At 34.0% G+C, this 239949-nt stretch overlaps 6 protein-coding genes and 1 long non-coding RNA gene across 19 annotated transcripts; 5 read left to right on the plus strand and 2 right to left on the minus strand.

Moving 5' to 3' along the window:
• The first annotated feature begins 16457 nt into the window (after window positions 1-16457).
• Window positions 16458-117501, plus strand: LOC113500442 (tachykinin-like peptides receptor 99D). Of its 5 annotated transcripts, none has more exons than XM_026881241.1 (11): window positions 16458-17077; window positions 48743-48791; window positions 106495-106644; window positions 109199-109352; window positions 110774-110948; window positions 112680-112835; window positions 113161-113220; window positions 113635-113785; window positions 114830-115026; window positions 115521-115660; window positions 116348-117501. In XM_026881241.1, exons 3-11 carry the CDS (start codon window positions 106513-106515, stop codon window positions 116404-116406), a joined length of 1224 nt encoding a protein of 407 aa, XP_026737042.1. In that variant the 5' UTR covers window positions 16458-17077; window positions 48743-48791; window positions 106495-106512; the 3' UTR covers window positions 116407-117501. The 5 variants fall into 5 exon arrangements, with proteins under 5 accessions (XP_026737042.1, XP_026737044.1, XP_026737040.1 ...); XM_026881243.1 differs by having other exon boundaries at window positions 115521-115654; XM_026881239.1 differs by lacking the exon at window positions 116348-117501 and adding an exon at window positions 115987-116337.
• An 11676-nt stretch (window positions 117502-129177) lies between these two features.
• LOC113500421 (probable ubiquitin carboxyl-terminal hydrolase creB) lies at window positions 129178-136132 on the plus strand. The gene is made up of 10 exons (XM_026881207.1): window positions 129178-129360; window positions 129487-129765; window positions 130463-130643; window positions 130823-131030; window positions 131791-131941; window positions 132137-132254; window positions 132614-132822; window positions 133002-133162; window positions 133267-133469; window positions 133564-136132. Exons 2-10 carry the CDS (start codon window positions 129489-129491, stop codon window positions 133946-133948), a joined length of 1893 nt encoding a protein of 630 aa, XP_026737008.1. The 5' UTR covers window positions 129178-129360; window positions 129487-129488; the 3' UTR covers window positions 133949-136132.
• A 429-nt stretch (window positions 136133-136561) lies between these two features.
• On the plus strand, window positions 136562-148523 carry LOC113500423 (pyruvate kinase-like). Of its 3 annotated transcripts, none has more exons than XM_026881213.1 (11): window positions 136562-136667; window positions 141334-141466; window positions 141832-142055; window positions 142311-142533; window positions 143267-143373; window positions 144526-144672; window positions 145845-145946; window positions 146127-146372; window positions 146706-146928; window positions 147483-147639; window positions 148166-148523. In XM_026881213.1, exons 1-11 carry the CDS (start codon window positions 136632-136634, stop codon window positions 148176-148178), a joined length of 1611 nt encoding a protein of 536 aa, XP_026737014.1. In that variant the 5' UTR covers window positions 136562-136631; the 3' UTR covers window positions 148179-148523. The 3 variants fall into 3 exon arrangements, with proteins under 3 accessions (XP_026737014.1, XP_026737015.1, XP_026737016.1); XM_026881214.1 differs by lacking the exon at window positions 136562-136667 and adding an exon at window positions 137236-137345; XM_026881215.1 differs by lacking the exon at window positions 136562-136667 and adding an exon at window positions 138810-139073.
• Window positions 148524-149754: 1231 nt separating this feature from the next.
• LOC113500422 (tropomodulin-1) lies at window positions 149755-219659 on the plus strand. 7 transcript variants are annotated; one of them, XR_003401199.1, is made up of 12 exons: window positions 180290-181137; window positions 205921-206073; window positions 208416-208583; window positions 208886-209009; window positions 210222-210337; window positions 210536-210640; window positions 210735-210986; window positions 211793-211940; window positions 214040-214532; window positions 215844-215904; window positions 216595-216650; window positions 217717-219659. XR_003401199.1 is itself a non-coding variant. In XM_026881210.1 (11 exons), the coding sequence occupies exons 1-10, from the start codon at window positions 149966-149968 to the stop codon at window positions 216635-216637; spliced, it is 1680 nt and encodes a 559-aa protein (XP_026737011.1). In that variant the 5' UTR covers window positions 149755-149965; the 3' UTR covers window positions 216638-216650; window positions 217717-219659. The 7 variants fall into 7 exon arrangements, 4 of the variants coding, with proteins under 4 accessions (XP_026737011.1, XP_026737009.1, XP_026737013.1 ...); XR_003401200.1 differs by having other exon boundaries at window positions 215847-215904; XM_026881210.1 differs by lacking the exons at window positions 180290-181137; window positions 215844-215904 and adding an exon at window positions 149755-150043.
• On the minus strand, window positions 192449-194188 carry LOC113500427. The gene is made up of 2 exons (XR_003401202.1): window positions 192795-194188; window positions 192449-192675 (listed from the first exon to the last, which is right to left on the minus strand). It is a non-coding gene; the product is annotated as an uncharacterized LOC113500427 (long non-coding RNA).
• Window positions 219660-222668: 3009 nt separating the features above from the next.
• Window positions 222669-232731, minus strand: LOC113500426 (geranylgeranyl pyrophosphate synthase). Its single transcript, XM_026881217.1, has 8 exons — window positions 232579-232731; window positions 232012-232166; window positions 227027-227171; window positions 226387-226507; window positions 226000-226139; window positions 225427-225529; window positions 224938-225065; window positions 222669-224479 (listed from the first exon to the last, which is right to left on the minus strand). The coding sequence occupies exons 1-8, from the start codon at window positions 232621-232623 to the stop codon at window positions 224378-224380; spliced, it is 939 nt and encodes a 312-aa protein (XP_026737018.1). The 5' UTR covers window positions 232624-232731; the 3' UTR covers window positions 222669-224377.
• Window positions 232732-233060: 329 nt separating this feature from the next.
• On the plus strand, window positions 233061-238301 carry LOC113500425. Its single transcript, XM_026881216.1, has 3 exons — window positions 233061-233739; window positions 233858-234059; window positions 236070-238301. The coding sequence occupies exons 1-3, from the start codon at window positions 233493-233495 to the stop codon at window positions 236824-236826; spliced, it is 1206 nt and encodes a 401-aa protein (XP_026737017.1). The 5' UTR covers window positions 233061-233492; the 3' UTR covers window positions 236827-238301.
• The last annotated feature ends 1648 nt before the right edge of the window (window positions 238302-239949 follow it).

The following is a 239949-nucleotide window of genomic DNA, read 5'->3' on the forward strand; positions in this document are numbered from 1 at the left end:
TAAAATGTTCATCGGCTTTGGAGATACAAAGCGATAAATTATTATAATTTTGTGTGACCACACTTACGGGATAAGCAGAATCAGGATTATTAACTAATTTGCTACATAAGCTACAGGTTCCTACGCAACATGCATGTAAGTAGTTATATTCAAACATAAGATGACATTAAACAAAGCTTTGATAAGTCTAATGATATTAAAAAATTAACTGAATCGTTGGCAAATATAGGTCCTGGCTTATCAACGCTTTTGTGGTGGGAATATCTCACTTTACTCTCATACTTAACGCCCCCAACATAAACAATTCATTCAATCGGAAAATCCATGGCATTGGTGAATTGTATTTTAGTATTCAACTTATCAAATTGGTTCGGAATATCGGCTAAAGCCGGTTATACGTACTCGTGGCACGAGAGTAGCACTTGCATGCATATTAACTGCCGTATTATTTGCTTTCCCAAACTAATACTGCACTGCAATAACGGCTTTAGCAACGGTAGCTAATAACTAGTTGGTCATTTTACCGAGTATTGGATTGCGGAGGTGATATTGTAGTTTTTGTATTCAGCTGAGATAGTATTTTCGTTTTAAATCTAGTCTTGATTATGTAGGTTTTCGATTTGGTATTTTTGTTTAAAGTATTGTTTTTTTTTGAGTTTTCTAAGTTTAATTTATTATAATATCATCATGTTTTTTTTTTCTGTTTTTATACCTGGGTTTTGACATTCGATCCTGTTAATATTTAGTTATAAGTATTATGCATCTATTAAGCACAGAGCAACAACAACCATTACATATATAACTTAGACGAAAAATCTAAATAAAAAAACCTGTTGAAATTCCTGTTAGCCGATAGCAATCGTTTGAAAACATGTAAATAACTGACTTGCACATACTGACATTCCCATCACGACACAATTGGCTGTTCTATTTGGATACTTTTTCGATTTCAGTCGAACTTTTGAAGTGTGCTAGAACGGAAACCAATAAACGTTCGAACAGATTTACCTTTTTCAAGAGTTCTTGAAAAAGAAATATAAAGGATGCCATAAAAGTGTTGGCCAGTAATGTTGGACCATAGGAATTATACAAATAAGGCAATTAAACTCCTTGCTTGCACACGTATTAGGGATTGAAATTCAACGACTATTACAAGTTGTTGTACGACGCAGTTGGAAATAATGTCGGCCGAGTTAGAAACTCCAAATTTAAATTTGGTCTGGACATCCAGAATGGTACTTATTTTATAACTAATCATGATTTTTTTCTCTCTTTTATTTAAATGTATTTCTTATGCTTCGTTTATCAACATTATTTTTAAATTATGTGTATATTTTTAGGATACCAAATTACTTGGTGACACATATTATATTATATATGAGTAATTACTGTAAAACATGTACAATAATATAAAAATAATCAACATTTAAAAAAACTTGGTATAAACTCAGTGGTACCTAGAAACTTTAATCTATACTTCAATAACCGGGCTACACTTTCAAGCGATCAGTGGAAAAATGTTGTCGTTGCAGTTTAAAACAAAAAGCAATCGGACCAGACGTGCCTTCATACCACTCTAAAGAGTTTAGAACTCTTTATGCTGTTAATTTGAGACTTAGCTGTTGGTATACCGGTAAACACTTTTATACAAAACTAGCTGTTGCCCGTGACTTCGTCTGCGTGGTTAGAAGATATAAGTTATGATTTATAACTTCCCTGTTTTTTCCACATTTTCCATTGTATCGTTATTGTTTTTCATTGTATTGTTGTATATAGCCTAAAACCTTTCTCGATAAATGGTTTATTCAACTCAAAAAGATTTTTTTCAATTTGAACAAACAAACTCTTCAGCTTTATATATTATACTAAATATAAAACCCCCATCTTGCTATTGCCCCAATGTCGAAACGATTACAATTCGTCGAGGGTTTTGTGGTCGACTATTCAATGCTATTGGGCCGAAATGAAGGCATCGTCGAATGATCCGTACGTTTGGTGTAGGTAAGAGCGATTGATTAACGGAGGTTGCATACGCCACAATAGCACTATGGGTGTGGAGTAAAAATGTAGCCCATTGAAAGAGAGAGGCAAATCGAGATAGGTATATGATGTATTTATGTTCTGGTTATTTTTGTAACAGTTCCATGTCGGCTTCCAAGGCTTCAATGCCAAATATTAATAATTCCAGATTTTGACTAGTTCCTTTACATCCGTTCTTAATACACCTATACCACGTTTAGTAGCTACTAATCTTACTAAAATAAATTAACCCGAATCTGTGCATTTATTTATACAGAACACATAGTAAAAGGCGTGTCAGAGTTTGAAAGTCCGATACTGTTAACAGAAGTCCCTCAGCGGTATCGTTTGATGTGCAAGCGTGAACTCGACGGTGCAGTGCGGTTTGGACGCTCGCCAACATTTATTTCATTTGCCTACTGCAAACTGACACGTAGGAGGCATTGATACCTTTAGCGTGTTTGCTATTACTTTAATTAGTACAGGAAAGGTGCTATGCTTTTTAAAATTCAACTTTTTACCTTTTGTGACGCCTTTGAGCAAACAATATTTTTGTGCCTTTTTCGCTGGTGTAAAATTTCCCGCTGTCTGTCACAAGGCTTCATTTTATGCTCCGTGATATCTAGACATCTGAAATTTCCTAGATGTCGTATTTCCGTTGCCGCTATAACAATAAATGCAGAAACATCATCGACAAGAAATTAACCGATGTTATCTATACTTATCATTATAACCATATAAGATGGGTAACCATTTTTTTGACAAATTTGCTTTTGTTTCTGGAATACTTTCAACAATTAATAAAGAGAGTAAAAGTGAAGCTTCTCATAAGAATAACTTCGGAACACTAGCATAATATAAACGTGAACTGCTGAGACTGTTAAAAGCTAACCTAACTTAATACCTCTAATATAATATTCAGCGTAATTCAGATTTCTGAGGTGCCTTTCGCACTAGTTTTCTCTAGCACAGTTGATTTTAAAGGCGTTCCATTTAAATGCAAGAAACCCCACTCAGAACTTAAATATTTGTGGATTCCATACGAGTTTGGAACTCGACGTAAGTAGGGTAGTGTCATTAAGGGTTAGGATAATATGAGGCTATGTTACGATGACGTAAGAATAAATCATCATAATTTTATAAATTAATTTTACCGCAGCTTCGCTCAAGTGGCGTTGTGGCTATCGCGAAAAATATCAACTGATAAACTCTATTGGAGATTCAAATTGAATAAAAAAACAATTGGATCCCTATAATTTGATCATTGTATGTAATGAACAGACAGACAGAGCTCCATTGGGATTGCCCGAAAACGACCTTTTCGTTTCCAGCCTAACCCATCTGACCTCCTCAACCCAGTTACCTGGGCAAACACGAAGGAACTTATGCCATAGATGGTCACCCATCCACGTACTAACCGCAACAAACGTAGCTCAGACCGTGATCGATAAACTTTTGCAGTTTAGGTTACCAAAGAAAAAAAAGGAAAAATACGTGCCACATAAAGCGACATTGTGTAAATAATTCTAACATAAAATCATTCGTAATATGATAACGATTTCTCCTAACCAATATGAATTCAACAATAAAGAACGTCAAAGGAATTTAATATGAGTTCTCGTAAGAAGATTTTGCAAAGGTTCCGCTTATAAGTCAAGGGATTTCATATAAATAAAACGCCTGAAGAGCGGTTTTCTAAAATGTTTATTCAAGTGTTGACTTCTACCAAATAGGTCGAAATAAAAAAGGATTTGTTAACATTTTTAGCTTTTTAGTGGGATTCGAATTTCAAATTGGCTGGATGAGCCCGTAGTGTTTTGTTTGTTATTATTGTTATCATTGTCTCTCAAATGTCAAACGCAATTTGACACATGTGAAAGCTGGCCTCTGGGTAGTGTTTCACAGTAATTGTGTATCATACATATATTTGTCCCATAAGGGGATGGAACCCGCAACACGTCGCGTTCACGGTATGCTGACCTATACCATTAGGGAATCCAGTTATTGAAATAGTATTACGTTAAGGTCTGCTTTATTGTTTTTACTTTCTTCGACTTTATATTCCAAATATAAAATAGGCACGAGGCCGTTTATTTGTCCATAAAAATAGTCATAACGACGAAGAAATAATAAAATACGGTCAAATATTACTTTTCGCGTTCAATGAACTTAAATCTTGAATTAGTTGCTATGCAAAATATCTTCAAAATTAACCAAATACATTAAAATTACAAAATATCAACTCATGATCACGGTTAATAATTAGGTCCAAAAATCATTTATCATAAGAATTACTAACGTGTTCCTTTATACTATTTTAACTAAAATTTGAATAAATAAAAAAAAACACTTTGATATCTTTTCATCTAAGTGATTTTTACCGGTGCCAGTACTATTTGGTTGGTATGCCAGACAATTCTTCAGTAGCATTCTGAAGTTTGGCATTCTGCCACATTCATGGCAACTGGCCAGTCTGTAATATGAATAAAGCCACTTTACGATAGTAATAAATATTATTTACTTTGTGTGCCATACATTTGCAACAAAGAACGTTTTTTAACACTTTTTAAAAAACTGGTACTGCCATTTTATTTGCTTTTTTGATCAATAACGACAAATGTAGAGAAATCAAACATCAAACACTTTTTAGTTGTTGTCAGTTGACAGATTAATATTTGAAAACGTCTGTTCGCAAATAATGTGTTCAAACTTATTATATTAAACAAAATAATTCTTAGCGTCAGTATCCAATATAATACGTATCCGTATATTTTTTTTAATATGCAAGTATTTTTGTGGTTATATCCTCGGCTTTCTGTGATCACGACTTGTAAACGTTTGCGAAAAGAAAGGTTAGTGGGGCTCATACATGTTCAACGGCTAACAGAGCACTTATAGTGAAGATTATTGTACATTTCCGCATTCTTATAAATATAATATCCGATACACGTTTAATGAATCACGTTGAGGATAAAGAAAGGCTTCCAATATTATTAAGATATGTCTATATTTCTATGTAAGAAAATCCAATTTGCAACCACCAAGATCGCAACAAACCATATATTTCTGAATTCTTGTCTACTTTACAACTTAATAAATCAATAATATCGGTAGTAAAACGTAATCCTATAGTATTTTATTCTACATTATTTTATTACAAACGCTTCATATTGTCTATAAAAATATCTTAATACCACATATTTCTGACTCAACAAGTCCATTCAATCTTCGTGTCATTTTTATTATCAAAACAAAGGAAGGGGGTCATTGCCTGTACCAAGAGTTCGTCAGCGACACCTTATTTGATTGTGGAAACGAGAGAGCGATCTACAATATGTATCGGTGACTTGCTCTTGTCATGTTAGCAGTCTTATTAAAGAGGTCATAGTAAGGACTCCAAAGTCTCTTACATTTGAATGACGGCCTCCTTAGGCAACGTCCATTATTTCCTAATCTTATTACATTCAATTATACGATTGAACGACAGGATGTGTACTTATACTAATATTATTAGGTGGGCGACCCCATGGGAATATGGCTACATCAATATATATAACCAAAATAGCTAGATGTGTTATTTATTTCATCATTATTTAATTATCCTTGCATTGTATAAAGGTGGTTTAAAATAGACACGAATGAAAATGTCATTTTTTAAATTAAAATGTTTGAAAATGTAACTTTTTACCATGTTTAATATACACGAGGATATTAGGTGGCGAAGCTGCGTTAGCCTAAGGGAACGACCGTGGGACTGTCCATTTAAGATAATCGATATCACAACTTCCGAGTTCAAAAAATGTGATATCCTTCCGGTCGCGTCGGGTAGATGTCGTATCTGGCTATGGCAGTAAGAAAAAAAGAGTGCACCTTTGTGTTTGAGTAATTTGGGCACCATAATATGATGGATGCAGTTTGGGTCTAGAGTGAGCAGTGTGAAGACACACTGGCTGCCATGGCTAAGAATTGGTCAGGATATTATTATGATAGAGTCATTATTTACTTCAAATGATTAACATCAACTATGTATCTCTCTTAGACACATTGGTAATTTTTAATTTTGCTAAAAATCTAAGTTGTCCGTCACGCGTCACATAGATATCCAAAAAATATCGGCTTTTCATCGCGTCTACAGAAACTAAAGATGACAGAGTAAACAGTCATTAACAGAGTGACTGCAAAAATTTATTCAATTCAATTCATTCAGTTTTAAGTCCCAACTTCCGTACGTTTCACTATATTTGATGCATTTTGTATTTTTTGGATTTCAATCGAACATTTTCTCGACATCAATCTGGTGGTCTAGTTACATCCTTTTAATGCTTCACAAAATCATTTTTAAATACTTATCCTATTTACAAAAACAAACCTTTCAACATAATACATAAGTATGAAAGCATGAATATCGCATCTAAATGTAACACGTATTCCATATTAAAACTGAGTGCATTTTAGCACTAACCCGGTCCATTAACTAGTAACAATACGCTGCTCCAATTACATAAAGCTGTTCAAGCGACCGTTTAATTTTTGCAAACCTCTGTTCGAACAATTAAACCTTCATTATCACTCGCAATCGCTAGATATTATAACCATCCGGTCGACTATTGTGGACGCAAGAGAGCCCACCATCGCCTCATCATGTAAAATCGTTTCGGTTGTGGAAGTGAGAGAGAGCTCTACACCGTGTATAGCGTTATTACGCTTTCACAGCCTCAATGTTACTGTATGAGGTATGTGGTTGCCCTGATGTTTTCCTGCGGAAACTGGGATAGCTCCCCTTACGCCTATTTGACATGTAAAAAGCTTTGGAAGCAATAACAAAACACGATCGCAGGAATTGTGTGTGGATGTTAATAATAATCGCGGGGAATAAATGGAAAGTGTCGCCTGAGCATTTGGCGTGGCGTGTGTAGTCGCCTGGGATTTTATGCTATAAAGGTGTCGCTGATTTGTTTAGTTTATAACACCATTGATCTTGCTGGCTCAAATTAAGTGGGTACATACATACGCAAGATCAATTAAATTTAACACGTTAAAATTTCATGACATTTTGTAGATTAAAACGATAGAAATAGCCAAGTCAGAACCGCGACACTTAGGGTTCCGTACAAATAGGCATTGGAAAATTGGTCATCAATTTATGATCATAGAAAATTTTGCTTAACCTCAATAGTCACTGAGGTAGTATAAAATTATTTGTTCTCAAAACAGCAGTAAAAAATCATCTGTAAAAAATTCAACTGTCTAACTATTACATTAGATTCAGCCAGGAGATAGATGATGACAGGATAGGCATCGGAGCTTTAGGAATGGAGTTTCGTTTTACGCTTTGGGTACGGAAAAATAAGAACCCGTTTTCTAATAATAACACACGGAATCTCTAAAAATATAAAAAGCATTCGATTTGCAGACGTATTCATATAAATTAGCAATACATTATTATTGTAAAGCGTTCACGTGTATAATATTACGAAGACGAAATTAATTAGATACCGTAACAATGTAACGTTAATATCATAAAGGATACGTAAAACATTAAATTAATTATTGAATATTAATTAATATATACTTGTATTAATTTCGACATCGCTTTGACGATTTCGTTAATTTTAATTATTTGTTAAAGGCTTATTTCACTTTAAATATTCATTTCGTTTGAGCTTTTTCTTTCATTTGTATCATTGACATGGTTTATCATTTTATACTCCCTGATGAATGGTTCAATGCTACGGAATAATTTTCATAATTATATTTAATATATTATCATGCGCTTCTTATCTAAAAATAACTAATACCTACAGGTAACTTACAAATAGGTTTACCTTGAGATTTTTATTCGATATACTTTTATTACTTCTCCCACGTAGTACTAAATCTAAGTGCTGTACTAAACAATAACAATACATTATCGCTAAAAGACATCGACAAGAAAAACTAGACAAAAGTTTTTGTACGACAAGATTAATCTATAACAACCTAACTTAGTACAAAAGAATAAATATCGCTGAAATAACTCTAGACCATTTTCTATATACTAGTACTGTTGGCAACAAAAGTCCATGAATACTATTAGATTTACACGACAGATAAACACAATCGAATGCGAGACGTTAGCTTTGGGACTAGGAAACAAAATAACTTCGATCCCATTGGTTATATGAGCTGTAACACAAAACTTTTAAAGTAGGAGTGTTGCAAGCTCAATGTGAAAAGGAGACGGCATCAGTACACAGCTACTACGCGTAGTGCCATCTCGCTTAGACACTGCTGTTCTATTTTCAAACCGAACTCTATTATAAACTTCGTGAAATATATTCTACATGTACCTGACCGTTTTTGGCAGTTTGTAAATTTGATTTTGTTTGACTTTTTTTGTATAGCTTTTTCTCAAAGATGAGTATATTTTCCGTGCCTTAAGGCAGAAAAAGGTAATTAGATTAACAATTACCAATATCATATTGTACATCCTTATTAGAAAATAAATGTTTGATTATATTTTTGTTCCTGGCAGTACCTACTTATGTGAAGTCTTCGTAAGCCGGAGAAAGTCTAGGATCGTAGCATACTTGTAAAGACATAGTCGCGCCTTGGTTTGCGCTTTTGTATTGAAAGTTCGCCTTCACATATCTTATTCTCGATCTAAGTGACATGAAATATTTGGAATGCCATAGTGATACAAGTGGTAAACCCCTAAGCCGACTCTAAACTTATTGTCTTAGATATCATGAACTTAAATAAAATATTATCCAACAAAAACAAGTAGGAAGCTGAAATGGAGATTTTGTAGAATACGAGATTTTTATTTAAATATACTTGTTACTACAACCCTTTTCCCACAAATAAATCCAACGGAACCACTTAATAAATTTACGACTGCATAAATAACCTGGGATAAGAAATTTCATTTAGTTGCTAATGTACGACTGGTCTGGGCACAAGAATAAGAATAAAAAATTCTAGTTGTGTTCTGTAAGCACAGTTAGTTCTAAATTAGAATAAGCAAAAATGTTGGTTATACTATAGTGTATAGTTTTGAACATCTGAATGTGGTCGACGACTTCTCCTTCGATAGTACTTCACTTTTAAAAAACAGACACACGCTACAAAACAATTGCACATCAGTAGTAAGATAGTCTAACCTTTGCTAATGTAAAGATCAATTTAATTAGATAAGCCGATTTCGTGAAGTACTCGCATCACACATTGCTGTTAACTCATGTAGACAATTGAATTACAGATTCACAAAGATTCGCTCGGTTTCCGTGCCTAAATGTTCAAAAAATAGAATTTTATTTATTGCTATTAATTCTCAGAATTTTCGAAATACTACATGTGGTTTGTGACTTTAGTAAGTTTTTGTTGAGAGTTCCGAATTAAGGCTCTATTATATATAATTTTCAGTTTATTTTTGTAAATTGCTAATAATTGTTAGCCTAATCTAAAAAATCTTGGGTTTAACGTAACTACACGCTGCAATTATCGTCCTATGATGTGATTCAAAAGCAATCAAACCAGTTATCTTTTTTTATTATAATTATGTAGTTATGGCTCCGCGGTCGGCCAAGGAAGCAGTGGCGGGGCAATCAGAACGCATGGGCTGGTTCCAAGTGGCTCAGATAAACGATTGTCTATCTGAGCCACTTAGTGATAGGATTTGGGAGAGTATTGCTGGGCAAGCAATGATGTCAAATATGATACAAGTCTAGGTAAATGTGTTGTTGTTTACACATTTAGATCAAGACTTATTTAAGCAGTTTGTCCGGTAGACCTTTATATATTTTGAGATAACATGGTGAGTATCCACGGCGGTATTTTCCTCGGCAGGTAAGGCAGTATAGAATATTCCGTCTATTTATAAAATATAAATTTAATAATGTTAAGGAACATGCGTCAAAAACAATGCCAGGACTTCATTATAAGCTTATTAAAAATACTTTCATGTCACTCTGATATGATCGGACGAGATTACTTCACAGGTATTTAATTAATATATTTCATACCTTTACATTTTTCTGTTAAAACTTATTTTAATAATTTGTAAAAAATCTCTTTGTAGGTAACGTTTGATAGCAGTTCGATGACCTTAGCCGTAGCTTATCACGTTAAAATGTGTCCACTGATCAATTTAAAACTAAGACGTTGGAGTCATTTTTAAGTAATAAGGTTTTATAGGGATGATGACCGGGTAATAAAAAAAAAATGTTTTTAATCCGTCAGTGAAATATATTTATATACAAGGTAAACAATCTTACAACCTAAACTGAGTTCATAAACAGAAGCCAGAACAAGGTTGCTCACCTTTCATAAGTACTTTATCCAGTGAAGTAACAATTCATCACGTATAGACGCATTGTTGCCTTTGTTTTATTTCCTTTATTTATTAAAATACATGAATTGAACTTCATTGCTTAAAAAAATATCGTCATCTGTGTTATATTGCACACGACAGCCAAAATTTATTCAACCTTCTTTTTTTTGAGTATTAGTTTCATACCTACTTGTGGTACAAATATATTTTCTATCTAATCTACTTAGCTCTGCCCTGCTCTTATTACAACCAAAGTCTAATCACCACCTTCAGATTCTTAATTCTATAGTTCATCACTTCACTTTCACTAATACCCAACACTAGCGCAACAGATTTTTCTGAGACCCAACCATCATATGTAAAAGTGTGAACTTTTCTGTGACGAAACCAGGACGGAAAACGTGTTTCTTTCAAAAATGCATTAACAGAAAACTGTTATGTATGATTTTTGGATCCTTGGAATTTTTTTGTTCTCATGTATTAACTACCAGGCAAGGCAAAATTTAACCTATGAAACCACTTCGGTAGAGCCTAGGGCAATAAGTACAATACAATTTTAATGATAATAGTTCTGTAAGAACAGTAAGCACATTAATTTCAGTCACAGCAATCCGGGTGGGCACGGGCGTGCGTGACGTCGCATACGGAAACGAGAACTAATCTTTTTTTTATCAGAAGCTTCGCTTAACGGATGAGTTTGCATTGAATTGTTACAATTGTCCTTACAGAGATCTTTTTTGGAGTTGACTTGGCTTTTTTATTAAATGTACAAACAGTTAAACTCCTCTATGAGTCTACAATTGAGAACATAATTATGTTTTAACTTCTCATGCGTGAGCTTGACAGCGATAGTTTATTATTGCAAGTAATTTGTGTGACAGTGACACATAAATGAAAGCTGTAGGTATAGTAATCAGCGTCACTGTATTTTATAAAGGTTATCCACAAGTGACTATGATAATCTTTAATGAAATAATATTACCGACCCTAATATCTAAATGCGATAAACACATTTAGATATGATTGTAAAGTGTCCATAAATAGTTTCAGGTGTTAAAAGAAATCCCAAATACGCAAATCGTTTAGAGTAATGGTCCGGAAGAAGACTTCAGTTTATTTCACTCTCGTAGTTAGTAGTCAAACTTGAACGAAATGTAACTATATCAATATAATGAACATCGTAAAAAAAATGAAGTTTCAATAAACGGAAGCAAGTTCAAAGAGTTCGGAACAAAAGCAAAATATTTCAACGTTTCATAGTGACGAGAATATAGTGCAGTTTTTATGTTGTATTCATTTTTTGGTCTTCGTATATACTCGTAGTATTTGTTATTCTGAAATTAAGACCATTTCAATTTTATGCGCTTAAATGAGTATTTTACCTTATATTGGTAAGATATATAGCTATAATTTACGACGGGGTGTCATGAAGCTTGGCACTCTTAAACTCCGAGATTCTCCCAGCTTTCACCTATACCATACTCAGATTGCTAAATCCACTACGCATTTAATACTTACACGGTTCTGGATCAATCTTTGTGACATATTTTCTATGGCTGTAAATCAAAACCCCCAACTTAATTAACTACTTATTTATTTATTTATTTATTTATTTACTAAAACAATTTATGGCAGTTACCACTGACCAGAAACCCATATATTATAATGCTTCAATCAAATCAGCGTAACGCAATCTCCCACACCCTCAAAACTTGCTTCATAATCATTAACTTCTCCCTTTTGACAGCTGAGGTCACCAAACCAAAACCAATGTGCACGACGTGTTGCAGGTACGTGCAAGACAAGAATTAGTGTGATCCACGAAAGCTTGTCCTGAGTGTAGGTGTCTCTCTGCATACGCCACAAATTCAATTGATTATTGCGGGCGTCCTATCTTGAAAAAAAATAGAAGGATGGAAAAGAAATAATCTCATATGCACACGTAACCATTCACAAACGTTGCAAAAACTATGTAAATGTCATATCGATTAATAAAAAAACTTGATCGAATGGATATATTGAATACGGATTCAGTCAGAACGTATATTTTATTTTGTTCTGCCAAGTTATTGCCGAGAAATGTTCGTATTATATCACACCATAATGTAAGTGCTGCACACTTGTGGATATAGGTTGGGCCATTCTTGACAATTCTTATTATATTTGATGATAATGTTTTATTGAATGTAATAAACGTTGTATTTACGTCGTCAAACGTTGTATTGACATAATACAGATAATAAAATCTTCTTCATCATCATCAGCCAGTTCTCTGTCTGTTGCCCTTTGGGTCCATTTTATAACAAGATTTTATTATCTGTGTCTCATTTATACTTATTTTCTAATTTCTTATGGTTGTTAGGTGTTTCGGTTGCCTCACGATGTTTTCCTGTACTGAAAGTGACTTTTACTTCGTAATAGACTCATGACTTCAGACATTGGTGCATGTGGGACTTCGAACCTACGACCTTTGACTTAGGGTTCTGTCGGTCACTATAGGCCATCAATACGCATATTTATACACTACACCTACGAACAATATGTTTATGGTGGAAACATTTTTTTTGTCTCTAACATTATTCTTACTTTTTAATTTTTTTAATTCAGGTGTTATAACAATAATGAAGTGGAACTGCCAATAGAGACTTTCCACTACCGCTATTGTTTCAAAACTTCCTTCATACATTGCAAACGAGCATAATATAAATACTTTATAAATTAATGTAGTATTAAAACGGTGATATCGGTAGTGCAGTGTTCTCGTGTGAACGGCAAACTTTGTCTATTATCGCTCAGCGCTCCATACAGAATTTAATTTCAATGTTGAAGCAAATAAAGTTCATTATTTTGTAGGTATGCCTGCCTTAGTGGAAACAAGAGGTATACAACCTCATTGATACATATTTACTCGATGGAGGCCACGTGTACACAATTAGACTGATTAATACCAAGTGAACTTGTGAAATGATACCATAAGTAATTAATTGCCTAAATTGTCTATTTATGACCTTTTTGCCGCCCAACCTTACTAGTTACATATTTGCAAAGCTTGATATAGAAGGAACAAAGCGCTTTTAATGTGTTTTTTTTCTACCCTTACCCACGGTATCATCTCGAAATTTACATAATAATAACGAATTTCTTTGATTATATCCGTATGCAGTATGTTTTTGAATGTGCTTTATACTATGAAATAACATATAAAAAAGGAAATTCCGAGTTAGAAATTTTATCAGACTAAACATATCCTAAACCAAAGGCATTAATTTTATAGTGGATAAAATTAATCCGCGCTCACACTTTATAACGCGCAAAACGTAGCAGCTTATAATCCAGCGATACACTTTATTTACAATGTTACATTGCGTATAACCTAACAAAACAAAGGCGTTTCCGTCTATTACCTTCAGTATTTATAACCTTGCAGAATAATAAATAACAATTAAGTACATTAACTAGACCACTTTATTTAACGTTACCCCGGCAATTAAAACGGCTTTCAAACCAAAACAATTTCCTCGCAGCTAAAACATAAGTTAGACCGAACGATTTAATCTGCTCGTCAGACAATAGTCCGAGTTCCTAAACTCCAGTTATCGGAACTCGCCCGAATTTTCATTTAACCTAAGTGCAATAAAAACCGGTCAAGAGTGAGTCGGAATCACTTTAGTCAGGGTTCAGTAGAAATGAGCTAAAGAAAGGTAAATTCGCAAAACTAAATGGCCCGCCATCAAACTTACAGATGTTACTTAATCTCGACTATCCATTATCTTATTTTTGTATGACAACAGAAATAATATGATACAACTTGTTGACGGATGGACAGAAAGACGGGAGAGCAATAGGAAAAAGATTCCGTTTTTAACCTATGTTTACGGAACCCTAATAAAGTAATTAATATTCCATTAGCATCTAATTGGTTAGGTAACTTGTTTATTGGCTGCACAGAGCATTGTAAATATCAATTTGCAAAGTTTAAACTTTGCTGCGTTCGCTTCTTGAGACGGTAAAAATGGTGTCACAAAGTAAGTACAGTCAACAAATGAAGTCAAATTATGTCGCCAACAGATGAAAATTGAAAAATATTAATGTAATAAAATGCAACAAATTAATATTACGGAAAATGAATAGAATAAGTAACTGGATATATCTTTAAAACTAGCGACAATATTTTAAAAACGGTTAAACATTTATTTCACTTTTGATGATTACTGTACTCCCTACGTACTTATAATCCACACCTTTGCAGTGTACATTGTACCTAAGTGTTTTACTTCCAAAACAAATGCAACCGTGCTTTTGTTATTTAGAAAAGATAGAAACTATTTCCATTAACCAAAGGTGTCGGTAAGCTAAACGCGTTTGGAGTTAATCTTAAAACTAAAATTACGATGTCTAGACCAATTTAAAGCAGATTTGTATTCAAGTGAAACCTTTTAATCAAATAAAGAACAATAAGAGTCAACAGCAACTCCAAAATTCGCTATTGTGTGAGATAGCTTCACGCTGTCTAAAATAAAGGTTAAAACTAAAAAAAAAAATACAACGTCGGAATTTGTGGGAATTGTTAATAATAGAACAGAATAAATAACATATCCATAACAATAAAAAAACAACGATGAAATGCATGAAAAAATAATCCCGATTTTAAAATATTTTAGTCGAAATTGAAACAAGGGCCTTTTAGTTTTAAAAGCGCATCATAAGATACCATTATTACAGTAACTAACTACTTCCTAATTGTACTGTAATTCACGTGCTTAAAGTTCACTCCAACAAAATGTCTAAAACATTCTCGAAGTCAGAAATCAAAATTAAATGGAGGAGTAAATCCTGGTTCGGACACCGACTACCCTACATACTAGGCTCTAATGAGTACTATTATTATTGTTAATGGCGTCTTCTCACAATATAGTTAATGTTATATCAGTGTAATATCTAACGTGAGTTTACTCAGGTCAGTCGTCCGGAAATGAAAGTGGCAGTTATTTAATTAACTGCCCTTTTCGAGCCTTTTCCCTATCCCGATGAATGAGCAAGGGCAAATAAGCATATACGCGATTTATTTTTTAAATTGGTTCAGTGTCATGTCATATGAGTTCATCGCGAAGTTAAGAGGTTCATGTGAACATGACGCGGTGTTATTGGTTTCTTATTTTGGATCGAGTGGGATATATATACATCTACACATTTCTATTTAAAGATTTAATTTTTACGGATTATTCTCCGTTGTTTTACCCCTTCTCCAAATGGTAGATTGGACACAAGACGCACAAACACGCTATTAAGCTCTATACCATCCCTAATGGATCCATAAAAAAATGCTGACTATGATATATGCAAGGTTAGGCTAAATTTTGTAGTCCCATTGAACTGTAACGATTATGCGGAAATACGTCATAGACATCACTGTGTTTGTAAAACACATGTGTCAGCGCCGTTCTCTACCCGCCCGAATTTAGGAATCTATCTACGTTGCCCGCACTTCCACCGCGAAATTTCAGAACGGGCCTACAAATAAATGGAAATATAAATAGGTGGTACCGAAATAATATCTAATTATAATATCCTACTCTCAAATTTTGACCTCGTATGACGTTATCGTATAATATAAATATAGAAGACAAAAAACATACTATTAATCTGATATTAACGTAATTCATTTTAATGTAAAAAGGACGAACGCAGGAAAAACGCGAGGATCAGCTTGATAATAATGCATTTGAAAACAGTCATGGTATATTCTAATTACTAGGTTTTACCACTTACTAGTGTTTGCATAGTTAGCGATAAGTTATCTGCACTTCTAATTTATTAACAATTAATTAAATCCCGCTATGTAAGCTGGCAATGTTAATAAATAACTTACATAAAACTAACGAGCACGCAACGGTATTTGCACATAGCTATGGAACATTTTATTATCCAACAACGGCGTAGACCAAAAGGAGGGTTGTGTGTTTGACATTTATGTGTGTAGCAGATGGCTAGAAAATTAAGTGATCTTATAAGATCTTTTATTTTACACCCAAAAAAAAAGAAATGTAAAGACACATGAATGTTTCATTAGTACCGACATCGGTACCTGTACAATTGAAAAAATAAATACGAAATGTTTTTTAAATTCTTGCTGGTTCAAATTAAGAACATTTAAAAAATGTTATGATTTGTTTATACCGACAATCGTAGAGACATTTTTGTTCCTTTACAAATTTAATTATAGATCAAACCACTTTATAATACTACATTTAAGGATTTTAATATACTTGAGATACCTTTATAAAACCCTTAAATGATAACAGCCGTGAAGAAGAATAGTGACTCAAATCGTGATCGGAGAGCGTCGGGTCGGCAGTGTCACTCCGACTATACTCGAACGCGGGTCGACCCTCGGCGCAGGCATAACGCACTCTGCCGAAACATTTCAAAAGTTATTTAAAAAATAAATCTGTCAGTGACTAAAATGGTGTCCGATTATTTTACGTAAATATGACGTAAAATAATGTCAAAACTATTTGTGATTTTTTTGCAATTGTTTTAAAGTGTATTTTTTTATTTATTTATTTAAATTTAACTAAGTATTAGTCCCATAGTAAATGATAAATTCTCTAAATATTATACTTTTAGAAAAATAAATATATTGAGAGCGTTTCTTTCTAAAAAGTTTGTTTTAGAAGTAGTGAAACAAATACTTAAGTGAATGTGAAATGAACTAGGAAATTGGAGGATAATTTTACTTCAACTTTGGTAAGTCCTGGTGATTTTGAAACAAAAATGATTAAACTACATTATAGTCGACAATAAATTTAGATCCAAAAAAATATTTTAGTTAGGTGGTTTTACAAATTAATTAAATATCAAATTTTGTTTAAAATTGCTTAAAACTATCACTTAGATTTTATTTATTGATATTGACGAAGAAAGTTGACAAGCCAAGGTTATGCAATTTGTTGAATTTCGGAAGCTTCTTTGAAAATTTTACTACAAAACTCCATATTTTTTACAATTTTTTGTCGATCTCATCAAAAATTGGATGAAAAATTAGATAATTATTTTTGCTCTATTTAATTAGCACCAAAAGATGGAAGAGTAAGTAAACTTTATACCAAAAAGAAATCAGTTTTTTTCAACTTCTAATTATCGATCGGGAACTTACTTCTCGAGCTACGTTCGTTAATAAATTCTTAACAAAGGCATAGACTAGAATTAACTAACAAACATCAGAACATAAAAGGATTACTACCCCGTTTCATTCACCATTCACTACAAAGAAATGCAAACAAAGAGAGTGACAGTGTGAAGGTGATATGAAAATGCAAAGCTGGCTTTGTGATGAAAATGCAGCGCGTATGATTATGAGTGCCAGTATTTGAGGCATTTAGACCGTGAATGCTTCAGCCATATTTTCGTTCCCACTATGCCGAGACAGAGGTGACTTTGTTTTTCCTTAAGTTGAAGATGCAGTTGTACTGTCATACCTTCTAGAAAGCGTAGGCAATCATTGGTTTTCAAATCAAATCAATCCAATATTAGTACCCATACATATGCGTAAGAATTTGTGAGTGGTTATACTTATCAATCGAAACATGAAACTTTTATTTTAGCAAATACTTTAATCCATAATTTATATTCGAAAAAACTGTTACTTATAGAACTTATAAATGCGTAAGTTGCGAAAAATTGCGCTAAGCCCAAATAATTGGGTGTAGGGTTCATATTTAGCTTTTTAAAACACCAATAGAATGCTTTATTACATCACATATTAAATTGATATGATTCTTCTATCTCAATGCACCATTGAGATACATTTTGTTTACAATACATCTGGTTGTATTTTTATTCTAAACATTTCCAAACCAAAGCCGAGGAGAGTGGGTTGCCAGCATCCTATATATAAATAACGGAATTGAAAATGTGGAATACAAACGCAATCTCTCGTAGCTATCACGATGTCACAGGCCTCTTTGTCAGCCATATTGTCAAAGTGAGTTCTTATGACGCTGTGGGCGTCAACGGATTCTTTTTTCGAATTTTACAATATTTAAATTACTTTTCTGCATCGTTCGTTGTTTTCTCCTTATGCATATATGAATGACCATTCAGATTGTAAATGATGTAATGTTTATATTTAAACAGCACATGATTGACCAAAATACGAAAGTTTTGTTTACTCTCGAAAAATAAATTATTGTTAAACAGAGCTTTAGTTAGACGAATACAATTGTATATTTTCAAAATATTAAGCAACCTCGAGAAAATTTGTGGCAGAGGACGTTACATAGTTCTTTCATTTTTTCTTACCGTTGCAAAATTGTAGAGTCTCACTAAAGCCTTTTGCGGAGTATATTGCGGCTTTCGATAAGAAGACATTTGAAGAGTAATTTCAGAACATCTTTTCTAATACTGTTGGGATAAAATGCATAAAATACTGCAGGAAGCTAAGCTACATAACAAGTTTTGTAGTACACTGAGATTAGCAGGGGATTTCCGATTTTTTTATAATATACGTCAGCGATATCGTAAGTTATGAGCTTGCGAAGACTATGACAGCGTGAGTTATGAGCGTCGGTCCCCTTTGAGACGCGTGAAGCGCAACTGATTTTGCCTTCATATTTTTCCACCATATTATCATGTCATATTGGATATTTAGTTTGGTGTTTCGCTTTGTCAATTTAATTCAAATCTGTGGAAGGCTACCTATGCGCACTTATAAATCAATCAACAGTAACATGACTAGGCAATGTGCTAGTAATTTAGGCAGGGATTACGGCTGCTGGATATGCTTGACTTATTGGATTAATAGTAAATCGAACGGTTTAACAAAGATGCAGATTCATTCATATTTTGGTAGAGTTTGATACCTACTCGTAATACGCAATAAAGGTATGTATCTCTGACGTGAATTTTTTAATGTTCCTTATTATGTTAATCCTGCTCTCAGATAATTCAATTAGGCAAAAGAAAAGAACGAAGAACAAAGTTTTGTTAGTCGGTAAGGTAAGTCGAAAATGAATCTACCTCAACATCATGGGTCTAGGCAAAAATATTTCAAATGCTATATTCAAAAACACAACTACCCTTGTAATTGGGGCAAAAGTTTCTAGTACCTACAGCTGTAGTCACGTTACATTAATTTCGTATAAAGTTTTAGAATAAAAATTTGTTGTTCCACTTTGCTTGTGTGGGTAATGTGTATTGTTATTATTCCAAATTGGTACAAAAGTTCATGTTACTAAAGTGGGTAACTTTAACTTTTATTTAATCTTTTTGTACATTCGACGAGGTTTTTTGGCAGTTTATTAAATAATTTCACGATTGTAGAGTGGTAGAGCCAGTACTGAAAGCTCTGGAAGTTAAGTGGTAGTTGACGAAGTAGGCGTTCTCTACACGCAATGTACTGTTTCGACTACCTTCCACAGAGAGCAATTTAAATAACAATAAAACAAAAACGTGGTTCACACAAACGCTGGTCCTACGTGTGGATCGCGTAGAGTCGCTTTGGCGTGTAGAACTCAATCACTTCGCTATCCGTGCAATAAGCGTACTAGTCTCACCGCAAGCTAACCAACTAAACTTATTCGTAAGTTTGTAGGCATAGTTTGGAATGGTCCTTCAGGGTTCGGTGATTAGAAACTATTGAAACGGATTGTCATTAAATCGGCAAACTTTATATAGTTAAAGATAATGGTTTGAACTGAGTACTTAATAAAGGTCTACGTTCCCCATGCTAAGTCAATTATAAAGAAGTAATTTTCTTTTTCATACTATTTGTGACAGCAACAACCACTGCTTAACAGATACATGATCAATAAAAAAACAACTGTTCATCTGTCTCGCCTGGAAGGACAAACGGACGGACAGATGGACATACAGACGGAAGGACAACTTATATTCAGTAATAGCTTTAACTTTAGTAATAATTCCATTTTTAATCTTTGGGCAATGATCTAAAAACGGAATCATGTTGATTCCAGTAATCTTTAGGATCAATTATTTTAGTTGCCTTCATCTCTATAATTGATAGAACAGGAAACAGTTAATGAAATCAACGTTTTTATAATTAAACGTGATGACGCTCTAAAACCTGTTATAACATAAATTAATTCGTAATAAATAAGTATAACTTATTAACGCCAATTTTAAAATTTGCATAAAGAATCAAAATGGCCTTAGTCATTGAGTTTCATAATTCCCGGTCTGAAGAAAAGTTACAGCTCCCTGAGATCTATTGCTAACCAAATAAAATGTATAATTGAAATTACTATTATAAAATGTTTATTCGAGTGAATCCGCAAAAGTACTATTGTCCTTTTTATGTTATAGTGTAGACTAGGATAGGCTATAAGGTTGTTGTTTTTACATTTTAAGTACTGTTAGTTATTACTGTTGTTATAAGTATTTAGTTTTCTAAACTCATATTTAGTGTATATATAATAAGTAAGTAATGTGTAAAGAGACCGCACTATCGCATTAGGGTTTTAAGTTCCTGTAATGATAGAAGTAAGGGAGATTTTTAATAAATAAATAAATACTTTGACCATCATACTTGGAGAATCGATTTGTCTATCGAAAGATACAATGAATCTATCGGCATAAGGGCTCTTGACAGTTGGCTCTTAGGTTTACAAAGGGCTAACTGCAGTATGATTAAAAAATAAATAAAGGTCTAGTTTACATTAAGCCACTATTTTTCTGTTTATTACCTCGGAGTTTTGGACTGGCTAGACTGGTTTGATGATTATTGACTTGACACCATAATAAGGAAGCTAGCTGATAGGAAAGTTTATTTTTTATGTAGCTACGTTTTTATCGTTAAAGCAATTTACATTATTCAAAACAAGTAACCAGAAATTAATTCATTAGCCTAATATTCGCTTAGTAATGCGTTAGTTTATTTGTTTTGTGCGTTAATTGTTTAACCTTGTTCCACTGTTTATTGGCTATTGCAATAAGCCAAACACACTATCTGATTGGCTAAATTAGATTGTTAATAGGACATGCTCCTAACACGGTGTCAGTGATGGTCTAATTAAATGCCAGTCATTGTAGCTTTAACATTAGCTTACAGTACTTTACATAGCTTTTATCAATTTTATTCATTTTCCGATGCTGGTAATCGAATTTTGAATAGTGATTAAACTAGTTTTCATTTGTTTTTGTTGAGATTTAAGAGTCACAGATGAATAAAAATAATTGGTGCTGGCATGTTTTAAATTTAGGATAATTTGCCGTAACATAGACAGTAGACTCTATACTGAAGTAAAACTATACATAATATACCTATATTACATATTTTGTTGAACTACAATATTATCGAGTTGGGGTCGGTTTCCACTGGATTGCAAAAATATATATTACTAGCTGTTGCCCGCGACTTCGTCCGCGTAGTTAGAAGATATAAGTTATGATTTATACCTGCCCTGCTTTTTCCACATTTTCCATTGTACCTTCGCTCCTATTAGTCGCAGCGTGGTATATAGCCTAAAACCTTCCTCGATGAATGGTCTATTCAATACAAAAAGAATTTTTCTATTTGAACCAGAAGTTCCTGAGATTAGCGCGTTCAAACAAACAAACAAACTCTTCAGCTTTATATATTAGTATAGATATAGAATTCTTTATTCTTTTGGACACATGCATTATTTTCCCATTGTTATCGTTTCTGTGATTGATTGACAAATTATTGTTTTATACATTCAGTCACAAATGCAAAATAAGGCCTTGATATTGCCTACCAATCTAGAGATAGTAATCATTTTGATTAACAGGTCAAACCTACTTATAGGTAAATGTTATAGTTCCACAAATATGGAAACGTTTTGTCAAACGTTTAACAATGCATGCGTTTATAGTTGCAAGGTCCGTATCATGCATTGTGCAGTCTTCGACTGGTAAGAAGCCCTGTTATACCCTGTTTGTACTGTAAACAAGAATTCTCATAATATTTGCTTCATAGAGCTACAACAGACCCGCCTTTACAAAGTAGTCTTATCTAGAGATATCATCTACGTAGAAAATAAACAAATGAGCTATAATATGTCTATTTCTATACGTTAGGATCTAAACAGTATACTAGTGCAATGGCTATGAAACGATTATACCGAATCCTGTCACTCTCTTTTAACCAAAATGAGAATTACACTAGACAATTCTAGAATTTTTATAGTGTCTAACTTTCGTGAAAATGATTCATTATTTAATGATGCAATGTTTGTTCACGCCTTTTTTATTGCAATTGCCAGACTAGTTTCGGAACGGTGGGTTCGTAATTCGAACACGAATTTTGACGGACCGACTAAATAAACCGTTGCATCATTTAAAAATGAAATAACTATGTACTTATTGAATATCATCACTTAATTATATTTTTTTAAATTTTTAACATTTAGTTGCACTAATGCTGTCGACGATTGAACCGACCGTGTTTTATTGACTACTTACGAGATAATCTCCCAATTTATTGTCACCACGGATATGTTGGCCGATCAGCTATCAAAAACATTTATATCGATCAAGTGAATCCTTGAAAATCCCGGTCCATTTACCGGGCTATTTGAGTTGATTCAACTTAATACTACATAAACTTAACAGTACTATTTTGAGAGTTATTGCCTTTTTCCAGCCGTGTTAGGTACAGCTAATAGTCTGATTGAGTTGAATCGAATACCATATTTTAAGAGGTATAAAGAGCTTAAGCGTATTAAACCTCTAAACCTGTTTTTAATCGAATTAAGCACCATAGAGAGATTAAAAATCAAACTAAGTAACTACAAAATTACGTATTTATTTTTTCTATGTTCAGAAAAAAAACAGTATTTCTAATTCTTGTAATATTGTATCCAGTTTGTAATATCACTGCCCATTGTGAAGTATTTCTATAATGATCGTGCTTGTTACGAATACAATAAGGAGTATCGTATTGTAATCTTGCATTATCTGTTATTGAAAACCTCTTCGTAATACCTGAGATGATCTTAATCTTATCTACCTCGAAACCAATATTTATATGTTACTATTTATATACGTTTATCTCAGTTTATTTATGTGTTACGTATTCGATCGTTTCTTTTAGTACTTGTAAAGTAATATGCAACGTTGCTGCCAAGATAAAGCCATATATTGTTGGTAAATTAAACGAGATAAAGAAATAGTGTTTACAAAATGAAGTAGCCCATTTTCTTACAAAGTCCGACCAAATGCAACTTTTTTTTGTTGTACGACATATGTACATGAGCAGTACTGATCAAATCGCTAAAATGTATTGAAGTGACTCCAACCTCGTGACTTTTTAAACAAACGTCATTTCCATACTTAGAGCGGTTCGGTTAACGTCACACATGCCGCGAAATAAAACACGTCCACATAAGCGGTTGTACTACTGATTATTGCCAGCTGACCTGCCTCGAGGTGTTATTCAGTTTTCACCCGCTTTCTTCAGATTGAGTGAGCTTCCTTTAGATCGTGCCCCCTGTGTGTTTGCCAAAACCAATATTTATAAACAGAAAAAGATTACGCGTCCATTGTCCTCATATTTCAAAGTTACATAAAATCTACACAATAGTTTTTAACATATTTCGTTTACAAAATAATCTACTTTGTTTAGCTAGTAAGAATAAGGCCCATCTCTAATTAATTGTGATACGCCAGCTTAAGGGACAATTCGTAGATTTTTCGGGACAGAGAACAGAGATCCACGGTATTAACACGACGCCTGCTCATTGAGATAACAAAAAAACCAAGACCAAAATTCATCACATTATTCTTGATCGTTTTCTTTTGTTGTTGTCCTCTTTCTTCCTTTTTCAAGAAGGGAAATTTATTTTCTAAAGACTGTTTATAGTATTTGAAGTCTAAAATGATACCACGGGTACATAAAATCGGTATAAAAACTGTCCTATATGGCTGGGTGGTTCCTGAAGTGGTTTTTGGGTGAAAGAGTAACAATCATGCATACATACAAATTTTCTCATTTGTAATAGTAGGAAGTAAGCACACATTTAAGTTTCTACCTCTACATTTGATGGCTTAAATCTGTGACTGAATATTTCATCACACATTGGTTTAATCTCAGTGCCAGTTAAGAGCATCAATTAAAAATTAATAATAAATTGACCACTTACCACTGCACATGTACTGGACAAATTAATTTGGTATTGTGATCCTGAATATCGTTTGATGAGATTGACGCGAAATGATTGTCCATATTTAAATAAGTATATAATACAGATCTGCATGTTTCAAGCATTAAGGATTTTGGTGGTTTATATCACTATTTAATTAAATATTTCAGACGTATACGTAGACTATCATTAATTTTAAATAATAGAAATAAATGTTATTTTCATGATAGTCACACGAAATAATGCATTTATTACGTATGACTCTCATCAAGCACAACAATACGTTATTATTTCATGAATATGACTAACAGACCCTTATCGTTATTTTTTTCCTGGTAGGTACTAATTAAAACCGTATATTATTGTTTTCAATTGGGAAAATAATTAAATAGAAATATAGGATTTCCCCCATTACAAAAATATGGCGTTTTCATTACATCCGATGTTACAATAAATATAACTAATGCGTCCTATTTTAAATGTGCAGCCTATTAGCAGCAAATTAATTTGAAGGAGACAATTAAAAGTGGACTAAACTTGTATATTTACAAAGGTCGCAAAGTTATAAAAAAAAAACTATCTACCCGTTCTACCAAGCTTTCATTTTGACGGTCATAGGTCTTCAGATCTAAAGATATTTTATAAATAAGTAGGTAACAGAATCTAATAAAATTCGCATGTAAACTTTAATTACGTGAATATATCATTATGGATCCGACTCATGAAAATTTAAAAAAGGAAAACTGTAATAGTACGTTTTCTTCTATGTTAGCAATACCAGTTTCCGAAATTGCCTAACGGTCTAAATTCTTTGTAAATATATTCTAACAAATGTAAATATGCCCAACATGAATAAAAAAGCAGTCGATATGAGGATTGTTATTTTAAAAGAAAATGAAAGATTTTCCATTTTTCCTTTGTCAATTTTCATACGTGAAAAGAGACATTGTATTGCCTTTATTGGCTCTAGTGCTGCTTGCAAACAAAACACAATCTTCACATTTGATACCTATTGACTTCAAACTCTTATTATAAAAACTTTATCCTAAATGAAATATAGAAAAACAGAACGTGAACATCGAATTTGTTCGCACTATTTCCAAATTATGTTCCTTCACACATATTATGGCTTTTAATTTAAATATGTGTAGAGTGTAGTGTACTACCGGAGGTCACCATATGTGACTTCAGCCGCGGTCACTGTTAGAGATGTGTGGACGGACATGGGTTTTCAACACTTTGAGTTTCGTACTTCATGTGTCCACATTTTAAAATCCTGCGCGGGGTCGCAACAGATGCGGGTAAAACAGGGACCGTTCGTAAACTTCTTGTTTGTGTTTTTTATTTATTTGGGCGTGATCCTCGTCGTTTTTTACTTCTGCAATGTTTATATCGTGTAAAACTTAAAGGCAGAGAAATTATTTCGGATAATGAATATTAATTTTTGATTTTCGATCAATATTTATTTATTTTCAAGACGTTATCTTTCTGCTGTCTGGTTCTAGTCAATTGATATTAAGCAACGGTTGTCATGGTTAAAAAAAAAACTAGAGTGTTCAACTTTAGAAAAAAAAGTTTTTTTTGTGCGGAGGGACGCGTGGTGTGTCTGAATCCCACTTGACCGGTTCTTACACTTTTACGTAATAAAAATACTAAATTTCAATTAGCTACACGACTTATTGGCATAATACACTATTAAAATCTGATAACATACATTTTGACATCTGTATTCAAACCTATTTTAGCAGTAAGTACGAACAATACGGGGAACAGTTTTAGATCTCCGGACATTTAGAATCTGTGAGTTATTACATGACATCGCGGGTCTTGGATCCCTAGTAACATATTTGCCTTTATATTAAGCGGGGTATAACACAGTTACAAATTGTTCAATTGAATAATGGAGAAAGTTCCTGCGGGTATTTGGAACGAATTTTATGGTCAAGTATTTTTACTACCCATTTTATGTCGTACGGTACTAAGTTTAAGAGTTGTGTGAGTGTAAACTACCTTATAATAAAACAACATTATCAATAAGGTCTTTCATTAACATTGACTGACTCTAACATTTATGGGTTACTGGTTAGGATCGACGGGTCCCGATCTCAACATGACGCGTACTCAGTTCTAATTAACATTATTAACATAAATGACGGTCAACCCTCATCACAATAAACAGCTTCGAATAATACTCGTCAGAATAAACTGAATAATATATTTTCACGTGCAGACTTGCATGTTGATAAACATTATCCCAATATCGCAGTAAAAAGACGATCAATAAATTATAGGATAAACAAATCAATTTACTTATTTTGAAAGCTATCTTCAAAAAGCTTTTGTTTTATATCATATTCAACAACGCCATCTAGTTTAAACTCGTAATATGAACACTAGACAACTGATAACATCCCAACCCGTCCCACTAATATAATAAAGGTGAAAGTTTGTGAGTGTGTATGTTTATTACTTCTTCACATCAAAACGGCAGACCCGATTTTAATGAAATTTGGTATGCAGTTAGCTGACTCTCTGGATTAACACATAAGCCATGATTTATTACGTGATAATATTTTATTTCCTAATATGGCGGACGAAGTCGCGGGTAACAGCTAGTACTTACATATTTCTAAATGCATACATATAAACAATTAGCGTGCTCGTTGCTCAAACATTTTTCCTGGGTGGGAATCGGACCCCGGGTAACTATACCTACTAACTACTAAGTCTAGGCCACTAACTACTAGACCAACAGTCCAGCTAAGTTTTATCACTATGCTATTTGTACAAAAACGTACGTGTCGCGTGTCAGCGCTGCTTTTCTGCATATCTTTTTTCTCAATCCTCCTCTCTTTTTGATCTTCCTCTTTACCGCTTGTCCATTTCCTTCTTCTCAAACAAATCTTGATTCAAAACTCATTTCGAGACAACGAGACTAGACTGTTGGCAACATTTGTGACGTAACGTTGTCATTCCGCATTCAAATTTCAAACTGTTACACAGCTTTTGGCTGCTTCAAATTAAACGGAGCCCTAAATCAAAGCATATCACACCACTAAGTTGCCATACAAACTATGTTTAGACCAAAATGTATCTGAAAACCTTGTAGCACGAAACGCGAAGCACGAATAATTAGAATTTCATCACAAAATGCATATTCCAGTAAATATTTACCACGTTGTTAGAGATCCTCTCAAGTTTCTGCATAGAATATCCATTAAAATGCATGTACTTAGCTATACTCTGGTTATTAATGCAAAAAGTTTCTACAAAAGATCATACTCTTGCAAAAGTTCCATCAGAAATAAAAAAGCTAATAGCAAAAAATAAAAAGCTAGCCAATGTCATATTCTGATAATGTTTTGGAACACTTTTTAAATTTTCACTGAAACTTTTGCGTCTATAAATATATAAAGGATTCAATAATTTATTCATAAGTGTATCGTAGTAGTCCCTGTATTTTTAAAGCGATTCATTCGAGCAGCAAGTCGTTTTAATTATCTAAATAATCTTCTTATTGCCCGACTGAAAAAAACATTAAGACCTACATATTTCTCCACCGTGACTTCACAGAGATCATTTTTAAGTATCAAAATTATTATGTCGCAATAGGATAGCAATGTGCTACGAAAAAAATACTTCTAGGTTTCCGGTTAGTATTATACTGTTTTTTAATAATATTACTTTTGTTCCTCTCATGAATATTGGTCTATCTAGTTGGATAATACCCTAGTCACGTAGATAAGGCATAAATTTTGTGTTTCTCGAATCCAATGCATTTGGATTACTCCACTTGGATTACTCCACTGTATTGCAGAAACTTAATTGTACTTTATTAGGTATCTACAATAGAGCCATGAAAACGATATTGCTTTAAAACACTGTTAATAAAAGCAGCAAATTTTGACACAAAAGGAATAAAACAGAACAAATAACGTAAAAGTGAAGAATTCAATTCAATTTTGGCTATTATTTCTGTCTTATTAAATGATTTGATTCTCAATATAATACGAACAAAGACAGCAATGTTCAAAGATATTGTATTTTAAAACAATAAATAGTCGTAAATTAATTTCTAGAGTTTCAAGAACAATTCTAGCTCAAATATCATTGTGTATTACTCAGCAACGGATATGTACATCCTGACATCTCTCGAACACAATATTTAATAAAGGCCCATTCATTTCCACGTTCGTATACATTTCTATGAGGCATTTCAATACCTACGTAATTAGTGGAACTGTGTATTCACGAAGTCTAACGTCAAAAACAGAATTGCAAAAGTTTGAATAAGTCGGCAGATTTTTTTTTAGTTAGTTACATTTGTTCGCGGTTGGAAAACCTTTTTTTCTACTTAACATTCGAATAAGATAAATCATTAAAGCAATACGTCTATTTCCACTTCTTTGATTGAGTCCATACTTTTCTTTCTATTAAAAGACCAGGTTTTATCTTGCGTTTACATTAACGAATTAAAACGTTGATATAAAACGAAACCATATGTATGATAGCGGCCGCAACGCATCACGGATCTTATAAACATCCCAAACATAAAAATAGTCTTGATATAAACGTAAAGCGATCCCAAACCGTGTAGAAGTTATTAGTTTCCTATAAATCATATTTTGCTATCTACGCAGGTTCGTAGTGCACGCGTTCTTAAATGAAAAAGAAAATATTATATTCTTTGTCTACTTGTATATATGACGTATTATTTTCGTTTCCAAACAATCAATATAGAAATAAAATCACGATATTACTAGTACGATACTACGCTGAACTAACTAGATGCTAACTACCAAGAAGGTATATTTACAGAGTTTTCAATTCAGTCTACGGTCTCTTTTTAGGATCTGCTTTGTTAGTGATTAATAACAAGCCAGTCCCCAGGGTATCCCGGCTGGGACTACAACGTAGCACGATGACAACACGGGACCAATATAACTGCAGCTCCTATTCACCGTTCCCTGATTTTTGTGAACACCAACGTTTTAATTACGCCTGTTTCGCAGAGATTTATTTCCAGGTCGTATTTTTCATTATTCCTCGCCTCAGATTTCTGAAAAGTTGGGTCAGCTTTTCTAATTATGGAAAATTGAATTTTTAAGTTTTTGTTTAATTCATTATTAAATTACTTTAATTATACTTACTTATATTTTTTCTAAGAAAACAGCTTTAAAAAACAGATTGTCCCCAAAATGGTCTATACAAAATTGTCATCAGGTGATAAAAGTGTGAATGTGAATTTTTATTTTCGGATACTAATTGTTTTCTTTTTATACACAAAATAGTTTTATATACATAACCAGGCTGTGCAGGAAAACGAAGTGTATTCTCTGAGAATATCATGGGACAATTTTTTGTGACCTATTTCTAAGAGAATTCAATTCAAACACAAGAGTTCGTGGCCATACAAATGCCGCTACTTTAGCAGAAACTTGCGCAATCATCTCAATGTAGATTTACGTCTGGAACCCTGTTTGAAGCAAATGACTGAACTTCGTCAATCACTAATCAAAGGTCGGAAGTATACGGACTCTGAGAGGTATCCATCAGAAAAACAGGAAGAACCTCTTTTGATGAACGACGCGCTGATGTATATTTTTGCTCGATGACTGTAATGAATGATTCTTTTTTGTTTTATGAATCCGAAGTGTTGATTCTTGGTCTTTGAATAAGTTTTTGGCTTTTTCTTTTTCTCGAATGAGTATGTATGGAAAAGTGATTTTCCTTTGTTTTCTTTGAAGGCCACGACTACTAACCAAAGAGATTTGTGTCCAACGCAAGCAATTACGCAATAGTGTTGATTGTTGTTTTAGAGCATGAACTGACCTCATGAGTGTATATGCTGTGCATTTATTGAAGACCTTTCTTGAGAAAACGAGAACTAAACATTTATTTAGCATGTTACCTACCCTATTTTCCTGACATAAGTATGACATATTCCATCCCCAAAACAAAACAAGCAACAGCTCTTAGAAACCGCTTACCAGACTCTAATAAAGCATTTACTGTCTTATCTCAATAGACCTCCATTATCTTAGGAAAATATCTTATGTCTCACATAATGAAGAGAGTTCTTGATGTCGATTATGCCTCATACATAAACATTAGATGCCATCTGCGTCATACACATTTACTGTGCCAGAATAATGAGGGTAAGAATTTAATGTATGGAATTCTAAACTTGTATTTTTATATTTAGCCACATATAAGTACCACCCTAGTGTGTTTTCTTTTAAGTTTTGGTTTATATAAAGCTCATTTTTAGGCAGACGAGGTTTTTAAGTTTTTAATATTATTTTTTCGTTTAACTTATTATACTTTATTCACCAAAAATATGATACGTAATAGGTCTTCTGAGAAAAAATGTTCTGAGAGCTTTTAAATTAACCCGAGATGGACAATACAGAACTAGTTTTACCCAAAAAAATGTCAGCCTCTAGCCATTTTGGTCGTAGCACTAAACATAGTTGAACAAACAAAATATTAGAAAAGGATTTTCATATCAGTTTTCTAACATTATTACGAGAAAAATATATGTACTGAAGTAGAAAATAACGAAATACGATCTAGAATGATCTTGTCAATTATATATCAGTAGACATTACTTACACTTGTGTAAATACGTAAAATACTAAGGCAAATGTACCGATGAAAAGGAGATATTCCTAATTCATTGTGATATATGGTTCTAGAGTTGCTCTCGTCATTATAAGAAAAAAATATCGCGGAACAGAAGCAAAATAAAAAATACAGACAGTAACTTAATCCAATTATGATGGTTATTAACCTCGGAAATATAGATTTGTCGCGTTTACTTATTTATTTCCTTTTGAAAAGCAAATTTTGGTTTTCAAAACGTTAAAAACAATGAATGAATTTAACGATAAAAACAGGTTATCGTTAATTTTCTATCTTTCAGTTTAAAAATGTATGTTTTTTTTTACTTTTTATGTGATTTATTTGGGTACTTTGCAAACAGAACTATGTACTTAAACCATTAAAACTGGAAACGTGACAATAGATATTCGAAATTTTAGAATCCTGTTTATGGATTTTCTTATAAGTTTAATATAAAATCAGTAGATATTTGAAATATGCAATACGTGAACGTCTTCGTTGAATATGAAAAGTGAACTGAAGAACTTATTTCGATATTGTTTTTCTCATCACACGTGTGGCTTACCAGGAAGGTTTTATTTACATTTTGCAACAAAACGTTTTGAAAGGTTAGCTATTTTTAACTGGTTCTCACATTTGCTAGAACAGTATTGCAATCATTAGAATATCGACTTTATTTCGTACTTATGTGATTTATTTTACGTTTGTCAATTGTCATACAGTCAGGGTATATAATAGTTACTATAGCCTAGTTTAATTTCAGCAATTATTTGAAATAATCGCTTATCTAATCGTTGAGTTGTATGGACGTGTCTACGGACGAAATTTTATTATCGTGTGACATGTCGGAAAAGTCATCCGGTTTAGTGTGGTCAAAAAATGGAAATAATTGTTTACATAAAACGGAATCATCGGCAGTAGATTTTCCAGTGCGGAAAATTTCATCTCTATTTAAATACCCACTTAATTTTACTGTACCTCTAAAATAAACAGATGTCTTACGTTCTATAGAGCACTTATTCAATCAATCTTATTCATGGTAAAATTATGCCGGAATATAAATTAACTTTTTTCGTATAGTACGCATGTGTTGCTTCTAATAAATATTTATTGTGTTAATACAACTTTGAATACGTAAATCTCGTGGATAAAGATAATTTTGGCTGACATAGAAGTATAGCATCGGTAATGTTCGGTTTGTTGTAATCAACAAACAACAAACTGCTTTATATTATTCTGTTTAATGAACTGTGAGTATTATAATAATTAGGTTTCCGTACCCAAAGGGTGTAAGAGAACCTTATTAGTAAGGTACCGCAATCAGTCCGTCCGGCTGTATTTCATAATCCGTCATAGCTTACAACAAACGATCTTTGTTAAGCAGTGGATGTAACGGTCATATATTTGTAAGGTGATAAATAAATTTGTGGCACCATCATATTTATTTGTACGGAATGTTATTCCTTTTAGCAAAAAATAATTGATTTATAATACGCTCATAAATTCTAAAATACATTGTTGCATGTCGAGAATCAACCTGCGTCCTTTCATATTGCAGCAAAACGATCATACCACGAAGCTAAACTTCTATATGTAACTTACACATACAAATCCACTACAGGGTATCATTGTATTTTTAAGTGCAACCATCTTTCACAAGTCACTAAATTGCCTTTAAAAGAAACAAATGACGCTTATCCCTGTAAAATGTTACTCTACGCGTGCAACGAATGTACTTGAATTAGTAAATGCTCTCCCGGGGTAGCCGATGACCCGGACAAAGGCTATTTCCCAGCAACATATTGGTACGAGTAAATTTAATGTGCCTGAGATAAGGCGAGAAATAGGCGGCTATAACCTCCTTTGTACTTCTTGCTATAGTTCCGGTTTATTTAAAGATTTTAGTGTACAATACGGTTTAAACTAGTTAAGTCACATTTCACTCATAGATAGATAGATAGAATACTCTTTATTGTACACCATAAGGAAAAACAATTTAGGTCAATACAAACAAATATGATGGTACAAAAGGCGGTCTTATCGCTAAAAAGCAATCTCTTCCAGACAACCTTTGGATGGAATCACTCATGTTTTTATAGTAACTGTAAATGTGATTTAACGTGAAAATGATTAGTTATTAAAATATTAATGATACAACGGTTTATTCATGCGTTTTAATGATGATTGTGGTCTCAGGTTGGGGCTGAAAGTAGTCGGGCAATCGCGATAAAAACGCGACGGTAAACCGTTGCATCGTTTGATAACATTTCAGTTATATTCTTCCTGTGTATATTATAATGTTATCATTAATTTCTTAGCATGTCCCTAACGGCAACCACTGTTACCCTTCTTTTTGTAACAGATTTTTTCACTAATAATAAAGTAAAAAAATATACATATGGACAATATTTAGACACGTCTATCAAGAACTGAATAACGTGGAAGTATCTCTTGCGATCATCGTTTACATTCTTGATAATAAGATAATTAGCTAAATAAAAAAAAAACAACTATCTTATTCCTTTGAGTATCGTAGATATCTGTACTAAGGAAATGATAATAAATGTTTTGCACATCGCTAAGTTTATTTCGAACATATTTTCAGAGTTTACGAATCTTGTTTAAAAGAAATTAAGGTAAGTATAAAAATAATCTTGTCCCATGTTTCTCCCGGGAGCGATTTTTCAAAGTGACTGTTTTGTAAAGGTGAATAAATTTCTTTAGTACAAACCTCCTTTATGTACTTATTTCAACTTTATAGATAATTAAATAAGTAATTTAGGATAATTTCGAAGACATTTGTGACATACCTACAGAGTACCTTTAAAAATCTTCAATAGTTTTTTGTTATAACAACACTGAATAAAATGTTTAAGAAGGATAAGTCTCGTAAAAGAAAAACAAGTCAAGTGCGATTTTTTTTATATTCCGTATAAATACCTAGGCTAAAAAACCAGATAAAATTCCTCACTTTATGACCGCACCTACCGTTGTTACGATTTTTGTTATATCTAGCGGAAACAGAATTGATCACCTGTATTACGATTCATGAAATACAGCCTGGTGACAGACGGACGAACAAGCCGACAAACAGCGGCATCCTATTGTGGCTTTGCTTTTACCGTTTCAGTGCGAGACCTTAAAAACTACTCATGCAATCTCAAATGGTTTAAAGACACTATAAATCTAATAACATGGCTTTCTACTAACCTAGACAAATAGTTTAAATTATGAACAGGAAATACCTCCACAGTCTAAGCCTGGATTTCTAGGAGAATACTAATAGCGGTGGCTGTAATGCCTTGAGGGTATCTTTTAAGTTGTCTAAGTGTCACTCGGACAGACCACAGATTAATAGTAGAACCCCTTATAATAACAAATGGTTTCCTCCACCTGGTGCAGCTTTAGCAAACAAACGGGTCTCCTTGATAAATTTCAGCTTATAGAATAGATCTTATGGAAATAATAGCTAATAGAATTAAAAACAAAAAAGGTAAACAAAAGTCCGTCTATCACCAGCCTGTATCGCATGCATCGTGATAGATAGACAATATAAATTTCATTATGTCGTCTTTCTTAACGAACGGAGTGGTCATAAATTTGAATAGTGATCCCTCAGTTTCACGAATGGGATATATAGTATATATAGTATTAAAAAAATTGAAATCATTCCTTCTCTGCATCAGCTGCAAAACACATTAAATAAGTACCTAAGTGTAAAGTAAATGCAAGAACAGTTTACAAACAATATGCTGCAAACAGACAAACACATTTCGAACACGACCTCATATAAATAAAGATGAAGATGACTAAACTGAATTTGCAATTCACATCTCACCACACGTCTACGCTAAGCACACTGCAGCAAACAACAATGTCGCGACTTCACAAACACAGCTGGCTTCACAAAATACCGACGAGTGACGTCATTAATCAGGTTCCTTAAACTAATGGTGTCGACACACTTAATGACTTGAATCAAACGATTAATGATACCTCACCACAGCGAATCAAGACGGATGATAGAATAGTCTCCAAAACTTTGACAATTTGGATCACGTACAATGATAAATGTAAACAATTTTAAGGTAGCATTTGTTCGCAACGACTCTTTCGGAAGTTGGAACTTTCATTTTTCTTTGTTGGTTAAGGTTGACTGAAGCCGGAGGTAATTTTTAAGGCAGTAATTTACTTTTTAACGTTGTTGTGAAAGAAGTTTAGAGAAACGTACAATATAAAGTTTATCGTTTATTTATTAATAAAATACTTGAACGATACTTCACAACAGATAGTTATTAGAAAAAAATACTGTTTATAAACACCATGAGCTTTATATTGTTTCTTTAAATAAAAATATCCGAAATATATGCTTTTAAATTTTATATTATTTCATTTTGTTTTCAACGCCACAACGTCACAAGGCTGTTTTATGCACGTTGTATTCCAAAAGCAAAGAGGATTCTGTTCTTACTTAAGTTTCTAATTAAAAGACCGGCCTCTTCCGATATTTTCAATTAAAATTAAATGAAGCGGAATGGTAGTCTGAAAAATTTTAGGCTTTTATAAAGTGGAATAGTAGGCTGAAAATTTGGAAATATTTTATCGTATATGAAATAGTAGTAGGTAGTTTATCAATATTCATAAATAACAATTTTGGAGATAAGAAATTTAAATGACTATTTTAACTCTTAAATACAATGAAACATTCAAACCCTAGACTTCAATTGAACCTACAACTCTTGGCAATGATTATATTATCTATTTCTTATAGTGGATGTGAGTCAAGTACTGTCTGAGGTTTAAATTATTTCATTATACCATTTGTATTTGGTTGATAAATGTTTCAAATTCAAAGAACAAGGCAAAAATATACTAATGCATGTGCTGGCTTACATAAATAATTGCACTATGACATTATAAATGATTTACAAGGAAATCTCGCTATAAATTATAATTATTACATACATGTGCACATTTCCATAACCAATACAGGTCTATAACGATAACATTATCTATTATTTCAACATTTAATATTTGAGTGCATATTTGTTTAAAGTCAGCTCACTCTAAATTTATTTACCTAAGTCGTGGGTGTTGAAGTATAAATCAAATCTGCCCGAAACTGAGATCTAGTCGTACGTCACACAAACATTCGACATGGTACGTACTCGTGGGAAAACGACGTGTAACCGTCGATTAAAAGTTTTTATTCTATGTTGCAAGTATGTTGAACAAAATACTGTTAATGAGTAAAAAAATATACCAGTTACCAATATCTACTTATATTTTTAATATCTCTCGTCAGCGTCGAGCTCGAAGCATCAGCTCATGATTAAAGACTATGTTTAGGTTTCGACACGGGTCGCGCGATCCCAAAAAAACGCGTTATCAAACCTGGACATGTAAACTAAATTGATATGAAATTAATATTTTTTGATATACAGTATATCAAAGCCACATTATGAAATGAAAACTAGCTTCTCTAATAAACATACTTAAATACTTTACTTTTCCTGTTTTTACGTCACAAAACAAATATAATAGTGCAAAGGCACAACTTTGATAGATTTTCAAATTCACAATGGTACCTACTTTGAGATGAATCTTTGTACAAATGTGGTAACTAAACTATGTTGTACTGTTGGAAGTGTCCATAACACACGCTAACTTAGCTACTAAACTGTTCTACTAGCTAATAAACCGTGCATTCCGGAACAGATAAAGGATTGGAGAGAACCCAGTCCGATTTATTGCCGTCTAAAATACTTCAACAACCGACATTACACATGATCGCCAGTATAATGCATATTAAACGGTAGAAACAGTAAATGATAGCAACACTTTCGGTGTAACCAGTAAATGTTTTATGTAAAAGAATAAAAATCGACTACACGGATAGCCGTATGGTTTATTATGTCAATGCCAAATCCACTGAGCGCGACGTGTCGCGGGTTCGATCCCCGTCTAATATAAGCGTTTCAGTGATCGATGTATGCTTGTTCTGAGCCTTTTGAACAGATTTTTTTTTTGTGAAGCCCCCAAAGAAATACTTGTGTCGCGGGAGTTTCACGATAATTCAAGTCACTTGCACAAAGGCACCCAGACTCTGGACAAGCAGTTGTGGATTATTCCTTAGTGCCGTAATAGTTCTTAATGTCGTAGAATTCGGTTACAGAAAGTATTTTCTACATTTATTCGAAATTCGACACGTTTTCGATAAAGAAACTTACAAAGAGGAGTTTTGATTATATAGAGTAAGTATTATTATCTTTTCATTTAGACCACAATATTACTAGAAGCTGTCCACATTTGCCCACGGTTTCAACAACGTCCGTATTCTAGATACCGATATAAAACTTATCGTGTGTATTTGCATCCTCCATTCGTAAAACTATTGTTAAATTCGGTTTAGTAGTTTAAACGTTAAAGCCAAGCAGACAAACGAAGAAACTCACAATATTACTTAGTATTAAGTTCTCTGTCTCAGTACTAGTTTTAAACTTAGCTAAGCACTAGCTCCTAATCAGTATTCAGTGGGGATTAATTGTAAACAGCAGTAAATAACTACTACAGCTTTCATTGGCCATAAATTGAGTTTCAGTGACTAACGTGACTTTAACATATCACTGTAGTAATTCAATTAAAGATCTCCCATTAATTAACATCGATCAATGTAAAACAAGTCCCTATATTTATCTAATTATTTAACTAAATGGCCCAACCCTAATTTACTTAATTCGTTTTCATTGAAACGTAATAAGGCATTTGTAAGATAAATTACTTACATATTTCCTTCAAATAATCCTTCAAATATCTCCTTTTCTGTAAACATTCTGACACAACCAAAATCTGATTAAAAAGAAAACAACATATTTTTAGTGCAGTATAATGTATTTCAGTGCTCATAGAGAAATCTGTGCCGTCATGCTTGACCAGCAGTCAGTAGCATTAAGACTAAAAAACAAAACAAAATCAAAAGATTTATTTCGTTCACCGTTTTCCGAGCCAACGACAACTACTCAATCAACACAATAAAGATACGTTGATTTTGCCCCTTTGAAATCAGTTACTGTAATGATTGGCGGTAAGTCCCCTGACATTGCCCAATGAAACCATTTAAATAACTAGCATAACACATAGGTACTCTTACTTAGTTCACACACAGCCAAAAACGATTGCTGTAAACAAATAAAACCAATTTCGAAATTCAATACGGCTAGTATAAAACTCTAACAGTAAATATTTTAAAATGTCAGATATTTCTTTGTTTGTTTCATTTTCAATCAGTTTTATAACCGATATTGTCATAGATAGAAAGCACTCTATTCGTATCGAAAACAATATAAAAATCACATCGTGTTCGTTAGGTTTAATGTTCAATTCGACTTCAACAATCATAAATATTATTATCGCCATATCGATTATCACTATAACTTATACTATTTTCCATCCTGAAAACATCTTTCAGGACTTGAATTTATGATAAAACTTTTACAGGTACACTCAGTGAAATAAGACGAACTTTATTTATAGTTAATTTTTTTAAATTCATAAAAAACAAAAAAAAATACTATTTTAATCTGAATTATTTAACTTAAATAAAAGCTTTCGTTGCCATAACAAAAAAGCAAAATTTTAATCACCTACCTACACGAAAACTCGTTTTTGAAATAGGTCACAAAAAAAACTTCGTACTAAATAATATTATTCATTCCAAGTAAGCAAATCTTGCAAATCACACCATTCGGATTTGAAGAATTATGCAAACATAAAAAAGAATGAAAACTTTTGACGATGTAAACATTCCTTTAATAAATTCTGTGACTTTGTTCAGCTTGGGCAATTTCCATATTTTGTCTCTAAAGAAAAGTCTTATCGTCACCCGACAAAAATGTAATTACTATTTAGTTTGTTATTTTTGTTCCACGAAATTTTCTCTCTAGTCTCAAAAGAGCTTGAAAAACATAAAAGATTATTTTAACACTAATTGTGAAACTCAATAGTTACGTCTGTGCAGAATAGGTTTAAACGGGCCGATCGTATTACCCTCCTATTAGTTTGCACTCTGCACAATTACGCTAAGACGTCATGCCTATTAGATACATCATTATCTTTAATGAGATGTGACCGATGCTAAGTCTTCGGAATATTATTGTAAGGCTCTACGGAGCAGAAAACGAGTGGATAAATGGTATTGCCTGAAAATATTACGGGAGATATCGGTGTTTGATGGTAGGCTATGTCTATTTATTTATATAAAACTCTGCGGTTGTAAGGTCGATCACGAACTTGTACAAAGTTTTATTGGGTTAGAAAATTGTTAGCAGTCGGGTTTGGAATTTACCGAGGATATCACCCCGGAGGTACGTTTCGTAATCACATGAAACCTCATCTTTGGTCGGTGGTGTGTAGACCTAGACTATTCAAAACTTTGTTAAATTTAAAGCTTGACTTTGGAATTCCTTAAAGCAATAATAGTTTTCTCCTGGTTTAACCTAATATGTGACGTACCTGCATGAATTGAAATAAAAGTTAAGAAGAAGATTTTTTTCTTGCCAATAGCAAAGAAGGACATGATTACATTACACAAATGTTATCTGTAAGAGAAGATACTCAATCTTATTTGATTCAAAACTTGAAGTATGTTTTAGCCATTTCTTGATTAACTCAGTCACTGACTAAACTTCCAATATTTAACAGCCCTTCTAAGTATAACAGCCTGTCAAATAAAGAAGCACAGTAAAACTTAATCACGATAAATGCAAATCCACCTGAAAATGCAATAATTAAATTTCCTCTTGAAACCGTGTCCGCAGAACGTCAAAGTCCGGCGGGGGTTTCACAACAGTTAATACCCAACATTAAACTAGCCAGCAACAGTAGCAACGTTTCATTTCATATTGAAATCTGTCGCTTGTCTTTTACTGAGGTGACGTTTCACTCGTTTTGTATTTGTTTCGTTTTGTGCATGTACTGAAATGATTCCAGTAAAAATGTAATGTAAAATGCTCTCGACCGTGTGTTTCTCTTTTTAAGAAAAGAAGTTGCATTCACAAAATAATTTTCAGCCCACCATACAAATTCATCAGTTGATAAAAATCCGTTCCGGAGGATTAAAATGTTTGATGTTTCAAACTTGTATCGCCTTCTTGAAGAAAGATTTTTACAGCAATTATAATTTTTTTAGGCAACAGGCAAGGCAAAAGGCTCTGGATTAGAGAAAATAACTCAAAATTTTCCATTTAAGAAACTGTATGCTAACTTTTAGCACTCAAGTACCTACCTAGAAAGTCATAAAACTCGTTATTTGAACTTATAGTGAAAGATTATTCTTCGAAACGTATTCGTAAATATGACTGCGGGGAATAGAAAATTGAAATAATTCCCAGATCACATTTGGTTTTTCTCTTGGAACATTTGAAAGGCCTTGAGAGAGCAGTAAAATTTTGCTCTTGAAAATTGTTGGAGCAGTTTATAATGCGCTGTCATATGGTTAGGCAGTTGAAGGTTTCAGTGATCATGAGATCTAAATATATTACTTTCATGTGAATTGATTCATTCGGGTGAACATTTCAACTGACAACCTGTATGAACAGCTCATGAATAAAGGCCCTAGTTAGGACACGTTTAGGTTACCCATAAATTCAAGTTCAACCTTTTTCGAACAGAGAAAAAGGTCGGTAAAAAATTTCGGTCGACAAATTAAAAAAGACAATTATTAATAGAGTATATTTTTAAATTAAACATTTTCAAAGTTATTTTTATTACTCAAAAATTGTACTCTGAATAAACGTTATTTAATTTACTTCCACGAACGAAATGTTTTCTCTGCTTATCAAAGTAAGTAATGGCTTCACCTAACACAGTATATCTAGACTTGTCCTACAGTATTCTATTTGAACTGATGTCTCGTACGGATGCCCTAGGTTTCACATTTGTTTGAACTACTTTGTTCTTGTTATCGTCGGCTTTCCCTCGTTATTTTAGTTGGAACGAATCTCTTAGTCTCATTGGAGCTCAACTGTACTTTAGTAGTCCAGCGATACTATCAAAGTACCTTCTTATTTTTGACCGTATAAACAGAAATAAAAAAAAACGTAACGTAGAAAAACAAAATGAGCATTATTAGAATCCGATGTTTTTATTAGGGTTGGCACGAGGCCAGCTTCCTTTAAAGCTTCGAAATAAAACACAAATATTTATTACTAACTGCGTTGAACCCCTACGAGGAACTAAATACTGTAAGTTAAAGTTCCTTGCAAAGAAGAATTAGTCGTATATTGCTGTACTTGCCCCTGCGTATTCGTTCGCAAGTTCCCGTCTAATGAGATTTCCTTGTGCAAGAAAACCCTTCTTTTTATAAAACTTGTGAAAGATCGAATTAATTGGCGCCAGCCATCTTATAGCAAAATTCTTCATTAGACAAGTCTTTGCGATGATTAATCCTTTTCAATGATGTGGCTAACTATAAATTAATATTTATTAATAACTTTGCATATTTTTTACAATCTTTCTTTATACAATCTTTAGTATCAGTTAATTTGATAAGTGACCAAAAATAAATTTAAATCATTTATTACAATAATTTGTACAGGTTTGTTTTATAAGGATAAGATTAATATTTTAATGAAACCGTCTAATTGCTCATGATAAATTACTGTGATACAAGGATACTCATTATAGGTATCCAATATCAATGCTCCTTATCTAAACAGATCATAATAACATTATGTTACCCAAATACAATAGACCTGATAACAATCTTAATCACGAAATGCTCTGAGGAATAGTAAATCAATGGTACGGAATAATAAGTCAATTATACCACACCTAATATGGTATAACACATTTATACGTGAAGACGAAAGTTAGTGTGAATACTCGCTTGTTTTTTATCTCTCTACGTTTAGAGGGCTGCAACAATCTAAATAAAATTTCACGTATGTAGTTGACACCCTTTATTCACAAATAGGCTACATTTTGTGTCAAAAAATTAAGACTTCACTATGAGACTCGGGTAACATCGCGGCGCGTTTGATAGTGCATACCTGCAACCTTCTAGACAGTAGATGTCATAAAAATATGTCAGTGTTGAAATTATGGAAAGCAATTTGACGCAACAATTATAATTAAACAAACACTATAAGCTTTATAAGTACATCCATATGTAACTTTAACATTTACATTTTTTAAAACTATATTAAAGAACTTACTTGTACTATTACACAAAACAAGTGTAATAATACAAGTAGAAGTTCAAACACTCTTTCCCTGGAACTCGAGTGATTTATTTTGTTATGCGAAAAGTAGTCGGACTAGGATAAATACTAGATTATTGTCTGTCTTACTTAGAATACTAAGAGTTCCCAGCTTAGTCTTAAATAAGATATATTTACTAAAGCTTGTTCTTAATGTTAAGAACTTAACCATTTATGATATAAGACCACTTACCTAATGTAGTTATATATATTTTTGGATATACCTAATAGTGTCGACGTATGCGTATGTCAGTCGGGCATAGAACCTGGACAAGCGGTACGTAAAAGGGAGGTTTAATTCTATCAAAATGAGGCTTATTTCTATCAGTGATAGCAGTGATAAGGAATATGGATGATAATGATTTTTATATTTTTAAAAACAATTCTACCGCGCTTGCCTGAAGTGTCATTTTTGTTGCCATGCACTTTAATGGTAAATCAAAAAGGCCGAATACTTCATTTAGTTTTCGGGTTACTTTACTTACTTTAGTCATTTTACTTTAAAGTTTAAAGAACTACTAACACGGCAATGTAGCGCGCTGCAGAAATTCCTTTAATGGTGCAATTTCTTTCGCAAACTTGAAGTAGACTTTCCAAAGTTTACTACTTAGATGTTGTGAACAACCATCTTAGAAGAAATGAAATTTTATCTGAACACGCTTTGAGTGCAGCTAATACTGCAAACTTGTTAGCTGTCTAAAATTTGTTTTTATTAACCATGCACCGAGTTAATATTACATTTGATATTTTACTCCTGCTTCAACAACGCAACAGTGTCGTATCAAGGAATATCATTTAAATAGATTCTAATAGGGTGTTTGTCTAAAAAATCTTGAAAATTTATAAGATATTTAAAGTTTTTTAAATAAAAACATGTAAAATTTCTAAGACTACTAACCTATTCAGCTTTAATAAAATAGTTATTAAAGCATCAAATATGGTGAAACGTGTGCAAGTGGGGGCTGAAAAGTTTACTAATAAGTGACTTCAGTCGAGATTTAAAATTATTGTATCACTCTGCATTTTTGTTTACGGGATGAGAAAAAAACGTGCCCGAAACTTTTAATAATTAGCTGGTTCTTCAAATTTTCCAAATTTATAAAAATAATTTGAATATTAGAGTAGTTATTGCCCGAGACTCCGCTGGAATGGTTTTTCAACTTTCACTTGACTTTCAAGGATTTGCAAAACTAAACCAAGGATTAGACCAATCGATCCCCCATTTATAAGTTTTAGGGAGGATAGCGAACGGTTCCTTATATTATTAATAATTTTGAAACATTAAAGATCCTTTAATCAGTTGATTTATAATATGTTGTCAGCAAAATTTGTCATATGATCATAATTTAATAAAAATCAACGTAATCCATTTAATATTGAACCCGTTCATTAATTTCCCATTAATGTTATAATACAACTAGGTGAATCAAATAATGATAAAAATCTACAAAGAATAAAGAAGTAAAGATAAAATATGTTCATCATAAAAACTGGGCCACTGACAATGTAATTTGGCACTTCCAATATCCCTCGTTATATTAAAAGATTTATTTAAAATTCAAACAGCAAAACCCGTGGGTACCCGTTGCCTTAATGGAACGTGCGCGACCGGCTGCCGTCCACTAAAGTGAGCAATTAAGTGTTTCGATTAATATTTGCTCGTCTTTTGTTCACTATCATTTTCAATTTTGCGTAAAAAAGAAATATCCGACGTCGAGGATAGTATTCCACATTTTATTGGCTATTTTCGTAAGTACAATTAAAAAGTTGATTCTTGATGAAAAAATAATGAGATATGCCAGACAAAATCAGTCAGATTGATTTTGTTTACCTCTTGTACAAATACACAAATAGAACGAGGACCTAAAGGATCCAAACATGAATATTCTTTTCATTACCATTTTGATTACATAAAGGTTGAAAGCGTACTTCATAATACAGGGCGAACCCAAAAATGTCCAGAGAACAATGAGATTCCAAATTAATATTTGACGAAGTATCTACTGCTTATTATTCTTATTTTGTTCTCCATTTGCAGTACTTAAACTTGTTAAATTTTAAACACACGAAATGGCATTTGCTTGAGGCATAACAGGTACAAGTACAAAGGACTTATCATTTTACTCTGCCGTCTTCCTAGTGCTTCTGAGAAAATATGTTTATGAAAAGAGTAACTGCCTGACGGCCTCGTACCACTCAAATAAGAATGGGAACAGGAACTAAGCCACATACTATCTTACAGTACATTAATATCATAATTTTGCACGCATTGCAATAGTTTTAAGTTACTTTGGAGGTTTTAAATGCCTGTTCTCCCATGGAGTGCGCTCGAATGATTCATTCATCGGCCATTGTAAATAGCAGAATTGGAGCCCTAGGTAGTTTAAAATGTGATGCATCTTAGATGCATCACAAATCCAACAAATCTGCTATTTACAATTTGAATGAATGAAATTTGGCTTAAAATGAGAATTTTCGTATTCTCTTAAACATTTTTCTACACGATAATTGTAAATTCGGTAAGGGACGGTACACTCAAAGTCAATACAATTAACTTCTAATTATTGTATTGGCAAAATGCTTAAGAGAATGGGAATAATTTCAAATTTAATCCAATTGCCATTCATTCGTCGGCCATTGCAAAATAGCAGAATCGGGGCCCAGGAACATCATTAGGTTATACGCTTGTAGGTTTCAAGTTGGAACCAAAATAGTTATAGGGGAGTTACGTTAGTCGTTATAGAGTCTTGCTCCGGGGCTTACAGAGCACATAACACCAAAAGTCCCGTCTTGATCTCTCTCGGGTTGTGTCGGGTTGCCTTCTTATCGGACTAAGGAGTCCTGTACTTAAGTTCGTACTAGGTATTTGTGTACCTAATACATCTACTAGTATTCCCAAGATTACGACAGCTCTACTATTTTCTGGAGCTCAGCACATTTGTTCAGTAACTCAACTAACTATATCTGCTGATTTTTTCCCCTTTCGATTAATTGGGAAGTTTGGTTTTTGCTTTTCATGCTGTTTATTTATAAGCAGAGAAAAATGAGATTTTGTCATGCACATCATTTTTTATTTTTTTTAATAATAATAAATCTTTATTGCATTAATTGTGGTTAGTATTATTTTTTTTTATTTTCAAGTTAGTATTCGTTTCTTGCATCAAAGAATTACAACAGTGATTTTGAGTACTTACAGTGCTAAAGTACAATTTCTTTCAGTTATAAATAATAAGTATAGTTTCAGCTATAAATGTATTTAATAACAAATCTCAACATATGGTAAAATTAAAGCATAAATTGCGGTTATAAGTTAGCAAGGCCGATAGGAAATTAATTGTAAATAAAAACGAATACTAACAAATCCACTACTTTATTCAACAGTGTCTGTATTATGAGCTCTTAAAGCAGGACTTCAGTTGCTTGAGAGCGAGATGGCGCTACGCGCATTGAATTGCCATCTCTTTTCCGTATTTTAAACAACACTGATTTGTAAGTTCGTGATACAGGCAGAGGATAAAGTAAACAATGATTAGTTTGCCCTTGTACAGCATTTCTCTGTATTGAGCACATTGCTGTAGGCCGCGTTTGTTTATTATTTCAAGGAATTCCGTTAAAATCACCATAACATTTAAGAATTTGCCAACGAAATACGAATACTTGGGAGTGATCAAAATATGTAATATGACGTCATCCGTAAAATGAACGAATATTATTTCCAACATCTATTTAAATACGTATTGTATTTATTTTTAAAAGTAAAATATTTCAGGCTGATTCAATCACACAGTATTGCTGTTGGTAAATTTATACTCTTTGTTATTTTATAAGGTGAATTCAAGCCTTAATAGTATACATTTTCAAGCTAACTTTTTTAAAGAGATGGCTCATATTAATCTAATCAAACTTTATCCATTGATGGCACTCCATAAAAAATATCATTTACTTATAGTTTTAATAGCTTACTTGACAGGCAGGGCGTTCTTCAGTGAATAAAGCTATTCAAACGGTCACACCGAACGTTTTTGTATGAAGACATCACTGCTAAATAAAATATGGTTGTAAATAAAATTTAAGTATGAAGTGTCATGCAGAGATTATGATTGTTGCCTGCCAGTGGTCGGTTCGCAGTCCGGCGAGGGAAGATAGTGAGGAAACCATCGCACCTGAGAATTATTCAACTATGTAATTATGTTCAAAGACATTTTCTAGGCCATTTTTTCTTTAACACTTTATTTTACATCAACCATGCGATAAGAAAGAATACTATGTTCATAATTAGATTAAGTATACCTCGGGCTCCCGACTCTGAGGGAACCGCACAATAAAGAAAAATGTATTAAATAAACATAAAAAGATTAGCTTTTATCTGAAAAAAAGTAACGGTATTTTTTTTGTTTTTAAAAAGCCCTTAAAATATATGGCTTAATGTTAAAAGTTCAGTATCAAATAAAAACCAATAAAAAGAGTTTAGTCAAATAAAAATGTAGACGATAAATCGGTAATTCATTTCAGATCGAGTTTATTCAAACTCGAAATAAATTTGAGATTTTTATCGAAATTCTAATTTTGGCGTGATTTACGAGCGGCGTCAAATGTTAAAACAATTTAAATAAATCTTCGAGGAACGTCTATAATTGAAATACTTAGTAGAAGATCAAATATAAGTAGGAAAGACATTTATATTGTCCTTTTTTTCACGTTTTCATCAAATCCTAATTACTATATTTGGAAATTTGTTAGTTTGTAACATCTGAAACTACAAAAACAAATTTTAAAGGTTTCATAAATAAATCAAAAAACATTATTTAGGAGTAACCTAATCTTTTGCGAAAAGATTAATAATGAACCATGAGCTATCGTTTGTTTGAATGTTATTAAATAACAAAGAATCTGCTACCTGTTACGCTAAGGAACTAAAAAGACTAAACACATTAAACTAGTCAGATAAATGGTATATACTCATATGATATCACCATTGTAACGCCACGCGGTATAAGTACTTTTTTAAGAACGCCTGAGTGAACGTGAGATACTGGGACTGTAGTTAGATAAACGGCTCTCTCGGAATTAAATTACCAAACAGTAACTATTGCACGCAGGAAGGGTACGAGGTTTTCACACCTAATTACTTTTTCTGGTTGCTTCGTTGAGAAATGTTTTGGATGACATTACGCAGATGGTTTCCTTAACGGTTCGCTGATTGCTGTAATGGAGTACCCATTTCAAAATAGATAGTTACAGATGTAGTGTATTAAGAGTAGAGTAGGTAGTTATATTGTATCACAATTTTTCGCTTTTAGTTATAAGGATAATTGAAAGTATGTCAAGGACTATATTGGACGATGAAATTGCACGAATATTTTTAGTAAGTGTTCACAATTTTAAATATAGGGTTATTTTTTTACGTCCAGACAATTTTTTTCAGATAACACTGAATTGGCAATATGTAGGCACGCGAAAAAACAAAGCACTTTTTTAGGTTATCCTGAGTTGAACTAACTTTTCACTCGTAAAATTGTATTATTTATTAATTTATTTATATTGTGTTGGAATAAGGGCATAAGGGTCATTGTCCTCATAGAGTGTCTATTTAGGAAATTTTGAAATCCATTTTTCATAATATCGATTATAAATTAGACATCCATATTCAATAGATAGATATATATCTTTTTATTCGCTCTTAAGGAGTTATTATTAAAATTTAGCTGGTCGTTCAAAAATAACCCAGTTTGTAAGCATGTTGAATATTTTGACCCATTGATAAATTGTTTCATATTGGCTTAGCCTTTTCCCAACTATGTTGGGGTCGGCTACCAGTCCAACCGGTTTCAGCTAAGTACCAGTGTTTTACAAGGAGCGACTGCCTATCTGACCTCCTCAACCCAGTTACCTGGGCAACACGATACCCCTTTGTTAGACTGGTTGTCAGACTTTTCAAGCTTCTGACTACCTTGTAACGACTGTCGAAGATGTAGGAATAACAGCCGGGACCCACAATTTAACGTGCCTTCCGAAACACGGAGGAACTCGTTATGACAAAGATGGTCACCCATCTATGGACCAACCGCGTCAAGCATAGCTTAACCTGTGATCGATTCACTTATGCGGTTATAGCTTAGCCACAAGCTCCTCATTTATAAATTGTTTATTTCTAACAATTATGCCGCAAACCATCAAAACCTTATATGTTAAAATTGATAAAATCAAAAATCGGTTAACCAGACAGGCACTACCTGTCAGTAGATTTATTATTATCAACAAATGAATTTAATGTACCGCCACAAGGCAATGGTCAAAACAGCCTTGCTTATTTATTTTCCACATGAAAAAAAAGACTTTATAAAATAAAATTAGTATTCCACGTGTACGAATTTCTTTTACAGAAAATAACGGTTTAATTTTCCTTTCAGATTGCAGTGCCAGATACCAACCTCATTGTTTAAAGAAAACTATCAAAGGGTGAGTGATTTATAATAGCATTGTACGGCAACCAATAAAAATGTATTCAAAAGCTATTGTTCCACAAATAATCACGGAACCCGAGACAAAAGGCTCTTTTGCATTTAATATGGGCTAATAAAGCCCAATTTGTGTGCAATTGTAATTTTTAAATATATTAAAGCTGGTTATAAATGATGCCTATCCTCAGTATGCTTGAATCCATAATTCTTGGCTAATATAATGATGTATAAATTCAATTCTCCACTTGACGGCTACTATTCCGCAGATAGTCCGAACTGATGAGGATTTAAACAAAGTAATCGATTTTAAGTTATTGTAAATGTTGTTTTTACTACCTATCGAAAATATATAAGGTCTCTGTAATATACAATTTGTTAGCGTTCAGGAAAATATTAGGAAGCCCTAAAATATCAGGTCAACTGGATTAAATTTCTGCTCTACAAGTAATTTCATTTCTACGCCGATATTTTAGGAGCTATCCGTTCACGAAATTCCGCAACTCAAGTGCTGGTTCCGATCCAGTATTCAACGTGGTATTTTAACCTCTAACCAACGGGTTATCACACTTTAACGTGTGGCTTTCGTACCGGTATATGAATACACTCGAGGTTTAACTTTTTCATGTACATTATTGATGCTGATTTGCTTTTACTCGTTTCGTCAGATGCCTACCACGAGGCGATGTATTCCATAACGAAAAGCAATGACTCAGGTTGACTGCAACAGTCATACGATAAACCATGTTGGCTAAGTTGATTTATCTTTAACAAACGAAGGAATAGAATAAAACCCAAAATGTTTTATTCTTAACAATACCAGCCTATAGATTATCAAACAGCTGGGTACAAACCTATTCCCATTCAAGGAAGGTTTGAGTATTGCTCACCTACTACACTACTCCACTATCACCACTCTAGATCTCCGCGGGTTGGCATTTAGGATGATCATCTTAATCAATTCACCACGACAGTATTCACATAAGTAACTCACGAATATCGATACGTTTGAAAAGATAGACAACAAAGTTAGCTTCTGGTCACTGATCTGTTTCGTATTGTGTTGTATAAAGCGAACGGGCCGACCATTCATCCCCGTTGCCCGGCGAATAGGAACGGAACACCCGTCATTATTTAGCGATGTCGTACTCCGATTGATTTTACACAAATTGCACCGTTTATAATTTCCCTAGGGATTCGAAATTTCATGAATACTAATATCGATGTTCGATGCTCACATAAAATTGACGATCGAACGCATTTTATGTAAGACTTCTTATTAACGCCGTATTTGAATTTCTAAAAGATTTATGGTAATTCTTAAAGCATTTTGATAACGATTTATGTTCAAAACGTTTTAGTGTATCTGTCTGATTGACTCGAATAAAAAAAATATCTAGAAAGATTTTAGATGCCTTGACTTGGATAACGTGTATTTTTACTTGAGTTTGCCATTAAAAACGAACATATATTGGCCAGCATTATGATTTTTGGGTAATATAAGCCCGTGGCTCCGAAATTTCAACACAGGTAGATAACTCTAGCAGTCTTCATTCTCTGGATATTTATTGACAGCTGATAGTCAAAAGATACTCGAACCGATACGTGTAATAATTCTGAGGCCTCCAGCTATTACCAGAAACACCAATATACATATTGTGTAAACTTAACATTAATATGAGCTCTAATTTTATAATGAGATAGAGCAACAGTAGTAGTTCAATGCGTGTATTATTTGTAATTCATTGCTTAAACTACTTTTGACATAAATGTAAGCTGATTTCGTAAATATTGCTGCTTTTTTTTAATAATTACGTAATTGTTATACTTTTTACAGGTAGACACAGTCTTTTTTTAATTCACCTATATTCACATTCTTATTGTTAGTAAAAGAAAGCTGTTTTTTTATAATGTCCGACTGAGTGTTACTGGAAATTTTTGCCTTATTTTATTGACATGTTTATGTTATGTATATAAATAGAAGTCCAGAAGGTCGTTTCCTCCCTTTTTAAGAAAACATGTAAATTACATTAAAGCAATTTTATGTATCAAGATTATATATTTTATCTGGAAACACCATTAAGAATATTCGATACGATGTCAATAAAGATTTTATAGGCTTATCACAACATGAAAGGTCAAAATGTATGTGATTTTCCGCGTAACCATACAAACACTGCAGTAATAAATTTAAAAACAGATCGTTAAAAGTCGGGTCTAATAAAAATAACGATACTGTTTTATGAGGTACCACTCTTGTGGCGTTATTCAGTGTTTATATTGCTTAGAATGTTAGTTATCACTCATTTGTTATAGTCTGCGGAAACTGCAGCTGTTGTTAGAACGAATTACAAGAGCAACAAATCACTTGAAGGTTAACTACCACCCATCAAAGTAATATTAATACGATTGGGGAAGCTGAACAGCGCACTACACGGCGTTGACTGCACATATAGCCGAGTGGTTAAGGTAACCACGCTAAACCCACTGAGCGCGACCAGTCGCAGTTTCGAACCCCGTGTAGCATACTCGTGATCTACGAATGTTTGTCCTCAGTCTCGGTACCTTCGTCCAAGTGTAGTACGATTGCAGTTCAATTGCAGTCGGCGTGCAATTTGCAGTTGAAATACGATCCGTCTGTCTAGATCCTTAAATTGCTGTCGCTGCTGTTGCTGAGTGTTATTAATGATTTAAAAAAATGATAACAGTTTAATTTCACTCTCCTTCAGAATTGACCGTACCTTTATTGAAGATACAGGATTTCAGTTTCAAAGCGTAAATGGTTGTTGTTTTCACTTAAGCACACATTAAGCTCCTCGCCAGCGTAGGTACTTACTTTGAGCTTAAAAGCCCTAAACATCAACAATTTATTGGCAGCCTAATGTAATTCTAAATGATTGAAACATAAATTACTTTAAGCACGCAATAATTCTCGCTTGGATTACATAACCTTCATAAACCATTTATTTACTCGTTAAACATTAAACACTGACCATAAGTTAGTATGTGGTTTTGACAAATATTTAGTTTAAAATTTAAACGATACAATTTTTTAACGATTTTTTTTCTAACATTTACCTGTTTTTTCTTAGGTAAAAAGCCTCGATAAAAATCCTTTCAAAATCTCTGTCTGCAAGTCACGTTCCTTTCAGGAAAGCGTAAAGATTAAAGTTGTGATTACCAAGTACTGGTACCTGCGCTTCCTTGAGATTTAAATAATAAAACAAGGGATTAGTAAAATATATGCCAAATATAAGTTACATTGTCTGCACATTAAAAAAACTCCGTCATAATTTCCGTTGACCTAGAACCATGAAATTTGGCAAATCTCAATATATTATGGGACAAATAAAGAGGAAATCCGAAACTCATAAATTTGTTAACACATAATAAAAAGAAATATGATTAACGTTTTTGTTCATGCAATGTATCAGGAATGCGACTATATCACATACAAACGAAAACTGATCAGAAAATGTAGGCTTTAAAATATCTTACAGTGCTAACACTGATTTAATAGCTTAAATTTATTAAACTGGCAGATACTCAAGTCACATGTCCGAAAAGGAATTAATCACAAAAATAATTCAACAATCCGATTCACTTGAAATGTTCTATTTGTAATGCGAAGAAACACCGTCAAGCCTCTGAGCAACGAGAATGTATATTTTCTTTTCAGATGGGTCTGCGTGAGTATTTAGCTAAAGCACGTGCTGGAAAAATACCCGAAGTTTAACTTCCTATGTATCAAAATAAATTCGCCGTAGGCACGATCAAGATAGCGTTAAAATAAATAAATTGCGTCGAACTATTTGTTTTTACCGACCGTTAGAACGTTATAAAATAAATTACTGCTATATATTTAAAGTAAAAGAAAATTAAACAAAAAAAGCTGTTAAGGGAAGCCCTGGACGGAAATGGTCGGCAACAGAACTCTTTGTTTCTACAGTAAATATGAAGCTAGTATTTGTTTGTAGGTATTCCGTGGTAAGGCATTGTTTTAAGATAGATGTTTGTAGACTAATAAATAAAAATGTGGTTCCGTGCGAAATATGATAAATTTTGTTGACATAAAATAGTAGAAGAAAGAATAAATTATTTGGGAGATTTATTACAAATACACTTTGAGTAAGGTATTGACTATATCATTGATACTATTTTAGTGCAGTTTTCTAAATCAAACTCGTAATTGACTGAAGACAAATCGATTTTGAATTTCAAATTTTAAAAAGAAACATTTAAATGTCTGTTTTGTATAAATTAAGGTCAAAACAGAAATAAAAAAGTAGTGGCATAACAATTTAAAGCTCCCGTTAAAACCAGCCGATAAAAGTAGAGGGTTTTCCATACCGATGGAAGTATACGGTTTTGACGTTTAACCGACGGTCATACACGTTCACTTTACGGAGCCAGACAATGAGATGAAAGGTACGGCGAAAAATTAGATCGATTTAGTATTGTATTGGATATGCTGGAATCTTGAGAAGAATTTCAATGATTTGAGGGTCGCTAAAAGAGGTACATTAGCTAGTATAAATACCTTATAGTGATATACCATTCAAACAGAGTAAAAACTCTGTAGACAAGATATATTTACAGATACAAAGATTATTAAATAACTCTTTATTGTAATGGCAAGTCCAAGTCACGTGATGAAATGTAATTTCTAAGTTTGAGGTTTTCCATTCGATTTGAATTCTAATGCAATATGACGTTGCCTGAACTGTTTTCGTCATGATTGTAAATAAAAGACAACAAGATATCCTAATCTATGAAACTCAGAGTGTGTATTCCCTGTTCCTTTACTCGTATAGCCCATGCAACGACAATCCGACACGAAAGAAGGGAGATCAGGCGCAAGAATTAAATTTTTACGTGCTTTTTCAAAGTCAAAGTCAAAGTCAAAGTTCTTTATTTGCTAGAATGTAGGTGTACAAAGTATGATCTTAAATCTAAATGGCCCATTTACATTCTACCATTACATATGGTGTGCAAATATTTGTATTATGAGGTACGTACAATATAATGCTATTATTTAATTTAATTATTTTAAACCCTAAATAAACCACAAAATTATGAACTCCCGTCAATGACAGTTGTAACATCAATTTATTAATCAATGTCAAAGTTATATGTCAGTTTAAGAGATAAAAATGTTTATTTAATTATGTCTGTTAATACCATACCATACCATTGCCCATAACAAGTCATATCTATATTTTAATGTCAAAGATTTTATTTAATACATTTGAACCTCCATTAACTATCAAAAGTACATATATCAACGTTATTGATCAATTTTCTTCTCCGCGATATGACATAAATTCACTGAGATCGTAAAAACATTTTTCTTTCAACCATTGCGTCAACTTTTTTTTGAACTTGATAAAAGGTAAATCTTTAAAAACATTGGGTAATTTGTTATATACCTTTATGGCATTTACGTACGAGTTCCTTTTATACAGTTCGAGTTTGCATTGCGGTAGACATAACTTATGCTTGTTTCTGGGAGCTACATTCCGTTTCGTTACATCTTTATTCTTAACAAATAACTCTGGATGTTGTTGAACAAATAGGCATAATTCTTTAATGTACATACAAGGTAATGGTAAAATATTGAATTTTTTAAACAAGTGTTTACAACTATCTGTGTACCAGGCTCCACAGATTGCACGCACACATTTTTTTTGCACTCTAAACGCTTTTATAAAATCCACCGAATTTCCCCACAATAAAAGACCATATGAGAGTACGGACGAAACATATCCGTGATACGCACACAAAGCAGCTTCTGTGGATACCGTGACTCTTAATCTTTTTAAAGCATAAACAAATCTGTCGAGTTTGTCACAAACGTAATCTACATGTGATTTCCAGTTGCAATTCTGATCCAAATTTATACCCAGAAATTTGGTACTTGCAACTTCTTCAATGACCGTATTATTATAATTAACATTTAAAATCAATGGTTTTCTTTTATATGTATAAAATTGGATCATTTTTGTCTTCTCTATATTAATTTGTAAATTATTAGAATTTAGCCAGTGTATTATTTTGTCTATTGCTTTATTTATTTCTGATTCATACGTTTTAGCGTTTTCATTTTTTACAATAAGGGTTGTGTCATCAGCAAAGAAGATTATCTTATGGCAAACGGCATTTGGGAGATCATTAATATACATGAGGAACAAAAATGGTCCCAATATACTGCCTTGAGGTACTCCAAAATTATTTTGTTGAAAGGCACTTCTATGAACCACTCTTTTGTTATTGTTATGGATTTTAGAGATTTCCACACATTGTTGTCTATCATTTAAGTAGTCTCTCAACCATTCGTTCGCTTTACCTCTTATTCCATATCTTTCTAATTTGTGCAAGAGCAAATTGTGATCCACAAAATCGAACGCCTTGCTCATGTCTAGGAAGATCGCCGCGACTGGTAAGCCATCATTTATAGCCTGGGTGACAATTTTAACCAAATTGAAACATGCCAATGAAGTGCTACTATTTTGTCTAAACCCAAATTGCTCATCTCTAAGTAAACCATGACTTGTCGTAAATTCTTGAAGCCTTCTCAACATAACCTTCTCGAAGATTTTTGACATGATTGGAATAAGCGTCACTGGCCTATAGTTATTCATGGCCGTGGTGTCGCCTTTTTTATAAAGTGGCCTAACTATTGATTTTTTCAGTATATTAGGAAAAGTACCTTCCTCAAAAGATAAGTTAATCAAATAACACAGCGGTTGACATATGTATGGTGCACATAATTTAATTACTTTGGTGGTTATGTCATCTACTCCTGCTGCGTTTGTGTTATTAAGATTTTTAATTATTCTAAATATTTCCATAGCATCTGTAGGTTTGAGAAACATTGTATGTTCATAATTAATATCGATGTTTTTGTTTATCTCGTCAGCATTGTACTTAAAATTATTATTATTTGTCAATTGTATGTAAAAATCATTAAATATGTCACTTATTTCCTGAGGATCTTCATATGTCCGGTTTTTTATAACGATTTTGTCAATTTGTGTTCTTGAATTTTGTTCATCAATGTTTTCATTAATTACTGCCCATGTGGCTTTACATTTATTTTTATTATTATCTATATATTTCTTATTTTGTAGTTGTCTGGACTTATATATGCACTTTTTTAGTATGTAGCTGTATGATTTATATTTTTTATTTAGCATTTTTCCATTCGTTTTATCGTGTTGTCGGGTTAGGTATAGATATCTCTTTCTTATACAGGACCTTCTTATACCCTTCGTTAACCATTTATGATTCCCTTTTTTATTTGACCTTTTTTTTGTATTTATAGGGAAGCATAGATCAAAAAATAATTTAAAGAGACCATGAAATTCAGTAAACGCTTCTTGCAAGTTATTTTTTTCATATACATCGGAGAAAGTAAGAGACGACATACAACTATAAAAAGTCGCCATTTTGGAACATGGCAACTGTCAGATTTACTTTTAAACCACACACAACATTCCAAAAGTCGTTGCGTGACTTAGGATCAAACTCGAAACCTTTTTCACGGCTATTACAGCTTCATTAACATAAATAGTATAACCCAGTAACATAGTAACTGTCAAAAGCTAAGTATCAGACTTAGTTTTCGCAAACTCACGCATATTGTTTTGCCACGCTGTTGAATAACTTTCAAACAATATATTCAGGTAAACAACTTATGCTCTACAACATATCAATCAATTCTGATTTATGAAACTGTTTTTGTTCGAGTATTCCTTGCAATAGAACATAAATAATTCATTCATATCGTTAGAGTATCATGTGAAATGTTTCATGAGTGATTGCTTTGAAGTTTTTTAATGGGCGTTTGATACTCTTATACTGAAAGAAATATGGCAGTCAACTTTGGTTACAGAAACACTTATAATTATGTAGGTAGATCCCTCATCATCCTAGCCTTGAAACAACTATGTTGGGGTCGCGTTCTAGTCTAACCGAATGCAGCTCAGTACCAGTTTTACAAGAAGAGACTGCGTATCTTACCTCCTCGACTCCGTTATCTAGGCAACACGATACCTCTTAGCCAGACCAGTTGCCAGACTTTAAAGTTTCTGATTATTTGTAACGACTGTCAAAAATGTGTAATTAACAGCCGGGACGCACAATTTAACGTACCTTCCGAAACCTGGAGGAACTCGTTATCCACCCATCCAAGGACCGACCGTATCAAGCGTAACTTAACCTATGATCGGTCAACTTGTGTAGTTGTTGTTTAACCACAAGCTCCTCATGTAAGTAGATACCTATTGTGTAAAATGTTATAAATAAGCAGTTTCAAATAACGATTCCCTTTTCCAGTTTGTAAATCGATTTGTGTTCCGCCCGCCAAATGCTGAGAAAATTTACAGTAAATATTTAGACAACGGCCTTTTGATTTTTGTTTGTAACAATCAAAATTTAAGTGAGTAAGATTTCATTGAAACCATCTTTGTAATTGGTTACAAAGCCGTTCTATTCATAAAACAAACAGAAGTTATCACAACAAATTATCATTTCAACATTCTTTGATAATTCTGGGAATCTTCCGATCTTTGCTGTATGGGTTTCATAAAATCCTCTCATTGCTAAAATGCTTTGTTCCGAAACCGCTTTGTTACATTTATAAAGGAATTCAGACTTTTTGACATGGGTCCTGGGAAATTGATAAAAGTTTGACGAGATGTCAAACACGACAGCGTTATTTTATTTTACTTTTTACAAATCATTTCCTCTCACCGGCTTAAACCTGAAATTAAAAAAGAACGTGTTTTTTTCACAAAAAACCTGTAGTTTTTGTAACAGAATACCTTAAAACAAATCGAATTTCAGTTAATTGGCTTAAAATAAACAGTGATAAAATCAAATCTTTCATGATAGACCATAAAATATTGCTATAAAATTCGAACAGACTTATTTCAAACAAACACGTAGTTTGAAAACATGTTAAAAGCGTACAAATCCGCAGTCGTAGTTCCGCCTACTTCGTTATTTATTACGCATACACTTTACACCTGTTACTTTAAAAATGTATTGCAAACAGAAATATCTGCGTTTGACTTAAACTCAAATAAAGGGTTGCGAAACTTTCGCGGTTTTGCTGAACAAATATGGCACCGGTCAACGACAAACAAAACTGTGAACAGTTAACAGTCAACAAAGCTCAAGTTAGTCATTTACTTTAGTTTAAACATTACTAGTTCAAAAGGCATAAATAACTCACAGGGGTTTTTACATTTATTTATGACCGACTCCCGCACTAAGGAATAGAAGCATTTAACCCTCAAGTCGCGGTGGACTTAACAGACATTCAAGTCACATGCACAAAGACTCCAAGACTCAGAGCATGCGTTTGTGGAAAACACAAGCACTAGTCCTAAGTGTAAGTTGAGATCGAACCCGTCACACGTCAGGCATGGTTTGGCCTAATAGCTTGTGTTAACGAGAAAATAAAATGGCATTTATATGTAAGTATACCGGTAAATAATTTTATTATAGAACGCGCTGAACTTTAATCTGTGACATAATTGATCATATTTAAAAATGAAACTTTTTAATTGAGCAATCGGCAACGATCCTACCGATTACTTAAACAGATTTTGAGTAACAGAAGTAATGTTAATAATCGAGGGTATAATGCTCGCTTCATTGTTTTAATTTGTATTTGTTCAAGTGAATAATTAAAATTTGTTCGATTTGAAGCGTAAATAATTTATCTTTTCAGATATTTTACTAGTAAATTTATAATCGTAATAAATCAATGAGACCGCTCCAAATGTATCTTGAAATATTTTATTGTAATGAGAATCGATTACCTTTGACTTTTCTATCAGCTAAGGTTTAATCAAATAAGGCTGGCAGACTGAAAGTAATCACGTAATCGCTTTGTCTACGTCTTTTAACGTAAAGGTAGCTTTAGAACAGTCCGTTTGAAGATTATTCTACCAATGAATTTAAATTAAGCATTGAAATAGCCAAAGGTCAAATAGTTTTGGCGAAAGAAAGGATGCCTTTGCCCTGCCGTGGCCGCATAGAGAAATAACAATAGTTTTCATTACATTAGAAAAATATTAAAACTTGAAACATAAAATGATAATTATGTACCTATAATTCACATATAAATGGTTGGAAATGGAACTGCCGTGATAGAAAAATATAACGAAAGAATTACTTGACAAAGTACATCAGAAAAATATACAGTGTTACAAATAGCTGTCACTAACATAAGCCTGATTAAATGCTACCAAACATTCCGGATATTGAAACAAAAATTTACTTCTTTTATTTACTTTTATTCTTATTTTTGTGTTTTCTTTTAATAAAAGGAATTTCCTTTTTCGAGCTACATGTAGGTAAGGTATCCTGTTGCTTAACTACAAAAGGCTATATTTCGGTTTAAAGGAGGCTCGCTGCGTGGTTTATAAATAATTAATGATGTTGTTACAGCATGAAAACCTGAAAATGGAAACTATAATTATGTACCACAAATATTATGTTTCAAACTTTGTACGTGAATGAGCTGGTAGGCGTAAATAATTATTATAATATTATTATCAAAACTCCTTTGAAAGTAACATTAAAGTTCATGGATTCGAAATGTAGGTCATAACGTTTGAAATGATATTAAAAAATATAAGCATTCGTTTTTCAAATGGTCTCTGTCATAAATAAAAAAAATAAAACCTTTTTACGTATGGCAGAAGCAAGTAAAGGATTTACTAGATCCCCAGGCATGTGACCTCAATACATAAAAAATATCTACTGTTCTATATCATAATTTAATTCCGTGATCCGCGCTGTGGTCGTTCGAACAACAGACCTTTAAATTGTAACCCCTGAGACAGTTTTTGTTCTTTTCGTCAAATATTTGAGACGAAAATTTGCTTACATATTTCATTTAACATTGAATGTATATATGTACTTTTATACTACACTTTTTTCTCTTCTATAAATTTTTACAATCCATTTTCTCATGGTCCTGATTCAGTTAAATATCCATTCGTGCGAATGCTCGGCGATATTTTTCTGCCAAATGCTCATAACTTGCTCATACCTGTAATATTTTGTTGAATTTTGTTTTTAGAATAACGGATCCCGCGTTTAACCTGCGCTCGTGCAAAAGCTCACCCAAATGTCTGGTTAGAAGAAAGGTGATTCACTAGATCATATCAGCGAAGGACGTATGAGAAATAAATGCTTAAGTATCATGACCATAATTAGTGCAAACAATCCAAATATTTCATTGCGGAAATATTTTTTCTAGCTCCTATCACTCAAGACAATCTTAATTGCACGACTTTTATAATATACCAAAAAAAAAGTAAGTATTGTTAAGCATAGTTTTCTTTATAAGGTAATACATTTTAATAAGCTTATCTGTCATCGGAATTCGAGCGAATGACCACAAACCCGCTGTGTTTAATCTGTTTGGAAGTTCAAGGTCATATTTGTCGCCATACGAGCCTCTGTTACTAAGGCTCCGCTGTCTATCCATCTATCGCTCAGCTTATCAAGAGGTATCTCATTAACTATGATAACTAGGTAGTTGAAATTCACAGATTATGTATTTTTGGAGACACTATATTAAAATAAAGGTAGGGAGACTAAGTAACTGTGATGCTACGTAACCTTCAGTATCGCAAGTCTGACTCGCATTGCTCCTGTTGTTTTTTATTTTATAACGTAGGTACATAGGTCTGGAACAAAAGTTGTGCTTCAAACATTTCCAAACAATTAAAATATTAAAATTGCTAAATAAACATGTCAACTAAATTTATATCTTTTATTATAAATATAAATTGTTTACGGTATGCGATACTAAACGGTCTTAAAAGTACTTATAACTTCACAACTATTTAACATTACTTACAGTTCAAGACCCTAATGGGGACTTACTGCAAATGTTCAGTGCTATTATATGCTATTAAAGTAGGTCTTCTGCTATCATTAAAGCGAGAGAGCGCTCTACATTACGAATAACAGTGTCTTGCTTCCACATAACCAAAATCCTTTAAGAGTTTATAAAGGGAGTTGATTACAGACACCTGTATAATCACCTTGTTTATGTTATACTCAAGCGCTAAGGGTTTCAATTTGGAAACCCTCTGGAGCCCAAACTAATCGTGCCTAATGGTGGTCGAGAACTCGAGAAGGGTATTAAGTAATGGACGACGAATGACAAATTAATTATAATTTATCGTTCTACGAATCTTCTTTTGATAATTCGTGTACGGGCCTGAAAAAAAACGGGACAGTTTTGTTTGTTGAAACATTACCTACGGGTTCACGAGCCACGTTAACTAACAACTCGGAAAGATTTATTTATTACCTTACAAGTTTTCTGATGCCTGTAAGACCAAATAGATTAAATATTTCAAATGCTGATATCTTTTTGGGTTAATTTCTCAGTCGCTATCTCGATTGAAACAAATAACCATCCTTGCCTGTTCAGACTATGTTGGATTCGGCTTGCAGTCTAACCGGATGCATCTAAGCACTAGTGTTTTACAAAGAGCGACCGACTGGCGACTGCCTATCTGCCCTTCTCAAAACTATGTACTTGAAATAAAAGCTGATTAAAACAAATAAAAGAGCAAGTACCAACCAGTATGTTTATCAAGAAGCGACGATATTTAAAAATGCAATAATATTCAAAGTAAGTAGCGTGATTAATCATAATAAATCACGATACTAACTTCACGTTTGTTTTGTGGTAACGACAGTTCTAAGAATCAATTATGGCAAATGGATCACTTAAGTGTTTGTTCATTGTGACCATGCAATAATTTCTTCCTTTAATAAACTCGATATTGAAGGCCATGGCTTTTAGTTGTATCAACATAACGTCAGGTGCAAAGATGTTTGGTCTCATGTCGTATTTAATAGGTTTTTATTGGATTCATTATTTAGGCAAATGGAAGAAGTGTTAAAGAATCCAAAGGACCTTTAATAGCTGCAGCAGTTTTATAATTTGTTAAACCATTTGTCATTCTAGCCAATATTATTTCACTGCGGAGCGAAGGGCTCCTATATTTTTTTTCCACAATTTCCTAAACCTAACCTCCTCGGACCAGCCTTCTTGGTTTGCCCTCAACTGTTCTTTGTTAACTCTAAATTTAAAATCACTATTTTAAATTTATTTTAATAATACTTTTAAACATCATGATCTTATCAAACAATACTCTGACTCACCCACTACAGACTGTGTAGAAAAAACGGCGCACCAAACACCACACCAGTTAAATCGGAGTAAAAGAAAATACGATTGTATAATCAGTGCGGTCTGTTTATATCTGTGCCAACGTTCCGCATGTTCTCGTTCAACGGTCAACAAAACATGTCAACAACTGTTCGTATAAACTCAGCTTCATACGGGCCGAAGTTTGAACGACCATACACAGATAGAACTTATCGGAAGAAAATAGAACAAATCGTTACAAGTTCGCACGAATTCAATTACAAAGATAGGAATAGAAGGGAATTCCGGATGCTTACTGGTCAACTTTCATAACTATGTTAACCTTTTTCGTGTCTGTTTTAGTTTTCTTTACGTTTGATGATATGTCTAGTTATAAGCCGATTGCTATAAGGATCGTAGTATGATGCCATGCCTTAGTAGAAAGTGAAATGGATTTCCTTCTCCTGTCTTTGCCATAAGACTGGAACAAAAAACGTACCTAGAAAATATATAAAAGTTTTCGCTTGACTTTTTAAATTAGTTGAAAGGGCTTTGTGTTAAAAATGTAGACTTGGCGTAACAATAATAATAGTCAAATCTTTTTCAGCAAATATTCTTTCCCTTTACATCTAGAGACAGTTGTCACATTCTAATTGATAATTATTAGAATTTTCAGAATCGTAGCGCTTTTTCTAAGCAGAAATGAATTTTCTAAATTAAATTCATTTTGCTTTATAGTTGTACCGTCAGACAGAATCGTATGAGCTCTTCACTGTATGTGCTAATCCTGGCACGTCCCGGAACGCGAGATATATTGAAATAAGTCTTGCGTCGTACAGTCTGTGGCAGAAGTCTGTGAACACAGCCGGATTTACAAAATGCCAGTATTTTTCAATGGCATACAGGAACTGGGGAATATTATTACCTACTTTAAGACTTGCCTACCTGGTGCTTAGCAGGTTTTTTAGGTAAGAGTCAGTTCTAATTCGTTACATAGTACTAAAGCTACAGCACATCGAATTAATTGATAGGACAAACCTATTTTGTTAACTGACTTCTGTTGCTGAGCGTACTTATCACGACTTAAATCTCTTTCAATAGAAATCGTTACTATTTCTCACACGTACATATGTGAAAATTGAATAAGTTAAACTGATAACATGGTCGTAAAGATTTTTTAAATCAATACTTACAGTTTAAGGAAAATGGGAAAAAATACTAACTGTCGTATCTACTTACTTACTTGCCTAAGTATTTTATTCAAATATCTTAAAAACGTAATGATTAGAATCGTCTGACTAATAACGGACCCACAAGTTCTTAATCATGAACTGTCGCGACGGCGGTTTTGTATGAATGAGAATGAGAACTGAGTGACACTGAAACGTGAGTAAACAGCTTTCTGTACTGATATTATAAAGCGATAAACTTTGTGATTTTGTAGAATATAATGAATGTAAGTGTTTTAACATTTTTTCATAAAAGCTAATTTATTTATGACTGTAGGTTCTCAATCAATTATGAATTCATATCATGAAAATAATAAAATATGCAATGTTTAAAGATAATCTGCTTATGAAAGGGATATTGTTATTATAATTGTGTTATCTATGGCTTGTTCTGTAAATTTATGTTGGCGGCTGACCTCATTTGTTTGCTTAGAAGCAGGAGGCTTCAGGAGCCTAGATTTGATGGATGAGGTAAATTGAGATGAGATTTAATACGCATTAATATGTATGACGAGGTGGAATGATGTAGAAAAAAGATGATGTAACGCAAATAATCGTTAATCAATCCTGTCATACAGAGTTTTTTGATGGAAAAGTTTGTATTTAATCTGCCTATAAGAAAACTTATGTTGATTTAATTATTTTATTGTGTTTATGGAAGGAAATTAGGATTTTCGTTCAAAGTACCTTTTAGTTTTACAGTTGACTTTTATTATGTTAATTTCCATTCTACTCGCTTTTATTCGAAGCTATGCTTTAAGTTTTAGTTGTCATTTTTTATCATGCCCTTATCCCAATTATTTTATTTGGTGTCGGCGCAACATGTCATCTGCTTCCATACCTTCCTATCAGCCATCATCTCACAAGAAACACTCTTTACAGACATATCGTCTTTCACACAATCCATCCATCGTTTCTTTGGCCGTTCCCCTATATCCATCCACATCCATACTTAACGTAGTAAAGTTATTTTCAAAAAACCCAACCACGTTGAGAAGCACGGTAAGCGTTTGACAAACGCATGTGACTTGAATGATTGTAAAACTCCCGCAACACAAGTATTAAATTCCATACTGTGGATGTCTTTATGGAAATCAAAGGTTTAGCAAAAATATAGTGTCATATAATATATTCCTGAATCTTGGTTCCATTAAGTACTAGTAGAAGTGAGTTAGCCAGTTACCTAACTTATTTGCCGCTACGAGATAGGCAGTCGGCGACAGTGTATTTGGAAATCTGTTGCTTCTAACACTTTGACACAGTTTCGTTTTAACTGTTTTAGGTGCATTAAGCTGGCTAAACAGTCTTTGTTTCGTAATAACTATTTGATACCCATCCGACTTTGTTTTCAAGTTCCCGTATGTAAGTGATAGTGTTTAAAAATAAACCCTATTACTATGGCATCCGTCCATCTGTCCGTCTATCCGTCTATCTTGATACAATATATGATAAATACAAAAATACCGGACTACAGGAATAGAGGTTCTGTGAATGTGTCACTTTAAGAATATGAGTCGAGGTTCAGTCGCAAATTGTGTAATCTTGATTGATTTCATAATGGACGAACTACATACATTTTTATTTTTCATACTCAGACGTCCCCTTTTTAAATTGAACAGAAACAACACAAACTACAGATGCTTTCTATACGTAGTATCGGCATTGTTTGAAACAGATAAGATCCGCCAAGATATTCAATAGCAGGAATATCAATCTACTGGTATTTATGAAAATTGTCTTCGATTTGTTGTTAGATTGCAGACAGGATGGGCAAGTAAATCTGCTTGCTATGTTACATTCATGGGTCTGCTTTTATATCGTAACTAGCGGTTGCCCGCGACTTCGTCCCCGTGGGTAGAAGATATAAATTATGATTTATACCTGCCCCGGTTTTTTCACATTTTCCATTGTATCTTCGCTCCTATTAGTCGCAGCGTGATGGTTTATAGCCTTACGCCTTCCTCGATGAATGGTCTATTCAACACAAAAATAATTTTTCAATTTGCACCTGTAGTTCCTGAGATTAGCGCGTTCAAACAAACAAACAAACTCTTCAGCTTTATATATTAGTATAGATTTCATGGCCAAGAATACTTTATAAAACTAACTAAAAATGAAGCTTGAATCTTAAGAAAAAATAGAAAGCACTTTTTGCCTTGTAGCGAAAAGTGTGCTAATCAAAGTTCAGTTCAGGGTAAGCTTGACGTTAAAAAAGACCATCTGAAAAGCTAGTCTGAATTTATTTTTTTGCCGTCACATAAGTTATACCTTGAATATTTAATTTTTTCTTAACACTCCCTAACCATAACTTTCGAGTTAGTATTTTTGGCGTGAATCCAAAAAACTAAGCTCACTCGATATGAAATATTTTTCGGTACATCTCTTACTGATCTTGAAACGGACAAGAAATATACACAACTCAATTCATAAATAAGTACTGTAAACTATAAAATGTTAAACGTTGATATTGAATAGTAAAACATAAGCCGTGATATCATCTACGTATCTAAAAGAAAAATATACGTGTCTCAGCTGTTTCTCATTTCAAGTGAGTCGAAGAAAGCCGAATCGATTATCTTGGTAGGAGCGGGAACCTATCACTATTCTACAACGTGGACATTTACATGCAATGGAAACGTATTTATTTTTTAACCCCCCGATGCAAGACCATGGCGTGCTAAAAGTTTGACGCATCTGAGTGTGTATCTGAGATACGATAGCTGTTCAACGAATTAACCAAATTTGTTAATTTTTATTTTAATTATGGAAAAGTTGGAAGTGTCTTGGCTATTATACCCACCGTCAAATTTAATGAAGTATTATGTATTTTTTCACAATCTATTGGGTACCAAATGAAAAATTGACAAATGTAAATACTAATTATGTCCAGTTTCAAACCTGTTTTAGCGCAAAGAGGTTACAAAACTTTGCTATGTTGCTGTAAAAATATAGAATTTATTTATACACCTACATTTCCAAAATATTTTAGTCATTTAAACCATAACATTCTAGAAAAAGGACGTGCTCTATTCTTAGTGCCTTTCAGCAACAATACATGTCCCTTACAAAAATACAGCAATGAGCACTTACTTTTCCACTTACGCTTTTTTCCCATTTTGACCAGTTTTTCTTTCAAACCTCTTTTCAAAATATTGTTCAGTCTTATCATAATAAAAACCGTCATATTTATAAAGAATTGTTACAAGAAGGCACGTTCCAACCGGTAATAAGATTCAAAGCATCTTTACAACCCTATAGATAGACAAATCCGTTTTAAATAACAATCGTGTTTCCCCTTGTCTGGTTTTACATTCAAATGCCATGAATTTCATCGTACCGCCGCAAGAAAAAAGGAATTTCATCTACTTACGGGAAGGCAATAAAAATGCTAAGAATAAGATACTGTATGTATTGTGGTATGTAAGTACCTACTTACATATTTCACGATCAAAATTCGCTTCGTCTAAGTACAATGTTTATTGCAATACTGTAAAGAGTCAAGTGGGTGGAATGTGAATTTGAAAAAAAAAATGGTTTTGTTAAATGAGTACTTTTGAGTTATATTGTAGGCATAAATAAAACATGTTTGTCCTAAATAAAGAATATGTTTGTAGCGAAAATATTCACATTTCGAACACTAAACATGTGCAATCCGTCAATTCTTTTAAAACAACTGCGTAAGACAAAAATATCAATCACGCTTGAATCTCAAATCAAACTAAAAATTACGACTCAGTCAAACAAGTTTAATAGTCACGGGGGTCTTTCAGCTAGTGTAACATATGCATCCAATTTGTTTAAACAAAAAACATACAATGAAAATAGATTTCGTTGCAATGGATTGGCACAAGTCGATTAAAAACACATACAAAGCTTATTCCCGAGAGAATCAAAAGCGTAAAAGTAAAATAAATTGGAAAAAGTCATTTTCAACTTTCGCAATAATTTCTTTTTCGTACCATTTGCCATTCAATACGGTCCTGTGAAACAATTTCGTCTTTCCGATTGATTAAAAATGAATTCATAATGGGATAATCGTGTTCGCTTAATCGCGAGGAAACTTGAAAGGTAATAATATTCTGATTGAGCAAAAGCAAGCTTTAGCATTGAATGCTAAACTTTATTATATTCAATAAAATCTATTGAAAGAAATCGATGATTCTTTCACCTTTTATGGATTTATGAATATTGAATACTAAAAGGAAAACATTAACTTTGAGAAAGTCTTAAATTTTTAACGAATGCTAATTTAAGCCATGATAGTGACATGGGCTTTAAAATGATTGACATTGACTGCACGAATAGTCGAGTTGTTGAGATCACCACGCTAACCCTACCGTGTAATACTTGGCACGGGTTCGATCCCCGCGTATGACAACGATTTATGTGATCTGTAAATGCTTGTTCTGAATCTAGGAGTTTCTGCGCGTGTGACTAGAATGTATCTGAAACCCCCACTGCTGGGTTATATAAATAACACCGGTTTACAAGATGCAGCCATTTATGTACAGCTTAGAATGTTTTGAAAACATGGAAATAGACTCACGATACTGTGGGTTCCGTACAAATAGGCAAAAGAAAAACAAATTTGTCACCCATTAAATATATGACCTTACCAAACGTTGATTATTCACGTCTTTGATTTTTATTGATTTTATAGCGGTAACATAAATGTATTATCTGTGAAAAATTTAAACTGCCTAGCATTTACGATTGATAAATTACAGCATGGTGGCAAACGGCGGACAGAGCCTTAATATAAAGGCTTTCGTTTTTTCCTATGGTTACGAGCCCTAAGAACTCTTTATCTATGCCAAGTAAACAATGATCTTTATAAGTTTACTATGTTAAGGTAAGTTTTATCCTTAACCCGAACAAACATTGGAGAGCAATTAACTCACCAGATTATTTGCCTGTAACCGCCAATACAGATCCATTTGAAATGATCTTTATTGAAAAGAAAACTCATTGAAAGTGAAACTTACGAACAGGAAACGGGGCATTACAACGCTTATTTACTTTGAATTGTTCTGATGGGACTTTTAGAGTTTGGTTAAGTGTAATGATCTGTTATCGTTGCCACGATTACCGGTGACAATTTCCTCAAACAAAATAACAGCTTTATTTGTAATGGTTGTTGTTTGATGTTGTGAAATGTCTATTATTATTTGGAATTGACAAAAGAGTAAGATCTCCGATTGACTACACGTAAATGTTGAACAAAGGCTTCAAACTTGATAAGAATTCAAAGTAAAAGATATAAATGTGCAGGCATGAAATACGCAATTTTGTGAACGGAAATTAAGTTTTCGTTATTTTTATATTTGCATGTTTCAATACAGGAATCAGTATGCTAAAAAGATGCGGCCTCTGAGGTATGCATTATACATCAAAAAATTAAAATTAAATACTTAAATTCACAAAAATGTAATTCTTCAAATCGAACATAATAAATACTGTGACATTACTGCTTGGCTAGTATGACTATCGCTGAGTGATACATGAGTATCGCTCACTGCTGCCAAAGGTTTTTTTGGTTTTGTTTTGCTCTGGACCAATATTTTTTCTGTTGCAGTTTCTATTTCTATTCATATGTATAAAAGCTAGTTGTTTGCATAAACATAGTTTGATTTAGCAATGTATACAGTTAAAAAAGCGCAACATAAGCGAGATCAACATCAATTTATGTTATTATTTTAGAAGAAAAATATTGCATTATCGGTCACTTAATACATGTACATACTCACATTTAGTCATGAATATACATCTACCTATTCCATATTCGTCCTTCATCCCCTATTAATATCGAGTCGAGATGATAATTGAAGGGCATCGTTGATCATCTTAACTAAGAATCAATAAAGTCCGTCTCGACAAATTGGGCAGAAAACGATATTATTTTATCACATGATAAGGCTGTTGTATTTTATTAGTGTTGGTGATCACTACTTCTATTTGTGTTAATGTTAGTGCTAAGCTTGTTAAGTTACAGTAACAGATAGTTTTACTCTTCGGCTTACATACATTAATAGATATGGGAAGATATTAAAGAGTTTGATTCGCCTTAATAAATTGCTTTCCCGTTTTGTGCGCACTTGGTTGAGAATAGCATAACTACTAAAGGCGTTTATTAGGTACTTCGTGATCTAAAAGCCTTTCTGCATGTTAGGGGTTTTTGTGAATGTTTGTAAAATTACTCACCAAAACAGTGTACTTACCTGTGTTTTGAATTAGACGGACAATTCCACTCATTTTTTTAATTTAGAAACTATCAAGCGACAAATGGTTAGAAAAATAGATGCAGAAAAATTCAGAATCATATTTCAATCGGAACAAATTGTACAAATGTTGTCATGTAAAAAAATTAGTTCACTGCATGCGTTACCTCCAAACTCTGTGTAAACATTAGAACATAATATATATCGAAGTAAGCCGACAATAGCATGCGAGGAACGATTACATTTTTTTTGAGAAACGATGAAACTACTTGTAATGTACCCAGCTTTTAAAAGTGTCGTACATCATACAATACTTAACACTTTGGTAAGTCATTGTTAGAAGATATCAAAAATTAAGCTTGAAACCGAAAACCTGTTAAGTTTTTTTTGACGAACCGGAAAACTTCCGTAGTGGAGCGGTAGGTCATGCGAAATGCACTCTTAATTAAAAAGTACACACTTACAATAAGTTCTACAATTATGCTAAAAAAATATTTGTTTGTGCATTGTACATTGGAACTTATTTCGAAGAAAAAATACAGCCTAGTATTACCAATATTTCTACAAATACCCCTGTAGTCGTTGTTCGACCTTTGTGGTTACACAAGATGACGTCACCGACAACTTTTTTCGTAGCCGCCATGTTTTAGCAAACATTACGATCAGATAGCCAATAACATTAGACCCTGTCAATACTGCCTCAGTTCCCAAAGTGGGCGTTGATCACGCACTCATACTAATTGACTAACGTGTTTCATAGATATTAAACGCAAACTGTTGGTTACAAGAACTATTTGGTATAATGGTAACGTAATTGATTGCTGAAGACATAACTCAGCTAGTTAATGTGTAGAAATGTTAATCATATAACAAGAGTTGTTTTAGGGCTGTCTGTCCATCTGTATGACTGTATTCGGAAACTTACCACCAAAACGACAAATAAAATATAAGTATCTAATTAAAATCTAGTTTAGGCAACAGTTAGTACTATCATAAATTTGATGGGTGAACGTAATGGTCACTTAAAATTTCAATTTTCCTTCTATTTAGTGTTCAGTGACTAGTTATTTTTATTTGTAACCTATTTTATCTCCCGCAACTGGACAAAGAGCTCCATCTGCTGCCAGACTATTCTGATCTGAGCCAGTTCACACCAATCTTTTAAAATTAGGTAAATAAATTGGCCGCCATCTTAAAAAGTCTACCAAAATTCTTTATTAATTTATAAAACATTTGCAAATTTATTTTCTACAAAATTTCAGTACAATTTTTATACTTATGCTACTATTTCCTTTTCCCAATATTACGCTATTCCATCTCATAGTATGCTCGACTTTTGTAAATCTGATAGTGTTATAGACTGTCGTTGTTATCTCGTTGTATAATATCAAGATATAGAATACTAATATGAAATCTCTGTAACAACACTGATGTTTTTGCAGAGACCAAACGCTGATATGTAAGTTACTGATGACTGATAAAGTTACTCTATCATTTAATTAAGTTTAAATTCAGGGAGGTTTCATTTTATAAAATTACTATATCATATACAATTCGGACTAATTTACGCATTATTTGGAACGCTTGATTATTTGAAACCACACTTTAAATAAAATCATTAAAGTACGATTCTTGACATAAAGTTAAAACATCTTTTTAACTCTTTCTTTTTCTAGCAACTGTTTAAGGTTTCAAGAAGACAATTCTTGACGTCAGGCAAAACCAGTTTCCGTTAACCGAAGGCTCTATTCTCCAACAACGCAAGCCTTACGTCCTATGAGTTTGAATGACAGTCTTGAACACCAAGCCTTCAGCGCCCAAATTGCATTTATCCGTCAACAAAGACTTTTCGAAAACTTAAAATTTTTCCAAGTAAAAGTCCCGTCACTTGTCAATTTATACATTTAAAGCCTTCTAGTCGTGACTATGTGAAGTGAAGTTGTCTGGGCTCCCTCGTATCGTTAACTTGTGTTCCATCATAAACCGATATTAACACCCCCTTATATCCGGGTTAAACGTATTCCTTTATATGTCATCGCAGATGATTAATGTCTGCTAGCCCCGCCCACATGAACACACTTCATTTAGCAATCTAAAAGTCGGAGTCATACGTTTCGAATAGATTCTTTATCTTTTCGTAGTGGTTTTTATATTAACTGCAAATCGATCATAATACATTGGAGTTCAAAAGACTGATTGTCTGCTGTTTTGATGTTGGTAACACTGGACCGTACTTTTGGTCAGTTATGGACTACTAGGACTAAAAAATAAAAACGTTTCTTAAATTTATTTCGTATAATTTAAAGATTGACCCTAAAGAAAAAAAGCAAGTCATCGATAAAAAGTCCTGAAAATGAAATCTATATGAATAACTAAAACAACTCACGTGACGCTTTCAATTTTGTCACGACCGCCAAGATATTTATTCCGTGACCAACATACAACCATAAACTGCAAAAGGTGTGGAATAGCAAATACAAATAAAACTTGAACAGAAGTATGTAGGTGTTCATTTCCTAAGTGGGAATGTTTCTAGTACCTAGTCCCTAATCGATATTCAAGCTCGTAAAGCGGAACTGTATCCACAGGTTTAATACACGAACTGTTTTGAACAATTCGAGAATCGTTGGAATTTGGACAGTAATCCCAACGAGCTTTAAATCTTGCCCAGGGGTTCCGACATTCCTTAAAGTAATGTTAATGCCGTTGCGAAAGAGAGACACCACTCTACGCTTAGTACTTTCCGTCTCGTTTTCACGTCTGCAAGGAGGTTGAAGTAGGCCCCCTGATTACAATTGCCCGACTTATGTTCAACGGGCCATGCTTTCTTGTACAAAGTACGTTATGTTCTTAGGAGAAACTTAAATACAAAGAACAGATGTACTTTGGTATGGAGAATATTTCGAAGGCAACCGTTTTGGGACAATAATGTTATATTTCGGTTTGTATTGTTTCGCTTTTACTGGGCAATGTCATTGTAAGTTTATTGCCTAATCCTAATACAGTAGATAAAACCTTTATACATCTAAAAAAATTTCGTTCTTGTATCTATTTACGAGTAGAATAAGTAGTACAGTTCAATAAAAATTAAAGCCGTTCGAACGTGATCAAAAGTAGGAAACATCAACAGCACACGGACTGGAATGGTATGGAAAAATTAAGTTTAAACAATTATCATTGGCTCCTCAAGACCAAAAACCGAGAAATCGTCTATTATCATCATCATGCTGAAAAGGTCAAAGGCATTATTACAAAATCATTTCATCCATACATATTATTAATCATCACTCAAACGCCCATCTTGTCTGGAACAATATCAACTAACACAGGCTCGTACATACGAACAGGTCAAATTACTATTGAAGACAATGGCGAGGATACAACTACATAGTGTGTTATTCCCCAGAATTCCACTTAAGTTTACACAATACTGTCTGGATATACGAAAATGCTACCTGAATAGGGGTCGAGGAGTTGGAAACTTATTCGAGATTATAATATAAAAAAGAGGGTATTCCACCCGCTTTTTTTAAATTGTTTGTTCCTATTTTAATTCTGTCTGACCACCCAGCCGATGAAAGCTGTAATTTTCACAGATGATTTATGTGAGCTGCTACCATAAAAACAAATGGTTAAACAACAATTGTTAAAGTCAATATAAATATGTGTGACCCCCTCTCCACCCCTCTTAAACTCATTTATCTTCCAACCGGTTTATTTCTCTTAAGCCTATTCGGACGGAACTCTCATTATCGTGCATGTCACAATGTAGGAACGTCTTCAAAACGAAATAGTAGTTCAAATTCTAGTGTCACAATACCTCACAAAAACGTAACCTATCCCTGAATGATAAAGGCGCACCTTGTATTACAATACAACACCACATCATTCATAAAATGTGTACGAAAACACTACGGCTCGACGCCTCCTGAAATACGCACTTCACGGTATTAATATAATAATATTGGATAACAATACGTGCTTGTGATACCGAAAATCATTTCCCAACAATGAAAAGGAAAATACTCGTAAGTACTTGTCTGACGTCAGCAACAAGTGACTTTGTTTTGATTTCAATTTCTTTTGTTACGATTGCGTTTCATGAGCGCCTAATGTTTTGTTTAATCACAGAGAAACGATCCTCGGTTAATTTGCTGGAATAATATGGCCTGATTTCATTATGATCTCGGATGTACTTATTTTATACAGGTAGATAGCTCTTTTGTTTTTTGCCTTTTATTTCTATAATGATGGTAGAATATGCACGAGTAAAATAGATGATATTTTATAGTAGCTTTTGTGAGGATGAATCTATAGCGATTGCCTGACTCGTTTCGGACCTAACCATGAGCTGACAAAGAAAACAAAAATCGTTTAAAAAGGTTTGCTAAATTACTTGTAGCGTAAATTGAATATCGTACTCAGAATATTTTTTCGGATACCTGATAATAAATACTTCAACCACTTCACTATTGGTAGTTTGTATGTAAATATTCCGAGTACGAAGTTAATAAATTAGATAATCGATAGGCCTAGTAAATCATTAGGTAAATTATTACACTGATAAATTTAATACCTCATGATACAATACAGAGCATGGGTGTCGAGTGATTTATGCGGTGAAGCATCAACAGTCAAAACAAATGAGTTTGTAGGTATATTATTTATAGTTTTCATACTCTTCTAAAGCAAAGGTAAAAAATAATTTAAAAAAGTTAATACAGAGCAATGGAAACGTTGCCTTTTTGTGTCGTCTGAACTCTATACTCTAAAACCTTGCAATTGATATAGGTATTGGGATTCTTAAAGCCAGTTTTAATGAAGGTTCATAATATATGTAGTAAAAAGATTACCTGTCCAATTTAACCTATAACATTGGAGTAGCTGCTAGCATTAATATATTTGTGTAAAAAAGAAGGATAAATATGCTTAAATTTTAAAACATTGCTATTTGCTAATACTTAGAGAAAAGTTGAATCCAGTATTAAGAGGCAAGTTCAATCCGTGCTCTCTCCAATCCTTTTTAATTTCATACAAAGCATCGACTTGACCGCATACGATTAAAGTTTGTAAATTGCCTGAACTGAATAAAGTACTCTCACAATATTCGTTTTGAATTAGTTCCACATTTGAGATTGAATTATTGAGCGATCTCAATACGAGGCCTTTCAAAATACTTTGAATAATGCGCGCACTGATCAACTAATTGGATGAAAATAATTGCATTAGCTGTCAGGACTAAAGACTAATTGAAACCAGCGTTAAAAAACAGTTAAGTGCGATTATGATCGTAACAACCGTTGCTTAAATTCAATCCTCTAATTTATAGCGGCAACAGATTTACATCATCATCACGATTCATGAGGTACAATCTGGTGACAGACGGACCGACAGCGGTGCGTCAGTAAAGATATTCCATTTTTTACTCTTCAAATACGTATACACAAATATAGGTAAAACAGATTTAGTAAAAATGTATAGTAATAGACATTAAGTTATAGAAATCCATTAAAGGATTTAGAGGACCATAAAGGAATATGTTCTTCTAAATCCGCCTTTATTACTTTCCATAAATCTGAAATGTTCAATGCACTCAGTAAATTTCGATTGCATTGTCACAGCCCGCGAGACCATTTGCGCCATTCAAACCAAAATGGGTTGAAAATCGGTTTAAATCGATCTTATTTTTGGAAGAAAAGTAATATTAAGGAAACATGCTGTAGATTACATCTAAACGCACCTGAGAAATAAATGACAATCGTTGTATGGGCTCCCGGAATTGCCTACCAAGCTTTGTTGTCTCTTTAATATTTCAATTTTCACACCTCATGAAATGCTAAGCTTTCACTGGATTTATTATAATGTTATTTATTAAATGTAAAGAAAATAATTAGAACTCAACTAAGGAATCAAAACCAACTTCTCGCACAAATAGTTTAACCAACGAAACTCACAGATCGAGAGTCTTACTGTGGTCTGCTGCCACCTTTTAAAGGAATATTATTACAGTCGTGAAACTTGGACAGCGCGCCATACGATATAAAACAAGGTGTCTCTACTACAAATATTTTAAAAGCTCTTTGAGATAATGTCTAATAATCAGAATTCATTTCTAAAATCAAGTAATCGATTGATCTAAAATTTGTACAGTAACTTTAAATGATGCAATTATGAAACTTGTCGTCGAATACGCGTTAGTTAACCGTTGCATCATTTAAATATAGGTACCTAAAATTAAATACATTTAAATATAACATATTTACCCACTAAAGTAAATGTCAGTTACATTACAAAGTTAATTATTTCCGTTGACATTCGCTGAAATGGTCATTATGTCAGTTGAACACATGCAGTTAATATTAACATGCGCATAATAAACATTCGCCTAATTCATTAATGTCATCCAATGATTATGTCATTTCCCGGCAACACGAGACGGGCGCTACACAAACATTTAATTCAAACAACCGGTCATTAATTTGTTTATTTACTGGAACAGCGTCAATTTGTACGTAATTCGCACCAAGGCTGGAATAATTTTGCTTTTTCATTAATGTAGTTTCATCTATTATTCGTTTGACTGATAGGGGAATTTTTATGGCTTGGTTTAAGTCATTACAACATAATTCGACAGGTAAAGTAACTACGTCTTAAACTTCGACTCTATGCAAATAAAACAAATGCAGGTTGTCTTTCCAAACTGCTTTTCGTTATTGTTTCATACTTGCAATTAATTCAAAAAGTATACAGCCGAAAACACCGTTCCAACAAGTAAACAGGTAGACTTTATGTAATTTTTATAGTGGCCACAAAAGCGGCGGTCTGCAAACAAAATTAATCTTAAAGTATAATAAATTCAGGAATATTTCATCGTAAAACTCTCTAACGACTTTGTAGCTGGGACGTAATATGCCAATACCTTTTATAAGGGCAGCAGTTTTTTCCGCTGGAATACAGAATCACTGGTTAAATACAGACTTCATACCTTAATTAGATAAACAGTAAAGTAAAAAACGTATTAATTACGGTATACAGTTCGACTCGGGACCGCGCCGCAGTATCAGCGCATGATTAGAGATTTCGGTTGGGTCAGAAACTAGTCGGGCGTTCCGATGAATCGTAAGCAAAGCTTAATAACAGCACTTAACTAAACCCCTAGGAGAATTTTTCACAGTGTTCAGTTTTTTTCAGAAATCATCGGTTTTCTTCAAAAGTTATATACACAAAAGAATAGGTGTCATCATGTATGGTGTGTCATTTCTTTCAAATTGCGAATTTAAACCGCTTCCAAAATTGGTCACATAGACCGCTCAGAAAGTATTAATAAATCTTTCAACGAAATTGAAAATTCAATATCAAAAGTGATACGATTTGCTTTGATGTATCAAAATCACATAAAATAAACTTCATGCAAAATTATGGAACAAATTGCAAACATATTGCTGAATTTAACTGTGAGCTTTGAAGTAATATCCTCTAAAGCATTTAATGGCAAGTATATTTTGTAAACAAAGACGAGTTTAACAGGATTAATCAATTTTATTTGTTTTAAAATATCAGTATTACATAACTCTTTAATAACAAACTCATTGCGACCTTGCATTAACTGACTAATTATACACAATTACAAAATAATGTTCAAACGGACATCGTAATATTAAATATATTTTTCATAAATACAATTCCAGACAACCAATTATAATAGACTGTAAAACTATTTTGGAATACTTTCATCCAAAAAATATAAAATATTAAACTAGCGTCCTGTAATTGACCTACTTCGTTTTTACTTAGTAAGGAGCTAAATAGTTTTTGTATTGCAAAATAAGTTGCAAATGGATCTCCAATCAACCCGGAATAGTATTACTCGATATAAAAAGAGCGGGGAATTGGTATCCCACGGCTCTGAAGAAGATATAGCGACGATACGTATGAATGAACGGGTTAACGCGGAGCAAATGCATGCCTTGCAAGCTCATGCATGTGATCACGAATTCAGAGCCAGTTAAACACGTTAGAGCACGTTTGAATTTGAATATTTGATGAATTTGTGGGGTACAGCCCCTTATTAGATTTTTACGTTGCCGTTGGTCACCTATCCACGGACATACCGCGTTGAAGGCGGTTTAATCTATACCGTGGCTTAAACATAGCCACAATTCTAAATTAGTTATATTTTAATAATACATCATCTATCTAAGACAAAAATAAGTTGTTTTATAAATAATGCTTAAGATTTATCTTATTTCTTAATATTAATACCTAGAACTGGTACTGAAATTGAACTGTCAGATATATAAAACTTTAGAATGTAAATAAACCATACATCGTAAATACGACAATGTAAACAAATGCTTGCACTAAAATACAGCGGCCATTTTATATGCACGTGACGTAAATACATATATTATATGCGGAATTCGCAAGAGCATAATTTTCATTTGTTTATTTTATTTAAATTCAAATGGCAACGGCTTGCGAACACATTTTATTGCTACACTTCTAAATAGTACTTTACGAAGTACTTTGAAAACAGGACTTTTGCGGTTTAGAAAATGATCGGTTGCAATGCTATGTATCTACTACTATGCGCCATCTCAATTTCACTAGGGTAATGGTCAAATTCGAATAAATTGCCCTACTTATAGGCATTTATAGTTTAAGGTTAAGCAAAGTTGCAAAACATTGTGCTTAGGCACATCACATCACATTATGACCATTACAAACCTTTTATATCTATTTCATTGTTATACGATATTATTACGGTTATACACTATTTAAAAGCGAGACAAACCGACTTCTAACTTATAATGATCTAACTTACATTAGTTAAAATATAAGTGCTTTCTTAGACTGCAGCAAAGCAAAATAATTATCCGAACATTTGTCAAAATGTCGCAACTATTCAGAAGAAAGCCATTAGTTGCAAGGAAACCATTATATTTGTTCTACTTTAAACTCAATCGTTAAATGGTTTCTTTAAGATCGAAGGACTTAAATCAGCTTTTTACACTTTTCTTCTCTATTTTACTAAAACGGTAGTAGGTATACGGTTCAGCTTCACGTGAAGGTTCCTGAACAAAAAGCCTTTGAAGAGGTAAATAAGCTACGTTCTGAAAGAGTAATAAAGTTATATTTATATCTATCCATCCAATTATCGAACTGCCAACTCTATGCTCCAAAAGGAAAACAATATAATTACTACACCTTCTTCTACATTAAAACGTTTTAAAAATCATTAAAGCAAACCACAGCCAGTATTCCGTTACTCCGGTCCACGGAAATTCAATCGATTATAAAACTTTTCATATTGCTGAGCTTCGGTTTAAGTTGCGAACTAAGTACAAAAGTCATCAATGTGAGCACTCGGAAGAGTTTCAAGAATCTCCAAATCTTCATTTCGAATCGGCAACGCAAGGAGTTTTGCTGCGGAAGGAAAAAGCAAAACTATGAAATCCTTCGTACCATGATACTGGCTGCGATCCAAAGCCTTGTACCTATTTATTTACATGCATCGCTGTTTATTATTGCTAAATGAAACTGTCCGTTTACAGATGGCAACTGACGGACATGAAGCTGTTGTAAAGATACAGTTTGCGCGGCTGTCACTTCTATCGCTCCCCGTGGAGACCGATGCAAATGTTTACGGCTAGACTGCTAGAGTAAACACGACGAAGAGTTGTAACATTTCCTAGTTTCACGATTATGTTTATATAGATGTTGTTTTAAAAATACGGAAACCGACTAAGGCCGAAAACACACTTGTAAATAAAAAATAAATAAAGTACCCGCCAATGTATCGTTGATATCATAGTAAAGTGTAAATACAGTGTAAATACATAATATGTTCATCTAAACTAAACATAAGCAAAGTTAAACAATACTTTTCACAATGAATAGTCCAGCACTAACATAATCGGACAAATATCAATAGACCCTGATCCAAAATAAATAATCCAGTTCCATGTATCATGTTCGAAAAAGAATGTATTTTGTATTGGAATTGCCTCAATAATATAGATTCGTTCGTAGTTCTGGTCAATTTGCTAACGCCTGGCGGCTAAATTGTCTCGGCGTGGTTCCGTTTACGAAACAAAATTGATTCGATCACATCTTACGGTGGGCAATATACGAGTGCCAACGGTTTCGACCTTGTATAGTCGACAGCACGTCACTCGAGCATCACAGTTGGTATGCAGGTTACACTTTGACATTGACCTCGCCATTTTGAAAAGATCGAGTCTTCATAATGTCACTCTTAACGTTTGCTCAATTGCATAATATAATGTTTAAAATATTATCCGTGAAAACTCATTTTGGCTCTCAATTTATGTATTTTATACACTGGTTGTAAAATGGGGTAGGGGAAAGCACTATTCAACATCGTAAATATAGAAACGTTGCATCGAAGGGAAGGAAAAATATTTACTGAAATGTAAAACTTTTCTGTAACGTAGAGGAAAAATGAACAAAACGCACTAGAAACCCGATACCGTTGTATTTCTGAATAGAAAGTACTCTAAAGCACTGTTGTACGGTACACCAGACAATGCTTCGAAAGTTCAGGAACAGCTAAATACTGAGTTGAGAAAGCAAAGTTTGTTACAAACTAAAGTTTCAACGCTTCCTACTTTTGGATCAAACCACATTACTTGTAAAGTGCGTTGCAGTGGATGCGAAAAATCTCATTCATTTTTATTCTTCTTAGAACTTCGTAATGTAGCTCGCGGCAAACGAAATAAAAAACTTCAACATTTATAGTTGTTTTATTAAATGAAATAAACCACAAGCTTTGCACAAACAAATATTTAATTTGTCTAAGTTTTTCTACTTTTGCAATAACTGAAATGAAGAAATGCTTTAATTGCATTCATAACAACAGTCTAGACATAAGTAATAAAAGTTTATTGTAAATTTATTTACCTCAAACATTAAACAATTCTTAAGAAAGCTACTATGCTAGAGTAGAAGAAAAATAGGAGAAAAAAAAGCAGAAAATTAATTCGTAACCGTCCTTCTGACGCAGTCGGTTAAAGCATTTTATGTAAGAGTATAATTTACATTCTTTTACTGAGGTACAGCCGTCTTTCTGTCAGGTCGTCTGTTCGTCTGTCCGCCTTTCCTTCTGTCGTCTGTCCTATTTTTATGAACCGGGATAACTACACAATTGATCACGTATCTGTTGCCACTATTGCACTGGTACAACGAATACTACATATACTAAAGAGGTTAAGCCAGGTTGTTACGGTCACAAAGTTCTTAGTGGGTGACTCGCAGTTTTTAAACACCCAAACGATTTTTTTGCCTTAGCCTATTACTTACATTATTAAATAAATAATAACGAATCCGCCTGACGAAAGTCATTACAATAACTTTGCCGCTTTATCTTGGCACTTTTAAGTACAATCTACTATACCCTGAGTTATCCTAAAGTAGGTAAATTTTGCGTCCCAGTCAGTTCCACAGTCGTAAGTTGTAACTGTTTTAGAATAAACACTGAATTTATTACCGTAGCGAGAAATATATCACAAGTCTGGCACTTTGTTCTTTTTTTGCATATTTCGTGAGTTTCCTTTTCGTAATATTCAAATGAAAATTCTAAATTCTTATTTACGATCCTATTTATCAGTTTTGTTATAACACGAAGTGTCGTCATAAGCAAAACAAATTGACGCAAATTTCTCCTTATTTAAAGTAAAATGGTGACAAGGCAGTGTCATATCCATTTATTAACAATTTCGGTTGGTGACGACTAAAACTCGATTAAAAACGCGAAATATTAAGTTAAAGTGACGCGTTATAACGTATATCAATCAAAAACGGTTCATATTCGAGTTGGACTCGTGACACTGCGGGTTCTGTACAAGATTTACCAACAAAATTGGTCAACTATTTTGTGACACAAATAACTGTATATTCCAAGAAAACATTAAACCCTTTTCCGCCTGTGTTATGGTGCGCGCGGTGTACTAACGTAAAAGTATCATATAAACTCTAATTCCCCTTACTTCCTTCACTGGAAGTTCTGAATTGTACAAAAGTTTAAGCTTTTGATTAAACTAATACAAAATCTCTTTAAAAGTGTAACTGATGTAAAATGATACTTTTTAGGAAACTCCTGAGCTCGATTTATTGTTAAAGACATTTACGTTATGTTGGCAGTGCGCAGTGTGTGACAAACGTTATATGTTTCTAAGGTGTTAAAGAATTTCACGATAACAAATGTTTTGGAGTTATAATTTTGTATTGTTAGTAGCTCAATCCGTCCTCAAAACAAAATCGAAACGACAAGCAAATTCTTAAAACAGAACAAAATCAAATGATTGATTTGAAAAGAGACTGAGGATCCATCCAAAACTAACAGAATCAAAACCTTCTTTAAACTAATTTCGTGTTAAAACAAGTGACAACGAAACTTATAGCTGTTAAAATGCGTATTCCATTGAGATTGACTGCGTAGTGGATTCGGATCCAATTATTCAATAGCACCTGCCAATCACACTTAAGGCTGGCGTCCGACTGGTAATGATCACGACGCGATGGAACGCTTGTAACAGACAGAGAATTAACTTATTCAATATTCATTTTTTGGCTGGAAATATATTTTCTGGTTTACGGGATTTTTTGTCAGCTTGTGACGTAATTATTTTCTTTAATTAGGATTATAGTTCGACTATTTAAAAGTTTATTTACGTGTTTGACTTTAAACATATTTTGAGGGTTTGAAAGAAATATTAAAGCAATTGTGGAAGAGGGACGACACGATACGCGATGTACATGAATGGTATAGTAAATGACCACAATCACAAATTTTATACTAATAAAAGAAGTTCGCATCGGTACTGCTGCTTGGTTGTATTGAGCGTGCTGGTACTTTCGTTCACATATTTCGACGCCTGACAGTTCTGACGCGAACTCCATTTATTAGTATCGAACTTCACTTTTATCATCTACTTTTGCTGTTCACTATACAGGAGGTCGCGACAAAAGTTTAAAAGCATAATCACAAATGTATACACTACACATCATACAGATGATGAATGACGAAAACCTTGGCTACTTAAAGTAGTTCGGACCTGTTGACTAGCAAACTTTTCGACTCTACGAACAATTCTCTTTAAGAATGATTAATAGCTTTCGTGAGTCAACAGAAAAATATCTCATTTACGGCGAGCCTTGTGTTTGCTTTTACTATTTCTAGATAATGTTTTTCTGAGCCCTTAAGAGTACAGTAATTACGATACAAAGGAGAACAATTTAAGAATTTATGAAAAAGGCCATAAGTTACATAGCAGATTTAATAAAGGGAGGCTCGTAACTTTTTTCCATAAAAAGTTCCCGAAGATTCTGTATACAAAAGTTTTGGTTAACAGTTTTATTTGCTGATAAAGTTATAAAAAGCGGTATTTGCGACTTTAACCAGATTAATCTTTATGAGTCTAAAGACGGAAGTTTTCTCGCTAGTCCATAAACTATAACTTTTAAGAATATTTGTTCATAATGAAAACTAAGAGCTAGATTTTTCTGAGATAATAAAGCATAATAATGCTTACCTACACATAAAACGTGTAAATATTACAAAAATCCTCAATTTATTTGAATTTATTCTAAAATGTTAAATGGGTAAACAAAGGGAAGCTTCAAAAAGCAATAAATGGAATGAAATGGCAAAATTTCAATGACCAAGGGAGTAATAAATTTAATTTGAACAATTAAACGGAAAGAGAGCACGACTAAAGTATGCTTGGTGTGAGCACACACTCGATAAAACTCATTTGATTAATAGGACCATTCAAATGTGCCAAACAAACAACAGCGAAAATCATCGATCCCATGATCGCAGTCCAAAATTGCTTATCAAGTTCGACACACGATAAAAATTGTACCAAATCTGTTATACCAGTAAGTCCTTCAATTTCAAAAAAATCCTCTGTAACTCCTCGAATTCAGGAACTTACAAGTGTCTTCAATACTTCACAAGCTTAACAATACCGCTCGCCTACCTCGTTCAGAAGTCGCAATAAAAAGACAAAATATTCCTATCTTATCTGTTAACAAAGCTTAAAGCAGTACAAGCCGCCGCCTTTATTGTGAGCTATTCAACAGGTGACCTGGATGCCTCTTGCACTTTTCTTTATGGAGAGCCTACCACCATACCTTAAAATAATATTGTGTTGTGGAAGCGAGACAGAGCATTATACTTCGTAGAGTGATCTCTCTTTAACAGCGGCAGAAGTATTACTTTAAAATGTAGCGTTATGCTCTTCTAGTGCCTTTCTAAGAGTAGTTAATAACTATTTTCTTTTCTATTGTAGTCGACCGTCCTTTTACAAGAATATCTTGTTTGATAAAACTAAATGTATAGACCTTTAATGAAAAATCGTATTACTATTACACAGTTGCGTAGATACGTAATAAGAAATTTGCTAAAAAAGACCTTGGGATTAAAAATAGGCTTTAAATGCATAGATCGAGGTTGCTTGCATTGATTAGGGTTACGTTCTAACTTGTATGGGCAAAAATTCATCGTATTTTCTGATCTGATATTTAACATACACCCCAATGAGGCCATTTCGGTTCAGAGCGTCAAAGTCGTAGTCCAGTTCAATCGCTACGACCGCAGACGCAGTAAAGTTAATAACTATAAAACATTAATTAAAATAAATCTTTGTCTATTTCTGGTCAAAATTACTTCTAGATCGCTAAATCCGGCAAATCTTAGATTTTAAATACTTTTGAAGTAGACTTTTCATTCACAAATGGAATTTAGTTAAACCCTCCGATAGGCATCTGTCAGTTTATATCACATTACAATAGAGATTATGATCCTAGATTAAAGACACAGAAAGGGACTAACATTAATCTAGGCAGTCGACTCCATCTGACGCTATCTTAAATGGCAACCTGAATATTATGATCGTTCATAATTTTATTTATACAGACTTATTTTTGCAAGTTGTCACTGACGCGTTACGGTTTCAACTTCGTGGAATCTGTAACTTCAAATAAAAACTGTTTATGTTACCAAATAAAAGAATCGACGAAATCGGCTCATATGCCAATGTAATGAGATCTCAAAAATAAAAAAAATACAGACGAATTGAGAACCACTTCCTAATTGAGGTCGGATGAAAATAGTTTTGCCAAAAAAAATAATAATTGAATTTTCTGCAAACTTATCACCATATGACAACTGAATGTAACTGTATTACCGAAGCCGTCAATCGCAAACAAATAAACTAAATTATTCGAAATCCGGATATAATCCATATTGGTCCCTTGGGGTTCGCACGAGTCGGCTCCGCCTGTTGCTCTCACTGAATCAATTACGTTATCCGTATTGGCGTAGACCACAGCACAATATGCTTGGCAATAGCGCGTTTCCAACAACACGAAGTCAGGATTAGGTTATGGTGAGCGCTTTGTTGGTGCGCCAGCTATTGTTTGCTAATTGACGAATATTATCGGTAGTGTCACGTTTCTGGTGTATTGTGTTATCAGTAATGTCTATAATCTACACGCATATCATAGTGGATCTTTCATTGTAAGCGTAGGGTTGGCAGAATGTAAATAAGTAACAAACTTCATTAAATTATTTTATTTGCCTGGCATATTGGTCTAGTGGTTAGAGACCATGAGTACTATACCCGAGGTTGCGAGTTCGAGTCCCACCCAGAAAATAATAGTGTAATGAGCACGATTATATGATATGATCATATAAATATTTATATTATGTTTGTATATTAGAAATATCGAGGAGCTTGTGGCTAAGCTATAACCGCATAAGTGAATCGATCACAGGTTAAGCTATGCTTGACGCGGTTGGTACGTAGATGGGTGACCATCTTTGTCATAACGAGTTCCTCCGTGTTTCGGAAGGCACGTTAAATTGTGGGTTCCTTCTGTTATTCCTACATCTTTGACAGTCGTTACAAGGTAGTCAGAAGCTTGAAAAGTCTAACAACCAGTCTAACCAAGGAGTATCGTGTTGCCCAGGTAACTGGGTTGAGGAGGTCAGATAGGCAGTCGCTCCTTGTAAAACACTGGTACTTAGCTGAAACCGGTTGGACTGGTAGCCGACCCCAACATAGTTGGGAAAGGCTAGGAGAAAAATGAAAAAAAAAATGTATATTAGAAATATATTTCTTCTTTGGCACTTATAAAATACCTTAGCTTGTGATTACATTACGATTTGTAAAATATGTGAAATATTATAAATAACGAGAACTGGTCGCTTGAGACTTTATAGAAAATAATTTATTGCTTCAAATTCCAATTATTACAGGATATACCTTCACAATTTTTTTAGCAAATTAACGCATAATTTAAAAGGCGATTCTCGTTAATAATTTTTTATATATTATTTTTGTATAGCGACCCCTAACCCTTCAAATCATAAACCCACACAAGGATGTGTGTGTTAGTGTTTCCTGGTAAAATAATAACATTTTGTATCCCACAACACGCAACGCACGATAAGGAATATTACCGCACTTAATTACGGTCAACTATCAAAAGACGCTGGTATTTATTCACTTGGACTTTGGAGTTTCTCTCTCTCGTATTAATTATGCACGTTCCTGCTGATAAGTTGGATATTTCTACTATTTTTACTATCATACAAATGTTATTACACTTGTCCTACGCGCAGATCAAACCCGCGACACTACTCGCACTCGTGATTTCAACCACTCGGCTTTACTTGTACCCAAATTATAGTAGACTTTTAACACAATCATGTTTTGACAAATCATAAAAGATGCTTGTACGCCACGGAAGTAACGTTAATGAGTTTCCATATTTTTCGGCAATCTGTAAATAGTGCCACGATAAATTTACTCCCTAAAATAACCCACACTAAAATATGTACGATGAATTAAATTTCGTAATTGCTGAACACTTCAGCTGTGATAACGAATTCAGATTAATATGAAAGCCCGCATGTCAGCGGCTAGCCTACAGTATTTTAAATTTCCTATCATATGATTTTATGAAACGTAAATGTGGCACAATTTTTATAACAGTAAAGCCATGTTACATAAATACTGGCTTAAATGTGTTTCGTTAAGTTAAGTGTATAAAAAACTGTGTTTTCATTCTAGGGTATCTAGCTCAACACAAAATTTCATCAAAATCGTCCCAGCTGTTTAAGCAGCACTCACAAACTTTGTCCTTTCCATAATTATGATACGTTCCAAAACTTGTTCAAGAATTCGTCCACTCATACCGTGTGACGAATTATTCAACATTAGTATGTAACTGGGTTGCAAGGAATAGGACATTTGTATACTATAGGTCGTAAAAGACTAAGGTCACTGGCTAACAGTAGCCCTCACCGGTTAATATCAACAAATCGTCATTCAAACGGCAGTGATTATGGCAGAGGGGTGAACCGTAATTTGTAGCGGTTTGTGCACTGTTTCCCCAATGATTACGGTTGATAACACTATTATTATTATGTTTCTGTGTGACAACTCTTTACTACCGGGAAAATGAAACCATGAATATTGTCCATCTTAATTAAAATGACTGGGTCCAAAGTTTTACCCCAGCAAATAGAATTTTATTTGGCACATACCAAATTAATCCGTAGACACAGAGTATTAAAGTTTGACATAATTGCACACATCACCCTATTTGAATTCTGCAGGACCCAGGAGGGATTTGAGACCGCTAAATCAAACATAAAATCAAATAACGGGGATACATGGCCAACTTTAAATAAATCGTAATGTATATAAATTAGACGTCACGTTGTTTGTCCGTGATATACTCCTAAACTACTAAGACGATTTATATTCAATTTCCACAACGCATGCAATTTGTTTTTGCTTGAAAGATAAGATACTTCATCTACTTAATTTTTATATGTTTGCTTGCATTGTTATCATCAACTTTAAGGAGGTACAAATCAACATTTGACAATCAACCTTTATTCAATACGACCGAACATGATTATGATTATAATAGTTTGGTTATAACATTTATATACCTAGTAATTCTCATTCATAATTGGAACAACTTTCATTGCACTCAAAAAGGTTGTCCTCTATATAGTGAGTCAATCAGTCTATTACGAAGCCACGCAAAACAATATATTCGAGATCTAATTTGGATTACAAGAACACCAACTACGTCAAACCTCTCCCATTTCGACTCAAATAGGTTTACATTACGTCTTATTGGGAACAAAATTAGATAAGTAACAATGCTTTTTATGTATATGAGACCTTCGTAGTCTGCTTTATCCTTCTATAGGCAATTAAGAATGACAATAGTGCCCATCTAATGGAATACTTTTAAAAATAAGCCTAATATTTTGCAGTTTATCAACGTAAGCGTAGGTATGGTATATTATATACAGTGTGTACTGTATTGTTTATATTCCGCGAATATTATTGTTCTATAAAGTTTAATATTATACCCAGCATAATTAACTCTATTACTGATGCTGTCTGTTCGTCAGTCATCTCGTGAACCGTTATACTTAGGCATTTGAAATTAGCACAGAAAATGTATTTATAACATGATAACCTATGTTATGTTGTCGGAACAGTCATAAAGTTGATGAAGACCATTTCATTTTTGTGCTGAATCTTCGATCTCGCGAGTCTTTTTAAGAAGAATTTATTGACAAAAATGTTGACGTTTAGATTTCTGTTATAGTGCAGCAGTAACAATTTTTTTTTTTAGTAAAGAATCAAATCTTGCTATCGCATCAGTTTTTTTAATATTCCAAAATGTCCTTATAATGATGTCAAATAGGAAATCCCAAAACACATTGGCAAGAACAACGTTTTAAATGGCTACAAATGCACTGAAGCGAATCACTGTTACAGCTACGAGTTATTCCAGCTCTACTTTTAGTGTTTAACCTCGGTGCCAGTTAAAGTTCTGATCTCGGGAAATTACGTAAATGACTTCAGTACCTATTCTTAGCCAAGTTTCATCAAAATGTTAATCTAGAGAGTAGTAGAGGAAAGCTTTCATTCATCGCTCTGCTGACTTTTATTCTTGCATGAAGTAGGTAAGATTATGCGACAGTAAAACAGTTACATAGCCTATTATTTTACGGAATGAACCAACTATTAAAAAAAACTCGCAAAACTCAGCCAGAATCGCGCAAAACATGAGCGAGCGATCCTGTGCCTCTTGTTGCAGTTGAATTGGCCCGGGGTGTTTTAGTCAGAATGATATCGATATATCAGCTTCCGGCGTAGGTTGAGTCATTAACGTGTCCCCTCGGAAAAAAGGGGCTCGCGCCACTGCAGGCTCCGTAAAATGGGTTAAAGATGAAAAATTGCAAAATAAATTGTTTATTCATCTTTTTTAAGACCGCATTATGTAGGGATCATCTGTGGTTTTTTTTACACTCCAGTTACCACGGTTCACCAGATGCGGTCTGGTGATAGACGGACGGACAGACTTCGGCACCCGGGCCGATTTTACACTTTGGATAGACAACTCTAAAAAAGTATAAAATTATATCACATTATGAACATAAATGAAAAAAAATACCCCTTTTAACCTTTTAATGCCAAACTAAACTGAATAATTACTTAGCATGTTAAAAAGCAATTAATTTATTGATGAACACGCTATAATTTTAACGTACTATCGGTACTATCATATATTTATGTGGACAATCCATTTGTACAATGAACCAACATTTAAATTTTAGGTTAGTGAGTACAGTTGTGCAATCAATAGTAAGTATTTGCTATGATCCAGCTATGAGCTGTAGAATTGAATGGAAAACACGTTTCGAAGTATTTAGACCGCATTCTGGAAGAGAGAGAACAGCGGACCCTTTGTATGCAAACACTTATATATGCAGTAGGTTGGTTCTTAAAGAGTTTATGCATTCAAAACAAAACAAAAACGTTTAATTAAGAACGAGAAAATGCTGAAACAAAGGACAACCGACTACAATACCTTTCTTTGACGTGAAACCATTTATAAAAACTTACAATTAAAAATGAACAATAATAAAATTTACAAAAGATCTATTTTTATTACTAACAAACTATTTTTTAGTTTCATGCAGAGAAGGGCACTTTCTAACTTATTATTTTCTGATCGTTACCCTCACTATGAAAAGCTAATTGGCAGCTTCCAGGCTACTAGATTAGTCTAAGTAACGCAAACTTTAAAACCAGTTCATATATTTTTTACTTTGAGTAAAAAAATTGTATGCATGCTTGGGACATATATCGGCATTAAATATGTACAGTAACAAAATGCCCCTTAAAGTAAAATATACACGACGAACACTTGCCGGGTTCAGACTATTCCTGGAACTTGTGAAAACCTCAAGTTTACGACAATAACAACTATATTTCATCCAAAGGGGTTCTAACAGCGACTGCCTAATTGCAAAGTTTACTTAGAACCTTGTGTTGGTTAGCAAGAGTATTTCATATTGTGCTATGTTTGTGTGTAAGTTTGACTGATGACAAGAAATCGAGGGCCAGGCTGTTAAACGTTGAGAAAAAACTCTCTGAACTAAACATGAAGTTCTTTTTACAGACGTCGAAAAGAGACTTGCTAGTCACCATAATTCACCGCATAGGTCCGATATGCATCTCTGAGGCTTAACAAGATTTTATCAGCTTTTAGTTTCCATTTTGGATTTTGAAATCTCCATAATATTGAATTTTATGCAATATACACATGATGTCGGAAGTTTAATCAGAAACCGGGAAGTGTATCACAATTAAGTTGCGAAAAATGAGTACAGACAGAGTAAATCACAATACACAGAGTACTTTTACAAAAGTAGAGAACATTACAACACACAATACAGTATTTGCTTCAGTTGATATATTACTCTGTTCTCTTGCCAATTGTATGGTGACCAATGCAGTGGCCGGGGTCGAAAAATATCGCCCGAATTGCGTATTTAGTGGTCGCGGTTGCCCATATTGCATATTGCGGTAATCCCTTTGTGACGCACACAACGCCACTCGACTTATTGTTTGTTAGCTGACAAATTTTTGTCAGACAACACTGTTTGTTTATGACTCATACAACTGTATTCAGTCGCAGAGCTTTTGCAGTTCTTGGAAAAGATCGCTTTAGCCGATTTGCTTTGTGGTTTTTTCGTGGAATCTCGAACCTATTTCACATTGCTTTCTGTAAAGCGAAAACTTTGCATACAATTCTTATATTTTATCATTCTATATTTTGGAGAGAGGAGAAATATCAGTCAAATAAATAAAAAATGGAACAGAATGGTGGCCAATCCAATCCAAAAGAAGCGTTGGTCGTTCGGGAGCAAGATGGGTTGACGATATAGTCAAGGTGTCGGGTCGAGTCTTGATGATACTGGCACAATACTGCAGAAATTGGCAAAAGAAATTGAAGACCTGTGCCCAGCAGTGAGGGCAAAGGCTATGAATGATGATGATGATGAAATAACAAATGTAACCGATGACAAACAATAATTATACCCAGTAAGATACGCTGTTATGTACTGACACATTCAAATGCCTGTTACACATTTCTTCAGACGAAGTTAATTAAAGAAGTTGAAAACTCGCAGCGGTACGGGATGACTTGATCCAGAGCAAGAACAAATATTTGACACACTGACAACTTTTTGCGAGTTTAGATGTATTTGTAACATAAGACGTGAAATTCAGTAACTTTAACTAACTAGGATACCGGAAAATATCAAAAGGATACTGTGAAACCAAATATAAGGAATGTTTGATTTTGATCCACAGTAAAACACTAAACTACTAATACTTACAATAATTATGTTCTCAATACAGTGCGATTTTGCCATAATTGATTCGTCTGCTATCCTTTACATATTGAATACAAACGAAATGGTTATGCATTTATGAAGAACTTCTATCTTCTCCATAATTTTACTTACCTGTGCATTTTACTAAATATTTCCACTCAGGGAATTAATTCTATTGGGACTGGACATGACACGTTTGAGAGCACGTCAAATCCGTATTCATTGCTGTCACTCGTAAACTAGACACTCGTTTTTATTGAATCTGAATTTTAAAGTCCCGTTGGACGTAAAACTTGATTCAAAATGGCCGCCACAGACACGGGTACTCCCTTATAATACGTTGCAATAAATTTGCGGTTGAGTTTATTGTCTGTTTGTAAGAACTGAAAGTGATTATTGATCTTTTAAGTGTACTAAAAGTGTCTGGAAAAGGATCATGTCGAAAGGAAAAATAATACGTAACGTGGATCAACAGTACTCAGCTTTCAAAAGAAATTGGCATGCAAATAAAGAATAATTATTTTATTATAAGAAGTTTGGTTGAGAAAAGGGTTTTCTAGACAAAACATAATAGGATCAGAGACCAGGGTTTGGCAATGTCTTATTTACAGACTATATTAACATTGTTAGAATAATTTTGAAGATTTTGTAGAAAAGACCAAATCATCAAACACATTTTCAGAGACAACAAATTAATACCAGATTTCTCACAAACTGTAATTATTTAGTTAGCAAACAAGTTACGACTAGGCATCTAAACAGGAGAGTTTAATTGTTGTTTGTGATTTTAAACAATCTGTTGTTTGGAACTTTTGATGCCCTAATTGACTTCAATGACAGGCAATAAACAAATGCCATGTTTCAAAAACACTTATGTAACATGTTTATTTTTTCATACAAGAATTCTGATGGAAGCAATCGTAGGTATGAAACTACAACGTATCATAAAATTTTCAAAGCTTAAATATAGAAATAGCTGTACATATAATTGAAACACTTCTCTTAAATACCACTGATTGGCTAATCTCGAAGAACCGAAACGTAAGAAGTCTCATTTCAATTTGAATACCGTCCACAAATTGTAATCACGATTCGCACAAGAACAGTCATCTGAGCCAAAATCTCCATTTCAAAAAAAATCGAATGATATCCACATTTATTTCGCGCCATCCCATCGTATTGTTGAATATGGCTTATTTAAGATTACCCACAACAATCAGACCGAGCATTATTGCGTTCGTTGGAATTTTCTGCGCTTACCGGAATGTTCAGATATTGAATTCTACTCATATAATAAGAGATGTCGGATAGCTCTTTAACGATCCATGATAAATATCTGAGAGAAATTAGATTCCGATTGTTTTATAAATAGATCTATGAATATGTAAAGTTTTTATCTTTTAAATGTTGGTTTTTAGGAATTTACACACTCGAATGTTGCTTTATAATTTGGATATATTTGGAGCCGTCAACAGTTCTTTCATAATGTAAATACATGATAAAGAAAACCAAAACCACGAAAAAAATCCAAGTAAAGTAAAAACTGTCATATTTTTGCTACATTTCCTAAAACGGTACAACAAAATACAGATTTGGATGTTAAGAAAACTTCTCGAATAATCAGATAGCGGGAGCTCAACGTCGAGTAAGCTTAAGTGTGCGATCAGCCATTACCGACCAGCCGACCGAATTAACTAAGTACTTTCATACGAAAGGTATCTCAAAAAACCTTTGTCTGCACCCAGGATACCAATTAAAGCATCCGAAGAAAAATAAATGTTAAATACAATTTTCTCAAGCATTTTTTCTTACAACCGCAAGTTTCATTTATCACAGTCTTCTTTGAGCGCTATTTCTCTGGAATAGATTTGGTAAGAAAGTAATACAGACTGCTCTATTCTTTATTTAGACAGATTGCAAAAAGATAGAGTTACTAAAAGTACCATTTGTTGGATAGCACGTTTTGAAAAAAATATATATCATTCATTTGTGGCGTTCTTATTTATTATGAATAGAAAACACGCAAAATAGAATACCTGATAACAAATTTTCTTCTTCTTACGAAAACGATACCCGCAGTAACTAATTCAATCCTTGTATCACTCACGGGGGTTTCACAAACATTCAAGTCATGCACATGCAACAAATAACCCAGACTCAGAACAAGCGTTCGTCTATCACACAAATATTTTTTCTATGCCGGGATCTAACCCGTGACTCTTCACATTGGGTTCGGCGAGATGATCTATTCCGCTATGCATGCAGTCAAAATTCAATAATTACTCCTGAGTTTAAAGTGGCGTCCTTATTATAAATGTAGTTCCTCTATTTATACTTATTCCAATGTTTCTTTGCAGCGTAATTCATGCGTTAACGTACTTACTTTTCACTGTTACTATGCTTTCAACTTTGCGGTCATTTTGAACAAAGGCTATTCAGTGAACTTAAATTGTTTCGGACTACAGTAGTAATTGAATTCACTTAGCTAATGCAGATGTATGTTAGATATTTTGTACTGTGGAGAGCTGAATGTAAAATGCTTTGACTGAATCGCTAATTAATACACATGCATAAGCCTTATGTAAATTGCGTTTTCGTCGTAAATCGTACGCATACTTTAGGAGTAAATTATTGATATGTTTTTTTATGTAATGTTGGGTAAATATTTATAGAATATCTATCCAACATGTTTTATGTGATGAATACAATGCGCGATATTGCAAACTCACAAATAAGTTTAATCAGTTGGTAAATTATTTTTCTTCTCCTAATTGAAGCAGGTTTAATCAGAAAATTTTGTATAGAGTATCTTCATAAGCTCTTCTTTTTTTAAAATATGGACAGTACAAAAAGAACAAAATAAGAATTCAAAAAGGAAACCTCTAAAATTAATCACTGCGCTTAATATTAATAAAAAGTGCCGACAAGTTGGATGCAATGGAGTGGAACCTTCCCGATAGCAAACTTCGAGTTATACCGCCTCTTTTGTTCTGGGGGTCTACCACAACCTCTTCAAGTTAGACAATTATAGATGTAGAAGCAAGACAGCGAGCAACATGATGTAGAGCGCCCTCTCTTTTCTATAGCTGCGTCAATCTGTACTCTAGAAGTCGGTGGTATTCTCCCAAGATTTACGTCAGAGTAGTAATGACAGACTTCAGTTAACTGTCCGCTGCTAATAAGTAGGTTTACAACCAACTACGATGTATCGTGCGTCTCGACTAATATAGTTTGTTATTTTTACGATAATTATGTTGTGCGGCCATGACTATGTGCGATAGTGTGATTTAGTTCGAGACAATAGCAATATCGTCTTATGTATTTTTAATATAGGTATTTAAAATGTTTTCTTTTTCTGCATGTTACTTGAGTGTTTGTAAGACCCCCGCCACAGAAGGATGAAATTCCTAACTGATAGAGTCTTTTCATTTTTAAATAAAATAAATCTTTTAAACCTAACAACTTCTTTTCCATAAAAACTAAATGCGCGGAACCATTCTGGTCATTTAACTGTACGTTTGGTCATAACAATAAAAAGGGAAAGAAGCTCCATACAAGTAATTGTTTACGAAAAGGTATGCTCTTAAAATACATAACCATTCAAATGACAATAAACTCACAGCATTATCTTAAGCGTAGAATAAACTAGGAGTTTCAGCCAAAATTAAAACTGGACCTTTTAAAATAGTATTATCCATTCATCATAAGCAAACACTGCTCATTATCTCCCATGTAAGCGTACAAGTGTTACCGCACATCATTTATCATGGAGACAACCTTCTTGTATGCGGTGTGGTGCATGTCGCGAGCACGTTACGCCCTAGTAGGCGGAGACCTTTAGATAATATAATTAATTGCTTAATTGCCTCCGCATATTCTGATATTGACATTGAACTTCGTATCAAGTATTCTTGTGTTTTGCATTTCCATTCAAGTTTGAAAGACTTTTAAAATAAATTATGAAACTCGAATTGACAAATGCTGAAGGAAAACATCGTGAGAGAGCCTGGATTCGCAGTATTGGAATCTGAAATCGCTGGATTGGGCAAATTAACATCAAAACCATATTAGTTCTTAGGTATCAAACATAGAAACTCCTTTTTGGGGTTGATTGAAAAATGGTATTAATGCACAAAGTGAAAGTGAAATGAATAATAGCTCTTTAAATGTCAGCATTTGTCGATTATTTTTTAGATTTATCCTTTTATAAATGATATTCTTAAGTATAAAGCAAATTCGAGAAAAAAACACTCAATTTTCTTATTTCTTCACTTGAAGTGAACATACGACGTGTAAATTTCTTATTACTAAACATCAGAGACTTCCATTTTGCTCACGTAACGAGGTTCCTTACGTAGTCGAGTAATTTTACACTGAATTAGCTTTCTTCTTTTAAAAAAAACAATTTATTTATTTTTATGATTGCTTTAGGAGTTGAATAAATGGTACAGCTGCGAAAGGGTGTTTTGTACTTACGTTTTAGTATTACTACATATTTTAGTATGCCATGAAAAACTCGTCCAATTTCATTATTACTTTTCTTGAGATTAGTTGAAAAAATAATTATGCGTCACTATTTTTCTCTGCTTACACATAGAAAGCTTCATAAAAACATATTATTTTGAACTTATACAGTTACAATAATCTTTTAAGATATTTTTTCTCTTTATATATTCTAAGATTTTCATTGCCTACTCAAAAGACATACTTCCCAAAGCATTGTTTTACTATCAAAGGATAAATTTACACAAAAACCAATACAGCGTGAATGCCGAACAAATTCCTCCAACATGCAAACTACGCAAAGACGGGATCAAGTATAAGAACCTATGATCCATTAATTCTCGCCTTGAATGGAACATTTGCGAGTTTTATCAGTTTTTAGGGTTCGATACCGGAATAGCAAAAACTGAACCCGTATAAATCCGCCATTAGTGTCTGTTTTCTTGTCCATATGTCGCAGCCTCTCAATTTCACAACTGTTAGGACTATACATTTGAAACGTAGATAGACGTATGTTAATAAAACTCTACGCAAATAAATAATTCTCCGCTTTAGGCCGCGTTTCCATCAGAGATGTGCGATGGAATTGTGGTGTACGATGATGTCCGCTGAGCCATTTCTACCAGAGGTGTGCTGAGCGAGGTGAGGTAAATAAAGCGATTCTATTGGTTCTTTACAAACACATCCCTCGCTACGCATCCTCGTACAACTCTGGTAGAAACGCAGCTTTAATACTGCGGAACTTTTTATGAGCATGTCCGACTCGCTCATGGCCACTTTTTTAAAAGAACGAACGGGAGGGATTGGATTACTGGTGTTAGTACACTATCTTCGAAGTTTTTCATAAAAGGATATTACAGTTGCAATCTCTTAGAATGAAGAGGGGTTCATACTCTTTGTATATTTTCTTACAAAGCCCAATCCGAGGAATATGCAATCATTCTTTCAAGTTTTATATATTGGATGGGTAAACTCAATTTAAAATTTTGAAGTAAATTATTAAATTTTAAATTAGAAAATTATATTATTCCGTTCCCTAAAATTAAATTATAACAATATTATTCCACTTATATTTATGCACAGTAAAAAACATACTACTGACATACATGCACTTACGTTAGTGCCAAATAAATCAAACGGCAGTTGTTAAACGTAACTACACACCAGTGAGTTCACTTCAACCAACTCTCAATAAATCGAAACGGGTAAACAGTTTCGGGGCATCAAATTCAATTTACACTGGAAACAAAAGCAAATCGCAGCCGAGCTCCTAGGATTTACAGAAACAAATGAATATCGGTGAACATTACCGCCGAGATAATTAAAACCGAAGCTCAATAAAATTAAATAGTCAATTGTGAATGGTGAGAATAGATGAATTGCTTGTAGTCTACCTAAGAGGTTACCGTAATTTCTTAAAGTAAAGAGCGAGATAACGTGCCACAATTCTTAAAGTTTCGTCCCTCTCCCACATTTGCAGCTATATTTAAGACTGGGTGGTAGGTAACTGCTTCGCTATTATTTCACTTGGCTAGTTCTCGACCTCAAGTGTGGCTTAATTATGTCAAGTACGATGACAGGATAATAACAATGTATTTATAACAAAGAGTTTATGTTGAATAATGTAGTTTCCGCTCTGAATATTATTTCACATGACGTTAATATATAATGGTTTTGAAGAGCATTATTTTTTGACAACAAGTCGGTTTTTGTCAATAGGTACAACAGGTCTATGTTTATTTTATTTAATTAATTCAATTATCATATCATCTTTCTGGCACAGTTCGTCTATTATACCTGATGAGTATGTATTACACCTGATTATACCTGAAGAATTATATCGTAAAAAAAACAAGTAGAAAGTTTAAATTCAGAAAAACAATATTTAACAATATTTTCAATATTTTATCGAAATCGCACCCGGTCTAAACGACTATATACCTCCCAAGTCTACCATAAACCAACTCAATCACTCACTTAATCACCTTTTTAAGGGTAAAAGGTAAACATACTGTAGACTACATCTTTTTCAACCATACTGAGGGCCTTACGTCACGTATTACAGTTGTGAAAGAGAGACAACGCTCTACGTTGAGTAGTGCTGTCCCACTTCTACATGTGCAAATTATTATTATTCTACGTAATGGTAGGCACCCTGTCATTCACTTGTTATCGCGGATTTTCTTGTCTACAAATTGACCCAAAAACTTATTCAGCCTTTGTAACAGGCCAGTATTTTCTCTTATTTTATTGAATTCAAAGTTTGTTTGTTATTTCGGAAACTTTGATTGTTGGAATAACTTTATAAATGTTTTTGAATTGTTTACCTCAAAATAAATTGGAATAAAATATTTGATGTTGCCGTACAGACTACTTTGTTTTTCACCATAAATAGGGACTAACCCTACTCTTTTGTCTAACTTTAGTTCATCAATAAACCAATTTTCCCAAACAAGGTATTTATTTATTAATGGGTCTCATGTCACCACACTTCATAAAGTTAATTAACTTGTTCTAGGAAAACAATAGGTTATGTTTGGGTTCGAGTAGTGAGGTTTTGTCCGACCTCAACCTTTGTCGCGTCGTCGCTTCGTGTCAAATATATCAATTAAACCTTAATAGGGTAAGGGCACTCGAACTTATTAACTTACACATCAAGTTACTCAAGTCATCGAAATTCTATTGAAACAATGTTGAGGGGTCTACTCGTTCAATTAGCTTGTAATATATAAGAGGAGCTTTTAATAAATGAAAATAATATGTTTATTTCATTTTCATTTGGAAATATACATTGAAAAACCCAGAACCTGAATTTTATAGTTATTTCTACGGATAGGCACTTTAAACATAGTTCTTTCACAACTAGTTCTTATATTTTGTATAAGATATTGTAAATTGCAAAATATTGTATTACGTTTTAATAAGTTATTTATATATTTAATATTGTAATAAGTTAAAAAGAACCGAATGGATACATCCAACCCTCGGGCACTACCCACTATTTATAAACAACTCCGAAAATGCTTTGAGGAAACTACTGAGGATATTATAATGCGGTTAACAACTTTACCGGGCTAATTAGTTTAACCATAAATGTTTACTTTATGAGGTGTAATCGTAACTCTACTTTATGAGAAACTTTTATTAAAACATCTAATAACTAATGGTTTTAATCTAACATAATTTTTAGTACGTACCTAGTACCAAAAAACGAAATAAGTTATCACAAATAAGAGCTGTTCATTAAAAAAATACTTCTTGGATTTAAATAGGTCACTGTTTTAAGAGAGATATAAAATTGTTTTACGTTTCCACCTTTTGAATGTACGTACAAGCGTCCAAGTAGTGCTTTAAAGCAAAAAACCCGATTAGATATGTAGAGGATATAGAGTCGCTTCAGCCCCAGTTGCAGAACACTAAATTTATTACCAGAGCTAAGGTCACGCTAGAAAACACAAATGAAATCTTCAGACTTTTTTTCGGACAACTTATATTCAAATGTATCACTTTATTCAATTCTATTTACAGTAGAATTTTAGCTGTGTTCACAAATTTGCATCCAAAAAAAGTTTGGTATATTTTTCCGATCTTCGCTTTTAATTAAATCTATCGGCCGTAGTAAATTGGATTTTGATAAGCAAATCAAATTATCTCTTTTTTCCTTATTCTTTTCGAAAGGGGCCGCTGAGACGAAAACTTGGCTGAAGAATTCCAAACTAAGTTAAGAAATCAAAAGTTCAAAACCTAATAATTATTAAGCAAGCAAAAATCTTGACATACATTTTCTATAAATAATCAGTACATCATCTTAGAAATACATATAAATCAAAATATGCACTACAGTTTTGACTGTCTACAATCTCGTAGGCATTCGTAGCACGTAAAACTCTCGTAGCGAAATCTACGGGGTCTACGCTTTCGCTAACTAGTTAATAGCTACGCTTATGTTTGCATGTCAACGCCAAACTATGCCTGCAAATGGTTTATAAAGCGCATTGTTTGCGAAATAGGCGGATAAGTCAACACAGAGCGGCGTCACGTACGAAGCCATGCTAACGCGAATCAACGTAATATAATCCTTCACTCGTCTATTACGAGCGCTAAAATACGGTACATACTCCTTTATTTACCGAGCTCCTTTGAAAATAATGAATTTGATGAAAACATTATGATGTGAACTTATCTCATATTTATATTTAGATATTTTCATGATTAAACGTTAAGGCATCTATTCTCGTATTTCTATAAAAAGGCTGTAAAAGTATATGTTTCTTGAAGCCTTTGTGTTTCATTAAAACTGTATGGTTCTGTATTTATCGCTCGATTTACGAGCATAAATCTTACATGGCCAAACAATATCCGTTACCGTACCGTGTGTGCCACCGCAGCACACATTACACACATGACGCTACATCGATAGCAAACCCCGAGCCGAGGCAAACGACATCAATCACTCTAAACGTACAATCACGAGGAAAAATGAGTGAAAATATAACCGTGTACAGTGTACAGTCGCGGTTGGTGAGCGGTCAAATAAAAATGTTGTAATTTTGTTTCAATGACTTTTGAAAATACAATTTTGTTATGTTATACATAAACATCGGATTATTTTTTTAGTGTAAATAATGATATTATATTGTGTCAATTTATTGTAAGTATAACTAAGTTAAAGCAAAGTGCCAATTTAATTGGTTGGAACGGAATAGATTTATTACGGGATCAATAACTTAGCAGGACCAGAAGGTATAATTTTTAAAGCATGAACAAAACTGTTTCTTTTGTCATCTCGTTGTACCATAACCATGACATAAAATTAATCGCCTGTTTGTGAAATCTACCGCGACAAAAGGATTAAATTCCTTGATGCCGGAGCCGCTCTATTTTTTTCTCAAATTTAACACTAGAACTATGTCTCCATATAAAATTCACTCACAAAACATATTATCTTAAGAACTTAACCCGAAATACCGCCGCGTCACCTCTAAACCCTAAGCTCAAGACCTTTCGCTTGGTTCATCTTTACGTAGAGATAAGATCGCGTAAGACACCGCTGTGTTTTCTCATTAGACGGTGGATATTTACACGTCTCGTTTTAATTTACTTGTTGAACAAATAAGAATAAAATATGTTTGAGTAAAAGTTTTCGTTTTAGTTTAAAATGATTTCATAAAACTTGAATGTTATGTTTTTAGGGTCTTTGCAAGGAGGTGTGTGAATATGGGAATTCTTTTTTATAACTTAAGAACGCACAAAACACTTTTAATGCATTAGCCAAAGAATCTTCATACTATCGGCTTTTTTTAATTTACGGAATAAGAGAATTGTAGTTATAAATAATTATCCCACTAATCAAAGGATGGTTATTTTTTTTTTAATAACATTCTTGCATATACTGTTATAACTGTAATTTTACCTCATAACTAGATCAAACCATAAACACAGTGATAATTTGGTGGCCTCAAAGCCTTCCGAACTCTGAGCCCAGTTTTGTTAATCCTATAAGTAAATATTCATACATGTCTCGTAATAAACCGCGAAAATGTGTAGAGTTCGGATAACATTACGAACGGATTAGTAAACGCAAAGTGTTAAGTAAGCTTTTAAATGTTTTGAAATTAACTACGTTATCTTCACACGCCTAAATAAAACTTATTGTTAGTTCATCGTAATATATAAATATAATTTTAACCTAAAAGAAAAACAATGCGAACCATTAACTCAAACAACGACGTAAAATCAATTAGTTCTAATGCATTTATTAGTTTATGTAAGATAATGCCAAAAGTCAATGTTCATAAGCTTTCAGCATTATAATATTAAGAGAAATCGAATGCATTTTCATAAAGATTATGGTGTCTCAGTCTTATTCAAATAAAAGCGTTAAAAAACTTACATTATTTTTTCAAAAGGTCTTAAAAGAATAACACTTTCAAACAAGTTCTCTTATTAGTATTCAAAGAGTGCATAAAACCTTTTTACTTTAATCATAAAATAATATTATCTTGTAATTTAACTTTTGCAAATCTAAAAAGGATAGAAATGTAGTGTGGGTCGCGTCAAATACCTAAAGCTGACGGGTAGAGTCAGATAATTTTAAGAGAGTTACCAATAGAAAGCCTTCAGTAATAGTAAAGCCATATTGCCAACTAGCTTTTTATACCAGCACCCTGTAGACGAGAAAAAGGACTAGCTAGACACTATATAGAAATGACTTTCGTCTAACAAAGAGTAGGAAGGGTCAATTTAAAAAAATTGAGCCACTATATGAGAAAAAGCATTTCCAAAATATCAAACGTCTGGGCGGCAAATACTGATATTAATATAGTGACATAATTTCGTTTACTTATGTGTCTGAAAGTGGTTATGTGTGTTAAGACACAGGTGAAATCTATTAGTTCAGTGGACCAGCAAAACCCTCTCAACTGGAAAAAGATCAGACGCAAGAGTTACGGAATTAAAGACTATCTAAGACAAGGAAATGTCATACAAATAAAACCTTCTTAATATTCTACATACAAATGTATTAAAATCGTTTCTTTAAGAACCATGTATAAACGAATTAAAGTAACACAATTTTGAATTATCCCTCAACAATAGTTCTGACATCAAATCTCTGTCTAAGTCTGGCAAACATTTTGAAATACGAGCTTTTAAATGGTATCGTTCAAAGTCAAATAACTTTTAAAAAGTCTGGCTAACAATCAAATAATTGCTTGAAAAAGGAATAAAAAATATCTATTTTTTTGTTTTTGTACCGAACTCTACGAAATGTATCTACGGAACCGCAGACAAAAAACTGTTTAATTAAAGATTGATTGATGAAGACTCGTAAGAAATATCTATCTTTTAATTACGCTCAGCTTAGAAAGCGGCCATTTATTTACCGCTTTATCTTCTTTCATTTGTTATTTAAACCAACTACTACACCATCACTTGAAAGTAAATGTGAGAATGTAATTTAAGAATTGAATGTGCTATATAATTTTCATTAAATACTTTTGCTATGTCGGGGGTGCAAGTCAAATATTTTAATTTTTGTAAAGTTATACATATAGCAAAGCTATTTTCTAAAACATAGGCAAAGGCCTTATTTGTAACTAAGGGAACCTAAACGAAGGTTTAAAATAATCTTTGTAGTACTAACGATAGAATATTTTTTACATAAAATAAACTCATAAATGATTGGAGCTACGACGTTTCAGCTACGCGCCTACGCAGAATTCGTAGGCGTTGTTGACCTTACGAAATACAAATACGTTTACTGTATTACGTACCTAATAAGCACACTTACCAGAATCTGAGGGCACGGCAGTGCCCCTGCCAAGTCTCGAGCAAAACGGGCACGGCCGTACCATCTTTTCTCGAAGCGATTCGCGGCTGTTTCGCCCCCCCTGTATCTTCGACGTGGACAAAGCTAGGAGTTTAGCTTTTCGGGGAATAATAGTAGGCATTAGAACAAGCTTAAGTTCGAAATTACATGCCAATTGAATTAATGGTTTAGGAGTTACGGTCGATCAAAGTTACACCATTTTGTCACTCACTGACTCACTGACTCACTGACTCACTGACAGATCATCAAAAATCTAAGGTACTTCTAGCAGACTTAGAAACTTCAAATTTTGCACCAAGATAGGTCCTTAGCCACATATAAAGGAAAAATTATAAAAACATTAAAAAATAATATGCCATAGAAAACAATTTTATATTTGCGGTTTGGCAAGAACATTATGTATGGATTTTGACTGCATTGTTAACTTTGTTCGTTGTTTAAGTACCTATTCAATTGGATGAATACATACATAGAATAGAAAAGAATAATATAAATGTAATACACAGACTATCATTAATACAAATTAATACATAAAATTCATAATTCATTAAATTAATAAAGCTAAAACTCCATTGTATTGCGATAAATATTGTATGCGCGCTCGATAGATGGCGTTGTACGTGTCTGAATCGCGCTATGGTTTCGTTACAAAGCGCAGTCTAAGTAGTACTTCAGAATAATTCGATAATTTTCATTTGATAGCGCCACCTGTCTATGAAAAACCATTTCGAAACTAAAAAATATTGTAGTGATAATTGATATTCGGAGAACTTTACGTGTTATTTAGTTTAGTTTAGCTATAGTTTGTAAGTTAGTAGATATATATATGCATATATATATAAGTTTAAGCTTGTTTACATTAGAAGTAACGAAGTCTCAGAGAAGAAACAAAAGAGATAGAGATAGAGAATGGGTTCTAAGCAAAGCAGTAGCTGAAGTCCTAGAAATTATGACACCTAAAAAAAAGAAAGAAATACACTTACAAAAAATAAATGAGATCCCACCAAAAACATTAAATGTAAAAAAATGCCAAGTCTCTCGATGCACTCTTTCCATCGTAAAAAGTTTTGAGATCTCATAGAAGCCAAGTCCTATTCAAAATATTTTGTAGTTATAAATCAACATTTAGTAATTGTATCAATAGTTTTCTTTATATTATAATTATAGTGACTTGGCAATGAGCACAAATTAAAAGCTGCTTGATGCCTGGAATTATGTGCAAATGTTACTGACGAGACCAGTGATCAGATTATTTGTTATGTGTGAATCATGATGGTCACTACCGACTACATGCTCCAATACAATAATTAAGAATACCTTACGGGCCATCGCTTTATGAAAGTAAATGAATCGAGAGTACACTAAGACTGACTGCCGTTGCCGAAATTCGGTTGGGACGACACGGATAAACCAAAAGAAAATTAATTTTGTGATATTAATGTTTACGCATGCGGTGTGTGTAACTTTCAACTCCTACAAATATGCCGTTTTATTTGTTTCTTCTTGTGCTCATTGCCAAGTCACTATAATTATAATATAAAGAAAACTATTGATACAATTACTAAATGTTGATTTATAACTACAAAATATTTTGAATAGGACTTGGCTTCTATGAGATCTCAAAACTTTTTACGATGGAAAGAGTGCATCGAGAGACTTGGCATTTTTTTACATTTAATGTTTTTGGTGGGATTTGATTTAACAGAAAATTAATTCTATAGGTTCTTTCGCATCTACAATGATTAAGTAAAAAATCAAGCGTTCATGCAAGAAACACATTAAAATTCAAATAAACTGGGAACACAGCACTGAGTGACGTAATTTTGAATGTAAAGCAGTCGTTTGTAGTTTTACAGTCACGCTACTCAAATAGTAATTGATAAAGGAAATTAGATTGTTAAGTTTGCACTTAAGTACATACTTTAACCTAATGAAACTTGAAGGCCAACAGAAAGAGCAAGAAAAAATATTTTGAAATAAAAAAACATTTTCCCATCCCTTATTTCAAGGATGCCAACTATTTCAGTCTTGTAGTATGTGTAGCAATTTAAGGATCAAACCCTACGATATTTTTCCTTTATCCAGCGGCCGTATTCAAACAAATTGTTTAAATTTTATAAGAAATCGTACCGATCTCGCTGCTACGGAAACTATCGTGGGTCCGGTCGTTACATGAACGATACACTGTCTATCGATACACGTTACCCTCTAGTATATAGATAATGGTTGCGTCCCTTTGTCCGTTTATCTATTAAACGTCCGCGCACACCAGGACAGTTACTGTCTCTCTATTACCGATATAAAGTTGCTGGTTTAATATTAGATACTCGAATTTCAAACACAGATACTTTACTTTTAGATTTTACTCAAAATTTATATGATATAACTAAATCGCTGCTTATGTTTCTAAGCGTGAGTTTCAAGAACAATGAACCGATTTCGCCTATTCTTTTAAAGAATATACCTTAGACATAGACTAAAAACACAAAAAGAATGTTAGTATTTACTTAGTTAAATAGTTTATTACGCTTCGACTGCTTAATAATTAGTAATATTAAGCTGATTGTCATAAAATTTGTTGCGAGGGTCATTTCAAACCTAAGAAATATCTCACCGTTTCCTTGGATGAAGTCACTCAGTGACGTAACTGAATGTTTGAAAAACGGCAATTTCTCTATAAAACGTCAAAAAGTGTTTTGTTTTCAAAGTTTACTTTATTCGTCAATAACAATTCAAATGAAAACCCCTACGATAATTGTGTCTCTTGGGCACGACGTACGCACATACATGTGTCCTAATGGTTTACCTGATGTTAAACATTTACAGTCGCCCTTAACATAAAGGTACACTCGAATATTGATGAGGCGGTTACGTACGCTCTCCTCAAGTGCCAGTATAGTAAGCCTTCCGATGTAAAGACAACATTAAACTCTTTAATTTTCTTATAAGCGCCTTACAACGTTACTTGATCGGGTAATGGAGCGCACAAATTCCGAAAAGAACTATAGATAGAAGATTATTAAAGAGGAAAATGGAAAGAAACAAACTCGGTTCCTTGAGTTTCGAGATTAAGAACAGCTGCTATTATTCCACCGACGAGAACCTCTTTATTTTGTGTTTTTTGTGTCTAGATTTTACTGCTCGGCTACAGGAACTTTTGTTGAGATTATATTTATCCTGTAAACATCTAGACAACAGCCGTTATTATTGTATTGTTTATGTTATTACGGTAGTTAAAAGAATTTTCAAAAATATTAGTTGTTAATTTGTGTCTGGAGTTTTATGACTATCAAGTATAACAATTATTTATTAACTGCCCTTATGGTTTAAACTATGGTTAATATCTCAAGTGTACGTATATCCTCCCAAAAAAAAACAGCCTATAAAATGTATTTCTGTGAAATTATATACATGATAATACAGCCTCTAAAACTTATTTTGTTAATCAGCATATATAAATGACTCTTCTTTCTCCCATCAGGTCCGGTCCCATGCTACCATGCTAGACGATCTCGTGCCGACGATAGCGGCCAACAGAACCACCGCTCCTGGTGCTGACCACGGCTTCTTCGTCACCTTCTACGATGAGGTCAACAACAGATACGTTAACAACTCACAGAATTTTACAGAGGTAAGAAATACTCAATCGTACCTACAAATTGATAGGAGATAAATAAATAAGAAGTATTCATGTACTCCGCTAATAAATAAAATAGACCAAAGAATTTTTTGAGTTGGTATTCTTAATAGTTTTATCGGTATTTCGTGCTTGTAAACCTTGTTGATAGGTGTGTTCCTAATTTAAAACGGTTTTTCTAAGACAGGCCATTTGACTTTTCCCTAAACCACAACCCTGTATGTAGCCTGCATGCTATGTTCACAAATCTATTCGAATCTACTAAATTAACAAAAAAAACAGTGGGTTTACAGTCCTTACAGACTAAGACCTGACTAAGAATGACTACGAATGTGTTGCTAAAATCCAAAAAAAAAAATTTTTGGAATAATGAGTATTTACGTGTACCTTTTTTAATTAGAATTCAGTCATAGGCTGCCATCATTCATCACCTTTGTTTATATAACCTCAACCTTTTCTGATATGTTTGCTCATCAAGGCTACTTTATTTTTATCATCCGCAGCGGTGGACATCGATCATCATTTTTAATCTCAATTCGATTTGCGGAAATGTGATCGAGCTCGAAGTACGCTTATAATAATCACCTCATACAAAGCCATGCTATATTTATAAATGTCGGTCTCTGGAAAGAACAGTTTAAATGAAGTGGCTGCACTAAGCGACACATTTATACCTGCGCTTAGTATTTTATTGCATAAAGATGTGTTTTTCATTCAAATGTTAAAGTCTTATGCAGCTGATGTGCAGTAAAACAATCTTACGTGTTTTTTACTCTTGTTTCTCTAGTTTCTGCTTGAAAACTATTCTGCTACGTTATTACCCGATTACGAGCCAGACTTTGCGAAAGTGTTTGGATTTCTTGGTTAAGTTCTCTGTCATGAAGAGTGTTTGTATTCCATTGATATATTAGCCTGCTTAAGTACGTTTTGAGAATTGTTAAGTCTTTTCATAATAATCTTGAACATTTTTAAACGAACCTGTGCTATTTACGTTTGTTTATTCTTTAAATCGGACTGACCCACAACTTTGTTAAGGCATCTTCTTCCAAAAGTTTTCCGTTTTTTGCGAGGTCTCTCCACGTTCGCAACCACATAACGGACTAAACCATCATACCACGATGGGTCACGAATCTTCGTCTCAATGTCTTCCTCCTAATTAATACCCGTCCTGTCCTGTCTAACTCCTACATTAATACGTGGTGTGTAATTTAAGTAACATAGAAGCACTATACATTTAACTACCCACACTCTGGTAACTACTAGCTTCAAAATATTCACAATTTACTTTGACAAAATCCCTTACGAGGCAACGTTCTCTTATCTCGCCGTCTTTATCTATGCTGACGCGGGAAACTGTTAAAAGCGTCGAATGAATGAAAGAGATTCAGTTCAATCCAAGACCTTTACCCACCTTAGGTGTTAAGTCTAGATAGAACGAAATCTAGCGATGGACGCTAAAAGGTTTTTAGCTTATGAAGAAAATTACAATTTTTGCAGGTAGTCTGAAAATACTGGAATGAAATGAAATAATTTATTCTGCAAATAGCTGAAGTCGACATTTCCTTGCTGGCTATCCTACTTGCTCTTTTTATTATATCTATACTTTATACATTTTGAACCAATTTATATAATACATATGATTGCATAGTGTATACATTTCAAAAAAATCAGAAGGTCGTCAATTCTTTTTAGGTTTATCAGGTCCAATTTTAATAAAAAAAAATCCTTTCTAACGTTTTAAACTGAGTAATTCTCATTATTTGAATATAAACTAAACAATTCTGACCTAATTCTTGGCCATCAAAATATAACACGACATTAAATAAGACTGCGTATATATCAACACGCAATGCTTACACGACATTGTTTTGTCATCACGTGCCGACGCATTATAATTATAATTAGCATACAAACAAAGAGATATTAATATGTGACAGTAACTACGTGATTCTAGACAGTTTAGAACGTGAAACGTCAATTTATGCTAACTATAGATACAATAGGTTATGATATATAGCTCATATAAATACATATAATTAAAGTATGTTGTTGTAATGTGTTGACAAAAATACGCGAAACAAAACTCTACTAGTTGCCCACTTTCCCAAAGATACATCCTTGATTTTTTAGGTTGTAGTAAAAAACGGCTCCCTCAATAAAGAGTATAATTCTGGCGTCGCGAGGGGTTTTCAAGCATTCAAGCCACACTGCACAAAGAAACAGACTAGACTCAGGACAAGCATTCGTGGATCACACAAATGCTTGTCCTACGCGGGGATCAAACCCGCGACACGTCGCGCTGTGTTTTTCATATGGTGACCCATTCGGCTATCCATGGATTGAGTCCATAGTCCAAAAGTGAAGTATTCGTAAACTGTCACGACAGCCCTCAAGGCTTTCGTTTGACGACTTGTACGTGAAACATTGCCACAAAACGCTATTTAAAATGCAGGCTCGCTTAAATAAAAGCAAGTCTCCCTAGTTAAAAACAAAGGTTATTCATAGGTACCTATTTACAGTTTTTAAAATCATTTTTCCCTTTGTTTAGGCTTACCAGTCCTTCATCCTACCATGGTGGCGGCAAGTGCTGTGGACGGTGCTGTTCGCCGGCATGGTGGTCGTGGCCACCGTCGGGAACCTCGTCGTCATATGGATAGTGATGGCCAACAAGCGGATGAGGAGCGTCACCAATTACTTCTTAGGTAAGAACTTTACTTTTTTTCCTACAATTTTTATGAAATTCATACTACTGGGTGTGTTGTTAGTAATGGTATATATACTTTTTAGGGCTTTGTGATCTTCTGTTGGATTGTCATGTAAATAAACTTAAAATTAACAACGAATAATTTTTAGTTAATAGCTCCTTTAATAGCGAAAACGTTTTTCTTTCATAAAAATCACTAAAGCATAAATTAAGCTTTATACACCGTTTAACGACGATAGCTTCATTCTACTTATTATTATGGAATTTGAATAAACAGTTAAAGTTCCAAACTCTTTTGAAAGTCTGAAATTATCATACACTCGCCACAAAAACAGTTAAAAATAAATTTCCATAAAAACTTTTTGGTAAAAACGAGGTAAGGAGCGAAACACAATTCATTTAAAGCTTGTATGCAAAACCGAGACGTTGCTAACACAATTTGTAAATGTTCCGAGAAAGCGCACTCCTACATCATTGTTTGTAATTAATACAGACATGCTTTCGCTGCTTTAACTAAGAATACGTTAAAATAACGTAGGTATTCCTGTGATGGTGTTTTAAAAGAGCTTTTTGTTTTACTTTTTCTTTAATTCCCACGTTTTTATAAACTCACTTCCTTGTTTGTTTGTTTGTATGTTTGTATGTTTTTTTTTCGTTCCGGTTGGATTTTGAGGCACTTCCCGATAAGCTAGCAGTCTGAATTTTTAGGGGTAGCTTCAATGACGTTTAAAAACGTGGGTATTTAGAAATTTGAAATCTATTTTTCTTTTATAAACTCTTCCCGCTCTTACTAATTTAATTTTTGTTTCTTGAAGGGTTTAGCATTATTTATGTAATTCAGATTGAATCACTCGCAAACACAAGTTAAATTAAATGTCATCATTATTTAGTAACAAGATCAAAAAAGAAAATTAAAATCAAAGCAAGGAGCACAAATATTACTGGAATTATTCAAGCTGTGATTAGATACATGTCATACGTAGATTAACCGTTTTTAACACCCAAGTGTAGGATTAACTCCGTAAGCCCGGTCTCACATGATTAAGAGCTTTTGTTTGTGAATGATACGGTTACCTTTTTAACCGACTTCAAAAAAAGGAGGAGGTTCTCAATTCGACTGTATTTTTTTTTTCACATTAAAATCCTGGTGTTGACAGTTTAGGCCGTCTCAACCTACCTTTTCTGACCCTAGCTGCATTCTGTACTTTTACCTGCATATAAAATGTAAGTTGTGTGGTAATCTAGTATATGAGCTACCACCGCACCAAATTCCATTAAGATTGGTCCATTAGTTCAAGCGTGAAGCGGCGACAAACATATACAAACTCAAAAACTAAACACATGTTTTTCTCTAAACAATTCTGCCTAATTCGATTACAAGTCATCCTCAAATAAATTAAATTCTATTTTCTTCCGCAGTGAACCTATCGGTAGCAGACGCGATGGTGTCGACCTTGAACGTGACCTTCAACTTCACCTACATGCTGAACTCTGATTGGCCATTCGGACACTTCTACTGCAAGTTCTGCCAGTTCATAGCAGTGCTTAGCATTTCGGCATCCGTGTTCACATTACTGGCAATAAGCGTGGACAGGTGAGTCACGAAAGAAATAGCCTTTTCTCTTTTTTTATGAAAAATAAATTGTTACCTATCTAATTATTAATGTTGTGTCCGCATAGATTTATAACATATCAGCTGTCATAATAATTGTTTATGCGTTTATAACCGTATCCTTTATTCTCATATAACAAAGTTATTGAACTATTATAACCGTGGTTACTTTGTTTAAATTTAAATCACTTTTGTGTAAATAAGTTAGAAATACTTCCTGGTAAACGAAGAATTAATTCAAGCTACAAAGATAACCAGTAACTCTACGTTGTAGTGTAAATAAATTTGCTTCAGTTTACCAAATTTCATGTACCAACATAAATAAAAGCTAACCCCAAAAGTGAGAATTCAACTACAACCCGAGTTTGTTTTCAGTTATTTTTGAAAGCAAACGTTACAAATTACATTTATGAAATTTTAACTAACAAACAGCAATTTCATCTTCCATAGATGCAGTACGAAACTCAAGCAAATAATTAATGTTTTCATCTGCGCTATAAGTCAAATACTATATAAGTCGTTCCAGTTTCACTATACCTCTTAGAAGTTTCAGTCTGTCTTTTATAGATGCGAATCAAAACAAGAAAAATTTTCAAGCGAATTTGGGTAGATGCCTCAATAGAAAAACATGTAATGTCCGTTTTTATGAAATACACGTTCAATTTTGTACACTAAACAAATAAATAAAATCAATAAATTTATTCTTAAAACCGAGCCCTAGTATTATTGGGACACCTATTTTCAAAGAATGAGTCCTAACAGAGGAAATCCATTACCTGTATTCGTTGTCGCAGCTTTTAGCGGCCGCGTCCTTGTCACCACGCCCCGTTTCCATCTTCCTACACTTATAATGTTAGGTTGGGCATCATATTATTTAAGTTAAGGAAATATACTACTAGGCTTAGGCAACAATCAGGGCGGACTATCAACACCTCTTGGATTTTAAAATTAGAAACTGCAGTCGTGGAAGGCAGAACAGATCTTCGACATTGTAGACCGATACAACTTCGTATGGTTTCAACGAAAATTCTCCAAGAAAAAAACGAGACTACGCTTCGAATTCTACTAACCAAAAGCCATTTAATATTCCACATTTCTGTAAATCGTAAATTCTCTTCCAAGCAATAATAGTTCGGGGAACACTAAACGCCTCCAAAAATATTTATGGTACCTAAATAAATATTAAGAAATCACACAAGTACCTTTTTATCCGAGAAACATGCTCTGAATCTAAACGGGTAAAATAACTCATTGCTTTCTCGGATTGGAGTCCAAAGAAAGACAGAATAGCAATGTAGAAAATTTATTTTTACTGGCAGGTCGTTTGAATCAAGTATTAAAAAATATTACCGTGGATAGCTTCGAGATTTTCGGCTGGATTCAGAGTTACTGCATATTTACTGGCATTTTGGCTTATTACACCAGGTCAAAAGTATCTCTTAAAAACTATCTATAACATTAGATGCGTCCAAATTATTGATCGCCAAGAAAGTTTTTATATTTTTCTTAGATGAATGTATCAAGGTACATCTTTTAAAATTGTGAAAATGATATTTCGATAGATATTCAGACTCATATCATTGTCAATTTCACCGGAACAAGTAAACATTCATACAACAAAATATAATTCACACTAACCATTCCTTTCCGAAACATAGTTTTATTTTCTACTTGTATCCTGTTTATACCTTTCCATCACTCACATTTGTTTAGATACGTGGCCATAATGAGTCCGCTACGACCTCGGCTGGGCAAACGCGCGACGCTGGGCATCACCGCCGCCATCTGGGTGTGGAGCTCCATCCTCAGCACTCCCAACCTGGTCTACTTCACTACGGATATGGACTACTTGCCAGACGGAACGATAAGGTATACACACCTAAGCCCATTACAAACATTTTAAATCGAAGCGGAAATTTTCTCTGTCCAGAAATTTGCATCGAGAGTCGCTTTAACATTGAAGCGTTCACGAAACAATCACATCTATGGATATTTTTAATGATTGCAAAAAAAAATCACAAAAAAACAAGGCTGAAATCGGAAGTACAAAGAAGCTTTTAGTTAAATTTCACAATTAAATTCTCGGTGGCAGTACGTATTCCCTTAAAACGTCGGCACTCACAAAAACTATTATCTACGAGACTATAAAATGTTTTATGTTGGAACTTTGTCAAGTTAATACTCTGCTTCACAGACGGGTGTGCTTCCCGGAATGGCCTGATGGCATTACTACCATGTCACAGCTGGAATATTGGTAAGTATCAATAGTTAAACTTTATGTTTGTAGAAATTGATTCTAATATCAACTGAGCAAATGACAAACTTTACTATACTTGTATATGAGGTAACTTAACAAATAGAGTTTCGAATTCTTTAAAACAATATAACTTCTAAAATAAATTTATGCCCCTTTAATGATTTTGACGTCGAACTCAAGACACTTAGGATGCCCTATAGACTGAAGAAAAACGCTCCAAACACTGCTATACATCGTTTTTTATTTTCTTTTTAGTAAAAATACTAGAATATACACGTCCCTCTGCTGGGCACGGGCCTCTTTCCGTGTATGGATCATTGAAGGGTTGAGCATTGATCATTCATTTATTATTAGATGTTAAGATTCTTTAATTAAGTTAGGTTTTCTAGTAAAAAATTGTTTCGTTCCCAGGTACAACGTGGCATTTATGGTGCTAACATACTTCCTACCCATCATGTCCATGACGTACACTTACTCGAGGGTCGGCGTTGAGCTCTGGGGCTCGCAGTCAATCGGAGAGTGTACTCAAAGACAACTGGACAATGTTAAAAGCAAACGAAGGGTAAGATTCTTTTTAACAAGAAACTTTCCAAATTAAAATCAAACCTTTTAGCATGGAGCCTTTTCAGGCCGATGTAATTTTTTTTTTCTCCTTAACTTTTGATACATTTGACAAAATCGTTTATTTTGTAAAGCAGTATTGTCATGTCTCATGTGGTATGTACGCGAGTAAGGTACAGCGCGTTGCTTTGATTTATTAGAAATTCGTTTAAGGTATCTTAATTACATATCACCATTTTTTAACATCGTTTACGTAACGTATTTATTACACGTCGCGACATGAACGGTTATATTCGTTTTGGTTCATCAAATATTGTCTCAAATCAAACTTATTTAGACAGAAATTGTGTTGTTGGATCGAAAAATTCCATCAAAAATTAAATAAAGGGTTAATGGAAGTCCTTCTAACTAAAACCATCTCTGATCGAACTTATCACTTACAGCAATGAATTCGTAATTCGCACTTTTACGAGTACTTTTTTTCCACTCTTTCATAATTTATTGGCTTGTGATCTATTAACAGCTATAGACTCGATCCAATTTTCACTCCCTTCATTATCGATCCGAGTAAAGCCTTAAAAGTTTCAAAGCTTATTAAAATTTCATCCTTGTTTTAATAAATTTGCTTCTAACTCCTCAGCGGTTACAACGACCGCAATTCAAGAGCCTTCTTTAAGCCCCATTCAAATATTATTCAGTGTAAAAGAAACATCACATTTTTGTCAGTTGTTTTGCTTATTTTAAATTTGAATGGAGGTTGAATGTGTTCTCTGTGTCCGATTCTTGTTTCCTTTTTTGTAAATTGGCTTTTCTCAGGTTTCACGGTATTTGAGTTAATTGAATGCGCTGGCCGGAATTTGTCACTACGTATTAAAGGTTTCCGTGTCTTTCTCTCCCAATATATTGCCAATTGAGATGTACGTAGGATAGTCAATGGGATTTGGAACATTTCCGTATATCATTTCAATCATTCGATGAAATTAAGCCGACTTCCATATTTTATCCATGTGTTATGCTCTGTCTAATTTCCCTTATTTTTCAACAGGTAGTGAAGATGATGATAGTAGTTGTAGTAATTTTCGCTGTCTGCTGGCTGCCGTTCCACGTATATTTCTTGGTGACATCATACTACCCGGACGTTGTCAACTACACGCACATTCAAGAGATTTACCTGGGCATATACTGGCTGGCCATGAGCAATTCCATGTATAATCCCATTATTTACTGTTGGATGAACTCCAAGTAAGTTTTTAGCTCTGTCAAACTTTTATAATGTAAGTATGATTATGTTTTCCCAACCACAAATAAACGGCTTGTGAAATCTAAACGTTATTGGGCGAACCATTTTTGGATTTCTCCTTTTGTCAGAAAAAAATCGCCAATTTTTTTCTTGTGTCAGCAAAATCGAATGTTTTATATAAATCTGTTTGAATTCACTGAATCAATCATTTTGGACCCTAAGATAAATTACTCTCAACTTCACGACAGAAACTTTAGTAAATTAGGGTCCAGATGTCAAAGTTTTACAGATACCTGCAAACTTATTTCCATTTAAATAATAGTCGTCGTGAAACGTTAATTATGTAGCAAGAATCGTTAAATTAGTTTGCAGCTAAGTAGGTTAATTTTCAGCTTCAACATTTACAATTTAATTATAGGGATGTAATCGAAGGTTAAATTAATCAGTAAAATTGTAAGCTTTCATCAGTTTTTCTGTATCGTTGTTTTTTTGTCAGATTCCGAAGAGGATTTAAGCAATTTTTCTGGTGTTGTGGTGCCTTCGGCGGAGGTGGCTTGGACCGGCGCCGAGCTTTCGGTACGGATCGGATGGATCGCTCAGTCCGCTCCCTGTCACCTAGCAGGAAGAATGGTACCAGTAAGCTGATAATACCCTTTTTTATTCCATCGGATCCTGGCTTTTTGTAGATGCTTTTCACATAAACCTATTAACCGTTTTTGTGTGGATTATTCCTGTGTCGGTTAACGTTAAGGAGTATCGATCTACCCTCAAAACCCAAAACGGTAACACACTATGTTCTTCACAATGTTTCGTATTATGCCATCAACTTTTGCCTAGTCAAGACCTTTACACATTGTATGCTCACTATTTTCTCTTACCATTTACTAACTCCAAAACACTCCATCATTTCTCTAGCTACTATTTGAATATTTAATTTAAAGATGAGTATTCCTTTTTCGTAGGTTTGTTCAAGACAACAAAATTCATCAAAAACCCACCTGGCTCTCCCCACTTGCTTCATGCAAATAAAATACGCAAGTAAATGATGCCGAGGAGCCAAGTTCAGTATTTTTATCTGACTTTATCGATGTTATAGAACGATCAAACATGACACATTCGTGATGGCTTAAAATTCGTCAGTAGTTAAGCAATACTTTAGTTCATCATTCTTGGTCTTTTTATTCGCTTCTCAATTCATTGCTTTCACTGACGGTTTGGATACTGAATTGCCATTCGTTGTCTTCCCAAACCCAGCTGTTAATAGCATTGCTCAACAGGAATGCAGTTGTTGGATGGAATGTTGATAGTAATATTTTTCTGCAGGCACGATTCGTATTTCGATGCATAGCACTTACAACCAGACGCTGGTGAGCGCGGCCTGACAGCGGCGCGGCGCGTCCGGGCCGCACGGCGACTGCGGCGCGAGTGACGCGCCTCACGGGCCGCACGCGCCGCACGCACCGCACGCCACCGAGCGCACGTGGATATGACGCGAGCGCCGCCCGCGCACGCCCCGCACCCCTCAGGACCTCTACGCCTGAACAGTTAACACTACACGACGGTGTGCGCGGCCTTTATACCACCACTATAGAAACTATGTAACTATATACCTATGTATGTACTTGCACGTTCTAAACGTACGCAAATACTTTTGTATATAAGTCAGTCATTTTAAGTGGCGAACTAGTCATAACTAAGCCTGTCCTTAAAACGTTTGGCATATTTATTATGTTACTTTCAATACCCCGTACATATTCAGTTTTTTTTTTTGCATTTACCATGATCTGATTAAGATCGAATAGTTTTATAAAGTGACCAATGAGAGTATAAACCAAAATATTTAATTACAAGTTGGCTGAAATCACTGGCGTGAAATCGGACAATATTTTCACACGCCAATGACTACAGCAAGCAATCACTCTGAAATATTTTACGTTATCACACTTTGGTACATTAAAATTGTACTAAAAGTATTTTTGTAATTTTTCATGTTTTAAAAATAAAGAAGTTATCCCAGTAATTAGCCAGTAAAACCTATTCTAATTAAGGAGTTAAAAGATCGAGCTTTTTCTAACAAGTTTCCTGTGAATAGACCGACCCAAGCATTTTTATTTACTTTTGTACATTTTTACTATAATAATATTAAGCGTTGTGCTAATTATTCGCAACAAAGACGTAGTTACCATAATTATCTAAATGCGCTGTATAAAGTAAGAGAGATATGTTTCGTTTCGTAAAACAAATGCACCAGAATAAATTAACTACTTAAACTGGAGTTGATAAGTGACTTTCTTCGAATTTATGCTGTACTTGATAAAATCTATACCTATCAATTATGATTTTAACTACCAACTATTTTGTTGCAATGAAAGATGTATCGAAAACTTCGGTTCTTGCTATAAGCTTTGACTTTTAAGTGTATGGCTTAAACAATTTAATTGTTAAATGAATGTAAATTTAATAGATAGTTTATGAAATTTAATTGTATTATTATATCGATGTACAGAACTCTCCTTAAGTAATAAGTGTTTTATAAGGCAGGTGAATAAGCTATTCTCATCATTATTTTTTAAATATTTTTTTCATTCAATATGGCAAAGCCTGCCGAAATGTTTTTATCTATGAAACTAGCTTATTCGATTTCCAATAAGTATCCCTAAAATGTTATGTGTTATTTTATTTTGTTTTTTTCCCCGACAGCCAATTCTTCGTTTAAATGTTATCATTTTTAAAATGGAAGGACTATTACATTCTCTTTCTATTAACATAATAGTCTTCTCGAATACAAATGGTTGGGATCACGCCGTGCACTCAGAATTTAAATAAGGAACATTATTTTGTTGTATGCACGCAATAGAATATTCTCAAAGAGAATTCCTCCACAAAATTATATTAGATCATTTAATTTACGGCTCTCAAATAACATTATGTCTTCCTAACAATTTGAACAATATTCTGTTCACTTTAGCCCGAGATTTTGTCGTAGACAGACTGAATATTGTGGAGCAAATTCAAAATTCGCATGACGTATTTAGCGAAGTTGCTGTGGTGCTTTATCATTTGTGGTCCTAAATACAGGTAAAATGTTGAGTTTATACCACCACTAGTGAATGTATATTTCAAAGAAACTACAAAATGAACACGACGAAATATAAAATAAATACCTTCATTTTGGCTTAAAGTTCAACTGTTCAGCAATTTATTAAGTCAGTCAGTTTCAATGTGACGTCACTTATCATTCTATTTATTCGGCCGCTGTTTACATTGTCACGACAACGCATTAGGCCATTAATTTCCCCTTGTTTCTACTTAAACACGAATCTACGAATAATATCAGACACGGCACGCTACGTGACATATTGTTTTAGTTTTATTTGGTACAAATTAAGACCTTTTATTTATTACCGTGAAAGTATCTAACTTTTTAATCTATTATTATTTTTATAAAGAGTTTAGAAGCTGGAAGCCGGTTATCTCTAAAGGCACTGACGAAACCGATTTTGTAAATGCTTGTATATTATACAGTCACATTATTTTTGAATATCATGTGCTTGTGCATCGACGAGGTATCTACGACCAAGTAAGTCGGATATTACAAACAAACAATTTAGAAGTATCCCTAAAATGTTGTGATCTAAAAGATGTAATATGTATAGTCGTTTCGGGGTGAGTCTCTGCATATGGTATTGCGGATATCGAAACCAATATGACGCATCTAATAACTGCAGTTATAGTTTTCCGATACATTCTTTCGTCACAACTGTTAGTGGATTCCGCTATCTGCGCGCAACTCTACAAAATACTTCATACAATATTGTTAAAAATAATTTAAATAGAATCGTTTAATTTCGTTATTATTTTAGTAATTTTTGTGTTCAGATTTTCTCTTGTTACTTTTTTATTACTGAATCCTTTTCACCCGCTTCATCCGCTTTGATATCGGTTTTAGATGCACTTCCCTTAACAAAATCAGATTAAAGTAACCTATGTGTTAATCCAAGGCTTCTGCTATCTCCATGCCAAATTTCATCGCAATCTGTCCAGCAATTTGGACGAGAAGAGGTAACAACGTACATACAGCCACACCCACACACTATCGCAATCACAACATTAGCGTGGTCAATACATCCCTAATTTGTAACAGATCCTAATTAGGAAGTAACCTCTGTGGAATAAAACGTATATATTGCAGAAATATTCTAAATAATAAAGAACCGTTAATTGAATCAAACCTAAATATTGTGAGATCAATCGAATCGTTAGAACTAAAAGAATCCTAATTGTAATTCGGTTACACTTACAAATGCTAAACAACATTTTATGTGGTGATTTGTACAGGTATCAAAACAGTTTAAATAAATGGGTTTGTTTAATTCAATCGTTTGCATACAGTTTGTCACTTGCCAGTTTTGATAGCAGTTTGATAGTCAGCCTATGAATAATAAAATCATGTACAGTACAATGCAATAACTCCGCTGTAAAAAGTCATTAGTTTTGTCGAACCATGTCATAATAAGTTTGATCTGAGTTTAATTTCGTTTATTTCGATCAATATTTTTACATGTAAAGTTAGTTTTTTTTTAAATTTAATCTTCACGAAGTTATGAGTAAAAAGTAAAAAGTAAATATGTTTTGTATTCATTTTTTTTGGACAATTAAGTATATCGACTATTTGTATCAAGTATGTTTAATGTATTTTTATATTTATTGCCTATAATTAACTTTTTTTCTACTGTTTTACTACAATATTTAATTATCGATCAATTAAGTTATCATATCACAGCGGTTTTATAAACCCCTCAAGAGATAAAAATATAGATTATCGGTCACAGTATTTACGTTCCTTTACTTTTCCAATCGATGTTTTTACATGTATAATATATACATGTAAAATACTGTTACGGACCCTCTTGGTTTTGGTAAGACGAGGAAATTCTCGTGAACACCCACCTCCTCTTGGGAGGAAGCTAGTATTGTCAAACTCTTCCTAACTTAACCTGATAGCCGTGCTATGTCTCCTACATTTAATCACTGCGCGACAATACATAGCGATTCATCACGCATCCCGTGTCGGATTCAACTATACTTAAACATAATTGCATTTGCGTCGTTTGTATTACCTCCCTCACAAATACCATGTTTTATTTCTAATTACTGTAAAATATTTACACCTAATATAAGCTTTTATTATAATAATGGTACTGTAATTTGTATACGTATACCTAATGTAAATAATAAAGCTATGTACATATATTTCTATGCTAATTTATAATGATGTAATGTATTAATTTATCAACTAGAAACTCTATGTGAAGAAAATAAAGATAATTATTCTAATTGGTGTTTTAATATAGTCTACCTAATCCATAATTAAAGTAGCCAATTCAAGGTGTCAGCTGCATCAAAATCGGTCGATTCGTTTGGGCATGATGAGGTAACAAACAAATACACACACACATTTAAACTGTCTATCTTTCACGGTTTATGAGGTAGAACCTGGCGACAGACTTACGGTCAGACAGGCAGACATTGGAGCTTTAGAAATAGGGTTTCGTTTTAACCCTATGGGTGCGGTACCCTATAAATTGCATAACATACACAAAATGAGTTTTATTTAAAACACCGCTTGCCGAAAACTACTTTTTCCACAACACGAAGGTTTCTTGCCTTCGTAATCTACACGGGTATACACCACCTGTGACCTCATTCGCTTGTATAGAATATTGACAATACTGCTTCCGCTTTTATTACATACATCGCGCCTGTATTATATCCGCGAAGGTATACACAACTATGCCCAAATAAGTGAATAGATCTAGATTATTAGATGTTTTTGTGGAAGGAAAAATTAAGGCATTTTTGTACTTCATTTTGATCTAGAAAGTAGATATTTTCAAAGAAATTTTAGTAAATTATTACAACAATTTATTTGTTTCGTCATCGTGTAATTTATACGATGTATGGACTTTGTCTGAAATAAATAAATGAATTACATACACATACATTTATTAGGTATACATTTACAAATGGTTTGTTATTTTTACCTGACTACAAAGGAAATTTTATTTTTAACCTAAGTATTTTGTTTAGGTATTTCCTCCGGGCACTGTTCAAACAACTGACAAACATAGCAGTAATAACTATGTAAAAGTAACTTGAACTGGAAACTTTGAAAACCCAAGTTTGATCCTGAGTTAAAGACTTCCATTGAACTTTTAAGTAGAAATCAATCTTCGTTACCCAAAGGGAATTGAAACTTTATGGTTAAAAAATCAAGAATGTCTCTTCAAGTTTGTATTTATTTTATTTTAAGAAAACGAGTCCCGAATTGAGGAATTTAATCCACGTGTTGCGGGGGTTTTCACAAATATTCAAGTCACATGCAGAAAGTCAGCCAGACTCGGGATAAGCATTTATGGATGACAATCGCTCAGACACCTCAACCGTACAACATATTTACTATTATAAATCTGAACAAAAAGTAAACCGAAATATTTATAACCTTACATAATTTTTATAACCAATTAGTTTTTATTTTCCACCGTCATTTCCTTTTTCTATTTCGGCTAACGTTCAGTCTCTACTTAGAATTTCTGAGTCACCATTAGATAAATACTTGATTAGAAACTTTTTGGACAAATTATCTAAACATAAACTTGGAACAATTTATAAACGGAATGAGAGGGGTGGAAACTTTTGTATCTGTATTCTGTATTTGTTGAAGTTTGAAACTTGGAATTCAGGTGAATTTGCTTCTGCAATAGCTGGTATACGAGTTTAACGGTCGCACGCTGTGACGGTAGCTGACAATTTCTGAATTTGAATTTGAAACTGTAGGTAGTAGAATTTATGGAGCAGGTGTTGGATATCGCGCGTTTATGTTGAACCAGATATTGGTGCATAAAATTCTTACTAGAAGAATCACCGTCTGACCTCCTTATTCGTTTTTGGAGTAAGTTATGCTTGACATTATCAAATACCTTGATTTATTATTTACGAAACTTACTTTTTCATATACTAATCTGTGTTTTGATATTCTAATAAAATCAAAATACCTGTGAAACCAACGCAGTTCACAACTTCTGAACTTTGTAACTTAAAATATTAATACATACTGCACATATTGAATGTAGCAGACGTTCTTGGAAAAGGCACGTTTCTATGTTCGCTTCATGCTCTATTTACCGAGTGCTAGTGGCAGTTTGGTACTACAGAAGTACATTATCTTCGTAATCGCCTTACCTCTAACTGTTAAAAGACGGTAAAATGGCTATAAGAGAGCCATTTTAATGGCTCACAACTACAGGTGACTAACCTCCTTTCTATTTTAATTGTTTTTTTTATGTTTAGATTTTTAATTTTGTAGCTGTGTAGCTATTTGTTAACCTTAGTGTTAAGTATAAAATTTGCATGCCTACTGGGTAGAATGTACAAGGTTCTGTATATGCTAAAAACACCAATTTGTAAATACCTACATTCAAAGCAAATAAAATAATATTAATATTATTATTATAAAATTACTTGCAATAGTTAATGAGGAAATATTCATGATATGATTTTTGAAAAAATGTTTAGAAGTTACATGCAATACTTGTTGCATGTAAGTTTTTAGTTTATATTTGATGCACAATAATTGTAGCGTCTATGTTTTGTTTTGATAATACATAGTCTACTTAATAAGATTATACCAAGTTAACAAAGTGATAACAAGAAACAAAATTGAAATTGTCGAAAGCCCTTAAAAAAATGTCTGACCGATTTATTTTGCCTAAAGAGCTAAAGGTAAACTTTGTAGAAAATAGGTGCTCTTATAAAATCCTTAAAGCAAAAACCAACTTAATTAAGATTAGTTAGATATTCTGAAGTATAACTCGTGCCGGAGTTGTGAAGTTCAAGTGAACCGTAGATAAGAATATTGAACTTTGCCGGCTCGCGGTGAGACTAGTGGTAGGCCTCTTTCACCATCTCTCCAAGATAGACAGTTGTAGCTGTGGAAGCGAAAGAGTAAACCTAGGGTATAGAACGGCGTCTCCTTCCCACAATTGTTGTTTTTTTTTATATTAGTGGTAGGTAACCTAATTGGATGAAGGAAGTCCTTCACTTGGGATAAAGTTGTAATTATAGACGATCAACACTTTTTATTAACCATAAAAAATGGAAAGGAATATGAGGCAGCACAGGTAGGAACTTTTTTAATTAGAAATTCAAGCTTCCATATTTCTTAATGTACAACTAACAAATTGCTTTAATATCAAAGGCTATTAAAAATAAATACTACCTAACTGGATATCAATTGATTCGGAACAGCAAAGTACTTCACTATTACTATTAATCTATTACCAATAAGAAAACCATTACAGAAAGCGACATAAAACAGAATGTATTGAGCCCCGTAATGAGATTCCAGCGCCTACTGTGAAAAAGTAATTCATTTCTTGTGATCAATCTAAAAATACATTAGCTAGTCGTACTTTTCAAACGAAAAAGTTTTTATGCAAACTTGTGCACGCTATTTTTTTTTGTAAATGGAATAACAGGTCTTACCTATTATTTACGAGTAACAACATCCCTACTAATATTATACATAAATGCGAAAGTAACTCTGTCTGTCTGTCTGTTACGCTTTCACGTCTAAACCACTGAACTGATTTTAATGAAATTTGGTACAGAGATAGAGTTGGACTTGAGAAAGAACAGGATAGGTTTTATCCCGGACTTTTGAAGAGTTCTCTTGGAAACGCGATATAACCCACCTTGACGCGGGTGAAGCCACGGGCAAAAAGCTAGTGCCCTATATGTTGATGATGCTATAAGCAGGTTCAAACGCATGTATAAATACATTTATGGGAGTGCTTCTGGTAAATAGTTAAAGGTTATTGTTTAAAAGCTTTGGATACGGAAATATAATGAGTTCAGTACGCGTCACCGCGACGTGAAGACTTGGTGAATAATTGAATTTTATCAGTTGCTTCTGTCCGCTTCGTATACGGAATTTATTCGCATCGCTAAGAACCTTTTCTATAAGGTAAGTATTAATTATTAAATGGGAACAAAGAAAGCTATCAGCAGTTGAATAGTTCGGTTATACTGAGAAGATAAAATGCGGAAAGGTACTCACATTTATGTATTTATCTTTCTCAAGGTCAAGGTTTATTTGAAGAAAACTCACGACTTCAAAACTATTTGTTATTTGAAATGAAACTACTTTTACGGATTTTATCGCGGTTTAATTTTAGATTTTAGTTCCTGACGTTTCGAAACCTTTGCAGGTTTTTATTTGTTATTTCTCAAATATTAGGTATTTTGAAAGTGGAATATGTAAGGTCTTCTGTCGCTCAGATTAATGGAAAAAATATTCCTGAAAGTTCATACTTATGTCTAAATGCAAACAATAAATTGCTTCGAACCAAGTTTTGATCAGAAACGAGGTGCCATCGGTGTCATCATGTCGAAAAGCTTTTCCTCAGAAACATATTAATTAAATTTGAATAACGAAATACCGTCAAAGCTATTGTTGAATCGCCCTTCATTCTTTTTATCCATTCGGAAATGTTATAAAATTTTCAAATTCCTTCATTAGATCATAACAAGATTTACATGGGCTGAAACCCTTTCCAATCAAATAAAAGTACAAAGATTGTTGAGTAATGAACATGAATTGAAAACTCCTTTTTGGTAAAGGTTCTTCAGGGGTTCCAAGTACGACGAACGGTTGAAAATATTGATAAATATTACTGATACTTTGGAAGGTATCGATGTATGTACTTTTGTAGCGATGATATAATCAACTCTTCACACTTTTAGAGTTGAGTGATATGAATCTTTTCTTAAGGTGGCGAATAGCTCTCTAATATATCATTTCATATTCAAATACGAATATAGGTTTAAATGTATCTTGCTCTTAGCGCTTATCTGTTTAAAAAAAAAACATATATCTTCTATACTAATATATAAACCTGAAGAGTTTGTTTGTTTGTTTGTTTGTTTGTTTGAACGCGCTAATCTCAGGAACTACTGGTCCAAATTGAAAAATTCTTTTTGTGTTGAGTAGACAATTAATCGAGGAAGGCTTTGGGCTATAAACCATCACGCTGCGACTAATAGGAGCGAAGATACAATGGAAAATGTGAAAAAAAACAGGACGGGTATAAATCATAACTTACATCTTCTTCTACCCACGGGAACGAAGTCGCGGGCAACAGCTAGTATATATTATGTATATATTTCATTCACCACTCAATAATCTGCTGACCAAAGTTATGTTATAAATGTGACAATCAACTCCAATCGCATATCATTATCATCATCATCATCAGCCTTTAGTAGTCCACTGCTGGACATAGGCCTCCCCCAATGTGCGCCATAGTGCCTTGTCTTCGTATTGCCGCGTCCAGCATCCGCCTCCAGTCTTTCGCAAGTCGTCTTCCCACCTGGCCACTGGGCGTCCTACAGTACGTTACGTCCAATCGAATATAGCCAAAAAATATTTCAATATCTACCTATTCGCTTACTGAGTGTACCGTAGTTATTTTTTTTTGTTGATACCTTTCGAGAGCACGTGAAAATCCGATTATTCAATGTCAAAGTAAATGTCGATTAGAAGCTCCTGCAGACTGAAAAATAGCGAAACATTTTTCAGAACTAAAGACAGTTTTTTGATTAAGGTAGTACCTAATATGAATCTATATTAGATGTGACTTAATAAACATAAAGCAACAACTTTATACTTTAAGTACCATAAATTAAGATAACATTTACAAGATACTTCAGTAGGTAGGTACATCGCTTTAAATTATAGATAATTGATGAAGCTAGAAAGTTAATAGTGTAGATAGTATTTCTAGTTAAAAATTGCGTTTTCTATAAAACTGATAATTACCTTAATGAAAATCATCATTTTAGTATTAATAGGTGATTCAGATATCTTGTCGATTCTTGTGTATTCTAATTCGTACTTCATTATAATTTAATATCTAATATTGAATTATTTACATTTCACGTGAATATATACGAATAGAGACGCATGCTACTAGGATATTGCCTTGTACATTAGTCACATACTTTCACTAAATGTGGCGTTCTTTAATAAAATGTAGCGAAACTAATAACAATCTCGAAATACTTTACCACTTAAAATTTTAACTTGACATTGATCAGAAGCCAAAATTTTAATCCATTTCCAATAACGGATTCGTTAATGGGATTATAAAAGTTTCCTAAAATCCCTAATAAATCGGCCTATATTTCCGAGAAAACTATTCGAATCCCAAAAGCCATACTAACTTGTCTACAGCAAAGACGGAAAATTACTTATTTCACCTAAAAACTAAAGCACTTTTCTCCCACAAAAGCAAAATAAACATTTATATTTTAGGCTGATTTAATTTCATACCAATTACCGAGATAGTTACTACGGAGGATTGTTATCTGTTAGAAGACCAACGTTAGTATCTACCGAATAAAGAAGCATTTATCCAATTGAAAAATAATATTAGTGCAAAAAAAAAACAGAACGGAAAAGTTTTAAAAATGTACTGGTACAAATCTGCCTTGTAGATAACTAAGTTAGTTATTATTTCACTAAAAACACACGTCGGTCAAACATATAACTCTACGTCAGGTATGTTTTGATAAAAAAATATCTGTGTACCGCAACCGTCGATCGCCTAAAGCCATGAATCCGAAAATATTGGAGCCTCTCTGTGAATCTGTTTCATAGGTGTTGGGAGAAACTACTTTTTTATTTAGTTTCCGACCACGATTGTAGATTGAGCTGCTCGGCATACCTAATGCTACATGGACAGTTTTACAAGGTGAACTTGTTACTTTAATAAACTTTAAAAAAATAATTATAATGTGGACTAAATATGTGATGTAGGTATGTAAAGAATATAGGGTTACCAGTCCTACACCAGACTACTTACTACATGATCTTGGTCCAAATGTAGTTAGTGGTTTAAAGTAATCATAGTCGATCTTAAATTCTTCCAACCTTAAAATACCAGTTTATCAATCGAGGCCGACTTGATATTTTAGTAAAAAAAAAATCTACGATAGCAATCTTAAAATAGGCTGGATCTACCATTAAACCTAAAAAAAGTCGCTAGCAGGTGCAAAATCTGAGCGGCGAGATAGGTAAGTTTCATCAAAATGGATCAAATTCCTAGATATATTTCGGTAAATCCTTGACGATACAATTTAATCAACGATGTTGAGTTTAAATTTGCTTCGGTAGTCCAAAGCGGATCGTAACATTACGCTTAGTGGCCAGTAACGGGACGCTGTGGAGGCGGGCCTTCCTGTTCAATATTGACACCGGCGCAATTGACGCTGCCAGCAATTTGCATTTGTATTATTGGACCCGTCCGTACCCGATCGCTAAATAAATGTTTATTAACAACACAGATTGCGTTTCGGTAGCAAATTCAATAAATGAGAAGTGGTGGAAGGACATCTGTGATTTGGTAGTATTTAAAGAATATATTGTAACCATTTCGATTAAAAAACAATTCTTAATTCTAATATATTCTTCGAATTCACTGTGGCTAATGATATAATAGTCGCAAGGAAAAACGTTAAATAATAAAGAACCGTTAGTATAGCATACCAACATATTCATTAAGTACTTAAATAATTTATTCTACATTTACTACAAGTGAAAACTCAATACCTAGTTACGTACAACGAGAACCCAATTTTTCAAGTTTAATTCAACGTCCATCTATACGTAATTTCGAGATACAAAAAGGCAAGAAAGTGTTCACTTAACACGATCTAAATAAGATACGTAACGCCGCTGCTACGACCCAGGCTAGCTCATATTGAATGACCCGACCCAATAGTTTCAAATATGCAAATGGCCAGCATCTACATACTTTGATTTTTTAGATGTTTTATTTATCACAAATCATTCAATGATCAATCAACTATTGCATCTTAACAACTGGATAATTAAGCTACTCATAATTAAGGACAAGCCAGGTACGAAGGAGATAATGTATACATAAATAGTATAAATACATATATTATGGTATCTCTTACAACATAAGCTCGAAAAACAAGAAAGTAGGGTCTGGCCATAGTAACTATATAAATATTGCGTAGTATTTTCATCCAAAAATATTTATCTATGTCTGGAAATAAGTGGCTGTTCCTAATTTTTCATCAACTACTAAATAACAATAAATAAGTACAGCTCTAACAATTCGAAAAGTATTTACGATCTCAATTTCGGGTTAAATCTCTTTTTAATTGCGTAGGTCTCGGCAGATGTCGTAAATTTAAAATATTCCAGCAACTCTTTGTTGTAAATGACACAACCATGATCCTTATAAAAAGAAAGTACCTAATTCCTGGAAGAATCAATTAAAATATAATAATGTCGTAGGTAGTCGTCAGGTATTTGCTTTATGTGCGAAAACCAAATACTTTTCAGAATACCGCATCCAAATTGCTTCAGTCAAACTCGAGATAATCGCGGACAAGCATAAATACATTCATACAGTTCAAACTGAGAACGACCTTTTTTGAAGTCGGTTAATAAGATTGCCTAAGGTGGAAAAAGGTACCTAGTCCAATAAATTAGTGTAAGTAATACCTACTACACTGAAGTATACTGGCTTTGTGGAAAATTAATGAAAGAAAATGTTTTGTTTTATTTTTAAATAATCAATATAATAATTAATGAATAATATGAATATTAAAAGCCACACTTATATTTTATTTGTATTAGAAATAAAGACGTTGTTGTTGAATTTATTTTGTCATTATAAACAATTTAAATTAAGTGAATTACAAAACAATGCGCATAATTATACGCAATATTAATATAATATATGCATTTTGTTAATTACTTGTTATTCTTGTTAATATTTCAGTCGCGAAACCAAACACTCAAAGTTTGAAAATTGTTCCCGCCATTTCTTTTTGTCAGTGTTGCCATTCCTATTATGTTATGAGAGTGATATTCTAACACTCTTATCGATCTGCGAACTGAGCTGAATTTTAATTGCTGATTTCAGATTAAAATTAACCCGAAAGCAGCAAAACTATTTAGTCAATCCATTATAAAAAAATAAATTACTTTAACTGTAATTAAGCTCGTAACCATAGACTAACTTCCCTGAAAATCGGCGAGCCGACCACAGCCGAAGAATACTACAAGACGAACGTCGATCTCCGATCATCAATCAAATAATCCAATATGGCCGTTTGCTTCCAATGGGGCTGTTCGCGGTTAAATTTTACAAATTTTCAGTTATAAATAAATAGTTTCATAAAGAACAACATTGCCTTACATTATAATGTAAATCAATGTATCTAATGAAGACTTTTCCGTAAGTACTACAATTGAAAAAGTGTGATAATTAACGTTATCCTTGACATGCCATGAGAAAGTTGCGAAGTGGCCTCCGTATTTTTCGCTTAATTACTGGGAGTTTATTTATTAAATCAATTTGCAGGTATGCTGAAGATGCCAGTTAACTCTGTGACTGAAACGAAAAAAGGAGTCGATAAATCTAGATTTTCCCTGTCATTAAATAGGAATAATGCAACATTTTTGAGCAACGAAAATAAGAAACCGACTGAGAATCTAAAAGAAAACACTGACCCCTACAAGCAGTCTACTAGTAATAATAAAGAGAATAAGCCAATAAAGAGGCCGCTGAAGAGTGTATATTCAAACACTCTATCAGCTGCAAAGAGATTGAAACCACTGTCTGAGACATCAAAGCCAGCAGGTATTGTGTAATGTACCGGTATAATATCGTGGATAAGCAATTCCCTGACGTATTGTTAGCCTTATACCTAATAATCATATTGAAGTTAGTTTAGTTAATTAATATTTTCGTTTTAGTTTGATTCTTAAAAACAACAAAAATGATCATAATGTTTGAAGCTCTATTTTTGCATTTATTAATTGCTAGAGAAATAATAAAATAATGACTTTAAACCAATTTATTTTGTTAGTGACACTGAAGAACTTCAAACAAGGTGTGACTCATATTTATAATAAGGATAAGGATTATATGAATCCAAATAAGATATATAGATAAAAATAAACTAAAAAATGATGTTGTAAAACAAAACAGCTGTTCAAGTTATCTAGATTTACTATGTGAGGGTTTGTTAAATTCATTCTCTCTTTTTCAAGCTTACTACTGACTACTCCGCTTAACTACATGAGCAATTATTATGAGAATTTATGTGCGTAGCATATTATAGTAGAGCTGTTAATCAACTACTTTCTATATTTCATGTGCCTAAGCAATAAGGACTGTCCACCTCTAGCATATTATTATTTATATGTAAAGTTTTTTCTATACAAGAAATTCCCTAGAAATATTTTGTAAGGCAAAATAATAGGTCAGCCAGGTTCTTAAGAAAAAAAATCATTGATTTCCTATGATATGTATTAACCTATTTTATTCTTTACAGAGAAACTATCAGAATCAAAACTAATAATATTGGAGCCTCCATTGGCCAGCCCTGCCATGTTGAATGGCCATCACACATCAGACAATCAATATGCGGGCAGTACACAGCGTAAAACACCCATCGCTACACTGTCCAATTTGGGGAACACATGTTTTCTCAACAGTGTACTCTACACTTTACGGTAAATACATTAGCTCTTTGTTTTCATATTAGATCTGTCTAACACAACACCTAAGTGTAAATTAATTCTGTCAGGAAGTTATAAAATAAAGTATTGTTTGCTATTTCTCTATTCAGACATAGTAATGTACTAACTTGGAGTGTATTTATCTGGATTAACTAACTTAAAAATGTTTCTAGATATGCACCACGCTTTCTGCACAACCTACACCACCTAGTATCGGACCTAGCAAGTGTTGAACAGAAGCTAGGCAGTATCAGGCTAAAGAGCTCATCATTGGGCCGCAGTGCAGCAGGCCTTGCTTCCTCTGGGACTAGATCGTGGAGCAGCAAAGACCTGCTATCATTGGGACAGTCTGATAACAGCGCTGGGAAAAGTAAAATACAAGTTAGTATGCATTAATATTGTTTATAGCATGCCAATACATCCATTAATCTTGAAATCACACATTCAGTACTTAAAAAAAATTGTATTCCTCCATTATTTCAACTCTATTTCCACTTTTATTATGCAGTGGACAATTAACTTCCAACAATCATGTATAGTTTTAATGGTCAACTGTTTCTTGGTAATCACAGTCACAGTCAAGTATTACCAAGCTGGTAATAGTAGTTGTTATAGACATTGAAAAACAGTTTTGATATAACTGTGCCACAGTTATCAGTTTTGCATATCACTTTAATCTTGTACAGAAGATGAGTGACATACTTATCAGATATGTTGATATTGATACCCTAAATAGACAGATAAAACTTGTCAATGCTATACCTACTTATATTTGTTAAATATTAAACAGCCACTGTTGACCACACAGTAAGTAATCATACTGATTAAAAGATTACTAAGCAAATCATGTAATCTCAGCTTGCACGAGATAAGAAAAACTCCTTGACACTAATAGACAGCTATAATTGAAGAATCATCAAGTTTTAATATCTGAAATGTCAAGGCACTTATATTTTGCTCATGTACTTCAGGAACTCTTTTTATTACCAATCTTTCTAAGTCAGCCAGTGTTCAAAACAAACACTTGGTGTAAATATTAAACTAGGAATACTGGCTAGTGATTTCTCAGCAAACGCTCGAAAAATTTTCATCTTAATACTTACCATAAGGTGAAATAAAATCCTCTGCCTATTTTGATCAGATTGCTACCGAAAAACTCCATGAGACATACTTCAACCTGCGTGCCGCTGAGAGTAAATGTCTCAATAGCAGCTCAGCTGATGCTACTCCAGAACCATATGCGGCTGATGCTTTCTTAGCGGCACTCAGAGATGTCAACTCTACATTTGAAGGTACAGTAAGCAAGTCATTGACAATTATAGGTAGGGCTATAACTACCTCAATGAGATGGTCGCTCTAAATTAAGACTCTCCTTCAAAGCATAAATCATTCACAGTGCTGAAATACCAAGTAGCTGTTAATAACAGTCCTAATATTACATAAATAGATGGATGCAATAAATTTATATATTTGCATGTTTTCCACAGGAAACAGGCAGCAGGATGCCCATGAATTGCTAGTATGCATATTAGACAACATACGAGAAACTTGCAGAGCTCTCAGTGCTCGTGCAAGTAGACTACAGTTACATGAAAATGGAGATAGGTAAGACATTCGAAAATTGTTATTAGGGAAACTCATAATCACAATATTCAATCACAGTAATAATTTTATTTCCTAGAGAATTGAACACCTAATGTTCAATCCAAAATTTTATCCATCATGCAACTTATTTTTTTATAGGTTTCAACAAATAATGAAACACAATAATTGTGATTTATAAATGTTTATTTTCGTATTATGAATTAGTTTCACTGGGATATAAGTTTTTTCTACTTTTTACATTAAATAAATAAAAAATAAGCAGTACCTTTGTACACGTGTTTCTGTATTTGTGCTTCTTTTATTGGTCTGTGTACATAAATGGTAAATAAATAAATAAATTGAATTTTAATCATCCGTAGCAACGGGATCGGACGGCAGCCAAGTCTTGAGGGCGATGGGGGCAAGCCAACTCTGGGTAATCTACGTAAGTCATGGAAGAAACGTAAGGAGGTAAAAATAAGTGATAAGCGAGCCTCGCCTACCGATGAAAGACCTCCCTCACCTGCTGACCCTGAGAGAGACGAGAGGTCTAAACCAGGGTGGGACTTCGTAGCTGACGACTTTGAAGGTATATAGCTAACTAACTGTTAAACTTAACTATTTTCACTACAATACATTCACCATGTTCTCACGTGTATAAACATAGGTGGACTTGTGTAAACGACAAAAGACATTATTCATGATATGTTAAAAATCACTACTATTCTTTATTAATGTTAGGGTAATGGATTGTTTAAATGTTTACAGGCACTATGGTTGTGCGGACCATGTGCTTGGAGTGCGAAGCTGTGACCGAGAAGGCGCAAGCAGTCTGCGAGCTATGTGTTCCTGTCACAGATGATGATGCTGAAGAAGAACCATTCAAAGCAGCTTGCCTGTCAACAGAATACCTGCGCGATCAGAACAAGGTATTATCACTGCAACCAAACTAAACTTATTTTATAAAAAATAATATTAAACCTCTACAGTGATTGAACAGAATTCCTTCATATTATTATTTTATGGTTTTTAGTACTGGTGCGAGCGCTGCCTTCGTTATAACGAGGCCCGCCGCAGCGTCGCGTACTCCCGTTTGCCGCGGCTACTCGTGCTGCAGCTGAAACGCTTCAGTGGCGGTATGGAGAAGATCACCCGCCACGCGCCAACACCTTTACACATGCCATGCTTCTGTGAGCCCTGCGCTCAGCGCCCACCTGACCAGCCACCTACACATCGGTACCATTTTAATTTTCACTTAATATTGTTTTTTTTGCTTATTTATTCGGCAGTATAGAAGTGATAATAATAACGAGCTGATATAATACTTCAGGTACCTGCTATGGGGCGTGATCATGCACCTGGGGCAGACGCTGACGGGCGGGCACTACGTGGCGTACGCGCGCGACAGCGGCGGCGGCGCGGAGGCGGGCGCGGGCGCGTGCGGGCGCGAGGCGGGCGGCGGCGACGCGGCGGCGCAGGCGTCCAGCTTCATGCGCGCGCTGTTCAGCCGGCCGCGGCCCGCGCCCGCCGGCTGCTCGGCGCGCGACTGCTGCGTGCCGCGGCCGCGCGCGCTTGCGGCGTGGCTGGCGTGCGACGACGAGCTCGTCAAGCCCATCTCCAACGAGGAGTTCGAGGACCTGCTGTCGGCCGAGCCCGAGATGCGCTCGGCCGCCACCCCGTACCTGCTTTTCTACGTCAAAAGCGAGGTCGGCTAGTGCGAGACTCGCGTTTCGATCGGTAGCCTCCGAACGAGGCGTTAGCACTGTATCTACGTTTATTTTCCTCTTTCTGCTTCAGTTTCCGGGGATTCGTTCGGCAGACACCTTCAACGTGTCGCGTGGATTAGAACTTTTCGTTTAGCAATCGTCCTGTGAGTCTATATCTTTCTTTTGTTTAGAAGCTTAAAAAGACATATAGGATGTAGGCGCGGACCGTTACGAGTGTCGGCCTGACGTGATATTATGAATGTAGCTAAAGTATTATAATAGGATGTTATAAAAATCGATCAAAATATATTGTAAAGTATAAAAAAAACATACACAATATTTTAAACAGTTGTTACAATCTGACAATATGGACTTAAAAAATATAGATTGTATCGAATGTACCTTCCAATTTATACAAACTGATTGTATATCGATGTTGAATCTGTATAACCTGTATTTGTATAATAATATAACTGAGCTAATTGCGAAAATATTTATTGGCCTAAAAGTATTACTGTTCAAGAAAATTGGAAATTGCTATATCTTCTTTTTGAAATCATAATCTATGGTCCAAACTCACCGTGTGCCCGTCAATTATAGCAATATTTATTTAAAATCCATTTTAGAAACTATTGTACTGCTAATACTTTAAGAGAAAGTTCAGAATACGCGTTTTCTATCACAGCTTAGCTACGGACCCATCAAGAGGGCATAATCAGACCAATATGACACTAAAATAGTTTATCAGTATGTTACAATTTCAATCCAATAATCATACAATGATAGTAGAAAAAATGTTAAACAAAATATGTAGAAATATATTTTTGTGGAGTATTTTGTTATTAGTTCACAACAATAAATGTGTAATGACTGGTGCAAAATATCCTATCTATTGTAATAAGTATGGAATACGAAATCTTAATTCAGTTGTCTGATTCCATGTGTGTAGCATAATTTTATTGGGATCCGAGTTCTCATACTAGGACAATTATTAAACTAACATTGACGAGAGCACATATTCATTTTTTGGTTACTGTTTCAAATTTGTTATTTAAAGCATCACAACATTATTTTATTAAAGTGTAAACTAGAACTTAGGTGAAAGGAAAGAACGCTACTCCATAAAACGGAACTTTTAATATCATTACTGATATGTTTTTCAAAGAAAGTTCGATATGTAATGGTGTCGCTGTTTGCTTCCTTACGTCAAACCTATACGCACACTGTAGTGATATTAAATTAGACTAACAGTGACCTCGAGACTACAACGATAATCATTGCTTGCTACGAAATGCGACTGCTTTCTTTTTACAAATTTTGAAATACTGTACTGTAATTGTGTTACTAGCCTTTGCTACCATTGATACTTCGTATTTTTGTATGGCAGCTATAAAATTGTATATAGTTTTATTTCTATGTATACTCAAGTATATATATAATATGTTTTGATTCCAATTCCTGTAAAATTGCAGTCGTTTTTGTCAAACTATTAAAAGATAAATGGATATTTTTATAAACTGACAATACTATCTTCCTAAATATGTGGTGTTCACAACATTAGTTTCAGTATTTTTGTCGCACTTTGAACAAATCTTTGACAATAAATTAACTAAATTACGCAGGTATTCGAAAAATTAAATCTTGTATAAATATACTCTACTTTACCCTATGATTCTTACGTTAAATATACTTGAAGTTTTGTAGCGCGATAAAGGCATGTTATATAATGTGCATATCTTATAATAATGAATGTTCAAGAAACAAGGCTGTCAGTTAACAAATGCGACTGCAGTTACCTAAACTCTTAACTAATCTATGGCTGATGTGTAGGTACCTTATAACATTATTTTGATTTAGTCCTAAAATGAAGAAGTCGAAAATTGTGGTGATAAAATATTATCCTACTACATTAAGGAATATTTTTTGGTATAACTCAAGGAATGGGTATCTGCTACATAATAATTTACCACTGCAGTCTTATACTTCTCTACTTATGCTCGACTTAAAGTACTCAACTTACTAAATTACTTAATTTTATGTGTTATTGAGGATGCCATTCCAAAAACCTTTGAAAAAGGTAAAATTCTTGTCAGTAGCTATACGACTTTGTTTTTATTATCGAACAAAATGTTATTATTATCGTTCATTTTCATTGTAAATTCGATTTGGATAATAAAAATAAGTTCAATGATCGTTGCTTTTATTTGATTTCAGTGGCGTGTTATTTTACTTTCTTACTACTCTTTCAATAGCAACAAGTAGGTAACATTAACTAAATTAGAATAAAAGAATTGTATTCTGAAAAAATGAAGAACATTCATTATTATGTCATTTAAAAACGCTGAAAATCCATTTTTTTTATTTTATTAGTTTTGTTTAAATAAAGATAAACAAACCGAATAACGCCACTTTTTAGTTTTACTTTGCATGGCTGTTAATAACATTGTTTTTATCATAACTCATAGTTTGGTGAATGTTATCTGTAAGTAAATGAATTTTGATAGGGACATACATACTATTAATATTATATCGGATATTAAGGTTGATTTTATTGACAACTATTAAAGATAAGGGCAGGGTTTAGGTGAACTTATCAGTACAAGATAAACGACGGGTCATCGGGAAGAAGCAGTTTAGCCGCAGATTCCGGTGTGTTAACGTGTCTCTAGTTAAATAGTTTCTTATTTACAAAATGAAGGCTATGGAGACCAGGGGTAGATACTCCAAAGTAAGTCACATATTTTTATTTCCAAATATTAGCTCAAAGAATGAAGTAAAATATTATTTATTTTCATTAGTACTTAGCCATTAATACTTTTTGTTTAACATAATAATTAAAATTACTTTCTTACAAATATTTGAAGAATTACCATTTAAATATTATTAGATACACTTTTTTATTAGTTTGCCAGGGTTACAGCAAAATGGAACTAATGTAAGTTTTTAAACTTTCAGTGGCAGTTGACTACCTATGAAGTTAGGTTTTTGAACGAAAAATTTACAAAAACAGTATTTTGTTACAATTACAATATATTATAAACTTAGTGGATATAGATTTATTTTTCAGTGCATTTATTCCAATTGCAACACTAATGTATTATGTGAGAAATATTTTTTTATTGATTTCCATATTGATTGACTGACCTACGAATCATTAGATTACAGTTTTACCGGGCGGTAATATCGTCAATTCTAGTCATCGTGTTAAAATGGCTACCTACCTGCAAACTGATTTTACTGAGAATTTCTTGTCTATGTCATTGAGTTGACCTCTAAATGTCCTTGCATACATTACATAGTTACTGACTTTCTGCTGTCAAAACTAAAGTAGTGGGCAGTGATAAGTCTGTGATTTCATTATTCATTGAAAAATAATAGTAACGAGTTCAAACCAATTATGGCATTTGTAAGTATATCCTTAGTGAAATGTCGTTTAAAAAAAATATTTATAAGTAGTAAAAAAGTTATGTTAGGTTAGTTTCAAAGTAAACTTTAAAGTATTTTAACTCTTTGGAAGTAGGATACATTTTTATATGGTAAAAATGATGATAGAATTAAGTCTTTACATATTATTTCGCAAGCTTTAGTGATTTTTTTTTGTTTCTTTTATCGAACAACCGATGTCATCATTTTTTGACGCCGGGTCGTTTCTTATTTTTACTCTAGGAAACTGGTTTATTTTCTCCTTATAGATAATATTTTCACGATGGTATTAATTTTGAACACAGTCGAAACCTACGTAGTAAGATAAATAATTTAATTAACTTTAAAACTGTTTTAGCAATTTATGTTGTCTTGTTAGACATTTTAGTTAACATTATTGACCAGAATATGCAATTGGCACTTTGACAGCAAAAGGATTTTAAACTCGTATTTTTTTTATGATAGTTTGATTCTGCTCATGTAACAATAATTATAACCTACACCTTAGCCTAGGTTTTTAAATAGTAGCAAGAACTAAGAAGTTTCATGTCTATGGAATTCACTGTCAAGGTCACCAATGTAGGTACATGTTTGTATCGCAATGTCTCACTTTTCAATGGGTGGATATTGTCAGTTAGTAGTACTTTAGTTTTTTCAATTCGTAATCAAAAAATAGAAATAAGAACCTACCTCTTAAGTACAATAAACCAATACAAAATAATGAATAGCTTAAAAATATAGCACAATGTATATACAATATATATATGTATATACAAATGTATATGCTCCGACACCGGGCTTACAGTTACGATTTTATATAAATTAAACAAGTTCTAAGATATAATAACAGTAGTAGCATTAGGAAAAAACAACTACAAATAACCGAATAATGAGATATAATAAGTGGATCACAAATTACTTAAGACTTATAATAGTCGATTATAATGAATAATGAAAAGAAATTTTACCTACTTACTCCGTTTAGATCTTCTGCTGGTCCCGTAAGCCGAAGTGGCACCTAGTGGTTATAATAATTATGGATATCGATTACGACCTAAGTTTTTGCTAGTTTCCTATGTGTTCGTCGTCTTTCCGGTCTTCGGGTTCTAGAGGGCAATGGCAGAGCAAAACTTGCAATAATTATGTCAAATCTGTCAAATGTCATTCTTCAACAAAAAAGTCAATGACAAGTAAAATCGCGGTAAAATTAAATAGTTCAGGGATTTTTTGTTGTTTTTCTTCCACAATCGTGAGCATTATTGCTTTACACACTTAGTTCTAATGTAACTAACCATCGCCTAACAAATTTAGACGACTGATATTATTGGCAAGCTCTCAAATGTTTAAAATTAGAATGAAACCATTCACGTTGCACCAAAAGGGTTTTCAGATAGATGCAGCTTGCAATCAATGTGTCACTTTAACAAAAGAATATGATGTGAATTGAGTAATAATAGGTGGTCTAGTCGGTTTCGGCGGTGGTTTCACTTACCCCGCGGTGGTAGCGACGTTGTTCTGCGCGCGCCGCTCGCGTCTCATCGAGTACGCAACTCCGATCGCACAGCGCTGCGGGAATCCGTTTTTCATTCGAAAGGGCAGTTCAAGATCACGAAAGCCGGCCGTCCGACCTCCCGCGTTGTTCAGTGAAAGATTTATATATAAAAATTCTGCCGAAATGGGTTTTCCTACAGTCTACGACGGAAAAGTCGAGGTATTGTCCCTGTGTATGCTATTTTTCTATTTCTGTCCCATGTTACGATTACGTGAGCCTGCAATTTGTTACGGCAGTTGCGGTTACCTTGACGATTATTTTTCATGCCAGATACGTCTTTTTGGTTTAATACTTCCTGTCTTATTCTAAACTCATATCTATTTCATTTAATTTTGCATCAATGTATTAAATCCAATGCCACTGGTATTATAAAGTAAATGCATAAAAAATCTCCTTTTCCTATGATAGTAATCCATAGATGTGATATTATTTTAATAACTATTAGATTATGCGGTTATCTAGAACAATCAATATTATCACAGTAGGTACTGTAGGAGTGTAGGTAATTAAATATAGGGAAACTGGGCACTGACAAAAGCTAAATATAAAATTATGTATATTTTTTGAGTGATATGTTTGTTATACTGAAAGTATGCAATATTCTAATCTGAATTTAATCTAATAGACTATAGAATTTATATCAGGATTTTATTAAAATGTTAAAAGTTACTTTATGACTTAGCATTGTAAAAAGGTTTCATATTCTGATATCCAATGGTTTTATGGCTAAGTATTCTTACTAAGTGTGTAATAGGAAACATCTGTGGTGACATAATGTTATAAACAATGCTATATGATATCATAGGCCATAAATAAAGTACTTGGTCAGGAAGTAAATCATAATGTTAAATGTTCAACTCAAAGTTACTTTTATAATTATTATCCTTGTTTTCAGTACTATGATATGATAGATGAGAGTATGTTTTCCCTCCTCCTGCCGCCCTCACAAAATCAAAAACTGTTCTTTCATATGATTGAATAATTTAAAAATAACACAGAAAATAATACTTCAAGAATTATTGTTTGCTTTTATAGTAAGTTAGTAATTCAACAGTTGTAGTTTATGCTTATGTTTAACTTTTTCAATTTCTTGTTTGTTTAACCCACTGAAAACACACTTACCTCCCATTCTGAAGCCTGTGATTTACAGACATTTCAGGAATATCCCTACTTCCTCATACTTATAATAGTAATTTTACATTATGGAAAGTACTTATAAAATTATCTATAATTACTCACACTCACTCATCTATTTCAGTCAATATTTTTCCGGCCATTTTTAATTTGTAGTGTATAATTTTCCGCTAATTATTCACATGATTTTCTAAGTAAATGAATAGCAAAAAACATGATTTTAATTAATTTAGCAATTTCCTATTTAATTGCTTTTCCTGGAACATGTTTTTACATGTTGTATTCTTTGATAATTTGTTTTGCAGCACACCTACAAAGGTATGATTGATAGATGTAATTGTCAGTATTAACTGTGATTGTGCATCAATGCCAATATTATTAGTACTATTAGTTGCAAGACTGTGTCTGTTTGCAATATGACTTGTTAATAATAGCATATATTCTTTACATAATAAGTGTATATGCAAATACGTGTATATACTTAAGGATTTACTTACTATGGTTTTGTCACAAACAATATGCTTTAATTAGACTTGTTGTTACGTTTTTCCTTTAGTTTCCTGGCTGTAACTGTTGCCAGGAGAGATGTTCCTGCCAAGTTTCATTTCATATTATGCATGACAGTGATAAAATTATCACACATGTTGTAGGTTCAGATTTACCTAATCTGAAAGATGGCAAACTCATGGTTTACCAGTGATCATGGCTTAGTTGAAAAAACTTAAAAAGAAAATACCATTAGGTATATAAAGTCTTTTTTACAAATACCAGTTCTTAAAAAGAAAGAAACAACGATAATTTTATCTATTATGGCACCTAAGGTCGATCATTAGGGAAAAATTGAGCGCAATATACCTATAATAGATCGCTACAGTGAAAACCATGCGATTTTTTTGCGGTCGACTGCAGGTATAGTTAGCATAGTTTACTGTTATTATGGAATCGATCGTGCCTTGGTCAGTTAGGTCAATGGTCGATTTCTTACTGCGGTAAATTTATTGTCAAGAAATGCTTAAGTTAAGGCTAGGTAGTATATTGAAAATCATATGTATGAATCTGCTTTAAAATTTACAGGTTTACTATTATTCGATCCTTACTGAAAAATGTCCTACTTCAAAGCTATTAAAATATTTTTAGTGCATTATGTAACCATATCCACGTGTGGCAAAACAAATGAAAATGAGACAGATTGGTCTCATTCTTGGGCAGCACAAAGTTGACCTAAAATTTGAATAGAGCATAGGCTATTCCTATTACCTATCTAACATCCTATTATATTGTGCAGACGGGATCTACTGACAAGCCCACGATGCAGCTGGGGGCTGCCAACGCTGGCTCCCACCTGCAACACATGTGCAGCCTCGACATCGACTCCAAGTCTTCCTATGTCCGTCTCTCCGGCATCATCTGCACCATTGGTAAGTGAAATTTTAGCCTGACTACTCACAGACCTTACATTTCAACCAACATCGTATCTAGACTGAATTACTGTGCTGTAGAAGTGTCAACGATTTTTTTTTTTACGAAAGTAATCGATACAAAGAAAGTCATGTTTTTATTCGTGTAAACCGCTTACAGGCTGCTTTTTCAAGACTAGAAGCGCATTACCAAAAGTAAATCCTAAGAAGAAGCTAAAGTTCAGAAAACTATTCCAGTATGAAGGTTAACCTATTAATTTTCTTCTTCTTATATTCGCTCTGTAGAAATTAGGACAGTCCGTCGTAGTCAGTTCCTGGTTGTTAAGCCGACGAAAAAATGCATTATTGTATATTTTGTTAATCAGGGCCCGCCTCTCGTGATGTGGCCATGCTAGAGCGCATGATGGAGACTGGCATGAACGTGGCTCGCATGAACTTCTCCCACGGTTCCCACGAGTACCATGCTGAGACCATCAAGAACTGCCGTGAGGCGGAGAAGAACTACAGCAATAAGCTCGGCTTCCCCTTCTCTCTGGCCATCGCTCTCGACACCAAGGGCCCCGAAATCAGGACTGGGCTCTTGGAGGGTGTAAGTATTTCATTTTCTTTCCAAATATATATATAAAATCCCCTAGAAATGCTGAGAGCCTGGCCGCCATTTTCATGTCGGAAATTGACAATACATTTCTAATGCAAGCATTTTTTAATGCTGCTTTTCACTTTCAGGACGATGTTATTTTCCCTCAATAAGAAAAAGTTCCTACTTGTTAGCACTTTGCGAGGCTTATAACAATAAAAAAATATGATTAGGAAATCTTCAATATCAATTTTCATTTCTATCTAGGGCGGTTCAGCCGAAGTTGAACTCAAGAAGGGTGACACGATCAAGCTCACCACTGACCCCGCTTACCAAGAGCGTGGAACTGCCGCCACCATCTACGTCGACTACAAGAACATCACCACCGTTGTGAAGCCTGGCAACAGGATCTTCATTGATGACGGCTTGATCTCCGTCATCTGCCAGTCTGCCAGCGTCGATACTTTGGTCTGCACCATTGAGAACGGAGGTTAGTTGGTGAATTTACTTGTTAGTAACCTACAAGGAAACGTACTTTTAAGCTACGCCAGTGCAATGTTAGATACAGGAATCTCCCAAGTTCATCCACAAGATATTATGTTCAAATGTTTATTCTATATCCAGAACTTCCTAACTACCGTTTTGTAAATTGTCAAGCAAGGTTAAGTTCAGGTAAGACATATGTTATTAGGTTACATCCTGTATTTTTTACAATCCATCCTGTTTTTTATTTGGGTTTGCTGGGGTTGGACTTCTTAGTACATTACTACTGACAAAAAAAACACATCAATAGAAAGGTAGACTCTTTAAGAAACCCGTACAACATTTTGCCCTTCCAGACGGATTAGCGAAATAATAAAACCGGTTCACATTCAATGCCTTGACTTACAAAAGAACCATGTTTTTCGACTGAACATAGGGGAGCGCATGCAATACCCAAGAATCTTAGTATTCTTTGTGCTGATTTTTTTTTTAAATCACAATGTTATTGTACTACTTTACGTATTGCAAGACTTATCATTTTATTCTAGGTATCGATCTAAGCAAACAATGAACTATAAAAGTTTAATATTACTTTTAAATACATATTCACATGACTCAACGTCAGAGCCATCTGAATTGTGGAAAAGAGATAACATGACCTCCCGACTGTAGCGGTCGTGGTGTGGAAGGCCGCCTGAAGTATACTAGTCTTCTGTTTCTGATGTGATATGTTTTCACAGGTGCTCTGGGCTCAAGGAAGGGAGTTAACCTGCCCGGTATCCCCGTCGATCTGCCCGCCGTGTCCGAGAAGGACAAGTCCGACTTGCTTTTCGGTGTTGAACAGGGCGTAAGTATATTTTTCTCTAACCAATAGTATTCCACTGCTGGGAAAACATCATCCAAATTCTTCCACAATTCCCTATACCGCTCTACCTCGAACTAGCCTACGTTGTAAGCGTTTTAATTCATCCCTCTGCCGTTTCGGCGTTGTATGTATAGAATATCCAATATATCCAAATAAAAAAGCTTCTAACGTAATCCAATAAGTCAATAAAGTGACTACATTTAGATAGCCTAATGTATCATAAAATTGGATTAGGATATCGCATAAATGTTATAGTAATGTTGTTTTTGGATTTTGAATTTGGATGACCACTTAGTGTAGGTAAAAGGTTTGAATTAGTTGCGGTGCGCGTTAGAAGTGTTATCATATTCTTTGATGTAATCAATTTTATAGATATTTGCTAATAAAATTTATAAAACTAATATCCGAAGGGTTAAATGCATTAATTTACTGATAATAACAGGTAAATACCAGCTCATCAGATAACAAGGCATCGCAACAAGACGTGTACTGATAAAAAAAATATTCTAGACATAATAATGACGTCACAGACTGAGTTAATGATCGATGTGTGATCTTATAAAGACCACGTGCCAATGTTGTGCCAATATTGTTATCATAAATGTAGATATCACGCACCGCACAAAAAATACCGTTTTGATAAGTGTCGTAAACAATACTATCAGTTGAAGTATAAGACGTGGAAATTGACTTCAAGTACCTATTTCTTAAGTCATTAATAGTTAAGAGATATTGAAGATGCATCGATCTTGATTAATAGATACCTACCTACTTTACCAGTGCTTTCCGGGTTTCATCCCACAATCAAGGCCATTTACCTTAATGCTTTCTAATAGCCATATTTAAATTCCATGACGTCTCAGAGTAAAATATATTTCAGCCTTAGATAAAAATAAAAACAAAACACTACTGATAAGTGATACTGTATTATTCGCGGTTGTGTGTACTATGATGTTATTAAACAAGCTAGACATTAGTTACCTTCGCTGAAAAGAATGAGCCACTTATGACGTACCAAGGATAGATGAGTTAGTCAAATTGTGTTAATAGGCATCTATCTTCATTTGTCCAAGCAAGCACATCAAGAACAGAAAGAAAAACAATTGACCTAATGAATAAAAATTTCTTACTCAGGTCGACATGATCTTCGCCTCGTTCATCCGCAACGGTGCCGCTCTCAAAGAGATCCGCGGCATCCTTGGCGACAAGGGCAAGAACATCAAGATTATCTCCAAGATTGAAAACCATCAGGGTATGGCCAACCTTGATGAGATCATCACTGTAAGTATATTGAGTTGGATTTCAAATATCTTTATGTATTGTACATGTATGTAAAGGAAAGCCGGCTTAGTTTGTATATTTTTTATATTTAGCCATTACTGTCCCACTGCAAGGCAAAGGCCTCCTTTGGATTTTTCCACTCAGTCCGGTCTATTGTTTTTAAAGGAAAAAACAATTAGAGTTATTGCGTCGAGTAAAGGAGTGGCATAAAGAGAGATGGTTCTATAGATTATAAAGGGCTTTTGATGATGATTACGACCCTTTTAATAGACTTTTGTCACATCAAAACGTGTGTCAGAGTTGTGAAATTCCTTCTTGTGTTGTAACAGTGACAAGGTTCTGTTTACAATACATTTTTTTATTACGTTTTAATATAATATTGTTTAGGAAGTGTGAATGCTTAATATGTGGAAGCAGAATAGATTAATTATTTCTCAGTTGTGTAAATAAAGTTTTCCTTCTTCATGTTGGGTGTACAAGATAAGAGTAGGTAATAATAGAACATGTTTACATTTATTTCATTGCCACTATATTTCCATTACCGTCTGAATGTAATAAATCTAACATTATAGTTCTCTTAGTTATGTAATCTGTTAAAGTATCAACTTATGTACTTTACAAAAATTCTTTCTACACTAATTGTCAAAACTCTAACAGCCAATAGCTATAACATAACTTTTTTAAAGTTTTAAATAAAGAATGAATACACCTCTAATACACAGCCTAGATTTTGCAGTTGATAACATTCGTTTATCTGATATTGCTTACAATTGCCTATCCATTCATACGTGTAACTCGTGCAGGCCAGATCAACGCTATAAAATTGGCGGATGATTGCAATTTGCATGTCAAGCCTATTATAGCCATGTGACTACCACTTTTGCAGTAGATGGGTCTGTTTATAGAATGCAGTTCTCACTAGTTTTAGTAACGCTCTCGCACGGTGGCCCAGATTATTTCGATATACAAACACCGAGCGAGAATTTTGATGTATTTTTACAAAATATCTTTCCCTCAAAAATTATAATGGTTTAAAAAAAACCATTGTGTTGCCTCAGTAGCGCATAAAAGGACGCTACCGGCGGAATCAAGTAAAGAGATCAATTTATAATTGTTATTAACATGCCTGATTTCTTTAAGCATTTTGTTTAACGCCCGATCTTTGTTTCTAGGAATCTGACGGCATCATGGTCGCCCGTGGTGACCTTGGTATTGAGATCCCACCAGAAAAAGTGTTCCTCGCACAAAAGACAATGATTGCTCGCTGCAACAAGGTAAGTTTAAATACCCTTTTACAATAAGAAACCTTTTTAACTGTTCCCTTAAAACAGACGATAACATTAGATCTTTAATGAGGTCTAATATAAATAATTATAGATAGCAGAGCTGAGACCAAGCTCCCAAATTCAAACACTTATTCGATTTTTACAATAACACCCTTATTTCCCTTGCAGCAAGGTAAACCAGTCATCTGCGCTACTCAGATGTTGGAATCCATGATCAAGAAGCCGCGTCCCACTCGCGCGGAGATCTCTGACGTAGCCAACGCCATCCTCGACGGAGCGGACTGCGTCATGCTGTCCGGAGAGACCGCCAAGGGAGACTACCCCTTGGAGTGCGTGTTGACCATGGCCAACATCAGCAAGGAGGCTGAAGCGGCCGTGTGGCACAGACAACTGTTCAACGACCTTGTTCGTGATGTAAGTTTCAAATCATTTATTTAAATAAAATTAGTTAGAGGTCAATAGAAATTACAGATATATGCAATTATATTTGCAATTGTTAAAAAAGTTTGTTTCTGAAAGATAAAAACCAATATCATAAAAATTTAAGTAATCAAAAGCTTTCCTTAACAATTATTTGTAGTTTTCGTTTATTTTTAAGTTTTTTGGATTTTAAACCTGAAGATGGTTTCCATACCAAGTTGTTTTGTAGTATAAGCTTAAACAATATATACTTAAATAATAATCATATGATCTAGCCCTCTTTCTTCCAGTCTCCCTGCGCGTATATAAACTCAATGCATGTTGCAGGTGGAAGCTCCCCTGGAGCCCGCGCACTCGACGGCCATCGCGGCGGTGGAGGCGTCCACCAAGTGCCTGGCGGCCGCCATCGTGGTGATCACGACGAGCGGCAAGTCGGCGCACCTGCTCAGCAAGTACCGGCCGCGCTGCCCCATCATCGCCGTCACGCGCCACGCGCAGACCGCGCGCCAGGCGCATCTGTACCGCGGCGTGCTGCCCATGGTCTACCAAGGTACACACCAGTCACCATCATCACGGCAGAAACTGCTCCAAACAATACATATATTTCCATTTAGCTAAGTGCTGCCAAGCAACACCAAGTGTATTTACACTAACTTGTTACCGTATTCGTGTGGGCATTCTTAGTTACAATCTGCAGTAGAGAATGGAAAATTAAAGCATTATATCAGTCATCAGAAAATGACGCTAAGAGAAACCCGATTTCTTGCCTATCTTAAAATAAAGGCAAGCTATTACCTTCGGTTTAGTTGACCGTGATACTGAGTTTATAATGAAAAACTGAAAGTAGTAGTCGGTATATCATTATAATATTTGACACTGACTCAGACTTTTTTTGACTTGTAAAGATGTTCCTAATTTTTACTGTCATAACATTGTTTATTTTAGTTAAGTCTATCACATATAATATTAATATCGCTCCACTCGGCAAAGTAGTCAAAACCTACGCACATTCTGACTTAATAATTCATAAATACAATTTTATTTATATGTACGAAAAATTACAGTGACCTTACATAAGTTTAAAACCTGCCATCTTTCCCACAGAACCAGCAGCCAGCGACTGGCTGAAGGACGTCGACAACCGCGTCCAGTGCGGCCTGAAGTTCGGCCGCTCGCGCAACTTCATCAAGACCGGTGACCACGTCGTCGTCGTTACCGGGTGGAAGCAGGGCTCCGGCTTTACTAACACCATGCGTGTCATGTTAGTATCCTAATGTAACAGTAGCTAAGCAATGCTAGTAGTAAAAAGCATGCTTTTATTATATTATCAAGAAATGATAATTCGAGGTAAAATTGGGGACATAAACTTATGATATTGTACGAATGTTAAGAAAAGAGGGTACGAAATATATTGAGTTTTGAATCAGTACCTATATAGTGAGCCAGGGGACTTACAACCGTCTTAGTAGATTATTCCATTTGTGGAAGCGAGACAGCATTTTACAGCGTGGATCGATTTCCCTTTTTCACAATTGCCACAGTTTTAGGCTGTGTTTGAGGTTGGTGACGTGAGGTAGGAGTCTGAGGTTGTTATACGCCCAAAACAGAGAGAAGCCTATATTTCCTTCGATAAAGGAGGAAGCCCACCTCGACTATTTTAATTTGTTATTATGATTTTAAACGGGTGGACCGGAATTTGTTCCTGTGTCCCGAGTCCACTTAACAATAATTGTTCTTTCTTAAATAGTCAAAGTGTTAGTACTTATAATCATTTCTTTTTATTTCAGCCAAGTGGAATAGATATAGCCAGAGATGCAGCACAAAGCTACAGCAGAAACAAAAAATACGATTAATATTTTTGTTAAGTATTAGCTAAATGTGACATTAAGGCGTGAAATATGGAGCTTTTTAAATAAATATCAGGCCTCTAGATCAACAACTGCGTAACGTAAATATAAAAAGAGGTTTTATTGATTCTCATTCCAGGGCAGAGCCCAGGTATCCTTTACGAAGACTCCATATGCGCTAAGTGATATATATGTATAAAGGAATGTATCTCGAAATTATACAATTAGTGCTAGGCGTACATATTTATTAAATAATTTATACGTTACATGTTTGTGTAATGAAATAAAAAACTAAATGTGTTTTCTGATTTTTATTTATAAGTACTTTTTGCAAACCTAACTTGTAGCAATTCCTATTCAACAGAACCTTAGCGCTATTGCTTTTAGCTTCCTTTGAAATACAAATAAATAACTCCAAAAACCCATTTGTACCATAAACGTCACCATGACAACAGTTGAGAACGTTTTTAATTTTTGAAAACATGACCCACACTGGGAGTCACCTGAATTGGAAAGAAATGGTTTATTAGTTTATTTTATCCACAATAATTACTACCAATGAATAATGTATTGGTATTGCCCATTATGTAATGCTAGATAGAAGTCATGATAGTTGATCCCTGTTAGTACATAGTAACAGTAAGTACAGTCTTAAAACAAAGTACATACGAGTGTACTTGACCTTTAGAAACATCACAATGACATTAGTCCTGTAGAGTTTGTTAAAGATTAAATTAATTATAAACCGTTGTATTGACTCCAATGTGCTCATTAAATTCTATAAAATACTGTTTTTATTTATTATGTTTACTATATTAATGATATATTTTACAAATAGCTTTTTTTTACTCTGTCAAACGATTCTGTGTAGTGAGCAATTAATGCAGAATTTTGTATTTATTGTGATTTTTCAGAAATAATACCGCTTTGCATTGGTAAAATTTACATAATGAGGCATTTTATCTGGACGACATAAGGTTTATTTCAGTTTACATAATATTATCCCGTGTAGCGTCATCTAGTTGTTGATCTATAAATATAATTAGTTTGATTTGTCAACGGTAGATGGCATTAGTAGTAGCATTTCTAAAGAACTTTTTTGTGGGTAGTTGAAGGAAGTATACTTTTCGGCTACTTAAATATTTGTTTTAGAACCGCAATGAAATGTCAGTTTGTGGATGATATCTACCCTATTTATTATTACAATAATAGGTAAGTCTTGGAGCGTGTATTTTGAGTAGATAATTTAATAAAGACATTCATTATTCTTTTAGTATTGAGTGTTTAATGTACTTATAATAAACGCTTTAGAGTTCAAGATTTAATATCTATGTAGTTACATTTCATATAGGTACCTAAGTTCTAAATTTTGACATTTAGGAACTCGTGCCGGGTAGGTAAGTACGTACCTACTAATGTAGTTTTTATGATGTAGAACAGGAATATTTATGAATTCAAGGAAAGTAGTGTTTGTCTAGCGGTGCGCAGCGTCTGCAGCGTCACAACACAGATGTGCGTTGAGTACGTAGTGTCCGCGTTTCGGCGCCCCTAACCGCCACTGCGTCCCGAGGCCGGGCAGTATTGCTCAGCCCGCCATCGGCATCGCCACCCCGATTCCCGAGTGCCAGTTACACCACAGTGAGGCGGCCGAACCACGCCGCTAACTAAAAATAACCGCGCGCCGCTCAGTACCGGCGCAACTACCGCGCGCGTCGCCCGCTGCGCCCGCGACTCGCAACCATGGCGGAGACTATCGAGGAGACATACGAGAGCGCGGTCACCCGCAAGGTGGTCCGCACGAGCCTCAAGATAGAGGAGGTGAGGATCGACACTCGACAGCTTTATGTAACGACGCCCGCGCGACACAAATATAGCCGGCGCGCGCACGCCGCGACGCCAGCGCCAGACGCACCTGCTCACATAACAGATAACACGTTTGACAGTGAACACGAACGTAAACACCAGATCCTGCCGCGAGCGCGCACTCCGCCTGCCGCACGGACGTCGCGACGTCGCCGCCTGTCATTCACGAACCTCTAATCAGCTTGCAAAACACTCTCCTCTCTTTTGCACGTCCGACTACAGACAACCGGATGTCCAAAAGTATTCTGGGATTTTAGTAGAATAGGTGTTCGTGCCGGGTCGTATGCCGTGATACTTACTAACTCAATGTAGAGGTTCGAGTGCATGGCAGGCGAAGGTCCGATGTTACCTACGTCAGTGTGGAGGAAGTGCGCGCGCGATGCGCCACTTACAACATTTGTGGCAATCGGCGATGTAAATAGAACAGGCGGTTGAATGAAAATTTCCGTGCCCACCTTGACGCGTGTGCATCGACCTGTCTCGTACATGACCACTCCACGTGTGACCTTGCAAGACATACACAAACATGGGACACTGACACACAATGAACACACAACATACACACATAGGTACCTACATAACATACACTTCCTATAATTCATTACATTACACACCACACCCTCAGGAGTTGTCGAACACACAATGTAGAACTAGGTAGAAAACAAAGCGACTACTATGCAACGGTCTCTTAGAAGAAAGTGTCGTCATTAGAGATGTATTCTCGTCCATGTAATGAATCTCATGCGTGACTAATATATTATTCTGTGTACGTGCAGCATCTGACGCTAGCATAAGTGATAGGAGTCGTTTCGTCTTATCACATTCCATCTGTGTAACAATGAATGTCTGTCGGTTCTGTCGCGACTACTGTTCGTTTCCAAAGCGCAAAATCCAATGGAAAAACGCGCCGTGGCATATTTTCGTCTTGGCTCCCATCCTAGTTTATCTGCTACATTACGATGTTTATTCACAATACGAATGCGAGCATTAATGTGTGCGTCGGAACCACTTGTGTTTAGGTCTTTACAGTTGCTTTTGGTGCAAAACCTATGTACCTGCATAGTCGTAAACATATTAATGGGACAGTTTTAGAAACGAACTTGGAGCATCACAAGCAGAAAACGTCACAAAGATATTTCATTTATCAAGAAGCTTTCGTATTTTTTTATATCATTTGACTCGTGAACAAGGTAGACGGGCAATATAAAGCGTCTGTTTATTTGACATCACTGTCCTTGCATACTCGACTCAAGAGATTCAAAATATTTGTACGAAAGTTTTTGGCAAATGGTTTTGTTTTGCGAGAATATCGATTATGTTAAGCGCATCAAAGGGACAGAGTGTTTAACATAATGATGAATAACTAGCAGATGTGTCGGGGACAAAAACCATTCCACAAAGCGAGATACCACATGTTTTGGTGGCCTCTTGTAGGCTCATTAGTGAATGACTAAACATTTCCTTATCTTGGCCTTACTTGAGGTAGAAAGAAAAGAGTTAAATAGCTTATAAAATGTAGAGTACGAACATCCCACAAAACAACACACATGCCAAAGTATTCGCTTCGTTAGCTTCGCAGTTTTTATTTAAGAACTCTAAATATTTGCCTGCGTCATAAGACATGTTATAGTTCATTATATCTAACACAATGCAAGCGCAAAATCTTATTTATCTACCAAAATATTTAGTGGAGAATATCTGGAAACTAAACAAACCTATCTAGTTATACTGCAGCAAAAGTTGTGTCTAGAACCTTCCTTAACTCGCTTTCTCCAAAATGAGAAGGAAAATGTTATGTATTACCAATTCAAAAATACCTCATTTAAGAACTAGAAGCCAGTTGACAGAATTATGTTTATTGTTGAGAACATTAGTGTGTGGAGGAAATACCGTTTGAATTAATGATGATCCTTATAAGCCTTATGAACATTAACCGTTGAAAGTATCAGTTCGATGCCCTTTGCCATAATTCTACTGAAACATTAAAATTCCTTGACCAATCAAAAGATTGGTGTAAAAATTTAAGGATATAAGATACGGTTAAAGACTCACATTAGAAAAAAAAAACAAAATAAAATAGTAAAAATATTTTACCAGAAATTGAGCAATAACATGCGCCTGCGCTTAGAGTATTTTGAATTTGCAACGTTTAATTAGTGTTACACGGACGAATGGCGTTTCTAAGAATTGGGTGGGCGTTTATGAAAACATGTGGGTAATTATTCGGGGCCTGCGCCGTGCCCTGCCGTTTTGGTAATGTAGTGTTCACTACAAGGTCTTACAAGTACTCAAGTGCTGTAACCACTTACAATTCACATGTGTGTTGCAAAAAGCAAGAATAATAATCCTGTTTACTTATTAAAGTGTCTTTGTGCATGTGACTTGAATGTTTGTGACACCCTCCGCTATATAAAGATAAAAGTCCTTAATGCCGAAGTCGTATAAAAAATAGGGAAAGAGAAGTCCCAAATAATTTTATGTTAGTTTTGTTTAGGAGTAGGTTTTATATTGATACATAGATGATAGAGTTTTATATTCAAACTACTGATTATTTACACTATGGAGACCGAGTGGTAGACGCTACCACGCCAAACCCACAGAGCGTAACTTATCGCGGGTTCGGTCCCCGAGTAGGACTTTTTCTGAGTCTGGGTGTCTTTGTGCATGTGACTTAAATGTGTGTGACAGTCCCTGCGAAACAAGGACACAATACGGGAGTCGTATAAAAAATGTCTTCAGTCTTTAGAAATGGTGGCTGACTTACTAGTTCAAATACAAAGCAAAAAGGTGCATACTAAAATTTATACCATGCTAATCAAAAGCTTTTAAATGATTCAAAAAGTTCAGAGTGAGATGACGTCTACGTATAATTAGGTATTGATATCATCTATGATAAGTCCATCTTGTACTCGGATCCGTTATTCATATGGCTGAAAGATCAACAATCCCTTTTGTTCTCCATCTGAACACAATAAAGCGCATGTAAATAAACTTGAATGAGTCGGTGTATACTCCATCATTCTCAATTGCTGCTCAAGCTCTTGAAGTGAAGTTATTTTAGAGGAAAACGTACACGGTACGTACACCATCTACATGTTACAGACACATTTGTATCAGGGAATATAGGAATATAAATAAGGAATTAGGATATTTAGGATTATAATTGTTATAGATCCTTATAGTCCACCAAGGTAGTCAAATCCTCAACATCATCATCATCATGTCAGTATATTGCCGTCCACTGCCAAGATAAAGCCTACTCATATATTATGGTAGCCGCACTAGCCGCATCGATCCGAAGTTCTTTTTCTTTGAAATGAAACTACTTCTACGGATTTTATATTTTAGTTTCCGACTTTTTCTTTAATGAACTTTAGACTATTTATTGTCCCCATCGCTTTGTATAAAATTCTACCTAGCTTCACTCTATAAGCAAACATGGGTTTGCGTCTTTGTATCTACTATTTTTTTTTCTGTTATCTGTTAGTATGTCACCAATATTCTTATAAATCGTTAACCCATAATTAAAGCCCATAAAACAAATGAAATATTAATCTATTTACGAATCAAGAGCTAAAGAAACAGGTCGCGGAATTATGAAATTGCTCCATTTTACGGTACTTTTTCGCCTCGCTTCTCAAAACAATTTGCAGTAATTGTTTATAAATGTTGTTACCGTTATAATAAGGTGTATCAATGTCTTTAATTGGCCTAACGATTTAATAGTAGTAGAGGTAATTGTGTTCTTTCTAATAATTGTTATTAGTGTTATTACGTCATTGAATTCCGAGGTTGTAATTTAGAAAAGGTATGTTATCTGAGTTACTGCAGTCATTAATTGTAGTAAGTTATCGTTTGATGTAAAGCGTTACAATAGGGAAGGACGGAGTTTAATTGTCAGTATCTTTCTTTGCTTAGTAATAGAAAACTATACACCGTGATTTTTAGTCGTCTTACAAAAGCAGCCCAGTTCATGTATCCAATGACTAGAACACGTTCATGGTAAAAAATAGGTTTTTATGAGATTTGAATAAATTTAAAATGCAATTTTTATTCAATATTATGATGCAATTCGTAGCTTATTAGAAACACAGCTCTGTTGCGAGCGCGGTCAGAGCCTTGTAACAAGGGTGAGGGGCGCGGGCCGCGGCGTTTTATCATTTTTAAGAGTATATTTCAGATTTCTCTTGTTTAATTTTTCTTCGTAATTACTATCTTAGTTGACGATAAAAAAATAATAATCGCGTCTAGGGGTATTTTACGTCGGATACATGAACTGGGCTGGCTGGCAACAAGAGAAATCTGAAATCTCTGGTCTATGCCCTGTAGTGCAGCATCACGCTTTTACAAATGAAATATCATTACTAAAACGTGGCCTTAAACCCCTAGGACTTATAAGGATATTGCGTCCTATGTTTGTAAACATCGACCAAAAAGAAAGTCGTAGAAAGTAGAAAATACAAAAATTAAAGAACTACGACACTCATATAAGTATTAGCGACTAGTAATAAAGTTTGACGATCAAGACAGAGAAAATAAAGATCAATAATTGTCGACCCAATTGTGTCTTACTAAAGCTGTAAATATAGCCTAAGTACGATTCAATTGGATCAACAATAGATATCGTTATTTGTTTTACGATATGCTTAGTCGTATCAATTTAGCTAAATGATCTAGGTGGCTTAGTTCCTAATGCGACTGGTGCATTGATCTATACGTCCCAAGTTCGAGTTGTGAGGTTTTCCATTGTGTTTTTTTTTATTAAGTGGTAAATAAATAAATATATTAGAAGAATAGTTACAGAATTATTATAAGAGCTTGAACTCTGTAAAATGTGAGAATTATGCTTGATTTCAACACAAATACCCATCTACATAACGCATATGATTACACGCATGTATTAATATTGCAAAAGTCATCGAAGTTACAATACGTTACGGTTGAGTTACCCACTCGGTCATTACAACGTCTATTTACTTTATTTATGATAGCAATTTGCCTGAAATTCGGAACAAAATGTTCACTTTTCCAGTTTTCCGGATTTTTTAAACACTTCGTTGGGTCATTCGATTTCATGTGACTACATTAATCGATTCTATTTCGATATAATGTAGAGACTGTTAGGTACTGGTATTTAGGATATTAGTTCGTCTTGTGTTTCACTGGTTTTCGAAAACCCTCTAGAGTCCCGTAACATATTTTCACATAAGTAATTGTTACTCAAACGTCATTTAAATGTGACATATTCGTCTTAGAACGGTTTAGATTTTCAATAAAAACCTGAAACACCTTTCTTCTTCACCCTAAAGATTCTACAAAAATATTAACAATGACATAGATACAGAGAAAAGAGCGTTAACAATGTAGAAATATATTACTCACTGCTATATTTTTTTTGGATGTACGTCAATATTTCCTCTAGATACACTATGTACCCAAACATGAGCAAAGACACAAATCAAACAATATTTAACAGTGATACTAATTCTGCTAAAGCTAATTTACTGAGGCTTTATCGCTTCAGTAATACTTAAGTCGTAAAACAGTAATGATTAGACAGATATTTATAACTATAACATTTAGAGAAAGTGGTTTTAAGAAAGACGTTGAGTATTAATGCAAGTAGTGCGTGCAGTTTAGCGATGTTAACGATTTCAACGACGCCAATAATATTTGAGACTTTTCAGCAAGTAGGAAATTCAGTGTGCAGTAGGAAGTTTTGTTTTAATGATTTTTCTGGGAGTGTAAAATACATAACCTAAAATACACATATTAAATTTAAGATTTAGGCTCGCCTTCTTATTTTAAATGATAAATTTATCCACAGTGAAAAATGTGACGAAACATTACCATCTTAACAATGTTAGAAAACTAACTACGTTAACCAGTTCGAACATTAAAAACCAACGAGTTAGATATCATGGCGACACAAATTCTTAACCGAACAACTTTTTGCCAAAGCTTTTTGGGCACACTGCACATAACCTGTGCAGTTTGCAATACAACCATACATGGGCATGGCGGCTCTCCGTTCCGCGAATCAAACGCGCTAAAATCTGTAGAGTTGAACAACTGTTCGGGAACATTGCCAAATGTGCGATTTTGCTTAATTGACGAGCACGGAACATCCCGTTCGTTTGATCGTGCTCCAGCGGCCGCTGGTCTGCCATTACATCGGGTATAAAACATGCTTTACTGCGAAAACTAAATGTATGGCTTGTCATTGTGCATTACGGGATGTTCTAGAAGAGACTGATTGCAAGTTAGGGTTGTTGAACGTAAATTGGCGTGGTGAGTTTAAATTTATACGGGCGTCCATCATGCATTCGACGGGCGATCGGCGATCGGGTCAACGTCAAGTCGCGGAAGCCGCTGCGGCACGGTTGGGTCGCGAAGCGCGAAAATGGAACGCAGCGGATATAATTAAAACTGTACGGACAAATCGTTGGCGGGGGATTAACGCGCGAATTCGGTCAGCCATTGCTCGCCCAGCGATATTCACAACACTTGTTGTTGTTCAAGTCACTAAATAATGTGGTCTTGTCCAAACATGTCCACCGCTCTATAATTTACTGTGCAAAATATTGCTTGAACCTAATTTCACTCAGCAGATTTACATACAAGTTCGATACGGAACCACTGGTGTAACAATCTTTTTGATATGGCTAATAAATACTAAATGCAGTTATAATTTCCATATTCAACCCTGATGGTAAAACAGTGCGTGTACGCATATATTTCTTACGAACACATAAAAATGACATAAAACGCTTTAACAGCAACTCGATATATAATTTAACATAATAACGCTAATCTTTTAATGTGTTAAGGCGTCAACTACATGTGAATATTAAGAGAGAACTCTACATAATTTGTCAAATTATTTTGCTCTAATAAACAGTTCTACTTACATAAAGGTCGACGCTGTAGTTAATAATTTGAAATGCACGTGATTAATATGAATATTACAGATTCAACTTTTGTCATAAAATACTGAAAGTACACATCACAATCAGTTTAAGCTCACCTCTTAGCAGACGGATGTGTATTTAAAAAGTATTTATAAACATTATGACAGGATGATTAAACCTCTTTGATTATTTTTCTTCTTATTCAAATTACTCTCAGCAGTGGTTCTTAAAAATACTGGCACATTTTAGTGAATTAAACATGTCTTAATTTCATATTCAGAATTAGGAAATCACGGATGGATGCGCACATACAAAATACTCTTTATAACGATGTCGATGCCTGATTTCGGCCTTTTAAGCTCAGTTTGGACTAATAAATGTGAGCAATAAAAAATTTGGACATCAAAACTTTTTGCTGCATTCTACTTCTTTTTCTTAATTATATATGTCACTCGGTATAAACTAATCAGAACCTTCTCGACTCTCACTACATACACAAAACTTGGTGAATCACGAACGAACACCGGTGACCCAAATTAAATAATTAATAGACACAAAACTCAGAGACGCAAATTTCGCTAAAATGTTAATAGGTTCTTTGACACCGATAAAACGTTATTCAATGTCATCATATTGTCGGGCGAAGACAGGACGATTCTATTTCGAATATTCATTCGCACTATTTATACAACAATGCGACTTAGAAAGCTTTCTCCTATGCATTGCAATACACACGTGTAAGATAGATAAAGTCCTTAGTTGTTGTCGATAGCGTTTGTTTTCTGGGGGACTTCTGTAATAGTGCAAGAGTGGGCGCAATATGGGCCTTAGAGCATCATCTCTTATTCACAATTCCAACGGACACCTTTAAAAGACTGACTGTTTGTCTAGTGATTAGTGGCCCTAACTGCAATACATTACATGGTCGCAGGTTCGATTCTCACCAAGGATGAATGTTTGTGTGACGCTATCTCGCTTTCGGAATGCAGTTTAATTTCAGAGCTGTAAGCTCCTAGCTTACAAACCAGAATAAACTTGTTGTCTTAATTACTTTTGTTAAAAGTGCTATTTCAAGGTTCGATAGATTTGTCCAAATAATAATAAAGCATAAAGAAATTGATCACTGATTTATCAAAGCTGATGTAAAGGAAACAGACAGTACCTATTTTATATTATTATTCAAGATATTTCACGAATTTTGTATGTCAAGGAGTCAGTGTCAATAAAACTGGTTTAGTTTCCATTATTTTCACATTTTCTTCAACGTTTTTCTTTCATAAAAACTACGGAATAGTCCGATATTATTTTATTTTTACAAGACGTATGTTCCAGATTGCTGATAAATACATAGGTAGGTAGGCTTGTTACGTTGCCCGTTGTAAATAGATCAAAGTCGACTAGACTATTTTCTTGTCCACACTTTTATATTAAGAAATTAGATCAAACTTTTATAATGTCGTGACTGTTAAAGCTGAGATTGAGAGGCTTTAGATTAAATTTACAATTGAAACTGTTGCTACTGTCTTTGTTTTTAGTACCTTTAAGTCAATAATGTTATTAGGGTTCCGTACTGGAAGGGTAAAAACGGACCGTCCGTTGATCTGTCAGCAGGGCCCAAAATCCGCTATTTTCTATGGCCGACATAAATAATTGGGGCCCAGGCTGTATGTCATGAACCGTTAACTAATTGAATTTAGCTTGTGAATGTGACTGCTCAGCTCTACTTCTTACTCGTCAAGTCCTAGCCTTTAAACGTCAAATATAAATACTAAAACATGATTCAATTTCAAATAGACAGTATTCAAAAAACAAATGTTAGAAATAAAAGAAAGAGTTTGCTGTCAATAGTAAATTCCAAAGGAAATAGGTTGGATGCGTTCCCGTTTACCCATTAATTTAGAACGGGTAACATCTGTCATGTACTTTAAAAATCTTTGTTTAATTATATTTTTTCCATTTTATTCTATAGAATGTTAGAGACCTGAGCTATAAGCAAGTTCCAACCAATAAGGAAACACACTTTCTTGTTTTTATACTGAAATCTATAGACACACAAACATGGCTGATCTATGTCATCATTATAACTTTTTTATGAGTTTAAAATATAAGAATTTAACCATTTTTTTTTAACTTTCTAATTCCTATTGATTTGTTGCCTATTGCCTTTTATTATCTCTGTAAGTATTGAAACCCAGAATAACTAAAAAACATTTTTACAAGTTTATCCGTCTCTACTTTTCTCACATATATACCAGAGAAAGCATGTGATAAAAGCAGACTTTGAACTAATATTATTGCGTTTAAAAAATATCAGATTTAGTTTTTTTATAAAATCGCAAAACTTAACTTAAAAACGTCTTACAAATCTACCGATCTCTAAATTTTCAGTAAATATCAAAGGGACGACAAACGCCATAAAGGTGACTTAAACTAAATGCCGTTTAACATTTGGTTATATATCTCTCATAAAGATACAATTTAAGAACTATTTTAGTTTGACATATCGGTTTAAACGAGAGAGCTATTTCGGTACCGATACGTATCTATTTTTATCATTACTCTTCGATTGACTTATACGCTTACCGTTCATCTAGTAGGGATTAGCAATCGCTAGTACTTTGTTTTGGTTTCTTTAACTATTAATCCCAAATAAGTAAAATGTTGAGTCTTGGCAAGTTCCTATAGAGATCGTGGATCAGAAAAGATTTATTAAGATAAAGAAAGGAGGAATTGAATCCTTGTTTACACCTTGGTGGGAGAATCATTTTTTTAGGTAGGTTTCATAAACGTATATGTCTCATAAATTTTTATACCAGATAGGTATATAGAAATTTTTAAACAAGTAAAGAAAGTCCAGTTTGACGATTAGTTAAAAAACAAAAGCATTTATATACATGAAGTGTGTACACTAGCTGTTGCTTCGCTCAATCTCGCTCCATCTGTTCATTGATTCAGATTTCAGAGTATTTGAGAATAGGATATTCAAACTTACGCCTATGGAATCAGTTCACACAATTGACTAAAGACATAACCGTTGTTTATCTATGTCGCCTAATGCAACACGTTCACAATGTATGAAGATGAAAAACGAGCTACGGGCCGTTACAAAAATAGCCGCACGCCGCCCGTCGCGGCTCCAATGTCGAGGTGATACGTATTGTACGTAATATCGGACTCATTCCTACACGAAAAATGTGTATTGCGACCTTAGAAAGTTCATTAATACTATTTACTGATGTATTAAAGTTTAATGTTTGAGTTTGGATGTTGGATGAATAGCGTTTGGTTCTATCGTTGAATATTTTATTATGCAACGACGAGCGCACACGCACTCGATTTTTGTTTTCTAAAATTACACGTTTTACGAAAGAATGACTGAATTTAATATCAGCAGTGGCAAGCATAATTGAAGTCTTATATGTTTTAGGTTCTACCGGTTTTCGTCCAAAAACTAGTTACATCATTTTGGCTTCTATTCCAGTCGAATAGGGTTTTAATTAACGCGATAGTCTTTTTGAAGCCCTATATTTTAAAGGGGAACGATTACATGTGAACCGATTAGAAGCCGGCGCTACTAATCGCTTTGCCACAAAGCGGAGGTATCTAATCTACTAGTTGGTGGGAAACCCCTAAGTTTAGGTAAAAGCTTAGTCAGCTGGATTTAATTGTTTGTTCGTTAACTTAATTTGCTTTACTATAAGATTTTATTGGAAACGTTTAAGTGGTTGAAGGAGTTCCGATTAATTTAGTTTTGAATACAATTGAATAGAGTACCTTTTTTCTCTTAAGAGTATTGTTAAAATACAGTCGAATTGAGAACCTCCTCCTTTTTTTGAAGTCGGTTAAAATAGGCGTTACTTAAAATGTAGTCCGTAACATTCTATTTTTCCAGCGCCTTGCTCATAAAAAGGCAGATAAACAGAAACACCTAATGTGTTTTTGTAAACTAACGAGTTAACGTGTTAATAAATCTTCGTTGCAGTGTAATTTATTTAGCTCCATACCATTTAAAACTGTATTGATTACATAAACACTACTTTTGAGACACGTAAACTTACGTGCCCTCCAACCAGGGAGGTCATTGACCCCGACGATGCATGCAACACATTTATATGGATTCTTTGGTTTATTTTAGCAGAATTTAGAAGTTCGTATGTTGTGATTAATTGAAAACAAGTGAAATGGTGGTATGAAAGGTTTTGGATACATGAAAATCGTTTTCATGTTTACGAACACATTTCTTATTTGTTTAACCTCGATATAACGATAAAAGATGGTTTTAGTCAGGCAAAAACCATGTACCAAATACATCTAATGTTATCTCTATCACCAAACAATTTTTAAGGATTAAAAACCTCATTGCCTCCCACATAGGTATTTAATCAATTAAAAAGAACAATATTCTTTTTATTTATTGATGACGTTTCATAATGCCAGTCCAACACGCTAATGCTTTACACTTACAAGCAAAAAACTTTTGCTTTTTACAAGAAATCGAAATATGTTTACTCCACACAATTTTTTCTTCAGTCACCCGGTAAGGTCATTGGCACGAAAGCAACGTATCCCAAATGCGCTTCCTTTAAAGTGATCAGAACCGTTCACATGTATAAATAGAACAACAAACTCTCGCTGAAATAGCTAACTGTTAGTAATAAATACACATAAATACTCCTTTTTCCTTTGTTGTGATATCGAACTAGGGCATTGCTATTCAAATGGGAATTCTTTATTGTGTCTACACCACATTCGCAGAACTCAGATATAGCGTACTTATTTACAGGAAAAAATAGTGCAATAGGTTGTTTTAAATAGAGATCTCTTCACGCGCACTGGTAAATGATCATGTTAATACAATCGCAATCGATTCGAAAAAAATAGTAGACTATAAACATTTTTTTTTCATGTAAAAAGCGATTCCCGCAGTAAGGAATTTAATCCTTGTGTCGCAGGGGGTTTTACAAACCCAGACTCAGTACAAGCATTCGTCGATCACACAAATGCTCGTCCAACGCGGGGATCGAACCCGCGACACGTCACGCACAGTGGGTTTGGCGTGGTGACCTCAACCACTCGGCTATCCGTGCAGTCCTTATTTTGGGAGCCTACCGCCCTATTTAAAGTACTTCAGGTGTGGAAGAGAGACGTCGCTCTACATTATGTAGTGCTATCACGCTTACACAACGCGTAGCGCTATCCCCAGAAAAGGCAAATTATTATGTAAATAGACGGTACAATGTTCAATTGAAAATTATACCTCTAGTCGGTCTGTAACGGGCTTTTCCAGGGTCTGTTGAACATAAGTATATTCAGTCGGTTTCGGTTCACTTACATTTACACCTCAAGGTAACGTTTAGATAACGGGAAGCTGATTTGAATGTTCGTAGAAAAATATAGAGTAAATATTTAACGTAAAAAGCCTTGGTTTTTACCCAAAATGTAATGTTGTGGGATACGGTAGAGTTTGGGAGAAATTAACTAAATTATATCGAACTATCTCTGGGTATTTTGCTTCTAGATAAGCAGTTAGTACTTTGCATCATAATTTCGATTTTGCTGTCGTGTTCATGCAAACATCATCATTGTCTTCTACGTATTATTTAGTAAATAATACTTATCATCCCACCTTACCTTTCAAGTTTCGCAAAAGGACAGAACAAAGATTCCTTAGAGACTGATTTATGTTCCCATAATCCATTGTTTGCGGCTACAAGCAATATTTTAAACAATCTATAAATATTGGAGTCTTTATGTTCAGTTGTTTCATGTTTAACTAGTTGTTTTGAAGGCCTTCCTTATTACCTAAAACCTTTTTGCGTCTGTTCTTCGTTCCGTGTTTCTACAATAGTCCTTAAGTTTCAAGTAGGGTCGGTTAGGTATTTTATTTTGACAATTATCTATATCCAGTGAGGTAGTTTACGGTTTTACCGCGGTTTGTAAAGATAGGCTAAATAAAAATCGTAATTTAGTCCTAGAAAAAACAATCTTGTATTAACTGAAGAAACGAAATATATGGAAAACTATCCAGAGCCTGTTGAGTGAAAACAATAACAAATGACCATAAATTATTGAGGAAAATACTAATCCAAACTAAAGAAGATAAAAATATTCAAATTCTTAAATAAATAATCGCTTTCGACAACCTATATATTTTTTTTATTTTGTTGTTTGCGGGAAACCTATACGATCTAGTTGAAAGTTATTTATTAAAAATCTGTTTTTAAAATAGTATTAGTATATTGTTTACTAACCTAGAAAGAGTTTTCCTCGTATACAACTGTTCACATCAATATCCATAAGTAGCTACCCAACTAAAGATTTATCAGATATTGCTACGACAAAATTTCCCGGTTTTATAAATTTAATGAAACGAATTTATAATAATAAAATATATACACAATGATATACATTATACATTTCTGCAGTGTGTAATTGCCATCAATAATGAGGTAATATTAATATTTTCAAGAGTTCAACTGAGTTGCATTTCGAAATAGAAAGGATAAACCTTTATTTTCTAATAGATATACAATCAAACCACTATAAACGCATAGTGTAGTTCAATCTATTGCAGTTAATAGTTAAATTCATCATCATTAACTCATTTAAATGATGTTTTAGAGTTCCGTAGACTAGTACCAAATACCGGAAGCTGTTACCTTTTTAGTTTCGTCATTCTGTCTGTTTGGAGACTCTGTCCTTTACACCCACCGCTTTTATTTTTAGATATGTCAATGAAGTACTGATATACTTATAGATACTTTTCTTGCCTAGAATGTTAAATGTCTTATTTATTGAGGGATTTTAAAACCAACGGTTTTAAATCGAAAAAATAAGAAATGAAGATTGTTTTTTTTGCTTTTGTGGAATATACCTACTGTAAATCAACGTTTTTTTTTTTAATTTCGGTAATGTCATAAAGCAGACTATCGTCGTCAATTACTCAACGTAGGTATGCCGAAGGAGACAATTTTATTATAGAAACAAATTACTGGATACGAAAATCAAATAGTATGATACATTTTAAAAACCTAAAAAGCGTAGCTACACTCCTGAACCACTTTTCACCTTCACACTTTGATTTTAGCTACTTTTTATGACAGCCAGAGTTCCTGAGCGTAAAGTTAACGTGCGACCTCATTGTAAAAACTGTCGACTGACTCACCCGGGTCGTTGGACCGACGTTAACGTTTTAGGAAAAGCATGGAAACCGCGTACAACCGACAGCGAAAGTTGTTCAACGAAATGAAGAAAAAAAACCTTACGACTTTAAATTAAAGTAGGTAATGTTAATGAAGCTTTGCAATAACTATGTGGTCGACTGTATAGATTATAAAAATGCCCAGTACAGAATGTACAGATCGAAGATGTTTTCTTTGGCAAACAAATGTAGGTAGAATTTAGTTCTGGGAAATAAGTTTTTATCTATTTACATTGCAATTAAACTGGAAATTTTGGCGAGTTTAATGACAGTGGTCTTTCCTTACCAATATTATATTAATTGATTTTGGTAAAGACTTCCAAAATATACAGATATTTTTTAGTACCACACTGTATTATAACTAGTTTATAGGTAAAACGAAATAATTCTGGAAAAAGTTTAAGAGGAACAGAAAAATAGAAACTTGTGTAGTAAGCTTTACCAAACGTGGATTTCCTATAACAGAATGGTATTTAAAAAATACGCAGTCATAGTCGCGGTCAACAACTAGCATAGGTATACGACTATAAACCTACTTAGTAGTTATAATTATGATGTATAACTAACAAACATGGCACGAGCGGGTGTAACTGTGTTACTCTACGCAGCATACTTCTGCCCAAATGCGCAGTGGACTCGCTACATACTATTTTGGACATAGGTATTTATGGGACAAGTTGTTTTTGTCACGGGCATATTTGTTACTGGTATTGGGAAATATTTCGTTCAAGTAAACTCGACATATAACAAAAGTCTTAAGAGAAAAAAACAATAGCTTACAATTATGAGATAATTGGAATACCACGTCGTATACATTTTCTAGAAACAAATTTTCCATCCTGCATACTTCTTAGGTTATAGTGTAGCTTCTAGATGGTCTATTGTTTTTTTGGAACGTCCCAGTGCTTAGTCCTATTTTCCTTAGAGAGAAATTCTATAGGACAGTCTTCTTGTAGATCCTCGCTTAAAGGACAGACAATAACGGGGATGTCTCAAAACACATGTTGATTTGGAACAACAGATGTTGATTTGTTTACGCTGATCTTTGATGTCATAAGTAGTATGATACATATACACAATTAAAACGTCTACACGTTTTCCATTGTAGCGCCAGACTAGATTCGAGCGTATTTTAAATCATGTTCCATTTGGCGAACATTTCGTAAGATGTATTAATCAGGGGGTGACAGTTGACACTTGCCCGCTTAATGATCCGATGACATCTGGCTTTTAAATAAACAGTTATGTGTATTTAATGCAAGGGATAGAGTCACAAAACAAAAGAATACCGCAACTAAAGAACAGAATGTACTATATTGACAAGTAAAAGTTTAGTCACAAGTCGATAAGGGATGTAAGACTACGCTTATTCGACGAAAAAGGCTAGGAATAGGAAGAAAAATAAAGTGAATTGTCTTTTGTATAGGTACAAAGTTTTTTAAAGGGCCGTGCGAATCAATCTATTATGCTATTGAACCTCGAGATTTGTTCCGGAGTAAAGGCCGACACTGAAGAACGATACTCAGTGCCGTATTACCCACATGACCAGGGGCCCACCACTATGACTAGGGCCCAGCACTATGCATCTAAAAAAAGCTCAATATTTAACAAATCATAGGTCAAGTTCCCAGTAATTATACGTGCTTGATTAAATATACGAATGACATGAATAACGGTAAATGAAATTGGATTCGAACTTTTTTGGTAAGATTTTGGCAACTTTAATTTAATGTCTTCACAAGTATGGGGCGTAACTAAACGGTGTTCGGAATAAAGTTAATCCGCTCAATGCGGGTCGCAATTCACACGCGACCGTTACGGTTATAACTGAGATATTAAATTTAATATGAATTTTTAATTTGTTATATATTTTCAACAGTGAGCATCATTTGTTTTTTTTTATGGGAAAAGATAGGGCCTTTATTTTATAATTAAGTTTTATAGCCATTGTTATAATCTTACATGACACACGACACACAACTTAATGCGACCTACTTGAACACACCTTAATACTTTCATGTGTAGTTAAATTAACGTAAACTTTGAGTGTCTACTGGTCTTAAAGTACATTACAAAGAATTAAGGAAGGAGAGTTGAGAGATTGTCGATTTGCTTAGCTTTTGTCGAAAACAAAGTCTCTGTCGATACTTTTTGATACTTACTAATCCTTTAAAGGTGTCCTCGTACGGGAACTATGAAATGGATTCTAAAGTCTTTCTTGCAAGGCAGGCTTGGAAGTTACATTTTCGTAATGAGTTTTCACCACTGACGTCAGAACCTAGTTTTCCTCTCCAGTTAATATTACAAGCGTATCATCCGCCATAATAATAAGACGGCTATCGTCGCCTACTGTTTTCACGCTCTATTTTCATCTGGCTATCAGTTGCATAATGTGGCAACGAGACCAATTAACGATTAAATATGAGACGCCCACAGTCAGTCCGTCACAGGGCCCGTTGCGAAAGAAGATGGTAACTATATCAAGCTGAATCTCGGGGATTACTTTTACTGGCTAAATGTTATGAGTTGAAGATTTTCTGTCAAAATTATTGAAGTAATTACTTAGGGAATATAGAGGTAGGAGTCTATTAGTTTTAATAATATTGGTTTGCTGTGGGTCAATCGTGGCGCTAGTCAGTTTTGTTGATATAGGCATCTTGTAAATTGTATTGGTTGGACTTAAGTGTTTGGCGATACAAAGCAAAATAATAACTTTTAGATTTTAAAGCATGCGTAAAAATAGCAAAAGATTCTGTAATTATAAAATTAAAAATTTGCTTAAGGCCATAAAAAAACATGATGACAACCTCTTTGAAAAACTGAGTATTTATATTCTTTTCTTTCACGCAAAAACAACTATTCCGCCTATTAGTATAATGAATTCGCCGTGCCAGTTGACGAACCAAAAATATAAATAAAAACGTACAAAAACTCAACTAGAAAATTCACGACTAAATGCTGAAAATATGTCACTTACAAATAGAGTATTACAAATGGGGCATTTACTTCCAAGTCTTCACGTCACTTCAAAATCAATTACTGTGTGAAATGTTAGAGACTGCGTTCTATGAGAGCCATTCATGCATTCCTTCCTACAGGCGAGGTAACTGCGCGATAAAGATGCACACATAAATAAACACCTGGCGAGTACCGCTTCCTTAAACCTTGGCACACTGAACTTGCGGCTGATATTTATTAAGAGAGCCAAATAAGTCAACGTCTTAATACTTTGAAACCACTAAAACGGCGCCTGATACTAGGATCTTTGCTGTGTATTTAAAGACGTGAAACATACGGCATTACTGAGAAAAATGTGTCTGTAATTGAGAGAAGTATGTGTCCTTTGCTGACAAGGTGAACGACCGTGATCATTAGCGCAGAAAATCGTTCTCAATTTTATATCCGAAGCTTTTGCATGCATCGAGTTGTCTCATTTTGTAGAGTGGAAAATGTAGGTCTACGGTTTTGTTATTTGAGGAAATATTTCTGTATTAACCAAAGGAATATCTAAAGTTAAAAATGATGAAATTAAAGAAAAGTTTCAACTATGTTTTTAATTGCAATTTAGTAAAAATTCAAGAGATGTTCAGAGAGTTTCTTGTTCTATGTATTCGTGTTAACATTGCAATGTGAAATCGAATTACATTATATACTTTCTTTGAAAAACGTTTTGATAGATGGAATAAAGACAAAACCACCAAGAATGCAGCACACATAAGGCAATGACTGGCGTTCTATAAAAACCGCAAAATAAATTGCAGGAACAATATTTATGATATTCCTAACAGCTCGAATTGATAATATAATGCGTGATATAGCAGGATTAGTTGTATCGATACAGTTTTTAACCGATTCCTAAATCGGTTTGCTCAAATCGATTGGAGCATGCAATGTTTTGTACGAGCAGCGATTTTACGGCACGATTTCCCGAAAACTAGTTCAGTTTTTTTGCGTTCGATAAAATAAATTCCACTACTCATCTTCTAAGAAATGACTTTTATGCATTTATTTGTAAACATGTAAACACCGAAAGTGTGTTAATAAGAACTAAGAAACGATAAATTCATATTTCACACCTTTTCTCAAATGATTTTCTCGAATAAATTCAACGTGTTTATGTTTTTTTTCTTTATGTTATTATTAAAGGCATATCTTGTCCCAAATATGTTTTCGGTAAAAATCAAGTTTTTTTCACAAGCTACTCCCTTAAAATTAATTTCTAAATTAGAAATTGGCGTTATTGATTGCATTACCTGCTTCCAAATGTCACAGACACTATCCATTTAAAATCCAAATAGGTCGTAAATAATCGTAAATCATTGAAACTAGTTTTTAAACGAATGTCTCGATTAGCACGTGCATTAAATTCACAATCGATAAGAAATAAGAGTGAAACTGTTCACGTAAAAACGCTGTCGTCTAGACGCGGATAAAACGGTATTGTTTTTATAACGTCTTCGTAGATAGCTGTTATTCGGTGTGTTTTGTAGACTTTCACGAGGTTTTGTGATGCTTTTTAACTGCATTTTTGAGTAATAGTTACTTCTTTTTAAGATTAGTTTTGTTATTTATATCTTAATTTAACTAATCGTTATCTGGGGCTGTATTTGTAGAGATTCAACTCATTTTCATCAGATGAAAATGAGTTGTTGAAGTTGAAGTCATCTTATCGCAGTAAAAAGTAAAGTAAAAAGATGATGTATATGCGGAACGGAAAGGCTTTTTGATTTCAAAATATTGTATGGAACGTAAGCATGGCCCACTTTACGAATTAGTATATAGAGACGAAACAATATCAGAAAACCTTGGTTACCACATAAATGTATTTAGCAATCACGCATTCTGAATATGTCATTAATAATAAACGTAAACATCTCTCAAGGGTAAGACCGTTGGCTTGTAAATTTAACTAGATCACTTCGACCATTGATTTATTATAATCGTTGTCACTCAATCACATGCATTGACAGCTGATTGTCAGTCGTTCTGTATTGACAAATCGGATTAGATAGCTCATAAAGTGATTGATAAGGCGAAGATCATGATCACGGCCAGTTATTCGCGTGAAGAGGGTCAATGGTAATTGAATAATATAAAAACAAATGCGAATCGACTTGTTCGTAACATGAATTGTTGGCAGTTTGGAATATAAATAGATTTGCTCTACTTATTATTTTTATAATTGAGTGGACAATAGAAAATGCGGAAGAGGAAATAAATATGCATAGTAAACATAAACAATTATATTCATAATAGCTCGATACGATTGTGAAAATGTTTGTTTTGAGGCATACAGAAAACAGTTTTCGTTCGGAATACTGAATGCAATGTATGTTTAAGTAAGTAGAAAAATATTTATATTTGTTGATCATTGATTAAAAGGTACACAGCATCTGCTATCAAGAATCTTGATCTTCAATGAAAAACTAACGCAAATAAACACACTCATAGCTGTGTTAGTTTAATCAGTTTGTCAACTAACGGAACTTAAAACCGAAACTTCAGTATTGGGCTATTAGTTATTTAAAACCAAGAACAAAGTTTTTGCTCTACTTTCAGCAGTCATTTAAAAATTCTGCCTGATATTGAATCTGTAATTTTTTATTTCTATCTACCGTATCTTAATTACCTTAGAAGTCAAATTAACTCGTCCTAATTGTTGGCATTCATTAAAATTTAGTTACAAATACATAGTTCAGTTCCCAACTAGCTTCCCAACGAGTATTACGTTCACTGACGTAATCCGTTTCGTCATATTTCCCTGAAACTATCGACGTCTGTTGAAATCTTTCGTCGCTTATTTGTTTGTTAGTTCCTATTATTATGATGGTGTTTGTGAAAACAACTTACTCAAGTCTTATTATTTTTTGTTTAGTTCAGTGATGTTGAGACTGCAAGATTTTATCGATTTGATCCAAAATAGTAATTTTATTGTCTATTATAGGACGCTCTTCTAACTGCTCGTATTGCTGGCTAGAATTTTTTTTAATACACAATAGGTTATCAACTAAAAGAGTTCACAATCCAACATGGCTACAGTCATTAAGTAATTAAAAAACCGGATTTTCTAAAAGATCTTAACAATCAAGGTTTTCTTTCTTAAATTAAAGGTATAAAAACCTCCTTTCTTCTGGCCGTCTTTGTATATAATCAGATTAGAATTTTATTCCTCAATTCACTAATGTTTTATCCATGACCTCGGTAGTTCGATACATTAAGCTATAACTGTCGATGTCGGAACATACTAGCTATACGTATGTGGGGTAACCCGAGTCTAAATCGGTACTAGCCGAAAATATTGAGCAGAAGTCAGATGTTATAGGTACAGGAGTAAGATACCTAATAATAACTGATAACCTCATATTCGAAAGTACAATAATGAGTACGCTGAGTTTTAATAAAGAAAAAAAGGCATTATCTAACAGTTTTAATGACTGCATTTTGCTTTAGGAAAGCTTAACGCTTCTATTACGAAATCGGTAACTACAGGAAAAGTTTATGAAATGTTTCTTAAAATTATCAAGGTTACATTCAAATCTACTACAAATAATCAATTCTCAAATAAGTCTTAAAGAAAAATCTTTTATAATTTTTGTTTCAGCAGACGCCTCTGGCAATATTTAAGCTTTATTATGTCGGCCATACTAAACACTAGTTCGTTACCCGTCGGATAGATGTCGCTAGCTGCATTAACCTACATCGATGTGTAGACGCGCGTCACTTGCAGCTGTCTGAAATTAATTTACCAGCCATCATAGCACAGTGAGACAATCGAGTATTAAATATAAATTTAATTATTAATAGTAGTTATATATACTCAACGTATTTGTTTCATAAAACAAAACAAAACGATTCTTAATTCAAATCGAAATTGTGATGTCACGTTGTATTAACAGTTTTTTTTAAAAAAGACGTCCTAAGATAGGACAAAAGACACTCAGATTTTAAGAATTCATTTTACAAAGAAAACCTGTCAACCATTATTTCAGCATCATTAAAACTGTAATAAGAACCTTTAAGGCAATAAAAATGTTGAAAACATGACAACTCTTTCTCGGTATTTAATTTCAATCCAGAATGTTGTTTTTGTTTCGCATTTAAAACATTAAAGTGAGAATGTCTGGCATTGAAAAAATGTATTGACGTTTCTTTGGCGATATGTGGGTGAGCTAGAGCATTAGCCTTTGTAACGTCTTTGTTCAACTGTGTCATGAACTCCAAATAGATTTTTCTATAAAATTATAATTCATTGCACTTACAATTATCGATTTAGACCTTCCCTTATCATCATTGAGACGGTCATTCTTCTTAAAGAAATTGCACTCTTTACAACAAAAACTTTTTAATTGTAAAACAGAGTCGTCGTTTTCGCCCTGGCAAACGCCGCCTCACGGTTACCACAATGAAAAGCCCGGTGGCCGGGTTAGTCTTACTTGTGGATCAAAAGTAATGCCATTACAGTAGCGGAAAGGAGATAGTATACTAAAAAATAAAATGTAGAGCGGCATCTCCGTAACTGCAGAAGCATTTGTGGTTGAGATGTTTTTAAAAGTCTAGTTAGAAGTCTCCATGAAATGAAATGAAATAAAAAGCTTGCAAACTATAAGTATAGTCGATACAATTTATTTGCCAAAACGAAGAGCTTATTCTCATTGAAATTTCTTCGAAGTCTCAAAGTTGTTGTTTACTCTCCGAATAATAATGAACGTTAGCATCATTAATTTAATTACCATTAAAATAACAGTGAAACTAATTTCATGAGTTCATGACCGTTCGCAAAACATTCACGAGATGACGAAGAGAGATATTTTGCGACGACATGTTATTTTTGACTGACCTCGACTTTGTACTTTCATATTTATATTTATTATAATATAATTTTATTAAGTAAATAAAGTGATGAACGATGCCATATTTATATCGTAAGAGCCAAAGTGAGGTCGTCTTTGTTTAAAATTATTTGCATGAGAGTATTTATTGGAAATATGAAGATGAAGATTAAATATAAATTTATAGTGTAATTAAGCTTCAAATTATTTTACTTTTTTATTACTTGTGGATATGCACAAGTAATTGGTGTTTTCGCTAAGGTGATATACCAAAAATACTATCCATGAGAGCAAAGTCGCTGGCATAGCTAGTATAAATAAAACCTAATTCGCTTTAAGCACATATAAAACCGCTCCAACCACTTAGAAAGTAGTTTTCATGTAAAATATTATCTACTAACCCTTATCTGGACTTCTTGGATTATACAGGTATAGGCAGGTAATAAGAATAATCCGTTATGATGGGTAGGGCAGGGTAAGTACTAGAATATAATAATTACTAATTAGACTGGTTTGTTTAATGAGTAGAGACTTTTATGTGGTAGAGGTACCTGTTGTTCATATTCCTATGAAATGAGCATGACGCGTATTTTATTTCTTAAGTGACTTTTTTCATATGTCATATTTTTATTTCTATACTAGCTGTCCCAGCGAACGTGGCTTTACTATGCAAATAATATGTTCTAGAGAATACAAAAATGAAATAAAATGAGAAGAATGAATGAATGAGAGAGGTAGAGCCGTTTGGAGGAGTTCAATTACGTACACCTAGATAGGAGAATTTTATATATATGATATGCTTATATTTCAAAAGTTATAAATCTTATTTCAAAATTGTCATTATAATAAATAAATGATTTAGTAATAAAAAATTATTACCTACATCTACAATCATCCGGCAAAACGTGGCTAGTTTCAATTATTCAGTGGTACATTAGTTCTGTCCACACTACGATCGCGTCGGACCACAGTGTGAAAAGTGATTCATTCACGCCTGCGATTGCCAAAACCGCTTCGGTGTTACTCCTGTAAACACAATTATTAGTTACAAGGAAATATTAATTATCTCATCATCATTTACTTCCTATTTATCTTTGACAGCGTTTGCATGTGAGCCTGATTAGAAGAAGGAATTTTTTTTGAGTATTCGAATCCAAGTCTTTTAAAATCATAGGTTACTATATAAAATTTTATGAATTCGTTTGAAATCTTTAAATCGTATCGATTTTTTTAAATAATACTTGCTACGTGGTCTAGAAATGGAACCGAAGTTTGTATAATTTTTGACTGATTGTCTCTCTTTATGTGTGTTTGTGCACGCTAAGCTTCTTTTAATGTTAGCGTAGCACTGGCTTATCCGATTGATACATGTATGTTATGTCATTCTGCCCTAAATCGCGGGATTTTAAGAATATAATAATACGAATGAATTAGAAATAACTACCATGAAAGGGTACGCAACAACTCACTTTATTGGTATGAGTAGCAACTGTCGTTCGAAACGTTAGTTGGATGAAGAATTAGTGAGAAAAATGTCTGATTTTGATACATATTTATTAATCACAGATCTTGATTTAGCATGCGTAGTTTTTCTGCGATGTCAGATTATATACCTTTTCGAGGAAAATAGAGAAGGACTTTCGCTAATGATTGAGGAGCCAGCCCTAAAAACTATTTAAACATTCGATTAATAGTTTTGTGTAAAATACTTTCTGTTTGACATAATATTGGATATTATTATTTAATCGTTTGTCATGGTAATTACTATATGTTTTATAGTCGTAATAAAAATGTCGGCTTGAGTAACGTTATTTAAATAACAGGAAATAAATTTCGTCTAAATTTGAAAGGGCATCTCAAAATACACAGTTTATTCATCTATCTTTAATATTTATAGCTACTGTAATATGGTGGATTAGTTCTACAATAAGAACATTAAAACTATTTGTTAAAATATAAATCAGCACTAATGTTGTGTTAAAAGTTGTACAACTCTGCGAATTTGTCGTCTGTCGACCCAAATCGGAGGCATGTCTTGTGCCTTCCGGGTAACTACACTAAAAATACGAGGAATATAATTAGTATAATGTTGAATTGAGAAAACAGGAAAAAAGTTATGTTAAATATCTGATATTTCGTTCATATTTTTTCTTTAAGTACCACTTTTCTTCCTCTTCTATAGTTAATATGAAAGTATCCATTTTTTTGTTGCAGCTACGTACTAGGTCATCTAATGGAATCAAAGCGAATTTCGTATTTTTAGTTTACAATCCGATAGATCGGGGGATGTTCCAAATACTTATTTAAGTCACATGCACCATGGCACCCAGACTCAGGACAAGCATTTATGGATCATACGGCCTAAACTGCTCAGGTGCCTGTGCAGTCAGTACTATTCAAAACATTTCGTCAGTAATATTCAAAGATCTGTGTTAAGCGTCACCAAAGGCACTGGTAGGTAGTGTACAAAACCCGCGTATTATTTCCATGGAACAATAACTAGTTCTAAACAAAATAATGCGTGCGCGCATCACATTAAACGCATTAAAAGTTATCTTGCGTCACCGCATCGTGCTACAAAAGCGTTCTGAATACATTCATTGATGAAACTACTGAATATGTAGGAGCTATTCTAGAGAAGCAGCCACGCACGACGTGAAACGTGATAAATATTCATCAATATATCGTTATTGTAAGCGGAGGAGGTTATACTGGTATCCGCTTCGATTAATTAATAGCCTGTTATGTGACCAATTAATTTGTTTGCTTTTTAATAAAGTGTGATAGAAAGTATAGTTCATAGAAACAAACGAGACTAGGGAAAACAAGTCGTTAAAGCGTTAAAAAAGTAGACATTATTCTCCCCTACGATTACAATGTTACGATAGATAACTAAGTTAAGATATTACAGATAGAAGACTTGACACTTTGCTGTTTGATATGTCAAAACTTCTTACTTTCAATTTGCGCTTAGTGTCGAAAATGCTTGCCACTTCGATGTAAGGAATGTCTTGAGGATCATTTAATATGGCAGCTGCTATATTCAAATAACAACGTCCATAAGATTAATTCGAAAAAAGAACACGTAATAAAAGTGACCAGTTTTAATTTGACAGATGACAAAAGAAAAGATGAAAAAAATATGATGCCAAGTGATTAAAAGTTCTGGGTAATTGCGAGCAGCCTTGAGTGACGTTGATGTCATTACATAATGTCGTGAGTTTGTCCCGGTATTTATAGTGGTGGGTCACGGGCGACGCCAGGTGAGGCGCCTAGTGTCCTCGCCCAATGACAGGGTCGTTTCCCGTGCTCTCCATCACCTGCCGTCTATTTATTTTGAGTGTTTCCGGTGAGATTTTATAGTGCATGCTTGCGAAATTTTAAGAATCATGTTTCAAGAAAAAAATTGGAATTGCTGTCATGTCAGACACCAGCGTTGTAAAGAAATATATTTTTGTAACGAAAGCACAGAATTTGATATTTTAATGAATATGTCATTAACTGCGAATGTTCTAAGGATAAAATTTCAATTCTTTTCAAACCGATCTAGAAGTCAGAACTTCTAGAACTTTCCTAATGTTTAAAAATTTTATTCTGCACGCTAGAAAATAAAATCATATTTTATCAAAATCGTTTTACACAATACAGACACAGCACACTCGAATTGTTTCAATTCAATTTATCCAAGACCCAAATACAACAAATATTTGTCACAGCCACCAACATTGGCCACAGTTCCAATGCCAAATAATCACATGCCGCATCATAAGACCGTTTCCACAATTTATGACTATTCGACGATATTTGCACCAACACCGTTTATTACAATTAATTTCAAATGTAATTACAGGTAAGTGACCTTGGCATGAGTGATGGCCGGCGGGGAGATGGAAGCGATGCAAACAACACGTGAGTATGCACAGGAAGTTGAAACGAAAACGTAAATAATATTTTCACCTTCAGTCAGTACCTCTACCATGAGTTTTGAGCGACCGGGCTCGCTAGCGTCTGCGTAAAAAATATCTATGACAAAATGTACAGCGCCCCTAGCGGTCACTTGACAAACTAAAATCGGTAGTATGAGTTGACAAATAAAACCTATCGAAACATTCAAAACGTCTTCGACAGCGAGTAGCGAGCGTGTAACGTTTTGCGGTGGTTTCTCTAAGAAAACGGTACCATGAGTCACAAATTTGACGGATGGTATCGACAAATACCATTACGATTGTAGTTAAGTAACTCACTTGCTAAACAAGGTGTGAAACGGTATTCGGTTTATAGTAATTGTTTAGTTTTGAGTATTTCTTGTGAGAATCATGTCGGCAAGAGAGTATTTAAAATCAAGTAGCACTAGTTAAAAGTCAATTTACATTGAATACACGCTGTCACTTTTTTACAATGAAACATACATAAATTCATTATTAAGGAAACGCTGGAAATAAGTGAGCGTTCACAGAGGACTCCACCCCAACCAATAGTTCATTAAGTAATATTACATTATATTAAAATATACTGAATATTTTATGCTTTATGAAGTTTAAAATCATTAGGATTATTCAAACACTAGCTGTAGCCCAGGACTCCGTCCACGTGGACTTCAGTTTATAGCGTTCGGTGTTCCCCGTTTCCATCAGGCTATCTGTCAAATTCACTACAATCGGTTCAGTAGGATTGGCGTGAAAGCGAGACAGACAGACAGATAAATTTTCGCATTTATAATATTAGTTTCAATAGATGCACAGTTTATTGGTGTATGAAACAATTCAACAAAACTATTGCGATCAATCGCAAGACATAGGTACTCCCCAAAGTTGCGCCACATAACCATTCTTAGGTACCCACGACACCGCTTTCAATTTAATGATGAAAAATTACTAAAACCCAAAAGAGCAAGAAGAAAAGTGTTCATCTATTTGTGATATCAAAAGAGTTCGTATATCTACATCAACCGCATACTTTAAAAAAAAAACACTTTGCGAAACTTCAACGGCAAAGATGGCGACTTAAGCGGTTTGTTTTTAGCCATCGGAATTTAACGAAATTCTCCATAATCCGAAATCTGCGGATATATGTTGTCGACTCAAAATCAATATTTTTTTATGTTTTGTTATTCATATAAGGTTTCGATCGAGTTTACCGTAGTCCTGCATGAAATTATTAATGTAGATTTGAAGCTTTTTCGGGAATATTTATCTTACTCTGTCTTTTAAGCAACGTTAGAAAGAAACAACTACATTAGGCGTGAAGTTAGGCACGTTCGACAACATGACAAGTATGACAACACGAATACTACAATAACAATCGAGCTCTCGATAGCGAGCGCGTCAAGGTTTTTTAAACTCATGGTATGAGTCCGATTGTAAACTATTCGATCCGCGTTTATACGCTATCGACTGTAGTAACGTCATTGACGTTTTCGATGGCAACTCATGGTAGAGGTACTGATGTTGCTCGTTAATATTTAGTACTGGGTAACAAATTAACACTAGTACTGCAGTGTTTTAATACAAGCTTTTAGTACTGGACTCGATGCAGCAACTGAATGTTAGAGTATTTCTGAATACTTTTAAGACGAAGAGTATGAGAGATGAATGGAAGAAAAACATAATTTAGCTGAAATAAAATTTCTAAATTCACGTGAATTATATCCGGTATCATTTTTGTCGTTTGTTGTCCATTGGACAATCGAGTTTCACAAGCGCCCTTATAAAAAATCAAAGCTTTTTCGTGGCTAGGTGTCGTGTGTGTGTCGTTTTTCTGACTCTCTAAATGGTTCTAACCTAATTCCGCTTAAAGCTACTTGAGTCCTATTTATCCTTAATTGTTTTTATCAATTTTTCCCAAACTTCGACACTTCTCTTTGCCTCTACCTACTTTCTATCACATCAGATATTGGTCAAGAAATAAGGATTTCAAATATTAGTTGAGTGGTACGTAGCATAAAATTGTTGTCGACTTTTATTTGGTTGCTTGCAGATTTTTTTTGTACAATCCCTTATTCGTTAAATTTTTGAACTTCTCCAGAAATAAGATAATAAACATCACATGTGTAACTACTAGTAGAACTAATGACACACATAGTAAATATTTTATGAGTGCACAAGGTACGATGTTTTTACGAAGTGTTAACATAAGAATTCCCCACCTCGTCTTTTTAGGGAACATACAAATCTTCGATTTTCCGGATTGGCATTCTGTCAAAACATTGTTGGTCATTTAGTAAGGACAAGCCGCTACTATAAATCTGTAGGAACGAAACCCTTTATCCCTTTGCAACAGTTTTGCCAACAAAAACTATCTGCCATTCGATCTGTAAATGTAGGTCATGTTAATTATTCTAACTATTATTGTTCGTACAGTTTAGTAGAATCCTAAATGCATATATTTAACGGGTATCTCTCGTCGGTGTCGAAATATCCTCATAAATTCATGCTATAATGCGGTTCTGCAGGAGTTCGTGATCACAGTCACGAAAAGACGTATCTTAACGCATAGACAGATAGAGCGCTTAGGAAGTACCTTTTTGCAGTGGGTACAGCATCAGCGAATGTCAAGAAAAACCGTGGTCAGATTATCTCTAGAATCTTATGAATCCTGAGGTCTTACACGTAGAAGACCTAGTCATAGGCCTAGCCTTTTCCCAACAATGTTGAGGTCAGCTTATAGTCTAACCGGATTCAACTAAGTACCAGTGTTTTACAAGGAGCGACTGCCTATCTTACCTGTATCTGACTGTAGAAGACAGAGTATCGACAATAATATTTGAAACCATAGTAAGCACAGCATCAGCAGTGTAAAAGTTAGTCAGGAGACTAGCACAATGTATGATTATTGTAGTTGTGGAAAAGTAACTCTTCACCAGACGACATAGGGTAGCGTCCTCCTTATAAAACCACAACTGTCTTATTTCAATAGGTGATGATAGACCCCCCAGATTTACTGTAGTTTTCGCGTATTCTGACACATTAGCATCCCATCTATCACCAAAGCTACTTGTTTCAACGTAACTAATGAACAACCTCATAAAACAGGCTATCCAAAGAATCCGCAATAAAATGCTTGATGTAATAATTCATTTTATTCACCTCCAACAGCTATTTTAAGCTCGGCAAAGTAAGTTATCGTTTTATTTAAAATTATTCCAAGAAAGCTAATTTTAGGTCGAGTAGAAAAATAAACAACTGATGTATTTTCGAAATAGAAGTAAACAAGTAGATTATATTAAATGGTACAGAAATCATCCAAATCTACAGAATTGTTGCAATAATTCTTTGTGTCCGAGCATCGATTTTATTTAAATGCAAAGCTTGATTTTGTTGAGTCCCAGTTTTAAGTGCTTGAAAAAAAAAACTGGCAAAACTTAGAGTAATTTAAAAACAGTATAACAGATTTGTACTAAGCAGATTCATTATCTACTTCCCGTTCAAATTAACATTGGAAGCAGTAATGTGTTGTTTTAAATTGAATTTCATTGTTATCGTTTATGAGAATTTAATTTATAGTGACATGTCCTTAGGCCTTGGTTGGTGAAATTAATTTATTCACATGTTGCCATGCGACATCCAGTATTTCTTGGCACAACACATTACAATACGATTAATTCTTCGCGTTTTCCTCATTAACGTCTAAAGTTACCGAACCAGTTCCATCTTTTACATCGAGTTTGTACATCTCTAAGTGATAAAAGAGATTTTCAATCTCATTACCAAGTCATGCATAAAAAAACCATGAAATGCTTCTAGGATGACCTATAATTCAAGATAACATTCAATTTTGGAGTGTAATGTTATTGGTGTAAGGTCCATAGTGTTTTGAATCGGATTTAGCGTAATGGAATTGCTGATGTGTCTACATTCGATAGAGGACTCTATCGATAAGCTACTAAAATATCAAGTCGGGCGTTAATCCCTGAAGTATGCTACAGATTTATCGCGGGCTGTTAGGAGAACCGCGTATTTATATTAAGTGGAGGAGCTGTCAGCGCCTACGCCGACGCCATTCTGGATGGTTACATACAATAAAGTATTCCAGTACCAGGACTAGCACATTTTTAATAATTAATCATTTGTGAAAATACAATACTAGTGTACAAAAACTAGTCTACTATTCTTAAGGGTGAACTTTTACGTAACAACATTTTTCCACGTCACATAAAAGTTTGTCTACCTAATACAAAATACGATAAAAACTGGTGAAAATTAACTTGAGATATATTGACACTGGAAATAAGCTGAATGATAAAAAAACTGCAAACATTTGCTTTGATATAAATACATGTCTTCAATTTAGATATAATAAAAAAAACTCTGAAGTTGAGCCAATTCTCGTAATGTGTCGAAATCGCGATTGAAATTCCACCATAAAACTCAAATATACGACTAAAAAGACAAAAGTGGTCTATCACATAATTGTTTTGAAAATTGAAGACAGAGCTTAACAGAGTGATTAAAACTGACATTAAGAGGCAATATACGTCGAAGTGAATTTTGCAAAGTATCTGTACGACACCTGCTATTAACTAAATAGTAGACAGGTATTTGCCGATGCAGAATAATACATGCGGAAAATTGAAATATTAATCTGGAATTATTCTAGTATAAGGCCACCGCGACACTTAACTCTTTCGGCTAGATCGTCCAACTAATAATACGCACGCACGTGAAATGTTTTGGCTGGTGCTTTTTGTTCGCGCCGGTTATTTCAGTTTTCCAGTAGGATTTTATACAAGATCAGCTCTGGCCGTCTCCGCAGTGCAGCGCCAGAAAAGTTTTCCGAAAATTGTTTGGTGCTTTGTGCTTAGGATAGTGGTCACAACTAGTAACAGCCATTAACCATACACGATAAAAAACGAAATTTAAAAAGGTCCAAGTAAAAATTATCGAGTTTTATGTGTGATTTCGACAACTTCTATGTAAAGGTTTTCTAAAGTGCAGTGAATGTGTGTCAAAAGCCTTTGGGAGTTCAGTGTTGTGGGAGTAGAAGAATATAACGGCAAATATGTCGGAGTTCTTTGGACCATGGACCAAGAAGGGAGAGGACGACGAAGAGGTGGTAGAGGAAACTGTGGAGACCTATACCACTACCACCACACGGACACAGATACCATCAGTAAGTCGATAGCACTGAATTATTAGGTGATATCTCGGAGACATTAGAAATAGAAAAATCTTAGAACTTAGGATCTGGATAAGGAGCACTTTTGAAGCTTGGATACTACTTGATCATGTTAGAAAATCTGAACAGAACACGAATGGTGACAAATATAATTTATTACGTCTCGTGTGTATCATTGTTTCATTTGGTGTTTATTTTGGACAAGCCCAGAGCGCGGGTGTCACGGGCGCTGTCAATGTAGAATCCTCTTGATATAAACCAGCTCCCGCACCAAGGTGAAGGCGAGTTCCACCGTCAACTGTCACCGTTTTTATAAATCAAATGACGCACTCAGCAGTCTAAAATTACGTACATTTTGCTACAAATTCTTTCAAAGAGAAATTATCATCAATAATTAATTTTGCATCATTATCCAAAATTAATTATTTCTACGAAAATTGAAAGTAAAATTTCCAGGGAAAGTTCAATTAGTCCGCGTCATTGCGACGCTTGTCCAAAAAATTGGAGAAGGAGGAAAAGCTTAGATCTTTGCAATTTTTTGACAAGCGACCAGTAGTGTGCCAAGAAAGATGCTATTTAGCTTGGTTAAATTCTCATCTAAACATACAGCTATATTAAAATTGCTGGAAATAAATACCCAGACTTGACTCATTCTGTTGCTACGATTTTATCGGGCCAAAAATATTATTTTATATAATAAATTAAGTATATTTTTGGCGCAAACCTCGAGAAAATTATTGCTGTTGTTTTAATGTATTCTGCTTTACGGCCCATGTAGCGCAAGCGTCTCGTGAAGAGATAATTAGAATTCCTGGAACCGACCTTTTGTAGTGGCACGAATATAAATGTTGTGCATATCTCACTTTAGCTAAGCCTGACGACCAGAGACCCTGTTCTCGCCTATTATCCAAACTCTTTACGTCGCGTAATTAATCCGTGTCAACATTCATAAAGCTACAGCTGTAATCATTCTTCGGGTAAACAACAACATTTTAATTGCATAAGCTTAGGAAAGTGCGATTCAGAACGGCCAAAACATCAACAAAGCAGTTTCGATTCTGACTTTACCAAAACAGAAATTGTAAGTTCAAATGTCGTAACACGAACCACGACGGAGCCACTATAACCTGGGAGCGTGGAACAAAGTCGTGTGTTCTTGAGACAATTGGATACACGTCAACGTTATGTGCATGAGCAGTGAATGGCCTTTTGTTTGGGAACAATGGAGCATTTTGTAATTGGAAATGCTCGTCTCTTCCCAGGAATGAAGAAATTATGACGCGTTGATCTTTTTGTATAAATGTTGTACAATTGCTATATTGTATACGAGTACATGAGTTAGCTATGAACAATTGTATTTTCCATTCAATACGATGTGTGGAATAATCGACTTAGCATAACGAGCATGCGAAATTGCACCAATGTTGAAAGGACTAATTTTCGTAATAAATTTTGCAGCCATTTTCCGGCGAACGCCATTAGCATCTCTTGGAAATTATAATTCATCAGGAAGCTAAATTCTCTTTTACTTATTCACCAGGATCAATCGATTTAAATAATGTTCGTTAATTTTTATTATACCCATCTTTTTCGCTTCCCTTGTGACTTCCAAATATTTGCCGTGACAACTGAGTACCTGCTATCTACTTGCTTGTATCCCCTTTTATTTTGATTCGGGTCAGCGTATTTGTTTCCATAATTTTTTGAGGTTAGGACTTACGCCGCAAAACATGCACTTATTACTAACTACAACCACAACACTTAAGAGCGGGTTAACCACCATACGCACTCGGAATTATTTTCCATTTTCTAATTTTGGTCGGCATACTAACAATGTTTAATTTAGAAAATACAGTGTAAACAATAGCTATGATTCATTGCATCCATTGCTCCACATACTGAAATATTAGCGTTTCCTTGAGACAATGTTGGTGGCTTGCAACAGTAAATCAAGCAGGTATATGAGTATTGTAATAAATTCAACGTAATTAGTAGCATATGACCTATTTTTTCGCCAACATTCAGGAGTTTTCCTCTCTACGAAGAAGTATGGATGCACGAATATATTCATGTGTAGGTTATGTTTTCTCAGATCTCTGATCTAATTGGGAATTGCCGACGTCTCATCTTTTATTGATGTCCAATTTAATCATTGTCTTTTCAACTTATTTTAATTCCCTCTTCGAAACTACTAATAATTGTGTAAATACAAGAGTACTTTCTCAATTTTCCGATTCCCATTTAAAACCAATTTCTATTCACGAAACAAACAGATCGAAGTAAAATGTATGTTCTTCATTTATTTAGGTAATTCCAGCCGAAATCGTCAGAGCTCTCGTAAATGGTCCAAGTAACCTGGATAGGTTTATCTCCCGTTGGAACTATTTGTAGCAGACCGGCAATACAATATATCAAACATATCAAAACAGTTTAGAAAGTAGAATGTAACAAAATCTGGAAATTCTCGAAGAGTTCGTTGAACTTTGCTCCGATGTCGATTGTTAGGGCTGGTTCGGAATGAGATTAAAAATTAGAAAATGTATCGTATACCTACTACTTGAACAAGTTTTCGTTTAGTACCCATCTTTGGATGGGTGCTGGGAAACAGCACTTGTGTTACCTTGCAAACATATTAATATTTCTTATGATCAGTTTTTGTATCACTTGACAAGTAGGTGGATAACTTTTTTTTATTGAATGAAAAACATTAGGGAACTTAAGCCATCAATTTTGTTAATTCTCAAACAAGAAACACCTTTTTAGTTTAAAATCAAATTTAACAAGACGTTAAGCCCCTTTGTGCGCCATTAACAATTTAGATAAATTAGTTTAGATAAATTAATAAATTATACAAATAACAATAATCTAACAAAAGCGTATTTCATAATAAATGTAGATTAATAGGTTTAAAGAAAATGTGCCTTCGAAACTAAGCTAAACCAGAAAGCGTCCGGTCAAATTAAACAATTTCACCGCGCGGCCGCGTATGATGACAGCTGTGGAAAAGTGCTAATTATCTCACAGAACAAACTGAACGATACAACACCGAAGCGAAGCCAAATGCACCGCAAGAATAAAACACAAGTACTAATAACCTACGTATTGAGAACAATGTGTCACTGCCAAAACGAAAAAGAAATTATTGGATTTTTGAATCAAGCTTGTCGACCAACTGTGACCCGTAAAAAGTTTTGATACAAATTGATAAAACCACTAAACGGTTTTTTACACAATCACATAATTTATACATAGATAAAAACTTTTTAATAGCTCATTTTTGTCACATAAACAAGGGAACCCAGTACACTGAAATGTAAAATTAAAAGTATGTAGCTTTTTGTTTACATTCAAACAAAAACAACTGAAAGAGTATCTTAAGCAAAACAAAATAAAGCTGAGATTCGGTTGACGGAAACATTTTAAAACACGACGTTGTTGAATTGCGTGCAGACGGATCTAAAATAGATCCAACTGCTTCGCCTCACCGAGATACGTACATTTTTGGAAATCAAATAAAAGCATTGCGTTTAAAAATAAATTAAAGCAAGGTTGTGTGTAAATAGAAAGCGCGGATGTAAAGCGCATGATTCATAAAGGTCAACTTTACGTTTGTTTAGAGATAAGCGGAGTGCAAGGGTTAATAATCCCGTTTGACTCGGTCAAACGTGTCGGTCTTACACTGAGGCATCGAAATAGACGCACGCAAGCGAATGGTTCCAGACCACGCCAATATAAACTGAAGTAAACAATATTATCAAGAGGAATTCACGAATGCTGGTGACATGATATCACAAAATTGTCATAATAACACATCGAAAAATCTCGTAGTACACGTAATATCTATTTGTAAAGATACGTCAGAAGAAATGTCGCCGAGTTTTCAGAATAATCTCTCCCTAACATTTGTCGGGCGATTTGTTGTCAGTTCAAGGAGAACAGACTTGTATGAATCAGTAATAAGTAATGAAGTTGCTGTGAGAGTTCAATGAGAACAAAGATTGCCAATGAAATTGCGCATACTGCTAGTGGATGAGTAAGAAAACGTCATGGCCACTAATCCTGAGCTAAATTTAAATTTCGAACATCTACATTCGCATTATGTAGATGTAGGGAATCATAAAGTGTTTATGACTGCTTAACGATGCCAATGCAACATTTTTAAACAACTATATACTGTTGTTTTATTTAATTCACGATGATTAATCGTAATTCCCAGCTAATTACATGAATTCTGCAGGCAATTATACTGACACTGGTAAATGACTTACATTATTCGCACGCGAATGAAAATTTAAATAAAATTATCTTTTCTTTACGATACGTTTTCTCAACTCCTTATTTTTACCATTTGATACAAAGTATTAAGACTGACATTTATAAAATGCAATACGAGATACTCACACAAGCACCATCACTCAAATTGTTTACAAAAAACGAAAATACAGTTTACCTTCTTTAGTTTAATAAACAATGTTCTTTGCGCAAATTTTAATTAACTCCTAGAAAAACTAAATTGAATAAGAAGTGTTGATTTTCTGCTCTAAAAGAACTTCGTAGGTAAGCCGCAGGGGAATGTAATAATACTTAAAAACGCGGTTATTAATTTGATTTCATGATAGCATAAAGGCTAGGTTCACACGATACTTACGCAGTCAGCGCATGCGTGTTGATCGGGAGTAGAGTCACATAAAGTCGCCAGCCGTCACGTTGGTCCTGAGGTGTTAGCACGACGTGGATGTATTGAATGCGATACATTAACATATTCCATATTCAATACACATTATCTGATTATATCAGGCTAGACATAATATGTATGTCCCAGCCCTTATATTTAATAAAGCTGTAAATATTGTTGCTCTTTCTATAATTATAATTTCTTTAATTCACACAAAGTCCATTGTACTTTTTTATTACAAATAAAAAATAATGCCTCATTTTGATCAGAAAAGCTTACAAGATAATTGGACTCTTTTCTCTGTGTTCTTAACTCTACCTAAAAGATATTTATCCCGTAAATGTCATTTTTTGACATTTTCTGCGTGCAATTGATATTTAAACGTAACTGAGTTCGCATTAACTAAATGTCACGAACAAAACTATTATTCAAAGATTGTTTTAGCAAATTCAATTTCTTTACCACAGCGAACACCACGTAATCATTTGGAAAAGGTGGATAGTTTATTATTTTTAAACAAAACACGTGCACTAGAGTTAGCTGAGACAACCATATACCTAGTGGCCAGTGCGTTACTTTACTTTCTAAATAATGTTTTCCGTTTAAATCGAGCATGTTCTAAACAAATTCAAATGAAATAAGTGATCAATTACGATTTATGATATAGTGATTTGATGCTTGCCAAATTGTCTGCTAATGGGCTTTGAGCTGCAAGGTGCTGGAGAATTAAGCTGAATATAAATCAAACGCAGGAAAGAGGTTATAAACTGTAATCATAAGCGAAGAAATATGTGAAGACTGTCGGATAATATGTAAATTATATCTAATAGAAGGCTGACCGAGGAGATCGTGTTAATTAAAAAAAATTACATAAATTATTTTTCTTCTCTATCAGGAAAGTAAAATGCATAGTCATGTAACACTTTCTATTTAATCCCAATCAATATACAAAATAGTGATCAATTTTAAGTGTTTTATACTCTTAATTTTAAAAAGGAACGTATTACGCCTAAGTAATACGCCCTGCTGTCGCAGTCAAAATCGCAAGCTTTACTTGCATTTACCTGGTTTTTATATGTTAAAAACGTAATTATACATCGAGTGCACGTTGTTAGAATATTAGCACAATTAATTACAATTAAAATAGTTTCATTGTTCAAAAACAATTTGGACTATTTTATGGTATTAATTATGCGAGATAATATTTATGGTGTGATGAAGATTCGTGCCAACTTATTATAAATAAGAAACATTAAATGACTTCCTGTCTGTTCTGTTTCTACATGTTGGTCTTCTAAATCTTCTTAAAATTATTAACCAGGAATAAAGGTAGTCGAATAGTAAACAAACAAATAACTAACATGAATTTATAATACCGTCGTTTGTTATTATTTTAAGACTTCTTTCATGCTTACAGGACATTATGATTTCAACGTTCGTTAGCGTACTAATGGCGATCATATTAAAAAGAAACAGTTTTTAAGAAAGTGCATACTTTTTTTGAAGTCGTTTGCTTTTAAACGTCAAAAAAGCTTGTGGCTTTCAAATAAAAAAAAATATTGACAAATTTTCGAAAGCTCATTTCAGCTCTAGTTCTTCAGAATTATTGGCGTTTTAAAAAAAAATATTCCCCAATGTTTTCAAATTGAAAAATACAACTAAACACGTTAGACAATGTAATTGTCGAATCCTAGTAGGTTATACATAGAGGATGTTGTTATACTTATTCGCGGTTAAAAGTTTATTCTTGTAGCTTTAATCTTTGATAGTCTTTTGTCGATGATAGTTGATTCGAATACAAGCCACTTAATCTGTAGCCAACCGGAACTACTCGTAGTAAATAACTTCTTTTTATTTTTATATTCTAGTCTGACACTTATCTGTTGTAAGCTCCATATCAAATAAAACAGCAACTCACTTCAATTTAGTTTTTCATATATTAGCGAATACTTTTATACATACGTATTACTTATAACATAACAGAAAATATTACTTCCTCTTCAGTTCAACCATCCGTCTCCTTTTAAAATTAACCAAGTTTTCCCGCGCCGGCAAGTACTAGCTTCCCGCCACGCTAAGTGTTGTCCAACCAAAAAAAATGGCGGGCGAGGGGCAGCAGGGTATCGATAACCGAATAGATTAAACATAAAAGTTATTTTATTAAAAAAAAACGTATTTAACAATCAAAGTTTTAATACCTATTATTATTTCAAATAAAATTATAGAAATATATTTTAAAAAATCATGACACATATTATTCATACAAAACTATTTCAGTAAAGTGCAGGTGTATATTTGTCTATTAGTTATTCCTAGAAGTTATATTTAGGTACTCGTAATATATACAGAGAAACCGGAATCCCAGTTTGAACTTTTAGTGTTCAAGAATAACACAATCCGTATTGTGTCTTTTGATGTTTCACGCAACCCGAGTTTAATGAGTCTAGACCGCAAAATGTCTTCCATTTTCAAATGTCACTCTGCCGTCTGTCGAAATGGTCTAGTTTTATTTTTCTCCCAATTGTGTTTGGCCAGTTTCATAGTTTAACATTCTTGAAATATAACAACCTTCTTTGCCTGTTATTTTTATTGCCAACCGTGAAATTAAGGTACATTGGCCACTGCGACGTGAGTTTGACGCCAACGACGTTGTTTTCATTTGGAAAAGTTGTAAACAAGCATTACCCACATATTCTGTTTAGTTTTCTCACTTGTGTTTAATATGGAAAGTTTAGAGAGTTCTATTATTTGTTTATCTTTAACGGCAAACAATGTTGGCTCTCACAAGTCACAAGACAATCACGATCAAGATGCAGTCTGTGATCGAGCTGTTAAGTATATATTTATATTGCAGCAACGTAAACATTGTTAGGTGGAGTTTAAATTTCAATGTTGGCATTGATGCAGACAACTATCTATTTCAGTGATGATAGATCTTTCTGCGCTACTATAACAACATATTCAACAAGACAGCAACAAATTCACATTAACCGAGACACCGCTTTGTGGCAAAATACTCGTAGTAACTTTTACTTTTCAAGTGTTAATTTACACGATTCCAAAATTCAAATCACGTACAGAAAAAGTTGTCAATAAAAACCGAAACTTTCTTCACGTCGCATTCAATTTTATCACTTTCCCTTAAAAGTTTATTCCAAAAAGGTACCTAGGTAAGTAGGTACAGTCAGAGACAAAAGCCACTTAGCACAAAGCAATCAACTGAATGCAGGTTTGATTAGTGTCATATTTAATATTTTCGGGGTCTAGCCAATTTTGTTACATTACAGAACTAAAGCAACTCAATGTATTTGATGGGGTACAGGTCTGTTAAACGAGTTTTGTTTCTAATAGTACTGCTAGTACTGGCACAGAATGATATAATATTGCATCGGTCAAGCGCGACTCAAGGGCGATGCGATGTTAATATTGCGTCAATCGAAATATATGGGCCAACTGTGTGTACGCAAACGCCGGATATCGAAGGAAATAGTTTGAAGCTGTTATTAGTTTTACGAAATTCGGGTTAGAATATTTAACTTGTTGACATTATGAATTTGGTATTTGCTGTCAAAGTGTGTTTGTACATTTATTAAATCAATAATGTACAAAATGAACCAAACGCTCAGGTCTTCATATTCTGTTCCAGCTTATTTGCTCGGTACATTTAGGTTCATCTAAAATGTTTAAATAATAAAATAATGCCTATAAGTACGTTCCTTTCCTATTTAAGTAGATTTTCGTCTCCATAACATGCTCATTACAATTAACTATATATTTTCATTCAACATAAATTACTCAAGATTAGAAAAATATAACGAATACAGAATTGACTGAATATTTGAATAAGTAGATATAACTCACAAACAGACACATTTTTCCCAAACCTAATTTATTTTTAAAACAGCGTGATTTAATAACATTCCTGCAATATCTTCACGGGCTATCGAGATAATAATGTATTTCTATCATAAATAAAGTTCATAATATCTCGTAGAATCGCACTAGGAAATGACAAGAATATTGTTGTGTTCTGGTGGGCGTATCTTGGCCTTCACGATAATGTCGAGACCAAGGCAAGGAAGTTCCACTGTCCACAGTCCAGTCCATCCTATTTATTATATTGCAGTGAGATATGTAACTGAAAATAGATCAAATATTTGAAAACCTGTTCTGAAGGATAAACTATTTATTGCATGGAATTCTCGGCTTATTTTTAACTAAGGTATCGTGAATTAAAAACGCTGTAGCTGCAAAACAAATGTGTTTTGTTAAAAATGTGCAATACGAACTTTTTACTGAATGCAGTGCGTATAACCAACTCATAGAAGACTAATTTACCATTAGGACACAAAATATTTCTAACGAATGAAGCTCAATTAAAATATTTAAAATATTTATTGCTTTAATCTTTTGGTTTTGTCCAATGTATTAGTATAGTACGCACAAAGTCATTTATCCTATTCGCTAAACAAATCACGTAAAATATTTCCAAAAACACAAACATATCGGTGTTACGTCACTACACGTGCGCGTGACTTGTAATAGACTTTCTTAGAGTACAACAATATGTCGAGAGTCGAGTCGCAAATAAATGTCAAAAGCTTTCTATAAGTGCCATATGTCAGTACATAAAAATGTTTTCTACACCCTGCCAAAGTAAACAAGTATCTGATATTATATGCTGTAGAGGTTAATCCGCTTGCAAAAGATTCTTTATAAAACACAGTAATAGGGCTCCAATTCCGCTATTTACCATCTTCGAAAAATGAATGTAAATGGGATGATTAAAATTTACGGTATCCTGATCATTTCAACATTCACTCAATGTCAAACAAAATGGAAATTTTGACATTAAGTGTTCTACCCTGTACTACATTTTCAGAGCAATAGGACGTTTTTTTACAATAATTGGAATCATTAATTCGTGGGCCAAAGGTGGTAAAAGTTGAATAGGGGCCCTAAACGCGTTCCGCCGCATCTTGAAGCCTTCACAATTTCCACAAAGGAGACGGAGTTAGGCTTCCTGACCGTAGAGATAGGAGTAAAGATTTGGATCAGATTGCAGTGTGACTACAGACTTAATAACGCATTGCAGGTGCAATTAGTGCACACCTTCATCTTTTAAGTGTTCACAATTAAGTGTGTAATTTGTTTAATTAAAGCAACGTTTCGGTAATATGTCGTTGACTTAGTAAAGTGATTCTTGTATTTTTTGCACAATATAATGGAGGATGAAGTTCATTCCATGAAGTTCTATTTCGTCATAACTGTTTCGTCTAATTCGCTAAAAGCCTATGACCACAAGAGGTTGTGAAAATCGATATTATGTTTCGATTTAAGCAATTTATGCAAAAAAATATTACATTTACAAGATAATTTGTCTTATATTCAGTGTTGCGTGTTCTAATGCTACTAGCATAATAAACACCAAACCTATTATTGTCCCATAACAAAATGACGGTCGAATATTAGCGTGTCGCTTCTACTCACCTACTTTTATATAGGAGTATCTCACGCAATTGTTCACGGCCCTAAGCTGATTAAACTTTTCATTTCTAACTAATGTTCACTTGTAGGGGCAAAATGAACCATGATAGCGTATCGTGAAATGCGACGAATCGATTTGACACATTTGATCGATTTACGATAGTCGCTTGTTTTACAATCGTTGTTATCGATATTGGCACTTAGAAGAGAAATGGTCTCGTGATTTCCTATAATAAGAACGTTAATAAATTGATGTACGACAGTTGCTAGTTACGAGAGGTGGTAGGAAATCAGACAATAGGTTTTTAAGAAGAACACCTTTGCAAAACAGTGCCACTTAGGTACATATACTATTTGAGTAATACCGTAACACCTATGATGAAATTATTAAACAAAAGTTACTGTAAAATCTTTACGATCATAAGAGTTGAATGGCTTTTAAATTTATAACTACTGCGCAAACGCGGAGGTTAGGCGGCAAACTCGAGAATAATGTTGTTAAACGTTTAAAAATAGAAAATAGGAATGTTTGGCTATCAGGAAACAGTTGTAAACATATGATTTGTTACTTTAGGTGGAATATTTGGAAGCTGTAGCAGCAAATACACGAAACTGATAAAAAATAAGATAGATCTAAATATACTACTCTACTCTATCAGTTGCAAATCTTAAGAATGTGTCAAAACTTTGCAATCAGGCAACGAGTGACAACAGATTTAGGCATACTGAAATCTAATTGCTACCGTCTAGATAAGAATTATCAGTAACAATATCAATATGTATTCTATTGCAGCCATTATTGTGGAAAATTTAATAGCACCAACAAACAAGTAGATAGCTTGCTAACAAGTGGTTGGGAAATATTTAGTTCTTATCTTGGAAATAGAACTCTGCCAACGAATTATGTAATATTTACTAACGTCTTGATTTCTTGGTCTCTATTTGTTAACAAATAGCTTTAGAATTTAATGCGATAACGGGTCCTATTGTTTCAGTTTAATGATTTTTAAATGCATCAGTTTAAAAAAAAAAGTTTAAAAAAAAGTATTTTCTGGAATGGGCACCTTGGGGAAATCTTTAAGAGAGCAGTCTTGTGTTTACAAAACAGTCGATGGAAAATAACAAAAAATAGACAGGCCAAACTACAAGGTTTCGCTGTTCGATTTAATACCTTCTTTAGCTCAACAAATGCGTCCCTTATTTTTTCCTGACTTTTTGCAATCTACTGGTGCATATTGGACGCATCCAGCTCTTTCTTCCGTCTTCGCCTGGACCTCACACGGTTACGATGCCTTCGTCTATCGGTGCCAGTCTGTTATGTCTTTCTCCCATACCTACTTTCTATTCCTCCTGACTCCTCATATGTAATCCTGCATAAAATTGACACACCTGACTTTAAACCAAATTACAAGTTACAAGCTATAAAGTAGTTATTAGCACTAACAGTTTGACAGAAGCTATTAAAACAAATTACGATCCAAGCACTTACTTCACGTATCTTGTCGTATCACAAGCATTCGAGAATTCAATGTTTTGTGTACCGTGTACGTAATATTGTTAACACATTGAGCCACATTTAATTCAAATACAAACTTACAACAATCTGCCGTAGTCAGTGGCCCCAATATTCACTCCAGTAAACATTACATTATCTAATGTCATAAAATTGTGACGTTTGTTGCAACTGGTGTTCATTAGGTACTTCCAGAGTCGTAAATTGAAACATTGTAACGTAAACCGGCGTAACGTGTGTTAAGTATGTTTAGTTCGATCGGGGATAAATTATGCTGCAGTTTTATTCGAACTGTAAATTTCACGAATTGACGATTTGAGGCTAGCGATTAAAATTTAGCATGCAAGAAAATAATACTAAATTAAAACGGAGGCTTCAAAATTTTCTCTTAGAAATTTATACTTTAGAACTTTAGAAATTTAAACAAAACGATTTCACTTAAATGATCTCACTCAATTCCCTTTCAAGTGAGCGACATTTCAAAGTGCTTTCTTTTTGCGACTTTTATAATGTGCAAGAAGCAGTAAATAATGGCACACGGTGGACCAAAACCGGTTGCAAGTAACGGAACACCGAGTTGGTCATGCAAAAAATTGCAACTTTGCCGACGGATTTTGTCAGACTACATTGAATTTCCAGTAAGTTTACTCACGAAACGTTCTTATTTAGAGATAAATCTACTAGCATTAGTTAGATTCTGAGAAAATAATTGATTCAACAACATAATTTGAATCAATCTTGCTACCCCGATAGTGGCTATGATTATATAGAGAACATTTTGCATTTAAGCCTGGTTTCACGGTCTCACGTCGACGTCGATCGACGTTGGTTGATCAATATATATTTACTTAGTTGTAAGTAGCGTTTTTGAGTCAAACGAGGCGAATTTGCGGTTGGGATCAATCTAAGAGCAACAAAACACAAAAGCATTTTGCATAAAATAAAACAAAACATTGCAGAATATTTGTTTTTTGGGCTGCTGTTAGCAATGACCAATGTCGCACAAACAGTTTCATTAAGTCACACACACGCCAGTCTTTGTTCTTAAAACGGCCTTGAAAGTGAATCACTAAAACGAATCTTTAAAAATAAATGAAACAAGTATACTGCAGCGACCAAAAGAAGGCGATTGCGGGCGTTTATGCATTTACCTAAGGCCCTTTTTGGGTTGGCTTTCTTTCAAATTCACTTTGGAGACGAACGTGGTTCAGAATTTCAATATAAGTGAAACTGCTCTCTTTATAATGCGCTCTACCTTATATGCACACTAAATTTCTGTAAATAAAGCTCTTATGATCTCAAAAACAACATACGTAGTTGTCTCAAATAATCTTAGGTTAATTTCGTTTATCAACTTGATAACTTGATGAGTATGCTCAGGAAATAACTGAAAAAAAAATAACGGAAATAAAAAGCAGATAACATTGTTTTCCTATATCTAGGGCAAATACAGTAATGCAAACAAATACTAACAGTTTTATCTCAATAGGTATCTGACTCATACCGAAAAAAAACTGAACTTGGTTATTAAAAGAAGCCCCAAATATTCTCTTTTCTTTTGAGACTGAAATCAACAGCAGGGAAATAAACTTTAACAAAAACGCAAATACGGATAATTTTGGAGCATTTTATTTCAGTCATTCCTAGTAGAGCACATGACACCAATGTCTACAACTTATCTCTACATTTGTCTGCGAATTATGGATTAAGAACACTTTTAAAGCCGTGATAATTGGTGTTATCTATTTAATCTGAATAAATATCATTTAGTTCAACGAATTGTTTGTTTTTAATTGGTGTGTCTGGTTGAATTCGGTATATACGGTTTATGTATTTCAGAAATCCTTTGAAGATTTCTGTATTCTAATAAGATAAATTGTTTGGTAATGTTTTCAGAGGCCCATCCAAAAATTAACTACTCTAAACTAACCTCTACTACAAATACGAGTGTCGAGTATTTAATATAGACGTTATCGTCCTGTGTTAAGTATTATTTTATATCGATTAAACTGTACTAACCTATAATTTGGAGTATCAGTAACTTTTCCACAACACAAATTCATATCTTCAGCAGACGAATTATATTTCGGAATTAGGGACAAACATGATAACTAACTCGTTCTAAATAAAGATTAGGCGTAACAAAGGTAGGTATCTATTTAAAGTACGTATGTACGATGTTTTCAATTATATCGATTTATTAACATCATTCCCATAAAAATGTTGTATTGGACCCTTCTCACCTATAAGGTATCATTAAACCTGACATTAACATTGAAAAGAGCATAAATAAGGTGACAAAATGTGCTGTTCCCTTAATCTACGACCCTAATGCGACCTTATGTATTCAATTCCAATTTCAAACGCATTTTAAACCATCGATGGTTCAAATAAATAGCTGGCAGGCATTAGGTTAAGTTAATGTTCATTGGTTGGTCGTAACAAGTACAATTTATTGTAAACTATTTAACCTAAAATGCCCAAAAACATCTTTGAAAAATATTTAAACATCTTGCCAACATTCACCAATAAGTTAAGGTTTTATATTTCTCCATTCGGCTTTTAGAAGGTTAAGTCCATAAATATGAAACTAATACCTTTCTAAAGGGTATTCCATGGGAACCCACTAGATTTAAATCAACCATTCGTCGAACACTGGGTCCCGTTGGATGCAGGTGGCAATGAACCGGTCGCGCTGGAGAACTTATTGAGAGGCCTATGTCCAGCAGTGGACTGCTATAGGCTGAGATGATGATGATGATGATGATGACGATGGTGATGATTCGTCGAACACATTTAATAGTGATGTAAGCTTTTTTGTTTAAACTTGAAGTTTTGAGGCATTTTGCGTAGGTAATCCAAAATACATCGAAACTCATTTAGTTTCGATGTACCTTACAGATTTGGCATTGGAACAAGCATTTATATGGCTAAAGTAGCAATAACATTTAAAATGTAGGCCTTCTGGCCTTGGCCTTTCCTTCGTTATGTCACTCATACATCTTCTCTTTATTATGCAGTTTTTGCTCTAGTTCTATTTGTATAAACATATGTAGAAGTTATGTAAGTGTTAAGACAAAATGCAGTGGCGTGCAAACCATCCGATATTGCGCTACAACTTATGAGCTTGAATTTCAATCGACGTAATCACAAGTTGACACAGTAAATAATGGCGAAAGTTGAATTAAAATGTCAGTTCCTCATACTTTTTGGTTTTGTTTACCTACTTTTGAACAAAGTTCGCAACGGTATCCGTCAAGCGTAGCGATTATTGTTTCAAACTGGGTACTTTACTCTTAATGTAATTAATGGTAATTAAACTCTTCATGTGGAAGAGAGACGGCGCTCCAAGCGTGTGCCTTCTCGTTTCTTTCTGTATTTTGGAATCATTATAGAAAGACCTAAGAAAAATATTACTTTAGCTATGAAGCAAACAAGGGCTTCCATTATGAGTGGATACTACGAAGGAGTTTGAACTAATAAGAATAACAGGTTAAGTAACGTGTGTGCGTAACCGGTGCCGCATCGCTAAACACCCTTCGCTGGTCACTCCACCGTGACGGCATGTCATTAGGAGATTATCAAGAAACTCAAATATAGGGTAAAAGGAACGAATAGTTTTCTAAGAAATGTTTTGTTTAGGGTGAGCAATGTATGAAATAGACACGTATTGTTGCGTTCCATAAATGCTTGTCCCGAAGTTCGAATTCTTGAAGCCTACATGTACCTATTATTTTTAAAATAACAAGGAAGGGTTCATCTGAACGTCTCTAAATAATCCTTCTCCGTGTAATCTCATTAAAAGACTCTTGCGGAAACCTTAAAAAGAGCTATTTGCGAAGATGTTTTACTTTTAATTTTTTGACCCATAGGCGGGCAGTAAAAGCACGCAAAATACAATGAATCCACGGGATATACCGCGGGTTCGTTCGACGTAGACGAATTTATGCGATCCGCAAAATATGCATGTTCTGAGTCTGGACACAAGTATTAAATTCCTTGCAGCTGAAGTTGTTTAAATAATAAACCTCTACTAGGACTACTAACGTAGTTTTCTAGTACCAACATACCTATCAATTCTCTTAATTTTTTTTAGAGTTTATAAAAGTCCATTCACCACTCAATGTACTCAAAGATCCCACAGTTATTTGTATGTTGGCAGTGTACATCTTGATAAAATATGGCGGGTGGAGCCAGGGCATACAGAATCGGAAAATAATTACCTATTCAACGAACATCATTTCCGATTGAGATGCTGTATCGGACTTCTATATTTGGATATACATTTACATATATTTTAATATATGTAGAAGTAAATATTAGCTGCTTTTAGAGTTTCTCTTTTGTTTTATTATTTCCTTAGAGAGAGTTATTATGTATAGCTTTATGACAGTTTGCAGGAACCAATATTATTATTATTTATTTATAAAGTTCTCCTTTAATAACTTGCGCAGTATAACTTGTTAGTCTCACTTGCCTGTTTTGTTTTTATACCACGGATGTGCATAAGTTCTGTTTCTTGGTGTGAAATAATAACGTCACAACTTAAAAGTGTGAAAATGTGTGGTAAATTTCTTCACATTTAGCTTCTGAAAAAACTGAAGTCTACTGTGGCAGATAAGGAGTTCGAAAAAACTCGCCAATAAGTCCGGTGGCGCAGTCAAAGTCTCAGGCTTACTGCAGAAAAAGGATAACTTTTTAATGCTTGCAAAATAAATCATATGCACTCTCACTTTTCAAAACTCAGACTCCAGTGACATAAATGGCACATAATAAAATTATACCAGTAGCTATCATTATTTACGAGTCTATAATATTATTTGCTATTGGCACCATCGAACATGTGGGGCGCTGCGCGTCATGATTGCGCACGCATTACACTGCCACATAAATGCGTTTGTAGGTCTCATTTCTAAATGTAGGTAACACCTTTATTACCTAAGTCCTAATATAATTCAACATATATATAATGTATGTAAACAAACACTACTGGAAAACTTTTAGTATATTCTCTCCACTTCACATCTTAGGTAGTAAAACTGCTGACTTATGATCGACAGAATCGAGTTGTCTCAAGCTCGAGTCGGTAATATCGAATAGAATATTAGCACCCATTCGGGCAATGATACGAGTTAGAAATCATTACTTATTTATGAATTACCGTATTTTACACTATAGCATTGAAACGATAACCGCATCAAATTTGAATAGACAAAGAGCTTTATGAGTTTCAGTAATGCTCAGCCCGCTGTATGCCACCCTGGGAAATTTCCCTATGACTAAACTAAATCAATAACTGGGATTTCCCCTTTAGTATCTACTTACAGAGTGACAAGAATTCTCAATTAAAGTTATTTAATTTAAAAAGAACATAACTACTTACACGATTTATCTAATCGGTTTAAAATGTCTCCTAATTATTACGAAATGATTCATGACAATAAAAACTTTCGCCGCATGCGTATGTTCAATATTGATCGAACGCACAAGAACCGGTAACACTGCGGCAACAACCGGTAAATAAAGCTCTATTTGCGCGCTGTATAAACCGGAAACAGAGTTAGCTTACGCTGCAACACGCATTTGTTTATAAAACATACCTATTTTACGGTGTTATCTCATTACTAGCTGTTGCCCGCGACTTTGTCTGCGTGATTTTCAAGATGTGAAAAACTAAGAAGTTTAATAATAACGATCATCGCAAAAATGTAATGCAATATTGAAAATGAAACATTTTTTTTACATTTTAAACTTCCTTTTTTATTTCTAAATTATAAGTAATCTTGAGCGGCCCAAACACTATCAAATGTTTAAATCAAACACATTTCATCGTTTACGATACTATCCTGGTGTCAAATATTTCACAGCTGTTTTAATGACTTTTTCTTATTTAATCCCAAAAAGAGTAATAAATGTATTGAGTATTGAGTATTGAGTATTGAGGGGTTTATAACTTTGACATATCTGCCTGCCTGTCTGTCTGTGACATCATAGCTTCCGAACAAATTGAACTATTTTAATTTAAACGTGAATTATGTGCAAGTGTTCGTTTAGACATGTTTGACAAATCGAGCCGTTTAAAAATGGGGGGGTTAAAGTAAGAAAAATTAACAGAAGGCATAACTCAGTCTTAGCACTTCTGCCAAAAAATGTTTTACTTTCGAGGGTTTCCATTTTCTAATTGGGTGGGTTATGATTTTCGAGCACGTCTGTTCTTGGGACGGCCTACACCTGAAATTGCTAGACGGATTATGAGGTACCTATCATAAAATTATTATTGTACTGTAACCAAGGAGGTAAATCAGAACCATACTACTGAGGCCCCGGTGTTCGTTCGTCTGTCTATCACCTGGCTGTTTCTCAGGAACAGTGATAGCCAGACAGTTGTTATTTTCACACACGATGTTTTCTGACGATATAAAGAAGATGTCAAATTATTTTTGTGGACGGAGCTGGTGAAGTGAGAGACAGGCTCGGTAACTGTGGATTTTACATAGTGTCATAAGATATAAGATTTTGCAAAATTGCGCCCAGATAAACGGTTTCCTGAAACACGTTTGATTGCCCTCTTAATATTAAAACTGATCTTCCTCACAAACATTTGGACTATTTCTAAAATAAAAAAGGTGGGAAACGTGTTATCTTGACCCCCTGGTGTTTTGATCATGATTTGCCTTTAAATTGCTGATAAATAAATAGCGTGATAATAAAAAAACTATCAGACAACCCTTTTTTTTAAATTGACAATGACAAAAATCTAAAGTATAGGATATGTGTACAACAAAGCAAAATATGAACATAAAAGTGACTTCATGCGCATGAGTTCTATTTACTGTTGATGATGATTTTTCCAGACGACAGATGTATGACGGATGTAAGTGCACGCTACACGCTATTATCAGCCTTATTGGGGAAATTTCCAAAAATATGTTCCTAATCCTCGTCGGCTTAGCTTTGGGATCTCAGAAACTCATTCAGTCTCGTTCCTTCCCCTGTTTTTACCAGGCTACGAAAGAAGAAAACTTTTAAATAAGTAGAGATTACAACAAATTGTTAAAGGATTTCTTTCAAGGACCACGTGTGGTGTTACGAGAGCGGATAGAGTAATAAATGAGTATATAAGGGGAAGTTTGAAAGTGGCACCGGTTACAGAGAAACTACGTGGTAACCGGCTGTCATGGTATGGGCATGTTATGCGGAGGAATGAAAATCATGTGGTAAGGAAGGCGTTAAGCATGGATGTGGGCGGATTTAGGGGAAGAGGACGACCAAAGAAACGATGGATGGATTGTGTGAAAGACGATATGGCTGTAAAGAGTGTTTCTTGTGAGATGACGGCCGATAGGAAGGTGTGGAAGAAGATGACATGTTGCGCCGACCCCAAATAAAATAATTGGGATAAGGGCAGAGGAATGATGATGACCACGTGTGCGGTCTCTGTAATGGCGGATGTAGACCGATCAAATCGTTAAAATGTTGAAAAATCCCAGGTATCAGTAGACATTGTTCTATCAATAGATACATAATGTCAAAAACCGTCTAGCGTACGCTCTTATTCATTGATAGCTTTGGTCGTACAGATCTTTCACATTGCATACCTATTATGCAGTTTTATGCAAGTTTTCTGGGCTTTTTTATCCGAAATACTTTTGGCCTATGTAATGTTGCAAATTTAAGAAAACATTATTTCATTGTTTGGAAGGCTTTTTTTTTTGTTTGAATGTTTATATTTTTGTTGCTAGTTGTTACAGATAACCAAGGTAATAATTAACTGTGTCGTTCAGTAATTTATTGTTGCATATTTATAGATGAGATCAATTCGAACTACATGCAACTTTGGGTTGAGTGTCACTACGAATGGCTTGATCTTGAAGACATAGGTATATACACCTATCGTAAATAAATACAAAATCATATTACGGCATTCCACATTTGAACTTGAGTCATTTTAGTACATCAATAAAAATAAAAATAATTTAAGTTCCTCTCTTTCAAGAATGTGCCGATTACGGTAACGATTGCATAAAAAAAAACGTAATAGTTTATGTTTCTTTTATTTTACTTGTGAAATAGTCGCGGTAGGCCTATATCAGTCTTGAAAGAGAATGAAATCACTAATTTTGTGAAAATGATTTATTTTCGAAAAATCCTATTATTGCTCTGCCAAAAGTCTTAAGATAAATAGCGCGATGTTTTTTTGTGTAAATTGATGACCGTGCTGCCTACTACTGAATGGGGTGAAAGTAGACCTCATAATTGTATTAAACGATGTTACGGGTGAGTCCAAATATTTAAAACTTTACTGCTCATGCCCCCTGCATAGTAGCGTTATGGTTTTTGTATATTTGTTTTATCACGTCTACGATAAGGTTCATGCAAAATTTGAACGAATTATATTCAGTAGTTTATGAGATAATTTGATATTTGTTTATAGATATAAAAGGCTCCTGCTCACCCCCTGTAACGAAAAGCGAGATAATAAGTAAAAAGTATGTTGACCGGACCTCTTGTTGATATTCTCTGAAAATTTGAATCAAATCTATCCAGTACTTTCCGAGATCTTTCCGGACATACATACAGACAAACAGACAAACAGACAAACAGACAAAAATTCTAAAAATTATATTTTCGGCATCGGAATCGTTCGTAGACCACCCTGCAATTATTCTTTTTTTAAAATATTCAATGTACAGTTTTCACTTTTCTACAATTTTATTATATGTATAGATTTCTGAATGTTCGTTAATGTTGTAAATACAAACAAAACAGGTGTAAAAGGCAAAACCCGATGTTGCGTAAACACATTATACCGTTATTTAGAAAATCTAGTTAGTGTTTATACCGGAACAGGTTGTTTTTAATTCAATAAAATTTAATTACCTTATTAGTAGGAAGTAACACGATTCATTATCTAATAGAAAGATATTAGATAATTTTTGAATTACGATGGAGTAGAGCCTGAGGGTCTCCACGTCTTCTATATCTACGCATGAAAATGATTTTTTTTTCTAAAAGGATGCAAAGTGATGCAACGTCCTGCAAAGGTATCACCTATATTTCCTAAGATTAGATTGATTAATATTTTTGTGAGCTAAATTAAATAAAAACTGAATCAAGTTTATTTACCAAAACCGAGGAAATTTTTCGTATAACCGAAATCTGTTAATACTTTGTTGGTAAGCATAGAGACATACGACATTCGCAGCACATAACGTACTCTATACGTGTTTTAGTCTATTACACTTCTATCCACATCCGTAGAAAGTGTTGCAATCTCGTGTGAATGTTAAATATACATGTAAGGTAGTTCCACAATGGGAATGACGCGAATGTGTTATGGATCGGTGAAAAGCTGATAGCTTTTCTTCAACTTTCCCAGACTGGAAAGTTTAATGAAAAGTGTTTTGTGTTGTTGCATTGTCTGGGGTCACGAACACTTACGATGTTGTTTGTATTATACGATCATGAGAAACTCGACACTTTGATGAAGTCTTTATTGGGTACTCGGAGAAAAACAGTTCAAAATCGTAAGTCTACTGCTGTTTATTACAAGTACATTCGTCATCGTCGTCTTCTTCTTTTTTCTCTAACAAAAATTCAGGAGGATCAAATAACTTTCCTGTCTCTAGAAGTTTAACGTTTTCTCTTTCTTCTGCAGCTATTTTAGCTCTCATTATAGCCATTTCTCTGTCACGAATTATCTTCCTCTTAGCTTCTTCCTCACGCCATTTTTCTTCCTTACGGTTATAATATTTTTGTTTGGTAATCCCGTAAAAGATTCCAAGCACAAGGAAAAAGTATCGTGCGCCCCTTATTAATGGGGACACGGGATACGGGTTCCCGTATGGCAATAGTGATGGCAAACGGGTAGACATCAGACACTATTTCAGTATCACCAGTATATAGCAACAATTTAACATTAAACTCAATTTAATATTAAATTTGCTAATATTTTCTCAGCGTGAAAAAACATTAACTGTCATTTCCATTTTCAACCAGTACGTTGTAATTTTTTAATGTTGAACGAATTCCATTATAATTTTAGTAAAACCTTATTAGTTCGATGTATTCGGGCCTCCTCCCAGTACTAGGTCAAGTGCGAATTCCAACAAATTATTATTTATTTTTCGTGGGAATAACATTTGTATCAGTAGGAAGGCCAGTGGCCGAATGGGCAGCTAAGAATACCGCTTGTCTCTGGTGTGGCGACCACCAATTATAGCGGACTGGCGTGACGCCAGCGGTCGGCGGCGTCGCGTGGTCAACAGGAACAAACGTTTATCGAATCAGATCAATCACTACGTAGTCAGTCTTCCTGAGTTCACCGATGCAAAGTTACATGATTGTGCCGTTACTAGACGAGAAAATAACTAGTCTTAATATACCTTCCAACACATGTAACTAGCAACTGAGATTGCCGACTATATTTATGAAGTATCCGTAATAGAAATGCTCCATACACTTTTATATCCTACTATGTATGGACTGTGGATACTTTCTCTCGATTTAGAGTCATTTCGTACAAATGCGAATTGAACACACGTACGTTGAGCGCTAATTACAACACTCACTAACTCACGAGTATGAATTAACGCGCTGAATGGACTATTGTTCTCAAACCATCTATGATGACAGCACTGGCTTCCGATATTGTGTAATTGTAGCTACTCACATCGAATAACTGTAAATAGCAAGTAGTTTATTACATTTTGGGTTCAATGTTATTTGAACAGGAAAATAGTAGTAAAAGGGTAATTAAAATTTGAAAAGGACTTTAATTTCAAGTGGATACAAACAGAAAGATCTGTTGGTCTGTTAGATGAGGTCTATTTAAAAAAATAGGAAAGCCGCTGCATAAAACCGTAACCCTTACAAATATAGCAATTATGATTGAAGTAAAGAAGCAAGTTAACAAACATTGCATTACATACAACTCATACAAGCTATAAAATCAGTAAATTGGGATACCGTTATATTACATGACTAATTATACAATCGTCTTTTGTTACTAAGAATATAAAGACCTCGAGATCACAATCTGTGATGGTATTCAAACAACGTGACGTTGAATACGCAATTCAGTCAAGCGCCTACGCAAGATTCAATAACAAAACGATCTCCTTTCTATTTTTATACGTGACTTTTGAGACCTTAAGCTTAAATGTTTTCGTCAAAATGCATTTGTTAATTTCAATCACAACATACGCTTATCAGATATTTCAAATAACATATTCGTGACTAGCATCTGCATAAGGTACAATTTGAACAAATTAGTTCGGAACTCTGATTCCTCGTGATTTAAAGAATAGGATACATTATAGAACACTTTACCCAAATCAGAGCAAACGTTATGTGGTTTTGTAGGTATGTTATGCTTAAGTTTCTTGGACTTATTGATTTCTTGGTGCCAAAAGGTCAATGTCCTAGAGACAATCAATGAATGGAGTAATACCTAATGACAGAAGTCAAAATATAGAATAGTACCTCTACATTTGTACACCTTCTTTTCTCTATTTCGTAAAAAATGATGCAGCGAAATGAAGTTTCTTTATCTATTGACTAAATCGTTTAACACTTACGAATGACACCAGAGTTAAATTCGGTTCTGACATAATGGCCTTGAAAAACGTAGTAAGTGATTTAGTAAGTTGCATAATAACAACAACACAATGTCCGCAACTAGTTCACCCTGTACCACAGAATATAGAATAGTACTACTTGCCACAATGTATGCCATAATTACAAAGGTCGCGGGTTCAATAACTAGTGGGATAGGCTTGTACACTACGTGACGTAATCATTCCGTCTATTACAGTTGAGAATATATTTAGCTTACGCATCATAACTAGGTGATTTGTCGCATTCAGTAGCATTAGTGATACTTATTATCGTATGAATAAACATAGAGACATAAAGACGATGGTATAAACCTAATCTCTAGTGTTTAGCGCTTAGAGCATGATATCATAGTTGTGTCCGACCAGCTCGCTATATCCACTTATTATCTTTTGACACAGTCATAATTTATAATACTATAGAAGGTAGGATGAGTGTGATCAACGATTTCCAGTGCAATGGGGACACGTTAAATGACATCACTATTATTGTCAATCAGTCGCCTGTGCCAGTCTAAATATTTTTTTCAGTACCTAACTCATTCTATCATAAAACCTTTGTTTATTGATAAACAAATATGATTTTAAGCCATTTCTTATCGTATTGGGATCAAAACAATAATTCTATAAGTCGTGTGTATGAATACATAAATCAATACCCATAGTAAATTACTTTTAAGGGAAGCCTTATCTAGGTTTCTTAGATTAGAAATTTTTCATGAACATAAATTGATGACCTTTGAAGGTTTTCTATAAATTCACCCTAATAGCTTTTAAATGATGTCAGAAGAAATTATTTAGGTATCTTTTATACTTTAATAATGCGTCATGTTAATATTTTTCTCTTCGTGTATGACTTGTGTTTTCTGTTCTGGTCAGCATGTTAGTTGTCCAAACTTTATGTAGTTAAAGATTTCTTTTTGTATTTAGCACCTTGATAAGAAACCGGTGTCGAATCGTATAATTTTTATTTTCTCCTTCCATCAATCCCTACTTTTTGACCAGTGTTGTTACTTGTCTATTTTCTGTCTCTTTCGATCTTTTGTAAACTGCCATTGCACTTATTCCTTTCTTGCTCACTCCAACTTAAACGTCTCGTTTAGTGTAAAACTGTCATTGGAAGAGGGCGCTTGTGACGTTGGTTCCATTTATCATCCTCACTTAAAAGTTTTTATTTACATTTAAAATGTAAGAACATACTCTTTTTTATCTAATTACTAATGAAAACAATGAAAATAAATTTTTGTTGTTCAATAATAGCCGTGTTTAGTGCAAAATTTCATCATACAATTAACTTGTGGGTGTGGTGAACGCCGAAAGTCTTGTCAAATAATGTTTTATCTTCAATTATATGATTCGATTGTGTCACTTATGTAATATTATCTGTAATGGTGTTTGAATAAGTTGCTCAGTGTATTGGTTTAAAGAAAATAACCTAAAATAGTGTTGAACATAGTTTGGTAAAACAAGGTGTTTGGTGTTTTTAGAAATCGTCGTCGACGAAGACAACGACGATGACGACTCCTGCGAAGCTGTTCGGACGGGAACTGTCCACCTACGACGAGGTGGATGTCGACGAGCTGTTGGCAAAGCTGTCGCAGGAAGAACTTACCATGCTGGCCAAGGAAGTTGATCCAGACGTAAGTAACACACTGTCATACTTATAAAGACATCTGGAAACAGTAGAGTCTATGTTGCATCTTGTAGGACACGGGAAAAAAAATCCTCTGATTTTCATTTATTTCTTAAATTCAACACGTCTGTTACACATCTATTTACCGCCATTATTTGACATTCCTCTAATTTGTGTACGTTTCCAATATGTGATCCTATGTGAGTCACTCATTTTTATTCACATAATGTCATAGATAAACATATCTCTGTTAATTTACTCTACCCACATTCAGCCAGCCAGTCAGCAGGCAAGCCAATTGATTCTGAAGGCCACAAACAGTATTATGATAGATAATTCCACTAACATTCACACAAATTACATGCTTCATTGTTGAACCATAGACTTCTCACAGCTCACCTTGAAGGCCTTATCAGTATTTGCCTTGAAAAAAACTGAATGGTGTTAATTTCCAAATGAATTCAAGAAAAGGACACTCATTGTTTTCTCTAAAGATTCAAACATTTCAATAAAGATGTACCAAAATGATTTAAGCATTCTACTTTTTTTATTTATAGTTTCATGTTCAGTTCTCTTTAAATTATAGCTCTTTAAGACTTTCTGACTTTTGAAGTGCATGTAAACCAACTCTTACCATTTTTTTAAAATGACCTTTACAATGCTCTTTAATCTAAATACAAATTAAACCTCAGTCACAGCAATCTAAGGAGCTAAATCAATAGTGAACATAAATATTTGATTTGTCTTCCTTATAATTCATTTCTATTTAAAACAATAAGGAAGTTTTAAAATAAACTCTAAATAGATTTATGTCTGGTATTATGAGAGAACTAACTGTGCTTGACTTCATATTCAAACTGTTCTTTATATATCATTGTTTTCTAACTATTATTTTATAAGACAAACAATTTACTTATCGCAATGTGATGATGCAGGAATGCATAGTATACAAACATTGTTTTTAAGTATAAAACCTATTTACATTAATATCCTGAAACTGTAGCACTGCTTCATAACCACTTATTTGTCTTGCTTCTCTGCATTTGTTGTAATTTGAATATTTCTTCATATGTTAATTCAAATATAAAAAGATTTGACATGCATAATTTGGCTTTTTGTATCATGCAGAATAGCATTAAGAGATTATAAGTATAAATAATAATATTAAGATGAGAATATGATAAAACCGTTTGGTTTGTCAACATATTCTTAAACACATATAAGAAAACCATCAAGATTTCTAACAAAATGTTCTGACAAGTGACATCACATGAGATTGGACATTGTATATTATTTATTTGGTTATGTGAAAAGAAAAATAATCTTTCATCCAGATACACAATCACTGGTCTGTTAACAATATCCATTATGTTATGTGATTACACATACTGACTATACTAAAGGAATTAATATTCCTATAGTCCTAATAATCCTACTAAAATTTCAAACGCGATAATTTGTATGTATGGATGTTTGCTCCTCATTCGTAAAAAAATTGCTCAATGGATTCAGATGAAACTTGGTACACAAAAAGTTTATAACCAAGATTAAGACCCCATGGGAATACTTTTGATTCATAGGGGCCGTGCCCAATAGCGAGTTGAATATAATTTCTTTATAGGTTCTTTACATTGATTCACATTGTAGACTTATTCCAAGCAGATACGAAATGTGAACATAATGTGATAGGTAATCTAAAAGACTATCAGATATGACATAATATATATTTACAGATGCCAGTGACAAGGAGCACAAAGATCCAATTTACATTAAATGTAAAAATAATCTTTATTCATGAAATACATCCATAACTGATTTATAAAACATTAAATTCAGATAATTACTTTTTTATGAAGTATTAGTACAAGGACATTATTGCTATATTGATTAAATGTCACATTATTGTAAATAGATTATGATACAGGTACTTATCAGTGCAAGTAACCGTTGCAACAGCACCCTAGTCTTATCAACAAATTGATAAATAATTGTCATTGTATCACTTTTTACCTTATTTGTCAATGCTTTACAACATATTTTATGCTTAGTAAAGTAATTAGATTAAGAATAATTAACTATGACTCAATTTATATGCTCAGTAATTGTTTATCTATGAAAACACATGCAACATTATTTGTTTGACTAATTAATCAACCACACCTCGTCATTTGTAAATAAATTACTCAAAGATGAACTGAACTAGCAAACACATCAATCCAAGCATTCAATTTATTTGTAATTATGTACATAATCAAAGCTAGACAAAATATCTTTTTTTTTTAATTTAAAGTTGTTCTGTTATCAGAACTCTACAGTATGATTTCTGACTTGAAATTCTATAATTTCCAGGACAATTTCCTGCCGCCATCACAACGTAACAACTACGATTGTGAGAAGGACCCCACAGGTCCCCTTAACCGTAAGAAGCTGATTGAACACATAAACAAACAAGCACTGGAGACTCCCGACCGACCTGAAGTTAAGCCCTACGTCGCTGGCGTCGTACGTGGAAAGAAGGTAAACAAATAGTACATGGATTGATTTAAATACATGCACATTGCGTGCAAGAAAAAAGTAAAATCATAAAGTGTTTGGTGGTCTCACACCATCATTTATGTTCTTTTTAATAGCAATAATTTGAATTTGCTGTCAATAAGATATACTAACGATATAATTGTAAAAGTTAGTGGTGATAACACTTTTTACTTTCGGTTTTCTATCTTGGCAAGCCAATGTCTGTGGAATTTTGTAGTTGAATTGATTAATGAAACCCCCTTGATTTTGCAGTAAATAACGTTATAATTGTTTGTGGATTCCAGTGGATCCCGCCGCCGCAGCCTGAGAAGATGCGTGACGCGGACGAACAGATCTCCATCGACCTCGGCGACGAGTACGAGCAGGCGCTCACCACTGCCTCCCAAGAAGAAATCATTGACTTGGCTGGTATGGACACTCCTTCCATTATTACCTGTCTAAGTTCTGTTATTCTAAAGCCGAAGAGAGTTATGTTCTTAGCTGTCCAGCAGTCAATAAAAAATCGGCAGTTTCTTTCGCCTTCCTTTTCCAAATGTGTAATGCGTTAGGTTTCAGATGTTGGTATACAGATTTTGAGCGTATTCTATAATACAACTGTTTTAAAAGGCTTTCTTTCATGCCAAATAATCCAGTACGCTCAGATTTAATGAAGTCATCCTGAATATGTAAAGTCTTGTTACACAAGTCAAAAGCAATTTCTTCATATGACAAACACTACAATTACTCAACGAAATTCTGGCATAAGTCGCGAAATATTTGCTTGCTAACCCAGTACCACACATTCTAATAGTCTAGAAGTCTGAATACCATCAGCAGTAACAACTGACACAGTCACCATCAAAATAAATATGCCTTTGTTACGACACATCTTATTATTTATGAGAACTTGGATCAGGAAATATTCTTTGTGATGTTTGTATGATGAGAGTCTGGCATCTTTCCAGTATTGTCTCGACTTTCGAGTTCATTGCAACTCTCAAACATGAAAGGGACTTGTTTTATATCTTTTTTTGATATAAAAATATTAATGCAATAAAGAAAACATGTAAGAACATGTAAATTGCTATACTACTCGAACTGGCACAATTTAAAACTGAATTTCTGTGCTTGCATTATCATATTTAATAGTGATGATGTGTGACAAAATATTTTCTGTTGTTAAACAAATCTGGAACCCACCACAGCCACTTCATTTCTTCTATAGTCAAAATGTTCTTGCTATCTCTATCCAGATGTTTGTACACTCTGTTTGCCGTAGAACACAGTTTAAACTCAGTTGAATATCAAAATAGAACAATTAATACATAAAAATGTAAAATATAAAAAATATGACTTGGCAATCAAAGTGACGGATACTTTGGCGCCGTGAGCAAAATTTCTTACATTCAAAATAATTATGTCATTAACCAGGTCACTCTTGTTTTTAAAACAAAAATAAACTATTATCTGTGGCGCGTTTTAAGAAAAACGTATTTGGTTAACTAAGCTTTAAAACTATTTTACCTTAAAGGCTTTTGCCCAGGGGGCGGACTGAAGGTGCTAAATATAAGAGATTTAAACCTTTATTTTTTCGTTTTTTGTCTCATACTTATAATTATTTCTCTATTTTCATGATTGCAGCTATTCTCGGCTTCCACTCGATGATGAACCAGGATCAGTACCACGCTTCGCTTCTGAACAAGGGCCAGCCTGTCGGTCTCGGTTGGGATGGCATCACGAAAGCTACCAAACCTAAGGTAAACCAAACTGTTATTTTGGAAAGGCTTTCTCGCAAACAATTTTAGTTTGTGCTCAAATCTTGAAGACCAATCTCATTACTTTCAGATAAAATTCGTAAAAAATGAGACATGGTCAAATTACTTTTGGTTGGTTGGTCATACTCTTCAAAAAGTAATTATATTGTGTCATAATCATACGATACTGTATCATTACAGGTGTACCCTATGGACCCCCCCAACGATACGGACCCCGACGACACTATCACCCGGGTGCAACAAAATGACCAAAAGTTGACTGATCTCAATTGGAATAATATTAAGGTAATAAGCTCTTTCTGTCTAAGATGTTCATATTTAAGGCAATCGGTGTATTAATGTGACCTGTGCAATATAAGTTTGAATACTCGTGTTCCAGAACATAAGCGACGAGAAATTCGAGAAGCTATTCGAAGCTCTGAAGGGCAACACGCAGCTGGAGGTGCTGTCGCTGGTGAACGTGGGGCTCAACGACCGCACGGCGGCGCTGCTGAGCGACGCGCTGCGCGTCAACAGCGGCCTGCGCGTCGTCAACGTCGAGACCAACTTCATCTCGCCCGCCGGCGTGCTGCAGCTGCTGCGCGCGCTCGCCGACACGCACACCGTCGAGGAGTTCCGCGCCTCCAACCAGGTGCGCGCCGCTAGCCACACGGGGACACTCCGACACCTTCGTCTCGCAGTCTTGCACATGTACTGTTGAGTCGACAGTTCGAATCGGACTGCGCATGATCAGATCCGAGTACGGTCACGTCGCCAGCCACTATTGTCACATTATTGAAAAAGGCTGTACGACGTCTTTTTTAACGGGAGAAATCCTTATGAACTTCTTCCGCCTGGGGATAGGCGTGCTGGACTATTACCGGCTAAAACCCCCCGGTGTGCCTCCTTGCGCGACGCCGCGGGAGTCCAAATTCTTCCGCAGCCCCGTCCTAGTGCTGGCCCGGTCAGTCCGGGCTTCGCCTCGTGCGCGGGGTAGTGAGGTGTATACCTACCCCGATCATCGCCTCAGGCCCTCCTCCTCGGGTCCATAGAATAGGGGGCAGGGGACTTCACCAAGTCCCTCGCCCCTCGACCCATTCATGGGGGCTGGAAGAAGACGTTGTCCGCCCTATTATGCGGCCGGGGAAGGGAATCGAGATCTCCCTCTCCCGCTCTGCAGTTTCCAGTTCGGCGAGAACGTGATGTCGCACACCACTGAGTCCCACGACTCTGCGCTACCGACCATCTCTCCCACTACGGCCGGCAGCGACAGATCGCCTCCTACTTCATTTGCGTATACACGGCGCTGCTCTTCCCAAGCAACACACTCGGCGAGAGCGTATTGCGAAATTTTAAAATTAAAACGTTAAATCTCCCGCCCCATCCTCACGTCCCGGAATATTCATATTCATATAGCATCTATCTTTACACTACTAAACAACAACACATCCCCCACAGCGGTCGCAAGTCCTCGGTAACAAGATCGAGATGGAGATCACGAGCCTGGTGGAGCAGAACCCCACGCTGCTGCGGCTGGGCCTGCACCTGGAGTACAGCGACGCCCGCCACAGGATCGCCAGCCATCTGCAGAGGAACATCGACAGAAGTGAGTGTCGACAGAGATCCTGCATTATATACCATACCGATGTTTATATAAAGTCTATATTCGTTCAACACATGTCCGTTTACGTAGTTTTGGTACTGGAAACAGTACTAGGTAATTGTACTTGAAAATGTATAGGATAGGAAGTGTTTTCTGTTTGTTATTACTGTGAAGTCGGACCAAAAATCCTGTAGTAGGAAGAATTTACTAAAGGTCAGTTTAAAAATTCAGTTAATCTTACCTTAGGGGGTAATTTAATGAATAAAGGAGTAATATGTGTTGCTAATGAATATAACACGATTCATATTGGTATGGTATGTAATTGTTCAGTAGGGATTAGTGTAAAGAAGATTCGAATTTATAACTGAAACTATAGAATAATAGAGAGGTAGTAATACAATCTTTAAAAAATATTATTAATGTTTTCGTAATGTCGGGGTGAAATTGCAGTGCCAAATGAATATAACTTAAGTCTGATTACAATTTAATAAGGATTTTTATTAAATCAAAAGTTCTATACCAGACATCTTACGAATATAGAAAATAAATCTTCTTTACACTTCATTTTCTGCGGAATTGATTTAAATACTTTATTGGACAGGAAGAGTCCAAATGCTATAAAATCGGCGATTATTTATCGTTATTATATAACGACCAAGTCTATTAATTTATAAGATGCACAATAAACAATTTTATTACAGGTTATATAATATATTACTGTGAAATGACGTTTTACGACAGTTCATTTATATGTACAGACAACATCGTCTTACACCAATTTTATGAAAGCATAAACATGTATTAGCACATATCTTGCATAGAACTTTCACTCTTAACTCGATACATTAAGGCTTACATTAGCGTGCAACACGTCGAACATCATTCGTCAAGTAACACAAATTGATTGGAAAATCACACTATCATTTGAATGTAGCATATGAGAAACGGATAATTTAAGCCATTTCAGACACAATCAGTTATAATTTATTAGCTTTAAACGTAGTAAGGCGTATAATATGTATAATATTCGAAAGTAAAGTTGTTAATAATAATAAGTAGATTCTTGCTTAAGCTACTTCATATTATTACAATTTTAGTGTTTTGAAATTAAAATACATCATCAAAACAATAACGACGATTAATAATTAAAACTACAATCACTGAACATACGAGTAATTACTCGGTCGATTAACGATTAATATATCGATAATGTACCGAGTGATTGTCGTTTACTACTTGACGTTTCGGTCGACTTGCATCGGCCGCTCATGCGTGAATATCGAATGTATTATGATTATATTTTCTGCTCGAGACTAGACAAATAGTTTTTAAATGTTTCTAGTATAATACTCCTTAAGTGGAAAAGGAATGAGCTTTTATCACATTACAAAAATAAAAAATAAAAAATCTTTTAAGAATTATTAAAGAGCCTATAAGGAAAAATTGTTTGTAAAAGAATCTTGTTCTTACTTGTGTCTGATTTGGCAACTGGCATACTTGTGTGCTACAGCACATATACCTAAACCTCAACAAGGCCCGTTTGTTATCGGCGCTGTGATATTAAACATTCACATTCCATATTTGATCCTAAAAACGAATTCGTGGTGTGTTGACTACAAAGTCAAAAGAATAGTATGAGGATATTGTCAACATATTTTGTGTCCTAAACCATTGTCTTAAAGAACATTTTCAACACACCACGCCAGTTAACATTCACTTACGAAAATGCACATATGGCGCATTTACCGAATAGCCCACCCTCAGCTTGTATTAACAGTAAGGACACAGGAGTTTCAACAAAGAAGAATAAAGATAAAATATTGCATGTGTCTAATGTGAGTCAGTGGAACTGCAGAGCATCAAGTTCAGAATGGGTTTAGATAAAAAAAAAATTGTTATTTTAAATTCAAGCTCATCTGAGTTTTCAATACCATTTAAGTGACTAAACTTAATTTCGATCATACATTGTACATAATCTGATTGAAGGAAACTACAAAATGCCATTTTATAAATATGCTCCATTATTTCAATACTGCATGGGGTTATCGATTACCCATTAGACACAAGCAACATCGGTAATCCAAATCGATTATCATGATCAGATTGCCGCGTGCTAAAGAAGGCTAGCGTGTCGCTGAGCCTGCGGCGGCCGCGCGGTCGTCCGCCCGCTGTGGGTATCGACAGTAGCTTCTTCAACATGACGCCGCCCAGCGCTGAATCTGTCACACCCACCAAGGAAGAACCCAAACCAATAATAAGCGAAATCGTGGATACCTCGTCTACAGTCCAAGCACAACCAGACGGCACTGAAGCCGTAACAGCTCCAGAACCTATCGAGAAACCTGTATCGAATGGTTTCGAAGCACCAATCGCTACCCAACCCGTAACACCAGAAATAGAAGAAAAACCTATAATCACGGATAACGTGGGTAATCCAATACCCGAGGACCGACTTACTGAAGAAGCACCGGTAGAAAGTTCTGAAACGCCGATAGAAAAGGCTGAAGAGAGCGCAGATAAAACTGAATCGACCGGTGAACAAGCAGACAGATTCGTGCTAGCGGCGCGACCCGACATAAACCCCAATCCCCACTCGTGAGTAGTAGCGTCCAGATTGCCACTCACACCACACGCGTGCCCCCAACTGTTATTTGTAGACGTTTATACACAAATACATCATCGGGTGTGAATTCGAACAATATAAAATATCATTTATATTTTTCTTTTTTCGTATATTGTTTATACAGAAGAGGGGATCGTATACCAAATCCGATGGTCATCGTTTTGTCAGGCGTAGAGGTCTTGGAACGACTGTATTATGTGACAACGTACCGGATTCTATGATCCCTCAGATTTTATCCCTTTTTCTGTATATTAGGTTTATATAGCGATCTTAGAATTTTAGGTTTTAGGTAATGTGTTCTTGCGCAATAAGCATTTTCCTCCAACTACCCCCCCCCCCTCTAACCTTTTGAATTGTCATCAATCATTTCAAATTATACGTTTCATACGTCTGAACAGGATTCACTACTGTTTTAATTTAAATATTCAAGTTGTATTAACAAAACCAATTTACTTAGGGTAATCTTTTGACATATATAAAAAATATGACGGAAATGAAGTGAATGTTCTCGACAGTTATTGCTACATTTTTTTTTCTAAATTTATTACAATGAAATTGTTCTAATTCACAATGAATGTACACAAAACACATGTGTGAGACATTAGTTGAGAGATATGTTGTTCCATTACAGTACGGAAAGACCTAACGCTGCGACTTCAGTTCAGATTCTTTAACAACCTGGCAAAGGGGGCGCGTAGCCAATAGACGCGGAGGTCAGGCCCACGGTACATTGTTGGCACGGCAGTATAACAACACTACGCTTTTGTTACAGCTTATTTACAATGCCGGCTGATTGAGTGATGACTCACACACACATACATATAGTGCAGTTTTATTCTATACGAACCTTGTTTCTTTCTTTCTTTAAAATTTTGTAATGAGAGCTTTATTTTAGTTTGGGGCTGTAAGTAAAATTATTTGGGCATGTTTATAAAACGAAAAATTCGAAAAATAAAATCGTCAATCTCAAAAAAAAGCTGTCTAAAATCCTTAAATGTCTGGGGCACCCATGGTTAAGTTCGTAATAGATTTTTATATTTATAAAGCTGCACTCTAAATATATCTCTAGTCGAATATGGCATCCATGACGTCACACGACGCCATAATTGCTATATTGATAGTCTTAACAATTTGTTTACTCTTTATAACATAAAATAATACTACCTATCTACATTAATTCTTAAAACACACTTTCCATTAAAACCTCAATATAAAACAAAACTAATATATTTTGATGTGTTTTCTATTATTTAGATAATAACTTTTAACAATTTAATTTCTAGCAGAGAGGGGAGTTCTAGCATAGAACAGAACGATAATATGTAGAAAGGCCGCAAAAAATCGGTAAAATATTAACTGTTTTGCGAATGTAAATGGCCAAACGTTAGTGCCGTGCTATTTTTTCGGGTAATAACGGTTTTTCACAGCGTAAGGCTTAAGCTAATCAAGATTTTCCGCTTAGAGATTACGACGATGCTGTGGGGTCCCAATTGCGACAGGATAGTCATAAACGTTTGTTAAGCATCTATTAACTGGAGCCATAAAAAGAGATATTTTCCTGAACTCAAATGACACGCATGGATGTGACTACTAACAATTGTATGCGGAATGATGATCTGATACTAAATACCAATAAAAAAATATGTTAGCATGGACTTGGATTTCCTACGTTTTATTTTTGAAAGCATAATGTTTGAATTGATTGTTATATGTTTTCCTTTGTTATTTATTTATGAACGAACCTTTTATGTTGCCGATGTTCGCTTTACGAAAATTTAATCTACTGGAATAATATGTAAAATGTGATTCGATCAAAATTCGAACCGTATCGATAAGATTTTGATCATTGGAACCTTTTTTTAGGCATAATTAAGAGCGTAATTTGTCAACAAAAAAAAAACTTTCAGCTCAATAAATAAAAAAAATATAAAGTTATCTTTCTAAATTATTTTATTATTCGAAATTGCGAACATCGGTTACTCAACATGTATGTATAAAAATGTGTGACCACGTATCCGTGTGTATGCATTGCAGTACGCCAGCAGCGCCGGAGCCAGAACAGCGCTTAGAGCCTTGAACTGTCGCACGTGGTAAGTTATGAAACCTCTTTGGTACAAAAACCATGTCATGGGTCTTTTTATACGCTATGGAATTTTAGGCCACTTGTCAAATTGATGATCAAATTGAATTTGCGACAAAAAAGAATGTTTGCAACTCATTTTCTTTAATAAATTTGGTTTTACTTTTTAGTAAAAGGTTAAGCTACTTACAGCGTTTAAAAAGACCCACTGATCATATCACAAAATCATTGTATTGGCATTTCAAAAATCATGTAATTCAATTTTGTAATGAGACTGGGTATATTGTATTTCTTTCGCTTTGTAGATTTTCAGCAGCTTTCTTTGGTTTTTAGCAACCTGGCAGCAAAATGTGTGTATCTAGCACTATTACCCATATACCCAATTGAGCATGATTGCATTATTCCATGCATATTATACCCAGATATGTATGCCACCCAAATGCATTTATACACCTTATCCAATACTAATATAAAATTATATTACTGATGTTGATGAAAAATAAGAACCAAAGTTTATATTTCATTTTTTTTAATGAGAGTGAACTAAAAATTTGGTAAAAATGATTAATCTCTGACGAACTCGTACAGATATGTTTCGCTTTGAATTTTAATTTTATTGTACTTTTTAAAACTATTACTGACTGAAAATCCTATTAATAATATGGTTTTTATTTAACGTGTAATAAGATTTCATATATCGTTTTTATAATATAGAGTACAGCGTATAATGTATTTTCAATATCGAATACAATTTTAACATATTTAGCAATTTGAAACGGCGTCTTATTTGCTTTAGTAATATATGCACTTAGTCATATAATTTTAGCAGATAGTATATAGAAAATTGCCACTTAGTATAAAACATGGTTTTACTACTTATCTATTGCTTTACAACAGATTTCATTTGACATAGATTACATTCTTGTACGATAAAATAAAATGGCGTCTGGATTTCATTAGAAACTACAATTTCCACGTGAAAAGTTTATTATTAAAAAAAACTTGCCTTGCACTATGAAGAAGTTTTGTAAAATGTGTATATTTTAGTAGTAAGTAAGTGTATCGTGATGTTGCAGGCGGGCGCATCCGCCGCCTGACCCAGTTCACCCGCAGCCGCAGCTACGTGGTGGGCTGGATCCCGTGAGGCGCCGCCCACTCCGCTCGCGCTCGCTGGCCACGCACCGCACGCCCGCTCACAACGCTGTCATTGAATATATTTATCAACACATACAATTTAAGTTCAAGCTAGACTTGGTTCGCACCGAACTGACCTATCTATATGAAGTTCTTTGTAACCTGGCGCCTATACAAGCGCCGCAGTTCCGGAAAGCAATGACTGCGTTGCAACCAAGTCTGCGTTCACCTTAATTAAGCCTCCAACTTTACAAAACATTTTTGAAGAAGATTTATTTTTAACAACAATTGACAAGAATGAATTCAAAAAATATTTTTTTAGATTTTATTTTTTTACTTATACAAAATGTTTGTCAAATATATACAATTACATCGAACTTCTCCGGGCAGAAAAATAATGGTACATCTGATGACGAATGTTGTGTGCAAACAAGAATTGATATTTTACCATTGAATTCGCTATCGGTATTTATATCGATAGGTTGAATTATCGACTAACATCACTAGCATGATGGCAGGACCATCACTAGTAAAACAGTATGATAAAATCACAATTCCTGTGTATAGCGTGAATGACGTACGTTTTACTATTAATTCTTACTATAGTGTGCTAATGAATTCGTATTAATTTTATTATGATATTAAATTGTAATATATTTTATAGATGTGCACATTCCATTAATGCGAAACATGCTTCTCTTATATTTGACGCTTAGTGAATAACCTTTTTAATTTAAACCTACTAAGGGTAGCCCTAAAATTGTATTAATAACGACACAATGTGGTCGTTTCGGTAGTTGGGAGCGGTAGATGCTTTAGTGACTAGCTGTTTTTTGCTGCCATTTTAAGCAACCTACCTACCTCACATATACCGCGTATGAAATTATGTTGCGGCATTGTAAAGTTCCTTCAATGTGAAAATGTGTATCTTGTTTGTCATTTTATATAAAAGTTTATTAATTACGTTGTCCTTTTGACATCGTCAGATGTCAGCTGTCCGATTCTGATTCTGGAGATTATGAGCCTTCTAAGCTGGAATACTCTGACAAAATGGATTTCCGGTCAGGATACTCAAAAGCAGGGAAAGGGCATCACAAATATAACTAATTTAACGTAGTTTTGCAAGTCAAATGTACATATATTTTTCTTGACCGTTTAATTTATTTTGTTTGACTAATAAGACACATTAATTTTTAGTTTCAATGTTTAGATAACATTTAAAAAATGACTGATTACTTATGACTTGCCAACTTGAGTTGTCTTAACCGTTATAGAGAGGTATACAATCAACTTTACAGAGAGAAGCCATGTTCTGCGTCAATGGAGCGTAACTTTAAATATTTCAATAAAGCACTAGGTTTTGTTCGCATTGTTTAGTAAACTTTCGATATGCGCCTTTGGTGGAATCTTTGTATTTAGATAATCGATCGTAGCTATGGTCTAGCGGTGTACTGAAGCTTTTGATATGAATAGCTTTTTATAACGTAACCTTTTGCTTTTTTGAAACAAAAAAAATGCTTAAAAATGTAACTTTATGTATATTTAGTGAATCTACTGGGGAACTAAGTGTCCATAACATTGTGATACAGACATCATATTTTCCATTAAAAATCTGCTTCGATTTTTTTTCGTCTGTTAGTTTCAATAAGAGAGATTATTTGTATATGATTTTAGATTTTTAAAATGTAATATTCTTTTATTGTGACGATTTATGAAAAAAATAAATTAATATAAATCATAATTTAATTTGTAATGATTAGTTTTATTTATGTTGATATATTACGGTTCAGGAGCATTTTGATCCATCGAAAACCTTGACTAGTAGAGTCGCAGTTCTGTAGTTTTGTGACAAATGTAAAAAATATTAATAAAGTACATACATTAATATCAGGATTTTATTCAGCAACCTTTAACAAGTATTTACACAGAAATATTTTCCTATCCAGGAAGAAGTCTTATTGACTTGATCTGCAAGATATAAAAAGTTACGTGTCAAGTACGTAATCATGTCTTATAACAGTTCTAGAATTCATTACATAAGTACAATAATAGCTTTCTGAAATATTTTACGTGTAGAAATAGCCGTTATTGATTTTTTTCTCATGCTCCACTGGATGATAATTGGCACACAGCCACCCTGTCTCGTCGCTTCTGGGATATAAATAAAACCATTATTCATTCACACAAAGCTTTATTTTTGACTCGTTAGATATGTTTCGATGACAGTTTCGTTTTTGTAGTAATTCTTATAATTGAGATGCAAAACTATGTTTACGTATAGTAGATATGATTTGATTACCTCCTTAGAAACGTAGCCGAAGTTCATACCGTAAGACATGAATTATCGAACTCAAGTTGTTCACTCTATATTTCATTTTAGTCGTATATTTATCCCTTGTAAAACAAAATACCCATTCGTTAGTATTCGTCAAAAAGGGAACAGTGCAATAACCGAGCTCAAACGAATATGTATATTTTTACAAATCGCTCCTTTGCATAAATAAGCACCAAACTTAAAGACAAATAGACAAATACGCGCAGACATGTTTTGGGCTCCTTTTCTGACAGTGTCATCATTTTTTTATTGTTTTTTCGACAAATTATAATAATAAATTATAAATCAATAATCTAGATTTAACTACTAAAATTTTAAATTGTGTGATATGTAATCCATGCAAAGCAGCGAATTGTTAAAATTACTTTCGTCGAAGGGAATGTTTAGATCATTTGATTTTTGTCCCGTGACTTATGAAGAACCTGGCTATACCAACTTATAATAATAGATTAGACATTTTTTATTAATCTAAACTGTACTCGCTTGACACCCATATAACGGTACCAGCTTTCAAACGAGTCAATGGGATTCGCTCAATCTTGAATATGAGATATTCTATTCAATTAATAAGGTAATCTGAAATATAATGCTAATTTATTGTCAATATTTGGAAGACAAAGCGTGAGAGAAATAGCTAAATAAGGCATTATAAAGATAATCTAGTAATAAAATACAGCCAATAAGTATATAACATACAATTAATACAACAAAGGAGTTAGATTAAATGTACCAAATCAACTTCGATAAGGTTGGACCAAAAAAATCTGGTAAACAGAGAATAAGCACAAATATTGATTTCCAAAATAAGAAGCGAAATAAAAACAACAGTCACGCGTAAAACAATATATTTATAAAAATAAAACAACATAACAAAATTAAAAAAACTCATAATCAATCATGAATTAATTTATTAAACTTTCGATTACTAAGAAAAATGATAACTTATCTACAGTTAGAAATTTTACAAGATTCACAATCATTTAGTATAGAAAACCGTAAGTGTTAGGAGGTTTTTACAAGAGGCCATTTTTAAGTAGCAATTAATTATTCATTTGGTCATTTATACCAAGTATAAATACAAGCCTAGGATTGCCCACAACTGGGAAAAGGCCTTACCTCATAGAGAAGAATTGAGATTTGATAACCAAGCTTGCTACTGAAAAAAGTATCAAGATTAAAACAAGATGTCTACCTCAATACTTCACTAACGCCAGATTATAAACTTCAATACAATATTTTCTAAAACTCGCTACAAGCTATTATTGTCATTATTGGCTAGCCTTTTAGCGTTTCCTAAGTACTTTTCTAGTACTAAGCTATATCTAAAATCTACCAAAAATATCCAAAAACTATCGAATAATTATAATTTTAATACATTAATTAGGTACCTGAAATGTTTCTAATTTTTGTGGAATGTTAATTGAAAATACACAAATACGTATTATTAAAATGTTAGCTTTTTCACTTGATGGCACAATAAATTATATCAATATTTTTACAAAGTGAAATAATTTGAGAAAACAATACTAATCAATTTACATAACTATAAGTACATTTAAACGTTAAAAGAAATACTTTACAATATTATGATTAAATTATTAATTAAACAAACTATAATTCTGTTATCATTAACTTTCACATCAATCCTTAAATTACAATATTGAGAAATATAAAGGCATCTAGTCATGCAAAATTTAAATGCTAAGCAACATTGACTAGTGAATAATTGCATTCAACAGTTATGAAGAAATATAATATCTATTTAACATTTATAGATATTATCGATCGACTGGTGTTATGACCCTTGCATATTGCCACCAGACCTTTTTAATGACGTACATTAAATTACGCATTTTTATTGCAAGCGGTTTTTGATGCTGCTTTTACCGTCAATCAGTTGATTTTATGAAAGAGTTCCATAACTTTCTCCTGTGTTCAAGCATAAAATGCCTCTAATTAATAAATGAACAAATATTTGTAAAAAAAAGAAAATAATACAATTTTGTTTCTGTTAGTTGTAATTATTATAATTTCATTTTACTGTTCTACTGTAACCTCGAATGATTGAATTAAATTGGTCGATATTTTTTAATTACAGTGATTTAAGTTTTAAACCTAAAATTTTGTTCTACAATTTATTAATTTATGTAAAACTAATTAATCGATGTTAATTTCATTGTAATACATATGTGTTGCACTTATATGCGAACAATCTAAATATCTACGTACTTTTTAAAAAGCATAACCTATCGAGACTGTGTGTTAAGTCCCAGCTGCCAATCACCGAATCGCAGTCTACAGATATTCTCTGTCTCTGAGAAATATCAATTACTAGAGTGATAAAGAGAGCGGGTCGCACTTCCATCGTTAACATCATCGCGTTTTGCTGCAATCACGATTCGGTTCTGCCAGATGGCATGTGACTCATAGCAATTTTTTTAAATCATAGTTCTAAATTAATATTCGTCTCCAATTAAGAGAAATAAAACCATTGTTACCGCTTCTAAATTTGTTTTTTTAATATGCGGGTAGAAATAAAAATCACAAAAACCGTAACAATAGTTTTATTATAATTTTGGAAAGCTATTTAAGAATTCATTGCGCATAAGTACAAAGCGATTAAGTATTTTAAACTCATTAAAATATATTAAATACTGTAGCGATCTTAGATATTAGTGACTATGGCAGTATGATCGCTGACAGCATAAGCACAAGAACATTGCCTACAGTATTTTTCAAAAAAAATTGACTGGTCAAAATAGTACAGTCGGCGACATCGGATGATGAACAGCATTTGTGTGACATTGACAAGTGACATTTTCACCAAAATTTAGTTTATATTCCTATTAAAGTATTTAATACTTTGTAGGTCAAAATTAGATGCCTAAACCTTAGGCCGTACATCGTGCATTTTAAAAGTAAGATGTAATAATTCAATGCATCTATTATATCACAGTTAGGTGTTGTTTTTGGTGGGAAACGGTAGTTAGTCACTGCTGTTGCTAACGTCCCTTTGTTTCAGTTCATAAACAATGCTGGCAATAAATTGTGTAATACAGTTTTATGACGTCATAAACCGTCAATTTAAAGAAAATGAAATTGCAATGAATAAAAAGGCTTATTACCATTTATTAAATAAGGAAGGCTGATTTGTGTAATTTAATACTTCAAAGAAAAGAAAGATAAAGAATCAAATAATCTTGTAACGCCGTCTTTTAATTCTAGTCTTTAAAACTTAAGCTTACTTCCACCGTTCTAACATTACGTTCGGAATGTAAACGTATTATAACTGTTTAAAAAAATATTTACACAAATATCGCCTTGAAATCTTGTCTACCATAAAAGCCAATTAAATTATATGATTAAAAACTAAAATCAGCATTACAAAAAATATACAAAATAATTTAAAACATATATATATTGCAAGTCCTTTTCACTACAGACTTATCGTGCTGGCAACACTTCAAATTTGAGTAATAGCCATACATAAAATCAAAGGTGGTGTGATTTTTCACAAAGTTTTGATGACTGTTATTAATTTTCGAAATATTTAGTGAATATAATTATTTTATTGATGAAGTCTGTAATGAAAAGTAATAAAAATAGATGTCTTTCGTACTTTGAATCTATTGAATGTAATTACTTATGTGCGTAACTAGGAAAGCGGTAAGAATCCAAACAAGAAATAAACTACTAATAAACACTCGTATGCGTAGAAGGCCGTCCATTAGAGATAAGGTTTTTTTAAGACAATATTAGTCATTATTCTAAAGTACATAAGGTAGACTTTACCTTGTAACCGCTGACGAACGGTACTCCACGCCATTCGTATTATTCAGATAAAGTAATATGAGCCCGTAACAAATTTATACAAAAAACAAACTACAATCTATCTATACAACTAAAGAAGCTTGTGTACTATTCACTATTGCAACGTTCCCGAGAAATAAGTAAATAATCTTTTAATACAAAACAAAACCTCCGGCTTCTAGAATGCTGATAAATTTTCATGTTTCTAATGCAGCTAAGGACGATTCTGTGTATTATTAAAAAATGAAGTGACTTTGGCAGCACTATCAGTATGTAGGTCCTTCCCATTTCTGAGATTGGTTGGATATAAAACCTGTACGTTACTGCGTTCATCATGATATTTGACAGGTTTTTGTGTTGATCAGCGTTCTACAAACCGGTAGTCAACTAAAATGTGTATTTGTTTCTGCGTTTCCCTCATATCCTAGTTACGCGTACAAGTAATCTTTGTTTCTGATTTAGTTGTTGTTTTCAACTTTCTCGAGGGACTCGTCTCGTCGCCAGCTCAGTAGGTCGTCCAGAAGAGCTTCTAAGTGGGGATTACCGCCGAGCCGCGCAACCTGAAATATGTTATGTAGGGCTAAGTAAAGAGTATGTAAGAAACAGAAAGGTGCTAAAGGTTGATAAGTGGATTGCAGGGTAAATTCAAAAACATGAATAACATTGTTCTGCAAATGTATCTCGTAAGCACTCTTAGTTGAAATATTGCATTTTACTTATGTCTGTTCGATTAAAGTTAATAGCAGAAAATTTCGTACAAATAATTACTCAAAAGTTGTGTACACCAACAATCCTACTCCGTTACTGGTAGATTACTTAATCGAGTACAAGATATTTAGTAACATTAACACAACATTTATTCTATACCAGTAAGGTTCATTTTCCTAACTTTCCTAGCACTACTATAGCGCGGTTGACCATTTTACATAACAGAATAACCCAGAAGAATTATTAAAATGAACCTTAGTACTTTGAGATAAAGTTGTTTTAGTGTCAGCACAACCAAAAGTAAACAAACCTCTTTCCTAGCCTCTTCGTCCAATCTCTGCAGCGTGTCCCGTGTGTACGCGAAGCTGCCGAGTCGCTCCAGTATCGTGATGCAGTACTTCTTGACTTCTATGTCTCTTGTGCGCTGGCGCAAGATGTCTAAAGTACTTGTTTAAGGAAATGTATTTGTGTTTGTGGAGGTTTTGACTGTTAGTTAAAAATGTTTGCATTTCTGAGTAATGTTGTACTTGTGAAATTAATTGTGTCTGTTTGAAGCTATTTTTTTAAGTTTAATCAAGGAGACACATTTTAATTGGCTTGTTAGTGCAAAAAGCTAAATCATTATGTTTATTTTACATCTGAGAAGTCATTTATGTTTTATTCCTGCAAGAAAGGGGATTTTCTTGGGACTGGCAATGATTACAAAAACCTTGCAGTCAATATTAATCTCGGATTACACATGATATCTAACCATACCTGTCTATTTATCTAAAAATATGTTGTAGATGAAAAAGGATACGAAGCACTTGGTTGTCGTTCTCAGGGTTCTTAATGGCGTGGATGATGGGGAAGCTGAACTTGCCCTCCGTTAAGTCCTCGCAGTAACTCTTGTTCTCCGTGTACTAAGAAAAAAAACAATCTCAATAATCTGTAGGTACAGTCGGTATAAAAATTACAAACGGGAAGTGTTTCAATTAGGAACAAAATTGCTTTATGACAAACAATTAGGTATATGATAACTGTAAAAGTGAAGTTACAAATACTTTCTATAAAGACCTTTTGAAACTGGTTTTAATTAACAGCCCTTGCTGACCATACCTACATGTAAAAACTTGTTGTAACACAGTCACCTATATTATGTCCCATTATTGAACGTGTTAGTGATAAATAGGATATTTTTTTTATCGGTAAGTGATTACTAAGATATTATCTTTGCTGACTCATGTTGAATTTCCCTTCAAATAAACAATGGCACAAAGGAATGACTGTTTACTTTATCAGTTTTGTAAAATAAAGACAAAGTTATATAGTTATATCATTAAGTAAAGTAGGTCACAAAGAAGGGCGAATATTTTAAAGAAAAAAAAATTACCTCTTGAACCCTCAAATTACAGTAATCGTCTCTGATCTGGAAATACAATCCTAAAATGGCGGACAACTTGCTGAAGTCCGACTTGTAATCACTGAACAACTGCATCAAACGTATGGCCAACATGAAAAGACCGCCAGTTTCTGAAAATACAAACCGAATAGCTAGGTAAATTTAAACTTACATTTCACACTTACATTATGAACTAACTGTAACCCACTCGAAAATGATCCCACGGGAACATTAAATCGGGATCCTACTTTGGGAGTACCCTACAATCGTATAATCAATTATTATTTTTAGGAGTATATTGACAGCTGTCTAACCATGTGATACGTCCCAGCGTTAGGTAAATCTGCGTAGAAAAGTGTTGATATTAGTGAAACTTACTTTTGATGGTCATCTCCTTGTATTCTTCCTCAGAAGGACACTGGAAGTTGTCTCTCCAGTATATCTCGATACCCTGACCTCTGTGCAGCTCCAACAGCTGCTCCGTATACACTTTTGTGGCCTGTTAGTAACATACTTTTTAATTAACGAACACCAACTGAGTAAATTAACTGAATTTAGTCGTGTACGTCTGATAATTAATTTAATTGGCAATTGAGACTGTATTTTTCAGCGTTGAACCGGTTCGAGGAAAGTGCAAAGTTGTTAAGCAAAAACATAACTTTAGCCTTCTAATGATAAGAGCTCGTGTCAAGGTGGTTTATTAATGAACTCTACTGTTACCTGGGCACAAACTTGGCCCTAATTTAAGACTCTCCTTCAACACTTAGGTCTCTATGTAAGTGAGCTCGAGAATTTTCTATTATGAAGGAGTGGACTTTCCTCTAATATCTTACTTATAGTGTACGCACAAGTGCTAGTCACCTCGAGAGGTAAGTGAGGATAAGGTTGAGCTAGGAAAACATCTACGAAGTCTCAGTTCTGCCGCCCGCAGTCCTCAGAAACTGACTAGCTTGCTACACCATAGCAAATAGCCTCAAAAAAGAACGATCTAACACAAATATATAAGAGGTTTTCTTACCATAGGGTGCCCCAACTCCTGCGTCTTCTCAAGGGCCACAATCATAGCGTAGTTGGCCGCGTTGATGGTGCTCGCCACACCATAGATGGAATGCGCCACTGGTATACCCCGACGGAGAATCGAATTGTCCTGAATGTCATCAATCCTGTGCGAAAACGTATCTTGTGTGACGTTTATTTATTAAAATGAGGACACCCTATCGTACATTTGATGTTACCGAAAGAGAATAAACAGAAAGTTCCTTTGCAATATATCTAACCAGAACATTAATCATTATTACAAGACGTCTACATATTCTATATAGGTTTGGATTGCAGTTTCCATTATCTGGATGAGTACGCTTGGAGTGAGGATAGCGAGAGCTGTTTCTTCCACAGTTGCACAAAAAGGTAAAGTTTATATTAAACAAGTTTATTTTATTCCTTACAAGTGAAAAGTCCAAAATTTTCCCTAAACACAACTGCAAAAAATTAGCATTTAAATCTCCTATTCTAATTTATCAAAGAGTAACAAAAATCGAATGTATAAATTTGAAACACCCAAATTATCCAGCCATAGTTACATTTTGGAAGAAATAAAGAAGAATTTGCATATTTTGTTAGACATAATAGACATACCAGATTAGCGAGTGCGTAGGCAACTATTAGCGTATCATATGTCTTTGTCTAAACACGTAACCTTGCTCCGTATCCTTTGAAAATATTCGATCTACATACGAAAACAACGTTTGTCCTTTGTTCTACGTATTTGTAAGAACTCAGCACGTGTCAGATTTTTATCGAACTTCCATAGTAGCATGATTATTCTGTATAGCGTTATAGCTATTCTAAAAATAAGCACTATTTATAGTTGCAATGTACTTATTTTGTATTAACAGCGTCATTTGACATTGTTTTGATTAAAACAGTTTATTATTAATGTTTTTTGCATTGTTATATCAAATATCTGAATCTAAGATCTTAACGGCAGCTATGCAGTTAGACGAATCATTTATCTGAAGGTTATCCGTGTGTGTGGCTAAAAACCCCTTATATATAAAAAACATTAAAAAGAAAAAGAAATCTGAAGGTGAACGATTTATAAGTTTAAAAAAGTAATAATATTCAAATGGAATAAGAAACCTACAGAGATTCTTAAATTGACAATAAAGAAGATCTAGATACAAAACCTAAGCATTTTTTAACCAATATTATTAGATTAGAGATTTAGTTACCTTATTAATAGGAGAAAATGGACTAAAATAAATGTTTCAAATACTCAGGCACTTCGGAATAGTAAATACACCTAAAATAACAAGGTCTTCATAATTTGTGCGTGTGCTAACAATTTCTCCATAATATCTTAATTTATGACATCTCATCACTGAATTTAAATAACTGAATACGCTAAGTATTCTCATTAGTCATCATATTTTTGGAGAAAACAAACTAGTGTAAACTGTTCATAAAAATAAAACAGTAATTTATTTTAAATTCGAAAATAAATGCTCAATCAGAAGGATTGCTTTTATGTACAGAAATAACGCACCGTTTCTATGATTAAGGATGGTATTTACGACTAGATATTATTATCGTTGCATGATATTTGGGAATAAAGACTTAAATTATGTTTTGAATATTTTGATTCTTTAAATGTTTGGAAGTCTTTGCAATTGGTCTGAGCCTAATAAATGGTGGTTTAAAAACATCGTAATGGAGGTTTTATTGTACCATTAAATAATAAATATGTAAAGTCCGATCCTACTTGTGAAATGTCTATTTTGACTTGGCTCATGGCTGTGTCATAATTCGTAATGCAAATCGATGGAATTCCATATCACTTTCTTATTTAGGTATATGAAGTTAAGTCTGTGAGACTTTAGTTAGGAAAAATCTATACTCATTAAGAGAAACGATTTGGTAATGACCATGAAAAAGTACTAATTATGAAGACACGCGTGCGCACTTTAACCGTTTTCTATCTGCACTGTGCTTCAAAATTACCCTATGGACCGAAAAATTACACCGGTTTTGGTCCTTAATCATTATTTAAATGTCAAAGGAGGTCTTTTTATGGTAAGAGTATTACCTACTTAACATACAGGATCCCAAAAGATGTGATTCCCGTTCCCTTGAAATCCACACCAATATCCGACCACCGAATCAACCCAACAGGACCGAAGTGACCAATCACCGATCAGTTAAATAATATTCAAACTCACGCATCAAAATATGTTATTTCTATCGTATCCTGCTGGGTTGGCGGTAACCGGTGTTTGACACTGTAACATGATTAAGAGAAATGAAGAAGAACCATGCATGTTAAAGAAGAATTCACGGGTAAAGCAATCCATGATAAACATCGACAGACCTAGTAATGGAAGGTTAGAAGTCAAAGTCAAAGTGTTTATTTTCTAACTAAGTGTACAACCTACACTTTACCAGGAGTATCAATTTCAGACTTAAATATTCTGAGATTAAGCTGATATCCAAAAAGGTTTATTTAATACTTAAAGTACTTGTGCATATTTTGCTCAATAGTTTTGCTGTTGTCCGATACGTAATTCCGAAGTCGGAAGCTCTTGAAATGCTATTTGTCATTAGGCTACTTTCTAAGACTTGTACTACTTTGTACCTAAGTCTTACCGACCTATTTAAGTTCAGACTAGTTCAGAGGATACATAGGTACATGTTAAAATAAGTAAATGCAAAGCGTTTGAAACAACCTCCGTTTCATTGCCACTATTATAGTGTATTTCTATTAAAATTCTACACTCTTATGTTTATTTATAATGATGACAGAGATACGTTAAGGAAATAAGGAAAATATTTATCATTGTAATTATTTAGCCTTGTTAGGTTCTATAGGTTGATTCTGTACATTTATAGAGCTTAGTGACCTTTATTTTGGTCCCAAATATGTCTATCATACCGCAATATACTCAGAATAACACTAATGAAATAATACTTGTTTGTTATTGTGAATTTATTCTTATATGGAATGTAATCTTTTCACATAAGAGTATCTGTGGTTAATTTACAAAAAGGGAAAACTTTACACAATGCACTGCTTTTAATTATTGTCTGACACATTTTAGAAGACTAAAAGAGACTGACCCCTGGCTTCGTTTTGACATATCTCAAGATAGTCAGATAAGTAAAATTGACTTCGAAACTTTCGAAAGCTAAAAAATAAGACAAAATGACGAAAGGTATAATTTACTTACAGAATAAAGCACTAACACGATTTAGACGAAACTTTGTTTAATGTTAGTTTTCATGAATGGACCAAGACTACATATTTGCGTAGATAAGATAAAGACCTAACAAATCACACAAGTTTAAGCAAAAATAGCAAAAGCATGTTGTATATACACGATGATAAAAAAATCACTCTGTATAAATGAGTCTATCTGTCTATCTGTATAGACTCTCGGTTCTCTCGAAGCTAACATTCAACTACCCTTATCACGTTATTTTGTACTTTCACCGTTCTGACAAAGCAATAAAGTCGTAAATTGTATTCGTATAGTAATTCGTAAATACTATGTATATTGGCGATTGTACTAATTCAGTGTTGCTATTCAAAATAGAAACCCATAATGGTATTAAGTTCTACCTACAAATTGTGTTATTTACATAGTTTAAATGGAATGGTAAATCATGTTGTTTGAATAACAATAGTGTATTTCCGTATTGGAAATAGGGCATGGAACATATTTTGTATGAATAGGCCAGGAGGTAGCTAGAAATTAGCACGTAACAAAGTTTGTGTTAACAGAAATTAAACCCATTACAGAATAATATCCAGATGTAAAACTTATTTAAAAGGCTCTGAGTAGATTTTTGGATAAGATGAAACACTTATTTGCTTGTTGCAGTATTACTGCTATTATGAGCATGGTATATAAAAAAATAGATACACAAACAGGCTTTCAAAGGCATTGATACAAAGATTTGACCCAGATTGGAAAAAAAGCTCTTTGGTTCACATGCATCAGCTAATTAGCTGCTAGTGTGTTATACTAAATAATAATAATACTATTATTTCGTAATTCATACATTTATTAAATAACTAGCTGTTGCCCGCGACTTCGTCCGCGTGGTTAGAAGATATAAGTTATAATTTATACCTGCCTTCTATCTATCTATCTGCCTTCTATCTATCTTGTAGGATTCAGTCAGCGTTCGCAATGTAAGCGCAAAAAATGAGTTTTTTTACGACCTCACAATAGAAACCTCAAAAATTGTAGCCTGTGTTATTCTGATGTATAAGCTATATTGTGGTAAAGTTTCATTCAAATCCATTCAGTAGTTTTTACGTGAAAGAGTAACAAACATTAATACATCCATACTTACAAACTTTCGCCTTTATAATAGTAGTAGGATCAGGTGATACTTAATTTTTGGGCATTTAATAATGTAGACCAATATTAATGTATCACACAAAGACAGCTCTGTCAATTCAGACATTACTGTGTATAGTAGGAATGCAATTAGATCTATTAAAGTGCTTAATAATGATTTCTTTCTTATTACAAGACATATATTAAGCCTCATTACCATATGTCTATCTCTGTATGCTGCGATTTGGGAGGACTTGATGACATAGCCTGCAGATTTTCAAACAGCAACTATAGATCAATAAGATATACTTGTTATGTAAAGGTCAATTAAAAAAGACTAGATTGTGTAAATCTCAACTAAGGATTTAGTTAAAAAGACATTTGCGTTCAGATTTTCCGGTCTCATACAATATTTATCATTAGCTATTAGTAAGATATGTAACTATTTTTCTTTGTTGAATCCTATACTTTGTGGTGTGCATTATGTCGTGTACATTTTACAGAAATTTCATTCAATCCATTTATTGTTGTTGATACTTGAGGCCTCCAAAGACCAAACTAAGGACTTTTGATTCTTACATTCTTCCTCTATTCCTCTTCATTAATTTTAAATGAATAATTGTAAGTTTTTGATATCTTTTTACATTTTGATCATACTCACAGGAGGCTCGAGTTGTGCAACATCTGCACAATATCTCCCACAGCTCGGAGCTTGTCATCACTGATCTTCAGCCAGTAATTAAACGCTGATGCAAGCTTTTGTCTTATCTGCTTGCCTGGTACTTGTTGGATATAAGTGTATGGCATAAGAATTTTCTGTAACAAGTTACTTCCAGTTATTAATTAAAAAAAATACTTAATTAAAATTTTACTTTAATTGTTTATAAACCCTAGAAGTTCGTATTTAGTATTATTAGAACGTCAACAACTACGTTATTGATGCAGTAAATATTTCACTTATTCTGATACACAACCATTAGTAGGTATCTAAATATAAATGTATATTACTGTCGTCACCTCGCAGTTTGGCGCATTGCGTCATTTAAACTTTTTAATTAACACTAACCACTCAATAACAATGAAAAGAAATAGTTTTTAATTCCAAGCAAAAATTAAACTCAGAAAATAAAACAATAAATACAAATATAAGTTCATATTGCGAATGATAAAGGCGGCAAAACCATGAAATAAATATATTATATGGACAAAAATAAAGTATAACACTAACCTCATCTTGATTGTTATCACCGGTATTTGTACCAATTTTAGACATCTTTATTGTACTTGTTTTTATTTATAATTCAATAATAATTTATCTTCACACTGCACACCGATCAATACGAACAACCTGATTTGACTGACAGTGACACTGACATGTGATGCCTCACCACCAGTTTTTCTGACTGACAGTTGATAACGAATAAATGCGTTCACAAAATACTCCGACTTTAATAGTGATTGTGATGGCGTCACTTTTCGATAACACTCACGAATTTTACGAAAAGGTTAATTAATATGGCTTTACTAACTGAATTATTCATTTTTTCAAATAGGACTCTTACCTAAACAATGCAAAAACGTAATTCATCGATTTTCTAAATAATGTTTTCCATGATAGAATTTTACAAACAAAACTGCTAAAAGATTGAAAACAAGAGAAAGTCGAAATAAAAAATAACAATCCTCGTGCTAATTGCTTAGTTTCTATTTTTATTTCAGTGTTTACTAATTATGTTATGTCTGTCTGTCGAACAATGGCGATGTTCAACAAATTTGGTAGAAACTTTTGGACATAATACCAATTTAAGGTATTACACGTAAAAATGTTAATAATAATAGTTTTACTAAAAGGTTACAATTATTGAGGTTGACTTTTCACTGCGCCCGACTTTCAATCCTTTCCTTGCCTGAGTGCTGCCTTGTTTGTTTGACTGTTGTCTGTCAATATTGACATTGCAGGGGATGAAATATGACATTTTCATTTTTTCTTCTGTTGTGTTGATACTTGATAATTTCCAAACAAATAATAAAGTACCAATAAATTATTCAGTAAGTAAATGAGAAATAAGAAATTAGTCACGGTTTCGCTAAAGAATCAAATATGGATTTACAAGAATTAGCTGTACTGCATCAGTTTTGATTATGTCTGCACGAAATTATTTATCGGCACGAGAGAAAAACATAAGTAAACTAATCGATTGTTTGCCAAATATTAATCAACAGAAGTTTGGTTACCGTTCTGGACAAGAACTGCCGCCTTTGTCAGCGAACACTAGTAATTTCGTGAATCGAAATTTGAATTACTCTTTTGAAGTCCAGCCGTATATGGTGAATAGTTTGGAGAGAGCCGGAACACCGTTTTCTGACTTTTTCTCGGAGAGTGAGACAGGTAAACTTGTAGAGATCCTATCAATAACAATGCTTCATGCGAAGCCTAAAACTATGCATGGTTGCCTCATCAATTTACTAAAGTAAATCTTAAAAATGTTCTTATATATCTATTCCAGGAACACCAGATTTCCATAGCGAGGAGAGTGATAGTAGTTCCGGCTCAGCTTTGCGTAGGAGTACAGCAGAAGCAACTAAAACCCTAGCGGCAGAGTGGGAACGGATTGAGAGGACTCTTTACAATGAAGATGGAGAGAAAACCACTAGGCCACAGATTATTGATGAATGCAAACAATGGAGGCAGCTGCATCCTCAGCTCAGGTAAGAATAATTTAGTTTATTATTGGTGTACCCTGTGACTTACTTTCATAGTTATCATCCTTATTGAATCAATCCTAATAATCCAATAATTTAGCATTGATTCAGTTAAACTGCTTGATGAAGGTTATTCACAGAAATGTTCAAACCTCTTTTCAAATAATTTGTTGATGTCTTTGTCCCATCAGTAAGTTTCTCAGTCAGTGTAGCAGCGGATCTGCTAGACAAACTTTTCTTGAGGATAGAACAAGTATTCCTTGTTGTTTTCTATCAGTCCATTACAATAGAATTACATTTTGAAAATGCATAACTGTATCCATTAGTATTTTTCAAAGGCCTTTTGATTTGGATTTCATTTTTTTAGAATAAAGCTTGAACAACTTCTTCTACTGGTATTTTTAGGGTGCTATTTCATGTGACTGGGTTAAAAGCTCAATTATAATTGACTTAATTAACACTTGTATGAAATGTGGGTCATGGTAACAGGCTAAAAATTGTTTTATTCAACATCATATTTTATGTAAAAATCTCAATAATAATATATTGAACTAGGATGGTGAAGAAAGAACAAATTTATTGTGTCTATGAATTTCAGCATAATCTTGAATTTAAAATAGTGAAAAGTTTTCTAAATTTAAATAAAAGAATTAAGTGTAAATTACTGGCATTAAATAAATGTTTTATGTATGGAAATTTTTAAGACATACTGGATATGACGAAAGTAAAGACTTGTAATATGTTGGTATTGTGTTGTAGTAAAATTACAGTTCTTTAAAGGGCTATGTTTTATAAAACAAAATAAATGATTGATGATTTTTAACTAATAATTTATAAGGATGTTGCTTTGGATTATATGGAAAGAAAAAGATGTGATAATCCTTGTGAGAAAAAAGATGTGAATAGCCATTTAAATTATAGTGTGAGAGACAGAATAGGAGTTTGAGAGACACCACCTGATAAGGCAGATGAGCAGGCAGATGGCATAGCTTAGTAGGCTTACTACAAATTGAGATCGATTTAGACACAAGTGCTAAACAGTGGCACGAGTTTTAACTATGCTCGTACGACAGCTAACAACGCTGATGACACTAGATCGCTACGCGATGTTGGTTTGGTTTGATACCATTTTGGAATCGAATCGAATTTAAAGTGAAAGCAAAAACAGAACCATAAACTTTCAATCAAGCAAAACCGACCGGCCGTCTGGCTGAAATGGCGGGTGACGATTCGCACAAGTTGTAAATTAATGCTAGAATAAATTTAAATATTGCATTGAATCAATCAATTCAGCCTATCGAAGGCCTCAACATAGGCCTCCCCCGAGTAGAGCCATAGCACCCTGTCCTCCGCCATCCGCGTCCAGTGCTAGCTAGCTTCCTTTTTTATGTAATCGGTTCATCGGCCTGGGAATAGAACTATGCTGAAAAAAACTAACTAAGTATAAAAAACTTGAACGTCTTGTAGTAAGCAAAGTGCTAAAGAACTACTTACATATTTTTACAAAACGTACAATATGCTTTCACAATGAAAAATATGTGAAAGTTAATCGACCTAATTATTCAACTCACTTATTTTAGTTATACCTGAGAAAACTTACTAGGTCTCTGTAAAAATAAATATTTAGCATACAACAAACTATTACCTACTTATTATTTTTAAACTGGGGTAATGTGGCCAAGGCCGCAATTGTGATCCTTTATCAGCCGTGCTTTGTATTTTACGAAATGTAGGCAATAGCCCAAAATGCAAACAATCTAATTATGAATCGTAATGTTAGTTGAATTGTTCGGTTAATACATTTAGGGAACACAGTATTAAGTTTTCTCGTCGGGCTAGCGCACGTGTCTTAGTGTCCGATATAATTTTGCAAGAAGAAGGAGAAGGACAAAGCTATAGCAGCCATCTACAAAATAAAATCAATAGAAAAACATGTCGTAAGGTCATTTGTCATGGTTAGTGTCTATTAATTTTGGATATGAGTAATACTTTTAATCGATGGATATTGATTTTCAGAATCGTCGGTAAAGCGATACAATTACCTGATAAACGATTATCGTACAGACAAATTGAACATGATGAGGTCATTGCGATGCATTACAGCGACTACGAAGAGTTTAGCGAGAGCGAGGAGCGGCTGTCACAGAGTAGCACTGACGTCACACCGCAGAACTCGCCCAGAGTTTCCATCGCTGAAGACTTATGTGAACAGAAATTATCGAGAGAAAAGGTCTCCTTCTACCCGCTGTATAATGACGACACAGATCTACCCGACTCGTTCTGCTCTCTCCTCCAAATTACGCCGATACAAATTCATAGTCCGTCATACCGGAAACGACAGAACCCATCGATTTTGCGATCGGAAATAGCATCGTCCAGGTGGATGCGGAACCCCAGACCAGACTCGTCTATAAATTGTGATAGAAACAGTGCTAAGTCTTTTGTTTCCTTAGACACTAGAAATTATGGGAATACGGCTTTGAGTGCATCAGAACGTAACGCGCTAATGAATAATAGAGTTGTTACTGCCCGCCACAGAGATTTGGCTAGATTAGAACCTATATGCACACCAGAGATACCTCAAAATGATGTTTCGAGAACAGTGAATGGTATTTCGCCTCATTACAACATTAGGAAAGTTTCTTTGCCGCCACTCTTATTAGAGGAAGAGAAGAAAAAAGTTACTATTGGTTCAGCTAAGAAGCACTACGTTAAAACTAGGAGAGCCGTTTCGAAGACTTTATTTCAGTTGGATAGAGGGAAACATAATTGACAGGTATGTGGTATGTCGATAAAGAAATGTGATCTCTATTCTTACTAGAATCCTCAAAACAAGGTTATGATTATTGGTGTTATGTTGATAGCAATGTAAAGCACCATGGCGGCTTTAGAATTCTGTGATTCAACTAAAGAGAAACCTGGATTAAGACAGCGTGTACTTATGATGTTCCCAAATTCTTTGGGGTCGGATGGGACGATCCAAATTCTGAAAACTAAAATACGTGTTTGTGATGTTTATCGACTGTGCTTTGTAATGATTACTTATTAATAAAGTCCAGTCAACATTGACGTGTAGACACTTGTCAACTATTGATCTTTTCACACCAAAACTTTACCCTTACTTTTGACCTTGCCTTGTCGAAGTTAGTATATTAGTAGTATTTTTGATACTTAAAATCATGTTTGTTTGTCATAACTTTTGAAATTGTTTAATTAGAATTTTTGATCACCACCTTCATGATTTAAATTATCACATACGTAGCTTTACAGATTATTACAAAAGTATTTTGAAGAGATGACAGTAGTGCTAAAAATGGAGATAATTTGTTTTTGTAAAATTTTTATGGAGTAGTATACGGAAAACCATTTAATGTAATTAGAGTATTTTCTATCTGATGTAGAATCTATCCTTTGAAAAACTATTAACACTTTTGGTAGTTACTTGGATTGGCAATAAAACATGTTCTGTACACAGAGTGTGTTTTTTCCTATCTTTAATATTAAATTATATGGCACTAATTGTAAAGCCACGTGTAGATAAAGCTATTGTAAATAATATAGTAGAATATTTTTGTAAAATAATCTCATTCATGACAGGTAACAAACTCGTTCTTAGATTGAGGCAATATTGAAACACTTTTCTAAGCACTAGAAAATGCGAACCAACTTTATCTTAGTATTAAAAAAAGGCTTTAGAGGAGTTCTTTAGTAGAAACATATCAGTACGAACTATGTATGAAGTACTTGCTTTAATCTGTTTTTAATTCAAGTCAGAAATTTGACCAGTGCTGATGTCAAACGGCAAAATAATGAAACTGTATTTAACTAGTGATTGTTTCGAGTACGTTTTTTTAAACCTTTTTTTTGCTTTCATAGTTAACACTTTAAGCAGCAGTAGTATTTATGATGCAATGGGTAACATGAAAGGGCAAAAAGTGCTCCTTTTTGCCCTTTCATGTTCACACTTGAAATGTCAAATCACTGACTCGAATGAAAATGGAGTGAACAATTTAGTATGCTTTTTGGTTGTACTAAAGAACTCTTCTCAAAACTAACATAATTAAAAACCATCCATTACGATTCATTGCGGTCTAGTCTTTATACTTTTAGGTATACCAAATGAATTTGTGATTAAATGTTGTGTTTTGTAGCACGATTTTTCGAATGTAAATAGGTACATGTTTAGTTGTTTGTTTCAGTTGAGATTTGAATGCTATGACACTATGAATATATTTTGTATTAAAAGTATGCGTGTCTATTTTTGATTTCCTTTTCCTGAGGGTTCCATGTCTGGGGGTTTTTCTGTCTGCTTAAACATAAATATATGCTTTACTTGATTGTACTGCACAAATAATATAAGGGTTTCTTCATTTAGTTGTTACAGTTTTTCGTGTCTCTTCCATCGGCATTTTCAAGGACAAATTTTAATTGGATCATTATTCACAAATGATACTTACCTTTCGAAAACGCTCATTCATGGTGATTCAATAAAACATGTTGTCAAATACAAATACAGAATTTATTTTGATATTTACATTATTTGCATTTTATTAACAATCAACATCAACAATATTAAATAATTTGTTTTCGTGGTGTGATACATTTCAAACAGTCTGATAATATTACATAACCCGTGGTGGACGCCATTTTGTTTAGGTAGGTGCTCAAAATGACGGCCTTGTTCATGGGAGATGTAACATCATATGTCATATGGTGGTTTTGTAAATGGATAACTAGAAGCAGTGAAACATGGGGTTATTACGCTGAGAGTTTGAGCAACTGCGGAGAAAGCTGTGAGCTTGAATTATGGGTTGCCAGTCAGAATATTAACCAATCGTTAACTTCATATAATATTATAAAGTTTAGGTAATTATTAGGCAATTTCAAGGAAGAACGTTAGGTTTGAATTTAGAATTATTTTTATCAAATTTAGTTTGATAGAGTCGTTACAAAAATGCATCATAATGTGGCAACCCGTTGTTTAGAGATGTCTTTTGCGCCATTCTTTCAAACGGTAGATTGATTAACCTTGGCACCGTGTACTTTGCACGCCATAGTTGGTATTCTATTGAACTATGTTATTTCTGTAATGTCCATGAGCGTGTCATTTTGACTGATTGTTTAATATAAAAGCAAGATGCTTTAACTACAGAAATTTGAATGTATAAATACGCATTTAGCATAAATAAGAAAAATCTACTATTTAGTACCATACCTTGCATACGTACTATGTCATGCATGAATACACAGTGCCAAAATAATACAGCCCCAATTATCAGAAACCAAAAACATATTTTGGTGCTAATTTAAACCTTATGCCTTATGACATAGGTTTGAATCAAAACCAACCTGATATTAGGACAAAAAAAACTTGTCAGAATCTTGACTCGTTGCGATAGAGCATTTGGTTAAGTTGCTATTTTAATATCTCTTCATTTACACAATATAAATTTAAATTGTTACAATATTTTATCTCACAGCCATCATTAATATATTGATACTACTTTAATAAGAGAGGACTAGTGTAACAACACGTTAGATGGCGTCAGCTTACAAAAAGGGTCTAGCGAACATTCGTTATAGAGCGTTAAGATTTATATATACGTATATATAATACATGAAAAATTCACCTTGTCCGTTCTAAAAACGATAACAACCTCAAGCTATTAGCAATAGTCAACAATGTTGTTAATTCTAAGATTTTAATGCACACAGAACATGGATTACTAATTATGCTTAGTAGGCATTTTAGTTAGTGTTTTTTGTATAATTATCGATCTAGTGATTTCGTAGATTTTAAGATAAGTCGTTGAATCGTAGAGAGAAACATCAGGTTGCGGAAATATCTAAATTACCGTCGTCTTCTCAAGTCTTGTCCGCTGAAGTGTAATGTCTA

Source organism: Trichoplusia ni, chromosome 14 (genome assembly GCF_003590095.1).
Source record: "Trichoplusia ni isolate ovarian cell line Hi5 chromosome 14, tn1, whole genome shotgun sequence".
NCBI lineage: Eukaryota > Metazoa > Arthropoda > Insecta > Lepidoptera > Noctuidae > Trichoplusia > Trichoplusia ni.

Bases quoted from the DNA above. Each gene is read 5' to 3' on its own strand.
- LOC113500442 (XM_026881239.1), top strand. From the start codon at position 106,513: ATGCTAGACGATCTCGTGCCGACGATAGCGGCCAACAGAACCACCGCT. The intron at 110,949-112,679 runs GTGAGTCACGAA...ACATTTGTTTAG, and splicing joins CTGGCAATAAGCGTGGACAG to ATACGTGGCCATAATGAGTC. The intron at 115,661-115,986 runs GTAAGCTGATAA...CCTTTTTCGTAG, and splicing joins TAGCAGGAAGAATGGTACCA to GTTTGTTCAAGACAACAAAA.
- LOC113500421 (XM_026881207.1), top strand. From the start codon at position 129,489: ATGCTGAAGATGCCAGTTAACTCTGTGACTGAAACGAAAAAAGGAGTC. The intron at 132,255-132,613 runs GTAAGACATTCG...AATCATCCGTAG, and splicing joins TTACATGAAAATGGAGATAG to CAACGGGATCGGACGGCAGC. The intron at 132,823-133,001 runs GTATATAGCTAA...AAATGTTTACAG, and splicing joins CGTAGCTGACGACTTTGAAG to GCACTATGGTTGTGCGGACC.
- LOC113500423 (XM_026881213.1), top strand. From the start codon at position 136,632: ATGAAGGCTATGGAGACCAGGGGTAGATACTCCAAA. The intron at 142,534-143,266 runs GTTAGTTGGTGA...ATGTTTTCACAG, and splicing joins CTGCACCATTGAGAACGGAG to GTGCTCTGGGCTCAAGGAAG. The intron at 146,929-147,482 runs GTACACACCAGT...TCTTTCCCACAG, and splicing joins GCTGCCCATGGTCTACCAAG to AACCAGCAGCCAGCGACTGG.
- LOC113500422 (XM_026881208.1), top strand. From the start codon at position 181,027: ATGTCGGAGTTCTTTGGACCATGGACCAAGAAGGGAGAGGACGACGAA. The intron at 208,584-208,885 runs GTAAACAAATAG...TGTGGATTCCAG, and splicing joins GCGTCGTACGTGGAAAGAAG to TGGATCCCGCCGCCGCAGCC. The intron at 210,987-211,792 runs GTGCGCGCCGCT...CATCCCCCACAG, and splicing joins AGTTCCGCGCCTCCAACCAG to CGGTCGCAAGTCCTCGGTAA.
- LOC113500426 (XM_026881217.1), bottom strand. From the start codon at position 232,623: ATGTCTAAAATTGGTACAAATACCGGTGATAACAATCAAGATGAG. The intron at 225,530-225,999 runs GTAATTTTTTTT...TTTTTTTCTTAG, and splicing joins GTAATTTGAGGGTTCAAGAG to TACACGGAGAACAAGAGTTA. The intron at 225,066-225,426 runs GTATCCTTTTTC...CAAGTACTTTAG, and splicing joins GAACGACAACCAAGTGCTTC to ACATCTTGCGCCAGCGCACA.
- LOC113500425 (XM_026881216.1), top strand. From the start codon at position 233,493: ATGTCTGCACGAAATTATTTATCGGCACGAGAGAAAAACATAAGTAAA. The intron at 233,740-233,857 runs GTAAACTTGTAG...TATCTATTCCAG, and splicing joins TTTCTCGGAGAGTGAGACAG to GAACACCAGATTTCCATAGC. The intron at 234,060-236,069 runs GTAAGAATAATT...ATTGATTTTCAG, and splicing joins CAGCTGCATCCTCAGCTCAG to AATCGTCGGTAAAGCGATAC.